Source organism: Nyctereutes procyonoides, unplaced genomic scaffold (genome assembly GCF_905146905.1).
Source record: "Nyctereutes procyonoides isolate TBG_1078 unplaced genomic scaffold, NYPRO_anot_genome, whole genome shotgun sequence".
NCBI lineage: Eukaryota > Metazoa > Chordata > Mammalia > Carnivora > Canidae > Nyctereutes > Nyctereutes procyonoides.
In genome coordinates this window covers 12,235,573-12,523,930 of record NW_026575142.1, presented here as the reverse complement: position 1 = coordinate 12,523,930, position 288,358 = coordinate 12,235,573, and the positions used below count along the sequence as shown (strand labels likewise).

At 40.8% G+C, this 288,358-nt stretch overlaps 2 protein-coding genes across 6 annotated transcripts; both read right to left on the bottom strand.

Moving 5' to 3' along the window:
• Positions 1-21,946: 21,946 nt before the first annotated feature.
• Positions 21,947-39,792, bottom strand: CHRNA1 (cholinergic receptor nicotinic alpha 1 subunit). The gene is made up of 9 exons (XM_055307695.1): positions 39,723-39,792; positions 34,073-34,218; positions 33,926-33,970; positions 32,128-32,237; positions 29,438-29,633; positions 28,691-28,928; positions 25,572-25,795; positions 24,210-24,449; positions 21,947-23,886 (listed from the first exon to the last, which is right to left on the bottom strand). Exons 1-9 carry the CDS (start codon positions 39,763-39,765, stop codon positions 23,755-23,757), a joined length of 1,374 nt encoding a protein of 457 aa, XP_055163670.1. The 5' UTR covers positions 39,766-39,792; the 3' UTR covers positions 21,947-23,754.
• A 43,504-nt stretch (positions 39,793-83,296) lies between these two features.
• CHN1 (chimerin 1) lies at positions 83,297-280,719 on the bottom strand. 5 transcript variants are annotated; one of them, XM_055307689.1, is made up of 13 exons: positions 280,398-280,719; positions 228,394-228,432; positions 223,597-223,652; positions 204,256-204,287; positions 201,862-201,975; positions 164,673-164,961; positions 132,333-132,410; positions 107,780-107,864; positions 96,663-96,836; positions 95,818-95,895; positions 92,508-92,645; positions 85,291-85,396; positions 83,297-84,086 (listed from the first exon to the last, which is right to left on the bottom strand). In XM_055307689.1, exons 1-13 carry the CDS (start codon positions 280,414-280,416, stop codon positions 83,915-83,917), a joined length of 1,380 nt encoding a protein of 459 aa, XP_055163664.1. In that variant the 5' UTR covers positions 280,417-280,719; the 3' UTR covers positions 83,297-83,914. The 5 variants fall into 5 exon arrangements, with proteins under 5 accessions (XP_055163664.1, XP_055163666.1, XP_055163665.1 ...); XM_055307691.1 differs by lacking the exons at positions 204,256-204,287; positions 223,597-223,652; positions 228,394-228,432; positions 280,398-280,719 and adding an exon at positions 203,751-203,804; XM_055307690.1 differs by lacking the exons at positions 204,256-204,287; positions 223,597-223,652; positions 228,394-228,432; positions 280,398-280,719 and adding an exon at positions 202,250-202,300.
• Between the last annotated feature and the right edge of the window lie 7,639 nt (positions 280,720-288,358).

Here is a 288,358-nt window from a genome sequence, read left to right as displayed (position 1 = left end):
ATTATTTGTTCTAGTTCTATGGAAAATGTCATTGGTATTTTGATAGAGATTGCGTTGAATCTGTAGATTGCTTGCTTTGGGCAATATAGACATTTTAACCGTATTCTTCCAATCCAGGAACACAGTATGTCTTTCCATTTGTTTGTATCATCTTCAATTTCTTTCATCAGTGCCCTGTATTTTTCATAGTACAGGTCTTTCATTTCCTTGGTTAAATTTATTCCTGTTTTATTCTTAACTGATACAACTGTAAATAGGATTGTTTTCTTAATTTCCCTTTGTTCTACCTTCTTAGTGTATAGAAATGCAACTGGTTTCTGTGTATTAACTTGAATACACTATTGAATTCATTTATTCTGATAGTTTTTTGGTGAAGTCCTTAGAGTTTTATATATATATATATATATATATATATATATATATATATATATATATATTTATAGTGTTATTTAATTTGCAAATGTTGACAGTTTTACATCTTCCTTAGCAATTTGGATGCTTTTTTCTTTTTCTTGTCTGATTGCTGTAGCTAAGATTCCCAGTACTGTGTTGAATAAAAGTGACCAGGGTGGGTATCTTTATCTCGTCCCCAATCTTAGAGGAAAAGCTTTTAGCATTTCACCATTGAGTTTGATGTTAGCTTTGGGTTTGCCATGTATGACCTTTATTATGTTTAGGTGACATCCCATCACTTCTCCATATTCTAATCATTAGAAGCGAGTTGGTAAATCCAGTCCACACTTAGCGTGAGAGTGTTAACAGAGGGTTAATATCAGTAGGCAGTGGCCACTGGGCTCATCTAAAGATCATCTTCACCTACTACTCTCCTCATGAAGGTGTTGTAAGTTAAAGTGAATTAATTTGTATAAAGTATTACACATGATATTGGACTCTTAGTAAGCACGCAAGAAAAGCTGATTATTATTATTGTAAGTAGCAGCAGCAGCAGCATACTCTACTCACATCCATTTTTCTTTTTGACTTAGTATCACATCAAGAACCAAAGAATGGCATTTACACTAAAGCTGCTATTTGGCCAGTATAGCAGGCAGTTGCCCTCGGAAAATAGGTATCTTCTCAAATGAAATAATATAGGAAAGCATAATAAAGGAGTTATTTGCAAAGTTATTGAAGAAAAGGAACAAGGGATGGTGCCATGCTTCCAAGGCTGAAAGAGCAGAGAGTTTTTGCTTCTCCTAACCCTGAGGGGAGAGAATATTAACCAGAACCAAGAGAGGGAAGCTTCAGTTCCAGGAGAGAGCTCCTGGCAGGAGTTGTGACCTTCAGAAGAACAATGTGCCAAGCCATGGTGACCCAGTGGGGGGAGACTGGAGGAATAAATACCTGACTTTACTCCTCTCCTGTCAGTGCCACCCACCATTGGAGCCCAGTTAGGAGCCAGAGGACAAGGAAACCCACCATCTTGTCCCATACGGGTCAGCCCCCAGGACTGGAGAGGTGAAAATATCTAGCAGGTACAGCTAGTCACCAATGGGATAGTTCCTAGAACATGATCTCTTCACATAAAAGAGGAACTGAAAGGCAGTTACTTAATTTTGAGTTTCCAGAATAGGAATCCGGGATGGATGGTGTCAGGGAACATGGTTCCAGAGGGGTTTGATTCCATTGTTTGTTTTATGGTGCCCTTGAGGAGCTTTCATTTGGGCCAGTGAGGAAGACACAGGGATTTACATTCATAGCTCCCGGGTGGGCTCAGTGTAAGTGTTTCAGGAAGCTCATGCAGGCTGTAGGTTTTACTCATTCAGGAAATGAACTTAATGACATGGATGGTGTTATTCCGCTCACACTGTCTGATGACTTGGATGTTTAAACCTTGCTTTACTGGTCAGGTACCAGCTCAGTTACCTGTGAAGATTTAAGTGCTTCCAGAGGCAAATGGTTTTCCAAACATCATTATCCTCCATAACAAGGATCCAGGAATTTCACTTTAGTAAGACAAGGCAGTGCAGCTGGAGAACTAGAACACTAATGCCTTAACTAGGACAATGGGGTGAACCCAAAGATTCAGGGTGGGCTTGTCCTTGCATTTCTCAAGGAGTGCCTGGGGAAGTGTGAGCAGTTGTGAATTGTTTCCATGCTTTCAGCCTGCTGAAGTGAGGGACACTGGAAGGGTTGGGAAAGGCTAAATTTATTTAATTTCTTTATTTTTTAAAAAAGGTGTTTTATTGTAGATGCTGTTAAAATATGACCTGGAAGACAATTCTTTAAAAGGTGACAGGTAGGGTAGCCTGGGTGGCTCAGCGGTTTAGCGCCGCCGTCGGCCCAGGGTGTGATCCTGGAGACCGGGGATCGAGTCCCACATCAGGCATCCTGCATGGAGCCTGCTTCTGCCTCTGCCTGTGTTTCTGCCTCTCTCTCTGTCTCTCATGAATAAATAAATAAAATCTTAAAATAAAAATAAAAGGTGACAGGTACTTGCTAAAATATCCTAAGTGTTTTTTTATCTTTTTTTTTTTTTAGATTTATTTATTTATTAGGGGGAGAGACACTAGGGGGAGGGCAGAGGGAGAGGAGCTCCAGCAGACTCCTCACTAATCATGGAACCTGATATGAAGCTGGATCCCAGGACCTGAGATCGTGACTTGAGCTGAAATCAAGAATTGGACGTTTAACCGACTGAGCCACCCAGACGCCCCCCAAGAGCATTTTTGAAAAAATTATTATGTGTCACAGACCCCAGAAAATAATGAATTTTAACATTCTGCAATAAACTCTTAAAAGTTGGGTACCTGGGTGGCTCAGTGGTTCAGCATCTGCCTTTGGCTTAGGTCGTGATCCCCAGGTCCTGGGATTGAGCCTCACATTAGGTTCCCCACAGGGAGCCTGCTTCTCCCTCTGCCTATGTCTCTGCCTCTCTCTCTCTGTGTTCTCCATGAAGAAATAAAAATCTTTAGGGGGGAGATCCCTGGGTGGCGCAGTGGTTTAGTGCCTGCCTTTGGCCCGGGGCGTGATCCTGGAGACCTGGGATCGAATCCCACATCGGGCTCCCGGTGCATGGAGCCTGCTTCTCCCTCTGCCTGTGTCTCTGCCTCTCTCTCTCTCACTGTGTGCCTATCATAAATAAATAAAAAAAATTTAAAAAAAATCTTTAGGGGGAAAAAAAACTCTTAAAAGTCACAAAAGTTAAATATATATAAAATGTGTTGAAATAAGGGTACTAAAATTAATAAACAGAATCTATGAGATGGAGAAGACTGAAAATCTTTAATTTGCAAAAATTTATTATCTACATGAAAGTACTTAAAAATATTATTAAACTTAAAATTTTTTTAACTTCAAATTTATATACACTCTTCTTTTTCAAAAAGGCAAGTGTTCTAAATTTGCTCTTTTCCATAAGTGGCACTAAGCACTGTGCTCCCTATCCAAATAGTTTAGAAATAATAAAGCTCCCTTAATCTGTCCCTATAATGTAAAGTGATGTTTTAATGATGAGAGAGAAATAGCCTTTGAAAAGAAATTTATACTACAGCAAAAGTAATTTTGAAAACAAGCATTTAGAAATGTTTCCATCATCCAGTGGTTTAGTTTTAAAGAAAATAAGCAAGTTTACTACCTGTTAAAAACTTTTTAAAAAAATTTTTATTTATTCATGAGAGACACACACAGAGAGAGAGAGAGAGAGAGAGAGAGAGACAGGCAGAGGGAGAAGCAGGTTCCCCGTGGGGAACCTGACACAGGACTCGATCCCAGAACCCCAGGATCACGACATAAGCCAAAGGCAGTCGCTCAATCACTGAGCCACCCAGGTGCCCCCGTTAAAACTGTTATATCTGTATACTTTAAAAGCTTGTAGAGGAATTTTTAATCTGCTTGACATCTTCCAAAGTATTTTAGAAAGGGAGGCATCTGGGCCCTTTATTGAAATTATAAAATGTATCTGCTTCTAATGAGCTTGTATGAGTAAGTGATTGACTTTAGGAGAAGAGAAATTTGCCAGCCAAATTTCACAAAGATCTTTACATAACAGGTCACTGGGACTGAAAAATTAATTGCGATTTCCTCAGTGCACCCAATGCTGGCCTTCCCCGTCTGTAGCCACTAACCTCTGTGAGACCTCAACTTCTGCTGTGCCAGTCAGGTGCTTCACAAGCAAGGCGTGGGGCAGCCCGGATGGCCCAGCGGTGTAGCGCCACCTTCAGCCCAGGGCCTGATCCTGGAGACCCGGGATCGAGTCCTGCATCGGGCTCCCTGCATGGAGCCTGCTTCTCCCTCTGCCTGTGACTCTGCCTCTCTCTCTCTCTGTGTCTCTCATGAATAAATAAATAAAATCTTAAACAAAAGCAAGGCATGGACTTAGAATAGACCCTCAACTCCACTTTTTTCCACAAAGGATTAACCAAGGTTTTAAAAAATAATATAACAGACAAAAGATTATGGCTGCTAGGGGTTGAGGGGAGGGGAGAGGGATGGATAGGTGGAGCATAGGGGATTTTTAAGGCAATGAAATTATTCTATATGATACTGTAATGGTGGATACGTGTTACACATTTATGAGGGCCCGTGGAATGTGCAACACAGAGTAAACCCTAACGTAAACTGTGGACTTAGTTAATAATAATGTATCAACAGTGGCTTATAATTTTATAGAAAATGCAGCACACTAATATGAGATATTATTAATAGGGACCACTGGGAAGGGGAAAGTGTTGAGCGGGTACATTGGAACTCTTTGTACTTTCTGCTCAGTTTTTCTGTAAACCTAAAACTGCTCTGCAAACTAGAGTCTATTCATTTCTTTAAGTGAGGCATATTTAAGTCTAGCCCTCTTAGAACGTTTCCATTTTTTAGTGAGAGCAAAAATGTGTCGTTAATAAAACATTAAAAAATATTGTTTAACTCACTTGCTTTAATTTGTATTTGTGTACATTAAATATGTACAGCAATACATAATTATAATCTATAAGGAAATCAATCTCAATCTGTTGGGGGTTTGCATCCTCAGACATTTTTATGGATACCATGCACCTTCAAAATGTTTGTTGCTGTCTGGAGGGATGCTTTCCCACGGAGAAAGTAAGCTTCAGCTGGCTCAGGGACTCCCTGGCAGTGGCTTGATGAGCACCCTCGGAGGGGGGTGCTGGAGGATGATTTACTGAGGCTGCCTTCTGGGGCCGAGGCAACACCAGCCAGGCGGCATGAAGAGGGGGGCGTCCGGCTGAGCAGCAGCCGTGATTAGGGGCTGAGGGACTGGACTGGGTCTATGTGGTAAGCTTAAGAGAACTGGAATAATCATTACCTGACCAAGTGATGGGGTGTGGGGTGGGGGAGGCGTGGAGTCTGGAAGAGCCAAGTCTCTGGCTGCAAGGGAAGACGAGACCGGCTTAAATGTGCTGTTAATAATCGAGGTAAGCTGTGGCCGACACCAGAAAAGCCTTAGGATGGACAGATACTGTCAGCAGGGTCAGTGCTAGCAGTGCTGTGGGGCCTGCCGTTTCCTGTAAGCACCAGCTTCGTATCCAGGGTCACTGGAGTCAGAAGACCCTGCAGGCTGGGCTGGAGAGAATGGGTGTGGGGGGCCGTTGTGGACTGTGGGGTCCAGCGAGGAAGGAAGGAAGGAAGGAAGGAAGGAAGGAAGGAGCTCCTGCTTCCTTACTCATCACAGAATCGAACTAGAAAATGAAACAGCCACTTCCTGGCCTCTGGCAAGAGGGTGTTTCCCGGGCGTCCACCAATTAGACAAAACCCCAAGTGCATCCTCTTCCTTATCCCTGAAATCCTTTTTTTTTTTTTTTTTAAGATTTTATTTATTTATTCATGACAGAGAGAGAGAGAGAGAGAGGCAGAGACACAGGCAGAGGGAGAAGCAGGCCCCATGCAGGGAGCCTGATGTGGGACTCGATCCCGGGTCTCCAGGATCACGCCCTGGGCTGCAGGCAGGCGCTAAACCACTGAGCCACCCAGGGATCCCCTTATCCCTGAAATCCTATCGGGATTCAGTGTCCTATCAGGTACAGAAGTTGGTTGCCCATGTCTTTTGGCAACAGAACTTTGTCTTCACACCAGAGTGTGCAGAGCACTGAATACGTAAAGCAGAAGGGGGCAAAAAGCTGCCCTGGTGGCGGTGGAGACTGCAGGGTGGGCGCTCACATGTCTGTGCTCAGCCTTCCAAATGGGACCCTCAGGAATGATTTGAGAACAGCTGCCTGGAGAAGCAGGTCCAAGCTCCTTGATGTGGTAACTGGGGACTTCCTTGACATTACTCTTATTTTGTTCTTCTATCTCGTTTTTGGCCACTCCTTGTTTTGTATTTTATGCCCCCAAAGTACAAAATACCTGAGCTGTCTGTCCTTCTGTGCTTTTGCTCACGCTGTTGCTTCTGCTTGAGATACCTTTGCACTGGCTGCCTCTGACCCAGTCTTCAGAATTCACCTGTGATGGCATCTCCGATGCCTCTGGGCCTCCGCAGTGCCCTTGATGTGCTTACATCTGAGAAGTTACCTCTCTCAGGAAATTCCTCCTGTATTTGTTACCCCCACTAAGCTGTGAACTTCCCAAGGGCAGGAATCTTTGGAATCTCTGAGACCTCTGTCCCCATCCCACCCCACCCCCACCCCCACCCTGCACCTGACATAACTGATGCAATTGTTTGAGCATTATCTGGCATCAATTTAGAATTCAAAGGATCCTTTCTGGAAAGCCAGTTTGAGAAAAAGAAGAGATGAGTACCTAATAAAGCAGGGAGAGGAGAGGGGATAGTAGCTGGGGACCAAGGGTTCGAGGCAGGAGAAAGTTCTTGGAGAAAGTCCTTGAAAGTTCACATCAGGTCTTGGGCTTGAGTAGCTGCCACCACTGCTGTTGAATTGAATTAGTGATAAGTAACTGGGAAGGTGTACTCTGGTCTGCAATGGCAGGGGCTCCCCAGGAGCTCTGGAGGCCTCTGATTACTTCCCCTGATGCTACAGGCCTCCAGGGATTCTAACCAGCATAATGGACTTTGAAAAGGGAGACAGCTGAGCTAGGCAAGTTCAAGTCCCTGAGGGATGATGATGGCTTGGTTAAGGACTCCTTCAGCTCTGTCTGAAAGAAGAAATCTCTTACTAGAATCTTTTTGCTCAAGGTTCAGGAAGGGAAGAGGGAAGAGGCACTGGACTCTGTGTTACGAGAACCAGATGGATTCTAGGCCTTGCTTTAAAACATTGAACACTCTCTCCACCTGGGTGTTCTCCACAGACATGAGCTAGAAACGCTTCTGCTTCTCTGCTTTGCAGGCATCTTGCCGGAACCAGCGGGGCCGGCTCTGCCACTTGCTGTCTCTGTGACCTTGGGCAGGTTCTCTAAACTTTCTGGGCCTCGGTTTCCTCATGTGTAAAATGGGGACACTAATTGTATCCTACTTCATTTAATGGAAAGCGCTCCATACAGGGCCTCGTACAGAGAAGCACTCAATGAAAATTGGCTAAAATGATGCCGCTAACACGCTGAGTCATTTGGAAATGCTCAGTTGAGGATAAAACAGCTGAACGACCAGGAGGAGAGATAGCATAAGGCCTCGCTGCTTAAAGATGACCCATGGACCAGCAGCATCGGCATCACATGGGAGCTTCTTAGTTACGTGGAGTTTGGGGCCCAGCCCCCGACGTACTGAGTCTGAACCCGTGGTTTAACACGATTCCCCAGGTGATTCATACGCACAGTAAAAGTCAGGAGGATCTGACTGAGAAGCACTGACACATCTGCCACTTGCTCACCGTGTCACTTGGATAAGTTCCTTAGCTTCTGTGTGTGTGTCCGAGGGTCGTGGTGGGAGCCAGGATGGCCCCGGCACGTGGAAATGCCCTTCAGCGTTTGCTGTCTGTGCTCTCCAGCCCCACGCTTATGCCGCGTTGGCCCCTCACGGAGCCTCATGTGGGCCAGGTTCAGCGGGAGCCAGACTGCCGGGGTCACATCCTAGCTGCCACCCCTGGAGCAGGGTCTGCCCGTGTAACCTAGATGGTCACTTCAGTGTCCCGAGTCCCCGGTTCCTCTGTGCTTCTAGCGTAACGATGACCGTGCCTAGCTCTTGTGGATGCTGGAGCGTAGAGTGGGATGTGCAGCCAAGGGGCTAGTGCTGCTGGCACATTTTAGCTTTGTCAGTGCGCATGTATTGATCAGAGGCCGCACTTCAGGCTCAGGTGTGTCCCTGTCCCACAGGAGCCCTGGGCCCCTTGCTGCCCACCGAGCAAGGGCAGGAGCTTCCTGGGCTACAACGTCGGTACCACAGAGGAACCCACACTGTTACAGGCAGAGGAGGGAGTGAGTACACGGGCCTGACCCTCCCCGGGCGACTCCCCTGGTTCTCCAGGGGACCCTAAGCCTCGTGAGGCTGGGGCTGCCTCTGCCGAGCTCGCCATCAGGTTTATGGGGTGTCTAGTGTTTTGCCTGCCACATGATGAGTGCATAGTCTAGGTGTGCGGGTGATGATGAAAGAATATTGTGGTTCTAAGCGTAATGGCCAAAGGGGTGCCCTCTCCCTGTCCTGGGTCTTTCCCGCGCAGCCAGACTGCGATGTTAGGACTGAAAGAGAGATGACTGTGTGTGCCCCATCTCATGGTTGCCTCTGACACCCTCTTGCACAGTTCCTCGGGTAATTCTGGTGTCACCACAAGAAGCATATCCTTTTTAAAAAAATTTTTTTAAATATTTGTTTGTTTGTTTATTTATTTATTTATGATAGAGAGAGAGAGGCAGAGACACAGGAGGAAGGAGAAGTAGGCTCCATGCAGGGAGCCCGATGTGGGACTCGATCCCGGGACTCCAGGATCGCACCCTGGGCCAAAGGCAGGCGCTAAAGCGCTGAGCCACCCAGGGATCCCCCTTTTAAAAAAAAATTTTATTTAAAATTCAGTTAGTGGGCAGCCCGGGTGGCTCAGTGGTTTGGCACCGCCTTCAGCCCAGGGCCTGATCCTGGAGTCCCGGGATTGAGTCCCATGTCGGGCTCCCTGCATGGAGCCTGCTTCTCCCTCTGCCTGTGTCTCTGCCTCTCTCTCTGTGTGTGTCTCTCATGAACAAATAAATAAAATCTTAAAAAATAAAATAAAATTCCAGTTAACATGCAGTGTAACATTAGTTTCAAGTGTACAGTGTAGTGACTTAGCACTTCATACAACACCCAGCCACCCAGTGCTCGTTGCAACAAGCGCCCTCCTTGATCCTCATCGCCCCCTAACCCTCTCCCCCCCTTAGAGAAACATTCCCTTTTAAGGTATGAAGGGTCTTCACACCCGGCCTGGGCTCTGCTCATAGAGCGAGGATCTGTCATCAGTTTCGGCTAAATCGTGGCCCGTGGGCAGAAGCCATTGCTAGGAGCAGAATCTTGCACATCATTTTGGGTCCAGGTCCCGAAGGGACGGTGACTAGTCTAGAGGGTGAGCCACTGCGGGAGGTGGGGACTTCTGTTCCTAGCAGCTCCAACAGCCTCTCTCTTAAAGGCGAAGTCTGTGCCAAGAAGGGCTTTGAGTTGGCCATACCTGCCCACGAATCCTGGTACTGCTGCTTCCTCGCTTCCCGTAGGACATTAGGCTACTTGTTTATTTCTTTTGAAAATTATTGGTTTGTCTGCAAAATGAAGATAATAAAACCTCTTCTCGTAAGGTTGTCGTGGGAGTTAAAGTGGAAGGTGCGTTGCAAGTGTGTAAGGTCGACACATGAGAGCATAAATGGGGGTGCTGTTAGTAAGTACACCAGGACCACCAGCGTGCCCACAAAGTGGGCCGTACGGTCTCCCCAAGTGAAGAGCACATGCGAGCTGGGAGGTGAGGGATAGTTTAAAATCATTTTGATTTTTACATCTGCTTAAGGTAGGATTGCCAGGTTTAGCAAAAGAAAGCCTGTCTGAAATGGGATGTACTGCATGGGATGTACTTAGGCTAAATTATTTGTTTGTCTGTAATTCCAGCTTAAGTGGCTATATTGTACTTTCTCTGGCAACTCTTGTCTGAGTATTGGGCCACAGGAAGTTAAATGATAAAAGTAAAACTCTGTTGCAACTAATGCCAGGGAAGGGCTTGCCTCCTGGAAGCAAACTGTTGCATTACTGTTTTTCTCCCCCAGAGTTTGAGGCTGGTCTTTGGAGAAGGGGAAGAGGACCTGCATGAGGGCGAGGGAGGTGATGGAAAGGATGGAGGGCCTGGGGAAGGTGACTAAGAGGGCACCTGGGTGGCTCCATAGGTTAAGTGTCTGCCTTCTGCTCAGGTCATGACCCCAAATTGAGCTCCCTGGTCAGCAAGGAGTCTGTTTCTCCTTCTCTCTCTCACTCACTCTCTTTCAAATAAATAGAATCTTAAAAAAAAAAAAAAAAAAAAGGGTGACTGAGAGATCCTGCTGAGGATGAATGAGGTCCTCCAAATGAGGACCCCCTTTGATTTCAGGGCCTAGAGGTTTTCTTAAGAGACTAAGGACAGAACGACCCTTATGGGGGAAAGAGTGAAGAGGTGATTGGAAAGCTAATGGTCAAGGTGATGAGTTGTATTTTCAATGCCATGAAGGTGGGAGGGTGGTGGCTGGCAACTGATACAAAGGTTTGGGGTTGTCTATCTGGAACCTAACCTTCCCAGCTGAAGTTAATGACTTGGTGTGGCCAGAGAAGGCTAGCAGGTCTTTTTCTTTAGCTCAAAAGTGGATTTAAGAGCTTTCCCTCTCCTATTGGTGTGAGAAAAGGAGGGAGATGAGCCACAGCCACCCACACACTTGGCAGTACACCCTCAGGCTGTAGGAAGGAGTGGACACTGGGCTTCCATGGGCCCCAGGGAAGGGCAGCTGCCCCAAAGCCTTAGTCCTGACTCACAGGGACACCTGCCCTTTGTGACAGGGCTCTCCTGGGACACTGCAGAGCCATGACTAACTAATGTGAGCACCTGGGCTGTCCCTGGGAGGGCTGGCCTCAGTCGGGCCTGGGGCTGTCAGCCCCTTCTGACACCTCACAGAGGGACTCTCTGTTGGGGAGAGGGTGGTGTATGTAGCATGATGGAAGGAGTGACGTGAGGGATGCAAATTTTAAGGTCCTTTAGCACTTCTTGGTGGGTTTCTTTCATATTGCTGCCCACAGGCCTTCAGTCTAAGCTCCTACACACACATGTGCAAGCATCCCTGTAGCTCTGAGAGGAGCCACCAAGAGCCTTTCCTTCTCTAATCTGAGCCCCGGAGTGGAAGGGAGAGAAAGCCAACATCAGCCCCTTCCTGAAATCAGTTGGCGGGGTTGTGTGGCTGCGATCAGGATAAGGAACTATCTGAAAGGCTTTTGAAAAAGCAAAGCTGGTGCAGCTGCAAGCGCTTACTCTGTGCTGTTCGCCTGGTGGTCAGGAGAGGGGAGAAGGCCACTCCCCAACGTGGGGTCAGTTCCTTTGTTTCTCTCTCCCCATCCTCCCCCTCACCCGTACAAGGCTCTCCCACAAACCCCCTGCTGCCCGGCCACCCAGACCACACACTTGGACCCAGACGTGGAAGGAAGTGAGGGGTGGACAGAAGTGCACCCACCTAATACCCATCTGCCACCTACCTCTTCCCGTGCTTGGGTTTTGGCATCAGCTGATTTCCATTTCAGCTCCTGTCCCCCAGGAAGTGGTTTCTTTTTTTTTTTTTAATAATTTATTTTTTATTGGTGTTCAATTTGCCAACATACAGAATAACACCCAGTGCTCACCCCGTCAAGTGCCCCCCTCAGTGCCGGCCACCCAGTCACCCCCACCCCCTGCCCTCCTCCCCTTCCACCACCCCTAGTTCGTTTCCCAGAGTTAGGAGTCTTCCATGTTCTGTCGCCCTTTCTGATATTTCCTACCCATTTCTTCTCCAGGAGGTGGTTTCTTGAATGTTCTCACATACTACAAGGCACCCCTGAGTGAGAGAATTAGCACATAAAAAGAAACTCTTGAATCCAATAGAGGCGAAAGGTGGGCAGAGGATGTGTTAGGTGGGTGCCCCCAGGCACCCTCAACTTTCTCCAGTTCCCTGATCCAAGTTTGTGGTTCTGATCTAGAGTTCAATGTAGTCAACAAAAAAAAATTCTTGGCCTGGCCAACTCAGTAGAGCGTGCGACTCCTTTTTTTTTTTTTAAGATTTTATTTATTCATGAGAGACACAGAGCCCATTGTGAGACTGGATCCCAGGATTTGGGGATCACAACCAGAGCCAAAGGTAGGGGCAGACGCTCAACCATGGAGCCACCCAAGTGTCCAAGCATGCGACACTTGATCTCAGGGTTGTGAGTTCCAGCCCCACGTCGGGTGTAGATTACTTAAAAATAAAATCTTTTAAAAAAAGTATTCTGAGATTATGACCTTTTTTTTTTACTTCCTGGTGTTAAAATTCATTTTTTTCCATAAAATGAAGAATCATAGATGATGACTTGAAGCTCTATTCATAGTTAACAAAATATGATATTGGTAACTGCATGTCAGTCCCTGAAAAAAGATTTTTTAGAATATATTTAATGTAAAATCCCCAAGTCTGGGCACCACGGGTTCAGAATGTTGTCCGCCCCGGGTGGCGAGGCCAGAGCAGGCATTCAGGTATCTGACATGGTACCTGCAGGGAGCACGTGTGCAGTCCAGCATCCTTTCATGGCAGAAGGGAAGGTGTGGAGCAAGCTCTTTCTGACATCATGTATTCTAGGGTAAAATAAGTCTTAGTTTCCCTTTGTACCCTTATACCACAAACAAATGTGATTAGAAGAATTCAACATCCATTTTGGCAGCAACTAAACACATGGCTACATCTCCATTTCTGAGAGTTATGTACACAAAGCTGCTAAAATATTGTTCTCCATTAGAATCTGTTTTTAAGGGATCCCTGGGTGGTGCGGCGGTTTGGCGCCTGCCTTTGGCCCAGGGCGTGATCCTGGAGACCCGGGATCGAATCCCACGTCAGGCTCCCGGTGCATGGAGCCTGCTTCTCCCTCTGCCTGTGTCTCTGCCTCTCTCTCTCTCTCTGTGTGTGTGTGACTATCATTAAAAAAAAAAAAATCCTAGAATCTGTTTTTAATGAGCTGAGGAGCTTTATTGCTTTCTGATTTGAATTAGATTAAATTGAACAGATATGTATTTGGATACCAACTGGACAAAGGCAGAATGAGGGGCTCTAGGGAAACCGAGTGAATCAGATGTGGCTGCTGCCCTCAAAGAGGTTCCAGTCCAATAGGGTGATAAGAAACTGCTTGATAACGGGAAGAAGAGGGGAGAGGCATGAGAAGCCTATCTTAGGGTGTGAGGGGGAGGTTCAGAGGAGATAGAGGGCTAGTGCACAGGGGGCCAGGAAAAGCATTATGAGAAAGGTGACATCTCGGTGGGCCAGCCCTTGTGCACAATTTGGGAGCAGCAACTGTGTACATCGCTCTAGCGTTCCTAGGAACTGGTATCCAGTAAGTGCTCAATAAATGTTTGAAGGATTAATCAAACATTACTGGCAGTGGGTGTTCTGGTTAAAAATGACTTACTGAGCACTATGCTTTTCTTAGGCTTAAAATATTTGGGAACAGCTCTTCGTTTAAGCAAGTTTTATGTGCGTTAAGGGATGATTTTCCGTTAGTTCAGTGGCTGCAATACTTACTTTTCAGCACAAGAGGGAGCTGCTGCCTAGTTTATTTAACTAAAATGGTATTTCTCTAGGTTAGGCCCATCTTCTCAAATTACAGTGCAGTGTATTGTGTCACCCTCCCTAAAATGGCCCACCAACCGAAAAATCCTATTACAATATAATAGCATTATTATCAGTGGTGCATTGTTTTCCTAAAGGAATTTCTCCTAAATTATATGATTAGTAGGAAGAAAAAGTAGCATTTGAAATACATTATAAACACCTTAGACCAGGCTGGGGGGGAGGGGGTCTTCAGGGCCCTAAACAAATCCAGGGTTTCCCAGTATTGGAAGCTCTGCTGGGAAAATGCCTCAAGGTCATATGTTGGCCACAAACCTGAGATAACAGCCATTTCCATCAAGTTTTCATGAAGGTCAAAGTCTACCTGAGATGTTGGCTGATTCCAGGCCTTCAAATTTGGGATGTATGGTTTCTTTCACCAGGAGCTGCAAAAAAAAAAAAAAAAAAAGACAATAGGTAGCCAGAACCCGAGTGTATATCTTGAATAAGAACACATGGTATTTATAGTAATCAGAACTTAGTGGTGTGGGGGTGCCTGGGTCTCTGAGTCCTGGGATAGAGACCAACGTTTGGCTCCCTGCTCAGTGGGGAGCCTACGTCTCCCTCTTCCTCTGCTCCTCCCCCATCCTCTACTCGTGCTGCTCTCTCTCAAATAAATAAATAAGATCTTTTTAAAAAAGATTTAATTTATTTGAGGCAGAGAGGAGCACAGGGAGAGGGAGAGAATCTCAGGCAGACTCGGTGCTGAGCGTGGAGCTCAGTCTCATGACCTTGAGATCATGACCTGAGCAGAAATCAAGAGTTGGATGCTTAAAGGACTGAGCCACCCAGGTGCTCCAGGACCAGGCCTTCTTGATTTTTGTGTCCCCTGCAGAGCCTAGTCCAAGGTCAGGGGCAATTCATTTGTGTTTAGAAAAAATATCACACCCAAGGGTGACAGATAAACTAAAAAAGGAGGAAGAATTGGGGTCGTAATACTTAAAAGTTGTTTGTTCCTTGTTTTTGGTTGGCTGGTTGTTAAATCTTAATGCTCTAGTCAAGAGCTTGCAGGTGTGGTGAAGAACATGGACTCAGGTGTCTTGGGTTTAAATTGCAGCTGGGCTGTTTTCTAGCTCTGTGGTCTTGGGCAGGATTCCTGTCCTTTCCATGTCTCAGCTTCTTCATGAGAACGTAGCATGCTGGATTTATTACTTGTAAAGTCCTCAAAACAGTGCCTGGTATGTAGTAAGTACTATTAGTAATTATAAAATAGAGTAATTATACTTAGTGAGATGTAGTCAAAATATACTTTGATTCATTAAAAGCTGAATAAAACTTGAAAGAAATGTATCAGAGTTGGGTTGATGAAAATGTTCTGGGGGACGCCTGGGTGGCTCAGCAGTTGAGTGTCTGCCTTCGGTTCAGGGCGTGAACCTAGAGTCCCAGGGTCGAGTGCTTCTCCCTCTGCCTGTGTCTCTGCCTCTCTCTCTGTGTTTCTCATGAATGAATGAATGAATGAATGAATGAATGAATAAATAAATAAATAAATAAATATCTTTAAAAAGAAAATGTTCTGGAATTATCTGGAATTGATGGTTACACAGCCTCATGAATATACTTTTAAAAACACTGAATTGTACACTTTCAAATAGTGAGTTTTGTTATATATAAATTATACCTCAATAAAATATAACAAAAATTGAATGAATATATGTACCCTGTCCTCTCCTGGGCTTCAGGGAGGAAATACCAAAGGCTGTGTTTAGGACACAGCCTTTGCCCTGGAGGGTATTAGCTCAGGGGCACCTCCAAAGCATTGCCCAATTCTTCTAGCACCCTGGAGGAGACACTGCTATCCACATTTTTTACTGAGACTCAAAAGGGTTAAGTAACTTGCCCAGGCAAGGTCCCCCAAGAAGTGTGGGTAGCAGGAACCCAAACTGCCTTCTTCAGGTAGGGAAGTCTTACTGAGGACAGGTAATGTACATCCATAAAGTACTCAGTGAAGCAGGCATCATGGAGATCAGGCCCCGTATATGTGATAAGAAAAATAAGAGTATATAGGCCATGACCTGCCAGAAGGGATGGTAGGTGCAGGCTGGGTTGGGATGAGGGGAGTTCTGGAGTCAAAGGCCTTTGAGAAGGGCCTTTACAGATGGATTTGGTGTTTGTGATGCGGATCAGTTGCAGTCCAGGTAGATGGCTTTAGAGGGGTTGTAAGAAGGGCTCATGGATCTGTTTTTCCTAGAACTATGCATATTCTCAGTTTGGAAAGCCTTATGGTATGCATAGTCACAAACATGCATATGTAAGGAATTCACAGTGACACAACGGAAGCCGGAAGCAGTAGGCACTGTTTGGACCAATTATACCAAGGTAGGATGTTGGAGAATAAAGGGGACTCTAAAGACGATGTAGGTTGCTTAACCATTCATTCATCTCTTCATTGATTCAACAAATTTTTGGAGCACCTACTTAATACCTGAGAGTATAAACATAAATAAACTACAATCTTTGTTCTTTGGGAAGATTCCAAGGTGTAGAAGTCGAAAGCAGACAGGTACATGAGGAAATACTGTAAAATGAAACATGGTCTCTGGCAAAAGGCTCTAGAAAGGAAAATGGAACCATAGGCTTAAAAACATTTTGTCAAATTGATGTTCAAAAAATAAAGATTGTTCAAGAGGTTTACTTTTCTGACTAAAAAATATACCCTTGACAAACCATCTTAGGAGGGCCTTCACAGGCTGATAGTGGGAGAAGAAAGATTTGGGGAAGTGCTCCAAGAGGAGGAGAGAACAAGGAGACCCCTCCTCATTCTGCTCACCACCCTCCCCTTGTTGTAGGCCCCCTGAGTGCTGGGTGGGCCACTTCCACAAAGTGGTTTAAATTTGAAGTGGGACACTTCCCCTGGGCTGGGGCTTGGTTCGAGGAGGGTGCTAGGAGCCTGGGATGTTGGTGGGGAGAGATGGTCCTCCAAGAGGCAACTAGTATCTCTATTGTGGCAAAGTACACACAACAGTGACCACTTTAACCATCTTGCAGTACACATTTCAGCAGCACTAAGTACATCTGCAAGGCTGCAACCGTCACCACTCTCCACTTCCACAACTTTCCATTACCCCAAAATAAAACTGTACCATTAAGCAATAACTCACCCCTCCTCCCACTCCTGGTGTCACCAAACAATGTCTATGGCTTGCAGTTTTAGGGAACTGTTTTAGATTTACAGAGAAGTTACAAATATAGTTGTCTTAGTCTGTTTGAGCTACTGTAACATAGTACCACAGACTAGGTGGCTTAATAAACAGGAATTTATTTCTCACGGTTCTGGAGGCTGGAAGTCCAATATCAGGGTGCGGGCTTCACTAGGTTCTGGTTCCACTGCACTCTTTAGAGTTGCAGACTGCTGTCTTCTGGCTGTGTTCTCATGAGGTGGAAGGGATGAGCTAGCTCCCTGGGGCATCTTTAACAAGATCATCCATGTCTTATGAGAGCTCCACCCTCATGACCAGTCACCTCCCAAAGGCGCCACCTCCTGATACCATCACACTGGGTCTGAGTTTTCAACTTGAGTTTTGGGGAGATACAAGCATGCAAACCATACCAGCAGAACCAAGAGGTCCCAAATGCCCTTCACCCAGCATCCATCAGTGTTCACAGATCCATGGTACATTTGTCAAAACTAAGCAATTAAGATTGGTACAATACTCTTAACTAAATAATAGACTTTATTCAGATCGCCCCTCATTTCCACCAAGGTCCTTTTCCTGTTCCAGATTCCAATCCGGAATACACATGGCAGTTAGCAGCTCTGCTCTATATTTGCTGAGACACTCCTGGCACTTTGCTCTCTGGTCCTTAACTGTCTCATGTGTCCAGTGGGAACCACTTTAGTGCAGTCTCCACCTAACCAGGCACAGTGAAGATCGAAGGGGGTAGGAGAGGGGAGAGCGTTTTGTGAGCTGTAAAGCTTCACGCCGGTGTAAAGGATTGTTACTGAAGCCTGCAGGGTCCTCTCTTCACCACTGGCCACTGGGTTTGAGGCCTCTTGCTGACTTAGCTGGCATGGGCTTTGGAAGGAGGCTTTCCTACCAGGCTTGCCCTAGCTGGGGGACTCCTGGTGCTCCAGGCCCTGTAGGCTGATTGGGGGGTGGATATCCCCTGATTGACCAAGGGCTTTGGGGGAGCCTCCTCCCAGTGCTTCCTTGTGTTTGAAAAGCTCCTCTGGGTGCTGCCAGCTTCAAGCTGGGGTGGAGGAGGTTGGAGGTTGCCGACTCTGCTCTCCCCTGGGCATTTGAAATGACCAGTGCAGTGCCAGCAGGCCACAGAACACCATGAGTTGGCTTAGCTGCTTTTCAGTTCTCTCCTGATTGGGGAAGGGGAGGACTGGTGGGTTGAGGGTACAGGGGTGAAATGCTGAGTCTATTTTGGGAGGTTGCAGGAGTCTAGCTTGGCATGCGTTCTCCAATCTTGGCTCCCTCTGGGGTTTCCTGGAAGGATTTCCCATCTTCCCACAGCCACTCTCTCCCACTGCTTCCTTAGTGCTTATAGTTGACTAGTGGCCTCAAAAGGTATGTCTCAGTCCCAACCCCTGGTACCTGCGAATGTGATATTGTTTGGAAATAGGGTCTTTGCAGTTGTAACCGAGTTAAGGATCTTATGATGAGATCATTCTGGGTTTAGGGTAAGTCTTAAATCCAATGACAAGTGTTCTTATAAAGGACAGAAAAGGATGGAGATCCCTGGGTGGCTCAGCGGTTTGGCGACTGCCTTTGGCCCAGGGCATGATCCTGGAGTCCCGGGATCAAGTCCCACGTCGGGCTCCCAGTATGGAGCCTACTTCTCCCTCCTCCTGTGTTCTGCCCCTCTCTCTCTCTCTCTCTCTCTCTCTCTAATAAATAAATAAATAAATAAATAAATAAATAAATAAATAAATAAATCTTAAAAAAAAAAAAGAAAAGGAGAAGATACAGAGAAGACGGCACGTGAAGATGGAGGTAGAGGGTGGAGTTCTGCCATGAGCCAAGGGATCCCAAGGGCTGCCAGCAGCCACCGGAAGCTACAAGTGAGGCATGGAACTAATTCTCCCCGGAACCCCCAGAAGGAATCAGCCTGTTCACACCACAATTTTGGACTGCAGGCCTTGTCTTAGCCATGCTGCCATAACCAGATACCAGAGTGGGTGGCTTAACCGACAAATTTATTTTCCCACAGTCTTGGAGGCTGGGAATCTGAGGTCAGGATGCCAGCGTGGCTGGGCATTGGTGAGGTCCCTCTCCTGGCTTCCAGGTGGCCGCCTGTGCGCCGTGTCTTCATATGGCAGCGAGTGGGAAAGAGAACAAGTGTTTCTCCTTCGACAGCACTGATCCTGTTGTGGGGATCCTACTCTGTCATCCTCATCTAAGCCTAAATTCCCAAACGCCCCATCTTCAAATACCATCACACCGAGGGTTAGGGCTTCAGTGTACAAATTTGGGGAGTTTGCCGTTCAGTCCATAGCAGTCCTCAGAGCTGGGAGAGAATAAATTTCTGTTTTAAGCCACCCAGCTTGTGGCACCCTCTCCTCACAGAAACCACCGGAACAAAAGAAGACTTAGGGGCTATGGTTTGGGGGTCACAGCCAGGACACTGGCTTGGGGAGGCTGTGGATGCACATGAATGGTGTGACAGTGACCTGGGCTCATGGGGTCCAGACTCAGTGACCCTGGGAGGACCAGCGCTAGGCAGAGGTGGGCCAGGGCTGCTGTGGACACCCTTTGTCTTTGGCTACAGCACTGAAGATGGGGCCCCAGTACTACAATTGAAGGTGATTCATTAGCATGGACCCTTCCTGGGTCTCTTGCTAGGCTCTGCAGCTGGCACTGAGTACCTGGGCCTGCAGGACGAGCTGGGCCAGACACCGCACCTAGCAGCCAGCCTGCAGAGGCCTCCATGGTGCAGAAGCTCTGTGTGGCATACACTGGGTTCCACAGCAGAGCATGGGCCACCCGGTGCGCTCCTGGCCTGCTGCCTGCATGGCTCCAGTCCCCACCCGACCCCTCCCTACTCAGGGCCCAAGCACATCCTTAGCAGCGACCCAAGAACCAGCTTGGAGAAGTTAGAGGAAAGTGAGGAGGACCGGAAGCTGCAGGCTGAAAATGACAAGGACCACTGCCCAGGCCATGTGGCCACCATCCTCGAAGAGGCAGGCACAGTCTGGTTACTCCAGGAGCCCCACACGGCTGAGCTGCTGGAGATCCTCCCGAGGGCAGGCTCAGAGCCTGCTACCCTCCCCCATCTGTGGCCGCACCCCAGCAGGTGGCACCATGCTTGGGCCCCAACCCATCCCTGCCTGGCTCTTGCAGTACAGTGGTGACAGTGACAGGATGAGGAGTCGGGGAAAGACCAAGCCACCCAGCTGGGAGGCTGGGGTAAATCAGCAGGCAGGAAAGGGGGAAGAGCTATGAAGGGGAGCATTGAGGCCGACCTTGGGCTGCCACAGAGGGAGAACATGGGCTGCAGTGAGGACAGACCCAGCAGGGGTGGTGGGAAGAAATTAAGGCAATGGCACAGGTGCAGGAGAGACCATGGCTGTGGTGACTGGTATACGCAGGCGACGGTAGGTGGCAGCATGGGGCGACTTTGGGGGCAAGAGTCAGAGAGCTCAGGCTGTAGGAATAGGAGCATAACCTCCAGCAGCAGTGATCAGAAGGTGGGTGGTGGTGGGGGAAGCCCTTGGCCAGCAGCAAGGAGGTTTAGTTGGAAAACCCGGGCAGCAGAGATTCTCCCTTGGGCAAGGGACAGCCCTGAGTGGTGGGACTGGAGGAATTTGGGTAGAGGTGGAGGGAGAGACCTCAGGTGGCTGCGGCGGCCCAAGAACAGGTGTGGGCCTAGAACTCAAGTAGCAGCTGTGGGAGAAATGACCTCGAACATGGTGGTTTGAGAGCCAGGGGAAGAAACTGAGGCTTGAAGACAAGACCCGGTTCCTAGGGTGGGGTAGGTTTAGGGGGGCAGCGGGCGAGGATGCCTGAGCCCCTCTGCCTGGCACCACTACCCCCAGTAGGAATACAATGGCCATGTGGTCCCTAGTGGCCAGAGCCAACACTGCCAACTGCCACCCAGCCTCAAAATCGCTCCCTGATGACCCCATCTGATTTGCTTAAATGTTAACATAATTTCTGATTTAAACAACAACAACAACAACAACAACAACAACACAAAAACAACCTCCCAGTTCTGACACCTAGGGGCAGAAAAAGAGAAGACCTAGAGATCAGAGCTGAGGATAGTTCTGCGTCCACCCTCAGTCTGTAAATGCACCCCCATCAGCACTTACCTGCCTGCGTCACGGTTCCAGGATGCTCCTTACTTCCCAAGAAGGCCTCCTGCTATGCAGACACCCTCATCGACAGAGCTGCACGGGTGGGTACAGGGGGGCCAGGCCCTTAGCAAACGCCTCTCGCCCCTCAGTGGGGAGACAGATCCCAGCACCCCCTGCCTCCCTTCCCGTTGTGTCAGTGGTCTTCTGGAGACCAAGCCCACACTAAGGGAAGAGATTCCAAAGATGAAAACCTTTTTAAAAAAGTTTATGTACTTATTTATTCATGAGAAAAAGAGAGAGGCAGAGACACAGGCAGAGGGAGAAGCAGGCTCCATGCCAGGAGCCCGATGCGGGACTCGATCCCGGGTCTCCAGGATCACGCCCTGGGCCGAAGGCAGACATCCAACCACTGAGCCACCCTGGTGCCCCAGATAAAAGCCTTTGACATGGTGACAGACTGATGGGACATATTTAGTGGCTGATGGAGCTACATGCTGCAGCACTGTGGCATCCACTTAGGCTGGCTCTGCTGGGCCAAGGGGTATGTGCTGGGGGGGCTTTGCTTTGTGGGGGAAGAGGGGTTATTTGATGTAACGGACATAGGGCAAGAACAGAGTTTGGAGATCTGGTTTGTTATCAAATCACTCTGTGACCTGAGGGAGGTCACTTCCCTAAGACTTTGTTTCCTCATCCTTAAGACAAGGAGAATGGAAGTGACTTTTCAGTTCCTTCTCCAAATCAATAGTCAGTCCTAGACCAGATTAGGCAAAGAGCAAATTCTTTTTTGGTCATCTGTCTTTTTTTTTCTTTTTTAAAGATTTTATTTATTCACGAGAGAGAGAGAGAGAGAGAGAGGCAGAAACATAGGCAGAGGGAGAAGCAGGCTCCACGTGGGGAGCCCCATGGGGAACTCGATCCTAGGATCCCAGAATCATGACCTGAGCCAACAGCAGACACTCAACCACTGAGCCACCCAGGCATCCCATCTTTTTTGGCGTCTAACTGTGGTAAACATATATATAATGTGACAGGTTTTTACCATTATTTTCATTCTTTATTTTTAATTGTGTCAAAATATGCTTAAAATTTACCATCTTAACCATTTTTAAGTGTACGATTCAGTGGCATTAAGTATATTCACAATGGCGTGCAACCATTGCCACTGTCTGTTCCAGAACTTTCCCATCATCCCAACCTGAAATTCTACCCATTGATCAATAACTCACCCCTCCCCCTAAAACCCTGGCAATCTCTATTCTACTTTCTCTCTCTATGGATTTGCTTTTTCTAGGTACCCCATTTAAGTGGGGTCATGGGATTTGTCCTTTTGCGTCTGGCTTATTTCATCAAGCATGTCTTCAAGGTCGATCCAAATTGTAATATACATCAGGATTCCATTCCTCTTTAAGGCTGAATTATACTCCATAGTATGCATATACTGCTTTTCCACTGATGGACACTCGGGTTGTTTCTGGAACCTTTCGGTATCATAAATAATGCTGCTGTGAACATTGGCATACAAGGGTGTGTTCAAGTCCCTGCTTTCACTTCTGGTGGGTTATCTCCCTAGGAGTAGAGTTACTGGATCGTATGACAATTCTTTGAGTGTTTTGAGGAACCACCAAACTGTTTTCCCTTGACTTTACTCTAAAACGAAGGCACTGTGCCCTGCCATGGGTGTGTGCTTGAGAATTCCTTGGAGAAGCAGCTTGAAGCCACCTGGGTTCTGAGAGGCCACCTAGAGCCCAGGGCTACCCCCTTTCCACTTCTGGAGTGAACTATGTTGTGGCTGGGAAGTGGCTATGAAGAAAAATCATTTTCTCTCCTGTTCACTTGTCTGGAATTTTAGAAATGGTGGTGATATGTGCATACATTTCTGATTTCACTGATAGAACTAAAACCCCAAACATGACTGCCTGAGGACTGGGGAGGGGAAAGGCCAGGAGGTTTAACTGGGAAGGCAGAAAGGTGGTTGACACTAAGACTGAAGCTCTCAGAACCCAGAGCAGAGCTACAGGATGGCCTAGGTCAGGTGGGAAGGGGCCACAGGAGCTAGTGAACAGATGAGCTGACCCAGCCGTGAGCTGCTTTGAATCCACATTTGGTCTGGTTTCAACTCTCCGTTCTTCCACTTGCTAGCTTGGGCAATGAGCTTCAGCTTCTCAAGTGCAGTTGCCTCACTTGTAAAATGGGGACAGCATGAAAAGTCAGGAGGATGGAATAAAACCACATTTGTGAGATGATTCTCACAGTGCCTGGCCCTCAGACTCAGTATAGCTCAGGAAACTAGCTGGCTATATTCCTCAAGTCCTGAGCATCACACTGAGGTGCTGTGTTAGACTGGGAAGCCCTTCCCTCACCTCCCAGTTCTAGAAATCTGCTTTAAAGTTTGGGGTTTTGATGCAGTTTGCATCTTGGTGGCTGTTCTAGAACTTACCTCTTGCCTTTCTAAAGTTTCTCTCTGAATGAAATGCTTTATCTTTTGGGAACTGGCAGATGGGCTTACTTATAGGTGCAAAACTGACTTTTAAGCAAAGGGTACATTCTTTGCTTTAAAAACTTAAAAAAAAAGCATACCAATAGAAAACCTGTTATTCTGGTTATTCTGGGCAAAACTCTTCCAGATGCCTTTGGAAATGAATAGTTCCTGTTAGTGATCTATTTCATTTACTAAAACGGGCTCATTCTCCAGGCAGACAGAGCAGGATTGAAGGAGAAGCAACGTGCAAATACTTGAGGCCATAAACTTACGTAAATATAAGTCATTGGCATTAATCGTTAAATACAGAAAATTATATGTCTGGTAAGTGAGCTTGTATCAAAGTAGACAGATCTTCCTGTCTTCCCCGCCTTTCTCTGCTCTGTGCGGTGCTCAGCTCTGCTCATCCTTGCTGATTTAATTCAATGAGCCGACCTGCAAACACAGCCAGGGTTCCAATGATACAGACGAGCATGAAGACTCCAAGGAGGATGTGGTCCATCACCATTGCAACGTACTTCCATTCCTCAGCCGCCTGGGAGAGAGAAAAGTGTTAGAATTTCCTAAAGGTGGTCATTTGACACACAGTGTTCATGTTATGCATCGTCTATGGCCCATTCAACTGTAGATCTCAAAGCCCTTGACGTCCCTTGGCTGGCATTGTGATCTTTATTTTCCAAAAGATGGTTCACAATGGGATGGCTCAGCGGCTTAGAGCTAGATGGTCACTGATGCACACCACAGGTCAGCAGCAGCCTCTTGCATGCCAGCCTACCCATCAAGACAAACCCGCCCATCCGTGGTCAAGTGTTTGATCATCCAAACCTGGAGGTGTGGGTTTCAAACCATAGAACTTACATTATTGGACTCCTGGTCTGACTTCATCGTCTCTGCGATGTATTTGACTCCTTCAATGGCACTTTTTACCTCGGGGTGTTTGATCAGGGGAGAGTGGAAACCCATGGGTGGAGGCCCTGGCTTCCCAGAAATGTCAGAAATGTCAATGTCTTCCGTAAAAATCTTTTTGTCTTGTTTTTCTCTGGATGGTCTTTTCATTGTGGAGAAGAACATGATATTTGGGATTGTGTCGATAAAAACCTAACATAAAAAAGAAATCCATGCATGAGAATTATTGCCAGCAGGGCAAGCAAGTATCAGACTCTAACTTTGAATTTAACAATGTGACTGTGGACAAGTCATTCGGCTTCTCTGGGCCTTAGCCTCTTTGTCTTTAAAATAAAAGGACTACACGAGATTTTCTCAAAGATTCCTTCAGGCATACCCTGTGGCCTGTCAAATGACTATAGTTAATAGAGATGATTCTGTAATGTGAGCAGTTCGCCACTGGAGAGAGCCTGTGTGCAGCTATTGGACTCCATGAGAAGCCAGTGAGGCTGGAGCTTCCAGCCCTCCTGTAGGTACCGGCTTCTTTCAAAGCCATGTGTTAGCAGGACAGTATGATTAAAGAAAAGGTCTTCCTGGCTAAAAGAATATATAAGGGTTCGGCCTCCTTAACAGCTACACTGTTTTCTTCTTTTTCCTGTTCCTGAAGAAATGCAACATAGGGGTTGCCAGGGGTCCTAGGAGTCTTTATAGATGCAGGGCCTGATTATCTTCCCCACAGGATACGTGGCAAGCAGCAGTGTCTCTGTCAATTCATGACAAAGCTTTTGCATTCCACAGAAAAGACCGAGGACGTTAGCGACTCTGTGAAGTTTTATTTAAAAAACTGACATATTTGAAATGTTAACACATTTTAAATTTCAATAATGTAAATATTTGAGACCAAGTCCCTTACTCAAACTCACTTTTTGACAATTTCTTGTCAGGCACTCCCTCCATCTCTAGCCCTTATTCTATTCTCGGCAGATGATTTTCCCCGCAAAATATAAGCAGTCTGTTCAGAGATTGGAAGACATACGAACAGAAATCTCAAGAATTCCACAGCATCTGAAGAAAAAGTGATTTATTCACGTTCTCTCATCGAAGAGATTATTTAAGCTTGAATTTGAAGGGGGCTGGTAATTCTGTTTTTCTTCTGTGTCTGGAGAGATTACATGAGTTATTTATCCCTAGAAAGAGGCTAAAGGAAGTTCCTTCCAGAAATCCCCTAAAAATCCCCAGAAAGGACTCTCAGGTCCTAAGTACCCACGAGTGTTAGCCAGAATTCCACCGGCCGCGTTCTGGAGGGCGAGACTTTGCAGGGCCTCGCTCACTCACCTTGCGTACCCAGTCGGGCATGACGTGGGTGCTGGGGGAGCGGTGGTGTGTGTTGATGACGATGACGGTGATGATGATGGACGCGATGACAAACACCATGGTGAACAGCATGTACTTCCCAATCAAGGGCACAGCGCTGGAGGTGGAAGGGATCAGCTCCACGATGACCAGGAGGAACACGGTTAGAGACAGCAGGACAGAGATGCTTAGAGTCATCTTCTCCCCTGGACAAAATGAGGAAGAGATACAAGCGTGCGTTTGTTATGGGCTGACTCATGGGCGGAATCGTCGTACCCTTCAGTTTTGTCTGTGGAAGCCCTCAGTCTCAGCACCTCAGTGACTACATTTGGAGACGAGGCCTTTAAAGAGGTTATTAAGTCAAAATGAGCCGTTAGGGAGGGCCCTCATCCAGTAAGACTGGTGTCCTTCTAGGAAGAAGAGATTAGGACACAGACACACCCGGAGGAAAGACCAGGTGAAGACACAGGGAGAAGGCAGCCATCTGCAAGCCAAGGAGAGAAGCCTCAGAGGAAGCCAAACCTGCTGACATCTTGACTTCCAGAACTGTGTGGAAATAGATTCCTGTTGCCTAAGCCGGCCAGCCGGGGTACTGTGTTATGGCAGCTCTAGCAAACTCATGTACCACAGAACCCAAGGGTGAGAGCAATGTGGCCCACATGATGCTGGGGAAATCTCTTAAGCAGAATGTGGTCCTATGAGACCGTAAGGACCGTTAAGTGTGCTGACAATGGCAAGTGGCAGGCGTTTCTCATTAGAGGCTGCTCAGCAGTTAGTGATCTACCCTTGATATTCCAGAATTCTGTTGCTTGGAAGAACTCAGGAACCAAGTGCACCAAGCTGAGTGACAAGCTAGGCTCCAGGTGGCAGTTTTTCCATCTACAGCAGAATGTCCTAAACCTTCCAAAACTGAACCTGACCTACTTGGTACCCACCAGTGGATGGGCGACCCAGAAGTAAGCGTGTCATTTTGTCGTTAGGAAAGGAAGGTACAGGATCAAAACCCATGAACTACTTAGTTTTTCAAATTCATCTAAGAGGGTAATTTGGGATTTCCCTGCCCCAAGATATTTTCACCAGGCCGTATACTTTCAGGGGAACAAGTCCCTGTTGAGTTGTTGGTAGAGTCTTGGTGTGGCAAGCAAAGAGGGAGGGGCTAAATGGCACTGGGGTATTTTTGTGGGGACTGACCACCTTAGATGCAGTTGTTGTTGTTGTTGTTGTTAAAGATTTTATTTATTTATTCATGAGAGACACAGAGAGGCAGACACACAGGCAGAGGGAGAAGGCTCCCTGCAGGGAGTCCGATGTGGGACTCGATCCCAGGACTCCGGGATCATGACCCGAGCCAAAGGCAGACACTCAACCACTGAGCCACCCAGGTGCCCCATTAAAGAGCCTTTGGAAGGGACTTTCCTGGGGCTGATCTTGCCGTTCACTTTGGGAAACCCTTGGGTTGCCCTATTCTCCTCCCATACTGGATGCTTCCAGATGCTAGGAGTATCTACAGGATACAGAGTGGATGCAAACAAGAAATAATCCATTCTACCCAGTGAGGAGAAGTCTACCTAATGGGTAGGAAGGTTTTTAAAAGTGAAAAAAAAGGGCAGAATTATAAATATGAAATATTGATCAAGTTATACCAAATTTCTCAATTAATAATAATAAGAGCTAGCATTTATCAAGCATTCCCACTGTTCTAAATGCTTTTTAAGCCTAAACCATTTCACATTTACAGAAACTCTGATTGGTTTCCATATTACCCTGCCTGGCATTTTCTCTCTTCACTTTAAGAAGTTTCATTTGATTAGAGAGTCAAAAACACAGATTGTGTTTGTGATCATTTGTTTAAAGATAAATACAATTGAAGTACAACATGCATTCTGTGAGGCAAATTCTTTTTTTTTAAGATTGTATTTATTTATTTAAGTAATCTCTATACCCAATATGGGGCTTGAACTCACAACCCTGAGATCGAGAATTGCATGTTTTACTAATGGAACCAGGCGGCACCCCTTGCGGGGCAAATTCTCTCTTATTCTCTACTGTGGCCCTGCCACATAATAATTGTTCAGCAAATATGTTGAATGAGTGAGCGTATATGAATATTTTTTCCTTTTTCCTTGTTAGAAAGTTGGACTTGGGGGACACCTGGGTGGCTCAGCAGTTGAACGCCTGCCTTCAGCCCAGGGCTTGATCCTGGAGTCCCGGGATCGAGTCTCGCTTTGGGCTCCCTGCATGGAGCCTGCTTCTCCCTCTGCCTGTGTCTCTGCCTCTTTCTCTCTGTATATCTCATGAATAAATAAATAAAATCTTTTAAAAAAAAAAGTTGGGCTTGTGTCTGTGTGTTTATCATTTTGATATAATTGTTACCTGACATAAGTTTGATGACTGTTGGGACCACCTTTCTTTGTCCCTACTTGTCTGCCCTAAATTGTTTATGAGCAGTGCCTTCAAGCAGGCACTCGTGCCCTCTTTTCCCCTTTGCTGTGGATTGTTGGTCTGCGATGAAATTATGTCACAGATGTGATTACCCGGTAGGAGGTAGGGAAGTTGCCCAGGCTGATATGTGAGAGAGAATTGCCACTTGGGAAGTATGGTCTCTTGGTTAAAGATACTGCCATCTGGAAAACAGACACGCAGAAGCTATTTTCAAGTGTCAAGCAGTGGGCAAAAGAGGCAAGACTTGGATGCATCAGCATATAGCAAGTGGTCTCATAGGGGGAGTGACCTGTGACCCAAGCCTTACCCGGCACGTTTCTGGGCACACCGTAAGTATTCAGCAAGTAAGTACTGGTGGTTATGCACTTTAACTTGACTGCGCTGTGTGTGTGCGCCTCCAGGGTCACGTCCACCTGTGCCCGCCCCGTAGACTGCTCCAGCTGCGAGCGCTACCCACGGTGACTCACCACTGAACGTGGCCACTCAGGAAGTGCGTCCTCCCAGTGGTGATGATTTGGGCCTGTCCGCCTGTATTTGTTTATTAGCCCATGATTATTTCTGGCTTCCCCCAAAGCAGCAGCATGGGATGTGTCAGCGGTGGCAGCAGAGTCTACACCCCAGCGGGATCCACAAATAGCGGCCACAGCATCTACACCCACCTGAGTCCGTAGGGAGGTAGAACACCAGGCCGGTTAAGAAGGAGAAGAGCAGGCAGGGAATGATGACGTTGACGATGAAGTAGAGAGGCAGGCGCTGCATGACGAAGTGGTAGGTGATGTCCAGGTAGGGGGTGGAGGGGCAGCAGGCATAAAACACCCAGTGCTTCCAGCCCCGGGACTCCTTGATCACCCACTCTCCACTTTCCATGAAGTTGCTCAGGTCGGGCTGGTCGCTTTCCTGAGAAGATGAAATGAAACTTTGAAAAGCTGTGTCACCCTGAGGAGGGCTGGGTTTCACTCTCAGCTGCACTAGACAACAGAGTCCAGTGCCGTCACATACCCAGGAAGGAACCCAGGAGGATCTCTTCCAATTTTGGGTCTTAGAGTCTTTTCCTGTAAGATAAGAGGAGTTTGGACTACTGGGATCCTCCACATTGACTGCGCATTCAAGTCACGCGGGAGCTTGACAATATCTCCGTGCTTTAGTCCCACCCCAGACTGATGAAGCCAAAATTCCTGGGACCAAGCCGGGGCATAGGAATTTCTGTAAGCTCCCGGGTGTTCCCATGTGCACCCATCAATTGAGAACCGCTGAATTAAAAAAAAAGAGAGAGAGAGAACCGCTGAATTAGATGATCCCCAAAGTTCTAACTGGTGCTGAGAGCCTGCGACTCTGGAGGGACAGAGTTGGACACCTGGATTACGCTTCTCCCACATCCAGCCTCATCAAGTGAGGTTGGCACCTACCGGGTTAATGGCCACCACCGAGCCGTCATAGGTCCAGGTGCCCAGCTTCATGCTGCAGTTCTGTTCATCAAAGGGAAAGTGGGTGACAATGATCTCACAGTAGCTTTTGAAGATGGCCGGAGGTGTCCATGTGATGTGGCCCGTGTAGTCCAGGAGCACTTTGGTGAACTTGACAATGGCAAAGTCACCATCTGCACTGCAGTTGGGATCAAAGAGGAACATGACTCTAAGTGACGGATGAGCCCTCGGTTCTGCTTGGGGATGTTAGCAGGAGACAGCTGTTAATTATTCAGGTGCTAATTATAGATGCTTTCATTCGTGCAGTGTCACTTTTTATTCATGGCAGCATTTCCCAAATTTGTCTGATAATCACTGGGGTGTTTGTTTAAAGTATAGATTTCTGAGCACCATCTAAGCACTAAATTGGAATATCTGGGGAAGAACCTGGGAATCTACAGTTTTAAAGAAATAACAGGTAACACTATATACCAGATGTGTTTTTCCCAGTTCTCAGTAGTATTTGTAGTGTTGATCTCCATCTATCCCTTCCTCAATATACTTGGAAAGTTAATTGGGAAAAAAAAACAGGAATTTTGAATAAAAACACGTCCAGTGGCTCATGACTATGGTAAACAGAGTTAAAGAAGGGTTCTGTTTTCTTTTTCAGAAATATCTAGAACTCAGGGTGGAGACACAAACTCAGATGCCTCCAGGGCCAGGCAGCTGAGGAAGGTTTGAGGGGTGAGGGGAGAGCCTTCTCTCCTCTCAGGAGAGCACCACTCAGCTTTGCGGTGGTGTCCTCTTGTGAGTGAAGGCCTAATACTGCCAGATACTTGGTTTCTTCCTCGGAAGCTGGAAATCTAGATTTTTTAAAAATCCAAAATATCCATGTTTGTGAATAGGGATTTTTCTAGAGAGACAAAACTCCAGAGTTTAATGTGATATTTTTCAATTATCAGATGTTGGCACTAAGTTTCATTTTAAAAATCCACCATAGGGATCCCTGGGTGGTGCAGCGGTTTAGCGCCTGCCTTTGGCCCAGGGCGCGATCCTGGAGACCCGGGATCAAATCCCACGTCGGGCTCCTGGTGCATGGAGCCTGCTTCTCCCTCTGCCTATGTCTCTGCCTCTCTCTCTCTCTCTCTTTCTCTGTGACTATCATAAATAAATAAAAAAAATTTTAAAAAAATCCACCATAGTAGAAGGGCACCTGGGTGGCTCAGTCAGTTAAGCACTGCCTTTGGCTCAGGTCATGACCCTAGGATCCTGGGATCGAGCCCCATGTGTTTGGGCTCCCCACTCAGCAAGGAGCCTGCTTCTCCCTCTCCTTCTGACCACCGCCTGCCCTGCTTTTGCGCTCTCCCTCTCTCGCTCTCAAATAAATAAAATCTTTTTCTAATTTAAAAATAAATAAATAATCTACCGTGGTAGATAATAAAAAATAACAAGCCACTTGTGCAGGCCATATTCGGTGGGCATATTCCACTTGACTCCAAACAGCCTGTGTCTTGGAGCCTTGGCCAAAGGTATTAGAATAGATGCTGAACAGGTGGGTGGGGTCTGCCCTGGGGGACTTTCAGGGACATATGGCATATATCGGTGCCTCACTTCATAATTCAAGAGATTTTCTTCCCACTGATTTTTCCCTGGGACAGAGGTGAGGCTCTATCCAAAAAACTGGTTTTGAACCCTCTCAAAAGAGCCCCAAAGAGCAGAGGGCCACAGGATCATCTAGATCTGTCTCTATAAGCAAGCAAAACACGGTTCTCTCCACACCAGGGTGTTTCTAAGGGAGCTTGTCAAGAGGACCTGAGGATTTTAATTGCTTCTCTTTGATTCTTACTGAAAGAGAAACTTAACACAAGACACTCTGCTCTCTCAGCGCATTTGTCCAAAAAGGTTACACAAATGATTGGATAATTTGACTCAAGCTTGAATCGCAGGTATAATTGGGAAATATGTAGTAGAAAATCAGTGTAGGAGGGGCGGTCTTAAAGGGTGTCATTTCCATTCCCAAGCCCTTGCCGCCCTCCCTGGTCATTCTGCTAGAAGGCGCAGCCTGCTTGGACCGACCGACACCCGCTGTAGAATGTCAGACTGCAAATCCTCTAGGCTGACGGCCGATGCTCCTCCCTGGGAAGGATGCTCTTTGAAATGAACATTCCCTGACAAATGAAGGGCGTATGATAATGAACCTGTCATTAAACCAGAGTGTCTTGAATCACATTATAATTTCACAACATGCAGTCTGTCACGGAGCCCAGTGGATGGGCTACGCAGGCATCCCAGGCCATCAGCAGCACACGATGTCTTGGGATGCCGTGAGGCTGTGATGGATAACAACCCCGGGAGGTTCAGACCGATTGGTAGGAAGGACATTTAATTCCAAGGAACTCAATTATATGAATTTGGGTTCCTTGGATAGTTGCCATACACCCTTCAGGAGCTCACGGACTCCAGGCCCCCCACCCCACAGCCCCGATTCAATTTGGCTCTGATAATTGTTTCTATTCATAACACGAGACACCATATGGCACCCCTAGCATGTCAACTTGGCTCTTGGTTTTTAAGGGTTATTTAATGTGAACGCTGGTGAGAAGCATACTGAGAGTGGCAGCCCTTCCGATAGGGCACTTGGGCTCCACCTGCCCCAGGAATGTCCCTCTCCGCAGCCTGTCTGCTTTGCTTACTTGTTATAGAGAACGAGGTCTGGGCGCCAGATCTTTTCCGAGGGAATGTGAATTTTTTTCACGCCACCATAGTCCTCTGGATTCCATTTTAGGTTGTAATCCACCCATTGCTAGAAATGAAGATATTTCACGAATAAAAAGCTTAAAAAACATTTTTAAAAAAAATCTAAGGTTATCAAGGGGCACCTGGGTGGCTCAGTCAGTTGGGTGTCTGACTTTTGATTTTGGTTCACATCATGATGGGATGTAGCCCTGGGTTGGCGCAGAGTCTGCTTGAGACTCTTTCTCCCTCTTGCTCTGCCCCTCCTCCCTGCTCTCACTTGCTCACTCACTCTCACTCTCTCTCTAAGATACATAAAACTTTCAGAAATAAATAAAATCTAAGGTTATCAAGAGTTCTGATGGGTATGATAGTTCAGATATTGACAAAAATTGTGCTCCAGTAAAAAAGATTTGATTCAGAATTCAGCTTAACTAAAGCTTTACTTTAATAAATGATAACAGCCAACACTCCTATAGTACTGACTCCGTGCAGGCACTGTTCTGAACATTTTACATATATTCATGATTTAGTCTTCGCAACAATCCTATGAGGGAAGAGTGATTATTGACCCCATTTTACAGATGGGGAAACAAAGTACCCCAGGTTATGCCCCTGGGTGGTGGCACATCTTGCCATGTCACACTACCCACCACTGCCCATAGGAGAATGACCCTATTGTGAAGATTTCCCTCAAGGAGGCAACGTCATCTTTTAAAAATATTCTATTTTCTGGCAGCCCTGGTGGCTCAGCGGTTTAGCGCCGCCTTCAGCCCAGGGCGTGATCCTAGAGACCCGGGATCGAGTCCCACGTCGGACTCCCTGCATGGAGCCTGCTTCTCCCTCTGCCTGTGTCTCTGCCTCTCTCTGTGTGTTTGTCATAAATGAATAAAAAGTCTTTTTAAAAAATTCTATTTTCTCCTACATTATAAAAATAATGTGTGTCCAGTGCAGCACATTCAGATGACACAAGGTCACGAACTAAACCGTCTCCCCCCAAATTTGTATGTTAAAGTCTTAATCCCCAGGACCTCAGAATATAACTTTACTTGGAGACAGGGTCTTGATCAAGGTAATTAGATTAAAATTAGGTCATTGAGGGACACCTGGGTGGCTCAGTGGTTGAGAGTCTGCCTTTGGCCCAGGGCATGATCCTGGAGTCCCGGGATCAAGTCCCACATCGGGCTCCCTGCATGGGGCCTGCTTCTCCCTCTGCCTGTGTCTCTGCCTCTCTCTCTCTCTCTGTCTCTCATGAATAAATAAGTAAAATCTTTAAAAAAACATTAGGTCATTGAGGTAGGCCCTCATCCAACATGAGTCATGTCCCTAAAGGAGGTGACATTTGAAGACACACACATTCAGGAAGAATGCCATGCGAACGTGACTTTGGCCAACTATATGCAAAGAAGGAAAGCCTGCAGCAGATTCCCCCTCACAACCCTCAGAAGGAACCAGTCCTGCCAGTACCTTGATTCTGGACTTCTGGCCCCAAGAAGTACAAGAAGATAAATTTCTTTATCTGTGGCTTTGTTTGCGGTAGCCTAGCGAACTAACGTGCACAAAGCACAAAGTAAAAAAAAAAAACACACACACACACACACAGATACCAGCAAATATGACCCATAATCCCATGACACGGAAATATTTACTTCCATCATGTTGGTATGCATCCCCGTTACCCAGATTGATCCCCTCTGGGCCCAGGTTACATTCCAGACTGAATACAGATGACATCAACGCACTTATCTAGCTGTATACCTGTTTCAGCCGTACATTGGTTGTCACAATCTGATTGACTTCATCCTGAAAAAAGATAAGACCCCATCTTTAGGGGTAAGGAGGGGAGCAGAGGGGAGGGTGCTCTAGGGTGAGAGGCGTGGGGAGCCCCGAGGGCTGCTGTCTCACCACGTTGATGAGCTGTATCAGCTGCAGGCCCACGGTGACCTCCACAGCCTGGCGGTGGTCTTCCACTGGCCGAACCACACTGTTGTAATCTTCAAATAGCTTTGCCACCAGGCGGGTCTCATGTTCAGAGCCCACGACGACGCCAGCTGGGACAGCAAACGACACACATGCTGTCAGATTCCGCTCCCCACCCTCCACAAACCCTGACATGAGTAATGGAGGCGTGACCAGCTAATGGAAGGCACGCAGGCCCCCGTGTTGAAGGGCTCCCAGTGCAGCTTTTCTGGTTCTAAGTTCCTTTCCAGTCGCAGCTGCTGGTGTGGTCCCTTCGCAGTGGGTGTGCCAGATTACCATGACACTTGTGCTTTGAACAGATGACATTCCTTAATACAGCCGCTGGTGGAATCAGGTTTGCTCGGTGCACACACATGAGAGGAGTCCACACAAAAGCCAGTCTCTGTATTTCAGAGTCTAGTCTTGGGGTAATGAAATCTCCGGTTGGCTGGCCTCAGCTCTCACAATGCTCTGAACAGCCAAAAATTGATGCCGGTTCATACCCACGAGGATGGCAAGAATCCACAAAATCAAAAAACAGTAAATATTGGTGAGATTCTGGGGCCCTCGTGTGTTGCTGGTGAGAATGTGAAACGGTGCAGCCGCTGTGGGAGACAGGTTGGCACACGGCTTCCAGGCGGAGTGACCATCTGACCTAGCGATCCCACTCCCAGGAATATCCCCCAAAGGACTGTCCACACGGAAACTTGTTCACCCGTGTTCACGGAAGCACTATCCGTAAGAGCTAAAAAAGATCGAGACCATCCGAATGTCTATCAGCAGATAATGGATGGGCAAATTGTGGCATATCCGTGCAGTGGGTATTACCCATAAAAATGAATGAAGTTTTGATTTATGCTACAGTGTGGATGAGCCCTGAGAACATATGCCAAGTGAGAGAAATCAAACACAATGGGGCACATATTGTAGGGTTGCACTTATATGAAAGAGTCAGAATAGGTAAATCCATAGAGATAGCAGATTAGTCGTTAGCAGGGACTGAGGGAACAGGGAGGGGGGTAACTGTTACTGGGTACATGGGTACAGGGTTTCCTTTTAGGCTGATGAAAATGTTCTGGAATTAGATAGCAGTGATGGTCGCATAACATTGTGAATGTACTTAATGCCACTGAATCATACACTTTAAAATGGCAATTTTAGGGACGCCTGGGTGGCTCAGCGGTTGAGTGTCTGCCTTCGGCTCAAGGCATGATCCCAGGGTCCTTGGATCGAGTCCCATATTAGGCTCCCTAAATGGAACCTGCTTCTCCCTCTGTCTATGTCTCTGCCTCTCTCTCTGTGTGCCTCTTGTGAATAAATAAAGCTTTTTAAAAATGGTGATTTTACATAACGTATATTTTACCGCAGTGAATTCGATATACTGTGTATTTTTCTGTAATTAAAAAAATAAAGTCACTGCTGGTGAGTATGCATTCATGTTAAGTGAGCATAGAGTAAAAACCATGTGCTTTTCTGACCTGGATCTGGGGCTACTATCTGGAGCATGAAGTGACTCCTAGGAATCTTTACTGCATTTCCCTTCAGGATGGTGAGCAATGTCACCTACTCCTCTCAGACCCCACTGCCCTTTTATGTCTAGTGTTACATGGTTCTCATCAGCCTCTGGTGAGGCAGGCACACCTGCATTCTCACCTGAGATCTGAGAGGCTGGAAGACGTCTCCAAGGTCCCGTGGCTAGGGCAGAGCTTGGAGGGAGCCCTGTCCTTTCGCTCTGTGCTCCTGCACTAACTCGAGATACCAAGAGTGTGTTGTGGGCTGTCCTGGAAACTGCACAACTGCGCCTAGCATTATTCCCATGAGAAAAAGCGTTCCAAATTCCAACAAATGCCTTATGAAGGATCTTTGTAACTCAAGCCTTACGCGGATTGGAGATTGCCTGTTCGGGGTTAGGAGAGGAAGCAGACACACGATCCAGTTGCCCTAATGCATGTAACCAGATCTCCCCTTTCCGCAGGTTATTGCTGAAGCCACCATACCTTCTCCTCCAGCCAAGACAACTTTAAAAATGGAATGAGTGAGATGCTTTCCTTTTTTCCCCTGTAGTGTGAGTCTGTTGCCTCTAAGACAGGTTATTATTTTTCTCCTTGAATCCTAAGTGTGAGAGTTGGTCAACAAAATAAGTAAAAAGTAATTACTTTTCCTGTTTTTATTAATTAAGGAAAATAATTTGCATATCCAACTTAACGTAGCAGATGCTCTTCTGTGTGCTTTATATGTACTATTTTCAATCCTCATAACTGGGTGGGGTAGGTACTGTTCTTGTCCTCACTTTGCAGAGGAGGAAATTGGCCCATAGAGAAGTTGAGTGAGTTGTCCAGATTTCATAAATGGTGGAGCCAGGATTCAGGCCCAGAAGAGCCCTTGCTCTCAGCTGCTATTTCTCATGCAGAACTTTGGATCATCCTGAAGTTACTAGTGTTGTGCAATGAGTTGAAACATTTTCATCCTCACAAAGAAATGTGTATTTTGTTGGTCGAGCTTCAATGATGGCCTGTATGTGTATTATTCTATGGAATCCTTATAATAATTCTACAAGATAAGTCTTTACCGCTAGTTTTCAAGTGAGAAAACTGATATTTGGACAGTTGCTTGTGTTTATGGTTCCCAGCTATTTGGAGGTGGGACTCTAACTGCAGGCAGTCTGACCCCCAGGTCTATGCTCTTTCCTACCTCCCTCAAGATAAATGTATCATTTCCATCTGGATTTTTTTAGGCTTTCAGTATTTAGATGTCACCATTATGACCTTCTGGGACTCTATGTATGTAATCCCTGACCTAACCTACGTCATTTCTAGTTTCCCAAACCTTTTGAACCCAAAAGCATCCACGTGCAGCACTTACTCATAACATCTCGCCCAAACCACCTGCATTTGATGACACTTCAAGGGGCCATGTTGTTCAAAGATCCAGTTTTTGCTGTCACCCTATTGAGCCCCTGAGACAGGGCAATCCTCTGTCCTCCACACCTGTCCGCCCTAGGCCCTTCCTGGCCCAGGGTGGGGGGCAGGGTACTGCCCTGGTGGGTCACCAAGTGCCTTGGCCACTGAGTTTGAAACTATTGCTTTGACACTGCCTGGGCTGCTTATTTTTAAGTAACTGTTTATTTCCTGTTAACAGGAAGAACATACTAAAGAGCATCAGATAGAGCAGATGGCCCACACTCTGAAGCAGGGAAACTGTGCAGGCCAACTCTGGTCCACCAGGGAGAAGGGGAGGACTGGGGAGACAGGCCTGGCCAGCATTCCAACGACATTCACGTCTTCTCTCTCAGGCTCACTAATAGCAAGGGACCTTGCTCCTTCCCTAAGGCATTTCTAAGGAATTTCTGGAGAAGTCTTCATTTCTTAGATTGGATTCATTGGTGGTGTTTGGGGTTTTTTTGCTTTGTTTTTGTTTTCTTCCTCTTTGGGGGGAGGAAAAAGGAAAAAGGGCAGAGTGAGAGAAAACATACAGGACTTGAAGTCAGAATTCTTTGATTCTGTCCTCAGCTCCAATGTGGTCTGGAAAGTTGGACCAGTTCTCCGTGGAGTTAATGAATCACAGTAAATACTTTCTTAAAGACAGGGTGTAAACTGATAAACGTACAAACAAATAAATAATGTCAAAGTCTTTCTTTTCAGCGAGATCATATGGGTAGTCTTGATTCAGGTGGCGGTAACGTTAATTCACTCATCGAGCATTTATTGAGCTTTTACTGTATACAAAGCATTGCTCTAAGAGCTTTGAGAAAAAAAAAAGAGCTTTGAGATATTCAGAGGTGAATCTGATATGGACCCTGTCTTTCTACCCCATGGAAATTGACATTTGTCATTTACATAAATAGCTAGGAACAAGCTGGAAAGTAATATGGCAGTGCGATCCTTAGGATTCCAGAGATGGAAGAGAAGAAAAGGTTGTAATGAAAGGTGGTGTGTGAGTAGAACAGAGGTCATTATATGGTAAGCTAGCATAAGAAAAAGTGTCCTTGATGTGAATGAGAATTTTGACCACAAAGAACTGATTCTAACTAGGGGAACCCAGCCACAGTTTCACAGTGTTCTTTCTGTACCATACTGGTTCGATTTGCATTTTTATGGAGGAACAGCCTGCTGGATTGGGCAAAAGGAATTCTGAAATGTTTACCAGTCACTTTGGGTCATTCTTACCTCAACCTGGTGCTGTATCTCTCTTGCTACTTTTGGCAATTCCATGCTGTTTTCTGACGAGGCACGTAATAAACCGAGTCTCCCACTGATCACATTCCACCATTTATAAACTAAGTAACCTCGGGCAGGTCATGTCTTTCAGCCTCAGTTTCTCTGTAATAACAAATCAAAGCTGTGCGACTGCCTCATCTAGCTCAAAATTTCTGTGATCCTCTATGTGAATTGATTCCAGGAAACTCTAGGTTTGATCTAGATATATCTCACATACCTATTTAGATAGGTAAACATGCGTTTTCCAGAGGTCTTTGGTGTCCTAAGAGATTGCTTAAGGATTTTTATGTGTAAGCATATCACTGAAGAATTCTCATTGAGTGTAATGTCTGCAGGTGCATGTGTATGTAGACACACACGTGCATGTGCTCACACACGCATCCATACACACACGTAGACACACACGCATTCTTGCACACACACTACCACCACCAGGCCAGTTTGGGTTGGCTCAAGTCCAAATCCCACAGGCTGTAATTTATCTGAGCTTAGATTATTTCCCTGAACTCTACCCTTGAAAAACATTAATAATAAAGCTCTTTACCTTTTTTGCCCAGAAGGCCTGTTTGTGTCAGAGCAATATTAGAGAAGAGAAATCACAGAATGTCAGCCGCCTTGTTTCTCAGGTGGGATGATATCACCAGCAAACTTTTATATGAAGCAATCAGCAAACATCTCCTACTTCCCCCTACCGGAAGTTTGGGATTAAGGATTGCATTTCAGCTGCTGTGTTGTGACACATTCCAGAGGGGAATGCAGGTCAAGGGCTGTGCAAGGTTTTATAGTTTCAATTCAAACCCAAACCCACATGGAGTAAAACAGTAGGCAGAAGTGCATTCATACGAACTTTTTTTTTAAGCTTCAGAAGTTAAAAAAAATGATCAAATATTTAATCTCTTATGGAAGGAGTTTAGTTGCAATTATTCATAGGTTTCTCTCTCTGGCACATGTAGCTGTCAATCAGTCCTCTTCATGATCAGAAATCTCCCAGAGCAGCAAAAGGACTTGTTCACCATATTGTCTGTAATTAAAAGATCCCACTCTGAGTCCCCATAGTTGTTCAAATATGAAAACTGCTCTGGGAGCGTGGAAGGGGTGCTGGGTCTGATCAGCTGCATGAGTCGATGCCAGGCACTGATGGAGGGAGAGATCTTCATGTCCACTTTATAGACTTTGACCCGGCAGCTCCTATTTTAATGGGATAACACCAACTAGCAATCTTTATCCACAAACTGAATCAAGCCAGCAGGAGTGAAAAACCGACAGAGGAGCCTCGGGCTGATACAGCCCTGCCATTCTGTGTTCCCATCAAAGAAGCAAGAAACTGGCCTGGGGACTCCTGATGCTTCACTGGAGAGCCCCTCAGCCCTGGCACTTACCTGAGCAGAGCCCAAGCAGCAGGAGGAGCGGCCAGGGCTCCATGGGCCGTGGACGCCGGTGTGGACTGGGGTCAGAGCGGTGGCTTGTGCTGCTTGCAGGCACTCTCTGGCTGGAAGCTTGGCTCCTGGAGGGTTTGGAAAGTGAGTCGACTCAGTGGAGCTATTGTTTTACACCACCTGTTTGTGGCAGTGACAGCTGGGCTGCCCAGGGCCTTGGAGCCCAGGGAGTTGCTGAGGGCTAACAGTGTTACAGGGCGCCTCACTTTACATGATTGCTATACCCTTGACGCGTTGAGTGTGAACCGCATTGTGTTTTAAATGCACCATGAGTTAGATTTAATAATAATAAAAAAAAGCAACCAAACCTATAGTAAGGAATGGATTGTTTTAAATAGTGAGCAACCCCCTCTGTTTTTATATAAACCAGACCCTCATCTATGTGGAATGATTTGGATCAGGGTCTCTAGGTCTCAGTAGATACTCAGCTGTTTGTGTAAAACACTGATCATCCTAAATCACAGAAGTCTACATTCTACATACAGGATAGGACGAATGTTCATTCTAGACTCGGAGCCCATGGGCCTTTTGTACTGTATGAATTTGAGAAGAGTGTGGTCGGTGCCGAATCTACCATCGGAGAATTCCACATGTGGTTGGGGTTGGTTTTTAACAAAGGTGGCTTCTTCCATAAAATTGGTTTTATTGGCCCCTGGGGTGGCTGTTCCAGCCTCCCTCCCCGCATCAGGCAATACCTGTCCCATGGTGCACCATTAGCTGGAGCAAACGGCCCACCTCCCACGTACTGTTATTCAAGTGAAGCGTAATTAGCGGCAAAGTGTCCCACTGAATAAGCATTAGTTCCAGGCTTCTACTCTCTTCCATCCATTCTCTGCCTCCTCTCTCTCAGGGAAGCAAAGAGCAGAGTGGTTCAGCTCTTCAATTTCTTTGTTAAAAAACAACCACCACTCTGAAAGCCAGCAGTTAGTGATTGCTCAGCCTGAGAAGTATTTTTTACCAAAACAGGGAAGGAAGCACTTATTTGAGGAGACCCTGCCTGTTCCTTCCCCTTTTCCCAGATTGAATCAGGTCCCTCATCTCAAGTCCAAGGACAGCGTCCTGACAAGCCCGCCCATTCTGGTGAGTCCACATGGAGCATTAGAGAAAAGGCTTGGAAGGTTGCCGGAGACAGCTGCAAATGGACATTATTTGTGGGTTTTTTTCTGTTTAAATTGTGGGAGAACAGCTCACTATCCACTAAAATTTGGTTCTCTCCTTTCCAAAGTATTGCACTTGGACTGTCTAGCCAGAAAATACATCCTTCCACCTGGCTCTTTGCTTATACATGGGGCCATGTGAGTTCTAGAAGATGAAATGTGAAGAGAAATTTTGAGACTCACAAAACTCTCAGCAGAGCGCATCCGTGCTCTTCTAGTCTTTTCTTTTTAAATTTTAACCATTAACATAGAGTGTTAGCATTAGTTTCAAGGATACAATATTGTGATTCAACAGCTCTATGCTTTACCCAGTGCTCCCGGTGAGTGTATTTTTTTCTTCACCTTTTTCACCCATCCCCCGACTCACCTCCCCTCAGGTAACCATCTGCTCTCTACAGTTAAGAGTCTGTTTAAGAGTCCATTTCTGATATTTGTCTCTTTCCCCACTTTGTTCGTTTTTTTGCTTGTTTGTTTCTTTAATTCCACATATAAGTGAAATCGTATGTTATTTATCTTTCTCTTACTGATTTATTTCAGTTACCATTATGCCCTCTAGATCCATCCATGTTATTGCAAATGGTAAAATGTCATTCCCTGTGTGTATTTACTGTGTCTTTTTTATCCATTCATCAATCAGAGGACATTTGGGTTCTTCTCATAATTTGTCTATTGTAAATAATGCTGCAATAATCAAAGGGGTGCGTGTGTCTTTTTGAGTTAGTGTTTTTTTATTCTTTGGGTAAATACCCAGTAGTGGAATTACTGGATCATGGGGTAGCTCTATTTTTAACTTTTTGAGGAACCTCCTTACTATTATCCACAGTGGCTGCACCAGTTTGCATTCCCACCAACAGTGTAAGAAGGTTCCCCCTTTCTCCACATCCTCACCAGCATCTATTGTTCCTATGTTTTTTTTTTATTTTAGCCATTTTGACAGGTATGAGTTGATATCTCGCTGTGGTTTTGATTTGCATTTCCCTGATGATGATTGATGTTGAGCATCTTTTCATGTATCTCATGGCCATCTGGATGTCTTCTGTGGAGAAATGTCTGTTCATGTCTTCTGCCCACTTTTTCGTTGGATTATTTGTTTTTTGTTCTTTTGGTGTTGTATAAGTTCTTGATATATTCTGGATACTCTTTTTTTAAAGATTTTATTTATTTATTGAGACACAGAGAGACACAGACAGAGAAGCAGGCTCCCTATGGGGAACCTGTTGCGGGACTCGATCCCAGGACCCCAGGATCATGACCTGAGCCAAAGGCAAATGCTCAACTACTGAACCCCTCAGATGACCCTGGATACTAACTCTTTAGATATGTCATCTACAAATATCTTCCCCCATTCAGTGAATTGTCTTTTAGCTTTATTAGTTTCCTTTGCTGTGCAGAAATTTTCTATTTTGATGTAGTCTCAATAGTTTATTTTTGCTTTTGTGTCCCTTGCCTCAGGAGACATATTCAGAAAATTGTTGCTATGGCCAATGTCAAAATCCTGCAATCTCTTCTAGTATTTGCATGGTTTCAGGTCTTACATTTAGGTCTTTAATCCATTTTGAGTTTATTTTTTGTGTACGGTGTAAGGAAGTGGTCTAGTTTCATTCTTTTGCAAGTAGCTGTCCCAGGTTTCCCAACACCAGTTGTTGAAGAGACGGTCTTTTTCTCACTACATATTTTTATCTCCTTTGTTGAAGGTTAATTGACCATATAATCATGGTTTTCTTTCTGGGCTCTCTATTCTGTTCTCCTGCTCTAGGTGTCTCTCTTTGTGCCAGTACCATACTGTTTTGATTACTATAGCTTTGTAGTAGATCTTGATACCTGGGATTGTGATACCTCCAGTCTTGTTCTTCTTTTTCAAGATGCTTTGGCTATTCAGGATCTTTTATGGTTTCTACAAGTTTTAGTATTATTTGTTCTGTCAACAATTCTGTTAGTACTTTTGATAAGGATTGTATTGCGTTTGTAGATTCCTTTGGGTAGTATGGACATTTTAACAATATTTGTTCTTCTAATCCATGAGCATGGAATATCTTTCCATTTGTTCGGGTCATCTTTAATTTCTTTTCATCAATATTTTATAGTTTTCAGAGTACAGATCTTTACCTTCTTGATTAATTTTGTTACTAGATATTTTAATATTTTGGTGCAATTATAAATGAGATTGTTTTCTTAATTTCTCTTTCTGTTATTTTATTATTAGTGTATGGAAATGCAGTGGATTTCTGTATATTGATTTTGTATCCTGCAACCTTACTGAATTTCTTTATCAGTTCTTTTAAAAAAAAAAAGATTTTTTTAATGTATTTATTTGAGAGAGAGTGAGAGTCAGAGAGATCACAGAGGGAGAGGGAGAAACAGACTCGCCACTGAGCAGAGAGCTTGATGCAGGGCTCAATCCCAGGATCCCTGAAATTATGACCTGAGCTGAAGGCAGAGGGAGCCCCCCAGGCACCCCTCCTTTATCAGTTCCAGTAGTGTTTTGGTTGAGCCTTTAGGGTTTTTTTATACATAATATCGTGTCATCTGCAAACAGTGAAAGTTTTACCTCTTCCTTACCAATTTGGATGCCTTTTATTGTTTTTCTTGTCTCATTGCTGTGGCTAGGATGTCTGGTACAAGGTTGAATAAAAGAGGTGAGAATGGGGGCACCTGGATGGCTCAGTCAGTTAAGTGTCTGACTCTTGATGTCAGCTCAGGTCTGGATCTCAGGGTTTTAAGTTCAAGCCCTTTGTTGGGCTTCACTCTGAGCATGGAGCCTACTTGAAAAAAAAAAAAAAGAGTGGTGAGTATCCTTGTCTAATTCCTTATCTCAGGGGAAAAGCTCTCAGTTTTTCACCATTAAGTATGACGTTAGCTGTGGCTTTTTATAAACGGCCTTTATTATGTTGAGGTAAGCTCCCTCTAAACTAACTTTGTTAAGAGTTTTTATTTATCTTTTTGAGAGAGGGACAGAGCACAAGGATAGGCAGCGGGACGGGCAGAGAGAGAGGGAGAAGCAGACTCCCCACTGAGCAGGGAGCCTGATGCAGGACTTGATCCCAGGACCCCAGGATCATGACCTGAGCAGAAGGCAGACACTTAACCAACTGAGCCACACAGGTGCCCTTGTTAAGGGTTTTTATCAGGAATGAATATTGTACTTTGCCAGATGCTTTGTCTGCATCTATTGAAATGATCATATTGTTTTAATTCTTTGTCTTGTCTTTTTTTTTTTTTTTTAGGTTTTATTTTTAAGTGATCTCTACACTTAACATAGGGCTTGAACTTAAAACCTTGAGATCAAGAGTCACATGCCCTACCGACTGAGTCATCCATGCGCCTCTATCATTTGTCTTGTTGATATGGTGTATCATATTGATTGTTTGCAAATATTTGTATCCTGGGGCACCTGGGTGGCTCAGTCGGTTAAGCATCCAACTCTTGATTTCAGCTCAGTTCATGATCTCAGGGGTCATGAAATGGAGCCCTACATCAGGGTCTGCACTGGGGGTGGAGCCTGCTTGAGATTCTCTTTCTCTCTCTCCCTCTGCCTCAACCCACCTCCCCCATATAAGCAAATAAATAAATATCTGTTTGTGAAGCCATCTGGTCCTGGACTTTTGTTTCCTGGTAGTTTTGATTACTGATTCAATTTCATTGCTAGTAATCTGTTCAAATTTTCTATTTATCTTGATTCAGTTTTGGGAGCTTATATGTTTCTAGGAATTTATCCATTTCTTCTAGGTTTTCCAATTTGTTGATAGGTAATCTTTCATATTTTTTTTATAATCCTTGTATCTCTCTGGTATCAGTTATTTCTCCGTTTTCATTTCTGATTTTGTTTACTTGGGCTGGCTTGCTTGTTCATTCATTCATTCTTTCTTTCTTTCTCTCTTTCTGATGAGTCTGTATACAGGTTTATCAATTTTGTTGATCTTTTCAAAGAACCAGCTCCAGGTGTCATCAATCTTTTTCTTTTTTTTAGTTTCTATTTCATTTATTTTTGCTCGAATATTATTTCTTTCCTTCTACTGGTTCAGAGTTTTGTTTGTTCTTCTTTCTCTAGCTCCTTTAGGTTTAAGATTAGATTGTTTGAGATTGTTCTTGCTCCTCAGGGTAGATAGGTTTGTATTGTGGTAAACTTCCCCTTTAGAACAGCTTTTACTGCATCCCAAAGATTTTGGACTGTTGTGTTTTCATTTTTATTTATCTCCACATATTTCTTGATTTCTTCTTTTATTTCTTGGTTGACCCACTCATTGTTTAGTAACATGTTATTTAACCTCCATATATTTGTGTTCTTTGTAGATTTTTTTTCTTGTGGTTGATTCTAGTTTCATAGTGTTGTGGTCAGAAAAGATGCATGGTATGACTTCAGTCTTTTTGAACTTGTTGACACTGGTTTTGTGGCCTAAGATAGGATCTATTCTGGAGAATATTCCATGTATGCTTGAAAAGAATGTGTGTCCCACTGTTTTAGGATGAAATGTTCTGAATATATCTGTTAAATACACCTGGTCCAAAGCTACAGTTTTTTTAATCCATTTTCTCTCCAGATGATATATCGATTGATGTAAGGGAGGGTGTTAAGGTCCTGTACTATTATTCTGATACCATCACTCACTTCCTTTACATTTTTTATTAGCTGCTCTATGTATTTGGGTGCTCCCATGTTGGGTGCCTAAATATTTACAATTGTTAAATCTTCTTATTGGATTGTTCCTTTTATGATTATGTAGTGTCCTTCTTTGTCTCTTGTTATTCTTTGTTTTAAAGTCCATTTTTTAAATTTCTTTTTTTTTAAGATTTTATTTATTTATTCATGAGAGACACAGAGAGGCAGAGAGAAAGGCAGAGACCGGAGAAACAGGCTCCATGCAAGGAGCCCGATGCAGGACTTGATCCTGGTACTCCAGGATCACATCCTGAGCTGAAGGCAGATACTCAACCACTGAGCCACCCAGGTGTCCCTAAAGTCTATTTTGTCCAGTGTAAGTATTCCTACTCGGCTTCCTTTTCACTTCCATTTGCATGATAAATGCTTTTCCATTCCTTCACTTTTTTCTTTCCATTTATTTATTCTTCCTATTTATTTATTTATTTTTCTAAAGATTTTATTTATTTGTTCATGAGAGAGACAGAGAGAGGCAGAGACATAGGCAGAGGGAGAAGCAGGCTCCCTACAGGGAGCCCAATGTGGGACTTGATCCTAGGACCCTGGGATGTGACCTGAGCCAAATGCAGGCACTCAACCACTGAGCCACCCAGGTGCCCCCCCCCCAATTTTTTATTTAAATTTTAGTTAGTTGACATACTGTAATATTGCTTTCAGGAGTAGAATTTAGTGATTCATCACTTATGTTTTTTTTTTAATTTTTATTTTATTTTTTAATTTATCCATGATAGAGAGAGAGAGAGAGAGAGAGAGAGAGAGGCAGAGACACAGGCAGAGGGAGAAGCAGGCTGCATGCACCGGGAGCCCAACGTGGGATTCGATCCCGCGTCTCCAGGATCGCGCCCTGGGCCAAAAGCAGGTGCCAAACTGCTGCACCACCCAGGGATCCCCATCACTTATGTTTAACACCCAGTGCTTGAGATGCCTGTGTGGCTCAGCATCTGCCTTTGCCTCAGGGCATGATCCTGGAGTCCCGCATCAGGCTCCCTGCAGGAAGCCTGCTTCTCTCCTCTGCCTGTGTCTCTGCTTCTCTCTGGGTCTCTCATGAATAAAATCTTAAAAAAAAAAAATAACACCCAGTGCTCAACACAAGTGCTCTCCTTAATACCTGTCACCCATTTAGCCTATTCCTTCACTTTCAATCTGCATGTATCTTTAGGTCTGAAATGAGTCTTTTATAGGCAGCTTTTCTATCCTATGCTTTTTTATCCATTCCTATGTCTTTTGATTGGAGCAGTTAGTCCATTTACATTCAGAGTAATTATTGATAGGTATGTACTTATTGCCATTGTGTTACTTGTTTTATGGTTGTTTTTATAGGTCTTCTCTGTTTTGTCTCTTGCTCTCTTCTCTCACAGTTTGCTGGCTTTCATTAGTGATATATATTTGGTTTCCTTTCTATTTTTTGCATATTTTTAACTGTTTTTTGATTTGTGGTTACCATTAGGTTTATATATAACATCTTATGCCTATAGCAGTCTATATTAAATTGATGGTTGCTTAAGTTTGCACCCATTCTAAAAGCACTAAGTTTTTATTCCTCTCCCCGCCATGTTTCAGGCATATGGTGTCATACTTTATGCTCTTTTATTTTGTGAAATAAAAATATCCATATTTTTATGGATATACTTAATTTACCACTTTTGTGCTTCCTACTTTTCTTACTCTTGCTTATGGTCTTTCCTTTCTACTCACAGAGTTCTCTTTAACATTTTTTGTGGGGCTGGTATGGTATTCATGAATTCCTTTAACTTTTGTTTATTATCTGGGAAACTCTTTATCTCTACCTCTATTCTGAATGATAGCCTTGCTGGATAGAGTATTCTTGGCTTCAGGGTTTTTTGGCATTTGTTTAGCACTTTGAATATATCATTCTGCTCTCTTCTGGCCTGCAAAATTTCTGCTGAAAAATCAGCCAATACCATTATTGGGTTTTCCCTTATGTAACTGTTTTCTTTTCTCCTACTGATTTTAGAATTCTCTCTTTATTAGTGCTTTTTGCCATTTTAATTAATATTTGTTTTGGTGGGGACCTTCTTGGATTGATTTTGTTGGGGCTCGCTGTGCCTCTTAGTTATGGAGTTCTTTTTCCTTCCCCAGATTTGAGAATTCAACTATTATTTCTTCAAATAAATTTTCTGTCCCCCTTTCTCTCTCTTCATCAAGGATCCCTGTAATGCAAATATTATTATGCTTGATGGTGTCACCGAGTTCTCTTAATCTATTTTTATTTTTTTAAAAGATTTATTTATTTATTCATGAGAGATACAGAGAGAGAGAGAGAGGCAGAGAGGCAGAGACAAGCAGAGGGAGAAGCAGGCTCTTCGCAGGAGCCCCACGTGGGACCTGATCCTGAATCCCGGGATCACGACCTGAGCCAAAGGCAGACGCTCAACCGCTGAGCCACCCAGGTGTCCCTATTTTTATTTTTATTCCCTTTTCTGTCTCCTGTTCAGCTTGATTGTTTTCCATTACCTGTCCTCCAGGTTGTTGATCCATTCTTCTGCTTCCTCTAGTCTGCTGTTCCTCTAGTGTATTTTTAATTTCAGTTATTGAGTTCTTTATCTCTGATTGGTTCTTTTTTATGTTTTCTGTCTCTTTGTTGAAGGTCTCACTGAGGTCCTCCACTCTTTTCTCAAGTCCAGTGAGTATCTTTATGACCATTAATTTAAATGATCTATCTGGGACACCTGACTGGATCAGTTGGAAGAGTATGTGACTCTTGATCTTGGGGTTGTGAGTTTGAGCCCCATGTTGGGTGTAGAAATTACTTAAAAATAAAATCTTAAAAATGAAATTATCAAGACTATTATCTGTCTTCATTTCATTTCTCTTGCTGTGATTTTGTCCTGTTCTTTCATTTGGGACATATTCCTCTGTTTCCTCGTTTTATCTAATTCTCTGTGCCTATTTCCTATGTGTTAGGAAAGTCAGCTGTGTTTCCTGCTCTTGAAAATAGTGGCCTTTGAGCAGCCCGGGTGGCTCAGTGGTTTAGCGCCACCTTCAGTCCAGAGCGTGATCCTGGAGACCCAGGATCGAGTCCCAAATGGGGCTTCCTGCATGGAGCCTGCTTCTCCCTCTGCCTCTCTCTCTGTCTCTGTGCCTCTTGTGAATAAATAAGTAAAATCTTTTTTTAAAAAAAGAAAGAAAATAGTGGCCTTACAAAAAGATCCTGTAGTGCCCTGCAGTTCAGTGTCCCATGTTCACCAGAACCTGGCACTTTGGGGGTTTCTCCCATGAGTGTTATGTGCACCCCACTGTTGTGGCTGAGCTATATTTGCCTTCAGTCCAGCCATCTGCGATGACTCTCTGCCCATTTTGGATAAAGTGAGGTCTCTGTGTTAGTTGGCCAGTCTGGGGCCACCTTGGGCTTGAGTTAAGTCAGACTAGGTATTTGCCAGAGATGTGGTAGCCCCAAAATGCAAGGAACTTGCCCTGTATTGGCTCCTGAGAAGCTTTTGTTGGTGGGCCAGGCCTACAGTTAGACTGACTGTTTGCCCTCAACCCACTGCTGGGGTTGCAATCTGACTGGTATGTGTGATTACCCACCCCCCTGCCTATTCTGGAGTGGTGTTGGCCCCTGCTGGGGCTGCTTGTACATTGCCAGGCTTGTGGAACTGCTTTGGATAGGCTTTGGCCAAAGGCATATCAGAGGATACAGGTCCAGAGGAGAACCTGGGGGCAGGGCATACAGTGCCAGAAGGTCTGCACTGGTCTGCTGTGGGAGGGGAGCTGCATCTGCCTGGGAGAACTGCCCAGGCTGGGGTGGAGGGGAGTCTGCAGGAGAGCATAGGGGCAGGGTGTACTATTAGCAAGCTAAGTGGAAAGGGTTGGTATTGTATTGGTTCCCACAGGTGTCTGTGTATCTAGCTAGCCTGGGCTGTAGGGGAGGGAAATGGTGTCCATCAGCTCTTTTGTTCTTGGAGAAGTCTCCTAAAGTTCCCTGCCCCTCTAGCGCATGCTCTGAGATTAGTAAACCAGTCTCCCTCCTATATACCCCAGGCATTTTCCAACTGCTGCTTCTATGCTGTGTTTCCACAGGGATGTTTGTTTTGCTGCCTCTTTAAGGGAGGGGACTCAGTTTCCTGTCACTTTACTAGCTCTGCCAGAACGAAGCCCACTGATTTTTAAAGTTCCAGGTGTTAAGTTCCACTGATTATAAAACCAGGTCCCATTGGCCTTCAAAGCCAAATGTTATGGGGATTTGTCTTCCACAAGCCATAGCTGGGGTGCCTGGGGTAAGGGTCTGTCTCTCTCCTCTCTCCATGCTAGCAGCATCTCTCCCTCCTGTGAGCAATTACAAGGGTTCTTTTGGCTCCCAACACATCTCTGCCCTTCCTATCCTCTTTGATGTGGCCTCTTCTCTACATTTAACTGTGGAGAGTCTGTTCTGTTGGTCTTTGGGTCATTTTCTGGTTTATTTACAGCAATGTGGGTGTTATCTAATTGTGTCCATGGAATGAGATAAGCTCAGGCTCCTCCTTCTCTGCCATCTTTAAGCTTGTGCTCTTTAGTCTTCTGACCAGCTAGAATGGACATGACCCCATTGGAAACCACATGTTGGATGGGACTGTCGACATCCTGGATCCTTGAATGACTTTGTGGAGGAGGGTACCCTTTGACTTGTCACCACCCAGCTCTTTTTCATGAGTGAGAACAAAATTTTCATTGGCTGAAGCCGTTGAAATTCTTGGGTTCATTTATACAGTAGTTAGTGTTATTAGTATTACAAAATTTACTCTCTTCAACTGGGGTCTTGGGGTTAAGAATAAAACCTAAAATACAAAAAAACAAAACAAAAACAAAAACAAAACAAAGCAAAAAACCCCTAAAACACATAGCACTGCAGAGGAAGGCAAGAAGATTTGTATTGGAGGCTGAAAAGATGAAAACCCAAGTTATTTAATAAAACCATTGTCCTCTGTTGCTTTGTGAGCAAAATGTCTACTGAGCCATTGCCCTAAAAGAGGTTGGAAAACCCAAAGATAGTGCACATTGGTTCTTATTTGCTTTGCTTAGTGTATCAGTATGAGTCAAGCTCAGGCGAAAATTGGCTGCCTTAAGAGGAGAAATGAAAGGGAATAGAATGAGTCCAGAAATTTGGAGTCTTCTGCTTTGAACCCCAAAATATAAGTGCTAACATAGAACTTTGAGCACCAAAAGCCCATTAAGAGTTCTTAAGCAGGTAGTTTCACCACTGCAGTTCAAGGATGCTTTCTTCACAATCAAGACTGTTTTTTCTCCAGGTAGCTTCAAGGTGGTTGCCATTACGTTGAAGGAGAGGAACCCCCATTAAGTTGGGGATTAGGATGCAAAGAAGGAAATCAGACTTGAGAGTTAGGTCTAGTGAAGAACCCTGTGTGTGCATACTGGCACACGGAAATCATGGAAAACAAATATTTCAGAAGCTTAGTAAGTGTTGGAAGGGATTGTATTGCCAAAGAGTTCTTGAACCCAGACTAGAAAACTTAGGTTGTTCAGGCCTTAAAACAGTCCTTGGGCACCCAAACATGCTACAACAGCTGTACAGACTCCCAGAGAGGGCACTCTCCCCACTGTCCACTTCAGATGTGGCCATGGAGGTGAATGAATGAGCAAGAACCTCACAGGAGCCTAGCGAGGTGCCACAGAGAACAAAAGACAAGGGGAGCTCCTCCCAGAGAGCAAAGTCAGCATCTAATCAAGGAAGCATGTAGCCGACCTTCTCAGGGCCTTCCCTCCCCTGCCCTCTATTCCCTTGTCTTTCACTTCTACTCTGAAAACTCTGCCTACTGCCAACACCTACTCAAGGGATTGTTTTCTCTGGTTATAGGAATTCAGGGGACACATTGGAAGTGCAAGGGCAGTAATGGCTCCAGGAACAGCCCTCAACTGCTGTAGGTGGACAAATACCCCAGTTTTCTCACCCTTCAGATGAGGAAACTGAGGCATGCTCTATGCTGTAGCTCAGAGTTCATCCGTGGGATTGAGTCCCCACTGCCCGTGGGGGAAGTGGCTGGACAGCCCTCCCTTCCTTGGTTTCCTTCTCTTCTCTGCCTCACTTGTTCACTGCGTACCCCCCAAATAAACCCCTTCTGGGTCGGCTTCTGGAGACTCAAGAAATACTTTCTCCCACTGTCTGGGCAGGGGCCTCGTAATGGCTGCATAGTAACGTATATGGGTGCCTTTCACACATTTCTACCATCTTACCAATCCTCTTCTATAGATGAACAGTTGAAACTGGAGATAGATAGATAGATAGATAGATAGATAGATAGATAGATAGATAGATAGATAAATGTATGTTAAAACTTGTTATCCTCAATAGTAAACCTATTTTTTCAAAATGTTTATTTAAGTAATTCAAATTTATTATAGAAAAATTAAAAACAGATGAATGACAAGAAAAATGTTTATCCATTATCCTTCTACCTAGAAATTTTCATGGTTAGAGGATTAGTTTTAATCTGCTCAGACCCTTTCCACGCATTCATTTATTTATTCACCCATTTTTCACTATCCCTAATCCTTACTTTATGTTACTTAAAGTCAAGAATTTCTTTAATTTATAGGCTTTCATGGATTAATGACTGTTAAGGAAATGCTACCTTCAGGAGAATAAAAATCTTTTTTTCAGCTTCATTGAGGCTGTACAATTGACAAAATTGTAAGATATTTAAAATATACAATGTGATGGTTTTGCTATACTTTATGAAATTCATTTATTAAAAAAAATTTTTTTCTGGGACACCTGGCTTGCCCCAGTAGTGGAATATGCGACTTTTGATCTTGGGTTCATGAGTTCACGTCCTGAATTGGGCATGGGGATTACTTTTTTTTGAAAAAAGTTGGAAACACCTGGGTGACTCAGTCTGGCGAGTGTCAGCCTTTGGCTCAGGTCATGATCCCAGGGTCCTGAGATCAAGCCCCGTGTTGGGCTCCCGGCTCCGTGGGAAGTCTGCTTCTCCCTCTGCTCTGTCCCTACCCTGCTTGTGTTCTCCCTCCTTCCTCTCTCAAATAAATAAATAAATAAATAAATAAATAAATAAATAAATAAATAAATAAATTTTTTTTTCTTGGGCATTGCTGTGTACTAAGCACAATCCTAGGCATTTGAGATGCATCAGTAAACAGACAAGATTTCTGTTCCTCAAGAAAAATGTATTCTAGTTCAGAAAATGAACAGTTTTACATATATATATGTGTGTATATATATGTGTGTGTGCCACGGGGAGATGATGTCTGAGAGCAGCTGGGAATGAGGGGACCCCGCATGTCTTACAGACTTCTACTGTGTGCAAGACTGGGAGCCTCTGCAGGGTTTGGACCAGGAGTGATGTGATCTGACGAACATTATTAAGGAACCACTCTGGCTCCGGGAGCGGCAAGAGACTATAGGGGAGACATGTGAGGTGCCACTGCAGTAATCCTGGTGCTAGGCTGGTGGCAGACGGGACTGTGAAACTTGCAGTGAGGGTGACAAGAAGTCACTGTATTGGGGAAATGTATTTTAGTACGAGGCTAAAAGGATTTCCTGAAGGATTGGATCTGGAAAGAGAGGAGGATGATTGCAGATGAATCGCAGGGTTCTGGCTTGAGCACTGGGAAGGATGTAGGTGCAACAAGTGGATTAGGGCAGGCTCTGGCTGGAGTGGGTTAAATGGGGAGGAGAGTCATAAGTTCTGCTAGGGACACGCTGAGTTTGAAATGTCGTCGATGAGAAACCTGAGTAGGCAGCTGGATTTATGAGCCAGGAGTTTAGGGGAGAGGTCTCGGCTAGGGCAGATGGTGCTTGGAACCATGACTGGGTATGGTCAAAGGAGTAAGTATGGGCCAGGAAGAGAAGAGATAGGGGTGCCTGGGTGGCTCAGGGGGTTAAACATCTGCCAACAGCTCAGGTCATGGTCCTGGGGTCCTGGGATAGAACCCACGTTGGGCTCCCTGCTCAATGGGGAGCCTGCTTCTGCTTCTCCCTCTCCCTCTGTTCCTCCTCACCCCCTGCTCATGCTCTCTCTGTCAAATACATACATAAAATCTTAAAAAAAAAAAAACTAGGAGGAAGAGGAGGAATGCAGGAAAGCCTGAGAAAGCAGAAGCCATGAGGCAGGAGATCCCAGAGGGTGGGGTTCTGGAAGCCAAAGGAAGAACTCATACGAGGAGGAGGGAGCTGCCGCTGTTGCTGAAGGAGTTCATGACAGGAGGACAGAAAGGACTCCGGGTTAGCAGTAGAGTAGCCCCTGGTGACCTTGACGCATACAAAACCTGACTGGAGTAGGTTTAAGAGGGGAGGAATTAGAGCAAAGAAATGGGGGCGAGGGGAATACAGCCGACAGTTTTTCTGTTGTGTGCCTTGGCGGGGAGGGATGGGAAAAATAACAGCATAGATGCATGATAATCATAATGACCCAACAGTAACAATCAAATAAATAGATTTTGCCATAGGGCGCTAGAAGAAAACACCCATAAAAATGTTTTCAAAAGTGGAGTTTACTATACATCCCTCTCTAGAACCTACAACGTTTATAATAAATAGTGTGGCTCTACGTTGTCATTTTTTTTACATTGTCATTTTTAATGGCTCCAGAATATTCTGGTTTTTGAGGGTACCATAAATGGTTTAACCAGCCCCTTATCATTGGCCCTTTGGATGGTTTCCTTTTTTTATTTTTACTTTTTCACTTTTACATATTCACCAGAGACACACAGAGAGAGGCAGAGACACAGGCAGAGGGAGAAGCAGGCTCCCTGTTCGGGGAGCCCGATGTGGGACTCGATCCCGGGACCCTGGGATCACACCCTGGGCCGAAGGCAGACGCCCACCCGCTGAGCCACCCAGGCGCCCCTTTGTCACTTCTTTAAACAATCATGCAGGGAACATCCTTATATATCAGTCTGATTTTCTGATTGTTGCCTTAGGTTAAGCTCCTAAAAGTGGAATTGCTGGGTCAAAGGGTGACACATTTTAAATAATTTTAATGCATATCAAATAGCCCAAATGTCCGTTGTAGAATCGATCAAAGTCATTTAGGCTAATCCTTGATCACAGATATATTTTTATTGGATGCCTGTTGCATACTGTTACATGTATCTGTGGGACTATCTGCTTACTGTCTGTCTCTGCCACCAGGCAGCAGACCAGTGCGGGGGGACAGCATCTGTTTCGCCCTCCACTTCCAGCCCAGCTCCTGGCCCAGGCCTGCCCTTAGAACAGGGTTGGTGAGTGAATGACTAATGTGGGGGCAGAATGAGCCGGACTCTCAGTCACCCCGAGTGCCTTGCGGGGTACCAGGTATTCAGCTATAAAAGTGTGGTTGACTAATGCATGCATGAGGTTATTACTTTTCTAAAAGTCCACCTCCTCGTGTGGCTTAATGCGTGGAACGGCCATCCATCCTCCCCAGGTCCCTTGTTTGGGGGAAACACTCAGTCCGCCTCTACATTTTGGTGCAGCCCGCTGCAGCCCGGCCACCCCTTCGCCCAACAAACCCTGCCTTCTCCGGCGCCGGGCACCTTGCTCCAGCGGCCAGCAGGTGGCAACAGTCGGTTACTGAAGTGCCAGCGGAGCCCAGCGGAGGGACTGCTGGGCTGGGCCCCGCCTGTTGCCCTGGGCTCTGTCTCCCTGGGCTCCGTCTGTCCGTCCTCCGAAAATGCCCTGCAGGCTCGCCTGGCAGGCTCTTTCCGGGGAGGCAGGCTGCTCAGGTGCATTCTCGGGGACTCCTGGAGCGGGGGTCTACCCCAACAAGTGTCAAGAAAGAGGGGTCAGGTCTCAGCCCCTAAGAGAGTCCAACTGTGCCTTTTCATGTTCCAATATTTACATTTCCAAGGAACTCTCCACTGGGCAGCCAAAAACCTTCATTTGAAAATCCGGACTTCTTCAGTCTCGGAGATTTTATCCAGTTCACATCAAGTGACCTGCCTGTCACTGTCTCAGTGAGTCTGAAATAATCCGTTTCTGTGAATTCTTTTCTTTTTTTTCAGCCCAGCTCAGTGCCATGCAGACAGGCTGATGCTTTTTTTTTTTTAAGATTGTATTTTTTATTTGACAAAGAGAGGACAAGTAGGGGGAGCAGCAGAGGGAGAGGGAGAAGTAGGCTCCCCACTGAGTAGGGAGCCTACCGTGGGGCTCGATCCCAGGATCCTGGGGTCATGACCTGAGCTGAAGGAGATGCTTAACCAGCCACCCAGGTGCCCCCAGGCTGGTAGGTTCGTACAGCTGTACTGGATCTATAATCATCGGATTACGGAAATGCCTCTTGGGACCTACCAAACAGATTGCAGCCCACCTACCATGGGTCACCCCATCTTGGTGCCGCTTTTTTCCAGTGGCGGGGATGGATTTGCCCTTGTCCCCCTACCTTTAGTCTCTTCTTTGTTCCCTTGAGACTAAAGATAGGAAGTCACCATATGGTGAGAACCTGCTGTGTACCAGTTCAGTGTCACAGCAGCCCGGTGGGTGGTGGGGTCACGGTGGCCAAGGCCACTTAGGTCGTAAGTAGCAGAGCTTACCAGGGCAGGAATCTGCTATTTCGGATTCTAAGTATGTTGCTCCATCTGTACACTCATAGTCCTGACTGTGCTCCAAGAAGCCCCTGGGAGGCGGCCACGAGAGCAGGGCAGGAGGGGAGAAGGTGGAAGGGGACCACGTGCCCTAAGGGTGGAGCTTCTTGTTCCCCAGCCTTGCTTCATCTAGAACTGCACTGTGACTGTGTGTGTGTGTGTGTGTGTGTATACTGTCCTTCTAAAAGAACAGCTTAAAAAAATAAAAAGCTTGAGTGAAAGATTTGATGAATATGTAAAGTATAAGAAGAAACATCTGAGAACCCAATCACAGTATATGTCGTCTTGGTACATTTCTGACACAGCGGAGTCACCACCAAGTGTGAGCTGTGGCTGCGAGACAAAGCAGAGCTCGCAGGGCCTTGGCCCCCTGCGGCTCCGGGGTCTAGCCCCCTAATTCAGGAAATGCTTCGGTGGCCAAATTCTTCTGCAGTCGGCTTTTCATATTCTCTGGGATGGACACAAATAAATGGGTGGGATGCCAGATCTAATGTGCTCTATCCCTACCCTCCGCCTCTAACGAGGGGTGTGTTTTCAATTTTGTCACACAGATCCCGGGAACTAGCAATCGGAGGGAAAACAGAGGCCTGGGACGCCAGGGTAAAGGACACATGAAAAGAGGGAGTGGGAGATGCCTGGGTGGCTCAGTGGGTGAGTGTCAGCCTTCGGCTCAGGGTGTGACCCCGGAGTCCCGGGATCGAGTCCCACGTCGGGCTCCTGCATGGAGCCTGCTCCTCCCTCTGCCTGTGTCTCTGCCTCTCTGTGTGTCTCTCATGAATAAATACATAAAAATCTTAAAAAAAAGAAAAAAAAGGAGAAAAGAGGGAGTGGGAGGAAGCCTCAGGCTGGGTCTCTGGAGCAGGAGGGGACACAGAAGGGGGAGAGCTGGTCAGAGAACCAGAGACTGAGAGACAAGTGCCAACAGTCTCTTTAGGAGTTTGCTGGATATCTAAAACACACCTCCTACCTTTGGCATCTTCTCAGGAGGCAGAAAGAGTTGAATTGTTTTCAATTCTGTTTTTCTGCAGGTCTGAACCAGTGCCAAGACCAGACCGGGTAGGAGCCTGGGTTTACATCGGTTACATAAGCAAACCAGTTTTTGCTGTGCTCTGAAGGAGTCAAAATCATGAGTGTTTTTCAGCTTCCATCTTGTCAGCTGCTTGAGTTTCTATTCTGAGAGGTGCTAACTGTTAAACATTGTTATTCACTTGTGTTCCCTAAATAACTTTTAATTAGTTTTAATTTGGACCAAGAATGTTCTAGTGTTGACACAGTGACAGGAATTATCAAAAATAAAATTAATAAAGAACTCACTTCAGAAAAGGCTTGCACTAATATTACAGCATTTTCTAATGTCTGTCTCAGCAGAGACACAGGGAATTTAAAATTTAAAATTCTGTTTTTTGGTGATTTTCCTCAAAGCAATAATCGCATTGGGATAAAGGTTACTTAAGCATTGTTTTTCACCTTGCATCCATTTTTCACAGTGGAACTTTTCTGTTATTTTACAGTGGGATTAATGCACTGGGGCAAAAAAAAAAATGTAACCAAATCAGTAACTATATGTAGCCTTTGAAATCTTGTATTTTGCTGGAGAGTGACTGTATTTATTGAATAAGAGACACAGTAATACTTTCACCTTAAAAATTGCCAAAGAAGGGGTGCCTAGGTGGTGCAGTCGATCAAGTGCCGACGCTTGGATTTGGCTCAGGTGTTGACCCCAGGGCCATGAGATCGAGCCCCATCACAGGTTCCATGCAGGTTCCATGCTTAGGAGGGGGTCTGCTCGAGATTCCCTCTCTAGCCCCCCCCCAACTGCACATACACACTTTCTCAAACACATCTTTTTAAATAAAATAAAATAACAGAAATTACCAAGGAAAAGTTTGTGGGGCACCTGGGTTGAAGGTTGAGGTCTCCCTTCAGCTCAAGTGGTGACCCTGGGGTCATGAGGATCCCATATCGGGCTCCCTGCATGGAGCCTGCTTCTCCCTCGACCTATGTCTCTGCCTCCCTCTCTGTGCCTCTCATGAATAAATAAATAAAATCTTAAAAAAAAAAAAAGTTAGTCATGCCTCTCAGAATATCATAAAGCAGACTATACAAGGAATTCAAAAATACTGTTGGAGTCTTTCAATCAAATGCGCCCCTTTCCCCTCAGTTGACTCCTAACCATTCGGACATGATTCTCACAAAGCCTCAAACATCCCTTTGGCTAAAAAGTGACCAACTCTCAGAGAGCTAGTCATCTCGGGGTCAGCCCTTTATCTTTTCCTAAGTGGGTGGAACCTTCTGAATCCTGCGGGGTAAAAATCTGGCAAAAGTCAAAGAGAATTTCTGATACGTCAGTGAAATACCCCATGAGGATGCTGCACATGGCACTGATCTAAGCATGCTCCAGTTTAGTTCAAAAACCACAGAGACATAAATGTACGAACGGGTTTCTTTAGCGGAAGCAAGCCTGCGACGTGTCAGCTAAATCCCCAAGCGTAGTGACCCACTGTGATCCTGTTTACAGACACATTTGCCTCATCTTCTCCCCAAATAATTTGGTTTGGGGAGCACTTAGCTAATTACAGGTGAACAGGATGAGCCTTCTGCACAACTGACAGAATTATTTAGTGTTCTGGACCTCAGCGACAGAGAATCTGGACGCACGTGACTCTTCAGGGGGTTTCACCTTATTTCTGTGTTAGAGGCCTTACAGCAAATGAAGACATTTGTTGGCTTCAGGTGTTATCTAGCTAGACTCCTATCTAGCTGAGACTGACTTTTATTCAAGTACTATTTTATCTGTCATATTAATTTTTTTTAAGATTTTATTTATTCATGAGAGACACAGAGAGAGGCAGAGACACAGGCAGAGGGAGAAGCAGGCTCCATGCAGGGAGCCCGACGTGGGACTTGATCCCCGGGTCTCCAGGATCACGCCCCGTGCTGAAGGCGGCGCTAAACCGCTGAGCCACCCGGGCTGCCCTGTCATATTAATTTTAAGGACATCAGCCTGTGCTATGGCCATGACCGGTTCGATTGCCAACATCTGTGTGTTATTGCTGTGGGCTGCAGGCTGTCTCAGTGCGTTGGTGGTAGGAGCTTAGTGTGGTCATGACTAGCAGGTTGGTGGGCCTCAGGGGTACCTGGAGCTCCTGGACAGAGATGTGCATCTGTCTGGAGCTTTGATTTTACTTGAAGACCTGGAGAAAAAAAATTAATCAATTTAACCATTTATTTAATGTGCTGCCAATTCTTTAATTTGCTGCGAAGCAAACAAAATTATGCATTAGCAGTGTTATGACTAAAACCCAAATGTTGACTAATACTTACAGTGATAGAATAACAACTTGTAAACCAAGAAGTGTGTCTGTTTAGCTGTCAGAATTCCAGCCAGAAGCCAACTGGTGATGCTGAGGAAGAAGCAGGATGACACTGGTCCTGGAAGAGTAATGGGACATGACCCCACCCGGCCACCAGGTGAGGCTGGACAAAGCCTGCTGCTCTCGTCTCCTGTCTGCATCCTCTGTGGTTGGACAGGAACTCTAAGAACTATTGGAAGAAGGAAAAGGAAACCTCTAATCCAAGGGAATGGTATTCATCCTGTTAGGGGAGATCTTGAAAAACCTGGACCAGCTGAATGTGGGTGGAGCCACTAAGGAAGTTCCCTCCTACCTCAGCAAAGACTGCACCTGGGCAGGAGCTCTCTGAGGTATAAGGGCATCCTCCAAGACTGTCCCCAATGCTCTCCCTGAGCTGGCATGGCACCTCCCGACTCCTGGTGCCTGAGTCTCTCTACCTTTAATGAAGACCACCCTTTGGCACCCCATCACCGTACCTCTGCTCCCCACCAGCCTGCCTACTCTGGGCAACGCAGCTTTGCTTGGGTCCAGTCCTTGCCTGTGAGAAGAGCCTCCGCCCTTGACCCTGGTCCAGGCTTCTAGTTCCTGTCTCCAGGTGGCCCACTCCTAGGACTGCAGACTGGGCCCAACCAATGAAGAACTTAAAGCCTGATTTTTCTGTGAAAATAAATACAGATGCAAAATTCACGTGGATGTCTAAGATACAAGACCTCAAATGGTGGGTGCCGTTCGTGGTCCCTATGACCTGTTCCTCAGCCCCTTGGGCATACCTTCCTCCTCCTCTACCCTCAGCGTGTCACCTGCAGACCGGTTGGAGAAGCCCAGCTCTGGGAGACTGCGAGGTGAAGGAGAGAGCCCACATGGGAAGTCCTCCCTCAGAGTCGGAGGCCGTGCTCCTCAGAGGGCATGTGGAAATTCCTTACAGTTCCAGATACTTGGCCTCCTAACCCAACGTGAGGCAATGCTTTATTCCCCCTTTCTAATTCGCACAAAATGTCACAGGAGTAAAGCCAGTTTGGGTTCTTAATGGGCTCGTAAAATGTGCCAATTTTGTACAGACTGACTGCTTTTATCTATTTTTCTGTAAAATTGTTTTCAGAAGCATTTAAAGTTGTTTGTGAAATTCGACTTTCTGTTGCCTGTTTTTCGTTTCAAGAAAGATAAAGGCAGCTTTGGCTGCTGCTGGGGACCCTGAGCTCCCAGAGCACGGGGTGGGGGTCCAGGGACTTCCTGGCTTGGACACGCTGCTCGCAGTGTGGCGCACCTGCGCTCGCCTCCGCCCTCCTCCTGGGCCGTGCAGGCGCTGGAAGCCCCTTCTGAACGTGAGGCCCTCACTATGCAGGGGGCTGAGGATGACAGGGAGGGGGTCTCCTGTCCCAGACGAACAACAGCCTCCTGTCCTAGACAGACAGGTCCAGTCCCTGGCCTCTTCCCCTTTCTCCTGCCCTGGGGGCTTTCAGGACACATCTTAGGTGGGAAGAAATGCACCACCAGGGGTCTCTAGTTTGAGATCTGATTGCTATAGTCTCGTTCCAGCCAGGACAGTTCTCGGTCTAATTCAATTAATTCTGGACTAAGTTTGAAGGATCTGACCCTTCCCAGACAGCCCCTCAAGCTCTGCCTCTTAAAAATATAGTTTCCCAGAGATGGGTCTTCGGCTTATGTTTCCTTGAGAAGAATAACTGGCCAATTTGGAGGACTCTGTTTCCATTCTGTATCTGTTTCTATTTTGGCAGCTCATTAGCGTGTTGGTTAGGAGGCTCTTGTGTGTGTATTAGAGCTGTCACCCTAGAGCGTGTTGGCAGGGTCCTGGCTCTGGGACAGACACCCCTGTCCACCCTAGTTGCACAGGCTGATGTGTCCCTTTTGCCCCAAACTGGGGCCTTCTCTTGCACTAGACGCATGAGCACTGATACCTTGCAGACAGAAATTCATCCCTGAGATGAAGAGAGATCATCTGCTACCTCCCAGATGGCTTAGGAAGGGCAAAGAAAGATTCAGAGGAAGTAAGCTAAGAAAGTGAGAATGTGGGAGTCTAACCGGGTTCATTCTAAGGGACACACCAGGCAGCTTCCTGGGAGTATGGCCTGAATCACCAGATGGGACTTGGTATGGGGGAAAATAATCCATGTCTTCAAGGAGGAGAGGCTGAGGGCAAAACCTGGTGGCCTGGAGGTGGGAATGGGGGTGGTGTGGGGGCTGAAGATGTGGGGTGAGGGTGGGGAGCTGGAGAGACAGAGCAGACTGGGACTGAAGCAAAAACTCAGCACACCAGGCAGTGCTGGCTCAACAAGGACCCGTGGCTCTCCATGTTTTTGTTGTTGTTTTTTTTTTAAAGATTTTATTTAAAAAAAAAAAGATTTTATTTATTTATTCATGAGAGACACACAGAGAGAGGCAGGGACACAGGCAGAGGGAGAAGCAGGCTCCCTGCGGGGAACCCAGTGTGGGACTCGATCCCGGGTCTCCAGGGTCATGCCCTGGGCTGCAGGCGGCGCTAACCGCTGGGCCACCGGGCTGCCCCGCCCTCCGTGTTTACTTGCCCTGCAATTTCTCACACTTGAGTAAAGTTTAACCCTCCCACCTGGAGAACGAGGTGCATGCGTGGGGGTCCTCTCCGCCCTCCTGCCCCCCCCCCCCCGGGAGAGGAGGCCAGGACAGTTGATCTGGAGGCATAAAGTCTCCTGTTTGGTGTCTAAGACCCCAGGTCCGCAGTGCTCGGTGCGCTCCTGCTGTGCCTTTGAGCTCCCGGAGGTGCCTTCTCAGAGCCGGGCTCCTCTCCAGAATCCACTTAGGCAGGAGATGGGGGGGTGCTCCCCACTGATGGTGCAATTCGGAGGCGAAGCACTCGGAGCATCACCCAGAAGGAACCCGCGGTCGGCAGCCTGGCCCCGCAGCCACGGGGCACCCCGCAGCCCTTCCCCGCCGCTGCACACCCCCCCCCCCCGCACCACTTGGGCCCTGCGGCCCCAGAGCCCCCGCCTGCCCCTCGCCCCTCGGCTGGGCCTTTGGCTCCTCCCCAACTTGCAGGCTGCGAGGCAGGACGAGTGCGGCCCAGGTCCCACGGCGGGAGGGGGACACGGAGGGGCACCGTGTCACCTGCAGGGGCCCGGCCTCAGGCACCGGCTCAGGGGTGTGGGGGCCGCTCGCTGCCCGCCCGGCCCTACCCAGAGCCCGCCGCCCCCCTCGCAGGCGCTCCAGGCCCCGGGCGGTCTGAGCAGTTCCTGTGGAGCTTTCCCTGCTTTTCGGTTCCCCTGCGGCCGGGAGGCGCCTCCGGGTCTTCCAGGCAGTGGACTGGCAACCCCCCGCGTTCTAAAAAACTAGCAGAGATTGACCCACTAAGACCCAAAGCAAGAGGAGGGGAAAAAAAAAAAAAGCCGAGGCCTTGCTGTTTCCGGGCATGAGCCCTGGGCCTTCCCGCGATCACCCCGGTTGGCTAGATGCTTCTTCTATAAACACCCCATCTTTTCCATAAGACGTAAGTAAGCATTGCTTCCACCCACACTCAGGATGTTAAAACAGTGGAAGAATGATTTGTTCTGGGCCCGAAAAAGAACTTGCGGGAAGAATTCCATTTCTCTTCCTCCAGGTGTGGGCCGTGCGTGCGGCTGTTCTGGGGGCGGCAGGGACCCTAAGTGTCCGTTTCCCCAGCTTCGGTGCAGTTAAACCCAACCTGCCATCCTCAGGCTGCAGGAAGGGCCTTTGCACATTTCATTTCCTCGGGGACGATTTTTCCAAGTGGCCCTGACACACCTGATCACACTTTGATCACACTCAGATGCGCGCCACGGGAAACGGGCCCTTTGAAAGTGCAGCAAAGCCCGCGCACGCAGGGCCCAGATAGAGCTTCAGTTTCTTGTTCTACAGAAGCCACTAAGGACAGGTGCTCAGGGACCATAATGTCCTTTTGTGCCTTTGTCTGGGGCAGCTCATTAAGGTAGGGACCCCCTCAGCGTTGACAGGACACCCCATTCCAGTGTGTTCCGGGAGAACATAATTGACTACAAAACCTTTTTTTCGATGTCACCACTGCCAGATACAAACCCAATTAGCAGCGGAGTTAACGCAGATGAATCCTGGGAACAAGGAAATAGCACGTTCTACAGCTAATCAGACCCCTGGAATGATGACACATCTGGATGTTGCTAGGAAGGTGGGACCCCGGGGGACCCCAGGGGGCCGGACGCTCGCAGAGCCCACACGTTCCGCTGGGGGCACAGCCTCCCTTGCTGGATGAGATCCACGGCCTCAGGGATGACCAACCAGAGCCTGGCTTCCGTTGGCTCGAGGGGTCTGTGGGGGAGGAACATCACAGCTTTATTCTGAGGCCAAAGGTATTCAAAAGAAGTCTCTCTCTTTTAAAGATTTTTTATTTATTCATGATATATATATATATATATATATATATATATATATATATATATAGAGAGAGAGAGAGAGAGAGAGAGAGAGAGAGAGAGAGGCAGAGACACAGGCAGAGGGAGAAACAGGCCCCATGCAAGGAGCCCGACGCGGGACTCAATCCCAGGACTCCAGGATCACACCCCGGGCCGAAGGCAGGCGCTAAACCGCTGAGCCACCCAGGGATCCCCCGCCATCCAGGTCTTAATTCAAGTACCACCCATGACCCCCTCCACATCTCTGATGGATTTAGGAAGCCCTTTGTTTCTTGTTTGAAACCTCTCCCAAGGGCTAAGGAATCCTGCATCCTGACTCCACTGAGCGTAAAGCAAATGCGTCCTTTCGAGGCATGGAGAGATGCTCGGGCCCACCCCTGCCTCAGTGTAAATAAGTAACGTTGTTGGGCAGGGGTTTAAAGCGTGGGCAGAGGGAAAAACAACAAGGCCAAAGAGCAAGCACCAAAAGAAACACTTGCTTGGTTTTCTAATTGCTGTTATAATGGGACTACGGTGTTATAAGGGATTACTAACGTGGCAGTGTAGACTGTAATACTGGATCGTGACCCTAGGCTCTGGGCATTTTGCTTTTAGTAATAAAAATCCCATTTAGGGGTAACCTGTGACTGAAGCAGCTGGGTTTGAATCCACCAGTCGAAGCCATGCAGGGGGCTGTATGAAGTGTTGGGGGGGGTGCTCCTCAGGATGTCATGCTGCTCAGCAGCCCCTAGGACCCGCCACTCCTCAGGCCGCACGGCTGGTTGCTGGGAAAAGGCCCCGTGGGCAGAGGAAGCCTGGCTCTTGGGGTCGGATGGCCCAGGCTGGTGCTAGATTTGGAGGCTTTTCTCCTTCCCCTTTGCCACGGGGTGTGCTCGGTTTGTCTAGCGGAACGGGTCCACTGTGGCCGGCGCCAGGTAGAGAGCATTTGGAAAGAAGCAGGATGGAAGTTTCTGGAATCAGAGCCCCAGAGGCCTGGGGCTGCACCCGCCCCCGGGGCCTGGACCAGGCCCAGGGCTCCCCCCGCCCCCAGAGCACCCCTGCATGGTCCGGCCTCCTCACAGCTCGGCCCCTGCCTCCAGCGCAGGGCTGCCCCATGCAGGGTGACCCTCGGCCACGTGCCTGAGCTCCACGGGGATCCTTCCAGTTTCCAGAAGGGAGACTACTGACAGCTCTTTTATCGTCCATGGACTGTGGTGAAGAGGAAGGGAGACAATGTCCTGGCCCTCGGAGGTGCTCCCCTCCTGTCTGGTACCCCGCTGGCTTCGGTCCGAGCTCGATCATCTCCTTGGTGGGCGTCCAGGCTGTTGCCCTTTAGGGGCTCCTCCTTAGGCTCCTCGTGGGGGGAAGGGAGGGGGCTGGAGCAACATCAGATGCGCCACTGCTCTGAAGAAAGCTCGGGGGGGGGGGGGGGGGAGTTAGCCAAGTGGCTGAGGCCACGGTGAGGACTGGTTAGAAAATGCTAAGCCCTGTCGAAGCCTGGGGCCCAGCGTGCGAGAGAGCTTCCGCGGGGGGCACGCCGAGCTCGTCCTCCAGCGAGAAGGAAGGACACGGGTGGGCCGCGGACACCGGGGATTGTGTAAGTAGGCCTCTCTGTCTTCTCCCCGGCTCTGCAGCCGTCTGCAGTTAGGATAAATTCAGCACAGGAGGAAAAGGCAGCCTTTCCTCCCCCTCTCTCCTCCCATTTTAGGTGAGAGGAGGAGGTGGCATGGGGGATAGAGAAAGAGCTGGCCTGCTCGCCAGCTGGTGCTGCGGCGGGGCTCCACGCAGTGAGCTTGCTCTGCGCCCCCACACAGGGGCCCTCTCGCTTCCATCCTTGTCCCCAGCGCCTTGGGAATCAGGGTAGTGTCGGCGTGGGGGGCACAGGGAGCCTCCCTGCAGCCTATGACCCGAGGGACCCCGCAGCCCGCCTGCCCCCCTGCCCCCCAGCAGAGCCCCGTCCACCCAGCCGGGGCAGGCAGCCCCTGGGGGTGGGGAGCACAGTTTTGGAGCACGGGGTTGCTTTCAGAACGGCCCAGCGGAAAGGCAGCCGTGTTGCCCAAGCTTCTCCCAGGGCTGGCCACCATCAGTCGCCGAGGGGTGGGCTGTGGGGTGGCTCCCAGGATGGGGAGCCCGACAGACTCCGCAGCTAGTGAGCGGGTGTGCGGAGGGCGTGCAGGGGTGGGTGCTCCGCGTGCAGGGGTCACCCGGGGCTCCTGGGCGGCCAGGGTGATGAGGGAGGGTCGGGCCGCTGGGAAAGTCAACCACAGGCCTCCTGCCCCAGCCCCCTGCTGCAGGGAGCCAGAAGGCCTTGGGTCGGGCTCCCCAAAGCCCTGGGAAAGCCTCTCGCCGGAGCCTGGGTCTGGACAACAGGCCCAGACGCCTCCTGGGCTTTGTGTTGGCCGCGGAGACCAAGCTGATGGCAGCACAGAGGCCAGCTCACTTTGTCGGCTGGCTCCAGGGAGAGTTGAGCAGAACCGTATTTATTGTTTCCATTTCCTCAATGGTTTGTTTTAAGATCTGCTTCAAGGCCTGGTAGCTATGGAGACGAGATACTCTGTCTCCACTTGGGTTTTGTCCTGTGCTTTTTAGGAACCATACCAGGGGCTGTCACAACTGGCTGGGCGGACAGTCACCGGGCTTGTTTTGGAGACCGTCGCTTTGAGCTGCAGCGTCTGTGCTCCGAGAGCATTAATGCGATTTATTGCCCTGATGGTAAAATTCTAGTTACAGCGTTAGTTACTGTTTTTTTTTTAATATTTTATTTATTTATTCATGAGAGACACACAGAGAGAGAGGCAGAGACACAGGCAGAAGGAGAAGCAGGGAGCCCGATGTGGGACTCGATCCCGGGGCTCCAGGATCACACCCTGGGCCGCAGGCGGTGCTAAACTGCTGCACCACCGGGGCTGCCCTTTTTTTTTTTAGTTACTGTTAAAAAATAGTCGCCATTGGTCTTTTCTGTGGCTGGAGCTCATAGGCTTGTCACTATACATAAAGGCAGGTTTGGCTTTGTTCTGTTTCCTCTGCATGCTCCTGTTTGTGGCTAAGCGGAGAAACAAAATCAGCCACCGATCATGTGACAAATGAGGGCGGGCCCTTTAGTCTCCTTGATGGGAAGGGGAGACCTGATTACGGAGTCCTGAGTGGATGCGAGGGTCCTTTTCAGGAGGCCCAGCCCCGGCCCCAGAGGCCAGCGTGGCCACGGGGCCACTGGGCAGTCTGAAAACTTCAAAAGGAGCTATGGGAGGGGGCGAGAAAGGGGGGTGAAAGCAGTGCATTGCTGTGCTGGTTTTTTTTTTTTTTCTTTTTTGCTTTGCTATTTTGAGAAAGACATAAAGGAATGAATATTACATTGTATCTATAGACACATCTGCAGATATGTTCATAGTAATCTGGTGGTGGAATGCAGATGGTTTTTTTCCCCTTTATGTTCTGTGATTTATAGGTGCCTGCAAGTGAGAAGATCTACTCTTACAGTTAAAGGAAGGAGGCAATAAGTATTACTTTGTAAAGAGAATGAACAAGTTTCTATTTTCAAATAACATGCACAGTAGGATTTTTTTCCCCTAGAATTATATGTATAACTTATGTGCCCATCTACCTGTCCATGCCTCCACTCATCCACCCACCCATCCTTCCATCTGCATGTTTGTACAGAAAAATACCGAGAACGATGTTGCCCGAATGTTCGTGATACTTATTTCTGGTTAGTGAGATTTCCAAGGCCTTTGTTTGTATTCTTTGCACTTATCTCTATTGCTTAAAGCTTGTAATGATGAGGTGCTTTTTAAAAAGAGTAGAGCAGCATCTCTGTCTGCTCTATTCCTGGGGTGAGCCCCAGTCACAGAGCTCAAGTGAGCGCTCCCAGCTGGTAAGGCCAAGCAAGATCCTGACCTTACTTCCTGGCTCCCCCGGCCACGTGGAACCTGCCTGTTGAAGCCCTGGTCGGGGCAGGTGTACAGCTCAGCAGGGAGCAGAGAGGGAGCTTGCAGGTGACACCTGGGCTCTTTTAAACCCACAGGCAGTGGCATCCTGAGCCTTTGATGTATGTTTTATGACCGGCTGGCTGGGTCTGTAGCTGGCTAGGGCTCTGTGGTTCACAGCTCCAGGGTGACAACAACAAGCCCGTTGAGTCCCCCCGCCCCTGAGATTCTTATTCTTGCACCATGTCACTCCTACCCCTGGTGCCCCCAAACTGGGGTAGGGCGCCTGTGGAAGCATCTCCAAGGGTTCCTGGGTTTGGAGGTTGCTAAGTTCAAGGATGGCTGCTGAATGGTTTTAGCTCCGGTAGCGGAGTACAGGCAGGCCCTCCTTGCGTGTGAATCTGCAGAGCGTTTGTTGAGTGTTGGTAAGTTGGGATGCAGAGACACTTTTGCACCGGGGGTGGGGTGGGGGTGGGGGGAATGATACAACCACTCAGAAAAATAGGAATCAAACTCCAATAAAAAAAATATATACAAAAAAAACCAAAAGAAAACAGAAAAATAGGTCAGCATCCATCATGTAGTAGCGGTGAAGATATACAGACACCACGACCTAGCAGTCCTGCTCCTAGGCACAGGCTCTGCTTTTGGAGATGTAGAGGAACGAGCATAGGAGACTTCTCACAGTTCCCAAACGGAAACAACACCCTGTCCGCAACATTTACAGCATGCAGGCTCTCGATAAATGGAGCTGTGCTCTACAACGGAATGTTAGAGTCTGTAAGAGGAACCAACGCCAGCTTGGTGCCAGGATGTGGATGCCACTCACACACACAAAGTCAAGTGAAACAAGCCTTAAAGAATATATGTACAGCACTGTTTCGCTCATGCAAAGTGCAAAAACAAGAAAAACCAAATCATGTTTCTTAGGGATGTGGGTAGAAGTAATAAAAATATGGGTAAAAAAAATCAAGAAAAAAACCTATTATGAAATTCAGGATAGGAGGGATTCCAGGGGGAAGGGGAGGGGTCAGACCTGGCTGGGGTTGCAGAGTACCAGGGGTTCTGGGGTGCCATTCAGTGTTTTCCCTCCTTGGTGGTGGTGACAAGGATGTTGCCTTAGAGTTATTTATTAAACCGTTCGCTCACATTTCATCATTTCATGTGCTTCTTTGTTATCTTTCACAGCAAAAGTGTTAAAAAGACAAAAAGAGGGATGCCTGGGTGGCTCAGGGGTTGATCCCTGCCTTCAGCCCAGGGCATGATCCTGGAGTCCTGGGATCGAGTCCTGCATCGGGCTCCCTGCCTGGAGCCTGCTTCTCCCTCTGTCTGTGTCTCTGCCCAACCGTCCCCCCTCTGTCTCTCATGAATAAATAAAATCTTTAAAAAAAAAGACAAAATGCAAAATGTAGCAGAGGGATCTTCCAGCCTCCATGTCTAGAAATGGCCTCTTTTTTTTTTTTAAAGATTTATTTATATATTCATGAGAGAGAGAGAGAGAGGCAGAGACACAGAGGGAGAAGCAGGCTCCATGCAGGGAGCCCAATGCGGGACTCAATCCCAGGACTTCAGGATCATGCTCTGGCCTGAAGGCAGGTGCTAAACCGCTGAGCCACCCAGGGATTCCCGAAATGGCCTCTTCTGTTACCCTTAGGCTTCCTTAATTTCAGGGACCCAAAGCAGCCTCTTTGTTCAAATCTCTGATCAAGGTCATAAATCAATGTGCCCTTACTTACCAGGTTCTCCTATGAGCTTAGTTTTATACCGGATCCTGATGAGGGTCAGGGTAGGAAATGTGCTGCCCCTGAGAGGACAGACACATCATTGGAAATAAGAGTGAGAAAAACTAGAGCGGGCTATAGGGACTTACAGTGCCAAGGAAGTCCTTAGGATAAGGAGCTCTGCAAAGGCATGGGTGGACACAGAGGTGGGGGCGGGGAGCCGAGCAGGGTGTCGATATGAAGGAAAGGACATTGTGAAGGTGGCAGGAAATCATGGAGCATCAGGGAAGAGGCCTGCTGGCAGCCCACACACCAAGCCCCATGGGTGAGTAGTGGAAGCCAAGTATTGTGGGATTGTCGGGCGGCTCAGGAGGGTTTGGAAGACCAGGAAGGTGAAGTATCCCCCCCACCACCCCTACCTTGTGGTTAGTCTATCAATCATTAGATCAGTTTTGGTGTTGGTATTGGTGTGTTTGGTAGAATACATACAAAATTTATCATTTTCACCATTTTAAGTGTACGATTCCATGCTATCAAGTCCTCCTGAGAATCTGCTGCCCCCCAGACGCATTAAGCAGTCAATAGAAGAGAATTGAAGAAGACCTGCAGAAACCCTTGTAGAAAAATAGGTGAGCGAATGTAAGAGAATTAACAAACACAATGGTGCTCAACGCGAAGCTCGCTTGAAAAACAATCCTCGGGGACTCCTGGGTGGCTCAACGGTTGGGCATCTGCCTTCCGCTCAGGGCGTGATCCCGGGCCTGGGGAGCAAGTCCCACATCCGGCTCCCTGTGGGGAGCCTGCTTCTCCCTCTGTCCATGTCTCTCTGTGTGTCTCTCAAGAATGCATAAGTAAAATCTTTAAAAAAAAGTGTCATTAAAAAACAACAACACCCCTCAGCTGCTCCAGGAAACCCACTGATCATGAGTCCATAAAAGCTCACTGTGGAAAATAGCATGACACCAACTCCAAAATACTGCACATAGAATTGCCATATATTCCCACAAGTCCACGTCTGGGTATAGCCCTCCAGAACTGAGAATAGCGACCCCGAACATCTCTGTACCCCCGTGTTCAGAGCAGCACTATCACAGGAGTCAGAGGCAGAAACAACCCAAGTGTCCATCAGCAGGTGATGGACACATAAAATGTGGTATGTACATAAAAGGAATATTATCCAGCCTTAGAAGGGGACGGAGCGCTGGTCCATGCTACAACACGCATGACCCCGGGGCACATGACAGTGAGATAAGCCAGTCATGAAGGGACAACTGTTGCACGATTCCATTCACCGGAAGTACCTAGCGCTGCAAGTTCATGGGGGGGGGGCGGTAGCGGCTGCCTGGCATGGGGACGGGGAGTGATGGGGCGTCATGGGTGAATGGGTGCGCGGCGTCTGGCAGATGGAAAAGCTGTGGAAATAACGGTGGTGGTTGCGCAACCTTGTGGATGGAGTCGATGCCACGGAATTGTACGGTGCAGGTGGTGACAGTGATGAGGTTTTCTGTGTGTGTGTGTCTTACCACACACCAGGAGAACGTTCACAGGGCTCTTATGGGCTGAAGGTGTCCCCCCAAACTCATATGTTGAACCCTAGCCCCCGCTGTAATGGCCTTGCCAGGTAGGACCTGTGGAAGACAATTGGGTCCTGAGAACGGCGCCTTTCTGGGTGGGGGAAGCGCTGCAGTAAGGGGCGGCAAGAGGCCTTCTGTCTCCCATGGGAAGACACCCGAAGACCGTCACCTGTGAGCCGGGGGGCAGGCGGTGACCAGGGCCCGGATCCGCTGGCACCTTGCTCCTGGGCACTCCACCCCTGAGCAGCAGCGGAGCAGGAGGGCGCCCCCTCCCCGAAGGCCCCGAAGGTCACAGGAGGTCACGTCCTGCCCTCAGCTGCCCTGGAGTCGCCGACCTGGAGCCCACCCGCCCCCCCCGCCGCTGGGGCCAGCGGCCGGGGACCCTCGACACTGCCACCGCGGAAGGGCAGCCTCAGCGCCGCACGTTTACACGCGCACCCGGGAAACCTGCTCGCCCAGAACCTGCTGCCCCCGTGGCAGCCCCAGCCCATGGTGGTCCCGGGCCTGCGGCGGAGGCCACGCGCTGTCACCCTCCTGCCACCCTCCTGCCACCCTCCTACCAGGGTGAGCGGGGCCCGGGGCCAGCTGGCACCCTGTGCAAAGGCGAGCCTAGGGCCTCCGGGGGGAGAGTGCAGGCGACAGACGCCCAGCGGGGGGCCCAGGGGTGGAGCAGCTGCCTCCACCCAGGCCATGACCCCGGGTCCCGGGTTCGAGTCCTGCATTGGGCTCCCCGCAGGGAGCCTGCTTCTGCCTCTGCCTGGGTCTCTGCCCCTCTCTGTGTGTCTCTCATGAATAAATAAATAAGATGTTTTTATTTTTTTTTAAGATTTACTTATTTATTTATTCAGAGAGAGAGAGAGAGAAAGAGAGAGAGAGAGAGGCAGAGACACAGACAGAGGGAGAAGCAGGCTCCATGCAGGGAGCCCAATGCGGGACTCGATCCCGGGTCTCCAGGATCACACCCTGGGCTGAAGGCGACGCTAAACCACTGCGCCACCGGGGATGCCTAATAAAATGTTTTTTTTTTTTTTAATTTAAAGGGATCCCTGGGTGGCTCAGAGGTTTGGCGCCTGCCTTTGGCCCAGGGCCTGATCCTCGAGTCCCGGGATCGAGTCCCGCGTCAGGCTCCCTGCATGGGGCCTGCTTCTCCCTCTGCCTGTGTCTCTGCCTCTCTCTCTCTCTCTCTCTCTCTCTCTCTGTGTGTGTCTCTCATGAATAAATAAATGAAATCTTCAAAACAAAATTCGGGTGACGACTCGCTCCTTCCCGCCGTGTCCCCTCGAGCGTGGGGTTTTGTCGCCCCTTTCGGGGTCCTTTCGGGCCCCTTCTCATGCCCGCTCAGTGTTTCCCGCCCGCGGCCACGAGGCCGGCCCTGCCAGGGGGGTGGGCAGAAAAGAAAGGCCGCAATTTTGGCGTTTCAGGGCCCCCCGCCCCGGCTGCCCGCAGTCCCCTCGCCCCTGTAATACAGTTTTTATAATCAGCAGGTTGTGCTTTTAGATAACAGGCCTGGAGTCTTCTGTCCCCACAGCACTAGAAAGCTGTGGGCGCTCGGAGCGCCGGGCTAGGACGTCTGTCCTTTGGCTTCTTTGGGCGGGGCCGGGCTCGGGTACAAGGAGGACACACGAAGGACCAGCCTCCGTGCCAGTGGCCGCAGGGGGGCTTTTGCCCTTCACCGCTTCTCCTTGCCTTTGAGGTGGTTGACGGGGGTGTGGGGGGGTGGACACGGGGCACGTGCCTCCTGGGTGCGCGGCTCTGTGGCCTGGGCCGGTGCCCGGCGGGGCCGTCGTCCCCAGGCTTCTCGGCCTGTCCAGCCGGGCAGGGCCTTGGCCTTTCATTCCTTGTGAGAAACCCCCGGCTCCCCCCGGAACCGTCTTCCACCGAGCCCTCTGCCCCCCCATCATACGGTTGGAAAAAGAAGAAAGAACAGTGGTTCCCGGGGGCGTAGACAAGGAAAAAAACAAAACCAAAAATACCCCCTTGGCCTAATCCAAATTCAGCTCCATAGACGGAGTGGGATGGACCGTGTTGGGGGGGCGCCTCTGACTCCCCCGCAGGCGGCTGCTGTAGGCCCTGAGGAGGCGACTGGGTGCCGGGAGACACCATGGGGGGGAGAAGCAGGGTCCCGGCGCCCAGGCCCCAGCCCACACGTCCTTAGGTCGGGTCTGACCCGAGTTTCTCTTCCTTCTTCTTCCTCTTCTTCTTCTTCTTTTTTTTTAAGATTTTGTTTATTCATGAGAGACACACACAGAGGCCGAGACACAGGTGGAGGGGGAGCAGGCCCCACGCAGGGAGCCCGACGTGGGACTCGATCCCGGGACCCCGGGGTCATGCCCTGGGCTGAAGGCAGAGGCCCAACCGCTGAGCCCCCCAGGTGCCCCCCTTTCCCTTATTTTTTTAAGTAAGATGATGAAGCTTCTTGGCTGGAGCAGCTCTGGTACCTCGCTTCACCCCGCCAGAGCCACAGCGTCTGCCTTCAGCTGTTCCCTCTTAATCACTGTAATATTAGTGTGATTAATTTTTAATGAGGACACACCAAGGAGCACGCCGGCAAAATGTTCACTGGTAATTCGAATAACCTTGATTCTGTGAGGCGGGTTGCCCTCTCTGCCTGGCCACCTGTTTCCCGGACGCTGCTCTGGGTCCTGGAATTCTCGGGAACTCCTTAGTTTCTCCTCCCCCGATCTGGGACAGAAAGCAGGGTTTTTCCAGAGAGGAAACCACAAGGAAGTTGGGGTCCTGACGGATGTCTCCTCCACCCCTGAGAGGACTGTGAAGGCCCCAGCTGGGGTTCCCTCTGAGCCTTCAGAGGCACCACCAGGAACAGGAGCCGTCCGCCTCGAGAACATTCGCCGAGGCTCGTGCTGGGCGGCGCGCACCTGCTGCAGCGGCTTCGGGAGCCGAGCCCCGAGGCCCGAGGGCCCTGACCAGCGAGCGGACGCCCTGCTTGGAGGTGCCTCGGGGGCGCCTCCACCCTTCCTCCCTGCTCCTGCTTTCTCTGTCTCCCTCCAATTAGTAAGACCTTTTTAAAAAAATCTGAAAGTTTTACTTTTTTGATGCAGAATTTTCAGAAGCTTTATTATGCTCACACGATTGCCGTCGTCACAGAGGTGCGCTGGCATAGAGGATGGTCCCCAAGTCACCTGACTACAGTGGCTCGGGAAACCACAGTTGAGCTTCCCGATACATCATCTGACCGCCCGCAGCTAAAGCAAAACTAAGGTCATCGGAGCTCAGGGCGTCGGAGCAGGCCTGCAGGGAGGGGGAGTCGGAGGAGGACTTTGTAGGGTTTGGGGGCTCGGGGCCCAGTGGCTAAGAGGTCAAAGTGGGGGATATGGTGGTGCAAGGCTGGTGGGCACAGCGAGGGCCTTGTTGGGGGTCTCGATGTAAACTCCTGATTGCCAAGCCGGCTCTCTGCCCAGCTGAGCAGCCCTTGGTCTCAGGTAAATTGATCCGCAGGAGCTTCTTTTTTTTTTTTTTTTTAATTTTATTTGTTTATTCATGAGAGAGAGAGGCAGAGACACAGGCAGAGGGAGAAGCAGGCTCCATGCAGGGAGCCCGACGTGGGACTCGATCCCAGGACCCCAGGATCACGCTCTGGGCTGAAGGCCGTGCTCAACCACTGAGCCCCCCAGGGATCCCCCGCAGTCGCAGCGTCCTTGGCAGAGGCCTCCTGCACCCAACAGCTGACCCAGCTTGACACCAGTGGTCCCACCTCTCAGATCTTCCGGCTGGGTTAGGTCGATGTGGGTTATGTCGACGTTCTCAGAACAATTTCCCTTTCTCACGTCTTGTGCAAGGCTGGTCTCATCCAGTGCAACCCAAGAAATCAAAATCCTCGAAGCGCTTCAACATGGTTCATGTTAGAACCCCTCTCCTCTTTCTCATTAACCTCTGATTTAGGTTAAGCTATGCAATCTAGAGTAAGATCTGAGCAGCAAAGGATGTATTGAGGACACAGGCTTAGGTGATAAACTAAGAGGGCTGGACTCTGCAGGGAGGCAGAGGTAGTAGCCACCTTATTGACCCTATTTTCTTATTTTCGGTGTCCTCGATGCTCTGGCACTTGGGGTGTTGAACCTGGGGAGACTGCCCCACTCAGGGGTGGCTAATTCCTAGAGAGGGCAAAGGACTCCCCTCCAGGTGCACCTGCCATATACAAGCCAACCGCCCCAAAATGCCCACATCCCCAGTAACCTGCTTCATCAAACTCTCACCCACGAAGCCAGAATCCCTCCCCCTGCTTACAACACCCAGGACCAGGTCCCAGACAGTAGGGGACCGCCCCTTGTAGTTCAGAGCCTGCCAGGATTCTTCAAACTCTCCAAACTAAGCCGACTCCGGGCCCTCCCTGTCTCCCCAGGCCTTCCCAAGAGAAGCCCAGTGACGTTTCCAGGCCTTGCTCTGCCCTCTCCCCTCTCCCTGACCCCGGCCTGTCCCCACTTGTCCCTGAATCCTGTTCCTAGAGGTCTATACCCGCAGGCCTCTAGGAACAGGTCTTGTTTCTACTTCCTGACGGTCATCTCCATGTGTGCGGGCCTCACCGCACCTGGTTACGACAAATCCTGGGGACTAACAGGCTAACAGAAAAAGGAGGCGGGGGCAGCCCGGGTGGCTCACGGGTTAAGCACCTGCCTTTGGCCCAGGGCGTGACCCAGGATCGAGTCCCACATCGGGCTCCCTGCATGCAGCCTGCTTCTCCCTCTGCCTGTGTCTCTGCCTCTCTCTCTAATGAATAAATAAATAAAACCTTTAAAAAAAAAAAAAAGAAGGAGGTTGGTTCACGTTGCACCGCAGGGACTCATGACGGTCACCTGGGGGCCGCCTTCCCGGGCCTTGCCCCCCGCAGTCGGCTGATTTGGCTTGCAGCAGGGCCTCAGGTGAGCCTCCTGGGCAGCTGGGCCTGGGAAGCCTGAGCCAGTGGTTCCCAAGGTGTGATCCCCGCACCGGCAACAGCAGCAGCACCTGGGAGCCGGTTAGAAATGCTCCTAGAGGGATCCCTGGGTGGCGCAGCGGTTTGGCGCCTGCCTTTGGCCCAGGGCGCGATCCTGGGGACCCGGGATCGAATCCCACGTCGGGCTCCCGGTGCATGGAGCCTGCTTATCCCTCTGCCTGTGTCTCTGCCTCTCTCTCTCTCTGTGACTATCATAAATAAACAAAAAAAAAATTAAAAAAAAAAAAAAGAAATGCTCCTAGAGGGGCTGCGAACTCAGTAAGCGCAGGCGGGGCTCCCTCGGGCTCTCAGGCCCCGGCCTGGAAGCAGCTGCGGCGGCGTAGAGCGGGGCTGGGGCTGCCGAAGGTGCCTCCTGGAAGGTGTCGGTGAGTCGCATCTCTGGTTGCGTTTGTCCTGAGGGATTTTTTTGTGGTTTTGATTTCTTTGCCGATCTGTTGGTTGTTCAGCGGCGTGCTATTGTCTACGTGTTCGCGGAGGCTCTAGTTTTCTTCTAGTTGACTCCCAGTCTCATACCATCGTGGTCAAGAAAGATGCCTGATAGGGTCTCGATCTTCTGACGTTTATTAAGAGTTGTTTCGTGGCCTGGGATCACCTTCCCCGGCGTGGGTCCCATTCGCGCTGGAGAAGAGCGGTGAGCGGTGTGTTGCTGTTGCTTTCGGAGCAACGTGTTCACTATGTAAGTCCCTCTGGTTGCCTATCGTCCGAGGTTTCCTTGTTGACTTGTGGTCTGGGTGGCGTATCTGTTGGTGAAGGTGGGGCCTTGAGGTCCGCCAGGATTATGATGTTGCTATTTCTCCCTCTACCTTTTTTATTTTTCAAGATTTTATTTGTTAATTAATGACAGACACACAGAGAGGCAGAGACACAGGCAGAGGGAGAAGCAGGCCCCATGCAGGGAGCCTGATGTGGGACTTGATCCTGGATCTCCAGGATCAGGCCCTGGGCCGAAGGCAGGCACTAAACTGCTAAGCCACCCAGGGATTCCCTCTCTTCACCTTTATTAATATTTGCTTTACACAAATATTGTGCGTGTTCCTAGGTGGGTGCATAAATATTCACAAGTGTTATAGCTTCTGTTGCACTGACCCTTTATCATTATGTAATGCTCTTGTCCCTTATCACAGTTGCTTTAAGGTCTATTTTATTTGATGTAAATATAGCTACCCCAGCTTTCTTTGTGCTTCCATCTGCACGGAGTATCTTTTTCCATCGCTGCGTTTCCAGTCTGTGCGTGTCCTTACGTGTGAGGGGAGTCTCTTGCAGGCAGCACATGGATGGCTCTTGTTCTTTATCCATTCAGCCGCTCTGTGTCTTTTGACTGGAGCATTCAGTCCATTTACATTTAAAGTAATTACTGATAGGCATGTGCTTATTGCCATCTTGCCATCTTGTTTTTTTTTTTTTATTTATTTTTTTTATTTTTAGATTTTATTTATTTATTTGTGAGAGACAGAGAGGCAAAGACACAGGTAGAGGGAGAAGCAGGCTCCTCAGAGGGAACCTCGGGATCACGCCCTGAGCCAAAGGCAGATGCTCACCCGCTGAGCCACCCAGGTGACCCTTATTGCCATCTTGTTAATTGGTTTCTGTTTTAATTCCTCTCTGTTCCTTTCCTTTGCTCTCTTCCCTTAGGATAGTGTGTTTGGAGTCCTTAATCCTTATCTTTTGTGTATCTACTATAGGTTTTTTGCTTCGTCCTTACCCTGAGGCTTACATAAAACAACTTCTACTTATAACAGCCTATTTTAAGACGATAACTACTTAATTCGAATGCATTCCAGAGCTCTACATTTTTACTCCCCCTTCCGCCACATTTTGAGGCCCCAGTGTTTCTAGAATCTGGAGACCGAGAGCTGATGTACTTGAACTTAACCTTTGTGTGCCTGAATCCTCTCCTTTCTCACAGTTTGGGTATGGTTCTTAAAAAGAAACAGTAAGTATTGCTCAGTATGATGAATTTTCTTTGGCAAAGATAAAAACTGTCTTCGGAAAATGTCCAGTCATAGGAAGAGGCATCCAAATAATCAGCCTAAGCCTTGGTTGGTTGGTTGGTTTTGGCACAGACAAACCTTGCCTTGGGCTCAAGTTGTCCTTATAGACAATATCGAAGGAAACTCATTGGTCTAAGATTGACACAATGAAAACCAAAAAGACTTGTTTTTAGAACATACCAAGTGTACAACATTCTACCTCTAGAAGATCCTTTTTGCTAATTTCCTTCAGTGAATCATTTTAATCTTAAAACATTACCTCCTCTGCCTTTTGTGTTACCATAGTGACATGGGCAGCTAAGTAGTTGTTTCAGAACTAGAAAAGACAACCCTAGGATTTGTAGCTTCACCTGCTGATGTCACCTGCTCCAATACTGATTGTGATTGTACATGAACAACAGTAAAACCCCAACACTTCCAGGTGTTCATGAGAGCTCCAAAAACTAGGTCAGCAACATGGAACTTACACTACTTTGTGTTGTTTAGTGCTATTGAGTGGGATAAACAAAAAAGGAAAATGTTGCCATTATGAAATATATTACAACTGAAAGGTTATTAAAATAGCTAGTCAGCAGAGAAATGTGACTCCTAAATCAGGGTTTTTCCTTCCACTTATATGGTAGTGAGTAAATCATAATTTTTAGCTTAACTTTTCCTTGTTTTTTTTTTTTTTATTCTAATATGTGAAATGTCAATTGATGTGAGATCCTTGTGTGAGATGCAGGACTAATGCTATAACTTTATTTGAAAAAAATTTTAAGCATTTGCTGAGAGGCCCTTGTTACTTTAAGAAGGTAGGAGAATGTGTTGAAACAAATGTTTGGAACTATGATAAAAGTACTAACATAACCTTTATTAATAAGATTGCCAGTTGGTCTTTTTTTTTTTTTTTTTTTTTTTGCCAGTTGGTCTTACATAGGATTTGGTGTACGTGCTATGACCTAATTCCTTGACCCGATCGGAACCAAGGGAAAAGAACTTCAGTTTTTCCCTTCACTACGATTCAGTAAATGTGAAGATGGTCAACCTGTCTTTTTTTTTTTTTTTTAAGATTTTATCTATTTATTCATGAGACACACAGAGAGAGGCAGAGACACAGGCAGAGGAAGAAGCAGGCTCCATGCAGGAGCCTGATGAGGGGCTCGATCCCAGGACCTGGGATCACGCCCTGAGCCGCAGGCAGGCACTCAACCGTGGAGCACCCAGGCACCCCTGTCAGCCTGTTTTAGATGAATGGTGGCTCTGAGCTGTCAGCCTGAGACCATCTCTTGTTCCAGAATGACCACCACCAACTAGGCACAGAATTGGCCAAAATAAATGCACCTGGCTGCAAAGGACTGCTAGCAGCGCTGCCTGGACTTGGGATGCAGGGAAGTCACGGGCGAGTGGGCCCCTGGCAGGGGACCTGAGGGGGCTCCTTCACGCTCTGTTGTCCCATTCCCCAAAACACCCTCGCCTGCAGGGGCAGGCAGCCAAGACATTATGCCCTTAATGCTTCCAAATAAGCTCATGCTGAGAATGTGTGAAGTCCTTTTCATATTTTCTTTTCTTATTGGTCAAGTGAATGTTTACAGTCAACTTGAAAGTATCAGTGGAATTGTAAGAGCGTGGCTTGTGAACTCACACTTTCCCCCAAGAAAGGCAGCTGCATCCCTGCTGTCTTGTTGTAGCTTTCCGTTGACCTCTACTGCTGAGGCCCAGAGGAAATCCGATACTCGGTGAGAAAAAGGACAAAACCCGAGTTTTGACTAGGCCACACCGACCAGTTACATGTCTTGAGAACTGAAACCGGTCTCGTTCCCAGGCCTAGCACAGTGCCTGGCCCGCTGGGAGCAGGCGGGAAGTGGGCGTGGAACGCGGGGGAGTCCGGATAGACCAGGGGAGGCAGGCCTGGGCTGCGTTTGGAGAAAGTGTGCAAATAAACACTAGATCTCTAAAAATCCAAGCAGCTGCCAGAGCCCTGACAATGCTCTTGCTTCGTTGCCTTCTCCTACTTTTCCACCATAGTGTGAGCCAATCAAAGGTCAAAACCACCCCGACATTCAGTGGGGGTGTGATGTGGGATAATGATGTATATGAAGATCACTATTACTTCAGCTCATAAAAGGAAGTGCCGCTCACTTAACACTAATAGACCGGTGTGAGTACTGCACAGAGGCAAATCAGGTCAGGTCCTAAAGAGGCCAAGAGAGTTCTATAAGAAGTTATCCTCCCGACGAGTAAAACCTCCAAGTGGGACAAGAGTTTTGGGTATCCTGTTTGTCCAACGTGCATTAAAAAAACAAAAACCCTCCTTTTTGCTCTTTAAGTGGAGTTACCAATAATACCTAATGAGCGTTGGGGCTATAAACTCTAAAATATTTTGTTGAAAATGAATAGCGTTGGATCCCTGAGCCTAATTTATTCGGAGGCATTCCATTTGAGCTCATCAAGTAACCAGAAACATTTTGATAAACATCCGTTCTTCCACTTACAAACATTTTAAATCTCAATTCGGTGAAGAATCCCTTCCCCTGGCCAGCTGGTATGACTAACCGGCATTAAAAACTAACAGAAAACATAGAGAAGGGAGAGTGAGTTCTCAATAATTTCTTTAAACCTGTATAGAGAAAACGGAGAAGAAATGGACCTGACACTCGGGGCAGAGAATGTCCAGTGCTGCCCAATCTGCGGGCGATTTATTGGCCGCTCCCTCACTCCTGCGGGGGGAGCCCTCAGAAACTGGTGCCTCATCATAGAGGGTCATGATTTAAGGAATCTCCCATTCGTCACAGAAAGCCACGGGTTAAAGCTCCTGGTAATTATTACGAGCCTCCTGAGCCAACGGGGGATTACTTCTTCATTTCAAGGAGTGTCACCCAGCGGTCCCCCGATGCTCAGGGAGGACGGAGCTGTAGGTGGAATCTGCGCATGTTATTCTATGCGTCCTGAGGGGATGAGCTGCACATCCGCGTCTTTAAAACCCTACCCAGGGCAGCCCCGTGGTTTGGCGCCGCCTTCCTTCCAGGGCCTGATCCTGGAGTCCCAGGATCGAGTCCTGCATTGGGCTCCCCACAGGAAGCCTGCTTCTCCCTCTGCCTGGGTCTCTGCCTCTCTCTCTGTCTCTCATGAATAGATAAATAAAAAATCTTTAAAAAAAATAACAATAAAAACCCAGCCAGCTATGTGCTTGTTCACGGGCCTGGTAAACCATGACCTTGTCTGGGGACTTGGAGGTCCACCTGCGCACCCGCCTACTATCTGCTGTGGCCGGGCACGGCTCCTGCTCCAGGCTGACCTCTCGGTCTAGGAAGTGGCTGCTCGGCTCCTGGGCACGGCCCATCCCCTGCACGCGCACCCCAGACGCTCCCTTTGGGTGCAGGCCTGATAGGCGGCTTCGGTCTAACACCGAGACGGGACCGATTCGTCAGGTGATGTGGAATCTCACAGGAATAGGCCCACTTAACCCTGATCACCTACACAGTCCTGCTGCGGGAAGGCTCAGGTTACCTCAGCGCTAGCTCCTGCGCTTGTGGAAGACAGACGTGACTTCAGTAGCAGAGAGCGTGTATTTATGTTATGTAATTTTATAACTTGTAATCATATAACTTATATACCACAAATTATATACATACAATTCTGTGGCCTTTTATTTTTTAAGATTTTATTTATTTATTCATGAGAGAAAGCGAGAGAGGCAGAGACACAGGCCGAGGGAGAAGCAGGCTCCATGCAGGGAGCCCGACGTGGGACTCGATCCCGGGTCCCCAGGATCACGCCCTGGGCCGAAGGCAGCACCAAACCGCTAAGGCACCCGGGCTGCTGAACTTTGTGGCCTTTTATAACTTGAGACCTCTTGATGGAAGGCACAGTGGACATATTTCTGCTACCTGGATTTTCCTGAGTAATTTTATGGAATATTTTAAGTTTCAGTAAATCAGAACAATAAATTTGCTCTTAAAAAAAAAGTAACTACTTAAAAGTCAACCATATCTGTTCCTTGTAGGAAAAGGATGATTATATTCTAATAAAGCATATTTCTTGACAACTGAATTTCTCCTTTAAAAAGACTTCGTATAAAATGACCATTAGCCATGAACACGTAGCTTCTGTAGCCTTACCTAACCCGGGACAGATTTCTGTGATCAGATTTCTCTGGCAAACGTAATTCATGAGTCAAGAGCATTGACTTAAGCAGGCCTTTTTGTGGCCTCCGTTTTAAAGGCAGTTTCTATGTTATTCAAAACAAATCTCCATTCCCTCTTATTCCCTCTGTGTATCCGATGTTCAGGGTGATGACATTTTCCATGAGCGACTGTGGCTGAGAAGGCAGCTGTGAGGTTTCAAACACATACATTAGTACTTAGACTACCAACTTCCTACTCTAGCCCAGGGGCAAACATAGGAACAGCTCCTCATTTCTGTCAGTTACCATTCCCTCTGAGATAGTCTTCATAGTATCAGGGAGTGACGTGGCAAAAATGCAAAAATGTCTTTTTTTTTTTACTTTTTATTTTTTATCTTATTTTTTAAAAAATATTTTATGTATTCATTCATGAGAGACACACAGAGAGAGAGAGGCAGACACACAGAGGGAGAAGCAGGCTCCATGCAGGGAGCCCAACACGGGACTTGAACCTGGGACCCCAGGATCATGCCCTAAGCCAAAGGCAGACGCTCAATTGCTAAGCCACCCAGGCGTTTCCACCCCCCCCCCCCGCCTTTTTTTTTTTTTTTTTTTTACATTTTAAAGCAGGATAGAGCTTTAGTTCTGGAAGGATGCTCATTTGACCCTCAAGGTCATTAGTGCAAAGGCACATGGGGGGGCTAGTGATAGCACAAATCAGACCCACTGCAGGTTTCCTGGCAGCTAGATGTACAGGCAAACTGACCCCTCTCCCAGCAGACAGTCAGCATTTCCAGCCAATCAAACGTTTAAGAAGTCTCTTTATAGCTGTCTTCTTCAGAATGCTTGAGAAGGAACTCTTGTCTGCCTGCCCTCCAGCCCCCCACCAAAAGTTGAGAAAATGGTCTACCTTTCTCCTAGAGTACACAAGAAGAAAAATCCAATGAATGGATATTTTAATTCTAAGCAGTTTTAAATTATTTTAGGGGCTTAACACAAAACTTTAGTATTAAATAAATGGCAAAACACATTTTCCTAACTATTCTCAATCATGAGGGGGAAAAGAAAGCTGTCAATATATTTGGTTTCTAAAAGCCAAAGTTAATACATTAATAAATGCATGCCAGATAAAAACACAAAACTGCGACTAAAAACCAATAATAACAGAAAACATTCCGCATTGTACTTTTTTATTGGTGGATAATTTACTAAAGTAACAAATCTGAAAACACATTTTGCTTTTGCTGGAAAGAAAGGACTAGGTTAGAGCAGAACTAAGAGAAACTAGAAATAAAGCATTTGAGAAAAGTAGGCATTATGTTATAGTCTATGGCAATGCAGCAGCCAGAGGTGCCGTTTCATCCACTTGTGTGCATGTTTATAGAAGCGTCAGAAACCAATGACACAGAACCCAAAAGCGAAGTCACGACAGATTTACTCTGTGAAACATGCTGAATTACAACCACAGACTACCCGGGAAAAAGAGGCGGTGCAGGCTTGTTGTCTTCTTTGTGTGGGGTTCCCTTGCCAAAGAGGAGGCTAATCATGCAATAGCTTGAGTTTCTCTTACCATGATAAACACCCAGGGTTACTAGAACTGGAGAGCATGTGTTCACTGTTTTACAAGGACAGCTGAGCGGTGCTACTAAGACAATGGAAAGTTCCTTCATTTTAATCTGGCTATCTGCCCACACTTCTAACCAAGAAAGAATTCAGCTATAAGAGCCAATTAAATTACTATAAAACATTCCTTCATCTGTAAAACACTTTTTTTTTCCGGCAAACTAAAATTTAAAATAAAATGTCTTCATTTTTGATAAGCAGCTCCACCACCAGTCTCTGGTATCGTATATCGTTCAACGCGGCCATCGCGTCCAGCTCTGGAGATCTCATAAGGGTCGGGCCGAACACGATGCCGAGGTTCTCTGCGTTCATAAGGTTCTCCTTCTCGTGGAGGGTCACTCTGAAAAACAGAAGCAAAGGAGCACGCCTCCGTGTGAGCCCCGGGGTTCTGCACGAAAGCAGAGCCAGGTTCCCGATCAAGGTTCCTGTCCACTTGGCAACCCCCGCCTAAGTGACTTCTCCGTCCCCCTCTTAGCATTTTTTTTTAAAGATTTTATTTATTCATGAGACCCAGAGAGAAAGGCAGAGACCCAGGCAGAGGGAGAAGCAGGCTCCACGCAGGGAGCCCGACATGGGACTCGATCCCGGGACCCCAGGATCACACCCTGGGCCGAAGGCGGCGCTAAACCGCTGGGCCACTGGGGCTGCCCCCCGTCTTAGCTTTAAAGTAAATTGTATTAATACGTCGAACTTCTGGTGATCAGAGGCTCAAGGCCGAGCTCCTTGGCGGGCTGCGTGGGCCTGTGCACGCAGTGGACAAGTGGCTGCGTGGTCCTGCTTACCCATCAGCCTCCTTCCACACCGGCGGTCCTGCTCCCTGGCTTTCTGTGAGCTGAACAGTTTGAGAATCGGGGGAGGGAGGCGCGGCGCGGGGCCAGGGTGCGAGCACGTCAAACACAAGCTTCGGCTCGCGGCTTTGAAAGGAGGGAGGACGCGGAAATGGTAAGGCGCCTCCTTAAATGTTCATTTCTGAGTAACTCTTGCCGAGAGGCATACGAAACGGATGTCAAGGTCTGTCTTTTTTGATTCTCATTGGCTTTACATTTTGAAACTCGAAAACCGCTAAAACTCGGTCACGTAATTTCAGCCGCCTCGACGGTAGAGGGAGCAGGCGTGGCCGGGCGGGGAGCCGACGTCCACCAGCATCCATCTATTTAGGCCCTTAAACCAGAAGGAGCCCAAATATTTTATTTTCTATTCCTCCCTTTGCCCTTTATTTTGCTCCATTTTTTTTTCTTTTAATAGCAGTTTTCAGCGCTGGCGACATCAGTGCGAGAACCTGAAGTCCCGTCACCACGTGTGGCGCGGTCCCCACAGCGACACCCCCTCCCCGGGGTCCCCCCGCCCCCCAGAACCAGCACCAGCGGGCGGGCGCCCCCCGGGCCTCAGCAGCGGCGGCGCCGGCAGCGGGCGGCCGGCCTGAGCGCCGCTCCTCACCTGGGCCTCTATCTATTCACCCCAGACCTGCCCGCCCTTTCACCTGCTGGTCTCGTTTGGTTCTTAACACGGCTCCGAGCCAGCGTCAGCCGGGGCCGGTGACTTGCCTCTTGAGGTGCGCCATGAGGTACCGCAGCGTCTCGCAGTGAGCGGGGGGCAGCAGCTTCAGTGCCTCGTGAAGGGTTTCCAACTGCTCGTCAGGATCCAGAATTTCTAAAACAGCAAGGTGAACCCCGGGGGGAGACCCTTAACCCTCCGCCCGGCTCCCCAGTTCCCGTCTGTTTGCGGCCTCAGGAGACCCTCGGGCGGGGCCTTGCCCACGGCCTCCTCGGAAATCCTCTGAAGGACCGAGGGTCACGCTTCCGAGGCCGCAGCCTTCAGAGGACTTCTGGGGGCAGCGCCCACTTGTCCACTCGAGTGAGTGCCTCCGAGGCCGGTGACCGTGGGACCTGCCACTGGTCAGGTGGGATGCTGCCATAGAGAAATCAGACACAGGTACGCGCAGATGACACTGGGACGTTCAAATGAGGTCACCTTACAACGTTACAGACACACCTAAGGGACATTAATTTGTTCAGAATATTCTGAACACCGTAGCCCAGCGACCGCACACAAGCTATGCCCCTGGTAACCCCTGCCAAAGTCTTAATTGATATTCATGCTATTTTCTTTTTTAAACTAAGAAAGGTATCATCCAATATTTACTTCTTTATTTTTTTTTAAGATAGAGAGAGGCAGAGACCCAGGCAGAGGGAGAAGCAGGCTCTGTGCAGGGAGCCCAATGGGGAACTTGATCCCGGGATCATGCCCTGAGCTGAAGGCAGACGTCAAGCACTGAGCCACCCAGGTGCCCCATTACTTCCTTCATTTTAATTTCCTTTTTTGAAAAAAAAAATCTTTTTTGTTATATAAAAAAGTCAAATCTACCCTCACAGCACAAAAATATTCTACTACTTAGGACATTCTGGAGAACGCAATGACGCTCTGAAGGCGATTCTAAATGTTTGGGGTGACAGCAGGATCCCTGAAATAACTGTGGCTCTTCCAAAGGTGTAAACTTCAAAGGGAATCATCTTCACTTTAGTTCTGCTGTGTTGGCCAAAAACCCAGCACACTCTTGAGGTCACAGATTACATTTAGTTCCATTATTTCCATAATCAGAAACAACAGACATCTTTGGACGCCTGTGCTCTCAAAAACAGCACCCTAGCACATTCCTGCTTCTACTCCCATGTCAGGAAGATGGGGTGCCTTTAACGTTAGCCTGCAGGGCAACTGCAGAGGACCCCGAAGTGCTGAGTCGTAATTAGGATAGCAGCCTGGAGCACCAAGGTAGCATTCAACACAGACTAAGAATCCGAGTTTTCTAACGTCTAAGACAAACCGACTCAACGGCAGTGCACTGGAGTCCAGTTACAACAGATATAAAAACGAACGTGAAAAGTTCAAGGCACTGGCAGCGCAGATGTGATAAATGTCAGAATGTAAAGAGTGAAGCTTTTTAATTCAAAGAAAGTTTGGCCATTTTAGAATTTCTGCCCAAAGCCTACCCAGGGTTCCTGGTTCGTCTCTCAGTAATAAAGTGTTATTTGCCATGATAATTGAGGCATGGTCTTTGAAGCTTCAGGTCTTTAAAGAACGTCAATTCATAACAGCAATACCATCTGGATGCTGAAATTCAATCATTTAACTTCTAGAATTAAGAAAATTCCATTTACTACAGAAAAAGATTACTTAGTATTTGCTTCTAGTTTTTACTGTAGGACTAATTAATTTGACACTATACTGTTTTGGAAAATGAAAAAAGAGTAACCTAATCTCCTTTTAATTTTCACATTTATAATCTTTTGCAAGGAGAATCTTGAGATGGTGTGAAATTAAGGAGAACAGTGTTGGTGGGCTAGCAGATAAACAAAATTCCCTGCCCGCAGCTTATTTTCTCTCTGGCAGGGGTGGGGGGGGGTGGAGGTGGTGGTGACTGATGATAACCAAACAGCACGTAGCTTCCAGGTTATGCTAGATTAGACTGAGGCCAGCGCTACGGGGAAAAACAGGTGAGGAACATTCCTCACGGGTGAGGAACGCTGTGAGTGAGGGGTGTGTGTAATTTTAAATGGGGTGGTCGGAGGGACCTCCGTGGGAGAGAAGGTCTTGAGTGAAGACCCGGCGGCGTGGCCGTGGGGGAAGGAAGCACGCAGAGACCTGGGGGCCTGGGCAGGGGAGCAGCTGAGCAGGTCCGAGGGCCCAGCAGGCCTGTAACGTCCGAGGGCGAGGGTGGGGGCGGAAAGCCACCTGGGAGCGCGCTGGGTGAGCAAGAGGGAGTGGAGGGGAGTGCGGTCGGTAAGGTAACAGGACACTGTCGTGTCAGGTGCTGGAGGCTGTCCTGGGGCCCAGCATTTACCAGGAGAAGTGCGAATGGCTGGGACAGACCTCCACTGTCTGCGTGTGGGAAACGGGCCACGGCAAGGCCAGAGTAAGAAGAGACCATTCTAGTAACTATTACAAAAATCTAGATGGGGGGGGGGGGCGACAGGGGGTCTCAGCTGGTTAAACGTCTGACTCTTGGTCTTGGCTCAGGTCATGGTCTCAGGGTCGTGGGACTGAGCCCCGAGATGGCTCTGTGTGCAGCGGGAGTCTGCCTGAGAGCCTCCCCTCTCCTTCTGCCCTGCCCTCCACGCTCACGCACGCTCTCTTGCTCTGAAGTTTAAAAAAAAAAAAAAAAATTCCAGGTGAGGAATGACTCTAGCTTAGACCAGGTGGTGACAGTGAAGGTGATAAGTTGCTGGGTTCTGGGTATATTTTAAAGGGAACATCCATGGGATTTCCAGGTGAGGGTTGTATGAGAAGGAGAAGAATCAAGACTGAGCTAAGTTTTGGGTTTAGGCACCTGGGAGGATGGAGCCTCCGTTAAGATTATGGGTGGGAGGGATCCCTGGGTGGCGCAGCGGTTTGGCGCCTGCCTTTGGCGTGATCTTGGAGACCCAGAATCGAATCCCACGTCGGGCTCCCGGTGCATGGAGCCTGCTTCTCCCTCTGCCTATGTCTCTGCCTCTCTCTCTCTCTCTCTGTGACTATCATAAATAAATAAAAATTTAAAAAAAAGATTATGGGTGGGAGAGGTTTTGTGGGGAAGCTTAGGGTTCTGTTGGAGATATCCTTCAGACATGCAAATGATTAATCTGCTGCCTAGGGAGAGGTCCAGACTGGAGATCTAAATTTGGGGACATATGATAAACTGCATTTGAATATACTGACATCAAATTGACAGAGGTTCTTCCCTGGAATTTTCTTTTTCTTTCTTTTCCCCTACTTAAAGTAGTAGTACCAATGACTTTTTTTCAGAGGACACAAATCCTTTGCCCTGAGAAGACCACAGCATAACTTAAGACAAAGACAAAATGGAATGTATTTAGAGATAACAACCAGCATCAGTCATTTCAAATACGTGAAAGGCCTGCGAGTGGATGAGGGCGATATTAGGACCACTGCCAACAGGAGGGAGTTGAGAGTGGGCGGATTTCTGTTGTGCACACGTTGGGCTTTATGGCCGTCACATCTGTCCGCCAGCAGCCACGTGCCGAGAGAAGCAGTGATCTTACAGTTACCAGGTATTTTAGAAAGAATGTGATGCACAAGGGAGTCTTGTTAACATGGCCCTTTAGAAAATCTAAAAACTCGAAGGTTCTGGGGTTCTCAATGTAAAGTTATGTTTACTCATTCAACACATACTCAGCACCTATTACGTGAATGAGTGACTGTCACAGGTGCTATGGGAAAATAATCATGCACGAGAGAACCCCTGCTCCAAACGGATCAGTGTGTCAGGAAGACAAGACCTGAATACAGCCTACCAGCCGGAAGGGAAGAGGTCCAGGCGAGGAGTGACAGGAACACAGAGGAGAAAGGTGGCTTGGGGGCTGAGTGGAACAAAGAGGACGACGTGGCACCTGAGGAAGGTCTGCAAGGATTTGGAAACGTGGCAGGAAATAAGAACCTGCATCAACATCTAGTTAAAAGCTCTTTTTAAAGTATGTCCCGTTGGTTCTTTTAGGGAGGTCAAAGGTAAGAAGGGTGACTCAGCCAAGCAGACGGGGTGAGTGGCAGAGCTGAGGGGGACTCTGCAACTTCTCACCCCAGGTTTCCCTTCAGGATGTTTTAAGTAGCGTGGGACAAAGAGCCCTGGGTTTTAGTTCTGAGAGTACCTGACTCCCTCAAGGTTACACACTGACTGAGTCATATTTCCTACGATCTTCTGGGAACAGAGCTCTTAGGTTCTTGGCCAGAGTCCCCGTGGTGCCATTTCCGCCATGGCCAGGAAGTGTCCCTGAACGCTGGCATCCTGAGCAGGCTGCGAGGCGCACCTGTCCCCGGGCCTCTGTACCATGGGCAGCAGGGTCTTAGCTGGTGGGGAGAGGCAGTGAGGGGTAAAGGGCTTTGTAGTGCGAGGCTTCCAGCTGGTTCCAGGGGATCCTGAAGATCTTCAAGCCCTCAGATGGGGCGCCCTGGCCTCCACCACCCTTGTGTCCCTTTATCGTTTCCTGCAGCCACTCTAGCTTCCAGCTGCAGGTTGTCCGGGGGAGGCTGCGACAGCAGAGCTCGGACAGCCTCTGCCGGAGAGAGCTGTAATGTGAGCTCCCGAGTTTTTGTTGGCAAGAAATGCTAAAAATGCCAGAGAAACCTGAGACCTATAGGACAGGGCCCATGTTTCCTAGGGGCTGAGTGATAAAAAGGTTCAAGAGGGCCTGCGTCAGGAAGGGCCAGCTCTAGGGCGCCAGTGTGGCTCAGGGGCTAAGCATCTGCCTTCAGCTCAGGTCATGATCCTGGGGTCCTGGGATCGAGTCCCGCATCGGGCTCCCTGCTCCCTGGAGACTGCCTCTGCCCCCTGCTTGTGATCTCTCTCTCTCTCTCTCTCTCTCTAAGTAAATAAAATCTTAAAAAAGTAAAGGAAAGGAAAGGCCAGCTAACCCTGACCATCATTTGGGAGGGGTTCCTGCCTTCCTGCCTCCCTCTCTGGGTAATCTTCTGTTCCTGTTCCACAGGGGAAGCCAGACAGTGGGCTGAGTGGAGAGAGCGAGGGCTGTGACATCAGACAGATGTGGGTCCGAATGCCAGGGCCACCTACTCCTAGTGATCAGACCTCGGACAATTCACTTATACCCTATAACACATCCTTCCTAAAATGATACCCTGGCGGGTGCCTGGCTAACTCACTCAGAAGAGTGTGCGACTTTTTTTTTCTAAAGACTTATTTATTCATAAGAGACACACAGAGAGAGGGGCAGAGACAGAGGCAGAGGGAGAAGCAGGCTCCATGCAGGGAGCCCAATGTGGGACTCGATCCCAGGTCTTCAGGATCATGCCCTAGCTGAAGGCAGATGCCCAACCACTGAGCCACCCAGGCATCCCAGAGTGTGCAACTCTTGATCTCAGGGTCATGACTTTGAGCCCCACATTGGGTATAAAACTAAACTAAAATGATATTGTGGCTGTAAAGTGCCTAACATGATTCCTGGTACCTAGTATGTGCTCTATGACTCCAAACTTCTCTTGTCTCCTTTATCTGCCTATAAAGATGAGAGAAAGGCTGTATCTGTGGGTCCAAAGAATGAAGGAGATTCTACTACTAGAAGCCACACGGACAAGGATGCAATGTTCCCTAAACAATTAGATCAATAGCAAACATGTACAATAAACATTGATACTGTATGTATCCTAACAGTTGAATTTATAAGAGGGCATTTACCTTGATTTAGGAAAGTTTCTATCTCATGATGTGCTTTGAAGAGCTCTTTGAGGTAGAATAGGGGGTTTGCTGATGTCAAAAGGGAGGGCTGTTTCAGACAGAAACCCAGAACACTGACAGATGGTCTAGAGGGTTAACCAAGGTGGGTGTGGGGAAACAAGGCGAAATAACTTGGGAGGGTGGCAGGGAAAGAGGCCTTGAAACCCAATACGGAAGGCTTAGATCTTTCTTCTATGAAGATAAGGCAGTTGTGTAGAGTTCAGGCCCTGAATTTGAATTATGGGCTTTGTCCTCTGCTAATGGGGTGCCCTTGGCTTAGGCACAGAAGCCAAGCTTCAGTTGTACTCAAGAGCGACATAGGAACAGGAACACCGTCCACTTGAGCCCTCAGTGTTGTCCTGGGGATCAGGGCCACTGTCGACCGGGCACCCTTCGTGATACAAGTGTGTCAGGTGCTGTCCATGTTCGTGGCGATCAGACGTATCTCTCTGTGGAGGAAACATCTGTACCACGAAACAAGAACGCACATGTTCCCTCAGACAATTTTCATGATCAGCACTGAATCCCTCCCAACACGAGAGGAGTTAAATTCCTGTGGACGAGATCTAGAGTCGTTCAGGCTCCTAACATGGAAATTTGTACAAATCAGTGTGATTCTCCCGGCTGTTCTCGACTTGAGAGCTAGGCTGACCCACAAGAAACGAGGGCTCCAGGGAACTAACCACAGAAATTCTCAACAAGAGCACTGAAGGGGAAACTAAAAATTAGAACAAAGCAAGTCTGTACTTCACAAAATTTCCAAGTCAAAAAGCAAATCAGTGTTACTAAGAAAGTGATGTTATTATTTAAAGATCAAGACAACATATGGTTTTTAAGAGAGAAAAGCAAATGTCAGAAATAGCCTATCTTTTCTAAAAAATGGCAATGCCAACACTTAAAATCTGTTAAAAATTCCCTTCTTTAAAAAAAAAAAAATGAAGTGTGAATTACAGGTATGAGCTTTACACCATAAATAAAATTTGGCATTGGAGCCTCTGCTTTTTCTCATTTGCATCTCAACTAAAACTTAAAAAAAATCCCTTCTTGATCTAAAACCGTGCTCCTTAAAGTACGATCTACGGACCAGCGCCAGTTTACCAAACTGTTTGTTAATGGTCTGTCAAGGGATAAGTACAGAGATTGAAAGTTAAGGATTTAGAAGCTTTTATGGGAGCTGACAGTAACTTTTATGCTTAGCTGAACCTAATAACAAAACAGTTTGGTCCTGTTTTTCAATCTTCTTTTTTCTAGTTGCTCACTTTTATTTCGTAGACATGTTGGTCCGGATCTAAGGAGCCCCTGGTATAAACCTTACTTTGGAAAATGAGGATTAGCACATGACAAAGAAGTTTCTGATGGAAGAAGTCCTAAATAGCATACGTTAGAGATGAGCTCAGAACTCTTGTGAGCGTATTAACCGAGGACAGAGGCGAGGGGGAAACACCTAATATGCATTCAAGAAACTGGGCAAGGGACACAGGAGTAGCAATCGGTATGAGGAGGCAGCTGTCAGGTGATTCGGGTCACTGCCCTCATACTTACTGGCGGACTCTATAAACTTGGGGTAGGCGTCATACGTGATGAGTGGAATTGGTAGATCCCTGAAGTACAGTTTCAGTGCGCCGGTGATAATGTTGATATCTTCATACATGTTCACGGAAATATCTGCTTTCTCGCCATCTTTGAAGGATGTTAAAAAAAAAGAAGAGTAAGTATCTGGACGCAGGCCACCTCTTTTTTTTTTTTTTAGGGCACCTCTTTAATATATTTTTGTTATACAGTCTTTAGAGATTAACAATACGTCAGTTTCTAACGTCAGTTTCTAACATCAGATTCAGTGTGCGGATATATATAAATGATCAATTTTCTGTGAAAAGCAAAATCTGTTTTTTTTTTTTTTTTAATTTTCTATTCTGAAGTTACTTATTTTTTCCAGGTTTAATGGAGGGAGGCGGGGGATGGAGTATGAGAGGACAGAGGTCAACGGCAATATTTATAGATTCCAGGAGTATTTGAGAATTCCTAGGGGAGTAAATGTGGCATTGCTTTTTCTCTTTTTTATTTTTATTTTTCTTTCTTTTTAAAATAAACCTAGAGAATGTGAAAAATAACAAGAAAGGCACTCCTAACTTATAAGAGGCCGCCTCTGACTCACCCCCAGGCTCCAATGTGAAGTGTGGATGTTGTCTGTGCCCTGGGGGTGGGCAGAGAGGGAGAAGCAGGAGTGAAATGGAACAAGACTTTAGAGTGTTGAAATAAAAAGAAAAGTTATAAAACAGGAGTATTTTAGAGGTGTGGGGCCTTCCTTTACTCCCCTGCATTTAGTAACTGGTTAAAGTACCTGAGATTTTGATCTACAAAAGATTTAATTAATGCCTCCTCTGAACTGATCTTATTATTGCTAGGTTTCTTTTATTCTGTTTGGCTTATGAACAATTTCTCTTGATTTTAAAAAGCAGCCTCTTCCCTATACAGATATTAGAGTGGCTAAAATCCAGAACCCTGACGACAAATGCTGTACAGGATGAGGAGCTAGAGGAACTGTAAATTATTGCTGGTGGGAACACAAGATGGTACAGCCACGTTGGGGGATAGACAGTTTCTTACAAAGCTAAACAGACTCTTACCATATAATCTAGCAATCACACTCCTGGGTATTTACCCAGAAGAGCTGAAAACTACTTATGTCCACACAAAAATGTGCTCACAAAATATTTACAGCCAGTTCATTCATGATTGCCAAAAAAATGGAAGCAATCAGGATGTCCTTCAATAGGCAAATAAACTGATATATCTAGACAAAGGAATATTATTGAGCAAGAGCAAAAAAGAGCTATCAAGCCATGAAAGGCATGGGAGAGTTTTAAGTGCATACTAGTGAGTAAAGGAAACTAGTCCAAAAAACAGTTACACACTCCTTGATTCCAGCTATATGACATTTTGGAAAAGGTAAAACTATGGAGGTCAATAGAAAGAACCGTGGTTGTGCCAGGGGCTCAGGGGGAGAAAGGAAAGGAAGAACAGGTAATACAGAGGAGATTTTTATGGTGGTCAAAGTTCTTTGTGCCACTGTGATAGTGGATGTGTGACATGTGCATTTGCCAAACCCACAGAACTGTCACAACATGAGAAGTGAACTTCAGTGTAAGCTGCTGACTTTAGTTATTCATCATGTTATCAGTGTCCGTTCATCAGTTGTAACAAATGTACTCTATACTAATGCAAGATGATAATAACGGGAAACTGGGCGGGGGGGGGGCATGAGAGGAGAGGTTATATGGGAAATCTCTGTACTTGTGGTGAAATTTTGTAAGCTAATACTACCATTAACCTAAAACTGTAAACCTAAAACTACTCTAATGAAGTCTGTTTTTCTTTAAAGAAGCCTCTTTTAAATGCAAAATACCACAGCCTATCAGACGTTCACATTCAAGTGTGAATTAGATCACTGATAGGTCTTTCACACTAGGGTTGAAATCATAGGCAGTGGCAATACACATTGGGATAGACTACTTTCTGAGAGGAAAAGGCAATGGAGAAGGCTTCAGTGGAGGACCTTAGGCAAATGTGTAGGTGTGGGGGCCCAAAGACCTGGAGAAGGGGGATGGGCGGGCACAAAAGCAAAGTAGAAGAATTATGAAGGCAGATATCACCTCTATCAAAATTTTTACTCAGGAAAGAAGAAAGAATACGGGTATATTCTCTCCTGAGACATGGTTCCTGTTTCCACCAACTAGAAGTTATTTTTTATGAGAATCCAAATTTCAAATGTCCTATCTCATTATAGGGCACACGTCCAATTTCTGTTTGGACAATAGAGTCCCCAATCTTCTAGTTCAGTTACATGACAGGTTAAACCGAATTTGGAGGTCGATCTGAGAACCCTTCTACCATTCAGCTAATTCTTATTTATTTATTTATTTATTTATTTATTTATTTATTTATTTTCATGAGAGAAGAGGGAGAGAGAGGGAGAGGGGCAGAGGGAGATGCAGGCTCCATGCAGGAAGCCTGACATGGAACTCCATCCTGGGTCTCCAGGATCAGGCCCTGGGCTGAAAGCGGCACTAAACCGCTGAGCCACCCGGGCTGCCCTAATTCTTTTTATAGTAAGATATTCTATTCATTGTATCTTAGTCCACTCTCCTTTCACGTCTTACTCTCTAAGCCACAGCATTTTTCAGGGCCTTGACAAGGACAGCCTCAGGGCCTTTGCACAGACTCTTCTCTTGCCAGGGTCTTTACATACCTCCTTTCTTTGCTACTGAACCATTATATGGCCAACCTCTATTCTTCTCTGGAGAAGTCTCTTCTGATCTCCAGCATCCCCCTCCGACCCCAAAGGAATAGGTTAATTTCCACAGTTATTAATATTTTCCTTTGTAGCATTTATTAAAATCAATAATGCTTCTGTGGTGGGGGAATCTAAGTCATTACACTGGGTCTCTAACTCAGTCAAACATGGTGAAGGGATGCATGGATGACAGGCAGTTAGGGAGGCCAACTCCAACCTGGGAATCTGAGGTCTGTGATGACTTAGATTCCCCCAACCATCCTGCCTGATTTTCTCCATAATTTCTAGTAAATTTAATTGTTCTGCATATACTTTTATGAAAATGGCCCAGCTTTGTGTGCTCAGATACTGGTTATATAGTTAAATTTTATTTTTCTTTCTCACCTCAAAATGTAATGGTTTAATATACTAATAAAAAAGTAAAATTATAAGTTAACTTTTTATTTGGTATAATAATCAATGACTTGGATAAATAATGCAAAGAATAACATAAGGAATTGTGCCTTCTTGGCAGAGAGCACTGTCGCCCTAAGTCGATGAACACGCTGAAGAACATACCTCTGTCAAAAGCCATCTTGACATCTTCAATTAAGTCACTAAATCCTGATACTCGATACAGTCCTTCAGAATTAAGACCTGTAAAAATTAAGGGAGCTGATTAGTTTCTTTGGAATTATGCCTTTTCTTCATACTTTACTTCTTCCCATACTTCAGGCTGGAGAAGTAATGTGTGAGAAAGAATGATTAAATGTACTTGTTTAGAAACTTCTTCACATTTTCTCCTAAAACAAAACCACTGCACTCAGTTTTTAAACTCTGACCTACTGTTAATTAAGTATTTGTAATTTGGTTCATCACTTTGTCTAATTAGATCAAATATATTGACTCTTAAGGGAAATAATTCATCAATCGCCCCAATTATATCATAAATTCTTTTATATAACAAAAGACTAAGATAACCACATTAATAGGCCCATATCAGTGTTTCCCAAATGGGAAAGAATAATTAGGATGTAGCTCTGTTTTTTTGGCTAGGATAGTTTTAATAGAGCATTTATACCTTTGCTTCTTGGACATAGCATTTTTTCTTTTCTTTTCTTTCTTTTTTTTTTTTTTTTACATTTTTTCTATCTGCGTGTCAACCTTTATAGACTAGAAGCATTGTCATTCAAAAAATATTTAAGCATATTTCCTATAACTAGTAAAATATACCTTTAAAATCAAGCTGGTTCATTATTTGCTAAATTAACTCCTTCAGACTTTCAGATCATTTGGCATCTGAAATCACTCCCCCCCTAAACTTAGAGTAGACAACTGGGTTATGCCATGAGGCACCCAGAAGGGTGTTAGGACTTATATTCACGGTGCATTACAACTGTTGAACCACACTGGAAAGGCCTCACCTCTAGATTCAATTTCCCTGATGCACATGTCCACCACCATTGGTCGCTTAGTGATATGGGCTTTCACGAGTGTTGTAAGGTCACAACTGTATACCTTCTTGACATGTTTCAAGTCTGGCTTACAGTCATTTGGGACCATCTTGGAACACTGCTTATGAACATTCAAACCACAATCTAAAAAAGATATAAAAAGGAAAAATTCATCAATGTTTTCAGAATTTTGAGCATGCTGGAGTGTTTATTTTAGCAAAAGACACTCCATCCAGCTTGAATTAGGCTTAAAAGGGGACGAGCTTCCAGCAGTTTCTGCAATGTGGAAAAACATTCCTCCCATCTTTTCTCTTGGAAAAATCTTGGTTTTAAGTCAGAAGATGAGCACTCTAGCTCATGCTTCATCATTTACTTGTTACATGATCTCAGGAGAGATCCAACCTGAATAAAACAAACTTAATGTGTTAAAGATCTATAAAATGTAATATTATGCCAACTAGGCAACTTTAAAATTATCCATTTCCACAAAGTTACATAAAAATTGTATTTGATGTGGGATATATAATTGCATTTTAATATATTTGCTTTGAAGAGGAATCAGACCTCCAAAAGTAAGAGCATCCCAGGACCCTCTTAAAATCATGCTGCTCATAAGTATCTATTCATAATCCTTGATATAATGTAATAAATTTAGTGGCTAACAATAGCCATAGTTATTATTTGTTACTATTAGCACCAGCTTACTGATGCTGAGCACTAGTTCAAGTGCTTTACATTATTTCCATTAGGCTCACAAAACTCTATGAAGTAGGTACTATTTTCCTTCTCATTTTATAAATCCGATGAAACCAAGCATGTGTTAGGTAATATACCCAAGGTCATGGATGTAGTAGTATGTAGTGGAGCTGAAATTCAAGCCTACGAATGAATGATTCTAGGGTCCATGATTTTCATACCTATACCTTCTTGCCTCTACTGAAGCTTGTCCTTTGCTTTGTAATTTTACTGAGTTATAACTTCTAAGATGCCAGAACTCAAACATCTTCTAGTTAATATTTTGAGATACTTGATTTCCAACAAGAACAACGGAATTTTATTTTTTCTAATACTTTATTTATTTGCCAGAGAGAGCTTAAGCCAGGGGAGAAGCAGGCTCCCCACTGAGCAGAGAGCCTGATGTGGGGCTCAATCCCAGGACCCTGAGATCATGATCTGAGCCGAAGGCAGACGTGCAACCAACTGAGCCACCCAGGCACTTCCAGCAACAAAATTTTAGAAGAAACAGAGAGGAATTCAACTATTTAGCTCAACTAGAGTGAAGAGTGATAAACCATCACTGAGTAATTTAACTAAAATAAATATAATCTTTACGCTTTTAAAAATATTTGATGCTTTTCATAAGAACTTGATGCTGACCCCTTGTAAATCTGATTCAATTCTATCCAGGTCTTAACGAAGCCAATTTGAAAATCCTACAAGGCCATGACCACTGCCTGTGGTCACTGGGCAGACTTTAGTTTTGCTTGCTCTTCCAGCAAATGCTGGTGATTATCATTGTAATAGTGCAATCTAGTTATAGATGGAAGTAATAATACAGAGATAAGGAACATTTGCCAAAATTTATAAACGGAATCATCCTTTCATTAAACATGAAGACACTGCCAACTTGCAATGAGTACATAAGGCCTGTGGTGACTCAAAGGGAGGAATTCCTAAGTGTCAAGCACCTCCCACGTGCAAAGACAAGCTAGGTGTAGAGGGACACTCAATCTCTGCACATGTGCGTGTAAGAGAACAGCACTGGGTTGGCAGGGCCAGTACCAACAAATACCTGAATGCTTTCATCAGTAAAGAATAATAGCTGCTTCTTTGAATACGGAGATGGGCTTCCTGAGCATAGAGCTTGATCTATATTATCTGAGGAAATGACCCAACAACATTCTGTAATAGTTAGACAACGTCCAAATGACTAACCTAACCCAAAACCCCAATTCCTCTTTGTATCTCTATTAGATACAGTAAGATTTTGGATTCCATCATAAGGCAAATCAATGGCAAAATGTCCAGGTAGAAGACTTTGTTTCCCCTGAACATTTTAATGTTTTGTATAACTTTTATAAGTTAGATTTTACCCTATGATCCATTAGCTGTGCAATTTTGAGTTACCTTTCCTGTGTTTCAGTTATGTAAAATAGGAATAATATTTATTATTAGCTCTATTGTCTATCCATTATTAGGTTCATGTGAGGCTTCAATATTAATATATGCAATTTCTTATGTGTAGTAGAAGTGTTTACCTGGACTATGTTATTGTCATTATCAAGAAGTTGAGAGGCCTGTTCTACGTAGCATCCCAGGGTTTGTTACATGGTATTGTCCTACCCAGCTATGGTCAGAAGCTAAGTGGAATTCTGGGCCAGTTCTGTTTGTCACATGTGAATGCAGGACCTGGATGACTGGGGTTATAGCTGCTTCCTCATATTTACTGTTCTAATACATCTCATTTACCTAAAAGTGTCTCCAAATCAGTACTTGATTCTTCTGCTTTTATCAAATCTGGGGAGTTTTCACAGTCACTAATTTTTCAAATATTTTTTCAGCCTGCATCCTTTTCTGGGACTCCAACAACGTAAATGTTAAATCCTTTGCTATTCTGTGCTACGGGTCTCTGAGGCTCAGTTCACTTTTCAAACTGTTTTCTTTCTCTTGTTTGAGTTGGAGGATTTCTACTGATCTATCTTTAGGTTCACCACTTCCTTCCTCTGTCACCTCCATTCTGCTACTGAGCCCATCAATCTGGTGAGCTTATTAATAAAATTTTCAGTTCTAAAGTTTCCATTTAGTTATCTCTTTATTTTCTATTTCCTATTTTTCATTGTTTCCAGAGTTTCTAATTGCTTGCTGGAGCATTATTATGGTAGCCGCTTTCTGTGTCTGATAATTGTGTTATTTCAGTATTGACATCTGTTGCTTGTCTTTTCTCACCTGAATGGAAATTTTCCTGGTTCTTAGTATGAAGTGTAGTTTTGAACTGAATCCTGGATATTTTGAGTGTTATAAGAAGCCTCTGGTTCCTATTGAAAATTACCATTTTAGCAGAGAGTTAAACCTGTTGGGATTTAGAATGCATGTCCTGGCTCAATTTGTAGGCCATGGTTCAAGTATCAACTTATTTACAAAGCCTTTGTAATGCTACTGCAGTGCTAATTTGCCCACCCTACTTGTATGTTACCTAAATGGCAGAATGGTACCCCACATTCGGGAGGGGGGGCATCTCTTAGTTACTGCAGGGGGGAGTCGGAAACCAGGGTGGCATTGCCCTGAGACCTGGTTGAGAAGGAATGCCGTGCCACATGGAACTCTAGGGTACACATGGAAGACAAGTTCTGACCGTGGTCTCAGCTGCCTCATGACTGCAGGTCAGGATGAAGACAGGGCTGCTCCTACTACATGGTGGGGATGAAAGTCTAGGTGCCACCACAGGTTCAGCCAGGAGGGGTATCGCTTTCTTCCTGCAAGGCCGTGATGAATGACAGGCCTCCACTCATTCCCAGGGGAGAGGCGCACCCTTGGGATTGCAGGGCGGGGTGATACAGGGTTCTGCCCACAGACCACGGCAGCAGCAGCACTGCTGCTTGTTCATGATGTTCACCTGCGGGATGGCAAGAAGGGTGAGAAGGTCTGGCTGGCTGTACTACCTTTTTCCAGGGCTTTGGCTAAGAAGAACAGGCCGTGGGTTATTTTTTGTCTGTGCCTGTTGGCATTCATGGGTTGTGGGCTTCTCCACTGCCCAGGCTGGGATTCATGGGAGGGGGTAAAAAAACCAACCCCAAACCACCAGGAGACTTGCTGCTGGCTTCCTTGGTTTGGCCTGCCTGCCTTTCTCCACTTTCAGAGTTTTCTGACAGTTGAATTAAATATTTTGTATGGAGTTTTTTTTTTATTATTATTGTGAGGAACAAAATGAAATCTATTTATTCATCTCGTCCAGAACCAGAAGAACCCTTACATAGTATTTTAAGTGTATAAAAGTCAGCAAAGCTTTATAATTTAATATTAATGTTGATGTGCCTCATACTTTGTGTACAGAGAAGTGATAGCTCCAGTTGGAAAGGGCTGTTGGTAACCACCTAGCCCAGGGTCTTTACCTTACAAATGCAATAAAGCTCCAAGAGGCTAAATGACTTGTTCAGATTACTCAGCCAGAAAGTGGTAGGACTGAGATGTAGCCTTGCCCCCCTCATTTCCAGCCTGTGCTCGTCCCCTGAGTGAGGCATGCTACCAGCAGTACATCTCACACTGTGAGTTATGGTTTTTAGCCCTGAAGATGAATTTGCTAGTTTCAACCTCTTATTCAGTAATGTTTATTGTACCCAAGTTGTATATACTTGAGCTTAAAAGACATTATTATTATATTTTACTGTTGTATATATATGATTTGGCAAGGAATTTTTTTATATCAATGTACTTTGATTTTTTTAAAGTTTTTAATTACAGTTAACTTACAGTGTAATACGAGTTTCAGGTGTACAATATAGTGATTCAGCACTTCCATACAACACTCCCACCCCCCTTACTCCCCATCACCTACTTCACCCATCCCCCCTGCCACCTCCCCTCTGGTAAGCATCACTATGTTCTTTATAGTTAAGAGTCTGTTTCTTGTTTTGCCTCTCCTTTCCCTTTGTTCATTTATTTCTTAAATTCCACATATGAGTGAAATCATTGGCAAGACTTTTAAAAAGTAGTGATATCCTTTAAAAAGCAGTGATAAAACCTACCCATTATAGTCTTGTTTTTGTCATATCTTTCCTTATGTATAAACTCCCAATGGAAACTCACCAGCAAGCAAAACTGTAAAATTTTGACACAACATCAAAACATGTGAATGGCACGAATGGCCTGATATTAATGCCAACTTTTTTCCTTTGAATAACTGGAGTTATCTACCACCTTAAACATCAGCAGGCTCCTATGATTATTTGTGACTCTGTGAAAAGTGGGTAAAGTGATGACTGAGCTCAGATTTACGAATTAAGGAAGAGGGAAATGCTTTCTAAGTTGTTATTCTTTCTTTCATTTGAGTAAGATTAAACTGTGGAACAACCAACATATTCTGTTCAATTTTAGAAATAAATTTCAAAGGCCAAATTTTTGGCAGGATTGGATATGAAGTCCTTCAGATGCCCAAAGGATAGGGCAAAGTCATGAAAATAAAGCATCTTTATACTCTTATGTTCACGGTGCAATATACCAGCTCTGAGCTTCCTCTGAAAATCGCTCCTGCAGGGACTAGCAGTACATCAATATTTCAGTTTGCCATTAAGACTTTATTTGGTTTTCATACTTATTTATTAAAGCCATATAACTCCTATATCGTTCCATTTCTCCCAAGTAAGCTCAACAGTATAAACAACAAAAGTCCATAAAAGGTCATTTCATTTGTTGCATTTCTTGGTTTAGTAGGTTATTTTTATGCTACAATTAAACCACATTTTCTCCTCCTAATCCTTCAAGTTAATAAGCATGGACTAAACCATATGAAAGGAAAAATGAAAAAACCCAAATAGCATTTTATTCTGTCCTTTATTAATGTTTCTATTACTTAGACTACTAACTTAGGCTACTCGTAGATTTTAGATTTCCTGGGGCTCGATTTCTGTACAAAACATATATTTTATGTCTACAAAGCACAAACATTTATCTTTTGAAAAAAAAATAGCTGATATTATTTACATTAAATTGATAGAATTAAGGGTAATGTTAATAGTGTGTTTTGAAAGGAAAGATAATTATTCATTCTTCGAATGTTCATTTTATTTGTTTTTAAAGATTTTATTTATTTGAGAGAGAAAAAAGGTGTGAGAGAGAGGGCATAAGCAGGTGGAGCAGCAGGCAGGAGAGGGAGAAGCAGGCTTCCTGCTGAGCAGGAGCTGGGCTTGATCATGGAACTCCAGAATCATGACCTGAGCTGAAGGCAGACACTTAAACGACTGAGCCACCAAGGTGTGCCTCTTTACTTAATTTTTAAAAAGATTTTTTTTTTTTTTAAAGTACTCTCTCTATCCAACATGGGGCTTGAACTGCATGCCCAGAGATCCAGCTGCATGCTCTTACTGACCAAGCCAGCCAGGTGCTCCATGAGTGTTTTGTATTTTAAGTAATTGCAAATGAAAGTTTTATTTCAAAACCTATCTCTTAGATGTCCCCTCCTCTGAATCCCTATCCAGGGAAAGTGGGAATAGCCCAATTCAAATATGTATCAGAAGTCATTACTTTCATAAGCAAAATTAAAAAGAAGAATTTGTTCTTTTGGATATTTGTGAAAATATTGCTGCATGAAACTTCTAAGCAAGTCTTATCAATTTCTCACTGGTTTAAAAGGACAAACCTAGGGGCATCTGGGTGGCTCAGTTGGTTAAGCGTCCAATTCTTGGTTTCGGCTCAGGTCATGATCTCAGGGTAGTAAGACTGAGCCCTGTGTGGGGCTCTGTGCTCAGCACTGAATCTGCTCGAGATTCTCTCTCCCTCTCCTTCCCCCTCTGCATCTACCCCCATGTGTGCTCTCTCTCTCAAATAAATGAGTAAATAAGATCTTAAAAAAGATAAAAGATAAACATAACTTTTTAGGTACAATCAATCAAAGCAGTAATTAAAATACTTCCACTCCTTTCCTTCAACCTAAGTGCTTGTATACTTTAAGCAATGAATGCACTTTTATTACTAGGAAGGAACTGCTCCCATTCCCTGTTGCAAGGGTGGGGGGGGGTAGGGGGGAAGGTGACAGTGATGCTAATGAGCACTTGGAGAAAAAGAGTCACTTGAATAGATAACCAACACTAAGCTGATGTGTGATTTACAATTGTTATCTAGCTTAGTTCTCTGACTACTCTGGCAAGGCTAAGGTGAAGACAATTCAGGAATGCTGGTGGTGGAATAATGGTCTTTTTGACGGGGGGGGGGGGGGGGGAGGGGTTGTTTGGCAGTCTCAATGATTATGTAACAACAGATTATATTAACCCATAAACTTACATTTCCGAGAGAAAGGGGAAATGGCTTGGGGAAACATTCTGTCTGAACGATGATCCTTTGAATTTTACTGTTGAACCCACCTATTGTGCTCATAAATATTTTAGTAGGAGCACCACTCCCAACCTGTAGTTCCATATTCCCCTGCGACATCCTTTTAGTCTTTAAAGAAGGCTTGGGAGGGGACGTGGGCAGAGGAAGTAGAGGAAGAGGACGTTCAAGCCGCGGGGGAATCTGGCTGGTAGGGGTGGCGGGCCGGGCGGTGGGCATGGAGCTCGCGGTTCGGAAGGGACAGCTTGCCTGCTAGGAGCTGGGTCCAGCCCGATCCCTATGGTGACTGCCAGCCTGCTGACTGGAACACCACTCAATATTTCACATGATGTTTAGAAAAAATAAAACGAGGGGGTGGGGGTGGGATACAAAACTGATGCTTCTGGCGAATGCTCCCTGAAAAATTGGACTAGCTCGCTTCTGCCTTGGTGGATTTTGAAAAAAGAAACCAGAACAAAGCAAGCTGTCTTGGGCTCAAAAGCAGATAAGTACATTCCTTTTCTATAGGCAGTTAGCCTGCCCTTCTCATTTGGAAATAGTATCTTGAGTGTTTAGTGGCTAGTGTACTAGTTTCCTGTTGCTGCTGTAACAAATGACCACAAACTCAGCGGCTCACAACAGGACTTTGTCCTAGTTCTGGTACTCGGAAGTCCAGTTTGCCTCGGCGGATATTAAGGTGTTAGCAGGCCTGTGCCCCTTGTGGAGGCTCCAGGGTAGAATGTGTTTGCTCCTTCCCTTTCCAGCTTCTACAGGCCGCCCGCATTCCTTGTCCAGGGCCCTCTTCCTCCATCTGCAAGGCTAGCAGCATAGCATCTTCTCCCTCTTCCCACTCTGCTTCTGTCCTTTGTTCTGGGACTGCCTCCTCTTGTAAGGACCCCCGTGACTGTGGTTATACTGGGCCCATCCCAACCATCTGGGGCAATCTCCCCACCTCAAACCCTGACCTTTAATCCCATGCTCCTTTTTACCATCAAAGGCAACACAGTCACTGGTTCCAGGGATTAGGAAGTAGACTTCTTTAGGGAGTCATTGTTCAAGCCAACGTAGTTAGTTCTCTTTATATTCTTTGCATTCTGTTTTAAAGTGGATGGCTCAAAGGTCAAGATGAGCCACTTCAGATCTAAGAATTGCCATAAAAAACAGAACTAATTCAAATGCCAACCACTGCATTAAAAAAAAAAAAAGATGACTTGCTCAAATACAAATTAATATGGTTCAAATCACATAGAATATAATGCTTTTATAGACAAGGCATAAAAATAAAAAATCTCCTTAAGGCTTTTCTTTCAATTCCTGCACAATTATGCAACAAGCTATGGAGGCTACTAATGTGGGTAGCTGTGTGTTGGGGTGGGGGGTGAATCATTTTCTCTTTCCTTTTCGTTCATATTATCACATATTGTAAAGGTTCCAAAACATTTCTTTAAACATATTCTTTTTTTTTAATTTTCTTAAATTTATTTATGATAGTCACAGAGAAAGAGAGAGAGAGGCAGAGACATAGGCAGAGGGAGAAGCAGGCTCCATGCACCGGGAACCCGATATGGGATTCGATCCCGGGTCTCCAGGATCGCGCCCTGAGCCAAAGACAGGCGCCAAACCGCTGCGCCACCCAGGGATCCCCAAAACATTTCTTTCAAACATGATTTGGGATTGTAGCATATTGTCAAAGATTATCCATCCACGTACCAGTTCTCTGCTAACATAGCAAACTCAGAATTCTTTTTTTTTTTTTTTTTGCAAACTCAGAATTCTTATGGAGATGGGCTTCATATTTCAAAACATAAGTGATACACATCATTACTTCAGTAAAAGAAAAGCTTTAAAGTTAGTGACAGTCACAAAATGTTTAAGAAACTGTTGCAAAGTTCTGGCTGGTCTGGCTGTGTCATAAAGGCAAAATATGCTTATTAAGACCCACATTCAAAAAAAAAAAAAAAAAGACCCACATTCCTTAAGCAGGTGATTTGTGCTCTGGAAAGAGTATTCCATTTACCTTTGAAAACCCACAGTGTGGATGGTCTTAATACTACTCTATCAACATTTTAGGTTCCAATGTGCTCCGCCCTTCAGTTCAAAGGCTTCCCCTCAGCCTTCCTAATCAGGATATCTCATCCTGACTCGGTATCCACCAGTCAGAAGGATGACACAAGGTTGTCCTCATTTATTTTCTGAGCAGAGACTTGCAAATGGGGTTGCCAACCCTCTAGGATGATGGAAGAATCACTGCATCTGAGCTGAGGCTCTCTTCGATGGAGACTTCTGTCCACAGAAGTCAACACATGAGGAATTCTCATCCACGTGTGTGGCAGGGAGGTCCTTGAATAAATCTGGCTAATGATGTATGCCTAGAACCTTAACATGCCTTAGTGACATTAAGGAAATAATAACTGAAGAAGAAGGACTTGAAACATTAATATGCAATACATATTGTATCATGCTAATAAAAAAACAATTTAGAAGAAAAATAAGACCCTTAAAATTTCTGCACATAATGGGCAATAAAAATATTCCATTAAAAATCAGGCCATAAGGGAAGCCCCTGGGTGGCTCAGCCAGTTGAGCATCTGACTCTTGATTTCAACTCAGGTCATGATCTCAGGGTCGCTAGATCAAGTCCTGTGTCGGGCTCTGTGCTTGGCAGGTGTGGTGTCTGCTTGAGATTCTCTCTCCCTCTTCTTCTGCCCCTCCCCCGCCACCTTCTCACAAATTTTTTTTTTTAAATATTTTATTTATACATTTCATGAGAGACAGAGAGAGGCAGTGACACAGGCAGAGGGAGAAGCAGGCTCCATGCAGGGAGCTGTATATACAACTCGATCCCGGGACTCCAGCATCACACCCTGGGCCAAAGGCAGACACTAAACTGCCAAGCCATCCAGGGATCCCCTCAAATAAATCTTAAAAAGAAAAAACAAAACACACCACAGGGGACCTCTGGGGAAGACAGCAGAATAGGAGGATCCTAGTACTCTTACAGCGATGAACTGAGTAATGTAGAGAATTGCTGAATCACTATATTGTGCACCTGAAACTAAAACAATACGTGTATGCTAATTATACTGGAATTAAGATAAAAAAATCATGTCACAAAGAAAATGTGGATTTTTTAGTGATAAGCTTGACAGTTACCATTTTGAAAAACTTTACTCTTAGTATATGTTTTTAAGTGTTAAGCTCATGCTAAAAGACATGTAAAAATATATTTTTTAGTTTTACAATTTAAATGGCAGGAAAGAAATGTCTATGACCAAACACTATAATTTAAATGTTTATTTTTAAGCCAATGTCAGAATTTAAAGAAGTCTGAATAAATGGCCAATTTTTGGTATAATTGTCCTATACAAATGAATTTCACAGGATGTGAACAACTTATTTTCATAAAGCATTTCAATAAATCCCAGAGTTTGTTAGTTCTTTATGTGTAAATCTTCAAAGTTTCTAAATTTATATCTAAAACTACTATGGTCATATTTTATAAAAAGGATTTGGCATAGTCAAGATTTCAAAATGTCACAAACAAAAGATTATTGACTAAGTGGTTTTTCAGAATTTGGTACCCATCTTTGAAGATAGTCATAGATTTTTTTTTTTAAAGCTTCAATTTGATTTTGCAAAAATGTAGTAAGGACAATTCAGCTTAACAAGTTATCTTTAAAATTCAGTTTCCAAGGCAACAATCATAGGTCCCTGTACACTGCTTAAAAAAAATCATTTTTATAAATTTAGTTACTGTAACATCAAAGGCAAGAGTTAAATATAACTGCCTTACTTTTATCTCCTTTTATCAGACTTTTTGAACAGGACAACTTCTGACTTTTTAATGGACTAATACTGGATCCCTGGCCTGCTGCCTACTAAGGTCAAGACGGTTAAGGGGAGATAAACTGCCAATTTCCAAAGTGGCTGTTTGCAAATCTAGCCTACTGCATGTGTGTTAAGAGCAACCAGGATCCAGCCTATTGTATATGCATACCAGCAAATCGCCTTACAACTTACTCCTTCTAACTCTGTAACTAGTAAAGCAGAAAGGGAAAAGCTCTTACCTGCACATTTCACTCCCTGAGCAATGAGACCCCACATGAAGTTAGCACAGTATTCACACCAGTGTGGCCCTCGGAATGTATGGACCTGAAAAAAGAGGAGTGAGTGACAGAGTGGCCAGAGGGGAGAACACGTGGACCATGAGCCTGTTTTCCGTCAAAGCACTATAATGCAAACCACAGTTAGTACCAAAGGGCGCGGTATGGTTACATTTAGAAAAACTCTGGTTGAGTGGAACCGACAAGCAGTTAAAATTTCTTTCAGAGCTTGGTTTCCTCTTTGTTTTAGAAATGATGATAAATCAAACCAATATTCTGTGATTTACTTGGCAAAACAATTTCTACGGTAGCTTTCCAACTGGCCCCCTCCAGCCGTAGGCCTCATCTATGTGTTACACAAATACTGGCATTTTCCAAGTGCTATGGCATGGAGGAGAAGGAGTGAAGTAGAGTGTATCTGGGTCCCAGAAGGATTTGGTCAGATTACCTATCTTCCATCATCTGTGACTACAGTTAGAGCCACAGATGGTGAAGGTGATACTCAGTGACTGGTCACAACTGAATCATCTAAAAGGGCCAATTTCTATTCAAAACCATTTGATACTTATTGTGTTAGTTAAGGGAATGAACATATTTTTAGAAACTGCAGAAGCTACAGTAATCAGAAACCCTATCTGAGTGTAGTAATTATGCACAAACCATTCCAGCCTCAAAAACATTGATTCCTTTATCTCTAAGAAAGGAATCCCCAAAGGATTCAAATGCTAAGATACTTCTAGACTTCCATGTTTAAGAAAGAGAAGCCATTCCAGCTTAACTCAGATGAAAAAGTATTGGTAGAAAAGAGAAACAAAGAATCTAAACCCCAAGTATTAAAGAATAAAAGAAAAAAAATGGAACTTTATCAGTAACACTTAAGATTTTGGAGGAAAAAAAAGTTCCTGAGTAAATATTGGCTAAAGATGCACCCAAGAAATAAAAGAAAAAGGGAGAAGGGAGTAAGGAAGTCACTGATATGTGTATCAAAGTGCATGTACTTGAAATAATTTCTTATGCATGACTTCCTCAAAAAAATAAAAAAAAGTGAAAAATCACAAAGTGTGATAATTTGGCTCCAACATAAATATCTGCTAAAACAGCTATTGCAAATAATAGAATTCACTGCTACGATTGTCATTTTTGCTACTGTTCTTTTTATGTGTCAAACAGGTAAATGATTTTTAAGATAATATATATAACTTATTTTTTCCAACTTAAGATGCAATTGGACACAAGACTTCGTATGAATGTAAGATGCGTATATGCCATTTAGAAAAACCAAGCCAAGTAAATTATGACAAGCCACTGATTGTAATATAAATCCCAATTCCAGACATGTTAAAATGGGGGGGGGGGGCAGGGAAGCACGTATTAGAATCAATGAGAAAAGGTGTATCATGATTCAGAATACTTATGCTAGCCAAAATAGCCAAATAAGGCTCTCATGAATAACCTGGTGTTGGTTCCTCCCAAGTAGGTATGCGCTTGTGACTCTGGTCACTTCCAAGTGAGCTTGAGTACAAAATGTGTTGATTTTTGAAAAGCGGGCCATGATCTCTTTTATGTCTTTTATGGAAAAGCATCAGGAATGCAGACGCAGTTGCTTCCTGATTGGTAATGATGCTCAGTGCCTGTAAACTCAGAGCATTTCCTTGAGTTTCTGAGGCAGAGCCCGAGACCAACATTCAGATAGTCTGTGATGTCTTTGTGTCTGTCAGTATTTCTCTGAGTGAAATAAAACTGGATCAAGTAGCAGTCTTGCTTTGAGGGGAATGAGTGAAAAAGCACTGACTTGTATAGAAACAGTTGCATAATCATGAAATAGCTATAGAATCATGACGTTAGTTTTAGGGAAAGTCTTTGGGATACATACTGGCTTAGATGTTGCTAGATCTTGGATATTCCAGTATCACTTGACTTGATGAGGTTACCAGAAATGGGCTGGAAATATAGAGGAGGAAAGTCCCAGTCTTGTACCTGCCAGTTATCTCATGATAAAGGGTCTTAAAGTTACATCTGGGAGAGTGAAGACAAGAGTAGATGATGTGAAAGAACTTAAAACCGGGCTCATGGCAAAGAGCTCTGAGTATTGAGAAGTTATGACAGAACTGATTCCCTTCCTCGCCTTCAAAACGGCAGCAGTGAACGTGGCATCTGGAAAGTCTTGGGACACTTCTTCATGTGGCATGTACTGATGGAAAAGTTTGGTGCGACAGGCTGGCTCTCCGACTAAAGGATCACATGTGTATTTCAGAGAGCAATCATTAAGAAATTGTTACTCATATGCTTCCTTCTTGGACGGCGTTTTATAAAGGCATTCTGAGCCATGTGGGGCTGCTGGTGTCGGAAGGTAGATTATACGGCTCTCCAGGAAACGGTTCTAGAAAGAGGCACCAAAGCACCAGAAGCTTACTAAACTACTTCACTGGATTCCCTTTTGAATCTTGATACTTAAAATTCATATTTCTTAAATTTTGTTTTGTGACTCCACAATGGACGGTATTTGTAAAAACTGAATGTTGTAGCCTTTTTGTCTTTTTTTTTTTTTTTTTATTCATGAGAGACACAGAGAGAGGCAGAGACACAGGCAGAGGGAGAAGCAGGCTCCTTGCAGGGAGCCCGACGTGGGACTCGATCCCGGGTCTCCAGGATCACACCCTGGGCTGCAGGCGGCGCTAAACTGCTGCGCCACCGGGGCTGCCCCTTTTTGTCTTTTTTAATTCCCCTTGAGGTCATCAAAACAGTTCATTCAGTAGTCCTTTTTATTTTTGAATATTTTTAAAGTAACAACATACACAAAGATAAAAAGGATACTGGTTGAAGGAATTCACCATAGGTTTCTCTCACTAGTGGAAATGCTCCAGGGAAAGTGCCGGCAAAGTGCATGGGAAGCTGGGGGAAGGGCACCGTGCAGGCTTAAGATGCACCCCAAGAGATGGGCCAGCTGAGGGGCCTGCAGGGCAGGACTGCAGTATGCGTGTTGGAGGGGGTGCATTAGGAACGGCTGTTCCAGGAAACCAAGGGTCCGTGGCTTGAGCCAAGCAACTGGATGCTTAGAGATTTATAAGAAAGTTCAGCATGGGCCCAGGTGGGGATGAGCACGTGGCAGGAGTCAAGAGAGATGGGGCCTTTCCCATGCCTATAGATTCATGCTCTGCCCAGTGAGCAATGCAGGGCCGCTGAAGATTCTGAAGGTGAGTGACGCAGGCAGGCGAGGCTGGTGGGGGACGAGGTAGGTAGGAGGCTAGGTATGGCAGGAATCCAGGTACAGACGGAGTGGGTTGGGACTCTGGCAGCGCTGACGGAGAAAGGGGACAAGCAGTTATGCAGGAGGTGGAATCACCAGGCCTTGGGAAGCAGCTGAATCAGAGGCACAGGAGTGGGGAAGGGGCATCAACAGGGGGACAAGAGCAGAACAGGTCTGGAGGTGAAGAGAGGGTAACGGAGGACTGAAGATGTCTGAGAGAGGAGGGAGCTCACGGAGTGAGGTTCCTGAAGGTGGCAAATGGAAATCGGATCTAGGGCGGAGGGGTTAATTGTGAATAAGAGAATTATTTCCCCATTCCCCAAATTGGGAAAAGGGAAGGAGGGAAGCAGACGGCTGTGCAGGAGTCACAGGGCCTGGAGGCCAGAAGGCTAAGGGAGTCGCTGTCTAGGGTCTCTGCATTATGATGGGGGTTCACTTACTAAGCAGGTGAGAAGTCTGCGAAAAGGAGGGCTAGCAACTGGAGCTTCCCAGAAGCTCAGGGAAGGGCTGCTGGACTTGAAAGCAAGCTTCTTTCCTGGATGACACTAAAGTCATCCAATAAAAATGCCAAGCATATTAAAGAAAAAGTGATAAATACTTTTAAAAGTGCTTTACCTAAGTGTTCTATTTTATATGCAGGTTTACAGAATCAGTGATGTTTATATCTGATATTTTACCAATTCAGAAAAATATACCTTAAAAAAATTAATTGCACAAACCGTGTAACTTTGAGCAGGACAACTGAAGAGCTATTCCTCCCCTACAATGGAAATAGGGTGCGGCACCTGCACACAAGGCTCTAGGGCATGGACACCTGCAGATAGTTTTAGTAGATATGGTTGTATTCTGATTACCTGTCTTAAAAGTGATTAAATCGGAATCACTGTAATAGGCCTTCAAACTGTAATAAAAGGTCAAAAGGTGCACCTTGGGGATTTTTTTCTGCTTAGGAGGATGCTAAGAAAGAACTGGGGTGCAATCTGGAAGAAAGGCTTGGGGCGGTTCTCAAGGGGCATCATATAGATGGCAACTTTTGCCTGAAATGCCCTATAATACAGTAGGTACCTTCTCAGGGGTCAGCACTCGGGGGTTCAGAATTACCGATGTCTATAACAGAAATAACTAGCAGACAGTCATTAAGTGACATTTTCCTTGGATTTCGATTCTAAATGGCTTTCGATTCTTATTCTCCAAGGCTGTCATGTCAGCTCTTTCTCCTCCTTCCTTACCGCCTTGTCTTTTATTCCCCCCATTCACTGATTCTTAGATGCAGATGAGGTAATCTGGTACAAGAGCTCTGCGAGCACTGGATGTAAATCAAGAACACAGGTCATCTATATTCCTTTTGAAGGCCTTTTAAAAGAAAAACAAACTTCTGGCTTCTTATCTGTGTTTCTTATAGTTGAGGCTGATGGGCAGTGGTCTTAGGATGAATGAGGTGTTAGTAGTATCTTACTTTATTCTATAACCTCCACTGATCTTTTTTTTTTTGTTTTGTTTTGTTTTTGTTTTTGTTTTACCTCCACTGATCTTTACTGTTTCTTAGAGTCTGTTTCTGTGTGACCTTAGTGACAAAGTGGGAAACTGACCAGCACTATTTCTTCCTTAGAGCTCTTTGAACAAATGACTAGATCAATTTACCGAAAAAAAAAAAAAAAAAGATTTCTTTGGGGAGGGTGTTTTGGTAAAATAACAAAGAGAGCAATCAGCTTCAGTGTATGATGTTATTGGGGAGGTCAAGGTCCTGAGAAAAGCAACTTTGTAAGTTGGCCGCAGATTTTTTTTCTAGGCCACCTCCAAACCTCTGGTACATCTTGACAAATGAAAGTGACAGAGTACATGGCATGAATTATACCTTCATGAACAAAGGGCACTGCAACTAGTCTGAAAATCCTTTTCTCTTCTGCAACTGGAATGAAGACAACTTTATTACCATGACATCTGAGGTTGCTTTTCACCTGTCAACAACTCCCTTCATGTTAACATCCCTGATGTCACTTAGAAACAGAGATGAAAGACTGTGTTAATTAATGGATCCCAAAAGTCTGTCACAGAGAAGGCACTGGTCAGAACCAGACTGAGGACACATAGGAAAGAGGTGAGGGGGCCACTGAGGGCCCCCATGGCACAGGCTGAGGGTCACGTGTCTCCTGAACGCTGGAGCTATGTGAACATTGGAGCTCTTCTCACCTGGGCCTATTGTTACACTGCCCCAAACCCCAGCTTCTGCAGGAAAACCAGCATAGCTTCTCATGTTTCTGACATTCGCATCTCCAGTTTGAATGTCAGTAATAAAAGGAGAGGAAAAGAACTCTATGCTATGGGAAGAGAAAGAAAATTTCAGCCTACCTTCCAAGCCATAACACACCCTCTAGAAATAAGCGTGCACGCAACAGCCAAGGAGCATGCCTGCAAAGCCTGCTGCAAATGGAACCTATGTTGGAGGCAATAAAGACATTCGGGGAGGGGCACCTGGTGGCTCAGTCGGTTAAGCATTTGACTCTTGATCTTAGCTCCAGTCTTGATCTCAGGGCTAGGAGTTTGAGCCCTGTGTTGGGCTCCACACCTGGTATGGATCCTACTTTAAAAAACAAACAAACAAACAAACAAACAAACAAAAAACCCCCAAAAAACATTTGGGGAAATGAAATTTTGCTTTGGGGGAAGGGGGCTGACATTTGAGAGGCTCTGGTGAGTCAGTTCTGCAGCCTGGTACTGGGTGATGAAGGAAGAGAACAGATGATCAAAATCAAAATGAAAAGCAACGTAGGTAGATAGGCAGCTGGCCAGGAAAGGCTTTTTCTCCTTTCCCCCCTAATTTTTATCTTTAGGGCAACCAGAATATACTCTTTTCTGGAAACAATTTTAGTCTCACCAAGATGGCTTAATTTTGATTCAAAATATTTGAAATTTAGATTTTTAGTCCTGGTTCTGCCACTACAGTTAAAGTATTTTGATTTATACTGTTAAGTCATGGGCAGAGAGAATGTATAATGCTGGTTATGATCATTAGCAACAAATACATAAAACTGTGTAGGGTTTTCCTGCAAAAACGTAACAAAACAATGAGGAGCAGCTCTTCAAAGTAGGAGTATCTTTAGTATCAAGGCAGTATCTTTTTATTATCTAGTTGAATCTCATCAAAATTATTAGTGGCCTCAAAATCTTTCTTTTTTAAGGATTTTATTTATTTGAAAGAGAAAGAGCACAAGCAGAGGGAATGGCAGAGGGAGAAGCAGGCTCCTGGCTGAGCAGGGAGCCTGATGCAGAAGTTGATCCCAGGACCCTGGGACCATGACCTGAGCCAAAGGCGACACTTAACTGAGCCACCCAGGCGCCCTGGCTTCAAAATTCTTGTGCAAAAATCTCTAACAGTGCGGTTTGGGTGCATTGACCTCATGTTGGCCCTGCCCACTCTTTGTGTCCTGAAGCAAGGATGTGTAATGTAGTTCCAAGGAAGGTGGAAGGAGTGCACTGAACTCTCCCTGACACAGGGCCTGGAACTGAGGTGGGGGGGGGGGCACAACCCAGCTACCAGCAGGCAGAATGGGGGCACTGCGTGGAGGAGCATCCCCACCAGCAGCTCGAGAGGAGGACCGTCCAGGGGAAAGCGCACAGGGGCTCTGGGAGGTGTACACTGGCCTCGCAACAGTTAACACAGCATAAGTATCCTTCCACAGAGGGGGCCAGATGACAGAAAATCAGTGACCTAATGTTCTAGGAATGAAAAAAATCTGTTCAAAATTGAGGGAGATGCCATAAAAGTCTGCTAGACAGACACTGGCCAGACTATAAATAAAGGATGTCCCCTTGAATATGAGAAATAACAGTAGGAAAAAGCTGGCATACTGGTACACTGTAACACTAGTCTTACTTAAGTAGTAGGGCCGTTATTAGGGCAGTAGCATAGGGTAGTTCTTCTTCCACATACAAAAATACTATAAAAATTGTTTTTATTGATTGGTATGTAAAATGACACCCTAAGAAAACAGGCACAAGGAAGGGATTCTTTCCATTCATACGATCCATTTCCCCCAATTCTATGCAGGCCTTATTTAGAGTTTAAATTTCTTTATGGCTTGCTTCATAATCCACCTTTCCCCATCCCACCTCCCAAATAAACGCTATCTCAGCGAGGGAGAAATCTAAGATTGCAGCTGAGTTGGGCAGCCCTGGTGGCGCAGTGGTTTAGCGCCGCCTGAGGCCCAGGGCGTGATTCTGGAGACCCGGGATCGAGTCCCATGTTGGCCTCCCTGCATGGTGCCTGCTTCTCCCTCTGCCTGTGTCTCTGCCTCTCTCTCTAGCTGTGTCTCTATGAATAAATTTAAAAAAACCTTTTAAAAAAAAAAGATTGCAGCTGAGTTAATAATTGTGGTGTAGACCAAGTGAACTAGCTTCGACTCACGCATAACCATATTTATGCTAGAACGCAAACACAGTTTCTTGTGTCTGTGTTCTGTTCTCAGCTGCCAGAATGGCTCTTGACACAGAGCCATCAATTTGAAACCTAGGAATCAGGCAGTATTTTCAAAGTTCAGATCAGAACTTAGAACCATCAAAAGTTTCCAGGGATTCCATTTATTTATTCACTTTTATTGTGTTACAAGGTACAGACTGTAGAATATATGACATAAAAATGGATACGAAAAAATATAATCAGTAATTTAAAAATATTTTGTTTCAAAATATGAGTGTTTCAAGTATTAGAAAACCCTTGATTTTAATGCTTAAGATTAGAAGCAAATTTCTTTCAGCCCCCCCCCCCACACACACACACACAGGAGCTTTAATGAGAACTTTACCTCTAAACTGAATCATGGGTAAAGTTTAAAACTGTCAAATGCCATGATCTCAAACACTTTACTTTGAAAGTTTAGATTCATTGCTTGGATGAATAAGTTTGCATTCAAGTATCAGTAAAAATATTTAAAGATACTTAAAAAATACTTTAAAAAATCAACACAATGAATCAATATAAAGTTGTATTATGAAGATATGACAGGAAAGTGAATGAATCCTACTTGGTTATGCAATAAAAACCACTGTACAATCCAGAGCTGACTGACAGATGATCTATACACATAGTATGGACAGGTAAACTGAACACCAAGAAACAACCCTCAGACCAATCCACATTATCTTATGATCCACAATTCCTTAAAGCCAAGATTGTGCTAATATTAATAGTTCCACACAAACAGGTTTCTGTTTCTTTTTGGCTTCAGTTGTCATCTGAAGTTCATACATTATGAACGGAAGTATTTCTAGAATAAACCAGGAAAAAGGTTAGAATAAAATGCACAAGAAACTATTAAACTAGTGGTTAAAACCCTTTTTAAAGTTCCAGTGGAAAGAAAAAGTTCTAGTGGAAGAGATTCAGATTTTCTCTACAGTTTTTCTTCTATTTCATTGATTGCCGCTCTTACCTTTAATATTTCCTTCCATTATTTGGTTTAATTAGGTCTTTCTCTAGTTTTAGGTAGAAGCTTAACTCATTGACTTAAGACTTTCTTTCCTAAAATAAGCATTTAGTGGTAAAGATTTCACCATAAATACTATTTTAGCTGTATTTCACAAATTCATGATATGTTGTATTTTTCTTTTTATTCAAAGTATCTGTAATGTCTCTTGGGATTTCTCCTTTAATCCATGAATTATTGAGCAGTAAGCTGTTTAATTTCTAAATGTGTGGGAAATTTTTCAGATATGTGTCATTTTGAATTTAATTCTTTTGTAGTATAACGATATGCTTTTGTATTATTTCAATCCATTTACATTTATTGACTTGTTTTATGGCTAGAATACGGTCTTGGTGAATGTACCATGTTTACTTGAATAGTGTATGCATTCTGTTGCTGAGTAGAATACTTCTATGAACATCAATCAGGCCAAACTGGTTGACACTGTCGTTCAAGAATTCTCTTTACTAATGTTCTGTTTGTCTATCACTGAGAAACAAGTGTGTGGATCTCTATCTACAATTGCAGATTTGTCTATTTCACTTTTTAGCTCTTTATGTATTTTTAACCTCTGTTTTTGCTGAATATACATTTTATTTATTTATTTATGTTAAAGATTTTATTCATTCACGAGAGACAGAGAGAGAGAGGCAGAGACATAGGCAGAAGCAGAAGCAGGCTCCATGCAGGGAGCCCGATGTCAGACTTGATCCTGGGACTCCAGGATCACGCCCTGGGCCAAAGGCAGACGCTCAACCACTGAGCCCCCCAGGCATCCCTGAATATACATTTTAAATTAGGTTCTCTTGATAAATTTTACCCTCTCTACTTCTACTAATATTCTTTATTCTGAAAACCACTGTATTTTATATAACCACTCTAATTTTCTTTGAATTATTGTATCCATGGTATATCTTTTTCTTTTGATCTCTCTGGGTCTCTATATTTAGAGTGAGTTTCTGTGGATAGTATATAGTTGGATCTTGTTTTTTTAATCCAATCTGACCACCTCTGCCTTTAGTGGAGTATTTGGGCCATTTCTATTTGAGGTAACTATCAATATGACTGGGTTTAAAATTGCCATCTTTGTTTTGTTTTCTACATACTTTGTTCTTTTGTTCCTTTTTCTCTTCCATATTTTTTAATAAATTGCATATTTTATGGATCCCTTTTGTCTCTACAAATAGCTTATAACTGTTTAGTTTTTTAGAGTTTGCTCTAAGGTCTATAGGATATCTTTAGCTCATTAGTCTATCTTCAAAGAATATTATACCACTTCAGGGGCAGCCCCAGTGCTCAGCGGTTTAGCACTGCCTTCAGCCCAGGGTGTGATCCTGGAGACCCTGGATCAACTCCCACATTGGGCTCCCTGCATGGAGCCTGTTTCTCCCTCTGCCTGTGTCTCTGCCTCTCTCTCTCTCTGTATCTCTCATGAATAAATAAATAAAATCTTAAAAAAATATATTATACCATTTCATGTATAGTGTAAGAATCTTATGACAGTATGCTTCCCTCATCCTGTAGGTAATGCTATTGTGGTCATATGCTTGTATAACCCATGTAATATTGGTATTTTTTTGCTTTAAATATTCAATTATCATAAATATTCATTAAAATGAAAGAAAAAATATCTTTTACACTTACCCACATGTTTACCATTTCTGGCATTCTCTATTCTTTTGTATAGATCTAAATTTCCATCTGGTATTATTTTCCTTTTATCTGAAGAACTTCTTTAACATTCTTGTAGAATAGATCTCCTGGTGATGAATTCACTCAGCTTTTCTTTGTTTAAAAAGAAAATATTTTGTCTTCATTTATGAAAGGCATTTTGCTGGATATAGAATTCTAGGTTGGTAGGGTTTTTTTTAGTTCTTGTTGAGTACTTTGAAGATGTCACTTTGTTGTCTTGCATAGTTTCTGATGAGAACTCTATTGTCATTATTTTTCATCTCTATGTAAAATGTATTCTTTCCCTCCACCCCCTCGCCTTTTAAAAAACTTTCTAAAGTATGTAAGCATATCAGTGACAAAAAAATATTTGTTTCTTCCTTGACGTATTTTCCTTACACTGAAATAACCTTTAAAGAAGTTAATAAAGAGGGATCCCTAGGTGGCGCAGCAGTTTGGCGCCTGCCTTTGGCCCAGGGCGCGATCCTGGAGACCCGGGATCGAATCCCACATCGGGCTCCCGGTGCATGGAGCCTGCTTCTCCCTCTGCCTATGTCTCTGCCTCTTTCTCTCTATCATAAAATAAAAAAAAATTTTAAAAAAGTTAAGAAAATAGTAGTGAACAAATTTTCTTTTAAAAAAAAGTACATTGGGATCCCTGGGTGGTGCAGCGGTTTGGCGCCTGCCTTTGGCCCAGGGCGTGATCCTGGAGACCCAGGATCGAATCCCACATCAGGCTCCCGGTGCATGGAGCCTGCTTCTCCCTCTGCCTATGTCTCTGCCTCTCTCTCTCTCTCTGTGACTATCATAAATAAATACAAAAAATGTTTAAAAAAAAAGTACATTGTATTTCTGTGTATGAGTGTGAACATTTAAGATCCTATAAAGTCATAAAATTATAAACATTATGCAGCTGAAATATGAAAATAAAATTAAAGAGAAACTGAATACACGTTTAATTTCTAGATCTTAGCGATGTCCTCTTCACATTTTGATATCCTATGTGAAGGATGAACAATTTCCTTCCAGGCTGAAGTAAAAGTACTAAGTCCTAAATTTTAGGAATAAAATTTTTCTTTCCCGTAACCTGGTTTTCTCCTTTCTAGCTGCTTTTATAATTTCCTCTTTAGTACTGGCTTTTAGCAATTTGATTATAATATGCCATGGTGGTGTTTTCTTCATATTTTTTTTCTGGTTTTAGTTCACTATACTTCTTGGATCTGTAGGTTTTCATCAGAATTATAAATTTTTTGATCATCAGATCTTCAAATAATTGTCCTGTTCCCTGGCCCCTCACCACTGTTCCGTTGGACTCCAATTACACTTTTAAGTTAGATGCTGATACTGTTCCACTAGTCACTATGTTATGTTAATTCTTTATATATATATTTTAATCTTTCATTTTGGATATTTTCTCAACCCATATTGCTGTGTCTTCTGGTTCACTAATATTTTCTTCTTTGATGAAAATATGCCATTAATGTTGTCCATTAATGTTGTCCAATGTATTTTTCATATCATAAAATAAAAATAAAATCTTTATAAGTAATCTCTACACCCAACATGGGGCTTGAGCTCACAACCCTGAGATCAAGAGTCGCATGCTCCACTGATTAAGCCAGCCAGTTGTCCCCATTTCAGATGTATTTTTAATCTCTAGAGATTCCACTTGGATTCTTTTAAATAGCTTCAGTTTCCTTACTGCAGCCTTTATTGCTAATTTAGTTCTGCTACTGAGATAATATCCTTTTGAGGACTTTCAAACAATGCATCATATATTATATCACGTTTTTTCTACTCCTCCTGGAGGAGGGCAAAACTATTCTCAGCCCTCTGCCAAATTAGTGAAATTAGTGAATTTCGGTAATTGGCCGACTGCCTTCTGGTAGTTTTTCTTTTTTAAATGGGCTCCTTTCATAATCATGTAGATAAGTACTTACTCTAAGAGTCAAGAAGACCCCTATGCAGATCCCCAGAGCTCTGTGTACAGCTCTGTGCCCCCAGGGACAATCCCCCAGAAATTTTAGCTGCTTTGCCTTACCAAATTCTGATCTCTGTCTTCAACTTGGCTAGACCAATGGGTTCTCTTCAGATTCTCCCTCTGTATGTTGTGGCCAAGAAACTGCCTCCAACCAGAAAATGACAATAATCTTAAGACTCCTCTTATTGTGTTCCTTTTTTGAAGTATCACAGTACTGTACTACCTGTTCAATATCTTAGTGTAGTTTTATATATTTCTTTTCTGGTTATTTAAAAAGTTATAAAAAGTGGAAGTTCAGATGTTCTTATTTCTAAAATCTATCTTTCATGTGAGCTTGAACCTGGGATTTCTCTGGGCTTCAGTTTCCACACATACAAAATTAATTAGTAATTCTCTGTGTCCCTTATAAAGGCTGAACTTCTTCAGGATTCTTTTGTCAGCATGCTCTATGAACATGCTCTTCTAGCAAAGTGTTACACTGATACTTGTATTCAGTAGGTTGTATACTAGGACCTTAGAATTAGTGACTTCATTTTGTCATTGAATGTGTTGTGGGTGGGCATGCATGCATGCATGCATTCATTCATTCACTTATTTTAGCTGCAAAGAATAAATGTCTTCTCTCTGGGTACTAGTTCTCAACCCATATGAATTGTATGGAACTGTCCCCATCCAGGAGAAAGTATGTGACTTTGATCTAAGCCAATCAGCACATTCCATTCTCCTGCCTAGAGTTACTGGTTCAGAGATGGGCATATAAGATAAATGGGCAAATGCCTGCCAGGCCCAGACCTTTTGTTTTCAGTCTCATTTTGAGCTGACTAGAATCAGAGAATATTTAAATGGAGCCTCCACAGGCTGTCTTGTTACCACAGGAAGGCTGCCAATGCAGACAGAGCCAGAAGAAAGGGTTCTGGTGCCATTTTAAGCCCCCAAGTCAAAGGATACCAACCACCACCAGACCTTTCCTACTATGTGAACCATTAAATTCCTTTTTTGCCTTAGCAAGCATGAGTTGGTTTTTCTGACACTTGCAATGGAGAATCTTCAACTGTTCCATCAAATGGTAAATATCAATCAAATAGATTTTTGAAAAGCACACTGAAACAATGTCAGCCAACTGTGGAATAATGAGCTATACTAGCAACCATCAAAACAAAACACATGCTTCCTAGAGATGGACCTTTTCTTTATGAGCAAGGGCACTCTATAAGCTCATTAGGCAGAACCATAAGCAGTTATCTGGGTGTGGCACATTAGGGGCTGGGGCTCCAAAAAGGGATTTCTATAAAACAGAAAGAGTCAACATAATATTTTAGGCCTGATTTGGGCAAATCCATTCACATCACTAGCCAAAGTATGTCATTTCTAATACAACAGACTTAAGGATATCACCTAATACAACAAGAATCCTCAGATATCCATGACCTAAAAATGAATATTTTGTTCTAATTTTTATGGCTGCATAACTTAAAAAACACACCCAGCTCTATTTTTGCTCCCCAAAGAATATAAAAATAATTTTTAAGTGAGCAGTTGAAGATGTTCCTTAGAAGTGTAACATCACTGGGCTATTTCCCTTTTTCTTTCTAGCTTTCCTATTTTGCAACCAGAAGAATCTTAAGGTAATTTAAGAAGAGGGGTTAAGAAACCTGAAAAAAGGGATCCCTGGGTGGCGCAGCGGTTTGGCACCTGCCTTTGGCCCAGGGCGCGATCCTGGAGACCCCGGATCGAATCCCACGTCGGGCTCCCGGTGCATGGGGCCTGCTTCTCCCTCTGCCTGTGTCTCTGTGTCTCTGCCTCTATATCTCTCTCACTATCATAAATAAATAAAAAAAAAAAATTAAAAAAATATTTAAAAAAAAAAAAAGAAACCTGAAAAAAAAAACAAAAACACTACCGGTATGATTATTGTTGGAAAAAGAATTTGTACTGGTTTCTCATATACCACCAGTACTTGATAAAATATTTAAGAAAAATTATGTTTTTGTGTATTCTCTTCACTTAAAAAAAAATCTTTCGTAGGCCTATCTTCCACACATGTATCTCTTCTGTCCTTTGCCTTCATCGAAGAGCCCAATTATATTTTTGTATTATGTATTATTACATAAGAATAATGAAAGCTGCAAGCTGCCTAATGATGACAGTAAGTATACGGAGATCTAGGGAACTTGGCACTATAGACAGTAACTGGGTAAGACGTTATGACATATACATATTCTTCAGTCATATGCTTTCACCACCTTATTAAAGCTGTGGTAAACTTCACACCTAAGGATGACTTTCCTCTGAGGAATGTTGACACAGTGGGTCACAAAGAAGATGAAGTATGACAGTATAGTATAATGTGAATTATACTGTAAATTAAACAAGGTTTAAAAATTAGATATAAAATATTACATATATATATCCTATTAGATTACAAAATAACCAGAATATAATTAAGACTCAATCCTCAGTTAAATCTGGAAGGTAAGAAGGGATTTATGAAACAAGTGACTACAAAATGTTGCCTTTAACATACCGAAGTGTCCCAAGTGTGTGAAAAACTGATCCTTGAAGGTTAGATTATCATGTGTCCACATAAAGTATTAAGAGAACAGAACTGTTGTAGAGGTGACTTATTATTGTGTGTTCTTCCTATGGGTCTATATCCTTATCTTATTATTGCAATGAGAGTCCTATGCCAGGCTGGTTCTCAACTTTGAGAGAAATTTTAAAGATGCCAATTTTTAAAAATTTTTATTTATTTATTTTTAAAAAAGATTTTATTTATTCATAAGAGACAGAGAGAGAGAGAGAGAGAGAGAGAGGCAGGCAGAGACATAGGCAGAGGGAGAAGCAGGATCCGTGCAGAGAGCCCGATGTGGGACTCTATCCCGAGACTCCAGGGTCATGCCCTGGGCCGAAGGTGGCAGTAAACTGCTGAGACACCCAGGGATCCCCCAATTTTTTTCTAAATTGAAGAATAACTGACATACAATGTTGTATTAGCTTTAGGTATACAAAACAGTGCTTCGATATTTGTATATATTACAAAATGGTCACCACATTAAGTCAGTCTAGTACTATCTGCCACCACACAAAATTGTGACAATATTATCAGCTAGATTTGCTACGTTGCACGTTTCATCTCCATCTCTTATTTTACAACTGGTAGACTGTACCTCTTAACTGCCTTCACCTATTTTGTTCATCCCTGCCACTGTTCTACCCTGTAGTAATCATCAGTTTATTCTCTGTATCTGAGTTTGTTTCAGTTTTGTTTGTTCATTTAATTTTTTTATTTTAGAAAATCTCACTTTTGACTGGCTTCAGATCTAGAGGTTTCTACCTCAGAGAGGACAGCCTTTGTATCTTGGCAATCTGTTCAGTTTTTCTTTGTCCTCCTTCATTCTCTTGGTCAAAAGTTTGGCATGTTCTGTAGCCTCTTCCCTATTTTTCTTAGTAAGCTGTATATTTAGAGCAATACGCAGATGTTTGTGTTGTAGGACATGTGGAGTCACATGACATGGAATCACTATAGTGTTTTGGTGTTTTGGTTCTAGGTTTCTTACCTACTTTGTTTAGGGGCTTTCTTATAACACACCGATGGACATCATCTTCTTCAGACAGAATGAAAAGTCTGGATTCTGCTGGATTTTCTCCTGGACCCCGGGCGATGAGGCACAATAATCTCAGTGAGTCCAGGAATATCCCTTTGCCTCCTCTCTCTTTTTTTTTTTTAAACAATGACCAGGTTGAGAACACAGAGACTGGTGTCCACAATGCAACCCCAAACAGATTTGCACTTTCTTTCTCCAGTCCTCCTTGGTTTGTAGCAGGAATAGCTCTTACTCAGCAGCAGATGGACATGGCCATTGATCAAGACACCATTCATGGGGAAGCCTTGTCATTGCCACCACTGATGTGGACTATGCAACCTTTCCACTGTTCACCCAGAGCATCAGGACCAATTTCTGTGGCCATATGCTTCTCATAAAAGGTACGAAATTTACGTTCATCATCCACTTCATTGAGTTTCCGGCAGCCAATAAATGGAAGAGAAATGTTCAGCTTCATCCTAAAGCAGCCTATGCCTCTGAGTTGCCATGGAAAAGAGATGTTTTGATTTTAAATTCCGCATATAATAAAGTAATATAGTGTGCATTTCTGTGTCTTAGTGTAACATCCTCTAGGTTCATCCATGTTGTTGCTAATGGCAAGATTTCATTTTTTTATGGCTAATATTCTACTTTACACATATACACACACACCTCACATCTTCTTTAGCCATTCATCTACTGATAGACATTTAGGTTGCTTCCATATCTTTCCTATTGTAAATAATGCTGCAAGGAACACAGGGATGAATATGTCTCTCTGAATTAGTGTTTTCATTTTCCTCAGATAAGTACCTAGAAGTGGAAATACTGTCTTATAGGGTAGTTCTGTTTTTAATCTTTTGAGGAAACTCCATGCCATTTTCCAAAGTGGTTGCACCAATTTACATTTCCACCAGCAGTGCACCAGGGTTCCTTTTTTTCCATATCCTTGCCAACACTTGTTGTTTGTCTTATTGATTTTAGCCATTCTGACAGGTTTGAGGTGATAGCTCATCTCCTTGTGATTTTGATTTGCATAGAGATACCAAATCTTCTTAAACATATCAGCAGGATGGACATAAATGCTAAAAATAATCAATACAATGTTAGGTGTAGTTGTTTGTCAGAGGATCTCACATTAAGATATTGGTTGGGAATAAGAATCAGAATTTGTTCTGTTAAAAGAGCCAGGCTCTCTTAAGATGTTTAAAAGTAATAACCCTAGGGGCGCCTGAGTGGCTCATTCATTTAGGTGTCTGACTCTTGATTTTGGGTCGGGTCATGATCGCAGCCTCATGAGATAGAGCCCCATGTCACGCTGGACGCTCAGCTTAGAATTCTTTCTCTCCTCCTTCTGCCCCTCCCCCTACTGACACGCATGCACACTCTTTCTCTCCCTCTCTCTAAAAAAAAAAAAGGGTGACAACTCTATATTTTAATTTCAAGGCTGGCCTGAGGTTCTCTTTTTTTAAATTTGCTTTTTATTTACATAAAATAAATAGTACACTTAATAAGTTCTACCAAAATCTCCTAGTGAGAAAGACAAACTTCCAAATCTCTCCAAATTTTAAAGTAGCATAAGCAAAAATAGACAATTGGGACTATATCTAATAATAAATCTGCATAGCAAAGGAAACCAGCAGGGTGAAAAGGCAACCTATTGCTGGATCATAAGGTAGTTTTATTTTTAATTTTTTGAGGAAGCTTCATGCTGTTTTTCATAATGACTATCAATTTACATTCATATGAACAACGTACAAGGGTTCCTCTTTCTCCACATCCTCACCAATACTGGCCATCTTTGGTTTTGATTTGTATTTCCCTGATGATTTGTGATGCTGAGCATCCTTCAACATATCTATTTGCCACATGTGTATCTTTTGAGAAATCAGATTGCTTTTTGCTGTTGAGTGGTAGGAATTCCTTATATATTTTGGATACTAACCTCTTACCAGATATATGGTTTGCAAATATTTTCTCCCATTCCATAGGTTGCATTTTCATTCCACCAATTATTTATTTCCTCCGCTGTGCAGAAGCTTTTTATTTTTTTAAAATATTATTTATTTATTTATGAGAGAGAGAGAGAGAATGAGAGGGAGGGGCAGAGACACAGTCAGAGGGAGAAGCAGGCTCCATGCAGGGAGCCCGATGCAGGACTCGATCCCAGGACCCCAGATCATGCCGAGCTGAAGACAGATGCTCAACCACTGAGCCACCGAGGCATCCCTGCAGAAGCTTTTAAGTTTGCTGTAATCCCACTTGTCCGTTTTTGTTTTTGTTGTCTTTGCTTTTAATCACTGCCCACACCAATGTCAAGAAGCTTTTTTCCTATGTTTTCTACTAGTAGTTTTATAGTTTCAGGTCTTAAATATTTAAGTCTTTAATCCATTTTGAGTTGAATTATTGTATATGGTGTGAAATAAGGGACCAATTTCTTCTTCTTTTTTTTTTTTTTTTTTTGCATATGGACATCCAGTTTCCCCAACATCATTTACTGAAGAAATTATCCTGTCATTATTTAGTGTACTTGGCACCCTGGTTGAAAATCAATTGGCTGAAGATACATGGATTTATTTCTGGGCTGTTTCATTGGTTTATATGTCTGTTTTTTTTTTTTAAGATTTTATTTATTTATTCATGAGAGACACAGAAGGAAAAGCAGGTTCCCTACGGGAAGCCTGATGCAGGACTCAATCCCAAGACCCTAGGATCATGCCCTGAGCCAAAGGCTCAATCACTGAGCCATCCAGGTGTTCTTACATGTCTGTTTCTATGCCGGTGCTATACTGTATTGATTACTATAGTTTTGTAATAGATTTTTATTTATTTTTTTTTTAATTTTTATTTATGATAGTCACACAGAGAGAGAGAGAGAGGCAGAGACACAGGCAGAGGGAGAAGCAGGCTCCATGCACCGGGAGCCCGATGTGGGATTCGATCCCAGGTCTCCAGGATCGCGCCCTGGGCCAAAGGCAGGCGCCAAACCGCTGTGCCACCCAGGGATCCCTGTAATAGATTTTTAAATCAGAAAGCACTGTTGCCTCCAGCTTTGTTCTTGCTCAAGATTGCTTTGGTTCCATGCCACTCTTAGAATGGCTTTTTCTAGTTCTGTAAAGAATGCCATTGAGATTATGATAGGAATTGCACTGGCTCTGAAGGTCACTTTGGGTAGTATGTATGGTTAAGCAATATTCTTCCAATCCAAAAAACATGAGTTTCTCTTAAGTATAACATTTTAAACTCTCTAGCTTCATAAAATGGCCACGAAGCAGTATAAGCAACTATGTACAAAGCTTGTGAAATGTTTCTTTTTGGATTATTAATGGCAGGCAGTCGCCTTTCCGATGACCTTATGATCTAGTTTTGTACTTGAGGCGTCATAACCAGCTCCTCAGCTGGCATTACACAAACCATAAAAAGGATAGACGAAGCTGAAGCTGCTGAGGGGCAATGGAGAGGCCTGGATGGAAATACATGATGAGTCTTTGTGGTCCTGCTCATCACCACTAGGGACAGAGATAAAAAGCAAAGAAGCTAACGTGTGTTTATCATTTTTGGCTTCTGTAGCATCTGCTAAGTACCATACCAAACAGCAACAGAAACAATGCCTACAGGGATCTTACAGATGATCATGCCCAATCTCCTACCTTTCCTCCATGACTGCCCTAAGGAGAGAGAAACCCCCTCTCTGCACTGAGCTTTGTTATTTTTATCTCCTCTTGCAAGTGACCCACATTAAGACTTGGGAATTTTGTCTGTGTGTATATACATAGACATATATAAATATATTTGTATAATCTAGAAATAAAAAAATAAATATTTGAAGGAAACCACTTATTCCTTTAAAGACACTCCATGTTTATACCCATAGGAAGGGCAATGATGTTTAATAATGAGACATTTTAGGTTGCCTTTTCCATTACTCATGTTGCATTTAACTTCTTTTATAATGCTATTAATTCAAAACAATTCTCAAATTTCTAAGCACTTAAAATGTGAACACAGATTCTCCAGTCAAATATAAGACGTGATATTTTGAGTTTTATTGCATTTAAAAATTACAACATTATAGGTCTTAAAATCATTATTTCCTGTTGCATGAGAAGTGATTTCAAAATAACAACAACCCTCACCACCACCACCAAGGTCCCTCCTGTCGCACTGTATGGTCATTTAGTCATTCAGCTGATGTGTCTTGAACATTTGCATTTTACTAAATGTAGGGAAGGGGAAAGAAGAGTGAAAATGAGCAAAGCAGGGATGGTAGTGGTGTGATGGTTGGTGGGGATAATACAAAGGGTAGCCCAGTCGGTGAATATGGTAGTTCACTGACTGTTGATATAACCAGTTTTAAAAAATATTCCTTCACATATAGGTTATTTTAATTCTTTCTAAAAATGAACATTAATATATTGTCCTCATATGGGCCTTAATGAAGTTTTAAAAGTGGAAAACAGTAATTATATTAACAAATCTAATGCTTCTCAACATAATTTAATCTGAATTTTAAAGATCTTTTTATTTTTAAGAAATCTCTACACCCATTTTGGGGCTTGAACGCACAACCCTGAGATCAAGAGTTGCATGTTCTACTGACTAACCCAGACAACTGCCCCAAGAGAATCCCAGAGCTATAACAGAACTTATAGATCATGTAGTTAATTCTATGTTTCATACTAACTCTATGTTTAATTTGTTGGTTTATTTTGTGTTTATTCTCAAATGGGAATCAAATGAGGACCACGGGGCTTGAATCTGTTTGTGTCCTTTGAAGGAAAGTCCACTTTCAGCCAAGCTGGCTACTTCTATCCTTCAGTTAATCGAACAGCAGCATGACTGTTTTGCCAGGATCACTATTATCACTTTGAATCAGTAATTTTAGTAAATATCATAAGGTTCATGTTATAGTCTCATTTAATTACAGTATCAATTCACATTTCAGGATTCATTGCTTGCATATTATCTTGGAAACATTAGATCTATTAATATGTCACATCTTTCATTTATATTCAGAATGCAAGTATCAGACTCTAAAATGAACCAGTCGCCACGTCAAGACTACCTTAAAAAAAGGGACTAAACTCATATTTTAAAGTACTCTCTCACTGTAATAATGTTCTTTTAATTACTTACTTTGCCTAAGTAGCCAGGTTTCTTGTGACTGTTCTCATTACAGGGAATCTTTATTTTATAAATGAAACACCAAATAGTTAAATCTGGAAGGAGTAAGAGACATCAAGAGGATTTCACTGTACTCTGTGGTGCATGAAAATGTAACTGCTCTTACATAACATCTAACTCTGCCTGGGAGCTAAGAAAGAAGCAAGAGCTTTCTTTAGCCCCACAATCATGCCAGGGTTCTCAACTGCATCATGACCTCTGTACCTGGGCAAGAAAAAGTCTTGGTACGGATTCAGAAAAAATATCCATTTAGGGGTAATTTGTGGTAACAAAAATAGTAGCTACCAAGTACCTAACACATACTAGAACTCAATTCTGATGTAAAATCACGGGATTTAAAGATAAAGCAGCCTGCTCAAGGTCATAGAAATGATAAGCAAGCTCAGTTATCATTCTATCCACAGAACCTCAGATGTAGGATATAAGGACAGAATCACTGCTGCTGGAGTGCCTCTGTCTTATGTCAGAAGTTATTTGTTTAGTTTTTAAGTTTGCTCAAGAAATTAACACTTGTTCTCTCTCTCTGTTGTGTTAGAACACGAGCAGTTCTTAAAATGAGACGTTGATCCAGGAAAGAGTTAAAATTATTTTTGCTCCAAGGTATGTTGACAAATTATGATCAGCTTTAAAGGATGTGGTACATTTATTTTTTAAATGATGACCTCCCTAAGAGAGACAACTATGTTTCTTGGGATAGATTCTTTATCAAATCCTTATAAATAACAATAGAAAAAATTAAAAAGGCCGTGTTACATAACAGTAAATGGGAAGCCTTCCTGCTTTGTTTCATTTTTTTCTTTTTAAAAACAACAAAAAAAACCCAAAACACCTGTCTGGAGTTAGGGCCTGGTTGATTTTTTTTTTCTTTTGGATCTCAGCTTGGTGAGTGCTTTCAACCAAAGGTATAAAGCTTTTTTGGTTTTACCTTCTGAAATGAGATCTGGCTGCTGTCCAACATCACAGAGCAATGTTACATAACAAGGCAGTTCAAGACACAAAAAAAGAAAACCACACTGAAAGGAGGCTTTGGAGAGTGGGCTCGTGGAGAGCAGAATCCACTTTTGCCAACATAGAAAATGGGGGTAAGGCCATATGAACGATTATCATCATATAAATGCTCAGAGTTCTTCCTACTATAAATCTCTGAACTGTACATACTTACATATTTCAAGCTGTGACCTTCTAAGTGAACATTTGTGTGGGAGAGAAGTGCTCCTGCCACACAGCCTGAATTCTTTGAGGGAGGATGTTCTCGGAAGTCAAGTACGACTACCCCTCCCACCTTTCTTTTCTCTTTTTTATAATGCCACCCCACAGAAACATTTTTTAAATAACAAGGAGTAATTTCAATGGAAAGAGTCAAATTCTGAGACTTCTGACCTTATTAGCAACTGTAAAAAATATGTAATAGAACTTCACTGTCTAATATGAGCTCTTTCCTGAACATTAGTACTTCTTAAAAAACAGCCCACCTGATTTCAATTTTTTAACTCCAGTGAAGGAAGCAGACTTCTTTTTAATGTACCCCTCCCCCCACACACTTAGAAAGATACTTGTGTGTGTGTGTGTTTTTTTTTTTTAACAGTTTGGGTACCAACCTAAGGGTCACAACTGGTCCCCAAGCCAGCACTTTCTAGCTGTTCAAAATTTGCTCATTAAAGCCATGTGTTAAATTAAAATTGAGAAATTAGTTGAAGATTCAGCCAAGCCCCCCTACCCCTCCCCACCCCCAAACCACTGAAAAGAGAGAGAGTAAATGTGCTTGTTTATGAAAATCCCTGAACGGACTTACTATTTGCTTTCAATCAATGAACTTGACTTAGCACTAAAATGGCATCATTAATAGGTCAGTCTGTTCCTGCTAAACACACTACAGGGGACATCTTGGGGGATATGTTTTCAAATCCCAGCCATTTCTTAACAGTATGCATAGTTTCTTGCTTAGAAACCTCAATGGCTCTTTTACTAACATGTATATTACTTTATATTTGCAAAAGAATTTACTCAATTTACCAATTTGTCATGCAAGAAGAAAGTGAGGCCTACTACCTCGCATGTACTGTTTTAGTTTCATAAATGGACAAGGTGGTTAAGACTGGATGTACATACTAAATAGTCTCAATTTCATTTAAAATCAAAGATACTAGTTGAAAAGTAGGGTCCTTAACAATATGTTTAAGGGGGAGAAGAAAAAGCTATTTGGTTTACAAATATTAGCAATCTTTATACAATCTAAACAGTTTAGAATTTATTCTTTATCACAAAATGATCTGAAGATCATAAGAATCTATTCCTCACTAAAAAAAGTAGAGCATACTGGGGTGTGGGATTTAGCATTTGAGTAAAATAAATAATTGCTAGTGTTAAAAATCAGGATGAATTGTAAATTTGAAATGAGATCTTCTGCTACAGAGCCTGGTACATTCTGAATGAATATATCTGCTATCCAGGTTTCCAGCCTATCATCTTTTGAAACCATAATGGCCTATAAAATGAAACCATATACCTTCTAACATTAGAACTAAAGACAGAAAACTTTATCATAAAGTTGTGTAACTACTGTAAAGTGACTGCAGAAATGCTGGTGCATCTACCCACGAACTGGAACTGCGTGCTCTTATGCACAGCCTCACATGGTATGTTTTCACAGGTAGGCTGCAAAGGACCCAACTTCAAGGCCTTATATCATGCCATGCATACAGGCAACTTGAATCCACACACCTATCATCTTGACGAAAGAGGATTCAAAGTATAATTGGTAAAACACATTAACACAATAATTACACACACACACACACACACACACACACACACGGAAAGCAATACTCAAAAAGTAAAGAGAGGCTGCTCGTATTAGCAGTAACAGTCCCATGGTAGCCATCCTCCTTTCATCATGGTCAATTCATTAACAGAGGAGAAAAGACAGAAACTGTGGGAAATGCAGACCATCTGCTCAATCCAGATGCAACAACACACGCCTCTTATATCCAAAGCTTTTTACCAGAAAGGAATGGAGATAAGATCTAATCCTTTCGTGAAATATATGACAAGGTAGTTAGACATATTTGCATCACAAATAAAAATAATGCCCAAATCATTACTAAATGAGACCTCTAAAGGTCAGTCCAGACTTGTACCATTGAGTGTACATTGATTAAGTAGAAGACTAAATCAGCATGAGAGAAAATGGAGTTGGATTCTATGAGCTTTAGTCAGCTATTCCTTAAATAAAATCATGCTTAAAACATCTTCATTCCTTAAACAGCAAGAACATGTTAGTCCAGTCATCGTAGTTTTAAAAAGACATCAAAGGTACTCCTCTAATACTGTATACTGCAAGCAGTGTGCATTTTCTCTCTTCTAAGAAAAGGTTAAAAACAAACATTCTTACCTTGAAATTGTGAACCTTTTCATATTTTGGAATTTGCTCGTTTTCTTTCAGAGTTGCTCTTCTAACAAGTGATGTCAACTGCGAATAAGCAAAGAGTTTCAGAGGTTGCCAGATTGTCACAGACGACTTTTGAGAACCCAGTTTCATTCCCAAGGCTGCTATCAATAAATCTTGCTGACGGCCCTCTTGTTTTGATTTGTGAACTGCAGCTCTATTAGTTTTCCTACCCGACCAAGACTCTTTGGATGGCATTTTGGAATTCACAGGAAAGAAATAAAACCTATATTGATCTGTGTCTGTCGGTGAACTCTATTCAGTTAACAAATGAGCATTCTGGCAGCCGGCACAGAACCCTAATCTACAGAGAGCTGCAGAGAAACATCGCGGAGAGGTGGAGGAGGATGATGAAGCACTTCTTAAAAAGAGGTCGACTAACCAGAAAAATTCTTCTTTCTTCTTTTTTTTTTTTTTTAAAGGGCTCTATATTTAAGCTTCTGAAAACTTAAGAGTCTGAACAGAAATAAAGAGTCGATGCTGACACACAGAACATTCAGCATCTCTCTATCCCCTTTCAAAAGCCATGCAATTTTGACAAATGATACATTTCTAAAAGCTTCCTTCTCTATTCAATATATTACTGTCCATTCTGGATGAAAGATGCCTACATACTGCCTGCAGTCAGCTTCTAGCAGCAGACACCCTGTGGAGCCCCTAGCAGGGAGGGTAGGGAGGGAAGGGATCTGACAAGGAAGGCAGGATTAGACTGGCCACCGTAAGAAAGGAGAGAACCAATGAGCATCAAGCAACAGTATTTAAGTATTGTATTCCTCAACTCTGTCTCTTTTCCTCCCTCCTCTCATGTAAGATTTTCTTGCTGGCTCAAGGCAAAAAAAAAGAAAAAAATAAATCAGTGGGAAGACAATGAGCCATGAATGAGTCATGCATTATTACAAAATGGAATATTTTTTTTACCTATTAAAAGCAAAAGAAGATTAACATACAGCACCAGATTTCAAAAGAATTTACCATCACTGCCTAGTAAATTAATGAAAGGTTAATCCATATCTTCCTTTGTGCATTATAGACTGAGACTGGCTAACAAGGACCTAATTTTATTTAGGATGAACAAAAACTGGTAAGTATTTTGATGAAAAAGAAAAGGATTTTTAACATGGGAACACTCTATTTTCATGTAGAATAAGGAGGGTGCATATAATACTGCTAACACCTGGAAGTGGTCAGTTTTTGTTTCCTTATAAGGAGGAAATTTGTTGTGAATCTATACATAAATGATCCAATCTCTATTTTAATTTAGTCTCAACATTCTTTTTTTTTTAATTTATTTATGATAGTCACACACACACACACACACACACACACACACACACACAGAGGCAGAGACACAGGCAGAGGGAGAAGCAGGCTCCATGCACCGGGAGCCTGATGTGGGATTCGATCCCGGGTCTCCAGGACCGCGCCCTGGGCCAAAGGCAAGCGCTAAACCGCTGCGTCACCCAGGGATCCCCTAGTCTCAACATTCTTAATTCAAACAGCTTGAGGCCAGATCATGGAGCCAGCTGGGGAAAGTTTCTCATGCACACAGGTCTGAGTTAGATATTTGTTTGCTGATATAAAAAGTGGGAAGGGTGCTGGGTAAGAGACTTAAACCCAGCTTCATTTAAGAGGAATACCTATACTTTTTGCTAACCTGCTATAAGAAGCTAAGTTTTCCCATACTGGTTCCCTAAACATCTCCCATTTCTTTCCTCATGTTATAGTAGTTAAGTTTAACCCATTATGATTCTAATAATTGTTGCACTGTGCTTAAAGAATCAAAAACTATATTTTAATGAATTCAGTCCATTTGCTTACCACAATTTATCCCAGACTTCATAATCTACTGGGGACTATGTGCCCAATGCAGATTCTAGTTTAATTAATGGACATAAAGTTATTCTTAAACCATGCTAGCTATTAGGAATACTGATGACTGATTTTCTAAACATCCCCAAATACTTTTTTATTTTTTTTCTTAGAAAGTTTTTTAAAAGAATAAAACTTTCTAAGGACATCTGGCTGGTTCAGTTGGGAGAGCATGCAACTCTTGTTCTCAGGGTTGTGAGTTTGAGCCCCATGCTGGGTGTAGAGATTACTTAAAAAAAAAAAATTAAGGAAAAAAAACACAGTTTTTGAAATATTTTCTAATAAAAGGCAGAACTTAATATTTACATCTACAGGTATTTATTTCCACAAATTTATACCCTTATGTAACTAAATAAAACAAAAAAAATCTTCCTGTTCCAGGAGAAAATACAATGGAAAGAACTTTGCTTGCCTAACCTAAATTACTTTTCAGCTTAGACCTAGTTTGTCATGTGATGACTAAAAATATAAACGCCAACCAACCCTTTAGTCATGTACAACCTAAGGTGAAATTTATCCGATTCTCAGTAGACACTAGAAAAAGATTCCAAAGGCAACTTTAACAGTAAATTTTTTTCTCTATATAATGTTTAATGTTTACATTACTATGTTAAAGAAAACAATCACCCACGGAATCCAAAGCAGCCTTTTTTCCTCCCTATTTCTGAACAAGATCCTTTGTTATAGACCATCCCGATATTCAGTTTAGTAACTAAAATTCAACCAAAGCACAAAAAGATGGATGGCAGAGAAAATTCACGCCTGGGCAAAAGTGCATATTTTGTCTTTGAGAGGCAAGTATACCATAGACTCCATAGTCACTTTTCTTCCCAAATAATTTTTGTATCTAATCGAGACATACTGGATTAATTGCAATTTGGGCAGCTACCTAGGGCAACAGGAGATAGAAAAACAATAGTCAAGGATGAGGTTCTTAGTGACCCTGAAAGGGCTAGGGGTTTTCTGGCCACATCATGCCTTCAGTAACTTGCAATAATGCAACTTCTGCATTAATTTTGCTGCAGGAGCTCTCAAGTCATAAGAACTGCTAATTCTAAAATTTAGAACTACTATCAATGTTCTGATAGTCTAGGCAAATATATACCACTCATCCTTATACTTATCTGGCCATATTTATTTATTTATTTTTTAAAAAGAGTGTATTTACTTATTCATAAGACACAGAGAGAGAGAGACACAGGCAGAGGGAGAAGTAGGCTTCTTGCAGGGAGCCTGATGTAAGACTCGATCCTGGGTCCAGGATCACACCCTGAGCTGAAGGATGCTCAACCACTGAGCCACCCAGGCGTCCCTCTCTGACCATATTTAGATAGCTGTAGAATCTATTAATGATAGCTATCATTTATTTTATTAAGTATCCATATTCCAGGCCCCTAGCTAAGCTAAGCATTTTACATACAGATTCCCATTAAATCCACAGAAAGATGCCCATGAGGTATATATTATCCTCACTTCATAGTTGAAAGAACAGAGGCCGACAGAAGTTAATGTTCTGCACAGCTAGTTGGTGGTAGTTAAGAGTTGGCCTCTTAAACATTATGCTATATCCACCCAAATCCAAAAATGAGAAGAAAATTTTGAAGACTGAGGGTAGTTGTTTTTCTCTCTGATTCTCTGGAAGGTGGTTTCCCTAGTTATTTCCTCCTTTCAATTTTAAAGAGCAGCCAGAGATGGTAAGACAGTATGGATCCAACAACGGATGGAGAGAAAAAGTAATGCTAGCTAACATCCCTAGATTTCAAGTTCAGTGCACAGTACACACAACAGGCAACGCAGTCTTCGAGGCGCTGTTCAGACACGCCCTCCTTTCTGGGGCCTTTGAGGATCTGCACCAATAAGGTGTGACTTTACCCATCTGTGAACTTCTGCACCCTTCCCTTGCTCATTAATTGTGAGATGTAGCACACTCCATCTAATATCACAATTCCTGTGTAGCTGTTCATATAGGCTGGGTCTTGCACATCTTAGTATATACCTTGAATTTAGCACAGTAGCTTACACAAATAAAGGTCCATTAAGTATGTAGTTAAAAAAAATACCAAATGAAGGTATTTTTACTGAGGGGCAGTGTATTATAATAAAAAAAGATGGGATCTGAAATCAGAGACACTAAAGTTTGAATCCTAATCTTGGGAGATTTGCTTGGTGCCTTGGTTACCTCGTTTACATACATGAACAGGGCAGTTTAAAAGAGATGACATATAAAAGAGGAACAGACTGCCTACTAGTAAGCACTCACTAATTGATGGTATTACAAGGGTGCCCGCATGCCGAATATTAGCTGCAAGTTATGCTGTATAATGTAAGACATAGGTTCCGGCTCTCAAGGAGTTGATAGATCAATCTGCTTTTGGTTTATACCATACAAACATGCCTGGAAACTCCTGCCCTTCCCTTTGGATTATGGTCTTTACCAAATCTCCCAAATTCAAACTCTAATTCTATCTTTTATAAGGCATATGATGACATGCATATTAGCTGAGGGAGCAGGAGTGGGAGGGGTGTGGAAAGTGTGAAAGGAAAGATTACCAGCATTTGGTAAGAAGTCAGAGCAATGTTTGATATTATTTATTGGCCACACCAATCCTGGGATTATGTTGTATAATGAACATTCTACAGAGGAAGAAATGCTCATAGAGTAGCTTACTCAAGGTAACAGTCAATAAGTTAAAAGTTTGTGATCTGAATCCCTGTGTTTTGTCTCTAAAGTCTGGAATCTCTTTCTGCTACCTTATAATGAGAATAGGAAATAAACCCAAGGTGTTAGGGATATAGCCCCCTCACATTCTGGTTCCATGAAAGATAGGAAAGAGGGTGGGGTGGGGATCTAAACTGATAGGGCACATCTCCCACAAGGTCATTCCTGCTGGAAACAGCAGCAGTATCTACTTTTTCATTTCGACTGTAACTCTTTGGCCTGCCCTAGACCTAACCCTGGCCACCCCTGATACTGAAGCACTTTTGTACATTCTCCTGTATGAGGGTGATGAGCCTCGAGAAGGCAATGGAGAACAGGCAGTTCTACAACCCTCTGTTTCTACCTCCATCCATACCATCTAAAATACAGAGAAATGGACTACAAAAATGGTGTGGGTAGCAGGAGGCAGTTGTGTGAGGAATAAGGAACAGAAGGGGGAAATAAGTGACCTTGGGAGGGAACACATTTGCTGTTTTTCAAATAAAGAAATTTCTACCACTGACCCTATCACCTGTTGCTTGTCTAATAAAAATAATTTGGGGGATCCCTGAGTGGCTTAGCAGTTTAGCACCTGCCGTTGGCCCAGGGTGCGATCCTGGAGTCCCGGGATCGAGTCCCACATCAGGCTCCTGGCATGGAGTCTGCTTCTCCCGTGTCTCTGCCTCTCTTTCTCTCTCCCTATGTCTATCATAAATAAATAAATAAATAAATCTTTAAAAAATAATAATAAAAATAATTTATGTGAAACTCATCTCTCATTTTTACCAAGTGTAGTATAATAGGATCAGGGGTTGTGGAGACAGACAAAAATGCTGATCTTAACCCTGTCATCTACTGGCTGTGGCATATCCTGGTCAAGTTACTAATTTCTTTTAGTCTTGTTTCCTTACGTGTAAAACTGATATAAAATACTTACAATATAGAATTATATGAGATAATATATGGGAAGCATTTTGCATTATTCCTGGCAGACAATAATCAGTAAGTAGAAGTTTCTCTCCTTTCCCTGTATCTAAGGATTTCTATTTCCAAGATCAGGGTTAATTTAGTGGGACTCTGAGATAGTTAAGAGGCCCAAGGCACATTGGCCTAAGCAGTGTGAGCTTCAGGTTAAGTTGTAACCAGGTGCTTTAAGGACACATCACAAGCATCACTCTTCTGCAAACCTTACTTTATCCTGCCCTGGCAATCTGACCTCCCAGGCTCAAACTCTGAGAATCCATGCTCTGTCCACTTTCCCACTTTAAAACCTGCTTACAGGGAAGGGTCTTATCAACTTATTCATGCTAAAGTACAAATAACTGATTATACTTCCTTTTCCACAGATACCTGGTTTGTATGTAGTATGTATGTATGTATGTATGTATGTATTATGTATTTATTTATTTATTTTAAGATTTTATTTATTTATGAGAGACATAGAAAGGCAGAGACACAGGCAGAGGGAGAAGCAGGCTCCATGCAGGGAGCCCGACGTGGGACCCAATCCTGGGTCTCCAGGATAACACCCTGGCCCGAAGGCAGGCTCTAAACCGCTGAGCCACCCAGGGATCCCCCATACCTGGTTTTTAATACAGGACCAAGATTTAAACCAAAAGAATAAGTCTAATTTTCAACATTAGAACTCATTAATAGTAAGAGTATTCTCTAGGAAACTGGAAGGACCTCACACAGTCACCTCCTTTGAATATAATCATGATGCCACAGACTCATGAACACAATGTTCCAGTTAACTAAGTATAGTCAACATTCCATCAGAAAAGCACTATGAAGGAAAGTCCTAGTTGGCATGGCACAGAGGCTTGGAGAGATGAAGAGTAACTGGATTAACGACTGGATAAACCTGGTTCAGTTTTAGCAAAATTCTGCAATTTCTATAAAATAATAACATTCAAATATTAAGAACACAACTTTGATTTTTGGGGTCGAGAATAACATAGGAAGATCCTACACTCACCTCCTCCAGGGACATACCACATCTACACCTATTTATAGTGTAACTCCTCCTCAAGAACAGGGTTGACTGGACAGCTTCTGTACAACAAAGGACAGACTACACAGAGAATGGGAAGAAGAAAACTGCTACTCCTGAAACTGCAAACCGCAGTGGGAAGGGATAGTACTAAGGGAGTGTGAGCAGGCCACAATTTAAACAACAGAGGTAGGTAGGGGGATGAGGTAACTGGGTGATGGGCATTACGGACGTCACTTGATGTAAAGAACACTGGGTGTCATACACAACTGATGAATCACTAAACTCTACCCCTGAAACTAATAAAAAATAAAAATTAAAAACTATAATATAAAAAGATTCAGCCCTAGAAAGAGAAATAAGGAAACAATTTTGTTTAAAACTGTACCAAAAAGAATAAAATAGGAATAAACTTAACCAAGGAGGTGAAAACCTATACTCTAAAAACTGTAAAACACTGATGAAAGAAACTGAGGATGACAGAAACAAATGGAACAACACTCCATGCTCATGAACTGGAAGAATTAATATTGTCAAAATATCCATACTTCCCAAAGCAATCTATAGATTCAATGCAATCTCTATCAAAATACCAATAGCATTGTTCATAGAAGTAGAAAAAATAGTCCTAAAACTTGTATGGAACCACAAAACACCCCGAAAAGCCAAAGCAATCTTGAGAAAGAACAATGGTGCTGGAGGAATCACAGCCCTAGATTTCAAGATATACTAAAAATCTGTAGTAAGTAATCAAGAAAGTATGGGACTGGCACAAAAACAGACATAAATCAATGGAACAGGACAGTCCAGAAATAAAGCCATGCTTGGATCGTTCATTAATCCATGGCAAAGGAAACAAGAATCTACAATGGGGAAAAGACAGCCTCTTTAATAAATGGTGTTGGGAAAACTGGACAGCTACATGTAAAAGAATGAAACTGGTGCCCTTTTGCACACCATAAACAAAAATAAACTCAAAATGGAGTAAAGACCTAAATGCGAGATCTGAAAGAACAAAACTAAAAGAAGATATAGGGAATAATCTCTTTGACATTGGCCTCAGCAACATTTTTAAGATATGTCTCCTCAGGCAGTGAAACAAAAGCAAAAATAAACTATTAGGATTACACCAAAACAAAAAGCTTTTGCATAGCAAAGGAACCCATCAAAAAAATGAAAAGGCAACCTACTGAAGGGAAAATAGTTGCAATTGACATATCTGATAAAAGGTTAGTATCCAAAATACATAAAGAACTGATACAACAACTCAACACCAAAAAGCCAAATAATCTGATTAAAAATGGGTGGAGGATCTAAACAGACATTCTTCCAAAGAAGACAGATAGATGGCCAGAGACACATGAAAAGATGTTCAACATCACTCTTCATCAGGGAAATGCAAATCAAACCCACAATGAGATATCACCTCACACCTGTTAGAATAACTAGAGTCAAAAAAGATAAACAACAAATGGTGAGGATGTGGAGGAAAAGGAACTCTCCTGCTCTGTTGGTGGGAATATAAAATGGTACAATCACTGTGAAAAATAGTATGGAGATTCCTCAAAAACTTAAAAATACCATATGATCCAGAAATTCCACTACTGGGTATTAACCCCCCAAAGATGAAAACACTAATTTTTAAAGATACGTGTACCCCTATGTTTACTGTAGCATTGTTTACAATAACCAAGATGTGGAAGTAACCAAGTGTCTGTCCATAGATGAATAGAGAAAGATGTGAGATACGCATACATATACAATGAAGTATTATGACTCAGCCATAAAAAAGAACGAGATCTTGCCATTTGCAACAACATGGATGGACCTAGAGGGAATTATGCTAGGTAAAATGAGTTAAAGACAAATACCATATAATTACACTTATATGTGGAATCTAAAAAACAAAACAAAATAAACAAATGAAAGTAGAAATAGACCATAAATACAGAGAACAAACTGATGGTTGCCAGAAAGGGAGGGGATGGGCAAAATGTGTGAAGGGAAGTGGGAGCTACAGGCCTCCAGTTAAGGAATGACTAAGTCACAGGGATGAAATGTATAGCACAGGGAATAGAGTCAATGGTACTGTAATACAGTAGTACAATGACAGATGGTAGCTACACTTGTGGTGAGCACAGCATAATGTATAGAGTTGTAGAATCACTATGCTGTACCCCTGAAACTAATGTAACATTGTGGGTAACTATAATTCAATTAAAAAAAAAAAAACAGCTTTTCCCAAACCTCCAATATCAAGTTATAACATGATTAGTGGATTTAAGCAAGGCTCACCCTAAATACAGATTATTCATACCTTTCCCCCTGATTTATAATTTATAACCTAAATTCTCTCCATTAGAGCCAAGAATGGAATATATTCCAAGGTACTTAGTGACAATATGTCTCCTTACATTTGTTAACTGACAACTGCAGGTTACTATACTGGGAAATGCTTCACATGGATGATGTAGTAGTTATTAAAACAATCAATAAGGCAGACATTATAATTCTCACTTTGTAGATGATGAGACCAGTTTAGAGAGGTTAAGTACCTTGCCCAAGGTCATTCAATATGTGGGAGGAATAGGATTTGAACTCAGGCCTATGTGACTTCAAATTCTGTGTCTTTCCTCTAGACTGTCCTGCTTCTCATATTACCTATTGTTAACATGCAATTCTGAAAGGCTATCATTTGAATAAATTTCTAGATCACTTAAATTCTGGTACCCTTCAGATCACTAGTTATTTTCGTACTGCTTATATCTGAATTTATAATACCTACCATATTCATCAATCAAAATTTTCAAATGCATTTTAAGTCAAACAGTAAAGACATCTATACAGAACTCTATAAATTCCTTTAGTTATGTTGGGATAAATAACTTTTTATGTTGCACAGGAAACTTTTACATTCTGGTAGGGCTCTAAATTTTTATGCTACTGGCATGAGTCACATCATAATTCCTAACTGGGTCTTCATTACATAGCTCCTCTAGCATTAACATAATATCCATCTAAACATATAATAAAGCACATCACTGCATTCATGTCAGTGTATAATAAATTTAAATTATACTAACACTGACACCACCAAACTCTGTATACTCTAACATGCTCCCTGACAGACTCATATGCACTAATTTTAAACATAGGACATTTGAAAACATAATGCAAACAAAAAAGATCAGCCTTGCCTGCCTTATTCTTTCAAGAAACAACAGAAATGATCAAATTGTCCAAGCAACGGTTTTGAGGGAGTGTTTTGCACTCTGTACGAAGAACACCAGGCCCTGGGCGGAGGTGGGGGGGTGGATGGCACACAGCCCGGTTTCCAAGACTGGCTCTGACGGATGCCAGCCAACTCACTGAACTTTTCTCGACTAAATGAACTCCATGGTGTTCTCTATATTTGTAATAGAAAGTCAAAGGAAAAAGGAAGATTCATACTCATTCAGCACACAGGGGTATAAAGACTTGGGTGTGTCTACTGGGAAAGACCCTTCAGTCAGTTCCCACAAGGCAGCTCTGGCTAATTTGCTACAGGCTTTTGTCTGGTACCCAGCCATGTAGGCTCAGAAACTCAAGGTGATCATATCTATGTCTCAAGAGAGAGTGACATTATAACATCAAGCTCATAAAACTGATAAGGTAAAAGCAGAATGACAGTAGTCTAGTTTATAGTAAGGTAGGAGATAAAATTATCATAAAGCAAGTGACCAGTATTCTCTTTTCTGGTAACATATCTATACTGGAAACAAAAAAATAATTAGAATACTGATGAGAAAGGAACCAGAACAAGTGGAGTGGGTTAGTTGAAGTGGTACTGAATGCAGAGTCAAGCCATTTGTTTAATCCTATATAATTAGGATGGCCCTGCTAACAGATAACATTCAATGTCCAGTTGGTGAGGGGCCCCCCTCGTCTGAAATCAGTGCTTAGATGGACCTAAGCAACTTCCACCTCTGAGTTTTTTTCCAGGTGTCTCTTTATGATGGTTTTGCATATTTCTGTTCAAATATAAATGGTGATTTTATTTTATTTTTTTTTAATTTTTATTTATTTATGATAGTCACACAGAGAGAGAGAGAGAGAGAGAGAGAGAGAGGCAGAGACACAGGCAGAGGGAGAAGCAGGCTCCATGCACCGGGAGCCCGACGTGGGATTCGATCCCGGGTCTCCAGGATCGTGCCCTGGGCCAAAGGCAGGCGCTAAACCGCTGCGCCACCCAGGGATCCCTAAATGGTGATTTTAAAGTTAGTTCTTAAGACACAGTCCTATGTCTCCACTTGCAAGTTCTTAAAGAATACTAGATTGTAGCCCTGATGTATTGATAACAATTTATATAATAGGTGCTGGGGAAGATAAAATAAATGGAAGATGTTTTCTTATCCTGAGTTATGTAATTACAAAGTAATATATACATGCAATATACGTAAAATTACCCAATAAAACATTCTAGTCTAACACTCTCCAATATTCGGCCACTGGCAATGATTGGCTGGATGGTGATGATCATAACAACACTCTTGGTTCTTCCTAATGAAAAGCTGAAACTGGCCTCCATGGGAAATTCTCAATTTTTCTCCCTCAATGAACCTGAGGGAGTATTCTTCTGCGTATTTTGGTTAAAAATAAAATAAAATAAAATTCAAGTCTGGCTCTTTAGCTGTTCCCAGCTCAGTAACACACAGAGCTTTAGATTCTACAAAGTGCTCTGTCACATAGACTACTGCCCTGCATCCTCACAGTCCTGTTCTTCAGAAGAAAAATTCTGTGATGTTAAGGCATTTGCAGATAATCAGTAAGCAAAGGAGCCATGATGGAGACTCAGGCCTGACTTCGTACTGTATTCTCGCCCCATTATGCTTCCCTGGGACCAGGGTTATGATCACTTAACATGGGATGAGACTGACTCTCCTCTTAGGAAGGCCCAGGCTTACAAAGACCCAGAACCAACAGCAAGTAGAAATATTTGCAGCTGAAAATGACCACCCCCAATTCAGTTCTAAACCTGACAAATGGTTGACAGAGACATATGGTCAGCCTCAGTGATTAATTTCTGGCAATTAAAAGCCTTTTTCATTATTTGGAATAAGGTTATATGTTGTTCTTAATTAAATACATGCAGACCCTTTGACAAATGTCTATCAGAGCTTCGAGAAGAGTTATAGAGCAGCTTGCTTTTTATTTTTATTTTTATTTTTGCATTGGCTTTTCGTGTTCCTTAAATAAAAACAAATCAACAAAACCACCCTCCAAACCAATGAATTTGAAGAGTAGTCTCCTGAGCAACTTAATTAGGCTGTCTTTAGAAAGAAGTAATTAAGCTTTCCATTAAAATTTACCAAACATACATAATTTACAAGGTGGAAAGCCATTTCAATCTCAGGGGTAAACAATTAACTAAGTCTTATATTGATAACAGAGATTCCAAACTGGCCAATGCAGTGATTCCATGATTAGATGTATTTTATCTTTAAAAGAATATAGTATAAAAAATTAAGAATCTGGGATGACTGGGTGGTTCAGTGGTTGAGTGTCTGCCTTTGGCTCGGGTCATGATCCTGGGATCCTGGGATGGAGTCCTGTATTGGGCTCCCCACAGGGAGACTCCTTCTCCCTCTGCCTGTGTCTCTGCCTCTTTGCCCTCTCTCTGTCTCTCTGACTGTGTCTCTCATGAAATAATAAATAAAATCTTTAAAAGAAAATTAAGAATCTGGGGTTCTGGACATGTGGCCTGAGAAAATATAAATACTTCACAGAGCCCACTAGTTCATTAAAAGAAATTATAGAAATGGCCAAAGCATATATGTACAATACAAAGTTCTAAATAGCTTTCATTCAAAAAAATATCTTACTGAATATCTACTATATTCTAGGCATTAATGAAACTGGTGAATACTAGGGAATAGAGCCCGAGCTATTTTCACAAGGACCTGATATTAAACAAATAAATACATAATGAATCAATTATAATTGGGATAGGTATTGGATGGGTAATGGATTTATTCCATCCTATTTTAATCTTGATGACCACATTTTCTAACAAAAGTTGGATTTACTTAATGAAATCTATGTCCATGTCCTCTTTCCAAGCTGTTTCCTCCTTTTAGAATCCTTCTGAGACTCTTTCATGTGACTTCTACACATCTCTCCATCTCAGATCTCTTTTCTCTCCCAATCTGGGAATGCCTTCAGCAGCCTCCAACACCAAAACCACAGGGCTGTTTGCTGACCATCTCTCAAGCCCTTTGATCAGAAATAATGACAAGCTGGGAGCTGCTGTTTATAAACCTTCAAAAGAAAGAAAGAAAGAAAGAAAAGAAAGAAAAGAAAGAAAGAAAGAAAGAAAGAAAGAAAGAAAGAAAGAAAGAAAGAAAGAAAAAAACCTTCCTCCTCAATATGCCTAATAACTAACTCCTTTCATAAAGAAAGAAATTTTTTAAAAATTTTAATATTTATATATATGCATATATATGCATGGGGGGTGGAGAGAGAGCACGTGCCAACAAGCAGAGGGGCAGCAGAAGGGGCGGGAGAGGGACAAGCAGACTGCACGCTGAGCATGAACCAGACACAGGGCTCAATCCCATGACCTGAGGCAAACTCAAGAGTTGCACACCCAACCAACTGAGCCATGGAAGCACCCATAAAAAATTTTTCTAAAACTATTCAGGGTTATCTACAGTTAAATAGTTAAAAGCGTGGCTCTTGAGTAAAGACAATCTGTAAAAGATCTCCACTCCACTTATTGTAGATATGGGATCTTGGGAGGAGCTTCAGGTCCTTTATGTGTAAAATTGAAATAAGAATACCTACCTCATAGCATTGTTTGGAGGATGAGATGAGATAGTGTACATAGAATATACGGAATGTATGTAAAGCATGCATTTTCAGTACCTAACATGCAGAGAGCTCTCCAAGACTAGGTGTTGGTTCAGTAATGATACTGAAACTGCCATTTTTCATCGGCATCAGTCTTACCACCTAACACAATGCTTGGAACAAAGTAGGTGCTAAATGTTGAAAGAATGAAAATAAATAAATGATGAAAGAATGAGCAAAGTTCATGGCACAGTTGTAAGACTCACTGAATTCTTCAGACTCCTAAATGAATGCCTGTCTGAATGATTCTAGCCTCCAAAGCTTATGATACTGTCAGAATATATTTGATACAAAGAAAATGGCTATTTTCTCACAATGATCATTCCTTAAAATATCTCCTATCATGGGTTTTAAAAAAGTAACGGTTGGCCAGGGGTGCAAAAAAGGGCAATTTAAATACTGTTTCCTCATTTGGCGGCCAAAATGTATGCAAATACGAACTGAAAACATATTTGGAAATTTGTGACAACATAGGTATCTTAGCAACATAGCTGACTCAAGAATGAGACTGAATTAAAAACATGTGTTGTGTTAAGAGAACAGGTGCCACCTGAAACATAAAGGATGGTCAGGATGCATGAACTGCAGTTTTCAATTCCATAGGTGGTTGAAGCACTGTGCTTAAATTAATGTGGAGGACCAAAACAACTATTACTCGAGGAAGAGTGCAAAGTGCAATGAAAATTTATGGATGAATAAACCCCCCTCTGTAATGATGTTAGAAAGAAAAGGGAATTTGGAAGTATCTACCATTAGTAAGCTTAGTTTGAAGTTCGATTATTTTCTTCCCAAGAACTCAAACTCACAACTTGTTATAAAACTGCAAGATGAAACTATTTTTGAATGCATGTCTTAATAAGGAAGACATTAAAATAAGAAGTACGATGTTTAAAAAAATAACTTGCCTAAAATATCTCCTCCTGCAGGATCAGCTGTAGATTTTTTTCCTTTGGATGCTTTTGTTACATTTTTCACTGTTAGAAATATCAAACCATGTCATCAGTTGAATAATGTTTCCTTGTTGTTTCCATTTTTAAAAGAACCCAGTCTTTGAAATACTAAGTATAGCATTTAATGCATTATTTTATACCAATGGTACTGCTTTTAATGAATAGCATGTTAAGTTATTGTGGGTCACATATTTAGACTTTTCCTCTTAACTCTGTCTCCTCTGTTGTTTCTGCTGTAGATTACATTAAGTTTACAGTTTTATACGTACACATTTAAAAAAAACTCTCGAAAAGAGAGCGTCATTCAAAATGATGTCAAAGGTATGTGAGTTCCTTTTAAGGATGGTTTTCTTAAGAAAAGTATTGTTTAGGGGCAGCCCTGGTGGCCCATCAGTTCAGCGCCGCCTTCAGCCCAGGGCATGATCCTGGAGATCCGGGATCGAGTCCCACGTCAGGCTACCTGCATGGAGCCTGCTTCTCCCTCTGCCTGTGTCTCTGCCTCTCTCTCTCTCTCTCTGTCTCTCGTGAATAAATAAATAAAATCTTTAAAAAATAAATAAAAGCTCTTTATCAAAAAAAAAAAAAGAAAGAAAAGTATTGAGTTGTAAGCTAAGGTAGCTGTTTTTTTCCATGGAATACCACTTTTTTTACTTGGAAGAGTGATTAACATAAATATTAGTTATTCAGACTTGGTATTTTCTCAAAAATGGACAAAATGAGCCAGCTGCCTCAAGGAAAACAACTCTCAATGATAACATTTGAACACTGAAGTGAAAAAAAAAAATTGGAAATGTTGTATCTGTCACCCTGAACATACCACCTGCTTCCCACTACTCAAATGACTTATTTGATGAGATCAATGATGACATTAACAAATGAGTTTTTGACATAGTAAAAAGAAATGTTACCAATGTTTAGGAGACCTATAGAACTCAGTGAACCAATATTTTCCAAATGAACAATGCATGATACTATAGAATTATGCATAGTTGGAAGATCCATTCAGAGTTTAAAATAGATCAATGGATTTTAGTGTAATAGAATAAGAAGAAATGCTTATTATGAAGGTTTCAGTTAATACCACTGCAAGTTAACTTTTAAGAAATTGCCACTTATTCAGGTTCTCTCTCCCTCTCTCACACAGACACACAGGCACATAAATATACACATACACAATGGAATATTACTCAGCCATAAAAAAGAATGAAATCTTGCTATTATAATAACATGGATGGACCTAGAAGGTATTATTTTAAGTGGAAAAAGTTAGAGAAGGACAATTTCGCTTGTATCTGGAATCTTTTGTGTGTGTGTGTGTGTGTGTGTGTGTGTGTGTGTGTGTGTGTGTCTGGAATCTTAAAAAGCTAACAAAACAGAAACAGATTCATAAATACAGAGAAGAAATCAGTGGTTGTCAGAGGGGAGTGGGGTCGAGAGATGGACAAAAAAGGTGAGAGGATTTAAGATGTACAAATTTCCAGTTATAAAATATATAAGTCAAAGTATAACATTGGGAATATAATCAGTAATATTGCAATAACTTTGTATAATGAAAGATGGTGACCAGACTTTTCAGGGCAATTATTTTGTAAGGTAAATAAATGTTGAATCACTATATTGTACACTTGAAATGAATTATTATTGTATGTTCACTATATTTTAATTTAAAAAACACATTACCATTTATGTAGTTTTGGTGAGATATCAAAGGCAAATATCCACAAATATCTGAAAAGGCTATTCAAATACTCCTTACTTTTCCAAATGCATATTATTTGTATGAGATCAGAGTCTCTTCACATGCTTGGACACATTATATGGAGCACCAGGGGAGTGCAGTTGGTTAAATGTTGACTCTTGGTTTTGGCTTAGGTAGTGATCTCAGGGCTTTGGGACTGAGCCCCACATTGAGCTCCATGCTCTGCACAGAAATTGCTTAAGTTTCCCTGTCCCTGTTCCTCTGCCACTGTCCCCACACACTCTCTTGCTTTCTTTCAAAATGAATGAATAAATCTTTTCTTTTAAAAAAAGTACACACCACAGATTGAATGCAGAAGCATTTATAAGAATCCAGTAGTTTCCTTAGTATTAAGACATTAAAGAGATTAACAGAAATGTAAAAAATGCCACTCTAAATTTAATAAACTATGATTATGTTAATAATAATGCTATTACATTAATATGTAATGGGCTTATTGTTTTTTAAATGAATTAACAGACACTTAAAACGTCTATTTTAATTTCCAATATAGTAAATATCAGTAGATATGACCCGAAATTGTTGAAGTCTTCAACAATTTTCAAAGTGTAAAGAACTCCTCAGTACAAAATGTTTGAGAACCACTATTTTAATCCATTACTTATAATCTTTATTGTGCAACAGGATATCACACACTATATATACCCACAGTCTCAGTCTCTCTCTTGCTCTCTCTCTCTCTCTCTCTCTCATATAGAAAGACACATATATTCGGGTGCTTGGGTGGCTCAGTCAGTTAAGCACCTGACTCTTGATTTTGGCTCAGGTCATGATCTCAGAGTTGTGAGATGGAGCCCTGAGTGGACTCCGTGCTCAATGGGGAGTCTGCTTGCTTGTCCCTCTCCCTCCCCCATGTCTTCCCCCTACCCCAACCCCTAGCTGATGTGCGCTCTCAAAAAAATATTTTTTAAAAAATTTTTATTTATTTATGACAGTCACACAGAGAGAGAGAGAGAGAGAGAGAGAGAGAGAGAGAGAGAGAGAGGCAGAGACACAGGCAGAGGGAGAAGCAGGCTCCATGCACCGGGAGCCCAATGTGGGATTCGATCCCGGGTCTCCAGGATCGTGCCCTGGGCCAAAGGCAGGCGCCAAACCGCTGCGCCACCCAGGAATCCCTCAAAAAATATTAAAAAAACCCCACATACTTAATTAATTAATGGGTGTCTGGACCCCATACTGAATCTGCTAAATCAAAATTTCTGTAGCCATCTCTATTACATGTAAAGTTTCATTGGTGAGAACTTTTTTTTTTTTTAAGATTTCATTTATTTATTCATGAGAGACACACAGAGGGAGAGAGAGGCAGAGACACAGGCAGACAGAGAAGCAGGCTCCATGCTGGGAGCCCGACGTGGGACTCGATCCCGGGACTCCAGGATCACGCCCTGGGCCAAAGGCGGCACTAAACGGCTGAGCCACCCGGGCTGCCCACATTGGTGAGAACCTTGATCTGATTTGACTTGATCAAAAACTATTTATGACTGCATATTTTAGGACTTCCCAAAAGTTTATTTTACATTAAAGTTATTTTTTTCACTTTCTTCATTACTTTATTTCTTAAAAGTATTATCATTAGTAATAATATCTATAATTTTTTTCTGTTACAGTTATGAACGTTAATCCTTATTCATTGTTACTGGTTTCCCTGCTTCTGAGAGATACCACAGAAAACGATACCACTGTCAAACCGTTAAAAAGACGGGAGGATTTTTGTTTCATTTTTCTTTTTATTTTTGCTTCTAAATTATAATAAACTCTCTACAGTTTTACATACAGTCTCTAGAGTATTGATTTGAAAAACACTTCAACTGCCCTCACAATCTTATTTATTTAGGAGGTGACTGTCACCTCAGAGGTCTTTTGTCAGTTTCAAAGAGCTAAGTAAGCTTCAACTTTGACAAGGAAATGCTAATATGCACTTTGAAGAGTGGAATGATGAAAACCTGAAGATGTCAACGTGAATTTAAGTCAACTGCTGAAAACGTAAAAAAGTGTGTTGACTTTCCTTAAACATAATAAATGCAACATGCGTATCAAAAATCTTAGTTGCAAGTATATTTCATTAATACACAAATAAGCTATGTTAATCATTTAATATGGTTCAGTCAGAAAAAGTTTAATGAAATTTATACAGATTCTGTTCTATTAAATATACTGATTTGAAATTCATGTTAAATTATTGACAGCTTTGCACATTTATGTTATGTATAATTTACACTATCCTAAGTATAAAATCCTTTCTTACTTATTTTTGTTGTTGTTCCTATGAAAGGAACAAGACTATTTGGATTTTTGTGGTAAAGATAAAGAAGGGTAGCATCTGACACAAGCAGTCATTAGAGAACCAAGCTACAATGTAGCGAGAAACACTTTGTTTCATTTTTTTATACTCAAAAACTCAAGTTACAGGTTTTCTTATTCTGTAGATGGGAAGCTTTTTATTCTTTTAACATTTGATAAGAGTTTATTAAAAAAGAAAAAAGCTGAACCTAAGCATTGCAGTTCTAGCATGACAAGCCTCAGTTGGTGAAGGACCCATTTAAACCATGCTTCAACTTCCTTTGGGCAGGCTCCAAGGTGTCTTAACTTCTTCCTTTTTGAGTAATCCAATTACTCAAAATATAATTACCTACTTAGTTTAAATACACAGTCCAATGTTTAATCTCTATGATGACACCTACCAAGGGGCATTTATTTGGTGGAAGGGTCTGGTTGTCCTTTGTGATTTCATTCTTAAAAATAAAGTATGCACTATTAAAACACACCCTAGAATCCCTTGATAATACTCCATAAACCCTATCATCTCAGATACCCATGTTATAATACCTACCTTCAAAAGGACTGCTATAGAGAGTAAAACAGATAATCTGGTGAAATACTCAGTACACTTTCTGATGTATAGAGGCTCAATAAATGTTAGTTATTTCTATTATTATTTTTAGTTTTACAATCTTTAGACATGTTTATTGGGGAGCTAGAAGAGACCTTCAATTTCCTGAGGTCACAGGAAATTATGTCACTGGCTCAAAGATTTACAGTTCTTGTTAGTATCAGAGCCAAGCCTGTAGTTAAATCTGCATGTTTTCAGCCTGTCTTCCTCCTAGAATAGTAAGTTCTCAGAAGTATATAATCTTAAGTCTGAAAAATCTCTTGAAAGTTAACAAAGAGAACTTATGTGTGACGAATCACAACAGCTAGAAGGGACCTGGTGTCATCTACGAAGCTGGGTTCTTCAACTCAGGCCTGAAGAGGTCAATGATGTGCTCAAAGTGACATCATTAAAGTCATAAGACAGGCAGACATCCTGTCCCAAGGGGATGCCCAATAAAAAATTGTTTTGCATGTGTGTTGGAATGGCTGGATAAATAAGAGATAACATGATAATCAAAGCTCCCTTTGAAATACCTCTATTTGAGGAGCAAAGGTAGATCTTTCTGAAAAATAAATCTCAAAAAATAAGGAAAAAATAAAGAAAGAAATAGCATAAAGAGAACATATGAACCAGATGCTGTGGACTGCTCCAAAGCTAAGATCAGGGATCCCTGGGTGGCGCAGCGGTTTGGCGCCTGCCTTTGGCCCAGGGCGCGATCCTGGAGACCCAGGATCGAATCCCACATCGGGCTCCCGGTGCATGGAGCCTGCTTCTACCTCTGCCTGTGTCTCTGTGCCTCTCTCTCTCTCTCTCTGTGTGTGACTATCATAAATAAATAAAAATTTAAAAAAAAAAAAGCTAAGATCAAACACTAGCATATATGGCTACAGAAAATCTTTTATGAGTCTTAACACCAGATGAAATGTTAAAGATCCATTACTATTTAAGTTCTGTTTAAAAAAAATGTTTTTACCTTAAAAGTTTAGAATAGTTCTGTATGAAACCAAAAGTAAAATATTAAAAACACTTGTTTAGAATCCATTATCACTATGAACTAAAAAATAAAAATACGAAAAAAATTATCCCCTCCTCAGTAACAATAAACACTGCTTCCAAATAAAAGCATTTGTCACATCACTAATTAGGCAAAGGCATTTTGGGGGGCTTAATCTATAAGGAACAAAGGAAATTCACTATTCATACTGAAATAAGTGGTAAATAGAATGTTATGTACACAAGAGATCAAAATAGTTCTGGCTTAAATAATAGTTTTAGCTAAGGTCACCCTCCCCCACCCCATACCAGTGCACACCGCAGATATAAATTATGGAAGTCCTTTACCCTCAAAATGTTTCATTAATTTATAACTAGGGAGCTCTAAAGAGTAGAGAAGCTTTGGCTGTGATCATATATGAAGCTAAAGTGCAACTCTCTATATTCAACAAATCTAGAAATAGGTTTCTCTCACATGAAAGTCCTATACATTTTAAAGATACAGACTATTCAAAAAAAAAAAAGGATATGGACTATTCCAAGAAAAACAACTGTAAATGCTTTTAAATTATCCCTCATATTAACTGACTTATAAATTTAGATTTTTGGGGGTTAGTTATCATTATCCTGAAGAAATACTGATTTTTGGAGCACTGAATATTCTGGAAAAACTCCTTTATTTGAAAGGATAAAGCCAGTTAACAGGAATAAAAACTTGAAATTTAGAAAGTCTACTAAAATGACTAGTATAATCTAAATCATGCTAATCTGAGTAAGCAAAGGAAACCTTTTTACTGAATGCTTTTGAAAAAAAATTACTTAAGAAAGATTTATCATAAAAACATAGACAGCCTGCAGGAAAAAAGCACTGGTTACCAATAATTTATGAACAAAATTTCCTGGTAAAAGAGTTTTTCTCTCTGTACCCCCATCTCATCATCATTTAAAATCATGACGATAGTCTTTAAATTTCTTTTTAATATTCTTAGTGTACATGACAGACAATTAGAGAAGATCCATGGTTGTCTTGTTTGGTATTGGCCACAGGAGCCCAAATCACCTACTCAATAAATATTCATAAAATGAATGAATGAAAAAATATATTAAGAGATTGGCTAAATAACTATTGTATATAAACACAATGGAATGTTATGCTGATATTTAAAATGATAGAGCAGAAATATAATCCACATGAAATCATAACCTAAGAGTAAAGCAAATCACAAAGTAGTTCATATAGAAGAAACATGTTTTCTCTCTCTTTTTCACTCTCACAGACACACACAGACACACATACATACACACAAACTAGAAGGATAAATAGCAGAGTATTACTGGTTATATTATCCATCAATAGTGGGACTTGGTGTGATTTTAATGCTATTTTTTCAATATTTTATTATTTTGTAGAAAATAAATAGGGATTACTTATATAATAAAAAACATAAAAGCTTAAAATAATCTGTGCATAGGAAGACTACAAGGAAATCCACTAAAATGTTAACATATATTTGTGGGGCTATAAGAAATTTTTTTTTTTTTTTAGTTCCTAGTTTTCAAAAGTTTTATAAAGAACATGCATTCCTTTAAGACTAGGGGGAAAAACTCTCTTAAATTGAATAATTAGATATATCAGCACATGGTTCCTTTTTTAAATTTAAAAATAGTTTTAGGGGGTTCCTGGGTGGCTCAGTCAGGTAAGCATCTACCTTCAACTCAGATCATGACCAGGATCCTGGGATCAAGCCCCACATCAGGCTCCCTCCTCAGCAGAAAGCCTGCTTCCCTCTCTCCATTTGCCCCCTCTCATGCTGTCTCTCACTCGCACTCTCCTTCAAATAAATAAATAAAATCTTAAAAAAAATAGTTTGAGGTATAACATGACTGGACTTGTTCACAAATATATATACACATATATATACACATACAGACAGACATGAACTAGTCAGTGTAAATAAAACTTTTCTACAATTCTCTACTGTTTTCACACTCTGGTACTCTCCTTTCTCTCCCATTATGCCGTCTTCCCAGTCCTTAAGAAACATTAGACCCCGAAAAGGTGGCCAAAAAAAAATGTAGAATTCCAAGAGTCACAAGAAGAGGTTTTTGAGCTCCTGAGACCCACTTGCTTAGAAAACAGTTCCAGATCACTGGAGAGCCTACTCTAATCAAACTGCATTGAAATTGATTACTAAAATTAATATGCAAATGATTAAATCTATTTTTAAGAAAGTAGAGTGAAATCAAGGTTCTGTATATATCAGCATTTTCTTCATTCACTCATATTCCAATAGTTCTGTCTAAGAGACAGGAGAAAACTTAAAAACATTTCTCCAGGAATTTTTTACAACCCACAGCCCATGCATGGGAGCCTGTTATACAGGCTTCACCTGGCACCAGGCAGAGGCGAACTCTAGTCTACAGGATTCTTGAGTGGGTTGGACCTGCTAGTTCTTAACAGATCATAGGGAAAGACATCTAAATGCTTTACTGGTCTCAATAAAGCCAAAAAAAAAAAAAATTCTTTAGTGGTATGCCATAGGGAATTCTGAAGTCATACCAATGCCACAAACAATGCCTTTTCCCTTTTGAGTAGACTAAAAGGAGGAAAGCAGAAATGGCAGTTTTTCTCATTGTGATACTTGGTTCCACATGGTACAGTTCACATTCAGAGAGTTGGGGACACTGTACTTCCTGTCAACTGTGATTGTGACTAACATCTGCCATGGGACCTATTCCAGAGAGGAATGGCCAAGAGACAGCTAGTGATTAAAGGAGGGCTGGCTGAGCGCTTCTGGCTCAGGTCCAAGATGGAGCAGAGCAGAGCTTCTTTCCTAAGAATCCTCTCTTATTGTGTACCCACATTTATTTCAGTCTTTATTGTAGAATAAAAGGTGAAAAGTCCATGATAGGATTGAAAATGTCAACAAGTTATAGTGCCTTGCAATCGGTACGACACATCAATAATTCTTTTGTTGTCCATATTTCCCTAAAAGAACATGATGGGAAATTTTACATCTAAAGTTGAGAAAGATATTTAAGATGATGTATTTATAATAAAGTGACAAAATGAAGGTAAAAAGTGCTATAAGTGTGAAAAAATAAAACATTAAATAGATGCCACCTGTCATAGCAACAGTTAAAAACAATTTCTTGTCCTGACAGAAATTTAATCAGTGGTTGCCCTTGGATCGGGGGCAGGGGTGCAATTTTTTACAGAAGCACTAGGAACTTTATGGAGTAATGAAATGTTCTTTGTTTGACTGCAGCAGTGGTTACACAGGTATGTTTATTTGTCAAAGCTCATCAAACTTCTGCATTTTACTGTATATAAATTATACCTCAATAAAGTTGACTCATTGTTGGAAAATGAGAGTATAAAGAGATATGGCTTGCTCTTTTGCAGAGTTTCCCCGTTACAGGGGAAAACAGGACTTTCTCAAGGGATAAGGTTAATATACTTTTTTTTTTCTATGAACTTGGGCAGTGGCCCAAAGTCATTCTAAAGTTATTAAGCAAACTATAACCACAACAGGATCTCCTTCTGTTGAGTGGGTGGAAGAAAGTGTAAATCTCTTTTAAGATAGTGCTACATAATCTTCAGCTTGCATAAAAGCTTCTGCTTTTGGAGAGAAATGGTAACTTTTTATCAAACGCTGCTGGTAAGTAAGTACAAACTTATGCAGTGTCTTATGAAAGATAACCTGTTGATGGGATGCAAACTGGTATAGCCACTGTGGAAAACAGTATGGAGGTTCCTCAAAAAATTAGTAATAATTTTTTTAATTAGTAATAGAATTACCTTATGATCCAGTAATTGAATTACTAGGTATTTACCCAAACAATACAAGAACACCAATTTGAAAAGATATGCACCCCTAGGTTCATTGCAGCATTATTAACAATAGCCAAATTATGAGAACAGCCCAAGTGTCCATTGATAAATGAATGGATAAAGAAAATGTATAGACACACACACACACACACACCACACACAATGGAATATTACTCCACCATAAAAAAGAATGAAATCTTGCCATTTGCAACAACATGAATGGAGCTAACGGAAAAATGCTAAGTGAATTAAATCAGTCAGAGAAAGATAAATACCACATGATTTCACTAATGTTGAATTGAAGGAAAAAACCCAAATGAATAAAGAAAAAAAAAACACACACACACACACACACACACACAAACCAAAAAAACGAGAGAGGAACTATCCCTTAACTATAGAGAACAAACAGATATTTACCAGAGGGGAGGCATGGGTGGGTGGGTGAAATAGCTGAAGAGGATTAAGGGTACATTTATTTTTTTTAACTTAATTATATTTTTTGAGAGAGAGAGAGAGAGAGAGAGAGAATGCAAGCGAGAACATGTGAGTGGGGAGAGGCAGAGGAACAGGGAGAGAGATACTCTTAAGCAGGCTCCATGCATAGCACAAAGCCCAACTCAGAGCTTGATCTCACGACCCTGGATCATGACCTGAGCAGAAATCAAAGAGTCTGACGCTTAACGGACTGAGCTACCCAGGAGTCCCAAGGGTACACTTATTTTGAGCACTGAGTAATGTATAGAATTGTTGAACACTACATTGTACACCTGAAACTAATGTAACACTGTATGTTAACTATACCGGAATTAAAATTTAAAAAAAGAAAAAGAAAAAGCTTCCTAAAACAAATAAAAAAGAAATTATCAAAGATAATGTTTAAGCTGTAAAGTTTAGGTCATCAGCAAACCTACAGCATTTAGTGAATTTTCATGGAATGGTTTTAAAAGCTAAGGAAATAGAGGATAACAGCTGATTCATCTGAATTACTGAACGAAACAAAGAACTAATGTTAACAGCACACTTAAAAAGACATTTAAACAAGAGCATGATCAGTTGCCATTATTGATGCCTATAATTTCTTACTGAAAGCATCTATTTTTGCAATATAATGCCCAGGTTTGGGCATTTTTGACCATGTGTGGTAACTCAGAGGAGACCCAAGAAGAGTTAAGGACTAACTTATAAAGCCATATAAAAACATGTTCTCATAACTTGACTAAGGAAAGGTTCAGGGCATAGCTATGATTTGCCAGTCTCCCAGAGGTCTAAATATCAGAGAAAGAAAAAGGACTCCAAATACAAAGGGAAATATGATGGAGCAAAAAGCAGATGAACACTACAGATCCAAAACATTTAGCATGAGGTATAATGTAGGGATTTATTAAAATTAGAAAGTTTAATTTAAGAATTGCCCAAAGAACTGGTTTGTGGGCAACACGGGAAACCCAGATTATTGTTTGATAGTCTCAACTTGTTTTGGACCCCAGATTGCTAAAGCCACCAGAGCTGATTTCTGTTTCACAAAGTTAACTGGATGAGCCATCAATGACTATTCCCCCACCAAAACGCTAGACTCTGAAATAGCAATTGTGAAAGAATTTCTAATAGCTTCCTCTTCCAACCCTCAAGCCAGTAATTTAAGATTTTATTTGTTTAATTGGCTCATATATACAAATCTTCCAAAACTGCAGCTGGCTTGGTAAACTACAATTTGGTCTTCTGTTGGCCTGGTTTTTGGAGCTGAGGAATTGATGTTTATCTTCCGTTTTCATCTTTCCATCTGGTTTTCCCTAATGGCTTGAGTTACTAATCCTTTCTGTGGGTGATAAAATGGAAGAATAGATGAGATTCATACAAAAAATTTTCTGGGCCCCATGTCAGTTTTCTTTAATCATTATTAGATTCTCTGGTGGGGTCTAGATTGTCCCCAACCCATGACTGATAACTATGGGGAGATGCCACTCTACCATCTTGGCTTCTTTGTACATATTCCTGAAAAGGTGCATCTAGCCACCACCTTTCACAAACTATTTCATGTCATAAAAACAATTTTTTTGTACCTCAGATGCTTTATCTGTGGAATTAGGAATATTCTAAGCATTCCGAGTTCCTAAAAGAAAAAATATAAAGTAGGAAATCAACTTGAATTACCCTTTTTTCTGTCTCAGGACTGATTCTATCAGGACCTTGGATTTGGCTGAATTCATAAAATATACTAGTTTGTTCATTTGTTTAATCAACAACTGTGTATATAAAATCCAAGGTGCTGAAACAGAAGTGAAACAATACTGAGGGACTTCAGACTTGAAACTGTAGTGAAATGATGGAATGTCATATTGATTTCTGATTCATAATTCTGAAAAACTAGTGTTTGTCTATAAAAGTGTTTTCTGTGATCTGCTGGGCTTTTAGAGAAGCAAACTCAAATCAGAGTATATCCAACTTAATACTTACTGAACTGTAATACTATACAGATTATATAGGCAGGTTGCTTCTTGCTATCAATATACCTAAGTGCTAATTAAATAAGGTAGAAAGGGGATCCCTGGGTGGCGCAGCGGTTTGGCGCTTGCCTTTGGCCGGGGGCGCGATCCTGGAGACCCGGGATCGAATCCCACGTCGGGCTCCCGGTGCTTGGAGCCTGCTTCTCCCTCTGCCTGTGTCTCTGCCTCTCTCTCTCTCTCACTGTGTGACTATCATAAATAAATAAAAATTAAAAAAAAAATAAGGTAGAAACAATGAACACATTAACATGTAAGTTCTTTGAGACAGGGCTTATATGTTGTACATCTTTCATCCCTTCCAGAGCCTAGGTTGTTTTCTTACAAACAGGTGGCACGCAATAAATGTTGAATTAAACACAATTAATTTTGATGGGAGAGGAGTTAGTTCATGGAGATGAAAAGAAATGAGGACATAGGCCTCCAGATTAGACACAATTAGAGGTATCACAGCATTACTACAAGAGAAACTCCACTATCAGATGAAGGGATTAGGAACCATCTGATGTTATCTTGTGGACCTGGAGGACACTTCAAGCAATGAAAACATCCATTTTTTTTAAACAGTGATATAAAACTATTTATTTAAAAAAATACCCTTATGTTATTTAACCATAGGCTAAATACAAAATATAGGCATTTAATTTTATTTTTGATTAGGTACAATATAACATCTACATGATTCTTATTTTGTAAATTTTATTTTAAACTGTTTTCTTTTTAAGTTCATTATGTGTGCAAAGTAGAGGACAACAGTCATATAATGCCAGCCAAGTGGTGGCATTATATGGAAGCACTTTTAGACACTGAGGAGAACTGAGACCCAGAGAGATTTAGGATTTGCTCAAGATCACACAGACTAATATATACTGACTATGTAGGATTTTTAAAAAACTCTACTTGATTTCTTTCTTTCTTTCTTTCTTTCTTTCTTTCTTTCTTTCTTTCTTTCTTTCCTTTCTTCTTTCTTTCTTTCTTTCTTTCTTTCTTTCTTTCTTTCTTTCTTTCTTTCGTTTTTGTTTTTAAGATTTATTTATTTGAGAAAGTGCGTGCACAGGGGGTTGGGGTAGAGGGAGAGGGCAAGAGAAACCCAAGCAGACTGCATGCTGAGCTCAATCCAGTGACCTTGCACTCATGACCTGAGGCAAAACCAAGACTTGGATTCTCAACTGCCTGTGCCACCCAGGAACCCCATTACTCTACTTGAGTCTTAAGAAGGATATTAACAGAGGACAAACCCACTATGAAAGTTCTGCACAGTAACTGTAGTCTCCCTCATAAATTATTAAACTGGCTTTTTAATATAAATAGGTGACCCTGGGCACATCCGACAGTTCTCCAAGGGCCTGTTCACCCCTGGAATGACCGATCCAAACCTTAACAAGCCACAGGGGAAACATGAGCGTGTAAATTTGACTAGGAAGAGAGCGATGGATGTTGATAAGGTAGGGTTAGAAAGGAGATGAACAAGAGGAGCACAGGTTAGGGAGGAATAAGGAAGGGGGAAAAGATGGGTCTTACAAAGTGGGAAAGCACAGAATTAAGAATTCAAACAGTTTTTTATATTGTTACTTTTGTAATGATGAAATTGAAGTATGGTTCTCCTGCTGATTTCTACATTAGGATTATATGGATACAAATAATATATAAATAATGTATATATTTATATTTTATAAATATAAAGCAAAGTAAAAACTTTTAGAAAGGTTGTTTTGTGGGAGAATTAAGAAAATTAGGGGATCCCTGGGTGGCGCAGCGGTTTGGCGCCTGCCTTTGGCCCAGGGCGCAATCCTGGAGACCCGGGATCGAGTCCCACGTCGGGCTTCCGGTGCATGGAGCCTGCTTCTCCCTCTGCCTGTGTCTCTGCCTCTCTCTCTCTCTCTCTGTGACTATCATAAATAAATAAAAAATAAAAATAAAAATAAAATAAAAAAAAAAAAAAGAAAATTAGCAGACAGGACCTCCTGTGCTCCTTTCACCATTCCCAGGGACATAGACTCTTTTCACTTCATAGAGGTACCCAGAGAATTCCAGTAGGTATGGCAGTTTTTTGGCAAGGCCCTGATTACATTTCAATCTCATATTTTACAAGGCCTTTCAATACATATGCAGTCTTGTGTTCTCCAAAGAAGTCTTTAAAAAGTGGAATTTAAACATAAAAGAAATTCCTTAAGAATAAATTATTATGACAGTATGCAAAACACTGCAACCATCTCAAATTTCCAGGAGAAGAAAAATACATATACACACACAGACACATAAAGGTTATTTGGCCTAGTAAAGTTCCATAAAACCAATAAATGGATTTTTCACACCCTTGTCATCACAGGTCATTATTATATGTGAGAAAGTTTTGGGCTTAAAAGACTAAATCTAAAAGTAAAGAAGTTCTTGCCAGATTCAGAGTTCTGACTCATAGCATAGTTTCTGAAATGCAAATTACATATTTGACAGTTTATATTATTAACAGTTATGAGCCATTTTTAAAAGCATGGCTTTGGAGAATTTAAAATTATATTATTAATAAGTATAAAATCATCATAAAAACTGTTGCATTCAGCCATTGGTCCAGTATCTGTTGAAGCGAGCATACTATACTTACAACTTGGAAAAAAGAAACTATTCAAATACAGTTCCAAGATAAATTTTGAAAAAGCCACTAATAAAAGCTGGGCTCATGGCCAGTCTGGATGCTAAAGTTAAGCCATTTTACAAGAGAAGGAAGTCCAGCTTTTCAACATGCTACAACTTCATGATTAAATTTCTCTCAATGTTTTTAAAAAATAATTTTAAATTTCTGATATTTCAAGCTGGAGAAGCAACTTAAACAGTTAATGAAAAAAATGACATAGATGTCTCTCAAAAAAAATTTTTTCCCCTCACAGCAGGCCACAAAATTTCCTAGAGACAGCTAAGAACCTTCAGGTATCATTTCCTTTGGCAAAAAACTTCCTGGCCATAAAACAATCCTGACAACCATCCACAAAGCTCAGATGCTCAACTTACACCTTAAGTACTGGAAAAAAAAAAAAAAATCCACATGGAATTTTTATCCTTCGATTTTTAGAACAAGAAAAGATCTTAAGAGATCATCTGGTTCAGAATTTCCCCAAGTGGATTTCATGAAACACTATTTTCCTAAATAATTTTCTGAACAGTGGCAGGGCGATCCAGATGAGTTTGGGAACACTCTAGGAGAGTCATAATACATACTAGGTTATTAGCAAAACTGAGAAGCCCACAGAAAAGGAACAGGTAAGTTTAAAAAAAAAAAACTTTATTTTTAATCAAACCTATTTGATTGAGCACAAAGCCCTTTTTGCAGCAAGTATTTATAATGAAAATCTTGTAAAAGTACTGTCTTATAGAAAACCCCTTATCTATGAAGAATCTGCAGTCCAGACTGGTTAGAAGATTGTCCCAAAGTGATACAATCAATTGGTAGATAAGCTAAAAACAGATCTCCCCTTTCAAGGCCCAAGTATGGTGCTGTTTCTAGTACTGTGTTCTCTCTTTCTTGTACACCTATACTCCTTGAAGGATCACAGACTAGAACAAGAACCACATCTTGGAGATCATCTAGTCTAAAGCTCTCTTGCTAAAAGTGGGGAAATACAGTCTCAGAAAAGTAAAGCAATTCGCCCAAATTGACACATAAAATCAATTCCTATTGTAGAAACTGGAATCTAGCTCTTAATTCCAATACCAGAAACCTTTCTATGACAGTGTACTAACTCCTGCAAAATCAACACTTTTTGCCTCTGAAGAAAAGGCAAGCCCTTAAGGACAAATGGGCTTTAGCTATTCAGGACCCAGTAAAATATTTACTAAACCATACTAGTGGCAAGAGATATTTTAAATCAATTAAACACGATTGTCTTTACTTACAAATGTCATCAACTGTGACAGGGAATCAATGTTTCAAGTTCTTGAACAGGTCATCATCCCTGTCCTGTTGGATGACACCTATAAATAAAATAAATCTATTTTTGAGTGAGTAGATTTTAAGCCAACTAGATTTAAGATGCATGCAGTTTAAAGCAACGAGTAATTTTTTAAATGATTCTTAATTATGTACTGCTGGAGAGAACTAGTTCCCAGTGCCAGCTACTTCACTCTATGTGGCTATCACTGGCCATCAGCACAAAACAATCCAGGCAATCTAACATGTAATGTTGCCAGAATACACGGGGAATCGTGGATCCTAAAGCTATAAGGGTCCTTTAGGCATTATCTACCTCAGTGTCTTTCCTTTGTGAATACTATTTTCACTTTGTAGGACGGACAACCAAGATCCTATGAGTTTAAACGACCAGTCCGATGAGAAATAGCTAAGTGTTGTTAGCGGAAGTCTCTTGATGTTGAAAAGGATATCCAGAACACATTAACAAAGGTTATCATTAGGCTGATAAACTCTAAAAAACCCACATGCACACACTATAAAAATATTTCACAAATGTTAACTTAGAACAGTTTATCATAGTTGCATAAAACATATTTTCAATATTAGAGATACTTAAATGCAAGCATTATTGAAAGATGCCATGAATGGAAAATAACCAAAAGTGAGAAAATGGGAATTAGAGAGTGAAAAGAACAATATTAAATATAGCATGCTTTTAGGATTCTAAATTCTAGTTACTTCCAAAAAAGATCTGAGTTCCTAACAAATATGAAAACCATTTTCTGTAATCTATAATTTCAAAAGTTGGTTTCTCTGTACCCACAAAGTGCCACATTGAGTTAGATTTGCCAAAAACTAAAATTCAGGCTAGACAATGAACATCTTAGGTTTCCATTCTGTACCTAAATACTTTAAGACAACTAGAAGTATTTTAGGATACTACCTGGAGGTAATATAGCTGTTAAAGTAACATTACCACCAAACTCGAGTGCTTACTATGTGCCAATCACTGTTTGATTATCTAACACATACTATCTCCTTAAATCAATTCTCACAACTTGATTATTACTACAATTTTGCAAATAAGAACATCAAAGCACAGAGAAATTAAGTGACGTGAAGTAAGCTCACACAACAGGTAAAATGGCAGAATTTGCACACAAATCTATTTGGTGACACAATCCAAGCTCAAAGCACTATGTAATACTGCATTTCTTTAACATGGCAACTGGAGAGTTTCAAAAATATAAGAATGGATCAACACAATTCTAGTTAGAATACATAAAATTCTCCTACCTACATCCTACACAATAAAACATCAGGAAATTCTTTGACTCATTTTCTTGGGGATAAGGAGGCAAGTAGGGACAATTTTCAAAGTAAAATAATACCAATGCTAAGGATTTGAAACTTCTAATGTTAACTAAATATATTATAAAATATGCCAAATAAAAAATTGTCTTTTATAATTAAAATAAATCTTCTGATTCAATTACTTTGTAAGAGTCCAGCAGGAGACAAACGCTCCTGCTACTCAGGACTGATTCTCAAAATAGTGTAATAGTTATTGATAGACTAAATTTAATCCTATGTATTTTAAAGTGTGGATATCTATCATTTTGCTAAAGAATAGAACTATTTATAAAGGGAATGAAAAGGCAGTTTTGATAGATTACATGACCCCCTCAATTTCTGATGGGATATAGCTATATTTTCTTGACCACAGTTATGGTTCTAACCCAAAGCCCTGAACTTTTTTTTTTAATTAGGGGGCATTTTTTTCAGCATAGTTTCAAACCATGAAACTGATGAAATAGGAAATAATAGGGAACACAGGCATTTACCTGACATAACTGAACCAGGTTTAGATATATGCAAAGCTCAGCACCAACGAAACCAGACATCAAGGAAAATGCACATCTTTTTCAAAGCTCTGTGAAGCCAGCCTCTTCTGGCAGTCATGGCTTTTTCATACAGACCCCGAACAGAAGAAGATCAAGTGTGGTTTCATGGTAGCTTACCCTTTTCTCTGACACCCCATCCTGGCCTGTAGAATCTCTCTCATCATGTGTCTCTTTCAGGACTGGCATATGTTTTTGGTATGCTGGCTCTCTGTTTAAGGTTGTGTATCCTATGTGCTCATAAATTGGGTTTATCGTCATCTTGGCAATGTATTCTGCTGCCTTGGTTTCAATATAGAGAGTAATCAATCCATCAGTCACCAGATCGTGGATGGACTCAAAGCGCTTCTCCCCAACGAAGTGCTTTCCATCGTAGTACAGCCTGAAGTTTCTGGTTTGACTTCCAAATCTGCCTCAATGAAATGGGAAAGATGTTTTTAAGAAAAGTAAGCAACTGAATTCTTTCTGAAAAGAAAAAAAGAACAACAACAAAAAAAAAACTATTGCTTTGTTTGTGTGTGTCTTCTTTGTTAAATAAACTGTGGCTAATTTCTATGAATCGTCTGGAATATAGAAAATAAAACTTTTTAACACAAAGAATGAATTTGCAACAACTAGGGATAACTAGCCAAAAGCATGTCTCCTCTAGAAGGAAAAAAATGTTCTTGTTTGTCTTTTTAAACCACTTCATTATCCTGTAGGAAAAACAAGGAAAACAAAGCCCATATCCTATTAGAACACATTCTATATTCAATTGGTCAACTCCATCATGGATGAAATTTCTATATTAACATGTTCTCTTCAAGTTCATCAATAAAAATATTCAACATACTACGGACCCCATGATTTATGTCTTTTAATGGGAAAGCTCCCTTTAGGGCTCACCTAACTAAGTATGATGCCAGCAACCCATTTAAAGTAGAGCTGACTCCAGAACCTGAGCCATACAGTAGGGCAAGAGAGCAACAGACACATATTTTTGTGATTTCTAGCCATGGGTCAATGACTTGCTCTTCCCTATTACAGAGTCATTTTTCTGTGTCTCCTTGTTGAGTCTAAACAAGAAATATCTACAATATGTATAGGGCATAGAAGTCATATACTACTAGATTATAGATATTCAGTTCTCACTTTTTCTTTTCCTGTTCTCACTTTTATGCTTTGGTGACATACTTTAAAAACTGGAGAATAATGGTCTTAGTTTTATGATAATTTCAGTATTTTGCTTCCTGACTTTATGAAAGCTGATGCCAACAGGCACCAACAGCCAGTATCATGGTTTCCCAAAGGTGGTCTCAAGTGAGCCTAATTAAAAACTAAAAAAAATTAGAAATAGTGTATTTATTTTTGTTGTTAAAAACACACAGAACAACAACAACAAACCAGAACAGATAATCTAGAACCAACCTGTCATTATGACCATGATGGCCCTTCTACTAAAATAAAATTTATCCACATTTTGGTTCTTTAATAGCAGTTATATTTTGACTTATACTCAAGTGAATGATCCATATAATTCCAATTTCCCATTCTTCACTTTCCTGTAATGTTATAAATTTCTCCTGAGTAAATTTTTATTATAATGAAAGTCTGAAAAACTGGAAGGTAAAATTTCTACACCAAAATTAAATATAAAAGTTTTTTTTCAGGTTAATATGCTGCTTTTATAATTTCCTTTTTGCTAATATATATCTGCTTTTGAGAAATAAACATGGAGAGCCATTTTATAATTTTTATAAGATTCTTAAAATAATCACTCATAACACTGTTTAACATGAAGTCCTTTTATATTTCAATTATATCAGAGGCATTTCAATGAAGGATTAGTCCATTTTACTCCTTCAGAGCCTTATAATTTTACAGTGCATATGACACTTAAACTTAAGACTATCCAAGCAGTGGTGGAAGGCATTTGTCACTTGAATTTCTTCTAAAATCTGAGCAGTATGGGAACGTTGGGCAGAAGGAAAGATGGCTGGCATAGCCTCATGTGGGTTGGGATGGTTAGACTGAAAGAGCAGATCTCACAATGGGTCCCTCTTCACAATGGGTCTATTCCTAAGCCAACCAAGGAAAGGATTTCCTGGCCACCTCTAGGTATTGGGCAAAAAAGACTAAGTAAGTTTGTCCTTTTCTCTTTATCACAGCAACTTCAAGAGACCCTACATACAATTCCCAATTCCTCCTCAGCTGGCACTTCAGCTTTGGGCTTAAGGTACAATCAAACTTCAAGTCTTAAGGAAGGTGATTAGATAACTAAAGTAATTCATAATATGGGTTGATTTAAAACTTAACCTCAAAGGACAAGAAAATGAATTTCCATTTTGGAATTAGGATTGATTTCTAAGAAAGCTGCATTATTTTCACTACAGGAACTGTATGCTTTCTTTGCCTACCCTGTACCGCCCTCTCTTTCACTTTGGAGGTTACATAAAGAACAGCATCACAGCAGAGACCGGCAGAGTTGTCTTCTTTTCTGTGATTTGAAAGGCATGACAGAAAATCTTTGAGGAGGGTGGGGAATGGATGTGTCTCATCTACGAATAAGAGCCATAAAAAGAGAGATGCCAAATCTAAAGGGCGAAGAAAGAATTCTTCCTTGTAAAAGTTTGCCACTTACAGACTGTCATTTATGCAACATTTAACAACACACCCAGATAGTTCAGAATAAAGTTCCTGTTCCCTTGATTACCTCAATAGGAAATAGATATACATAAAAACAAGCCAATAGAAACACAAGATGAAACATGGAATTTTATTTATTTATTTTTAAAGGTCTGTTTTATTTTTTATTTATTATTTTTTTTTTAAGTAAACTCTGCCCTCAATGTGGAGTTCTAACTCATGATCCCAAGGTCAAGAGTCATATGTTCTACCAACTGAGCCTGCCAGGTGCTCCGAAATGCTGAATTTTAAAGAATTTATCTTCAGTTTGATTTCTAAAAAATTATTATAAAAATGTATATAGCCTTGATCTTAAATGGAAAAGGTACATTTCTTTGCAGTGATTCGTGAAAGCAAGTCAATCCAACGTCTCTGTCACAATATGAAAACCAAGGAACTCCCTGCTTAAATAAGGTCTCAGAACTACTGCTTACGTCCCAAGTACAAAAGCACCCTTGCAGCCTTGAAATTAGATTTGACCAGGGAAAGAAAGGCAAAATGTGGGTCCTGTGTGTTTAACAGAAAACCTTAGGTTTTGGGACCAGACAAAATAAGTTTAAATCCTGGAATGGCCACTTTTTAAGCTGAGTGATTTGAGAAAATCCTTCTTCAGATTCTGCATCTAGAGAACAGGAATCACATCATCTTTCTCTACCTGGTTGTGAGGATTACATAAACATATTTAAGTCAAAGCTAAATACATATACTAGGTTCAATGAATTGTAGTTCCCTTTCTCCTACTGTTAGGCCTCTGCAGAGAATGACAGAACATGTATCAAACAATAAAGTAAAACAGAAAAGAGAATAAATATGCATTGTAGGAGGCTAAATAAATAACTGGTAATCCAAATAACTTGTATAGGAACATCTCTGCACTGGCTGGTTTTATAGTCAACACATGGCAAAGATGACCTCTTTGTGAATTTTTCTGGATGTCCCTGAATAAGTTTATACTACTGGTGTAACAGAGTGGAACTACAGCAGAATGCAAAGAGGGGAGGAAAAGAGAAGCAATGTATCTTTGCACTGTGGCTTGTGAGTCAGGTATTGGAATTCAAAGGCGAAAGGTCAGCCAATGTAGTCATACTAAACGCAGGGCATGTTAAATGGATCTGATGACAAGAGTTGAATTTTACACTACAGAGCACTGATTTGTAAAAACTGCTAAGGCTAAACAATTTTCCTCCATTTCTATAGGAAAATTTTTCTTTTCATTTTTTTCTTATATTTATTATCTGCATTTGCCTTTGCTTTTTTATAGCTGTTCACTCTTTGGTGAACATATCTGAAGCTGTACAGGGCCAACTCTCCCCTAGAGAGTTCAACAAAATTCATTTTCTTCAAAGTGGTACTGTAGTTAACAAATAGAGAAGAGAGACTGGGATAATCTGCTTTGAACTGCTACTGTTGTAATACATAATTACCACTTTCTAGAAATGTATTTTTCTCCAGTGATTTCAGGTTTTGGTCTTCATGTTTTAAAGAACTGTTTAACGCACCCAGCTGCATTCAGATGAATTTCAAAATACATAATCCTAACATATACCTTTAAAAAGTGAACAAAACCCTTAATACCACCCTGTTTTTTAGAAGTAAATTGTACTAAAAAAACTCAGTCTAGAGGTACAAAGTGATGAAAATATGTATAAGGAATAGCCTTTGGGATTTTGCTTTACTTCTTCTAAAACCAAAAATTAGTTCTGATTTGAGGTCAAAGTATTTGAAAATATCTCTTCAAAGGAAAGCTCCAAGCTAACAGATGTTTTCTCTTACCAAAGAAACATATACAACACACTTGTGTAAGTCAACAATAAAATGTTAGAACTATTTCCAGAAACCAACATGCAAGAACAGTTTTATTTGTCATAAATACATATTTGTGTATTGCTTACCAAAGTCAAAGAAGCTAATCAAATGATGAAATACAAGTATCTCACAAATTTAATTGTCAGTACACTCTTGAAAGAAAGTTTAGAACAGAGACAAGAATATGACAAGGCATTCAGCTAAATACCAAAAAAAGGAAAGGCTTAGGAAGAGAGAACGGAGCCATATGCAATTTAAAAGTATTTTCTCCATCGGAAACCTTTGTTAGGATACTACATTTGTCTATCTGGCCATGTAATTTTGGGGGTGAAATGAGGCAATAGTATTAAAATGTGTGAACTCGTGATGATATTCCCTTGGCACAGTAAATCACCTTCAGTGAATGAAGCAAGCCAACGCACCTAACTAAACCTCCAAAGGTGACATGAGGTAAGCTCTGGAAGGTGGAACTGACATGGAAGAATTGGATGAAGGTCTGCATAAGAAATTGTAAGATATCCACCACCACCCCCACCGATCTTTTCTGGTCCTCTCTCCAGTGCCACCCCTCCCCCCACTCTGGTGGAAGACCTAAACCTTATATTCTGGATAGGATAAAACAAGGACACTGTGAACTGGGGGACACTAGACAGTGTTGAAGGGAGAGGTGCTACCCTGAAAATTAAGTGAAAGTTTTACATATTGAAGATTGAATCCCCCATCTTTCTTTGCTGCCAGATTCTCAAAAGGCTTGCACTTTTTCACGATAGGAGACTGGAAAATTTTGCTCTGGCAAATCGCATCCGCCCAACTGAAAAGACTTAAGAATAGAAACATCATCCTCTACTTGGCTGGTTTCTTTCAAGCTCTCAGAACTACAAGTCAGCTTTTTAGTGCCAAATAAACTCAAATATGAACAGTTAGCCAAGGTCCACCTGACGTCTGAGGGAAGACTCTCTCACGAAGAACAGAGATAAACAAACAGAATGAAAGAAAGCTGAAGGAGAAACACTAGGATGCCATAAAAAAGTAACAAATATAGGACACATAGAAAAACTGAACCAAAACCAGGAGTTGGGATGCTCCTCGACTGAACCACCCAGGCACCCTTTAAGAATATAAATTTAATAATAGAATTTAATGATGAGTTTTTAAAGAGAATGAGGTGAGATAATAGAGCTAAGAAAAAAAACAAGTACCAATATAATTACAACTAATAAATAACTAGAAATGACAGAAAATAGCATCAACAGGATTGAAAAGCAAATCGATGGCATAGAGATAAGACTTAAACAACTAAATGGATAGCTAAGAAAAAATAAAAGGGTAAATCAATTGCAGTGTACATGATAAATACAGATGACTAGGAATCCAACATAAAATTGTACCTCAAATTCAGATGCCAACACACGGAACAGAAAAATTATTCAGAAATAGAATTTGGGAAATACTCCAGGAAAGGAAAAAGGAACTGAATCTCAAGACTGAAGGAACACTCTGTTTCATGGATGAGTTTATAAAAATACTATCAACACTAAAACAAATCCTGGTTTAAATTACTAAATTTGAAGAGTAAACAAAGAATTTTTCAGATAACCAGGCAGGAAACAGTGTCACTTTCATATAAGGGATTGAGAGCAAGATTGTTCTCAGACTTCTCTACACTAACAATAAATGTCAAGAAACAGTGGATTACTATGAAATACCGAGGGTAAGAGAAAATACACTGAGGATATTCTATCTAAACAAGCTGTCGTTTAAACAACAGAGAGACAGTCTTGTTATAAAGTTATAGCTTCCCTAAAGTCTTTAGACGCCAATGAATGCTAATGTCAGATTTTTGGTGCCTCTTTTTAAAAATAATACTGCATGTAGCAACAATTTAACTTTTTAGAATATTGATGCCTTTAAGAAATGCCTATAATTTTGGGATGCCTGGGTGGTTCAGTGGTTGAACGTCTGTCTTTGGCTCAGGGCGTGATCCTGGTCCGGGGATCAAGCCTCACATCAGGCTCCCCGGGAGGAGCCTGCTTCTCCTTCTGCCTATGTCTCTGCCTCTCTCTGTGTCTCTCATGAATAAACAAATAAAATCTAAAATAAAATTAAAAAAGCCTAGAATTTTACTTAAATTAATAAGTGACCATTCTTACACAAGAACTATAGTTATCAGAATTTCACTTCCATGAAATGCAGGGACTCTTTCTTAATCATGCACTGATGAATGAGCTTCCTATATCTTTAGGAAACAATTAACAGAACTGTTGTAATGAAACCCAATTCGAGTGAAAGCCTGGTTAAGTGGAACCAGTCTTGATGACCTGTTCCATTACACTAAATGGTCTTCATAGAGCCCAAAGGATCAAGCCTTAAAAGTATCTTAAATTCAGGGAACAGCTTATTCACCGGTAAAATCTCTTTTGTTAATAATTTTAGTGAGAGGGAGGACCTTGCATCTTGAAATTTATAAAATCTCTCTTGTCTTCTTTCCATACCTACTCATTCTTGCCAACCTGCAACTCACAGCCTTTCTCCCTTCTATCATAATCTCTTAAACAACAATTGTTATACAGAATGTCAAGGATAAATTAGTGGATGTCACAGTCAAAACAAGAACAAATAAAAACTCACTGGTACATTGTACTTGTAACACAGTCACTGATACTGTTTTATCTGACTTAGTGATTCAGTGAGGTTAGAAAAGATCATTTATTTGAGCAAGTATATGTTAATGTCATTCCAAAGTAGAAGTTTTGTATCATCAAAAAACATACCTTATATTTCAATGTACTCTTCAATTTGATAGCTAACTAAATTATAATAAAGATTTTAAAAATGAGGATATGTTAAGATAATAAAAGGCAGCGATGCCTGGGTGGCTTAGTGGTTGAGTGTCTGCCTTCAGCTCAGGGCATGGTCTCAGAGTCCTGGGATCGAATCCCTTATCGGGCTCCCTACAGGGAGCCTGCTTCTCCCTCTGCCTGTGTCTGCTTCTCTCTGTGTCTCTCATGAATACATAAATAAAACCTTTAAAAAAAGAAAGACAATAAAACGCATATGGCCCAATCATACCTATATGGAAGAAGAGAGGATAACTTGATTTTCTGGAAATATAATGCCTGGCAGAGCTATTAATTAATTCTATGCTTTGGTAAACTTTACCTATAGCTATGGCTCATCTACCAATCATGAAATAAAAGTGTATGTTGAATGAGTAAATTATAAAAATTGTCTTATTTTACAAAAATCTTAAGTCTGAAAGATGAGACTCTGAAGAGACAAGAGACCTTTGTGATTATCTAATTCTTTGTTACTACTGTTGGAAACCCAGGCCCCCAGTCTCTACCCCAGACCATCAGATTCAAAATCTGCATTGATAACAAGATCCTGAGGTAATTCCTATATGGCTTGAAGTCTAGGAAACACTAGTCTAATTCAACTCCCTCATGTTATCAATGCAATAACAAAGACATTCAAATTTCAAAACAGTAAAATAGGCTAATAAAAACAATGCTGAAGCTCCAAACAATACAAAATTAAAAAAAAATTCAACCCACTGTTTAAAGTAAAATGGTTCTTTTTCTGCATTAGCATCAGCTGCTTTATTTTTTATTTTTTATTTTTTTGCATCAGCTGCTTTATTTTTTTTATTTTTTTTGCATCAGCTGCTTTATAGTGTCTTTCTGGAAAGCCTCCTAGCCCAACTGTACTGTGCTCCCCAGTATTTCTACGCATTGCCAGATCAGCAGGTCCCCAACCAAACTAATCCATCCTGTCATCTCTTCTCCCTCTTCAGAAAACCATTCCTGAGACGGCTGAGTGGCTCAGCTGTTGAGCACCTGCCTTCGGCTCAGGGTGTGATCCTGGAGTCCCAGGATCGAGTCCCACATCAGGCTCCCTGCATGGAGCCTGCTTCTCCCTCTGCCTTTGTCTCTGCCTCTCTCTCTCTCTCTCTGTATGTCTCAGGAATAAATAAATAAAATCTTAAAAAAAAAAAAAGAAATGAAAACCATTCCTTCTCCAACATCCCTTAATGGACCCATCACCCACGTAAGCAACCCTGCCTACCCTTTCATTTATCTGAGATTCTTCAATCTCCCTCTACATTTAAACTTTTCTTTATTGAATGATCTTTCTGAATCTACACAAACTCCACCCATTCTGCCTACAGCCCTGAGTTTGTTCCAGAAGAGATCTTATCACACTACTTTTCCTTTTGAAAATTGTTAATGGTTCATTACTGTCCATAAGAAATAGTTCAAATACTTTATCAACTCCTGAGCTCTTGAGAATCAGTTATTAGTTTTACTTTGAAAGCAAAGGAGATTGGCATAGTACTTGGGACATATTAGACCCTAAGTGGCTGTTGAATAGAATTAATAAAGGGTCCGTTAATACTTTCCCCTAAGTTGGCCAGCTGAATGTAACAACAAAACTCGAAAAAATACATGTAACGTAGAATTACCAAAATATAAGCAGATTACTAATTTTGTTGGGCATAACTAAAAAAGATCTGATAATTATCATGATACAGTGTTTGTCATGTATAGAACTGTAATGTTTTCCATATTGATAACTGGGAATAAATAAAAACCAATCCTTCTAATGCAGTGAACCAATTATAATCATTTTTCATACCTTGTTTCATTTTACCAGCAAATCAAAGAAACAATAGTATGTCCAGCCAATAAATAAATGGATGTGCTTACACAGAAGAGTATTATACACACATTTTAATCTTTTTAAAATAAGGATAGGTCCAAAACCAATCAGCACATTTGTACAATTAACAACAGATTTGGCTTAATTCCCACTCAGTTTCCCTCCTTTCTCTTATAGTCAATTTCACTATTTCTAAATTCAAATAAAACCTCCAAAAAAAAAAAAAAAGATTTGGCTTATTCAAGAGCTAGTAATCAGTCCCACTAACAGCTCATTAAAATCTTATTTTCATCACTCTACTACTTCAGGATAAATAGTCACACTACAATAGAAGTTTACAAGAGCACAGAGCTACATATGTGTGTGAGTATTTGTAGAACAGTATATAAGAACGTATACTTATATACGTAAGTGCATAAACATACCCACACATTCTATATATATGCTTTTTCAGATTCCTACTATTAATTCTCTTAAACCACAAAATGTTTTATTTAATTCTTTCTGTATAAATTATACAATTCTAAGTATCACACATGGACTATGATTTAACATTTTAAATATTAAAGTTATTAATAATTAACACGATTTAATATTGTCTTAAATATTAAGATTCATTATCATGAATATATGACTAAAATCTTAGTGTTTGAATACAGAAATATCCCATAGGCTTGCACTGAGTTAGCCTTTTCCTGGATCTACATTGCCCCCAATCATTGAACTTTTAGTTCTTGAATCTAGTTTTATATTTTTAAATCCTCTTTGCAGGGTACCACCTATGTTCACCTTCTAATTTGCTACTTTTTATTGGCTGTAAGCTTGGGGAAAAGATATAAGGCTTTATTAATATTTTATATCAAACTATATTAAATACTCTAATGGGGATTACTGACTATTATTCCTTTGCAATCAACACATGGGCTCCATGGCAGCTATGTAGCCACTCAAAGGCATTTCCCCTGATTTCCAGCCTCCTAGCTATATTTCTAAGACCTGAAGCTGCCAATAATCTGATTTTCAGATAAGTAGGATGTTACTGTAGATGAGTGGAGGTAAGCCTAAATTTGATTAAATATATATCTTTACGTTTATGATCTAGTGGTCATTAACAATCAGAAATTACTAAATAAAATGTATCACTTAAAAAATCAATTTCTTAATGTATAATTTATATTCAACAAACTTGCATCCATTTGAAGTGCATAATTTAATGAGTTTTGACAGATACTATCACAGTCAAGATTCAGAACATTTCCAACACCCCCAAAGTATCCTCATGTTCTTTTGTAGCCTATCCGTTTGTCCCTTATTCTATTCAACCACTTATCTTCTTTCTGGAACCATAATTTTCTATACTTTATGTAAATGGAATCATACAGCATATATTCTTTTTGTGTTTGGATGTCTCAGATTATATAAACCATCACTGTTAAACTGATAGATACTGCTCTCATTGGATTTTAACTGCAACTAGATCAAGAATTAGGGCTGTAGAAAAGCAATAAATGAAATTTGTAATTGCTTTTTTGTTTCTGGAGTTGTTCTTAAATAGCTAATTACGTCTAATTAAGATGTAACCACCAAATATAATCAACCTGTTAGTTGGAAACAAAGAATTATCAACATAGCCATGGTTGCAAATCACTGACTTTTAATGGCTAATAAACAAAAAGCTTAAAATGTAATACACAACATATCTATTCATTCTGTTCATTTTGAAGTGAATGAATGAAATGAATGAAAATCTTCATTTTTTTAAAAAAAGATTATTTATTTGAGAGAGCACAGCATGCATGCATAAGTTGGGGGAAAGGGCAGAGAGAGAGAGTGAGTGAGAGTGAGAGAGAGAGAGAGAGAGAGAGGAGTCTTTTTTTTTTTAAGATTTTATTTATTTATTCATGAGACACAGAGAGAGAGAGAGAGGCAGAGACACAGGCACAGGGAGAAGCAGGCCCCACGCAGGGAGCCCAATGTGGGACTTGGTCCCGGGTCCCCAGGATCACACCCTGGGCGGAAGGCAACACCAAACCTCTGAGCCACCAGGGTTGCCCCGAGAGAGAGGAGTCTTAAGCAGACTCCGCGCTGAGCACAAAGCTCTGTGTGGGACTCAATCTCATGACTCTGAGCAGAAACTGAGAGTCAAACACTTTACTGTGCCACTCAAGCACCCCATGTGTGTTTATTTTTATAATACTATTTAATATTTTTGAGTGTTCTGTGCTAGCCACTATGCATGCCTTTGCTTCCAATAGTATGAAGTATTATTACATCCTCATTTTATTGATAAGGAAACTGATACTTAAGAGAGGTAAGTAATTTGCCCAAAGTTTTACAGAAAATGCTGGTACCAGAGTATGAATATATCTAGTATGAATATATCTGTCTGACTGCAAAGCCACATTCTGAATCACTAACCATATTTGCTGATTTAAAACCACAGGGTCAAAAAGATCATCATCAGAAGCCCAATAACTGGATATGTATCTTTTAGAGGAACATGGCAAAAGAATCATGAATACCTGACCACTTAAGAGATTCTTAAATAAGATCAATAAATAGAATGAAAAATGGTTCTTTAGTTTCTACTTACACAAAGAACTGTGTAGTAGGATGTTACAGGGAGGCATTCTTTGGTAATTCTCCAATGCAATTTTATTAAATAAGCCCAGTATATACCAAGTAGTGCACAAGGTTCACAGAAACCAAGACTTAGTTCCTGCCCTGGAGGACTTCAATTCATTTGTAAAGACCGACATGTAAGCAGATGTCCACTGGAGAAAGACCACTGGAGGTGGTCACTTGTTCTTACGTATACTCTGAGAACATGTGAAGATCTTTTTCCAAAATAAATGAATAACCATGTGATCAACAGTACCAGGCACAAATGTATTCAATAGAAACTCAGATATCATCTTGCACATTAGGTACCATCCCTAAAAATAAAAACACCTGAGTCATGAATAGATTTCTAAGTGATCCTAAAAACCTGGCAGCAAATATCTAATGGAACTCTGAAAAAAATTTTTGAAAGACCTAGCAGAATGAGTCAATCTGTAGCTTGGAAAATGACTATAACTGAGAACAGAAGCAGGGCCAAAAGCTAACACAATTGTCTGAAATAAGCAGATGAGGAGCGGGAGGAGGGAGAAACATGCACTCAGAACAATGACAAGAGCCATAGGGCAGCTATTTTAGCCTCAGAACATCATGAGACACTCATAGGAGATCTGTTCTACTAGCCTCAGGAAAGACAGGACAAGTCAAGGGGGTAGGGATGGAAGGATGGAAGGATACACCAGAAGAAACACTCAGTATATTCAGTATACTTAATAAGATAAAGGTAATGTATATAAAAGATATCTAAGAGCAAGGTGGATCAATAGGAAGTTCCAGCCCTTTTTCCTCCACAGAACCATTGAATTAAAGACACATGGAATAGAATTCTTTTATGAAAACTCCAGAACCCATTTAAGAAACTGCAGTACCACCAGGCAAGCACAAAGCCTCACTGGAACAGATAAGAAGGGCTATTTCATTTTATCTATGACTGCCCTCCCCCCCAAGACAACATAGTTCAGTTTGGCTTGTGGCTTCTCCCCTAAGGGTGGGAGGAGGAAAAAGAGTGGAACATGTGTCCAACATTCTGGCATTTTGGAGGGCTGCCTGAGGGACTGGTTACTAAGCTCACCTGATTCGGAATGCTAAGGTAATTGGCATAGTTTGGATGCCCAGGGGATTCTGAAGGCAAGGGAAAATGGGAGCAGCTTGCTGTAGCATCAGACAGCCTGCCGTTGTCACAGATGGGCTGGCATGGCTTGGTGCAATTGGGAGAAGGTGCCCAACTTGTTGCTTCTCCCTTGGGAGGGAGGGAGGGGGGTGGGGCATATATCTAACGTTCTGGCTTTTCAGGGAGTTTCCCAAGGGAATGGTATTTGTCTTGCCTGGTTTGGGAAGCTTGCAGGAAGCTAGTATACTTCAGATGCCTGGAGGCTAATGAGAACAGGAGAAACAGGGCAGCTTGCTCCTGTAGCACCCAAGACCCTGCGGTACCATAGACAGATACCAGCTGGTACAAAAGATTACAAGATCCTGAAAAAGAAACTGGCAAACCTCTTTAATTGAGAAATCATGTACATATAGCTCTGAGAAGTCACACTTCCCAAGAGGTGTCAGAGGCCTCCAAAATCTATACCTGTGCTGATCAGTGAAGGTCTTCTTTCATATGAAGCCTGTCTGTGAAGATCAGAAGTGGCTATATTTACAAATGCAAAAAAACTCAGGGAAAAAACCCACATGAAGAACCTGGTAAACATGTTCCAATCAATGAAACAAAATAAATTCCCAGAAACCAACCCCAAAGAAACACAGATCTGTTAATTACACAACAAAGAATTAAAAATAATTTTCTTAAAGAAGCTCAATGATCTAAAGGGAGCATGACAATTAAATTAAATAAAGTCAGGAAAATGATGCATGAACAAGATGAGAATATCAATAGGAGAGACATAAACCTTTTAAAGAGAACCAAACAGAAATTCTGGAGCTACAGAATAATTATAAAAATTTGGTCAACTAATATTCAACAAGGGATCCATGAATAATCAATCGGGGAAAGGGCAGTCTCTGTAACAAAAATGATGCTGAGAAAACTGAAGAAATACATACAGAACAATGAGATTAGACCTCTAATTCACATGACTAACAAAAATTAACTCAAAATGGACCAGAGACTTAAACATAAAAACTGATACTATAAACTTCTAGGAAAAAAACATAGGGAAGAAGCTCATTGATATTGGTCTTGGCAATGACTTTTTGGACATGACACCAAATGCCTAAACCACCAAAGCAAAACAAAAGGGACTACATCAATTTCAAAAGCTTTATACAGCAAAAGAAATAATTAACAAAATGAAAAGACAACCTACAGAACAGGAGAAAATTTCTGCAAACCACCTACTGAATAAGGGGTTAATATTCAAAATATATAAAGAATTCATAAAACTTAACAACAACAAATCCCCACAAAACCCAAATAATACAACTTAAAAATGGGCAGAAGAACTAAACTAATTTTTCCAAAGAGGACATGAAAATGGCCAATAGGCAGATGAAAAGATGTTCAATATCACTAACCATCAAAGAAATGCAAATAAAAAACCACACCTTGTAGGATGGCTGCTATCAAGAAGACAAGACCAAGTGCTGGCAAGAATGTGGGGACAATGTAAATTGGTCCAACCACTATAAAAACATGGAGGGTCCTCAAAATTAAAAATAGAGGGGCACCTGGGTGGCTGTTTCTCCCTCTACCTATGTCTCACCTCTCTGTGTCTCTCACGAATAAATAAAATCTGTTTTTAAAAATTAAAAATAGATCTACTGTACAATGCAGCAATTCTACTTCATGATATATACCCCAAAGAAATGAAAACAGGATCTTAATGAGATATATGCACTTTCACATTGATCACATTATTCACAATAGCCAAAATACAGAAACAACCCAAATATCCATCAATGGATACATGGATAAGAAAGATGTGGTACATATACACAGTAGAATATTATCCAGCCACGATAAAGAAGAATACCCTGCCATTTGTGACAACCTGGATAAACCTTGAGCACATTGCACTAAGTGAGATAAGTTAGAGAGACAAATGTTGTATGATATCACCTACATATGGAATCTAAAAAATTCAAACCTGTAAAAACATAGTCAAATAGTGGTTACCAAGGGATAAAGAGCAGGGGATAAGACCCACAGTGTCTAAAGGTACAAATCTGTAATGAGGGCAGCCCAGGTGGCTCAGTGGTTTAGCCCCACCTTCAGCCCAGGGCCTGATCCTGGAGACTGGGGATCAAGTCCCATGTCAGGCTCCCTGCATGGAGCCTGCTTCTCCCTCTGACTGTCTCTGCCTCTCTCTCTGTGTCTCTCATGAATAAATAATAAAATAAAATCTTAAAAAAAAAACCCACAAATCTGTAATGAGTACTAAATAAAGCCATAGAGATCTACTGTGCTGTACTGTACTGATATAATGTGATAAATATCACTACCATGGCAATTATATCACAATATATAAATGTATCAAAATAATACACTTCAAATTTATACATTACATGTCAAATTTATTCGATTTCAAAAAAGGTTCAGCATCAGATTTGAATAAGCAAAAGAATCAGTAAAATTGAAGACAAGTCATTTGAAATTACTGAAACATGAACAAAGAGACAAAAAGAATGAAGTAAAGCTCCTAAGAGACTAATGGTAGATCATCAAATGGACCACTAAATACATTACAGAAATCAGAAGAGAAAGGGACACAGAACTTATTTGAATAAACGACTGAAAATGTTCCATATCAGAGAAAGGAAATGAACACTCAAATTCAAGGAATTCAAAGACCTCCAACCAGGATGAACCTAAAAGAGGTTCATACCAAGATACATCATAATCAAAGTGCCAAAAGTCAAAGACAAAGACAGAATATTAAGAGCAGCATAAGAAAAACAGCTCATCATGTACAGGAGAGCTTCCATGATACTCTCAGTGGCTTTCTCAGAGAAACTTTACAGGTCAGTGAGAATGGGGTGATATATTCAAATCGCTGAAAGAAAAAAAAATACTGCCACTGAGAATACTACTTCTGGTAAAATTGTCCTTCAAAAATGAAGGAGAAATAAATACTTTCCCAGATAAACAAAAGCTGAAGGAGTTCACAATCACTAGACCTGCTTTATAATAAATGTTAAAGACCTCAAGTTCAAACTAAAGGACACCAGACAGCAACATGAAAGCATATGAAAATATGAAGCTTGCTGTAAATGTAACTATACAAATACAGAATGCTGTAATACTGTAACAGTGATGCATAAAGCACTATTAATTTTGATATGAATTTAAAAGACAAAAGCATAAAAATAATTATAACACTATGTTAACAGACACAATATGTAAAGATATAGTTTGTGAAATCAGTAACATAAATGGAGGTGATGAGATATAAAAGAGCTTTTGCATACACCTGAAGTTAAGTTTTATCAGCCTTATAAGATGTGTCATATAAGCCTCATGGTAACCACAAATACCAAAACACACAGAAGAAAATGAAAAAGGAACCAAAGCATATCTGACCAAAAACATTAATGAAACATGAAGGAAGGCAGCAAGAGAGAAAAACAGAAACAAAATAGTTGTAAGAGAAAACAATTAACAATGTGGCAAGAGTAAGTTCTTCCCAATCAGTAATTGCTTGAAATGTAAATGGGTTGAACTCCCCAATCAAAAGATAATGAGTGCCTATAAAAAGCATACATGGGCAGTCCGGGTGGCTCAGCTGTTTAGCGCCGCCTTCAGCCCAGGGCGTGATCCTGGAGACCCAGATCGAGTCCCACCTCTGGCTCCCTGTAGGGAGCCTGCTTCTCCCTCTGCCTGTGTCTCTGCCTCTCTTGCCCGCTCTCTCTCTCTCTCTCTCTCTCTCTCTCTCTCTCTCGCTCTCTCTCTCTGTGTGTCTCTCATGAATAAATAAATAAAATCTTTTTTTTAAAAGTATATATGTTCCTAACACAAGGGCACCCAAATGTATGAAGCAAACATTCACAGAATTGAAGGGAGAAATAAACAGTAACACTGTGTTAGTAAAAGATTTCAATAATGGACAGAACAACCAGACAGTAATAAGGCAAGGGAGGACCTGAACAGCACTACAGACTGACAGGACCTAACACACACACAGAACACCTACTCAACAAAAGCAGAATACATGTTCTTCTCAAGCACACAGAGAATATTCTCCAGGATATATTACATGCTAGTGCACAAAAGAAATCTTGACAAATTTAAGAAGATGGAATCATGCTAAGTATTTTTTCCAATCACAATGGAATGAAACTACAAGTCAACAGCAGTAGGAAAATAGGACAATTCACAAGTATTTGGAAATGGAACAACATACAAATAACCAATGGGTCAAAGAAGAAATCACAAGGGAAATCAGAAAATATTTTGAGACAAATAACAACTAAAACACCAAGTACTAAGAGGAAAGTTTATAGTAGAAGACACCGAAATTAAAAAAGAAATCAACAACCTGGCTTTACATCTCAAAGAATTAGGAAAAAAAAAACTAAATTCAAAGTTAATAAAAGGAAGGAACTAAAGACCAGAACAAAGATTAAAATAAAGAAGTAAAAATGACTGAAAATCAATGAAATTAAATGTCAGTTTGTCAAAAAATATCAACAAAATAAATAAGCACTTAGTCACACTAAAGAGAGACATACAGGCAAATGCAAGAGAATAAAGAGCCCAGAAATAAACCCTCATCTATGTCAAACAATCTTTGTCAAACAATGGGGCAAAGATAGTCTTTTCAACAAATAAATGGTGCTGGGAAAACTGGATATCCACATGCAAAAGAATGAAAATGAACCTTATCTTATACCGTATACCCAAAATGGATTAAAGACCTAAATGTAAGACCTGAAACTATATAGCCTCTATAAGAAAACATAGGGGAAAGCTTCATGACAGTGGAACAGGCCACAATTTCTCACCTTTAACATCAAAAGTAACAAAAACAAAAATAAACAAAGGGGACTACATCAAACTTAAAAACTTCTGCACAGAAAAGGAAGCAATCAATTGAGTGAAAAGGTAGCCTTAGGAGAAAAATACTTGCAAACTGCATATCAAATAAGGGGTTAATATCCAGAATATAAAAAGAACCCATGCAGTGTAATTTTAAAATGACCTGATTAAACAAAGGACTTGAACAGTTTTCCAAGGAAGATAAACAAATAGCCAACAAGCATATGAAAAGATGTTCAACTTTACTAATCAGAGAGAGACACAAATCAAAAACACAATGAGATATCACCTTATACCTGTTAGGATGGCACTATCAATAAAACAAAATGACAAGGGTTGGTGAGTATGTGGATAAATTGGAACCCTTGAGCAATGTTGGTAGGATTGTAAATGATGCAACCACTATGGAAAATGGTATGGAGTTCCTCAAGAAATTAAAAATAGAACTACCACATGACCTAGCAATCCCACTTTTGGGTATATGTCCAAAAGAACTAAAAACAGACTTCCAAGAGATATTTGCACATCCATGAACACTACAGCATTATTCACAATAGGCAAGCTGTGAAAGCAACTTCAATGTCCATCAAAGGATGGAAGGATTAAAAAAAAAAATCTGAGCCAAATACAAAAAGGCAAATGCTGCACAATTCTACTTACATGAGTTAACTAAAGTAAGCAAACTCAGAGAAACAGGAGATTGGTGGTTGCCAGCAGCTGGGGGGTGGCAAATAGCGGGGTGGGGAGAGTCATCCTTAAATGGGTAGAGTTTTGTCATGCAATATGAAAGAGTTCTAGAAATCTGATAAACAAGAAGATACACAAAGTAAGCAATTACTTAATCAACACTGGAAAGTTAAGAGAGTTAAAAAAAATACACGTATGTGTACATACAAGTAGTTCAGGAAAATGTGGTGTAGGTTAGGAATACCAAAAAGACAACCCACTGAGACAAAATCATTCATTGATTCATTCATTTTTGCATGCCCACCCCAGTAGGGTATAAAGAACCCGGTTTATATTCCTGAGATAGAACTGGATACTGCTATGTAACTCATTAACTTCCCTCTATATTAACAAAAATTAAGTTGGTAAAAGAAAAAACCATACACCCCTTTCCTTCACATCTTCATCTGTGTCCTCTTCCTTCTTCCCAATCCTAAGTACATACTTGATTTCATCTGTTTTCAAGACATATTGTCACCTACTTAACATCTCTTTCTAAACTTTGTTGGAAAGTGTCATTTGGCTGGCACAGGGACTGCAGTTTAAGTAAGTGGAGAAATTTAATATATATCTGCTTTTAACATCACTGTACTTAATTCTGCTCATCAATAAATCTTTAAAACTTGTATTTGTTGGTCAACTGTCAGGCTCAACTAGTTATAGTTTAATGTATATCATCTACCATATATAATATCTAATGGTATAAATCATATTTTATCTACATTATGTCACATCAACATTCAAATCACAGATATACTTTAGTAAAATGATTTATAAATAAATATGAAAATATAGAAGAGGGAAGAGAAAAGCAAAGAAAGATATTTTCTTTTCCCATTTTCCATTGATATAATCTGGCAAATTCTAAAATTGGTATGTTATGAAATTCTGAAATCTGTGTTTTGGCAAAATCTGACTACAAAAAGTTGGATAATTATTTGGAACTTTGTGCTTAATTCAAAGATTCTTTTTTACTCAAAATGGATGTTCCAGTTCCTGAAATCCACTGAAATTGGAGGATGGAAAGATAGCTCTTGAAATAAATACCTTAATCACTTTGTATACTCTTTGAATTATTATTCAATAAGAATTATTATTATTTTGTACTTATAATCTGCATTCATTCTTCTGTATTTTGGCAGGACGGAAGCATATTGTTGAACAACTGTCAGGATAAATGATGGAAGATCAATATCGTCTTAGGATCCTAACAAAATTATCTTTAGAGAAAGAAATCTATGTGTGGTGGGGTAAGAGTGTGTGTATGAGAGATATACATGTATCTATATCTGAATTTTTTTTCCAGACATTTCTAAGATATGTTAGTTCGATTGGTAGGAGAATAAAAAAAATTTAAAACACTCCAAAGTTCAGCTCCATAGAATAAAAAATATTCCTCCTCTCCCATACTATCCAGTGGCTATCTAGAGATGTTATTTACTTCTATTTTGGAAAGAAAAAAACCCACATAACTTGATAAAACACACACACACACACACACACACACACACAAATAACTACAGTGGAACTGAAAGCTTACTAGACGAGATAGCTTGGGCAACCTAGAGAGAACAGGCTCCTCTGAACTGATGACAAACTATTCTCTTCTGAGACTATCAATAAAAGGAGATGTGTGGCGGAAAGGGCAGGGGGGAGGGGCAGAAGGAAAGGAAATCCAGCTTTTACTATTTCTCAAAATGAACAACCTGCCTCTAAATAAGATACAATCTGACAAAAACTCATCTTACCCGTCTGCATCAGAGACAGATGGTCTTTCAATATCTTCCACCATAATAGGCCCTTTTGCCCATCAGGTGTGAACCTAGCTCCCTAAACTGCAGACCACATTTCTCAGCTTCTTTTGCCTTGCTTTTAGGAGCAGCCAATGAGAATTAACTGGAAGTGGTATGAATCTTAACCACTTCTGCTTTATCAGCTGGAATGTGGATATAAAGTCTGGTGTCACCATGAGATAAACTTGGAAGCCACATACAGGAAAGCAACAGGAGGATAGAACTAGTCTGGATCTCTTACCTTGTTAAAAAAGGCTACACTAGCCTCAAAAGATTTCTTGAATGCAGGAGAAAAATTAGAATATAGAATACATTCTATTTTTGAATAAGGAAGTGTAACTTCTTATTCAGTTACTTATACTCAAACCTGATCCCAATTCTCATTCCTCACTGTACAGATAGTCTATGTTTATTTCTGTTATTTGGTGATCCTCTCATTTGAGGTCCTGTTTTCCAGAGCATACTTTTTTTTTTTTAAAGATTTTATTTATTTATTCATGAGAGACACAGAGAGAAAGTGTGTGAGAGGGGCAGAGACACAGGCAGAGGGAGAAGCAGGCTCCAGTCCCATGTGGGACTCAATCCCAGGACCCCAGGATCACACCCTGGGCTGAAGGCAGCACTAAACCACTGGGCCACCTGGGCTGCCCCTCCAGAGTATACATTTTTTTAAAAAAATTCATTCTATGAACTCATACTATGAAGAGCTAAAATAACATGCAAACAGCAAGTCCTTAAAATATTTTCCACTACCTGGATACTACCACCCCAAAATATGCTTTCGTTTATCTGTTATAATAATATGGTAAAAATCAACAGTATCATAATTTATTTTGCTGGGGATTGAACTTACTTATTCAATGCCCAAAAAGTTCCAGAGAAGTCACAGGTTTAAGCTTCTTGGCTTGCCAGTGGGAGAGGCTCCTCTGCCTCATAGGCTCCCCTACTGTGGTTGCCACCTTTCTCTTTCCTTCTAAATGTGCATTTTAAGCTGGTAGGATCTTTTGGCAGGGAGGGCTTGAACTCATAACCTTGAGATCAAGACCTGAGCTGAGATCAAGAGTCAGGTGCTTAACCAACTGTGCCACCCTGGTGCCCTGGATCTTTCTGAAAGAAAAAGTGTTATAGGAGGCCAACAATAGAAAAAAATTGGTAACTAAAAAGGTAGACCCACAGGAGAGAAAAGACATGATACATACAAATTAGACAAATTTGAGTCATGGTATGAATAAGTTTTCAGATCACTGATAATTGGTTTTAAAATCACTGATAAGGGGCAGCCCGGGTGGCTCGGCGGTTTAGCGCCGCCTTCAGCCCAGGGCGCGTGATCCTGGGGTCCTGGGATTGAATCCCACATGGGGCTCCCTGCATGGAGCCTGCTTTTCCCTCCGCTTCTCCCTCTCTGCCTCTCTCTCTGTCTCTCATGAATAAATAAATAAAATCTATAAAATAAAATAAACTGATAAATAGAAATTATATTTGAACAACAAAAGCAAAGTGAAAGTAAAAGTATTAACATCCTATAAATATCTTCTAGTGGCCATGACCCAATGTATGTATCAACTACAGAATGCATAAGGAGGTCAAAAATTTGCCAAATGTAGTAGACACAGAGAATAGTCTACACAGGGTCCAGCAATATAGCTCACTGGCCAAATCCAGGCAACTATCTGTTTTCGTATGGCTAATTAAATGATTACATTTTAAGGGGCTATATAACTACCTACATAACAAAATACTCTCACTGGCCTGCAAAGCCCTTAATATTTACTACTGGATCTTTTACAGAAAAAAGATTACCAATACTTGGTCTACGTGACTGATTACATCTCCCTAAGATTTAAGGAAAGGAAAAAAAAATTCAATTTTGAAAAGCTTATGAAGGTCCACAGTACTACTGTCAGTATGATGTTAAGAATAACCTCCACAGGGCACCCCCGGTGGCGCAGCGGTTTAGCGCCGCCTGCAGCCCGGGGTCTGATCCTGGAGACCCAAGATCGAGTCCCGCGGCCGGCTCCCTGCATGGAGCCCGCTTCTCCCTCTGCCTGTGTCTCTGTGTCTCTGCCTCTCAGTCTCTCTCTCTCACTCTCTGAATAAATAAATTAAAAAAAAATACTTATTTAAAAAAAAAAAAGAATAACTCCCACAGGGGCACCTGGGTGGCTTGGTTAAGCATCCCACATGATATTTTGGCTCAGGTCATGATATCAAGGGTTGTGGGATAGAGCCCCGCATTGGGGCTCCATGCTTGGTGGGGAGTCTGCTGGAGTTTCTCTCACCCTCTCCCACTCTCCTCACTTGCATGCTTTCTTTCTCAGGTAAATAATAAATAAGTCTTGAAAAAAAAATAATCTCCACAGTTGGTAAAGAAAGGACTCCTTAGAATTTGAACCACTGATTAGCAATTAGCAAATACATTTACTTAGAATTATGTCTTTTATGGTATTCTGTGACATATTAATAAGTGCTATTTGTGGTAAACATTAGGAAAATACTTACAGAACGTTGAAACAATTATTGTTTTGTAGGTGTATATGTGTGTTCATTTTGCTTTACTGTAAGACTTCTCAGAGCCTTAAAAATATCTCCTAGACAGGGAAATAGCATATACCAGTTCCCAAATTTATCTTACCTTACTTCTCTGACATCTATTAATATCTTGAAGAAAGTACAGATGGAATACAGTTTAGGAAATATTTACCTCATATGATGCCAAAATAAATTAGTGGGAGATTAAAAAGTTAAATGTGTAAGATACATCATAAAACCCAGAAGAGAACCTAAAATTTAGCTCTGAAATCTCTTACGGAGTTAGTACTCTCTCAGCTAAGGGAAAATGGAGACAGTCATTAAGAAAAAGATTCACTGATTTTATGAACGTGAAAAATTAAAATATTTTTTAGGTCAAAACCAACAAAACTAGAGAAAACATGCTCAGTAAATATAATAAATGGATGCACACATAATACATTAAGGAATTTATAGGACAATGGACATGATCAGGTCGCTAAGAAGAAATATAATCAGCTTCTGTGCCTACGCTAGTGATTCCTCCTCTGGCTGTTTTTCCTACCGAAGCCAACAAAAATTTCAAACTTCGGTCACATGACAGCCTGGCTTAAAACTTGGCCCAGTTGCCCATGGCTCTTAGGATGAAGAGCAAACTCCTTTAACATGGCGGACAGGAAGCCTCACGCCTTCACTCTCCAGCTTCCTGTCCGCCCCTCAGGCACAGAGCCACCACACAGGACGCTCTTTCTGTCCAGTCATTCTCTCCCCACCCTCCCATTCTTTTATCTTAGTTCACTTGCATGCAGCCTTTAGTTCTCATGTCGGACTTCACCTTCTCAGAAGAGCCTTCTTCGACTCTAATTCTGTGGTCTTAGATCAGATTCTCCTTAAAATAGTCTTAGCACCTCACACTTTCCCTCCATAGGGCTCACTTCCAGTTTTAACTGTACGTGTTGGGACAACTGCGTTAAATTTGAACCATCTCACTACCTGGTAAACCCCACAAGGCCAGGGATCTTGACTGTCTTGTTCATCCTTGTATCCCCAGCACCCAGGAGAATATCTTCAGGTCAACATTTAAAAAACAACAACAACAAAGGAACAATAAAAAATAATTCAAAAAAAGATAAAAATACTATTTATTTTTGGGACAGTGAGACTATAGGTAATATTTTTCTTGTCTTACTTTTCTGCATTTTACATATTTTCTATAGTGCACATTAACAAAAAAAAGGTTTATGATGGACTCACATTTAAATAAGTATAGTAAGTGAAAATCAGGGTTTTAAAAAATTGAAGGAGGTGAAACTTGACCTTATGAAGAATTAATTCAAATAGAAAACACATTTTATTGACAAGGAAAATGTTCCTGATGTACAGCTAACTGAAAAAATATACCATAAAATAGTATACCTGATTGAAACCATTTTATGGTTATGTAAGCCATATAACCATCCTATGATGGTTCTATGATTTATGAAACCCTAGCAAGTGCTAGAATTTCATAAACTACAACCTTTAATTGTGATTATCTCTGGGTAGTGAAATTAAAAGTTTATTTTTTGTTTTTCTATGTTTTTAAATGTTTTCTGTATACATAATAGGAAAAAACTCATCTCTTTAAACAGCTGCTTCTACATTTACAATATGGTTCAATTTGCAGCCCATTTTTAGGAATATATCTACTTTTTTCAAGTAGGGAATGCCTTATGCTATCTACTTCTTACTGTGTTGTATCAATTATTTTCTATAGTTTGTTTTATTAAAGCGTACTTGACTTGAAGGTATTTCATATAAACTGAATCATTATACCAATATTTTTTAAAAGCTCATGGCACTAATAACATGGTTAAGTGATTACATATTTAAGTAAATTATGCTAGCCTTTTTTTTAAAGATTTATTTTTATTTATTTATGATAGAGAGAGAGAGAGAGGCAAAGATACAGGCAGAGGGAGAAGCAGGCTCAATGCCGGGAGCCCGACGTGGGACTCGATCCCGGGACTCCAGGATCACGCCCTGCGCCAAAGGCAGGCGCGAAACCGCTGAGCCACCCAGGGATCCCCTATGATAGCCTTTTTATCAATTATCAATTTTCTGATATTGCAAGGCTTCTAGATTCTATTGTTGTCATGTGAGTTACCACCTACCCTTACATCCAGACAACTTCCCCAAAAGTGATCATAATCTTAACTAAAAGAAGCAGAAAAACATTTTTGAAAAATTATTCTGTAGAACATTATTTTCCACTTATTCCAAATAGCACAAGGTTTGCAGGAAATGAAATGAAACCATGGTAACCAACTAAACCTATCATGAGCTATCAGATCAAAAGAACTCATAGTACATTACACGTCAACGCCTACCAGCAGCATAATCTTTCTCCAGTTCTTTTTGATTCTTCTTCCTATACATGAAAAAAGCTTTCAACCAATTTTTATCTTTTAAAAATATGAAAACCCCTTATCAGTATGTACTGTAATTCTCTGACTTTACCCAGGAACTCTAGCTGATTTTACCTTTAAGAGTCAACCCAATGCTCTGAGATTCAATTAAGAATTACTGTTTTTTTTCCAATCATTAGCAAATTACATTTTTTACTTCAATGATTTTTTATCATTTTTTAAATACAGTAACAATAGTTTCTTCACATTAAATCTTCAGCACTATACATATAAAAAACACATTCTCATAGGAATTTCTTCCTTAATAGAAGATTGCCAGCTTTCCAAACTCAAAGCCACAAAAAATTAAATCACAACTGCACCTGATACAGAAGAGCCCCATTTTGTCATCTTCCATCCATCACGAATCATCAAACACCATCATAGGAACTGAAGCTAAATTCACAGAATCTAGCTCAACATTCTTAAACTACCAACCATCAAAACAAACAAGGTATTGATGGCTATTGTTAGGCATTGGCTATTTATTACTTAACTATTTTGCCAGACAAGAGGGCAAGTCTCTGTAAAGACTAGAGATGGGGACACCTGGGTGGCTCAGCAGTTGAGCGCCTCCCTTCGGCCCAGGGCATGATCCTAGAATTCCAGGATCAAGTCCCACACTGGGATCCTTGCATGGAGCCTGCCTATGTCTCTGCCTCTCTCTCTTGTGTCTCTCATGAATAAATGAATAAAATCTTAAAAAAAAAAAAAAAAAGACTAGAGATGACCTTTACTGCTATGGTTAGTCACTAAGAGTGATCACTTAAAATATTTTATTTTACATAAAAATATATGCATATGTAACATGCCATAAAATATAATGTATACATGCCATAAAAATATGTCTATTTTATGCATGACGAATTTCTGGAAGGACAACTAATTGAGAATGACATCATTTCTAAGGAGTGGAACTAGAAGTATGTGGTGTGAAAGTAAGGTAATTTGGCATTATATAAACTCTTTTTTTTTTAATAAACTCTCTTATTTGAAAAAAAAAATATAACCACATCCATGTGTTGGTTTCATAATTGTAATAGATGTAAATTACAGAAATGCAAATATGCTATTATTTTTATAGATGACTACTGCTGTTTTTCTTTATCCAAGCTCATTACAAAATTATTTTTATAAGCACAAGTGACCACCAAATGATTTGATAATGAAATTTTAGCTTAAATAATTAAACTTTATATATATTTGATTTTGCTTTTCTCTTTGTGTGTAGAGGGAACATGTGATGGTGAAAAGTTAACCCTTGAGGATTAGTGTAAGTAATCTTATCCTAAAATGCCTGAAACAGGGTTGATAGGCTTTATAAAAATGATAATGTGTTAACTTAAACATCTTTATTTAAAAAATCATTAATTTAAAAGCTAAGAGTTTACTTTCGTGCCAAACCCCCTGTCAACTTATAAAAAGCGCTGCATGGTTAATCATTACTTTGGATGTTGTTTTTAACAAGTTATATCCTCTATTTCTTAGCTTTTTGTTTTTTTAGCAAGTTAGGCCTTGTTTTCCTTATCTGTAAAATGCAGAAAATACAGTTATTACCACATGGGCTTATTTTGAAGATAAAACTGGGTTCTCCAAACTGTATGCCCTGAATGGAGGTTGCAGGTTAAAAGATATCAAAAATGTCTAGTACTATTAGAGACTGGGAAGGTATGATGCAGCTGAAGTCCTTGGGCTGGTTACATCAGCCCACATTAACGTAAATATGGTACATTTACCTTAGCGTGCCATATAGAACATCACAATTTTCAATGGGTGCCAAAATATGAAAAAGTATCAGAAAATACTGAAAGATAATGCACATAAAGTATTTACCATAGTGCCTGCCTGACTCAGGAAATATTCAGTAAATGTTAACTCTTATATTTATAAAACCGTTAAGTCCATCAATAAGACACTTATATATGCCAAGTCATTCATAGGAAAGGAGGCATGTTAGCAACACATTCTGGGGCAGTATCTGGTTACCAAGGAACAGATCTTAAATTGAGAACCAGGTAGGTTTTCTTCTGTACCTTAAAGTAGATACATAAGTCAGATTCCAGTTTCCCTTTACAAAGCAGATGATCAGAGTCAGTTACCTCTCTCGTATCAAAGTTCCTGTCAACAAGCCCCAAAATATACTTGAAATTCAACTCCACCCTCAATGAAATGCTCAGGGGAATTTGCCTTATGTTGTGCCTCAAGAACACAAAGACCAAAAATATCTTGAAATCAGCTTTTTTGATTTCTCTACCTTCTGTTTTAAATCCACTGCAATGTATGCATAACTTTAACGATGAAACTGAAGCTTAAACAGACAGTATACTAGTGAATAAAAACCATATTGAGCATAAAAAAAACATGACAAATGAAGTACCATTCCAGAGTAAGGTTAAGGTGCACATCAAAACCACAATGCAGTACCACCTTCCACCATGAGGATGTCATATCTACTGTTTAAGTCAAAGACATCCTAACAAGTGTTGGCAAGGAATGAAGAAATTGGAACCCTCATATATCACAGGTGGGATTATAAAATTCTAAAATCATTTTGGAGAAAAATTTAGCAGTTCCTCAAAATGTTAAACATAGAGCCACAATATGATCTAGCAATTTCACTCCTAGGTATCGACTCAAGAGAAATGAAAACGTATGTCTACACAAAAACTTGTACACAACATTATTCATACTCACATATTTATAGCAATGTTATTCATAATAGCCCCAAAGTGGAAACAACTCAAATGTTCATCAACTGATGAGTGGAGAAACAAAATGTAGTCTATATCCATACATCGGAATATTATTCAAATGTTATACATTAATAAAAAGGAATACTATAGTGATATATGTGACAACACAGATGAACCCTGAAAACACACTAAGGAAAAGAAGTCAGTCACAAAAAACCCACATATTATATGTGATTCCATTTATATGAAATGTCCAGGATATATAAATCTATAGAGACAAAAGTAGGCCAATGGTGAGAAGTGACTGCAAATGGGTATGGAGTTTCTTTTTAAAGAAATGGGTATGAATTAAATGTTCTAAAACTGACTACATAATTTTGTGAATGCATCAAAACCTATTGAATTGTACACTTTAAATGGGTGAATTCCTATGTTAATTACAATTTTAAAAACCTTTCTTTAAAGAGTAAGATACAATAACATGGGAAAGTCAAGACTTGTGAATAAAGTTAAAGGGGGGGAGTTGCAATTTTGTAATATATAGAAGCTAAGTGGTTGATATAGGTAGAAGTTTCAGAATACTCTTTGGACAGGAGGTAAATCTTTTTTCAGGCCAGGAAAAAAAAATTTAAAAACCCAGAAAATGGGAATAAAACAAATCAGTCAATTAACCCTTAACTTTTTTTTCTCTAATATTTTAGCAAAAGTCTTTTAGGATCATTTATCAAAAAGGCATGTGAAAAAGAGAAAAAAAGAAAGTGGGGAGGGTATCTATCTGAACTCACCAAATAAAAGAAACCTGGTAGATTTTTTTTCTTGTTCACCCCACCCCAGCTGCCAGCATTTAATTCTAATTTGTTGACTGAAAATGAGAAATATATCACAGGCTCTTCATACTCAACCTACATATTTAAAATTTCCTCTCCCTGTAGACAGATCACTTGAAAAGCCATTAATCAGAGTGCTTGGTGAACATGAAGTCCAGAACAATAGAATGTGAGTAAATCAAATTGTTTAATGGAAAATCTCTCAAAGTATGCTCCACAGAGGGATTTCATGAAAAGGGTCTCAGAATCCATTGAGTTTGGGAAATGCAGTAGAGTCTTTAAACAATACTCACAGACTCTGACAACCAAAGTTGGAAAGAACTGATTATATTTAATAGTGGGACACTCATGTGGTTCCTCAAATTCACCTCTATACTAGAGATAGTGCTACCAAATGTTGGCCAAGATTCCCCTGTTCCATAGACCCTGGACTCTAGAACACTGTCTTCTGTGACTTCCGTTCTATTGCTCCCAACACTGACCAATTCTTCTCCTAATCAACTATTAAAATAAATTGATACATTGCATTTAGAATTAAATCTTCAGAGATTTGGGAGTTATTATTTTCCATTTTTTTATTACCTTCCATTTTGACCCAAGGTTGCAAGTAGCATCTTTGATTCTTCCCAAAATAAAAATCACATTATTGTATTTTTTGTGTGTGACTATAAAAATGATACACATGCATTGTAAAGAAATACCAGGCAACTCAGATTCTTTTAGACTTCTCTCTGCATATATATATATATATATATACACACACACACACACCAAACAGATACATAATTTTACCTAAGTAGCATAATACCATATACTGTCCTATATAATGAATTTTATTTTTCAGACTGTCATAGACCAATACATATTTCAAAATTTATTGAATAAGAAATAAGATATACATATTTTTTAATTAAAAAAATTTATTTAAGTAATCTCTATACCCAACATGGGGCTCAAACTCATGACCCCAAGATCAAGAGCTGCATGCTCTTTGAATTAAGTCAGCCAGGTGCCCCAATAGGATATATATTTTTTAAAATATATAATAAATATGTTCAAACATATTAACAATATGCTTTCTCAGTTTTTAAATTCTCGTTTGTTCTTCATTATCTAAAATTTTCCAAAAACTCTTATCTTAGTGGTCAGCTCAAAACTAACAGGAAAGTGCCAAACAATGTGGGTATAAAGCATTCTCTGGAATATCCAGATACAGAATTTAGGGATTATCAAGACTCTTGCACATACATCATCTTGCTCTTCTTCCAATTTAGAGAAGCTAAAATGAGTCAGACTCAAAAGAAATGTCTTTGGTGTTGCCAAATCTGTAGCTAACATTTCTCCTCAACAGGAGCCCTTCAAAATCCATTAAGATATCTAGAAACCCTTTTAAACATTATTTTTCTGTAGCCAAATTAATTACCTAAATAATTCTGGTAAAACTTAGCTCCCACTATCCTTTCCACTAATTATTCTTACTGCTTTCCCACAATGATCCTTCCAAATTACAAACATAACCATCACCTTCTATTAAAAGTCTTCAGTGACTCCCATTCTCTATAGATAAAATCCAAATTCTTAAGGATGAAATACCAGGCTTCCCTGGCACACTTACTGCTAAAACTTCCTGCACCCCCAAACCCCAGCAGCCTGCCATACACCAAATGTTCCATGCTGTTCTATATATTCCCTCCTTGGCTGTTTCTTACCTAAATGCTTGTTTTTCATCACATCCTATTATTCTACCTGGCAAACCTCTAGTCTACCTTTAAACGTCGTCTTTCTTGACCCATGTAGATAGTACCAACAGGATATAGAAGCTCAATAAATGCTACTATTTTTGATGAGGCAGTTGACTGAGGGATTATTTTAATTACCCAATTTAACAGTGAAAACCAAGCTCCTGTCTCCAAACAAAAGGCCTTGACACATTTATGACACACCAGGAATAAATATTTTAAGGTATATATTAATCAACATACAATGGGTTTCACTGTGCTAAAACTATTAACATAATCAGGTTTCCCAATCACCTTTAAAATACTGAATTAGGGAGCCTGGGTGGCTCAGTGGTTTAGCACTGCCTTCAGCCTGGTTTGTGATCCTGGAGACCCGGGATCGAGTCCCACATCAGGGTCCCACCATAGAGCCTGCTTCTTCCTCTGCCTGTGTCTCTGCCTCTCTCTCGCTCTATGTCTCTCATGAATACATAAATTTAAAAAAATCTTTAAAAAAATACTGAATTATTTTAAAGTCAGTTTGGAAAATATTTTAAATCAAGTTTTGAAAAACATTATAGGCAAAAGAACATCAAAACCCAGAATTTACAAAACTCTGGTGTCTCACCTCATGTAAAACTTTCTTTGGAGCTAATACCAGATTTTCTTACTATTTACCAAAGCTAAAAATTGGATATACCACTTTAATAAGAGGTTGATCAGGACTAAAAGATTTGAAGAATTATGGCAGAGATGGATCCTCACTGTAGAACAAGGAAACTACTTTGATGAATACCCATGATGTTATAGTATGTAACTGCTATCCATCTTCTCTCCTCATTCAACCTACTTTATTTATTTATTTATTTGTTTGTTTGTTTGTTTATTTATTTATTTATTTTACTTCCTTCTTTAAAACATGAAAAGAAAACCAGATTTTGTCTGGTCATCCAGACTTCCTCTCAAGCCTTATCTTCCAAAAGAAACTGAGCCCATCTCCTAGCTCTAGAAGCATGTGCCGGTTAGGCAAGCATCAGCACATGCATTTCCCCGCAGATTTTTCAACTGGCTCAGGAGTGGGAAAAGGAGTCTTGAGAAGGCCTAGTCAATTTGAAGGGAAGGATGCCTACTGCATGAGAAGGGAGGGGTTCTGCTATACTCTGTGGCTAGGCATAAACAAGGAAGCATACAACTCTGATCGCCCCTGGCAGCCACTTTTTGACTATAAGAAAAGCCAGGCTTAGACTGGAGCTGATGCTGTGAGTGGCCATGAACAGAAATAAGATAACAAGTCCTTGATAACATCGATAGAGTACTGATCATCCACGTTATTGCATTTCCGGATTTCTCATTATGTGAGGTATTTCCTTAAGAAATTTATTGTTTGAGCCAATAGAGTTTGCTTATTTTGAATGTCAGATAATCAGATAATACTTGGACCTGAGCGAGTCTCAACTGACAGAGAATTTGATTCTTAAAATGGTGCTAATTACAGATTTTTAAAAGTTCTCTTTTGCAAACTAATGGGATTACAATCCCCACTCTACATATAGTAAACCAAAGCTCAGAGAGGTTAAAAATATATAATAAGGTCAGGGAACTAGAACTCACGTTTGTCAGGCTCTAAGTTACTACAACTATTTTCAAAGTTCCAACAGTGAGAGCAGTAACTGCAATTATATTTTGTGACAGATGTTTTAAAATCTCCATTTCTTATTTCCTCTGACCTTCTTCTCTTCCAACCTGTATGTTAATCAAAAGTTTTCCTGTTTAGGTCATTAAATGTTCTTCCAAGGGCACCTAGGTGGTGCAGTCAGTTAAGCATCCGACTCTTGGTTTCAGCTAGGATCCTGATCTCAGATCAAGCCGTCCATACTCAGCAAGGAATCTTCTTGGGATTCTCCCTCTGCCCCTTCCCCTGCTTGCTCATGCAGGCGTGTGCGCTAGTGCTCACTCTCTCAAATCAATCAAACTTTTATTTATTTATTTTTATTTTTTTCAATCTTTTAAAAAATGTTTCTTCTTCCAGCTTTCTTTTCTAGTTTTAGTAAAATACATACTTAAGATTACATTTTTCTTGCCAGTAAAAATGAATAAATTTAGCAGATCAGGCCACTGAGAAAAAGGGATATTTGTATATCCAAGGAAACCAATGTTATCAAAGTAATGCATAACTTTAGTCCTGATATCATAGTAAATGTGCAACATTGATATAAAGAGGCATTTTAATATTTCCAAGAAAATTCTTGGATGGAATCCAAGCAAGTTAGCCCTACGTTAAATGAATGGCTTAGGAAGAGTAACAGTGAGATCCTAGAGGCAAGCTATGTGATTCACCCATTAGCACACTTAAGCTAAGGCAGGAAAGGTAAACAGCTATTGAGGATCACAATGTTATTTATAAATTTGTTGAGATAGTAAAGGCCTTTTTGCATTCACATCAATTCCATAAAAATATGAAAATCTTAGGTAAATATAGTGAAAAAGCCAGTTTTGAATGTGTTGTCATTAGATCTACTACATACAGAAATTGTTTAGACCTTATCAGGTATAGGAGTGGCAAGAGAAAATAGATACCAAATATTTAAAAGATCATTTCATATGATCACTTATATTAGCTCTTCACTGATCTTTACATCTTATTTCACTATTTCCAAGAATTCATGGTGCACTGTTTGTGTAACTCTATCAGTTATTTACAGTAAACAACAGTTTTGATAGGTCATTGTTTAAGAAAATACAGGAAAAGATGGAGAATTTAATCAGAGAATTAGAATTTAAAAAAAATGAAAATTTGCACCTAAGTAACACAAAATATGAAATATTCTTTAACATTTAACAAAAAGGACAATACAAAACATGCACTAGTCCTATCTCTCTTCACTTGTCATTCTGTATGTATAACACTGAACCTAATTTTTTATTCTAGTGAGAAAAATTATATAATGACATTTAAATATTTTTAAAGAATTAGTTCTAAACTATGAAAATCATAAAAAAATGTTTTCAGGGGATCCCTGGGTGGCGCAGTGGTTTGGCGCCTGCCTTTGGCCCAGGGCACGATCCTGGAGACCCAGGATCGAGTCCCACATCGGGCTCCCGGTGCATGGAGCCTGCTTCTCCCTCTGCCTGTGTCTCTGCCTCTCTCTCTCTCTCTCTCTGTGACTATCATAAATAAATAAAAAATTTAAAAAAATTAAAAAAAATGTTTTCAAAACCAAATTCCTTAAATTATCTTAGTTTTTTTATTTGATATTTGCAATATATCCAACTGTAACTAATCCAAATGTTGTCAAAATCAATACACAGAAAATCCCAAACTCACTGAAATACTTCATGCTTTGTGACATATAATCCAGTGCTTGGGCTAGCACTCTGTCTTCAACTACACATTCCAACCATGTGAATTGAATGCCTGTCTATATGCTTCCATTGTATAAAAAACTCACTGATCAACAATCATTTTTCTTGAACCAAGTGGTCAACATGAGCTAAGGCAGAAAAGCCAGAAAAACATGACCTGAAATTCAGGCTGAGATCTGGTACAGGAGAAGATGCTGCACAAGAGAAAAGTAAGACATTACATACAGACAACCTCATAAGCTGTACAACGAGAATCTCTTTTCTGATTACAGAAAATTGGTACCATGACAGCACACATACAATACATACCCCCCTACATAAATCCTCACATTATATATAAAGATCATCATTGAAGGATTAGGCCCCACAAGTACTGGGGAGATGCCAATGATAGAGGGAGGTGTGATCTTTGAAACCTTGTGCCCCACTCAACACCACAACTTTGCTGATCACTGCATCTGATTTTAAGATTGGTCATTAATGACACTGTGTAAGATACATTTGAGGGTACAAGGCTGGGTAGAGTGAGATTTCCAAGCAATTACTGAACTAGTCTTGAAATCAAAAAGAAGGGTAAAATTGAGAAATCCTGAAAAAATAAAAGGCTGTTGGGTTTGGCTGTGTGATATGAGCAAGAAGACAAAGTCCTCTTAACCATGAGATAATATAGGCACAGTACCATGGGCTTTCCATTCTATGAGAAAGTATGAAATATAAAGAGAAAAAAAGGTGCACTCCCAAATACAAAAGGAAAACTCAAAACTAAAGTTAATTTTAAAAGCAACTTATATATTTTTTTAAAAACTTAATCTTATAAACACCAAAAAAATGTTTGATATGGGATATGGTGTCTAAGACAATGTGAGATGAAGGCTTCTAAATGCAGTACTACCAGGGCCTACAAACATCTTAATATAGCTAAGAAAAAAAAGAAAAGTGAGGTCTTGGTTTCAGTCTTGTGGACTGACTAAATAATAGTGTTACCAGCTAATAAAGGGAATACAGATGTTACAGCGTACTTAGGAGGAAAATGGACAAGTTCAGTTTTGGACACAACAAGGTTAAGGTGCCAATGCAGCAACTTGAATTCAAGGACTTGTTTTTAAGATTTTATTTATTTATTCATGAGCGACACAGAGAGGCAGAGACATAGGCAGAGGGAGAAACAGGACCCCCATGAGGAGCCTGATGTGGGACTTGATCCCAGGACCCCAGGATCATGACTTGAGCCAAAGACGCTTAACCACTGAGCCAACCAGGTGCCCCGGTTGTTGGTAACTTTAGGGCTGATGGTGAACACAATAAATGCATAATGAACATTGATGTTTATAAATTATGAAACTGGCTCCCCTAAACAGATCATGCATAATGTTGAAAACAAAATAAACTGATGTGACTTGGAAGAATCATCAGTTCAAATGGGGAATATCCAATATATCAATACAACTTATTTTCATATTCTCCTTAACACTTTCCTGCTATACATCTAGTTCAAATCCAGGAAGATCATATTTCAGCATGTAAATTACAGTGTATATTCACAAATTCCCTACTCCAACTACAGACCCTTTTACTCATTACTATTTCTTTTCGATGTATAGTTTTATGGTTATTTTCAATAACAAAAGAAAGGCTGTATGTTTCCTCCAGACATAAGAACTAAAAACATTCCCATCCATCTCATGCTCATCTATTCTCCAATTTCTATCTCAGATTTCATAGGCTCAACTGGATGGAAGTAATTATAAAATTACAGGATTATATTATATTGTATTATATTATAAAAACACAGTTACTGTATTCCTACAGTTCCTACAGGTAGGAAGGAGGAAGAGCCTTGGAGCTTGAGGTGCCACTTTTCTCTACACTAAACCCCTGGCCCTAGGATGTTCACTGATGTCCTTCAGTGAAAAGTAAGGGACAGCCACGCTAGAAGGTGAGTGGCAATACGATATAATGAAGTACCTGAACTTTGCAATGAGGCAACACTGAGCTCCAGTTCAGTTCTGTAACTTCCTATGTGACCTTGGAGCGATTTAGGGCAGATAGCAATAAAAGGAAAGGGGAGTGTTGTGCAGATATCTATCCATATTTCCCTCATCCTACGTCCTTCTTCGTTATTCTGGTCCATATGTCTTCATGTGTACACTCGCTTACCCCAGACACACAGACAGTCAGACTATTGGGAAATGGAGTGTTATGGAATCTTAGAATTACAGAACGCCATAAAAAGAAGAAAAAACTGACTTCAGGGAATTCCGGTGATTTACCGGAATCAGCCTTTAGTTCATTTGGTGGTAAAATGAATAAGTATTTGAGTTTCCAGCCCAGAATTTTTCCCCATATACCATAATTTAAACCAAAAAAACAACATAATTAAATAATTGAAGGAAGATTCACATTTTATAATCTGCCATTAAAATCAAATTTCTGCACCTGCAAACAAGCTTTATTCTCCAAGTGCACAACTGATTCAGAATTTGGTAGAAAACAATACTAGATTTTTGACAGAAAGATTAAGTCTTGTGGATGGGATTAAGAGCAGTCCCTGCTAACTCAAACAGGCATGAGTGATCAGAGAAGGAGTTCAACATGGTCATATTAGAACAACATCATCTTCCCTGTTCTCTCATTGTGGCTACCCAAATAATTGCCATGTCTCTGACCCCCTTCTGAGGAAGTCTCTACTTTTAAGTCTTTTCCAAAGAATGGATGAATGAATGCACAAAGACAATGGATAATTATTCCAAGCCTTTGGAGAGGCAGCAGTGGAGAGTGACTAAGAGCCTAGACTCTGAAGCCAGATTAGCTGGCTTCAAATATCAGCTACCCAAATTCCTAAACGTATCCCCCTGGCCAAGTTACTCCACTTCTACATCCTCGGTTCCCTTCTCTGTGAAGTGAGGATAGTAACAGTACACACATCCTAGAGTTGCTGAGAAGATTAAAGGAGGTCCAAGGCCCAGCAGGAAGTAAGCCCAGTGGGTAAGCATGCTATTGTATTACTGTTATTACTGCAGGGCATGGAAATATCTGTTTCTGTGCACTATACTACAAGCTAAGAAGAGCCAAAATACTAGGCAAAGTTCAGTTGAGAGGAAAGAGCCAAGAGCTCCCAAGAAAAGCTGCTTCAACCAAAAGCCAACGTAAGAGAAATGATATTGGCTTTAATTTTATGAGTTACAAAGATCTTTTCTCTCAGTTCCTTTCCTTATTCAAGAAATCGATGGGAATTGACACAGCAGGACAGATGGGACAGAAAGGGTAAGATGAAATAGAAGAAAGCAGCTACAATAAAAATGCTTTACAAGTTTTTCAATTCTTAATTACTGAGTGCTACCATTCATGAGGAATTTTTTAAGGGTCTCAAAGCTATTAAAATGGTAATTAGGTCCCAAGAAAACAAGAACCAATTCAATTACATGCTGGATGCTTTTAAAATTTAAAGCCCTCTATTAAGAGGGTTTTAAATGAAGCACAATTATAATTACAGGTCCATGACCAACCTTAAAGCCAAAGTGTAGGTTCCCGGCTGACGCTGGCTCTCACGAATAAGGTAACTCCCCTCAGCCACACTCAAGAGCTGGTCTGCTTCTTCTCGGGAGATCATGCCGTGAAATCTAAGAAAAAAGTCAATTCAGAAACTGAATGCTTTCTACCTTTTTTAGTAAAGCAAAATAAAATAAATCCCTCCACCCTCTCCTGTTATTTTCTAGACAAAGTACTGCCATATAGTTGAAGGGGAGCAGTTGAGTTTAACTCTGCTTGTGTTTCTCTGGGCCTGGCCCCTGGCCAGCTTCCCTGTGGAAACAAGAACCATACCAAAGTAGCTCTCCAATTCATTTAACAATTTTGAAATCAAAATTCTTATCCATCTAAGGGAAGATCAACCACCTCTCTCGAGAGGACGTTCCCTTCTCATGTAGCTGTCTGACCATATGGACATACTAACAAATATCCAGCAATGTGTCCCATTTCCTTCCTGCACACTAGTGGCACTGCTCCAGAATTCTGGCTCACAGTCTAAGTTGGCAATTTCCCAGGACCCTGGGTTGCCCTTAATTGGCATGATTGCCCAATAATGTGCATAATCTGCATCACTGGATACTCAGGCCAAAAGCAAACAACAGTAATACTTGCTTTCACTCCCTGCTAAAATCCTATTTTTGATTAACAGGGAAAAAAGCAGGAAGAAGAAAAAACATAAATAACACAGTCTTTACACAAAGACAGTAGATTCATCTACAGCATCCTGACATAAAACACTGAAAAAAAAATGTCAGTGGTGACTGATGATTACTATTAAAAGGAAAAAAATATATTTATATGGTGATTTAAAATTAAAATTTACAAAGAACTTATACATATATTATGTCCTTTCAGTAATTCAAGAATAACTGAATTGAGGGATTGCTCAAGTGATACCGTGTGGTTTTCACTAGTATGAAAAATACAACAGTCACTTGATTTTGGAATGAAATGGCACCTTGAAAATGTAGGGACTTTACTAGTGGACAAGTGGCAAATTTTTGGAGTTTTTATAATGGAAATGGTTCAGTCTTTCTCAATTTTGGTCTTAAAACAGTTCATGGTACATATGTTCAATTCATGATAATCAGAGCAGCTAGGTTTAAAAGTGGACCCTGGGAATTTCTTATCTTCATATATCTCTCAATCATTCAGAACCACATCCATCAGACTCTGCCAGAGGCAGGAAGACTACTGGTAACCTATGCCTGGTAGTAACACATACCATAGATTAGCATATTGGCATATTGTTTTAAGTTTACATGACATCAGTTAATAACGTCGGTAAAATTTAATATTTATTTGTTTTTAAAAACTCAATTATTTTAAAAGAAAATCACATTCAAGGATACAGACTTTGGAACAGAACCTGACAAAGCTATTTAAAGATCTGTAAAACTCTTCATACCATTTGAACCGAAATTTCCACCCCAGAAAAAGCTTTATGCACTAAGATGTTTCTGATAATATCATTTTATAATATAGTTTAGAAGCAAACTAAGTGCCAAAAGCAGCAGTGACTAAATTACAACCATAAGTACCATCAGTGGCTCTCCCCAACTCATAAGTGCCTATGTTCTATGTTCTATTCACAAAAGTTATGAAAACTTAAACAGAATTTTAAAAAATTTAAAATACTTGCTACACACGTCATTGTTTGTCTGGTATAATCTTAAGTCTTGGAAAAGGCTTATTCGAGGAATGATTGGGTTATAGGTGATTTTTATTCTTTGTTCCAAAGGGCTGTATTTCTTTTTTTTATAATCAGAAAAATTAAGCATTTAAAAAATTACTACATTTTTCATAAAATAGAAAAATGTTCATTATTAAGTGGAAAAATCAGGCTATAAAATTAAATCTATAATACCTCAATTTTGTAAGACCATTAGGAAAATAGATCCTCAGAAGGTAATACTTTGGATTGTTAACACTAGTTACTTCTGCATAGCATAAATTTACTTATAGAAAATCTGGAAAATAAAGAAAAGTATAAATATACAATAAACCACCCCTACCCTCACTGTATGTATCTACGTAAATATACATTGGCATGCTTAATATATATACACACAAATATATACATTTTCCTTCATACACATCAAGGATTAATTATTTATATGAATTGCATCTTTATTTTATAATTCCATATACACATTTTTCCATGCTATTTGCTTCTCTACACTATTCTTTTTCATATTTTCACCAGTTAGAATAATTTGTAAACAGAAAATAATTTAACTCATTCAAACTTGAATACTTCCTTCATCTTGCTTTTTTTTCCATCTTGCTTTTATTTTTACTACAGGCATCCATTTACCTGTCTCACTTACATATTCCAATGTATAAAATGTTTTCTCATAATCCATACTTACTCTCTTCCATAGTACTTTGGTCTGTTTTCCACCTATTTGGGGAGGAAAAAAAAGATATTTGTGAAGATGCAAATGTTCAGAACCTAAATCAACATTTTGTATACGTGGTAAATTAAAGCATACATTAAGAAAAGGAATTAGGGGATCCCTGGGTGGCGCAGCGGTTTGGCGCCTGCCTTTGGCCCAGGGCGCAATCCTGGAGACCCGGGATCGAATCCCACGTCGGGCTCCTGATGCATGGAGCCTGCTTCTCCCTCTGCCTGTGTCTCTGCCTCTCTGTCTCTGTGACTATCATAAATTAAAATAAAAATAAAAAAAAAGATGAAAAAAGAAAAGGAATTAGAATAAGATTCAAAATATCAGAGTCTGGAGTCCCAGTTCTATCAGCAGGTTAACTGTGCCATTCGGACTTAACATTTCATCTCTCAGGTCTATTTCTTATCTAAAAAGGGCTATGTATGTAAAAAGAGTTGGATTAAATCTAACCTTTCATTTCTAGGATTTTATGAATCTGAAAAATATTTACATCATTTTATCCAAAAAAAGTAAAGTAAAACTTAATGCCACAATTGTGTCAGAACAGATTGTAGCTTTTTCTCCCTTCCTCCCTCTCCTGTTACTCCATCTTTTCCATTCTGTTCACACCTCAATATAATCTTGCCCTTTTCTCCTTCCATCAGCTCTTCCTTCACCAGAGTTAATCCCTCTCCTCCCTGCAGCATTGCATGGCAGGTATGCTGGCTGTGGCTAAAGAAAGGCTCCACAGAGGGATTCTAAAGAATTTGTACTGGAGTAAACTGAAAGAGAGTATCTGGCCCATACATTCAAGAAACATTTACTTATGTTCATTGTGTGATAGGTGCTGTCCTACCCAGAAGAGGACATATTACTGTAATAAGACAAAAACTGTCATTACTTTTTGAAACTTAGAGACATACAAGAAGTTTCGAGAAAACAAACAGTAAAATAGAAAGTAGTAATAAGTGCTATAATAAAAAATAAGTCCATATAATGTGAAAGGGAGAGCTAATGAGGTATTTAAATTGGGTGGGCAGGAAAGGCCTCCCCGAGAAGGTGACATTTCAACTGGGTTCTGATGTCCTGAATGTCTTTTTCCAAGAAGATATACAGATAACAGACACATAAAAAGATGCCTGACATCACTAATTATCAGGGAAATGCAAACCAGAACCACAATAAGATTTATCACCTTACGCCTGTCAGGATGGATAGACTAAGAAACACAAGAAACAAGTTTTGGTGAGGATGTGGAGAAAAAGGAACCCTCATGCACTGTTCATGGTTATGCAAACTGGTGCAGCCGCTGTGGAAAACAGTAGGAGGTTCCTAAAAAATTTTAAAAAGAGGGGCACCTTGGCTGGCCCAGTCAGTAGAGGGTATGACATTTGATCTCAGAGTCATGAGTTCAAGTCCCACATTAGGTGTAGAGCTTACTTTAAAAAAAATTAAAAATAGATATATCATAAGATCCAATAATTCACTACCAGATATTTACCCAATGAAAAGATATATGCACCCCTATGTTTACTGTAGTTTTATTTACAATAACCAAATTATGGAAGCAGCCCAAGTGTCCAGGGATGGATGAATGGATAAAGACAATGTCATGTACACACACACACACACACAATGACTACACAGCCATAAAAATGAATGAGATTTTGCCATTTGCAATAACATGAAGATATTATGCAAAATGAAATAAGTTGGACACAGAAAGATAAATACCATATGATTTCACTTTTAAGTGGAATCTTAAAAAAACAAAATTAACAGACTCTTAAATACAGAGAACAAAATCATGGTCACCAGAGGGGAGCAAAAGGGAGGTGACAGGTGAAATAAAGAGGATTCAGAGGTGCAAATTTCCACTTATAAAATAAATAAATGATGGAGATAGAAAGTACAGCATAGGGAATATAGCCAATAATGTTGTAATAACATTGTACGGTGACAGATGATGACTACACTGGTTGTGGTGAGCACTGAGTAATCTATAAACTTGAATTAATATGTTGTATACCTGAAACTAATGCAGCATGGTATGTCATTTATGTTTCAATAATTTAAGATATAAAAATAGACTTAACAGATTAAAAATATTTTAATAAAAAATTTTAAAATGAAAATAAATATATTTACAGTAATATACACCAATAGGGGAATTAGTAAGCTGATTTATAGTAAATGCAGTTTGGAGGAATGATATGGATCTACAGCGAGTAACATGAAGAAGTCACCAAGACAAACCATTGAATATAAATGTAAGTCATGGAGTAATTATACAGTATGGCACCATTTAGGAAAAGCCCAGGTACACTATACTTTAATACACATTTACAGAATTGAGAGATATCTGGAAAAATATATACCAAATTCAAATGGTTTCCTTCCAGGAAGGTTGGGGAGAACTGAACTGATGGGCCCATTGGGAAGGCAAAAGAAAGACTTTAGTATTATCTGTAACATAATTTTTAATAAAGAATGCATTTATGCATTGCTAATATTATCCAATAACACCTTTAAAAATAGAAATCAAGATTAATTTTTGTGTAATTTTAGAGTCTTGGACATATTAAGATATATTCCCTCAATAGGGTCCCTCAAATCTTAACATCTTTGCAGGTGGCTGAAGATAAAAGAAGCTTATCAGGCCTATGGGAATGAAGTAAAAAGAAAGGAAAGTTCTTGAATACACTGTATTCAATGATGGACATTGTGGACAGTACAAAGAATTGGTGTGGCTGAGGTACTGGTGGCCTTAAATGGTGTAGCAGTCCAATGGTGTTACAACCCAAGACAAATACTGATTATTTGATATTCCTGCATTAGGTACACAAAAATGCTTCCAATGATTACCTAACTACTCATCTTTATAAAACAATTGATTAGGTCTTACATTGCTGAATAATTATTTTGCTTGGCCCAAAGAATTTTGAACTAAAGGAAATTAGGAAAATTTAAATTTTTTTTAAATTAAAAAAATTAAAAATTAAAAAAAGGAAATTAGGTAAACATTGGATGATTAATACAATACTGTCAAAATAAGCAGTAAGTCCAAAATAAATTGACAAACCAATCGCCTATTTTCTGCTTTTCTATAATGGAAGTATCAAATAAAACAAGTTTAAACTAACTTTTTTTCTCTTCTATCTAGATAGTGAAGGGGATCAGAATATGCCACTTCAGCATAAGGATTATTTTGAGCTGAAGGCAATTAAGAAACCACAAATAAGGAAAGAACAATGGGCCCTCCCCCTTTCACCTCAAAGTGGGACATAAATTTCCTTTTGTAAAGGTGCCCCCTCCCATAACAGGGAGAGAAGAACACAATGATTCCAGGGACAACTCTTATCCACTGAGATGACTGGAGTCTGCATAAGAAACCTTACCAAAATACCCTTACTTACTAAACAGTTCCTAATCACCATTCCACAACTCATCCTAACCCCTCTGAGGCCCAAACCCCTTTTGCTTTGCCTGGTCTCTTCACCACACTTTATCACCCTTTGTTAAAGTGGTATATAAGCCACCAGCTGAAATTGCCATTTGGGGTTTTCATTTATCAGCTATGAGCCCCTCTTCTCCTGTGTGCAGAGGAAATAAACCTCTTCCACAATTAATCTCTCTTTTGTCAGTTCAATGTGTAGGCCCCAGACACTGAACCTAAGAGGAGAGAAGAGGTTTTCCTTCTTTAAAAGAGCATTTAGATTTTTGCTGATGTGTAAGATGTCATTACTTAAGTTGTGATCTAGAATAATCTTTTCAAATTCACAGATATGATAGCATTACTCTGATAATCAAATAAAAAAGGGTTAGCAATATAAATAATGATTATTAATGATCCCAATTAATCTACTTGCAAATACATCCAACTGGGAATTTAAATGTTATATGCAATAATAAAAATATGTTTATACAAATATTTGTATGCTTGTTTCTAAGTTTCAAAAAATAAAAATAAAGTTCAAAATAATAGTCGACTTTACAGATTAAAACTAGCTGAAGTCAATGTGACTAAGTGAAAAAGGATCTTAAATTAGCACCTATGTTGAATTATATGCTTTGCTTTCTCTAATTTTCTATGTTTACTAGTTAATATACCATATCATGGGTAGGAAAAATGGGAAATGAGGAGAATAAAACAGATCCCAACTAGAAATAAAAGGTGCTGTAGCTTGGTTGCTATGATGTAGATCATGCCACCGGAGAAAGCAAGCTGTAAATTAACCTACCATTACTGAATATGACATAAAGTGCATAGTATACACAAGAATTCACTAAATAGTAGATATCATTTTACAATATTTTAAGTATCAATGGTATTTGTTAAATTAACATTTACTGTAGTTTTGTGACTAATGAATTACTTTTTCATTTACTGTTTTTTTAACAGTGTTATGAACTATTTTCTTCATATATAAAATAGTTTAATCAAATTCAGCAACTACACTCTTTCAAATATTTATCTTATTGTCTATACAAACAAGATCTTGTTTAATATATATGTTTCTTGCTCTCCAAAGGAAATCTGAAAACAGGAGGAATAAACAATAAAAGTATTATAAATGTTATAAATGTTAATTCCCTTCCCTCCTCCCACACTATGTTATAGATTATTTTTTTTCTCAGATTATTTTTTTTTCTTCTGTCCCATGGCTATAGTTCAGAACAGTTGTATCCCCGCACCAAATTTTTCCAACTTAAATTCACATTTAGGGATCCCTGGGTGGCGCAGCGGTTTAGTGCCTGCCTTTGGCCCAGGGCGCGATCCTGGAGACCCGGGATCGAGTCCCACGTCGGGCTCCTGGTGCATGGAGCCTGCTTCTCCCTCTGCCTATGTCTCTGCCTCTCTCTCTCTCTGTGTGACTATCATAAATAAATAAAAATTTAAAAAAAAAAGCTTTAAAAATAAATAAATAAATAAATAAATAAATAAATAAATAAATAAATAAATAAATAAATAAATAAATTCAGATTTAAAGAATATATATTTCTGGAGGCAATACCACTTGAACAATGAAGCAGAACATTGAGAAAATTTCTTAAATGTTTAGTACTGCTCTTTTATAACAAGGCTATTAACCTAGTCAGATATCACAGGAAATCATTATCTCCTCCTCGTTCCCATTGTAACAGCAGTAAGTACTTGGAAGCAAGTATTTAAACCTAGCCTGGAAGTCTTTACGATGCTTATAAAAGTTAGGATATACATACATGAAATTTTAAGAAATAATACGTATTTCTAGAGTATGTATATAAAGGCTACACATAAAAGCACAATTTTTCAAGTATCAAGATTTTGTTTTGCACCGTTTTTCAAAATGGCTCAGTTTGGAGGCATGGAAGGGGGAAAAGGGAGAAAAGTGTACATTCGGTATTTGCTTCATACAGTAGTAGGTTCTGAATTAAAAACTAGTAAGTCAACTCTAGCTTTGGATCTATTTTAGTTTCCCATATTAAAGTCAGGGAGGAGGAAAGGGAGAAAAGAAAGAGGAGAGAGGAGGAGGAGTTTTACAACCACTCAAAGATAATGGGAGATGGGAATTGAATAACCCAGAAGGATGTGCTACATGTAGACAATGCAGTTTCCCACTGAAGTACAAATTATTTCACTACATTTTCTAAATACTGGGTTTTTTCTCACTGCATTTTACACCATAGAAAATATCAACGTGGATAATAGTTAAGCCTCAACAAGACAAAAAAAATTATACTTAAAAAAATTAAAAAAAAAAAAAAAAGAGCGGAGCCAGCATAGTGGAAGAGTAAGTACTCATCAAAGAGCTACATAGCTGGAAACGACTTGTAGGGAAGAGGTGACAAAAATGAGATCAGAGATATTATGGAACTTACAAAGATTGTTTAACTTCTTATCCCCCATTAATAGTAAAATAAACTTCTAGGTACCTGCTTTCCTCCTCAATTCTGTCACATTTTTTATGATATTCAGACCAAAGTTACAAGTGCTAAGAACACAGCTTGCTTCCCACTGTATTTTAGACTTATCCAAGAAAACCATTAACCTTCAGCATCAGTTGTTATCAGTTAGTTAGTTCTCTATTTACTGCCAGATTTCACAAATTCAGTAAAGAATATATATTTATGGAGGTTTTTTTAAAGCTCTGTAATGACTACTGACTTGCTGAAAACCAGTTCAGTTTCCTGATATTATATTTTTTATTAGTAGACTACATGAAAAAATGTATCAGATAAATTTTTTAAAAATTATTTGTATTCACTATTTACCTACTTTGGATTCAAGTCACTTCTAGGTTATAGGAGTAAAGAGGTGGAAACCACCAATCTGCTTATGTAACAGTTAACTAGTAAAGGGATTCTATTTGGAATTGTACTTGTGATCCCCAATTTTATAAATATACTTCTACCTTAAGGTATAGATTTTGACATCAAAGCATACCTTATTAACCAAGTGCCTACTGAACAATGAATTTTAAACAAGAAGAAAAGATGACAAAAAGGCGGGGGGGGCTTTTCATTTTTTTAAAAAATATTTTATTTATTCATGAGAGACACACAGAGAGAGAGGCAGAGACACAGGCAGAGGGAGGAGAAGCAGGTTCTACACAAGGAGCCTGACATGGGACTCGATCCCGGGTCTCCAGGATTAGGCCCTGGGCTGAAGCAGCACTAAACCGCTGAGCCACCAGGGCTGCCCATGGGGGGGGCTTTTCAAAAGTAAAATAAGGTGAAAACAGGCTTTTGAGTGATAGGATGATTTTAAAATAAATAGTTGGTTTCAATAATTCAATATTACTATTCCGCATTCACTGAAAAATGTTTTCCAGCTGCAAAGTATATTTTAAGTGGTAACAGACTGTCACAATATCTAAGAGATCTATGAGCATGATAATCTTTATTTTTATAGAATCAAAATTAAGCTATAGGCTGTCAGCATATAGTGGCAATCAGTGGTGAAGCTAACAATTTCAATTATGGTGCTTTCCTCCCACTTCTGAAACAAATTCTTGTGTTCCCACCTAGCAAAGTATGTCCTCTAAAACAGCGTAAACGGGATCCCTGGGTGGCGCAGCGGTTTGGCGCCTGCCTTTGGCCCAGGGCGGATCCTGGAGACCCAGGATCGAATCCCACATCAGGCTCCCAGTGCATGGAGCCTGCTTCTCCCTCTGCCTATGTCTCTGCCTCTCTCTCTCTCTGTGTGTGACTATCATAAATAAATTAAAATTAAAAAAAAATAAAATAAAACAGCGTAAACAAATAATAAAATAATAATTTTAAAAATAAAAAATAAATAAAACAGTAAACATAAAACCTCCCATTCTTTCACTTATTAGTGAAATAATAAGTCACTTAGTCTTTATTTCAGCATTTTACTTATGTGTCAAGCACTGAATGTTCAAGGAACCTGGGACATACTGAAGAACAAACCAGACCAAGATCCTATCCTATGGAGCTTATACTCAAGGAAAAGAAGATTACAATAAACATAATAAGTAAACTATATATTATATTACAAAATGAAAAGTGTTATAAAAACAAAGTAGAATAAGTAAGATTTGTAAATGCTGGGGGGAGTGATAAAATAAAATTTTAAATACAGTGGTCAGGATGGGCCTCATTGAGAAGAAGACTTGACAAGACTTGAAGCATATGAAGAAGTAGCCATTTGGATATTAGAGAGAAGAACATTCCAGAAAGAGGAGTTGGTGCAAGGGTTTGGAGAGAGAAGCACAGCTAACATATGTGAAAAACAAGAAAGCTGGTTTGGTCAAAGCACGACAGGGGGAGAGAAGGACAGTAGGAGATGAGCATAGAAAAATAAAATGATAGGGAGATTATGTAGGGCCTTGGAAGCAATGCACAGTTCTGAGTAGATGAGAGACAAGCTCTGACTGAAATTTTAAAGGGAACAATCTGCGATGAGAACAGACCAAAAGGGGAAAGTTCAGTAAGAACTATTTCAGTTACACAATTGAAAGGTGACTGTACTTTGGGGCAGAATAATTTACTATGTCAAAATGACTTAAATACATACTAACTAGACACAACAAAAGTTTATTCTTTTTTTGTATAATATCCCTGGATAAGTAATTCAGGTCAGGAAGACAACTGTTCTACATCTAGACAGCTTCCATCTTTTCTTTTAGCTCTACACCATCTTTTTGAAAGTCCCCTGTTTTTATCTAAATACAAGCAGAAAGGAACATAATATGGAGGAAATTAGAATGGGAAGTTTTAATGGGTCCTGCACTTAAGTTCACTTCTATTCCACAAGAGAAAACTGTCATACGGACAGAACTATATAAACGAAGATGGGGAAATTTAGTCCAACTAGGTTTCTCAAGAAAGGAAGAATGGATTTTGGTGGGTCTCTTAGCAGTTCCCACAATTCATACCCAAATGGTAGCCATGGAAATAGTAAGAAGTGGTAGGATTCTTAACATATTGTGCACATATTCTGAAAATAGACCCTGTATGATTTCCTGATGAATTAATCATGGGATGGTGAGAGGAAAAAAAAGAAAAAACCCTCAAGGATGATACATGGTTTTTTATCTAGGCAACTGGAAAGAACTGCCATTAACCAACATGTGGAAATCTTTTTTGCTAAAAGCAGGTTTGGGGAGGAAGATAAATGTCAGTTCTGTTCTGGATGTGTTATTTGAAATGACATCAAGGGAGAAAGGATGTAGAGTAAGCAACTGATAATATGGTCTGGAACTTGGGGAAAGAGGCTGGACTGGAAATGTCAGTTGTATTAAAGCCTGAAACTGGCAACAACATCAGGGAATAAATACAAGCAGAGAAGAAATGAAGATCAAGCACTGAGTCCTGGAGCATCTGAACATCCAGGTCAGGGAGAAGAGGAAGCAGCAAAGGTGACTGTGAAGGCAAGAGAAAAACCAAAAGTCGATAATGTCCTAGAAAGGAAGTGAGGAAAGTTTATCAAGTTGAGAGTCATCCTCTGCACCCCATGCTGCTGACAGGTTAAGCACAAGAACCGACCATTAGACTGAGCAAGGTGGAAGTCATTGGTGACCTTGCTATACAGTTCTGATGGAGTGGTGGTGGGTAACAGCCTGACTAAAGTGGGTTTAAGAGAAAATAGGAGGAGCAGGATTGGAAACAGCAAGTATTGACAGTATTTTCAAGTGTTTTCTACAAAGGGGAACTAAGGAATTGGGCAGAGCAGATGGACAAAGTAGGGTCAAGACAATTTTTAAGATGGGTGAAATAATTAAAATGGAATGTTCATGGCCTGATGTAAAAAAAGAAAAACTGTTGATGATGAAGGAGAGGGGTAATTTCTAGGATTAGGTCCTTAAGTAGATGAGAGGAAATGGGGTCTGGTGTGGTGGAGTGCTACCCATCATCTATGATAACAGGCAAGAATGCAGAACAGTGGATCCAAATGATAATGGCTGAGTAGATGTGGCATTCAAAATTCGTGGGAGTTCTCTTCACCAAAGTCCTGTGAATTCTACTGCTTTACGTATTCCCATTTCCTACCCTCTCGGTTACTCTCAGAAACACTTGATATGCCCTTATCACTTTTCACTAGGATTACTGTAATCCCTTCTAACCCCATCTTTGTCTCTAAAATGCCCATCTTCCACATTACAGACAGAATGTGCTTTCTATGCCTAAATCTAAATCTTCCCATAACTATCAGGATAAACTCCAAATGTCTGCACTTAGAACACAGAAGTTTTTATTAGTGATGCCTGCCCAGCTCTGTGGTTGCATCCGCCATGCTCCCACAAGTACTCTGCGCTTGCACACATACAATAAAGGAACTGCCACCAAAATCAGCTGTAATGCTGGATACACGGAACCATCCTCCACCTAGACAGGAAGATCTTTGAGGACAGGGGACCTGCTTTACTTGACTTGAATCCTGAGGATTTAGCAGATAGAAGCCCCTCAGAGAATAACGGTTCCATGAATACACACATGCCACAAAAAAGGACTGGAGTCTAAGAGCTACAGATATGTTTTTGTAAACCATACAACAAGAGCATTATGTTGCAAAATAAATATTGCACAACAATATTCATTCATTCATTCATTCATTCAATAAACATTTAGGGTCTTTATTACATACAAGTCATTGGCAGCCAGGTGCCAAATATAATCTACTGGAGTGAGACAGTCAGTAAAGAAATGATTATAGTCAATCCTACTTCTATAATCAGATTTGAAGAGAGACTTTTTAAAACATGTGCTAGCAAAACGTATAACAAATATACATCTAACCGGTATTGTGCCTAGATTAGAACATATGTAACTTCCTCTATATTTCTCATTACACTAACGGCACTGAACTTGTTTGATGCATACTGTCCGGCCTCAGTCTGTTTTACCCATTTACCCTAGTAAAACACAACTGTGGTTGTTATAATATTAAGAAGCTTCCTCAAGAATGCTATCCAGCTCCCTACAACACCAGCTCCAAAAATATGTCACGGAGAGATTTGGTTTATGCATTTAAAAATCATAACTACATTCTCACTATTGGACTGCCAGAAAAAATAAAAAGCATATGCATATTAAGGCTCCATGTTTAAGGATGCCCAAATACCAAACTAGTTTGATTTATACCATATTAGTACGAATCAACTAAAGATGAAAGTTCTTTGATATCTCTACTTAAATATACATATTGTATACTTATATAATTTGTACCTGTGTTTATCTCTCTATACACACACACATGCACACACATTTATTTGAATCCAACCACTTACTTGACATAAAATAACAAAATCACTTTTTACATAACTAAAAATCACATAAGTATATATTTTTAAATTATCAAAAGCTATATCATTGAATTATATTATTTATACATTTCTATATTGACCCAGAGTTATATACACAAACATATGTACCATTACTTTACAGGTGATAAGGGATCTCCAGGGTAATTCTGATTATGTAAGACTTTCACTTCATGTGATAAATTCAGAATTAACTCTACCATAAGATAAAACTACATTGTAACAATATTAAGAATCATTTTCAAGCTTTTAAGTATTTGCTTAGTCGCTAAAGCATGCTTAAAACACTCAGTTATGGACCCGCACATTTTTCCCTTTAAAAAGATTTGTATTTAAATTTCAAAATTTTCTCCTAACAATAGCCTTTAATAAAAAAGTTCTATATTTTAACATTCACAATGGCAATTGGTAAGATCTTCTGAAATTAAAAAAAGTGTATTAGATGTAATTTTATTTTCTGTCAAATTATGTTACTTCTCACTATTAGATATATTGTGTTTTTCGAGTTCTGTCTTCAGTAATTTATGATTTAACAGTTGAAGGATTCAGGTCTTAAAATAAGGTGCTACACACCTTGGTCTCATGAATGCTAACAGAAATTTAGCTGAGGAAGAGCAGGATACGGTGGTCATCACTGGATCTCAGGGCTTAGATCATGAGAGAAGGTCACAAGACATGGCTGGTAACTAAATACATATTCCCTTTAGGTATGCATAATTCCCCAGCCTCTGCATTTATAATCTGTGATACAATGCTATGGGGTTAGAAAAAAAAAAGGAATGGCAATGTGCACGTCCACACAAACGGTCAGCTCTCCCTTTCTTACGACTGTAGTAGAGAAATCTCCTTAAAGACAGTGTCACTGGACCATTTTTATATGATTATAATTAGCACTCACATAATTTAATAACTTTTATTTAAAAGAACCGTCAGTTTATCTACTGCATTAACTTCTCTCTTTTTCTCTCCACATTTCAGTGGCAATTAAATCCTGTTGCATTTTCCCCCTTAAAACACAGTGGCCACTTAGCACTTAATGTCCCAAATCCAATTCCTCAGTTAAATATTTGAGATTGAACAGCAACTGGTTGCTCAGTACAGTTTTACTTTTAGTGCTCATCACTCCCAAGATTATTCTCCCAAACCAGCTATTTATCATTTAATCAAGACTAAGACTGAAACTTCCTTTAAGTATTTTTATGTTAGCTCCATTTCACTGATTAATGCTTTACTTTCATTTAAAATAGATACCTAAGTTATTTGACTGTTTTACAGGAATTTAATGAGACCAAATATTGCTCAAAATAAGTAGATTAACAGCATTAGTGACATAAACACTCATTATCTACATTTATAAATTTAATCATTAGAGCAATGTTGAGTAGGAATGTCACTTCTTTAAAATGAGATCATTTCTCAATCTTTATTAATTGTGATTTAGTTGTCACCTGGTAAAAACAGAAAGACATTAGGTAACATAAGAGATTGGTCAAATATAGAAACAAGTTGTTATCACTACCAATTTGCCAACTAATTATGCATGCATAATTAATCTTTATTAAGCTGTCAAAGTTGAATAGCTAACAGATTATCAGTTTTGAACAACATGCAAGTGTGGTTACAATGTGATAAGAGAGCTAGTCCACAGCAAACACTTCTGCCCACAGAGCAACATTCCTTGCCCACCAATTTGCCCTTAGAACATGATTACTAATTTCTTGTGAAAGAAAACTAACCAGAGTGAAAACAATTTAAATAAGAAAATCTCAATTGTACCCTTCATTTCGTAGTGCTTATATGCCTGGCAGTATTTGGTCAACCACATCACAAAACTAAATCAAGAGAAATTATTTTCAGAGACTCTATGAGTCAACCAATCTCCTAGTATTTCATGTGGTCTCTTCACATCAGAGTAGATCACCAGAAGCCTATATACTTAGACCACAACAGTTTAGTCCTTTAAATATTAGTGTCAGTGATTTGTTGTTCCTTAATGTTATACCAGCTGCTATAAGAAATGATCATAAGTCTACTTTTACATGGGCTATGAAACTACAGTTGGTCAATAACATCAATAAACGTACTTCACATAATAAGCCATGTGATTTTTTTTAAAAAAAGATTTTACTTATTTATCCATGCGAGACACACAGAGAGAGGCAGAGACAGGGGCAGAGGGAGAAGCAGGCTCCATGCAGGGAGCCCAATGTGGGACTCAATCCGGGGACTGCAGGATCAGGCCCAAAGCCAAAAGCAGACGCTCAATCACTGAGCCACCCAGGCATCTCAACCACATGATTTTTTGAAAATAATTTAGCTCAGGTAAAAACTGGATCTTATTATTAGCCTTTCTGATCCTTAAGAGTTACATACTTTATTACTGTGATTCCCTTTTCACCCTATGTTATTGATCCTCAGTGAGCACTGCAATCACTTAGCTTATTTGTTGGGTTTTTTTCCTCAACTTTTCTTTTTTTATTCCTTTTATTATGTCTTCATTTGTGTGTCATCAAATTCTTTCAAGAAAGGCAAGGTACAGATATTTCTCAATAAAGATAATTGTGTTACTAATACTTTTAGACTTTTCACTGAACTACTGCCAATGTCTCACTTTCTGTTAAAAGTTTAAAAGGTTGTGTCTGGTCAGAGTATGAAACAAAATGAAATGTTTTATTAAATAGCATTTTAAAAAATTCTCACTACACATAAAATTATTTCATCATCCTTGATCATGGCACAGTAGCAATAAAATGCAATCTTTAAACATACATGCAGGCTACACATCTACAAATATTTAAATTGCAACAGGACATTTTAAAAGTTAATCTCATGAAACCCTGCCTAATTTGATAAATTGTTTTTATGACGTTATGACATTATACTTTGGAAGCTATTCAGTATTTTTTAACCAGTCTTCACAATAACAAAATCCATTTCAACTTTTTTTTAAAACAGAAGCAATTATTTTAATAGTATATCATCTAAGAAAGTTATTATGATTCCATATTACCTAATATATAGTTCTTATTCAAATTTCTCTAATTATACCCAAAATATGCAGCTGTAAATAGAGAGAGAGATCTCTGTCTCAGGACCCTATCAAGGTACCTGTACCACATCTGGTTGGCATTTCATCTCCTTCGTTTTAGAATAATCCCAACAGGTTATTTCTTTTATGAACGTGACATTTGCGGGACAGATGTCTTATAGAATGTACACATTTTGGATGTCTGATTCACATTTCATTAAAACATAGAAGTTAAGCATTTTGGCAGAAATACTATATAGATGGTTTTGTACATGTCTCATTACATCACTTCAGGAGACACTTGTCAATCTGACCCATTACAGGTAATACTAAATGTGATCACACGAATGAGAGTGTGATGCCAGACCTCTCCACTATGAAAATGTATCTTTCTCTTTGCAATTCATAAATAATTGGTGGAGTGATACCTTGAGATCATGTAAATATCCTCTTCACCTACAATCTTTCACTCAGTGGTTTTAATGTCCAATGCTGATCTTTGCCGGACTCAATGATTAGCACGAATTATTACCACTCTACATGCTTAGCCGCCCTTCTGCTGTAAAGGACAACTTTACATTCTACCCCTCTCCCCCATTTTTTCTTTGTATTGGGGTAGTTATTTTGGGCATCATTATGGACTAACATATTTTTTCACTTGGTATGTTATAGTTCATTACTATCATTTTTCTTTTTGATATCAAATTACACACAAATTTGGCCTGTAACCCTTCATTCAAGTGGGCTGCTAGGTCTTTTGACATGTCCCCAACCATTTCTGAGTTCTTCCTGCTTTCTGATATAAAATGTTCTAGGATCTCACTGCCCCATGTTCTGGAATCAGGAACTCCTCCAAGGAACACTGGCACCCTTTAGTAGAAAATACTTTTTGGAAACCAAACTTTGGCACTGAGTATGTTCATTCTTACTAGGGCATCATTGCCTTTAATGCCTTTCCGTGGACTGAAATAGAACACATATTTTTTAAAATCTGTGAGTTCATATTAATACCTCCAATTCAAACTCAAAACCATGCTGTATTTCTCAATTCCCACTACTCCATATTTTTATCTCCTCAAAACAATGGTTCCCCAAAATCCAATATAGTTACTCATTGCTCTGTCCTTTATTACACACAAAATAATTTTACAACTACTACATAAGCACTACTAACAACAATAAATTACCTGTTCATAGGTTAAGATTCTTAGAATATTTCCTCCCAAGTCTATACCATCTGAATATTTATAAGTTACTTAAATTAATTTGGGGGTATGTTATGAATTTGTTAGGTTCATTTGCTTCTATTTGTATTCAAACTTAAGGTTTGCTTTTTAATCACTTTTTACTTAATTTTGTTGTGTGAATATGTGAAATATTTGCATAGCTTAAAAGTCACAACTTTATAAAAACTTATCTGTAGAGGGGTCTAACTTCCATTCTTATCCTCCCTACACTGCCCCCTACTCACTCCTTACAGATAACTATTTCACCGGTCTCTGGGTTAATTATTCCTGTGTTTCTCTTTTGCAAAAATCAGATTTTTTTTTTATTTTCCCCCTTTTTAACTCTAAAAAAGGTACAATTACCATACAGGCATACCTCATTTTGTTGTGCTTCACTGTACTGCACGCACTTCACAGATACTGTGTTTTTTACAAGTTGAAGGTTTCTGGAAACCTGTATCAAACAAGGCTATTTGCTCATTTTCCAACAGCATTTTCTTACTCTGTGTCTCTGTGTCACAATTCTCACAATATTTCAAACTTTTTCATTATTATTATCATATCTATTATGGTGATCTGTGATCAGTGATTTTCAGTGTTTTGGAGCACTACAAATTGCACCCATAGAAGAGAGCAAACTTAATGGCTACATGTGATGTGTTCTGACTTCTCCACCAACAGGACATTCCCCTATCTCCCTCCTACTCCTCGGATCTATTCCCTGAAACTTGATGTTATTGAAATTAGGCCAATTAATAACCCTACAGTGACCTCTTAAGTTCAAGGGAAAAAGTCACACATCTCTCACTTTAAAGCAAAAGCTAGAAGTGATTAAGCTTAGTGAAGAAGGCATGTCGAAAGCCAAGACAGGCCAAAAGCTAGGCCTCTTGTGCCAGTTAACCAAGCTGTGAATGCAAAGGAAAAATTCTTGAAGGAAATTAAAAGTGTTACTCTAGTGAACACATGAATCGTAAGAAAGCAAAACAACCTTATTGCTCATAATGGAGAAAGTTTTAGTGGTCTGGACAGAAGATCAAACCAACTACATTCCCTTAAGCTAAAGCCTGATCCAGAACAAGGCTCTAGCTCTCAATTCTCTGAAGGCTGAGAGAGGTGAGGAGGCTTCAGAAGAAAAGCTGGAAGCAAGCCGAGTTGGTTTGTGAGGTTTAAGGAAAGAGTCATCTCCACAGCATAAAAATGCAAGGTGAAGCAGTAAGTGCTGACGTGAAAGCTGTAGTAAATTCTCCAGAAGGATCTAGCTAGGGTCATTAATGAAGGTGGCTACACTAAACAATAGATTTTCAATGTAGATGAAACAGCCTTGTATTTAAAAAAAGATGCCATCTGGACTTTCATGGCGAGAGAGAAGTCAATGCCTGGTTTCAAAGCTTCAAAAACCAAGCTGATTCTTCTTTGGGGCTAATGCAGCTGGTGATTTTAAGTTGAAGCCAATGCTCACTTACCACTGAAAATCCTAGGGCCCTTAAGAATTATGCTCTCAAATTGCTCTGCCAATACTCTATAAATGGAACCATAAAGTCTGGATGACAGCACATCTGTTTACAACTTGGATTATTGAATATTTTAAACCCACTGTTGAGACCTACTGCCCAGAAAAAGATTCCTTTCAATGAGCAGTAATGACAATGTACTTGGTCATCCAAGAGCTCTGATGGAGATGTACAGTAAGTCTAACACTGATGTTTTCATGCTTGCGAATGTAACATCCATTCTGCAGCCCATGGGACAAGAAATCATTTTAACTTTCAAGTCTCATCATTTAAGAAACAGCATTTCATATGGCAATAGCTACCACAGATAGTGAATCCTCTGATGGAAAACTGAAAACCTTCAGGAAAGGACTCACCATCTAGATGTCATTAAGAACATTCACGATTCATGAAAAGAAGTCAAAATATCAACATGAACATGAGCTTGGGAGAAGTCGATTCCCACCCTCACGGATGACCCTGAGGACGGCTCAAGACTTCAGTGGAGTAATCAATGATTTCCAGTGTCACTACTGTAATTGTTTTGGAGCGCCACAAACTGCACCCATAGAAGACAGAAAACTTAATCGCTACATGGGATATGTTCTGACTTCTCCACCAACAGGACATTCCCCAATCCCCCTGCTACTCCTCAGATCTGACCCATTATAGGTGACTACAGATGTGGTGGATATAGCACGAGAACTACAAGTAGAGCCCAAGCATGTGACTGAACTGCTGCAATCTCATGACAAAACTTGAACAAATGAGGAGTTGCTTTTTATGAATGAACAAAGAAAAGTGGTTTCTTGAGATGGAATCTACTCCTGATAAAGATGCTGCAAAGACTATCAAAATGACAGCAAAGGATTTAGAATATTACATAAACTTAGTTGACAAAGAGGCAGCAGGGTTTGAGAGTACTGACTTGGACTTGAAAGAAGTTCTCCTGTGCATAAAATGCTATTGAGCAGCATCACATGCTGCAGAGAAACATTCATCAAAGAACAGTCTGTCAATGTGGGAAAATTCATTGTTGCCTTGTTTTAAGACATTGCTACCACCACCCCACCTTCAGCAATCACAACCCTGATCGATCTCAGCCATTAGCACAGAGGCAGAGACCTCCACCAGCAAAGAGATTAGAACTCACTGTAAGCACAGTGACAGCATTTATAGCAATTTTAAAGTATCTTTAAATGAAGGTGTGTAGGAACGCCTGGGTGGCTCAGCGGTTGAGCATCTGCCTTTGGCTCAGGGCATGACCCCGGAGTCCCAGGATCGAGTCTCACATGGGGCTCCCCACAGGGAGTCTGCTCCTCCCTCTGCCTATGTCTGCCTCTTTTGTTTCTCGTGAATAAATAAATAAAATCTTTAAAAAAAATTAAGCTGTGTACATTGTGTTTCCAAACATAATGCTACTGCATGCTTAAAAAACTACAGTATAGGGTAAACATAACTTTTATATGCACTAGAAGACAAAGAAACTCATTCGACTCTCTTTATTGCAGTGGGTCTAACCGAAATCATAGTATCTCCAATGTCTGTACATGTATTTTTTTCTATCTGGAAATCATTCCATACCAACTCATAGAAATCTTCCTTTTTTTTTTAATATCACAGTTTATTCAGTCTCCTATGGACAGATATTTAGGCTTTTTCCTAATCTTGTGCTATTATAAACAATCCAATAGTAAACAACTTTGGGCATATGTAATTCCCTATTTGTACAGGTAATCCATAAGGGTAGATCACTGAACCTGGACTGGAAGGTAAATGCAGGCAACGTTTTATTAGGTATTACAAAACTCTCATAAAATTGTAGCACTTCACATTCCTATCAGCAATGTGTGAGAGTGTTTGTTTTTTCAGACTTACCAACTAAACATATTCTAATCTTTGGAATTTTTGCCAATTTGAAAAGGTGACAATGGTTTCTTGGTGTATTTTAATTTGTATTTCCCCTCATTGCTCATGAATCTGAACATCATTTCATATATTTTGTTAAGTCATATCTTTTTTGGTGAACTGTTCAGGTTTTCTGCTCATTTTTAAAACCAAAATTTAAATATTTTCTTAATGGAAAAGTTATTTCAGTACTGCCTTCAAATTTTGTTTTCAAAAAGAAAAATAAAAATTGGAAAAAGAGGGGATCCTTGGGTGGCGCAGCGGTTTGGCGCCTGCCTTTGGCCCAGGGTGCGATCCTGGAGACCCGGGATCGAGTCCCACGTCGGGCTCCCGGTGCATGGAGCCTGCTTCTCCCTCTGCCTGTGTCTCTGCCTCTCTCTCCCTCTCTCTGTGTATATCTCATGAATAAATAAAATATTTAAAAAAAATTGGAAAAAGAAAATATGACTTAACTGAGAATACTAATATCACTTAAAACTATATTATCACATTCTATACTATATTCTGAATAGTCCAGTAAAAGTGGCAGTTAGGGGATCCCTGGGTGGCTCAGTGGCTAAGCATCTGCTTTTGGCTCAGGGCATTCTGGAGTCCCGGGATCAAGTCCTGCATCGGGCTTCCTGCATGGAGCCTGCTTCTCCCTTTGCCTGTGTCTCTGCCTCTCTCTCTCTCTCTCTCTCTCTCTCTCTTTCTGTGTCTCTCATGAATAAATAAAATCTTTAAAAACCAAATGGCAGTTATTTCAATTGAGGAAAATGTTAAGAAAAATGCATTCAAGTACAATTTCACTATGCTAACTAACATACCTCGTTAACCCCAAAAATAACCATGCTACTGAGGAAGGTCAAAGTTCAGGAAACAGATGACTGAGAGACAGTTTGTTGTAACAGTTTCATCACACCCACCTCATTAGTACAGGTGATTCTTCGAGGATGAGGGGCTTCCTGTTGCAACTGATACACTGTGAAGACAGTAAATCATTCCATATCAGTTCATAGAAATCTTCCTTATTAAGTGTTATAGTTTATTCAATTAGTCTCCTATGGACAATCATTTAGTTTTTTTCTAATATTCTGCTATCACAAATAATCCTAAATTACCCTTTTGCAGAAAGTTGGAATATATTAGGAATCACAAACTGGCTGCTTTTTTACATTCACAAGAAAAATGTGGTATAGTCCTATTTGTTATTAAATTAAAATTTGTTAAGAGCGATGCAAAGAAAGTAAACTAAATTTAGTAAAAGCCCAAAAGCAAGCATAAATAGAAAAATCAAAATCCATACAAATGTCTTTTTACCTTGTAACAAATCAGTACTGGGTATTTGGCTATGTTCTCCATAATCTGGTCTTTTATTTTCCCCAATTCCTGGTGGATGTATTGCATAAAGCATGTCTCTCATATAAGCCAATAATAGTTATACATTCTGAAAGCACATTATTACATGTCAAACTTGAAACTAAAATTAGGATTTATGTTAGAAGTAACAGATGTGCTGCTTTTCTCCCCATTTATATTGCAAACATCTATCTTCAAAGATAATCGCCCCTAAAAACAAAATTTCTGAGCCAAAGTAACCCTCCACTTCTTCAACTAGAGTAAATGCAGCACAAGGAAGAATTTGGGTATTCCTCTTGCCAAGGAAAGGGTAATTTTTAGGGTATCTGAAAATGAACCCATGAAAATGACACCAATACTATGACATTCTAGCTCCACTTCAGCCCTTCTGATCTGTAATGAAAAAAGACTGAACAGAACATGGTAGTCATTAGAGAGGTTCTCCTTATGTATATCTAAGTTTATCTCTTGGAGGGAACTTTTCTTCTATTTCTACATATATAATCACATATACCTGAATGTAAGTTAATAATAAGTTTAAATATTTAGACATTTTGTCAACATCAAACTAACCAGACTTCTGCCACTGTCAGATAACGAAGAACTTAAATTTCAACTAGACATCATTATATAGACTCCACCTCTGATCATATTCATTCGTATATATCATAGGGACATGTAAATACACACAATTAGACTATACATACACACACATATAATTAGACTATATGCATGAATATACACAAAATGTACACTGAGCACATATGCAGACACACTTTACTGTTCTTCTGTATGCTTTGCAAAGGGAAGATGTACCATGGCAGTTAGGAATCTGAACTCTTGAAACAGATCCCCTGGGATTTGAACACTGGGGCTCTGCCACTAACCCCACATACTGTGCCTCAGTTTCCCTCATTTGTAAAGTGGAGATAATAATAGTTTTTACTTCACAGATTACTGAAAAAGATGAATAAGTTATTATATGTAGGTGACATAAAATAGTTGCTAACACCTAGAAAACACTCAGTAAAGATCAGCTATTATTATATATAGATGACTGATATTAATACATATAATTTCTTACATTAATATTAATATTTGGTTACTAGGATGCATCCTGAATTCATCATCAAAATATAACACCAGGGGAATGTTATAATTTAAAAGATACCAAGAAGACACAGCTTTCCTACTTAAAAATCAAAAAATAAAGGTCACTCCCTCATTTACCAATGTTTGAAATTCTATTGATAGAAATTAATTCCTTTGCCTTTTCCTTCTGGTTGCAAAAATGCCTAAGAGAGATGCCATAAATTATATAGTTTTAGATATCCATTTTTTATTGTGAAAGTCAGTTTTTCAAAAATATTCCTGTGAATATGTTGTTATAGATTAAAGAGATGATATAGAGGGAGTAGTTCTGAGACCTCAGAGAAGGGAAGAAAGAGCACAGAGAAAGAGCACTCCAGCCCTGAGAGTGATTAAACACGTGTAGCACCCAGATAAGTCTCTATCCTCCTAAGAGAAGCCAACACATGATTTGCACAAAGGGAGGATTCTTCAGATCCACTCCTCCATATTGCTACCTATTCCATGTGAAAATTCAGTTCACAATTCTGCTTTGATCAGTAATCTTCAAAGATCAGTTGTTTTCCTTTGTGAAGAAAATGCTTGGGAAAGTATCGTCACCTATGGAAACTCAATTATGAGAACTGAATGGTAGTCAAGAAGAACATTAAAAGTTACTAGAGAATATAAAACATTGATTTTGATTCAAAGCACAAATACTTAAGTATATGGTTATCACTAGTAATGGATTTACCTATTCACTAAGCAAACAGTAAGATAAGCGATTTTTTTTAGATAAGCGATTTTGAAAAAAGTGACGATATCATCACATAAAAATTTTACCCTTTGTTGTAATCAACATTTCAAAGGGTACAGTTGTGCTTCATGGAGAGGAATAATTTTTACACAAATGCTTCCTTGTTTGCTACCTTTAAAACTTATATTTAACAAATAATATGTAAAGGGGGGCCTTCAGATATTGTATAACTGAATGTAACATATGAATTCAAGGAATACTTATCAAAAAGATCATTAAAAAGACCACTGCAATAAAGACTAATTCAGGCTCTTAATTTAAAATTCTTGGTATTTAAACTGGACCTCAGCTGAAATTTAAATTGCACAATCATTAAATGATTTACCAAAAATTAATTGCTAAATTCAAGATGAAAAGATATATGATCAAAGTACTTAAATTTTTCAATCACCTTTTAAGTGTCAATGCTTATATACTTATTAATGAATTTCTTGGTAGCCGGAGATAGTAACAAAACATTGTTAATAAGTTCAGAGATCACAAGTAGGTATCTTGAGGTCAAAGTCAGCTCGTGTTTGGTTTGCTGTTTTCTAAACTTAAGTGTGTTTTCAAACATTTAAAAAGTGATTTAACATCAACAAAGGCAAAAGAGAATTCCGCTTCTGAAAAATCAGAAGATCTGACAACATCAAAGCACTCTATAAAGGGGAGCTAATTATGTGTTATGCCCTGCAAACAGAGCATCCCTGCTCTGCTTTCCCTTGATTGCCACTTGGCTCACTTGCCTCATTTATTACTGGTTAGGCCCCTGGTTTAAGTCAAGTAATTTGTATCAAAAAGCTACAAAACTTGGAGTGCCCAGGTGGTTCAGCCGGTTAAGCACTGAACTTTTGATTTTGACTCAGTTCATGATCTCAGGGCTGTGAGATGAAGCTCCACATCAGGGTCTTCACTCAGCAGGGAGTCTGCCTGAAGATTTTCTCTCTTCCTCTGCCCTGCCCCCTGCTCGCTCTAAATAGATAAATAAAATCTTTTTTTTTTTTACAAAGGCAATAAAACTATATTTAACAAGAGTCCTCAACTTCAACACCTTGCTAGTTCTATTTTCCTACTGGTTCATATATGTAAGTTTTTAGAATTATGTTGAGCTCAGAATATGTTGAGCTTTAGAATAATGTGGAGCTCAAGCACTGAGGTTACTAAAAGAAACTATAAAACTCAGAAGCAGAACTAGCACCCAAAAAAAGAAGCCATTTTAAAAACATGATAGCTACTGTAAGACATTCAGAGATATAGAAAATACAAATTGCCTATACATTTAGTCCCCAATATTCTTCAAGGGGAAAAAGCCACCACCATGACTCAGTAACAGTATGAGGCTTCCTAGATGCTCATACACAAAAAAATGTGCAAGGTACAAGTCAGAGCAAAGGGAACAAAGATGAATCAAAAACCAGAAAATGCAGACATGAACTTTAAATAGGCTTCTAGCCAATGGGATTATGAGACAAAATCTTTAAGAAGTAAAGAACATTAGTCATTTTTATACATTCTTTGAACTATACTCCCCAGAAATAAAAAGGTACCAGCAGCCTCTATGGCAATACTTTCAGAGACTGTTCACATTTTGCTTACTATAATTAGCTCAAAGTAGCAACCTATTAAAATAAAACTACCTGTTGTTCTGGGAGCATAAAACCAAGAATCCGAGCCAGCAACTTATAAATAACAAAATTCAGGATAACTCAACATTTACAAAGATGTTAACAATGTATATTTAAAGTAAAAGTTTCTTAGGTTGCTTATTCAACTCCACAGATAAACAAAAACTTACGGTACTGGTGTCTATAGGAGTGCATTCATGGATTTCTTTTTAAAGCTACTTTGATTATATTAATCCTACTTCCCCTTTTTAAAAATCTGAAATATCTTTTACTTGAAGAAATAATATTCTCTAGGAAACAAGGAAGGGAAAATAAAGGACTAGGAACCTAGACTTTTTTGAAAAGATTTTTATGCTAATTCAAAGTTTAAAGAGCAATAGAGAATTCAGATGCCTCTCTTTTATATTTGGGAAGCAATTCCTAAAAAACTAAACATGCACAAAAACCCACTTTTCTTTTGCCTCTTTTCACCCACTTATTCTATCAAGATAGCCTCCTGACTTATTTACATAGACCTTTTTCATACAAAGAATTAGGATCTAAGAATAATTACATTGCTTGAATTCTTAGCGAGCTTCTCCTCGCATTAGTTTTCATCAGTCAACGTCAACAAGTGGCCTCAAGTTCAATATGGAATTCCATGCTAATGCAGAGGGATGAGATGCATTCCAGACATGCAAACCATAGACAGACCTTATGGAAACACTCCTGTTTTCCCATAATTACTTCTTCTATGCTATTCTCAAATCTTGCTGTAAATTAATTTTTCAATAATGGGAATAAAATGAAATGAATATTCATATCTAATGATCTTATTTCCATATCACTCATAAAGCACTATAACCCACCCAATTTAAAATTATTTGTATACTTACAGTAAGATTTCCAAACAGGAGGTCTATATTCATCTGTATCTGGAAGAATAAACACCGAATTAACATTACTGAATATTTCTACTTTAATCATATATTTCATATACATTAAATTATGTTAACATATATTTAATCACATATTTAACATATATTTGTTGAAGTCTATGTGTCCTTGGCATTGTGTTAGACTCTAAAGGTCATTCAGAGATTTTTTTAGTATTGGTCCTTACTTTCTTGGAGTACAGTTTCACAAAGATGTTCAAAGAAAGTTACTATATTTACTCAACTAGTTATCACATTAAAAACACCAGGGTTAATTTTTTATAGCAGGCACCTGTTTCTCACAGTCATTTATAGTCAATAAAGTCTTTGTATCTTTGGGCATAATTCTATGACTTTTTCACTAAAAGATTCCTGAAATCACTGGTATTTTTCTTTTTCAGTAATATGGACCAGATAAAACTTTTAACCATCGGAAATGTACCTCCCCCATAATCCTCCTAATGGAATTAGGAGGATTCCAGTGTAACTGGTTTTATTAACATCAGGAGAGAAGAGCAGCAAGGTACTTCTTCATACATCATGGACAATCAAAACCAAGAAATGAGAAGCATTCCACTGGAAGACCGTGCATCCAGGGAACCACAAAAAACCTGAGGGGAACATCCGCTCTTCACATCCATTTCCCCCTCACTCTGCTTGAATGAGGACTTAGGAGACAGTGGAAAGGGGATGGAAAGAGACAGATATACAAACATATGAGGGAGATGGGAGAATTCGAAAAAGCAGAGGCACCAGTGTGGTCTGGCATCTCATCAGTAAAGTGCAGCTAAGTAATAATTTTGCTGGTCAAAGGCCCTGCATACAAGACCATGTAGCTAAATTGGCAGACATGGCATATTGGCGTGGGAATATGTGGCCAGAGACATCGCCTGGTTCTGCTGGCACCCAACACGAACTCATTAAGGAATCTGGTCTAAAAAATCTTCGTCTCCAAGGAGGCAAGAAAATTTCTGGTAAGTTTCTTGAGAAGGCTGAATCTAGCATGTGTAAGGCTAAGTAAAAATGATAATAGACTCAAAACCTTCCCTTCAACCTTTAAAATGCTAACACTTCACTTATAAACCACACAAATATTTAGAGTCAGAGGGCTACAGCAAGACTACTAATGATAGGCAGAAGAACACAAAAAGGAAATTCTAAATCATGTAGAAATTGCTTGGCACTCAGTAGGAGTGTTCAAATACTTTTTTTAATGAATAAATGATTACATGAATAAATGAGTGATGAAGTAATGCAGCAAATAGAGTTCACCCTCATTATTTATCATAGTTATACTCTATACAGTCACCTTGAACACTGAATTAGTGAATACTGAACTGTGGCTCCTAAGGGACAACACAAGATTAGGTTCCTGCAAGTCTCTGGTCACAACATTCTCATTGGTCCATCAATATATAACCTTACTTTATTTGTGTTTCTGTTTAAAGACATCTGATTTCATAAATATTGTGATTCATTAACACTGAACTCACAACCAACAGCACTATACCCTATTTGTCTTCTCCATAAGATACATCACAGCCTTCCTGAGCTTAGGAACCCCAGACAGCACTTCATCACCATGTGTGGGGCCATTTTATTTTTTTTTAATTTTTATTTATTTATTCATGAGAGACACAGAGAGAAAGAGAGAGGCAGAGACACAGGCTGAGGGAGAAGCAGGCTCCACGTAGGGAGCCCGACGTGGGACTCGATCCGGGGACTCCAGGACCACGTCCTGGGCCAAACACAGGTGCTTAACCTCTAAGCCACCCAGGGATCCCATGTGGGGCCATTTTAAACAGAGACAATAAGGGAAGCTCCACATTTTATACTTCTGGCCCCTGCCTTACGTGCTTCTTCCCTTGGCTGATTTTTATCGTACCTTTCCCTGTAAGAAGTCATGACTATGGGTATTAACGGTGTTTAGTGAGTTCTCTGGGTCCTCCCAGTGAATTATCAAGCCTGTGAGGGGTTTGAGGGAATGCCTTCCAACTTGCAGTTGGTGACAGAATTAAGGGAAGCCTTTGGGACCATGCCCTCTAACTCTGCAGTTGGCCCTAATTCCTCACAAATCCTGTGCAAAGTCTGTACTGAAGCAGTGAGAGCCTTCCGTAGATTGCTTTGACTTTGGAGAAGGTGAGAAAGAGGCTAAATTTCAAAATCTTGCCTCTGGGGAATTGTGTATCTAGTCCTAAATAGGGCTTTCTAAGGGAAACATCAACTTTTATTTAAATCTGTGTGACTTTAGGAAATTTACTACCTCTCTGAATCTTATTCTTTATAAAACAAAGTAACATTATCTAAAATGTAACAACACAGGTCTGTTATGAGGATCAAATTAGGTGTTGTTACATAAAACACCCTGCACTTAGGAGACCTTGTGAATAATACCCTCTCCTGCCCTCACCAAAAGTGAACTTAAAAACACAATGATGTTGCCATATTAGCCTCAGGCCATTGTCAATGATTTCAGCTCTGCATTCTCTTATTTGTTCTTCCCTCATATACCTACTGTATTAGAGAAGGCCATTATTCAAGATGCTACAGATCACAATTTTGTGGCCAAATAAAATGATCATTTAGCAAATAAGAAATAGTGGGAGAAAAGTTTGAGTTTCCTTTAATATTAAAACAGTTCTAATGATTAGTGACTTTTAAGAGTGAAGTTTGGGCTGTAAACGTCTTTTCCTAGTAATGTTTTTTTTTTTTTTTTTTTTTCCTGATGGGAGTGTAAACCGGCACAACCTCTCTGGAGCGCAATGAGCAATACATATCCTAAATATTTACAAGTATTTGATGGGCATCTGTAACAGAAGAGCTCAAATAAGCTGCTCTTTGAAAAAAACACTTAAAAATTATGACAATTTTTCTTATGTTTAAAGGTTGAGACCTTAAGTCACCTTGGTCTTTTTGTTGACCAAGTTAGGCAATGGGTAAGCACAACTGTCCTCAGAACTCAGGGGAAAGAAGCCCATGGAGGAAGCATAGTTAGATGGTTTAGAAAAACAATCCCCTTGGTGAGCAGAATTCATTGCTAGAATTGGGGAGACTGATTTGCCAGGACCCTAAGTCCTTCTGGAAGAGAAGAAACGTTACCCCAAATCTTTGATTCCTCAGATTCAAAGTTAAGGAGTTCTGTTATAGATGAAACTCATAGCCCAAACCAAGTTCCACTGGCAAGAAAAGGCAGAGACACTCCTGAAACAGAATGACACTGAAAATGGACTAACTGAAACTGGTGATGTAGGGCCACACAAGGGCTGACGGGTTTATTAGGGAGAACAGACTGACCCAGCACAGGACTGATGTGAGAAGTGTCCTCAACCTCCCTGGCACTGAATCACTGAGTATAAGAAGATGAACTAATGAACTGCATCCTAGCAGCAACAGACAAGCAACTCTCAACAAACAATACAGGGCTGGTCTCTAACACTCACAGAAAGTGATAGGATAAGGAAGACAGCCAGTGTATTATTATAGTGCAGCTCTCTCTCTTTCCAGCATTTGGGAGAGGACAGGGCACCGTGGGACTGAGTAAGCTCCTGGGGTTCAGACGCGCAGGAGGAGGCTGTCTACAGAGGAAGATCCTGGACTTCCTGCTAACTGGGACATTGATTAACAACAGCAAGCAGAGGAGCACGTATGGCCTCTGAATTTATGTAACCAGTCATGCCGGCTCCTTCTGCATGCCTCGTGACCCAGCAGTTCTGCTCTCTTCCTAGGAACTGGCTGCAGAACAACTAAGGGTGTTTGGAAAACAGCAGTATACAAGAATATCACTGCAATATTACTTTTTATTTTTTTTAATTTTTTTTTATTTATTTATGATAGTCACAGAGAGAGAGAGAGAGAGAGAGAGAGAGAGAGAGAGGCAGAGATACAGGCAGAGGAAGAAGCAGGCTCCATGCAGCGGGAGCCCGACGTGGGATTCGATCCCGGGTCTCCAGGATCGCACCCTGGGCCAAAGGCAGGCGCCAAACCGCTGCACCACCCAGGGATCCCTGCAATATTACTTTTTAAAAAGATTTTATTTATTCTTTAGAAAGAGATTGAGAAAGAGAGGCAGAGGAGAGGCAGAGGGAGAATCCCAAGCAGACCCCATGCTAAGGACAGAGTCTGACACAGGGCTCGATCTCATGACTCAGAGCTCATGACCTGGGTCGAAATTAAGAGTTGGACGTGTTAAAAAAAAAAAAAAAAAGAGTTGGACGTGTTATAACCAACTAAGCCACCCAGGTCCCCCTGCAATATTACTTTTAAAACTAAAAAACTATGGGCAGCCCCAGTGGTGCAGCGGTTTAGCACCGCCTGAAGCACAGGGCGTGATCCTGGAGACCCAGGATGAGTCCCGCATTGGGCTCCCTGCGTGGTGCCTGCTTCTCTCTCTGCCTGTGTCTCTGCCTCTCTCTCTCTAGCTGTGTCTCTATGAATAAATAAATAAAATCTTAAAAAAAATAAAAAATAAATAAATAAGACTAAAAAACTAGGGTATGCCTGGGTGGTATAGTCTGTTAAGCCTCAAACTCCTGGTTTCAGCTCAGGTTGTGATCTCAGGGTCATGAGATTGAGCCCCACATCAGGCCACTTGATGCGGACTCTGCTTGAGAGTCTCTTTTCTTCTCCCTTTGCCCCTCCTGCACTACTCTCACTCTCTTGGTCTCTCTCAAAATAAATAAGCCAACTTAAAAAAAAAAAAAACTAAAAAACTGGATTCAGCCTAACTGCCCAATAACTAGAAACCAAAATGACCAAGAATTTTTTTTAAGATTTTATTTATTTGAGAGAGAGAGAATGAGAGAGTATGAGTACGAGCAGGCACAGAGGGAGAAGGAGAGACAGAAGCAGACTCCCTGCTGTGAGACCGACTGGGGCTTGATCCCAGACCCTGGGCCGAAGGCACATGCTTAACAGACTAAGCCATCCAGGTGCCCCCCCAGTGTGATCAATTATTATATTCCAGTCTGAAGACACCTTGACTACATCAAATAGACTTTATCTTGTAATCTGTTAAAAGTCTGTACCCTTGGGGATCCCTAGGTGGCTCAGTAATTAGTGCCTGCTTTTAGCCCAGGGCATGATCGTGGAGTCCCGGGATTGAGTTCCGCATCACGCTCCCTACATGGAGTCTGCTTCTCCCTCTGCCTGTGTCTCTGCCTCTCTCTCTCTCTGTGTCTCTCATGAATAAATAAATAAAATCCTTAAAAAATAAAAAAAGTCTGTCCCCTTTTAAACATTTTACATCTTTTAAACCAGTGATTCTCAAACTTCTGTTTTAAAAAAATCTGGATTCTAAAGAGCTTCTAATATCTACTGATATTAACCACATTAGAGATTTAAACTGACAAATTTTGTTTTCATTTGACAAATTTTAGTTAATTTGTTGGATAACAAGGCCATTATATTTTAACACTTTTATAAAAGGTTACTTTATTTTTCAAATCAAAAAATTTGTTTTACATTTTGCAAATCTCTTTGATGTCTGCTCTAATTGAAGACAGATTTTCATACCTGCCTCTGTATTTAATCTATTGTGATATCACTTGCCATGTATCTTCCAAAAGATTCAACTACACACTTGTGAGAGAATGAAAGTGAAAAAGGCAAATAACGTCGTCTTATTCTGTTTTGACTTTGTGGGAACCCAGAAAAAACTTGGGGACCCCAAGGTCCCCAAACCATACTTTGAGAACAACTGTTTTAAACAATGGTTTCCTTGCCTTATCTAGGATACCGGGTATGGTAGGCTAAGATACATTTCATCTAATAGAAGAAATACAAACATTAATGAAGAAAAGAGAGGAAATTATGTTGTCTTTTAGCAGTTAAAGTCCTTTCAGCTTGTTCAAAGGAAGTTGAGGCCAATAAGCACCAAATGTCTGTAATCTGCCTTCAGGTGGAGGTTTCAAGGGCTCCCCTCACCTTGTTGTGATGGTCAGAAAAACCACCCACACCAAGCACATAAACGTGACAGACTTCCATCACTAGAGCACAACTGAGAATGACAACCAGACAATCTATGATCCATGGACAGCTCCCCTTATAAACCATCTTTACAAACTCAGGGACAGCTGCTTAAAATAACCTTAGCATGATATGGATGAGTGTTTAAATTAAGTACCTACCTACGAAATCCATTAAAAGATTTTCTCCCTTGCCTTTAAGTGTAGGTAATACTTTTCTGCCTATGCAAAAGGTAATTTTATTAAAAAAACCCAAAGTTATGCTGGCGTACACAATGCTGATATAATCAGAAAGTTTCATTCATTCAATAAATACGTATTAAACACCTTCTATGTGTAAAAATGTTGGCTACAAGGTAGGTCCATATGTAATTTATGTCTTCAAGGGAAGTAAGGAAAATAAGGATATAATTATACAAACAAGGTAATATAATAAAAATAATATATGAGCATAATAAGAATAATACATAATACTCTTAAACATAATAAGAGTTTTACACATTATCACTTTGTCAAAATGCCTGGCAAGAACAGTATTTGCTGAACTGATGAAAGAATAGAAGGAAAGAAGGAACCACTTTCAGCCAGACTGCCAAAAAAGAAAAAAACAGAGGCAGCATCATCTGATGAGGGCTTTGAAAGACAGATGATTTTTTTTTAAATTCTTATTTATTTATGATAGTCACACACAGAGAGAGAGAGAGAGAGAGAGAGGCAGAGACATAGGCAGAGGGAGAAGCAGGCTCCATGCACCAGGAGCCTGACGTGGGATTTGATCCCGGGTCTCCAGGATCGCGCCCTGGGCCAAAGGCAGGCGCCAAACCGCTGCGCCGCCCAGGGATCCCAGATGATTTTTTTTTTAAGATTTTTAAAATTTATTTATTCATGAGAGAGAGAGAGAGAGAGAGAAGCAGAGACAGGCAGAGGGAGAAGCAGGCTCCATGCAGGGAGCCCGACATGGGACTTGATCCCAGGTCTCCAGGATCAGGCCCTGGGCTGAAGGCAGTGCTAAACCATTGAGCCAGCCACCAGGGCTGCCCAAGACAGATGATTTTTAAAGTCAAGGGGCTAAGGGAAGGAGACTGGAAGTAAGAGGAAGAACAGCATTCCAAAGAGAGGAACACAGTGAATAAGAGCATAGATATAACAGAGTTAAAGGAGTGTCTGAGGAACCACAAGAAATGTAGACTGGGTGAAATCAAAGACAAGTTGAGGAAAACTAGAGATGGGGCACTGCAGGGATCCAGGGCTGAGTTGTTCAGGAAGCATCTAAAAGTAATAAAATGTGTTCTCTTCTGCTTGGTACTTACTTCTCACTAAACACTCTGATGTCCGCAGGGAGAAGGGTAGTCAGGCCCAGACCGATGCTCATGAGTCAGAGAAAATAAGCCAACCGTCAGGAAGGCCAAAGGTAGGAGAAAACAGCCAGAAAAACAGATGGAGCAAAGACTAAGAGGAGGTGGTGGTGGTGGTGGTAGTGGTGGTAAGGAGCTCAGAAGTCACAGGTGGTGGGCAAGGTCTGAGAAGGCAGATGGATGGCACTGTGTCTAAGCAAGTAGCAAAGTAAAAAGACAAGTTCTGTTGGGAATGTTTTTCTCTGTGACTACAAGCAAAATACAAACAAGTACAGGAAAACAAAGGAAAAAAAGAGATGAAGTTGATCAGGATGTTCAGTCTGACTGCACTTTTAGAAATGAAAACAAAGATGTGTGTGTACATATGGGGCAGAAGGCCAGGGAGAGAAAATATGAAAGATCTAGAATAACATACATCATTTAAGTAACAGTCATGATCTCCAGATCAGCCTTTCTCATCCAGGTTCCTCATCCAACCCACCAAGTACAGAAAATGTTGTGACTATGTCTCCATGTATGGGTGTCTCTCTAGAAGCACAGGAGAGAAGTTAACTTACAATGGAACCCCTAAGCCACTGGGTGTTATTTGTTCCCAGAACCAGGAGGAATAAGGCTTCTCTAGATGGTGATTTTTACTTGTCTTATATGTCTACATGGTTTTTAAAAAATTATTTAATGAATATGTTACATATGTACTACGGAGGAAAAAAACTATTTAAAAAACAAAAAGTATAGATAACTATCTGTAAGAAGAAAAAACCGGGAAATCTGATTCAGATAGAAAAAAGTCCAATTTAACAAACTCCACAGGCTAATTTTTTGAGTCATCTCTTGAAATGAATACACTACCTGAGAAATCCTATTCCCAGTCCGAGAGGCCTGGAAATCAGATACAAGCTTTGTGGCAAATTTATACATTATAAGGCACCATCCTCCTGTATAGTCTTTGAATGCCCTTCAGGATCTCTAACGCAGGTCTTCATTTACCTCTTTTTCCTGTTCTAATTGAATCAGCTGAACGGCAGACATTCATTAAGGAAAAGAGAACAGTTTCATAATGAAATTTTCTTTTACTTTTGGTTAATTGCTAGAATTGGAAGTCAAAGAGATCTTACTTTTACCTATTTTATCATGTCTATGAAAATTATTCAAATTTTTTCTCCCTTTTCAAAACTCAAAGATTCAGATTTTAAGCAAGTTCTAGTGTTAAATTTGCTTTTGCCTATAATTTTTTTTCTGTGATGCCTTTTTCTCTATTTTCAGGACATTCATTTTTTCCTTTAATATTAAAATTTTCAAAATGTTCATCTGTATCTTTAAGCAATGATTTAAAAATCTTAGTAAAATATACCTGGGATAATATATTTGATAGGATATATCATAACTCACAATATTAGGACTATTTGGGAAGTACTCAAAGTGTTCATTTATTGATTGACAAGATTAAATTTATTTTTTTTAAGATTTATTTATTTATTTATGACAGACATAGAGAGAGAGAGAGACAGAGACACACAGGAGGAGGGAGAAGCAGGCTCCATGCCAGGAGCCCGACGCAGGACCCGATCCGGGACTCCAGGACCGCGCCCTGGGCCAAAGGCAGGCGCTAAACCGCTGAGCCACCCAGGGATCCCCCAAGATTAAATTTATTTATAAATATCCTAATATTCTGCATTTTTAGATTGAACCTAAAACATTGTAAAATGTTTTATTGTAAAAGAATGAGTAAAATCTTTGTGCTTTCTCCAGTTGGATCCTATTTACAACCAGCATATCTATGGATGTTGTTGAAAATGATTGACTTTAGAAAACAAAAAAAAATTTCATTCTTTTTATTACATGGTTTGTATATAATTTTATAGTTATGTTATATGAATCCTTTAGTTTGGAACAATATTCTTCTGGTTAAGTTTAAATCTGCTTAACTTTTTATTTTAAAAAAGAAATAGTTCATTAAAGAACAGACTAGAATGTTAAATTTAAGCTGTTTATTTTTTTAAGCTCAAACCAAAAAGGCTTTCGCAACTTTTTAACAATATGATGGATTTTTCTCAAAAAGAAAAAAAATGTTGCATTTTGAAATGAAGTTTAGACTAATGAGGCATGAACACTCAAAAACTGTGATTAATGTTTTAAAGCACATTTGTTTCAGATTGCCTTCATTTTGAAAATTAACAATTTTAATTTCTGTAAAAATAATGACATTTACTGACAAGAAAAAAAGCTTTTCTTCCCTTTAAATGAAGATTCACCTTTCAACCAACTGGCAAGAGATTCCCTGTCCTGCTTTAATCAGAAAATGAAAGGCATTAATGACATGTTGCTATTCTGTTTCTGTACTAAATTTTGGCATACTAAAATAATGAGATGCTTGTGATCACAAATCCTATATTACTATAAAGTGATCTTTTTAAAAAGATTCACAATAAATAACAAATAATTACTATTGATAATATTTGAGAGAGTCACAGAAAAAAACAATGAAACCTCTTACTCTAAAAGAAATATATTTTGGGGGAAGGGGAGAAATATAAATAAATAAATCTCTTGGAATACAAAAATTCAGGGTAAAAACTAAAAGGCTCATAATAACACATACAATTTTAAACTAATGAGGAAACAAAAAAAAGTGCTTCACTACATTTCTAGGTGTCTCATATCCTGACTAAACTTCTTTCCTAGAAAATGTTTCCAAACATGGGAAGTAAGCATTTCAACAAAGCTAATTAAAATTCACTCTGCAAAGTCATGGCCAAATCAGGTCAGTTAAATTTACCCTTAGAAGAAACAAAGTCATTTAGAACTGTTCCAAGTTGAAAACTGATGTGTCATGATACAATTCTGACAGAAATAAACTATTTTTAAAACCAAAGATAATTGTTTTTAATTCTTTAGAGAATAATGACCCAGAACCACTACTATATAGAAGAAAATTTCTGGCTACAACTACAGTGCCCACATGTAGCTTCACCAAAGATCTCCAAAAACAAACATTTTGTAAATGCAGTGTTCATCTCTTCACCATGGACCCAGAGCTTGGCCCAACCAAGGTTCCTGAATGAAATGTGAACCAAACTTGGAAACCCCTCCTTTTTATAACTCAAGTTTGGCCTCTTATTAAAGACCTAAGCGATGTTTCCTCTAACCAATTTGGCAGACCTAGCAAACAGACTGCACAAAGTCTTTCTGCTTACTCAAACTTTTCACTCTACACTGGGAAACAAAAAGCTATACACAGGAACTGGGTCACTCAACTCAATTCAAAGGTAAGGACCATCTTTTTCCAACCTACTATTTTTTTGTTCTAAACAGCAAGTTATATCTCTCTGAGGTTTTCTCTTTAAAGAATCTGATAATTTCTAATACTGTTTATCCTAGCATGTTGGCACAGAAAGTCCTCAGACAGGCCCACTTAATTAACCACATGGTTTCTGACAGAGAACTTCAAGAGAAGATTTAACTCCTGCCAAGCCTCCCAATAACATCTCAACATTCTCAAATGGTTCTCATTTGGATTTTGTTAGGTAAGCAAAATAAATTCAGCTTTAATAACAGGACACATTTCCTAAAGCTCTCTACCACAAAAACAAGAATATACAATATTCAACAATACCAAAAAAGTATATCCTTCTACTTGTCTCTCTATAGCTCTCACTTCTAAAATCAGACTGCAATGAGTTAACTCTTTATGAAGTCCTTGTAATTCATCCTTAAAAGAATATACCATGTGGTATAAACATTGAACCACACATATAAAAAGAATATACCTGATTAACACTTTTCCAAATTCAACAATGGAGACTTAACCATCCAGAGCACTTGAAGTTACAGATATTAAAAATGTACTCACATGAAAACTCTTGGCAGAATTTTTGCTTTTTATAAATAGAAGCTCTGGAAAATAACCAACTGAAACTATACTTTTAGTGGGGAGCTTCCTAGACAGTCATCTATGAACCATAACTCTTGTCTCAAATGCCTTCATTTCCTTCAGTCGAAACAGTATACAGTTGACCCTTGAACAACATGGGGTTGAACTGCACACGTCCAACCACATGTGGATTTTTAGGGGATCAATACAGTATATTACTGTAAATGTATTTTCTCCTCCTTATGATTTTCTCACTAACAATTTATCTTCTTTAGCTTACTTTCTTGTAAAAATACAATATATAATACATATAATATACAAAATATTTGTTAATCAACTATGTTATTAGTAAAGCTTTATAGTTAACTTTTGGGGGAGTCAAAAGTTACACTCGGATTTCCAACTGTGTGGAGGTGGGGGAGGTGGGCACCCCCATCTCCTTAATGTCTAAGAGTCCACTGTATATCCTCCTTGTTCTTTCCTTACACAGGAAAAGTTGCAAACGATGTTTTTCCCTTTGCTATTATGCATCCTGAGACAATTATTCCTAACTCACATATTTCCCATAAACCAACACAGTTTTGCAGCAAAAGGAATCTATTGCCATATTCTCTGGCTTAGGAGTTGCACTAGAATGTGCTTATTAGAATGTGCATTAGTTTTGGACACAGATTCATGTAAGAGTTAGGATTTCCCAATGATGAGAGTCAACATGTCATTTTGCCAGCAAGCATTGAAACAGAAACCTTTAAGTCTTGCCTTATGTCAATGTTTTCAAGCTTCATCAAGAGGACAGGTACTCAGAACAGCGGATATACTAACCCTTAAATGAAACCCTATAGGGAAAAGAGAGATAATGCTTCCATTATTAATACTTTAACATGACAGATAACTGAGATGGGAAAAGATCACAACATATCTCATCACTGATAATTTCTTAATGTACTTCTTTTAAACTGGACTTCTCTTAGAAAACCAGTCATTTAAAACAAACAAAACAAAAAACCCAAATGAACAGTGGATTGTGAAGAACACAGAGAAGATTTCAAGATGTGGAGCCAAATGTGGAATAAGGCAGCTCAAAGCTGTAGGAAAGGAAGCAGAATCAGATATGGAAGCAATATTGTGTTAACCACAAATGAGCAGAGTTGGATCATTCTAAGCACATGCTAACTGTCCCAAGGTATAATAAAATGCTCAGCATGTTTTAATTAAATGTGCTTTGACTGCACACATGACAGTAGAAGCTGCCAAGAAGCAAAAACACTTTTTGGAAATGACACTTTGTGCTCTGAATTTATAGGTACCTATTTTTCCTCCTTTGAGAGCAGGACCCAGGGTATGAAAGCTCTCTCTTGTCGACAGCTGCATCCAACAAGGCCTAAAATGAACATGTAATAGACTTATTTGTCTTAAAAGTTCCTGCAGTGTGAAGATATGAAGAGCACTACCTGAAAGTATAATAACAAAGGCCCACCTTTTCTCAATTCTAAAACCCATATGCTTTGAAAAGTAAAAGTATTTTTATAACTCACTTGGCAACACACACTTGTCTGACCTGAACCTAAAAGCATTTTCATAATTCTTTATAACGCATTCAATGGCAAAAGCCTCACCTGAATGGATATAAGAATATTTGCAGTCCTTACTTACTCCATTGAGTGTGACTGTTCATTTGTTTCATTGCAGAAATATCAATGGGTCTGCTAATCTCAGACAATGCTGGGGGGTTGGAATATATAAATACACAAAATCTATTACCTTCCTAAAATCTGAAAAATTCTGAATTCTACTGCATATCTGTTACCAGAGGTTTTGGATAAGGGCTTAGAGATGCACTACCTTTATTAATATTTATAAGTGACCATGTTAAATCACACGTCAGAACATGACACTGTTCTGATAGATTCTCCCCAATGGCTTCCTGTGTCACTCAGACTAAAAGCCAAACTCTTTACTACTGCCTACAAGACTGCTACTCACAGTGAAACACAACATTGACATCAGCTGGTAATTTGTTACAAATGCAGAACCACAAGACCCAATTCCCTTCTATAAATCAGATACTGCATTGTCAAAAGCCCCCTAGCTGATGTGCACGCCCGTGATTCAGAAGCACTGACCCCCAAGATACTAGAAGACCTGTCCTTACCTTGCAAGGTCCACCTCCTACTTCTCTCTCCTCACTGCACACTCCACTCCTCCTCTCCAGTCTCTGGTTTCCTTGCCATTTATTAAACAGTCAAGAAACACTTCCAGCTAACTGCTCCCTCGGACTGGAATGTTCTCCTGACTTGCTCCCTCACCTATTTCAGTTCTTTACTCAAAAGTCATCTTCTAAATGAGGCCTTCTCTTCACTCTATCTAAAATGTTCAAAATCCCCTGGCAATTCATATTCTTCTGTTTTCATTAGTTGTCATACTTTTTCTCTTTAGTACCTATCACTATCCAAAATATGAACATTTTACCAAATTATGTTGGCTTTTGTTCGTCTCTTCCCATTATAATGTAAGCTTCATGAGGGCAAAGATTCTTGTCTATTTTTCACATTGCCTGGAACAGCGATTCTCAGTGTGGTCTGTGGACTCCTGTGGATCAATCAGACTCTTTCAGGGGGATACACAAGATCAAAACTATTTTCATGATTATACTAAGAAGCTATTTGCTTTTCTCACTATCAGTGCAAAAGCTGTGGAGGGTAAAACTGCTGAGCTTTGGCACAAAACAATGCAGGAGCACCAAACTACAATAGCTGTCACTGTATTCTTCACTGCCACACATACTCATGGCTTAAAAACAAATTTAGTTTCATTTAAAAATGTCCTTGATAAAGCAGTTTAAAATGCATTAATTGTACTATATCTTGACCCTTGAGTATGTGCCTTTTTAATATTCTGTGTGATAAAACAGGAAGCGTGTATAAGGCATATCTACAGTATGATGTCATCTTGGGAAAAAATATGTGAGATCATTCAAGTTGTGAACTGGACTAGCTGCAATTTTCATAAACACAATTTCACTGGAAAGAATGACTGACATACTATGTCTATTCAGACCTGGATATCTGGTAGATATTTTCCTGAAAATAAAGTTACCTTGTCACTTCAAGGACAATAACTGACAATATTTATTACTAGCCATAAAATCCAAGCTTTCAAGTGAACATTAAATGTTGGAGAAAATGGGAAGCCTGGGTGGCTCAGCGGTTGAGCATCTGCCTTTGGCCCAGGGCATGATCCCGAAGTCCTGGGATTGAGTCTCGCGTCGGGCATCCTGCATGGAGCTTCCTTCTCCCTCTGCCTGTGTCTCTGCCTCTCTGTGTGTGTGTGTCTTTCATGAATAAATAAACACATCAAAAAAAAATTTTGGAGAAAACTGGGCAGCCCCGGTGGCCCAGTGGTTTGGCGCTGCCTTCAGCCCAGGGCGTGATCCGAAAGTCTTGGGATTGAGTCCCGCGTCGGGCATCCTGCATGGAGCTTACTTCTCCCTTGGCCTGTGTCTCTGCCTATCTCTCTGTGTCTCTCATGAATAAATAAATAAAATCTTTAAAAAAAAAAATTGGAGAAAATTGTATCACTAACGTGAGCTTGACACTTTGTTAATATTTAAAGACTTTTCTGATAAAATGGAGTGATATTAAAGAATGTGACTTTTTAATATGTTGTATAGTGAAATGTGCTAACATCTGTAAGACCTGCATAGCTCATTGAGCTAATATTTAAGAAATGACAAAGGCATTATCATGCATAGGTTAAAGATCCAGTCAAAGTACAAGATAGACCAATGGGTTTTAATATAACAGCATGAAATCTTCTTTTTTTAAAAAAGATTTATTTATTTATTTATGATAGACATAGAGAGAAAGAGAGAGGCGCAGAGACACAGGAGGAGGGAGAAGAAGGCTCCATGCCGGAAGCCTGATGCGGGACTCGATTCCGGGACTCCAGGATCATGCCCTGGGCCAAAGGCAGGCACTAAACCGCTGAGCCACCCACGGATCCCAATATAACAGCATGAAATTTTCAGTGATATGGTATCAGAGTCTACATTGCAACTGACCTTGAAGAAAATACCACTTGTCAAGTTTTAGTGTAGTATCAAAGAATAATCACAACTATTTCAAAAGATTACTAAAATACTTCCCTCTTTTCCAACTACATCCTTGTATAAGGTCAGACTTTCTTCATAGACTCTAATCAAGACAACACATTACAAAAATAAAAAATTAAAAAAAATAAACAACACATTACAACAAATGATTGCAGATACAAGTTTTCTTTTTAGCCAAACACCAAGACTTTGAAAAAATGTAAAAGAATGCCACTCTTTTACTTTAAAAATAATTATTTTCATAAAATATGTTATTTATGCTAACATGTAATAGGTTTATTATTATTTTTAAATCAATTGATAATTTTTTTTAGCTTCTCCATTTTATTTTCAAATACAGTAAACAGTAATACATATAACCCACATAAACAAATGTAGGTTTGTCCTTAGGTTCCTACATAATGTTTAAGAGTATAAACAGGTTCTGAGATTAAAAAGTTTGAGAACTACTGGCCTAAGACAATAACTAGTAGATAGCATAAATTCTGTTGCATGAACACTTTACAATGTGCTCGGTTCTTGTTAAATGTTTTGATACTTATTTCATTTATGCCTCAAAAACAACTTTATAAAGTGCTGTTACTATCACCGTTTTATAGGTAAGAAAACCAGTACTTAAGAGAGATGAAGGCATTTGCTTAAAGTCGCAAGCAGTAGAATCTGCACTTGAGCTGAGACTTTGACTCCAGATCGTATGCTCCTAGCCACTACAGATACTATTATAAAGGTATGCTAGGTTAGAAACAAGACCAACAATGCAAAGCCAAGTGACTGCACTTAAAAATATGAAGGCACTAAATAAGAAGGAGCAAAAAAAAAAAAAGCAGGGGGGATAAATGCATTGGGGATTGAAGGGAGACAATCTAAGGAGGTTCGTGTGAGGAAAAAAGCTAGGACAACTTCTCAGAGGCAGAAGACAAATGTTTCAGGAAATATTTCAAGGGTAGCCTACAAGGGTACAACAGCTATCACAAGCTGTTGAACAATAAAACCCTGAGATGTATATTTAGCTTCAAGACCAGCTTCTAAGGCTAATAAATCCCTTATGGTCAGATTCATTCCTGACACTATTAAAGTCCTCTTACTGCTATTGGCTTCCCTGTAGCTCAAGCTTGAGTAGAACTTTCTTTTTTTTTTTTTTTAAGATTTTATTTATTTATTCATGAGAGATACAGAGAAAGAGAGAAGCAGAGACCCAAACAGACGGAGAAGCAGGCTCCATGCAGGGAGCCTGATGTGGGACTCGATCCCAGGACTCCAGGATGACACCCAGGGCCAAAGGCAGGCGCTAAACCACTGAGCCACCCAGGGATCCCTTGAGTACAACTTTCAGGTAAATGTTAAGGATGTTCTTTGGCTGTCACATCCAAATAGAGTTTCCATTTATCAACTTTGGTTGCTGCTACCTATCAAAGTGAGCTAAATTGGCTGGCTCAGTTGGTAGAGCATGGGACTCTTGATCTCAGGGTTCCAGGGTCAAGTCCCATGTTAGGTGTTGATTACTGAAAAATAATTTTTTTTAAGTTAAATCTATCAACTCCAAGAAGTGCCTCCCTCTCAGTCCTACAGTAGGGTGATTTCTTAAAGTTCTGTCATCTTGATTGGATTACTGACAAAAAGGGCATTTAATATCTGTATTTTACGAAGGAGTCCTGTAAGGTCAAGAACAGTAATTCTTTCCCAGCTTTGAATTTTCCTAAGCTAAAAATTCCTGCAAGAACATGCAGATATACTTTCTACCATCTTAAAATTTCTACTTCTGTAATATTTAAACCATTAATCACTTTTGCTAGGGATGATTTAAAAAATGAGTGATCTAAGACTAGGCAGGAAAACAGAAGATGAAGTGGGTGGTGCTTGAGCAGTAGTCATGGTTCAGCAATGCAACATTCAGACAACAGCAGAGGTTAGGACAAAGAAAACAGTGAAATCTTAGAACTGTTCTTTTCGCTCTATTGGGAGGGAGGTCACAAAGTCAGGTGAGAGTGTTCGCCTATGTATTAATGTGTTCAGTGCTGAGACCATGAAGAATTAAACTAGACAGCGCTATCAGAGAGAAGGTTTGAAAATATGTTTACAATATGAACATGGGAAAAAATAAATTTACAAGCATATTCTCAAAATTTGAGGAGATCCTGAAAAGTTCCTAGGATGTAAGAATATAAAAATAACTGATATTCTCTTTCTCTAGTCTTCTATCTTCATTTTATTTCAGTTGACTATAAAAAGAAAATTAAGTGGGCTTTCATAGCTTCACTAGTGATCTAGGATTATCCTAAAACTAGAATCCTTCAGTTCCTCAATCACAAATTCTTCTACATGGGGCCATCAAACTAAAAGTCTAAGGTCAGAAAGAGAATACTGAATAACAGTGATTATGCTCAGTGGTATTTTCCAAAGTTGAGTGGGATGCTGTCCAATGATCACGCCTCCTTCCACCACAGCCTATGCTTCAACATATGGTATATAGAACTGTAGTGATTCAACATTTTACTGGATCATGAAACAGAAAATATGTATATGAAACACAGTTATTAGTATTTTAGATTCCACAGAGCACGGCGGACTTGCTGCATGACAGCAATGGACCAACTGATGCAGCTCAAAGCCAGATCCCAAAATACAATTTTCTTAGGAAGAGCAGAAACCAAGAACAGAAGCTGACAATATACCCACCAGAGTCTGGAAAATTAATGACTAGAAACAAAGTTGCTGGATATTTCTTTATGAGTCTCTCAAACACTCAAAAGAACAAGGATGGCTGGATGCTTCACCCTTGGGTACTCAGGAACAAGAGGAATGATACATTGTCTGCCAGGCACCTAAGTTTCTGAAGGGACAATGAGGACCTGCCTCATTGTGCTACTAGCTTTGGCAGTACTGGTTGGTTACAAGTGTGGGCTCTGGGTGCTTGGAAACCTGCCTCTTCTACTAGTACTTACTAATTGTGAGTCTCACCCCCGGCAAATGAATACTAGCTGTCATTATTAGCAATAAACTTTTAACCTGATTCCTGAAGTATCTGACATTAAGGAAATTTCTAGGAAAAGAAATGTGGATGTCACAGTAAGATTTTCATAGATAATCTTCAGAACACATAAGATGCCATAATCGAAGTCACTACCTAACACTCCTTTCCGTCACTCTGCAATGAGCATTTCTGAAGCTACTGAGCATCTTCTACAGCATTAAGTGGCTAACAGTTTAACAAAAAGTGACTATCTGATTTGGAGCCAAAGTTTTCTAATTCCATTCCAGCCAACATTTATCTGATAAGATATCAATCCCCATGCCCATGACAATCATATATTTAACAATATAGAAAATATATGCCACTATATGTATGCACAATGACGATAATATCCAAGTACATAAAATCAAGCATGGGGCACAGTGGAAAACCAGGTATTGATCAAAGCTGTATGGAGAAATGTTTGAGTTAAAGCAGCACACAGACACAGCTAGAACTCAGTGAATTCCTACCAGCTCCGATGGGAAGTGAGGACTCCTATCATGTAAACACAAACCTAGAAATTTCTCAAGGTACCATCCTTTAAATGTCCTTAAGTAAAAAAAAATATATATATGTCTTTTTTCTCCTCAATTCTCCTTCAGGATTCAGAAAGAATACTGAGCCAAGGCTCACCACACTTCACACATGAAATGTGACAGTCCAATAGTTTTACCAAAATGGAAGCCAGATAATAAGTTTATTTTAAAATATCTAAACAGAGTCTTCTTTTAACTCCAGACTTGATGCAGCTTTCTAATAAGCAATATTATTTGTTACTGAAAAAGCAGACTGAATGATTTATGTCATACAGCTGTGAACAAGCATTTTGTTTGAAATACCGTCTGCATGCTTTACTGCACTAACATTGTTAGAATGCCCTCAAGGATCCTGAATACTACGGATTGGAAAACAAAAGGTCATTGTCACTGGAAAATGAAAAAAGACTTATCTGATTCAAACCAACATCAAGCACAGAGAAATGACAGCAATGGAAAAACATTTTCATGTCCCTTTATCAGTCTGTATGGGAGAATTATTTATCTCTAATAAGACTTAAAATTCTTGTGCTATATCATAACAAAAATAAATGGTTTTTTTTACAGCTCACAAATGACAGATCAAATTGTTTTCTCATAAATTTTCAAATATTTGGTATACTTTTGAAAGTCAAAGCAAATATGCTGATAGTAAATATTTTCCCAACAATAATGAAATGCTCAAAAATAAAGGCAAAGTAATATAATTTCATTCATATCATTAATACATACACATATATGAGACTGGATTCTTTCATGCATGTTTTATACATAAAAAACAATTTCAGAAAATCTGAGTTCTTGATATAAAACGTGCTTATAATTTTAAAGAAAATTCTCTATATTTTCTATGTAAACAAGCCATAAAAAAATGATAAAAATGACAGGTAACATATTGACACAAGCTAACCTGTCCACTGCGCATTAACTGTTGTAACAAACTTGCCTCATAGATAAGGAAGAAAATTTCTGCATTTTATTGGTAAATGTAATATTTTTTGAAAGCACAAGAATTTCTAAGAAAACCCCTGGTGGCAAACAAATGCATATTATTAGCCTTACCATTTTATTCCTCTACTACTTAGCAGTAAAATGCTGATGTGATCAGAGCAAGTTAAACAAACAAATAAATAAATAAATAGGTATATATATATATATATATATTATATATATATAAATACAAGTCTTTCCTCTAAAAGAAAAGGGTAGGGAAGCAGGGGAAAGAGTTCTTTTTTCATCTGTTGGAGAACCCAATTTTCATTTCTGTGAATTTTTTTTCTCATTTTTTTTTAAGATTTTATTTATTTATTCATGAGAGACATACACACAGAGAGAGAGGCAGAGACACAGGCAGAGGGAGAAGCAGGCTCCATGCAGGGAGCCCGATGTGGGACTTGATCCTGGGTCTCCAGGATCACGCCCTGGGCCAAAGGCAGGTGCTAAACCACTAAGCCACCCTTTCTCTTTTTTTTTTTTTATTTTGAAAATATCCAAATCTATAAAAAATTGAAAGAATAGTACATTCTTTACTGCATCTTTCATCTAAATTCACTGATTGTTAACCCATTTGCCCATTTGTTACTTCTATACTCTTCTCCCTATATATCCCTAAAACAATTTCAGATAAAATTTTACTTCTATACTCTTCTCCCTATATATCCCTAAAACAATTTCAGATAAAATTTCACTCATAAATAGTTCAGCATGTATATCCTGAAAATAAAAACATCCTCCTACACGCAAATAATGCTGTTATCATACCTAAGAAAGTAACCCTTTGTAAGCTAGGAAAAACAACCATCACAACAAACAACCAAATCAACCAAAAACCAGGACCCAATTTACTATCTGGGTCCATGAAACTTTTTATTTTTTGTATATTTAGGTTCATTTTATGAATAATTTACCAATTCAAGACTGAAATGATAGTGAAAAACAATGTATTAGAAATTTAATGAAAATTTAACATGCAAACCCAAATTTTATTCTGCATTTTTCTGTTTTGAATATACCTTAAGCAGACATCACTCTTTGAATACAACCAATTGCTCACTGGCAGTCATATATGAACGTACATATCCATGTTAATAAATACAGAGTCCAGGTCTCAAGTACATCTCTAAAAGAATTTGTCTTATCATTGTACTGGTTCTTTTTCTGGCACTTGAATTGTCAAAATGCAGTATTTCATATTTTAAAAACATCTTCTTAATGTTCTAGTTTATAACTATTTCTGGTTTTTCCTCTTGCACCTACATCTTCAAAACATAGCACTTTTGAAAAATCAGATGGCTCATAATTTTGCTGAAGAGAAGAGAGTAATCTTCTTTGCTCCATAACTGCAAAACTTTTTAGATTCATAAAAACTAATTAAAGTGACCAGTCCAATAAACTGATCATTCCTACATCATCTATTTCCTTCCTGTCACTTCTGTACACACACCTACCACAGGCATATGTCCACGTAAAAACTGTATCAGGTATATTTTTGTGCATAAGCCTCAGGGAAAATGAAAAAATAATGTCCATTGTCCTATTAGCAGAATGGGATGGGCCAGATTCTTGCTACAAAATACGAAGCAATGAAATTCTTCCTATTAAATGACTAACTGGATATGAATACGTTATTTCCTTTTTCTTTAGATACGTACTGTTCGTCATCAATTCTTGAGTTCAAGAAAATGCACCTAACACTTTAGTTGGTAATTTTTTTCTATAAGGAGCCAGGTATTTTCAGCTTTGCCGGCCAAACCACCTCTCTCAACTATGTAACTCTGCCTGCAGAGTGGGAAAGTAGCCCTAGACAATATAAGAACAAATGGGCATGGCTTTCACAATAAAACTTTACTTATGAAAACAGGTAGTAAAGGGCAGCCCGGGTGGCTCAGCGGTTTAGCACCGCCTTCAGCCAGAGTATGATCTTGGAGACCCAGGATCAAGTCCCACGTCAGGCTCCCTGCATGGAGCCTGCTTCCCCTCTGCCTTTGTCTCTGCCCCTCTCTCTCTCTCTCTCTCTGCATCTCTTGTGAATAAATAAATAAAATCTTAAAAAAAAAAAGAAAAGAAAAGAAAACAGGTAGTAAGCTGACTTGCTGACCCCGGATCTTGGATATCATCACTTGATAATTCACAGTCTGAAATTTCTTCTGTATGATAAATTTAACCATCACCATTACAGTCTAGAATACTATAGATGAGCTGTAGATGAGCTGTAGATGAGCTCATCTTCTTTCTGATTTACCTATTGCAAAATGTCTTCCTCTGTCACAATGTTTTGCTCTGCCATTATGCGCAGGAAATAGAAAAGTCTACATTTCTAATTATGTTCAACGATGTGTGTTCAATGAAGTGCATTCAATGAAATTTTAAAACAACACAACTACAAAGATAGTGTCTCCATACCTTCTGTTGTACCTTCTTAAAAGACAACACAATATTTTGGGTAGCAAAGTAAGGAAACTGGACAAAAACAAAGTAGTGAGCATGTATGCCACAACTACAGTGTTCTTCTGTTTTCTTATTAGAGGTTTTTTTTTAGCATAATTGGGAATAACGGAAAAGTAATGATGAAATAATTCCTAGAATGATAAAGTGCCAAAATGTTTTAAGATACAAAAAAAAAATCATAAAAACCCCTTAATGTATCTGAGATTTATATGGTGGAAGCCTGAATGGTTCAGTGGTTTATCGCCACCTTCAGCCCAGGGCCTGATCCTGGAGACCCGGGATTGAGTCCCATGTCGGGCTCCCTGCATGGAGCCTGCTTCTCCCTCTGCCTGTGTCTCTGCCTGTGTCTCTGCCTCTCTCTCTCTCTCTCTCTCTCTCTCTCTTTCTCTCTCTGTCTGTCTCTCACGAATAAATAAAATCTTTAAAAAAAAAAAAAAAGAAACCCCATATGGTTTCTTCTTGCAATATGGTAATTGCAAGATATTGTTTTATTTTTTAAAAAGGTAAAATTTCCTTCATTCTTTAGAAAACCCCTAACAAATAGATCTTCTCAAAAAAGAAACCCCAAAATTAATATTGAATAAAAGGGACCCTGATGGTAATCAAAATTTAAACATACCATCAAATATACCCAATTACATGAAAAATGTCCTTTTTTGTTTTTTGATACAAGGATCCAATTAAGGTTCACACATCGCATTTGGTTGCCTTGTCTTTAGGCAACAACACTTCTTGCTCCTCTACCTTTTTAAAAAATCTTTCATGACAATGACATTTGTAAAAAAAAAAAAAAACTGTACCATTTATCTTGTAGAATGTCCTCATCCTATATTTCTGTGATTATTTCACCATGATTCAGATCAGAACCTGTTATCTAATTTTCAAGTCCCTTGTTCAAAAATTAAGAATTTCAAGATGGCAACAGCAGAGCATTAAACCAAAGGCAAGGTTCTTCTGAGTGTGGAGGAGCCATGTCCAAATATCCACAAAGCCAGCCAGTATTCAGGGAAAGCATTTCTGCAAGCCTACTACTGCAGAGATGATTTATACTCCCCACTGCATCACATTAGGAGATGTAGCCATTTGATAAATATTAATTCTAGGCTTCAAATCCATCTCTCATCAGTTCTAGTTTATCATTACTTCTAGTTCTTTTTCTTACACTGGCATTTATCAAAACGCAATAAAGATTCTAGATTTCAAATACATCTTAATAAATTCTAGCTAGTGTGAAATGTAACTAATGATATACAATAATTTTAAATTGTTCTCAGCATACTATCTCTTACCCTTCCATAGTGACTACACTAATAAATTCATAAAATATAATATAAAATGGCTTTAAAATAGTCTAGAAATCAAAATGATAGCCAAACTTTTAGTGACTCAAGAGAAGAAAATCTTCATCACTTTCAAACAGATAAAATCCCATTCATCCACTCATCAAACATGTATCAAGTACCAACTACAGATGAGAGCTAAGGCTAAATTAGAAATGAATGTGAATAGAACACAATCCTATACTTGAGAATTCCATAGCTAAGGCCTGAAAAAAGACATTAAATAATTACAATGTAGTTTGAGATATGTTACCACAGAGTTGCTAATGGATACCAGGTGAGCCAATTTCAATCCCGACTTTGCCATTTACTAAATTTCATGAACATGCAGTGTATTTTAGGATTCGGCGGGATTACAATGAAAGAGGACGAGCTCTGGAAACAAAATAATGAGAGGTATTATAAACCATAATAACTTGTTCTTGATAAATAGAATAATTATTTCATTTGATTAAATGGGAGGTATTCTGGATAATATGCTAAGTATATTATTTTAATAGAAGGCAGGAACAACCTAATAATGTCACTCAAGCTAAAATCGCAGGCCTCTCCACTCTTTTTTCTCTACAGTCAGCCCAGGAAACCCGCCCGCTAACAGGTTCTGGTCACCTGTATCCCACAGGGTACACAGCAATAGTTAGGCTGTACAGGTTTAGCAAGGCTGTACCTCTAATTTTGGAATGTTTGTATTCCCAGAGGATTCCAGCTCTTCCCTGGAGAAAAGGGAGGTTTCGAAAGCCCTAAGGATAGAAATGCTTCTGTATAAAAACATAACTGGGACCACTCGCACGTTTATGTTATGATGGTATTATTCTTGCTCTCCCGTGTAAGTGAACAATAAAAGCTAGTGCTCTGAAAACAAGACAGGCTGGTAACACTGACCTGAACACCATCTCTGCTATCTTCAGTCCACCAAGAGAGCAGGAGCACCCAACAGCAAGATTTAGAAGAAAAATAAAGTTTTCACCCTAAGTATCCATGTTCATTTTGTTTGCTTATTTACTTGAAACAAACAAATGAAAACCCTCCCAAACTCCCACATACCAGTCCAATTTCCTGCTGCTACAATTACAACTGATCAGGTTTATAAATACACTGCATTTAGCCCCACTTCTCTGACATTCTGAGTTCCCAGAACATAAAAGTACCTATAGTCCTATTTCTGCAGGTGAAACTTTACAGTATTTATTATTATTTTAATTAAAAAAAAAGACTGTTCTCAAATGGGGGCATGATTTTTTAAAGAGAATCCATAATTAAGCTTATTGTGCATTTGGAAGTACAAATGATCAGAAAAAAATTTAGATAAGGTATATCCCTGGTTTTCTAATGGTGATTAGGATGTTATGTTTTTCCTCAACCACAACTAATGAATCAGTCATGATTTGTACTCATCATCTCACAGGCATAAGATGTACTAAAAAATGATTTTAAAAAATTTTCAAGATTTATTTATTCATGAGAGATAACAGAGAGAGAGGCAGAGACACAGGCAGAGGGAGAAGCAGGCTCCCTGAGGGGAGCCCAATGTGGGACTCGATCCCAGGATCCCGGGATCACACCCTGAGCCAAAGGCAGACACTCAACTGCTGAGCTACCCAGGCGTCCCTAAAAAATGATTTTTAAAATGGTCAAATCGTTGTGAACAAATGAACCTAAACCGTCATATTTTTTTAAATTTTTATTTATTTATGATAGTCACACACAGAGAGAGAGAGGCAGAGACATAGGCAGAGGGAGAAGCAGGCTCCATGCACCGGGAGCCCGATGTGGGATTCGATCCCGGGTCTCCAGGATCGCACCCTGGGCCAAAGGCAGGTGCTAAACCACTGCGCCACCCAGGGATCCCTTCATATTTTTAATATACAGATACTCTTCAACGTAAGATGGTTCACCTTAATGATTTTTCAACTTCACAGTGGCAGAAAGCAATCTGCATTCAGTAAAATCAAACTTTCAGATTTGAATTAGGATCTTTTCCTGGGCCAGCCAGGTGTGTAGGACCCTCTCTTGTGATGCTGCACAGTGGCAGCCACAGCACCCGGTCAGCAAGCGATCAGGCCGGGCAAAGAACCAATATGCTTACAGCCATTCTGTTTCTCACTTACGGTACAGTATTCAGTAAAGTACATGAGATAGTCAATATTATAAAATAGGCTTTGTGTTAGAGGATTCTATCCAACTGCAAGCAAACGTAAGTGTTTGGAGCACATTTAAGGTAGGAGAGGCAAAGCTATGACATTAAGTATGTTAGGTATACTCAGTGAATTTTCAACCTCTGATATTTTCAACTTGTGATGGGTTTATTTATTTAAGATTTTATTTACTTATTTATGAAAGACACACACACACACACACAGAGAGAGAGAGGCAGAGACACAGGCAGAGGGAGAAGCAGGCTCCACGGTGGGAGCCCGACATGGGACTTGATCCCAGGTCTCCAGGATCAGGCCCTGGGCTGAAGGTGGCGCTAAACCACTGAGCCACCCAGGCTGCCCAACTTGTGATGGGTTTATTGGGAACATCATCTCATCGTAAGGCAAGGAAGATCTGGATAAGAAATAGCCGCAATGCAGCTATCACTCATGTCGTGGTTTGTAATCATATAAATTTGGAAGGCAAAATTCCAAAGATATTTTGCAACTAAACAATAAATATATTTTAGCAAGTAACAATAAAGTAAGAAGCTCGACCACAAGCTAATTTTGCCAATTTTAAAACTGTTTAAAACTTCCCTAAAGGTCAGTTTAAGAATCACCTTGAATGTAAAATTTGGTCAAATTTTGTGTTTTGACTATAGTCGAATCCACATGTGGCAAAAGGAGGGAACCAAATTCGAGAAAGCTTCCATCAGCAAATGACATCCTTTCATGTGCTCAAATACCTCCTTACGCAGCTGGCTGAGGAAGAATCTGGCTCTTTAATTACAAGTTGGAGAATTTTAATAAGTTGGTCTTTGTTCATTTACTTATAATAATAACATCTATGTAGACATGTCATTTTGCAAAGTGCTTGATGATAGAGCAAGAGTTTTGAGAGCAACTAAAAAATTCATGGGCACATATCCAGAAACTGGGCTAAAAAGAAGACAGGTAACATTGTGGACGATTGTCAGCAGCAAGGGCACTGAGCACCCCAGAAGCCACTGTATCTTTCACAGAGCCACTGTCTTCCATCACTGAAAATATTCCTTGAACAAATATTTTTGAGAAAATAAAAGATGTTAACCTATGAATAAGTGACTTGCAGTTTTCCATACAAAAAGCAGTTTAGCTTCTCAGATGACACCTATTGAAACTGTAAGGGAAGCACAAAAACAACATCTGAGCTCCTCAGCATCCTTCCTGCCCGAACACATCTCACAAAGCAATACAAAAATTCATCCCATTTGAACATGCGTATACGAATCTAAACACTCTTCAATTCAATGCAGTTTTCCAAAAGTGACAATTCATTTTTTTAAATATTTCATTTAAATTCAATTTGCCAACACACAGTATAACACCGAGTGCTCATCCCATCAAGCGCCCTCCTCAGTGCCCATCACCCAGTTACCCCAAGCCCCCATCCTCCTCCCCTTCAAAAGTGACGATTCAATTCATCAGCATTTTCTCCGTTAACTAAAGAAAGCACTGGTAGATGCTTCTTTTCTAATATGGAAAAACATTATATGAAAAATGGACAAATTATGGAGAATATCAAAATTCCCTAATTTTTAAGATAACATTTAGTTCAAAGAAATATCATGCTTTTAGTTGTATCAGTTTATGACACAGAAATGTCCCCCAGCAATCTCTAACCCCATGCATTTATCCTCCTCTGCCACTGGTGACAAGTGTGAAAACATGTGTAAGGTTATGTTGTTTGTTGTAGACTTTTCCTGTAGGCAACAGCATATAGCTTTGGTACTAGTATCTTTCAGGAGTTCAAAATAGTTTTATACCATGAAATTCTGTTCTTATCATTTAAGAATGTATTTTAAAAATACAGGGGATCCCTGGGTGGCTCAGTGGTTCAGCGCCTGCCTTTAGCCCAGGGTGTGATCCTGGAGTCCTGGGACTGAGTCCTGCGTCAGGCTCTCGGCGTGGAGCCTGCTTCTCCTTCTGCCTGTGTCTCTGCCTCTCTCTACATATATCATGAATAAATAAAATCTTTAAAAACATAAAATAAAAATACAATGTTCTCTTATAACGTTCTCTTACATACCAAAAAAAAAAAAAGTTAAAAAAAAATGGGTAAAGCTAGCCCCTACTAGTAATGGAAGGATAGTGATAAACTCTGAGGAGGCCAGATGAGACAGACCGAGGCCCTCCAAAGGGGTCTATCTAGGATGCTCAGTAATGTTCATTCCTTGATAAGAGTACTAGTCACACAGGTGTCTTCATTTTGTGGTAAATTACCAAGCTTAGGACTCCTGTATTTCACTTATTTGTGTATTTTACTTAAACATGCCTGTGTATCTTCTATTTTTCCATTCTGTATGTTACACTTTAAAAATGAAAAAAACCCTCTTCGCCGATGACATGATAACTCTACATAGAAAACCCAAAAGCCTCCACCCCAAGATTGCTAGAACTCATACAGCAATTTGGCAGCATGGCAGGATACAAAATCAATGCCCAGAAATCAATGGCATTCATATACACTAACAATGAGACTGAAGAAAGAGAAATTAAGGAGTCAATCCCATTTACAATTGCACCCAAAAGCATAAGATACCTAGGAATAAACCTAACCAAAGAGGTAAAGGATCTATACCCTAAAAACTAGAGAACACTTCTGAAAGAAATTGAGGAAGACATAAAGAGATGGAAAAATATTCCATGCTCATGGATTAGCAGAATTAATATTGTGAAAATGTCAATGTTACCCAGGGCAATTTACACGTTTAATGCAATCCCTATCAAAATACCATGGACTTTCTTCAGAGAGTTAGAACAAATTATTTTAAGATTTGTGTGGAATCAGAAAAGACCCCGAATAGCCAGGGGAATTTTAAAAAAGAAAACCATATCTGGGGACATCACAATGCCAGATTTCAGGTTGTACTACAAAGCTGTGGTCATCAAGACAGTGTGGTACTGGCACAAAAACAGACACATAGATCAATGGAACGGAATAGAGAACCCAGAAGTGGACCCTGAACTTTATGGTCAACTAATATTCGATAAAGGAGGAAAGACTATCCACTGGAAGAAAGACAGTCTCTTCAATAAATGGTGCTGGGAAAATTGGACATCCACATGCAGAAGAATGAAACTAGACCACTCTCTTGCACCAGACACAAAGATAAACTCAAAATGGATGAAAGATCTAAATGTGAGACAAGAGTCCATCAAAATCCTAGAGGAGAACACAGGCAACACCCTTTTTGAACTCAGCCACAGTAACTTCTTGCAAGATATATCCACGAAGGCAAAAGAAACAAAAGCAAAAATGAACTATTGGGACTTCATCAAGATAAGAAGCTTTTGCACAGCAAAGGATACAGTCAACAAAACTAAAAGACAACCTACAGAATGGGAGAAGATATTTGCAAATGACATATCAGATAAAAGGCTAGTTTCCAAGATCTATAAAGAACTTATTAAATTCAACACCAAAGAAACAAACAATCCAATCATGAAATGGGCAAAAGACATGAAGAGAAATCTCACAGAGGAAGACATAGACATGGCCAACATGCACATGAGAAAATGCTCTGCATCACTTGCCATCAGGGAAATACAAATCAAAACCACAATGAGATACCACCTCACACCAGTGACAATGGGGAAAATTAACAAGGCAGGAAACCACAAATGTTGGAGAGGATGTGGAGAAAAGGGAACCCTCTTACACTGTTGGTGGGAATGTGAACTGGTGCAGCCACTCTGGAAAACTGTGTGGAGGTTCCTCAAAGAGTTAAAAATAGACCTGCCCTACGACCCAGCAATTGCACTGTTGGGGATTTACCCCAAAGATTCAGATGCAATGAAACGCCAGGACACCTGCACCCCGATGTTTCTAGCAGCAATGTTCACAATAGCCAAACTGTGGAAGGAGCCTCGGTGTCCATCGAAAGATGAATGGATAAAGAAGATGTGGTTTATGTATACAATGGAATATTCCTCAGCCATTAGAAACGACAAATACCCACCATTTTCTTCGACATGGTTGGAACTGCAGGGTATTATGCTGAGTGAAATAAGTCAATCAGAGAAGAGCAAACATTATATGGTCTCATTCATTTTGGGGAATATAAAAAATAGTGAAAGGGAATATAAGGGAAGGGAAAAGAAATGTGTGGGAAATATCAGAAAGAGAGACAGAACATAGACTCCTAACTCTGGGAAACAAACTAGGGGTGATGGAAGGGGAGGAGGGCAGGGGGTGGGGTGAATGGGTGACGGGCACTGAGGGGGGCACTTGACGGGATGAGCACTGGGTGTTATTCTGTATGTTGGTAAATTGAACACCAATAAAAAATAAATTTATTATTAAATAATAATAATAATAAAATAAAATAGAATTTCAGCAAGAAATAATAAAAATAAAAAATAAAAATGAAAAAAAAATTCCTTGAGGAACAAATAAATACGGCTCCTTACAATTCCACTGTTCTTAGTATAATAACAGTAGTCCTACTGACCATGTATGAGGAGGGTGCAATAATTATCTCAAATAGTGTTTGTTATAGGCCAAAAAATCTCAGGGAGGTTCCACATATAAGTTGAGCATTCCACAGTTAGAGAATAGAGAACAGAAGAAATAAATATATATATCTAAGTCTAGAATCAGACTTCAGAACTCATTCAGAAAAAAAAACATTCAGAAAAAAAAACAAGTCAATCAGTTGACCAACCGACAAGGTGAATCCTTTCCTTGACAATTACATATCTACAATGTCTAAAAATATGATGGAGAAGACCCATAAAGAACACATTCTAGTTTAAGCTATTTTACTTTGTTCTCAAATGTGTACTATAAATCTAAAGACGGAAGAAATCTACTGCTTTTTTTTTTTCATCTTCAGATTTTTAAAAATTTAATTATAGAAAAAAACCTGGTGCTTAAAAAAAAACCTACAGGCCCCAAATGAAGTCACTTGCACTAAGTACCGTCACCAAACTGAGACTCCTAATTGGAGTTTCAACCTTCCCCAAGAATGAAATCTTGATGGGTTATCAGTCTGGAATCTCCTGGTCAGCACTAGTGAGGTAATCCATCTGATAACTCCTATGGCTCCCAAAGAGAGATAACCTTGCCCGAAATAATCCTTTCCGCCCGCCCCCCCCCCCCCCAGGTCTCTCCTGGTCCTACTCTTTCTGTCTTTAAAAATCTTTCCTCTCCTGCAGCCCTTTGGAGCTCCTTTGTATTTGCTAGATGGGATATTGATTCATGAATCTTTGAAAAAAAACAATTAGATCTTCATATGTACTCAGTTAAATTTTGTTTTTTTTAACCCTGGAAATGGGCACATTTGAAAGTGCAATCTTCATTTTATCAATGGAAAATCATAGCACTTTAAAAATAAAATCTTCAGATCTCAGTATTCAAAGATGCCAGGGGATGAATCAGCACTGTGTGCTATGTGTGCATCCGCTACATCTGCTCCTCTATTACATTTCTCTGACCAAGGTTTCTCACAAAGTTCCTTAGCTCAGAAACCAAGTTTAAATTCAATGTTCGCATACATTCAATGAAAATGATTGACTTTTAAAGAGACTGTGTTTTATAAGCCCATTTAAAATAGATCCTGTACCAAACAGTATGATGGGAATGAAGGCAACATGAAACTGAACACTACACCCTTGATACAGAAAAGGGCAAGCTAACAAAGGAACAGCCTCAACGTGCAGCCTACCCACAGAACATATTATGTATGCTTAGCAGCCAGCACATACAATAATTGTTTAAAAAAAGAAAACGAGTGATTCTTTCTTCATATATAATAGATTCCTTTTTCCCAGACCTTTGTAAGAATGGTGAAAGAAATGACTACTTTCACAACCATCTAAAATATTTGGTTATAAGCTTCAATTTAATTTTTCAAAAAGTCTGACTTCATTTTCAACAGAAGGTTCCTTTTACGGTTCTTATTCCATAATATACCTTTGACTCTAATGCTTGACCACTTTTATGACGAGGCTGAAAAAAAAAAATCAGACCTAAACCTACAGACCTAAACTTAATTAGCTCTAAATTTTAGTGGATACACTTTCCTGTCTTAGTTTTTTATGATATAGTTTTCATTGAAATTATGATCAGGATTTCAGAAAACAATAAAAAAAAAAATATAAAACTTCCCTCAGCAAGAATAAATAAATAAAACTTGGGACACCTGGGTGACTCAGTGGTTGAACGTCTGCCTTTCGCTCATGTTGTGATCCAATCATCCTGGGATCCAGTCCCACATCGGGCTCTCCACAGGGAGCCTGCTTCTCCCTCTGCCTATGTCTGTCTCTGCCTCTCTCTGTGACTCTCATGAATAAATAAATAAAAATCTTAAATAAAACTTCCCTTAGCAACCTCAACATAATTTCAATATAATTCCCTTCCCTAACAACGATAATGTAAATAGTAACCATGTAAAATAAAATAGTGTTAATTACCTACTAAATATACAGGGGTAAAAAGGATCCATATAATGATTGGGTGAATTCCTGCTGCCCTTCATTACTGTTCCATTTATTAAATCTCATTCTTACTTAGAAATACTAAGCTATATTCCAAGTATACCTTCCTGATTTTAAACAAACAGAACAATTATTTTAGAACAATTACTAATCACCAGATCCTTATAAATGTCAGTATTTTAAATGTTTAGAGGCTAGACATATAAACTACATCTCATAAATCATATATATTCTTTAAAAATAAGTGTTTAAAGGCAAATGGAATGAAGGCAGCCTTTTTTGTATTACACAGATCCCAGTGTTTCCAAAATAACCTTAAAATCTTCAATAGAGTCTTAACTCCTGTAATAAAAATGAACACTTTTCAAAATATTAAACTGAATCTCATCAATTTTAAAGAGTCAAGCTTTCTGAAAACCTAAACTCTAACATTTAAAATAAATATTTAGATGTTCCTTCTTACATTGTTGCTGAATTTCCTTAGAGTAGGGAAAAACAGAGGAAACAGGGTGGCAAGCGCCATCTCGTGGGGTTCCTAGGAAATATTTTTACTCTATCAGTTCAGTTCGAGAAGCAAATTATTATACTTACTCAATACAGTATTTTTGAGATCCAAAATGTTTTTTTTTTTATGTTTTTAATTTAAATCAAAGTATTCACTAATGGTTAATTTTCCAGGGTCCAAATGCCAATAACTGTAATAAAGTACATTTGTGGACATGGGGTAAGATCTTTCTTCTAAAGCACTTGATATATTTATAGCCTAACTGTCACATTTTATCTTTATAACATCCTCAGGAATTAAGGCTGGAGAGATATATTTTACAATACGGAAGCTTGATTATATACCAAAGGAATTAAACAAGCATCTAGGCAATGGAGAAGTTAGAATAGTTTTCTGATTTTGTGGGGTAGCAAAGTCATAGAACAGAGGCTCGCAAAATAGAGGCCTTTTGTTGTTTATAAAAGCTAAATCAGAAAGTTAGCAAGAATTCTAAAATTCAGGGCACCTGGGTGGCTCAATTGGTTAAGCTCCTGCCTTTGGCTCAGTTCATGATCCCAGGGTCCCTGGATTGAGTCAGGGGGTCTGTTTCTCTCTCTGCCCTTCCCCCCACTCATTCTCTCAATCTTTCTCAAATAAATATATAGAATCTTAAAAGAAATTTTACAATTCAGTGGAACTAAGAAATTCCTTGTGTGTGTGTTTGTGTATGTGAGCCATGCATGTCCATGTGCCTTATAAGTAAAAGTATACAAAGCAAGTTATAAGTTAAGGTTCATAGTATATGAAAAAAACAAAAACAAACCAAAGAAAGGAAAGACTAAAAGGAAAGAAAATGCCCCCAAAATCATGTTTACATGATTCTCTTTAGACTTTAAAAATAGTATTATTTCATATATTAAAGAAATAATATTAATATTCCACATGAACAAGTGGCCTGGAGTTGCCTTGCCACTAGACCAAAGATGTGTTTTCTTTGCCCCCCAGAGTTTTTTTTTTTTTAAGGCCCAAATTAAATCCCAACATTAAAATTGGAAATTCCTCAACATCTCCTATTGTCTGCTACCTATCTGCCCACTGACTTGTGGGCCTCAGTTTACAATTTTTTCTAACTTCCTTAATTTTCCTCCTTAATTCTTTTTCCTGGTAATCTTTTTTTTTGGGGGGGGGGATGGAGGGGTAGTGAGGGCATAATGACATCCAAGGTCATGCTAGGGAACACCACCATCTGCTTAAGGACCTTTCCCCAATTTTCTATTTGAAAGGTACTTAATTCCAGTCCTGCTATATTGGTTGACAATGCAGCCACACCTGGAGGTTTGTAGAATATTCATCTTTTTTTTAATGCTGTTCTGAGATACAAAACTTTGAGAGAGCTTTCTGCTTTGTGAAGAAAACCCAAGCCTACTACTGGTGGGAAGAACTAGAGAGATCTGTGTTATGGTTCAACATTTTCTTTACAGGAGGGGGGAAAAGACTAAATAAATACTTGGGGGAGACTGGGGGCGAACATGACTTTGGTAAAGTCTAGGTTGATTTAAGATTTGACAGCATTTTTAATTTCTATAGCTTCCCACATCTGTTTTAATAAAATTCTCCCAGAGCATACCATTTTGCTAGTATTGCTAATCATTTTTTGAGTTTTATAAGTGATTTACAACATAACTACCACAATATATTTATCTGCCTTATGACAATATGATACATAATACTTCTATAGAGGCTTTCTCAAGGACTGTGAATCTTTTTATAACTCACTGGGAAATAAAATGTGAAGCTTATTAAACTTCCCCTCTTGAGTACTTTAGAAAAGAGAAAGTATACAAAACAATAATAAATACACTGTTAAATATATCAGAGTTCACCCAGGTTTGGTGGGTTTTGGTTTTTTGGTTTTTTTTTTTTTTTTTTTTTTGTATTTTTGGTAATTAGGAAAAATCTGAGATTTTTTTGTAATTAGGAAAAGTTGGAAATAGATGTAACCTACAGAAATAGGTTTGAAATACAGAACATGACAGTTTAAAGTGGTAGACTTCATTAACTTCAGTTTATATTACCACTTCTAAGTCTGCCTTAAAATCATAAAGCTTGGGCAGCCCGGGTGGCTCAGCGGCTTAGCGCCACCTTCAGTCCAGGTCGTGATCCTGGAGACCGGGGATCGAGTCCCATATTGGGCTTCCTGCATGGAGCCTGCTTCTCCCTCTGCCTGTGTCTCTGTCTCTGTCTCTGTTTCTCTCTCTCTCTCTCTCTCTTCCCCCCATGGATAAATAAATAAATAGAATCTTTTATAAAAAAAAATCATAAAGCTTTTAAAAAGCACTACTTGATGGTGTTTATTACTACACATTGTTGCAGATTCTCAATAAAAAATTTAGATGAAATTCACCTACGATAAATTCTTAGTCTCTTAATCTAGATATTGTTACTTAAATGAAGCTTAATTATACTTCCATAAGCTTTCTGTTTAAATTTTAAAATAAATAAATGTCAACTTTAACAAATTTATACCTTGCCATCTAATTATAGCAGCTGAAAATACATAGTAAGCAACATATTAAAACTGCACATTCACTTTAAATGTAATTTCACTAGTGAAAAAACTACCTCAGAACAGTTCTTTTGCAAACTAATATTAATACACTTAACACATACTAATTTTCCTTCTTTCCTGGTAACAGAAAATAGCTCATTATAAGCCGAAAATACTGGATGCTTTCTATGGAGACCTTCATCAATTTTTGATTAAGTGAAAATTATTTCCAAAAATTGTTTTTCAATTTTCAAATGTCTTTGTTTTCCTAAGGTCAATTATGATACTTGAAAAACAGATGAAAGGAAATAAAATTGATTAGAAGAGTGAAATCAGAAGGCACCGTGAGCTGAATGAGGTCTTGCCCCAAAGGAGTAAGTCCTAAGACCCGTGGGCAGTCAGTGCTCCCTCCCTCCCGACCAGGGTGGGGCACTGGGATGAGGGACTCCCAGAAAACATCTAAAAGAGAGAGAGCAAGAGCTCCCCTGTCTGGAGAGACCAAGAACAGCAGGGAAGGGGGGCGGCACAAGAAAGAGGCCTGGGTGCCTCCAGAGAACTGCAGAGCCATCTGTCTGAAAAATTGAGGATGACAGGCCTTTAAGTATTCTGCAAGTCTATAGCTATGTCTGTTTCCTTTCTTCTTTTTATTACTGTATCATTAATGTTCCTTTTTCTTGTTCTTTTGAAATAACTAATCCTTTTAATTTCGACTAAAAGAGTGAATGGACAAAAGTTGAGGATCATTTCTCATTCAAAAAGATAACTGAGGGGTGCCTGGGTGGCTCAGTGGTTGAGCGTCTGCCTTTGGCCGAGGGCATGATCCCAAAGTTCCAGGATCGAGTCCCACATCGGGCTCCCCGCAGGGAGACTGCTTCTCCCTCTGCCTGTGTCTCTGCCTCTCTCTCTCTCTCTCTCTCTCTCTCTCTCTGTCTCTCATAGATAAATAAAATCTTAAAAAAAAATAACTGAAAGTGTCCAGTCAACTACTAAATATTGTGATGGATTAAAAAGAAAACAACATTTTTGTGGCTCCCATATTTAACTTATTTTGCACACATATATAATGAGCATCCTTGTAACATCCAAGCCTAAGAATACTAGCAAGTGCCATCCAAAGACTCAAACAGGCTGCATCACCAAAAGCAACTTATAAGAGTCGCAAAGTCAATTTCACCAATATTTTTTTTCACAATTAAATAAACTATTGTTAGAAATATGTGAAATGTCCCATAGACTACTGACTTCCTCTTTCTTTTTGGTTTCAGCACATCTGAAAAACAATCAATAGTGTAAGCTTTCTGGTCCACTGCTTTGTGCCTTCTACTCAGTAAATTTAAAGACATTGAACGAGCCATTTTTTTAAATGGAGGACTAATATGCAAACGTCCTATGAACCTGGCTAACCCACCACCGTCTACAAGGGAGGCTCAAACAAAGAACAGCATGCCCTCACCATCTTCTTGCTAGTATCCTGAAAAGATTAAAAAAAAAAAAAAAAAAAAAACGGAGAAGAGATATCAAACCAGAAGTACCCAACATTCCTCTTACATTTAGTTTGGTCTGTCCAGAAGGTTTTGGTTTCCAGTTGAATACGGGACACCTAGCAACATTAAAAGGACCAACTGATGAACATGGATGAACAAGTCCTGTGTTTGCAGATCCTGTTTAGTGTTCTTTCTCAACTCTGCTTTGAAAGTTGGAAGAAGGATAAAGAGACTTTTTCTTTAAAGAATATAAAGCAGTATAAATCCAGCCAGAGGGGTACTTGGGTGGCTCAGGGGTTGAGCATCTGCCTTCAGGTCAGATTGTGATCCCAGGGTCCCGGGATCAAGTCCTGCATCAGGCTCCCCACAGGGAGCCTGCTTCTCCCTCTGCCTATGTCTCTGCCTCTCTGTGTGTCTCTCCTGAGTAAATAAAATCTTTAAAGAAAATCCAATGAGAATTTTACCAAAAACTTTTCAAAAAAGTTACGTTGACAAAATCAACCAATCCCTAAGTAAATATGTCCTGCCCTTAACATGCAACAATACTGCAGGAATATATATTTTTTAACTTATTTTGCATATAATATATATATGTTGCCTCCTTTAAAGACTGAAGATAATAGACAACAAAAACAATCTAAGACAGATTTCGAGATATGTTTGCTATTGCTAAATAACTTGATTAACACATTGTAAAGCTATAGGAAAGAATAATGAGTGCTCTAGGTCTCTACCCTGAAAATTGTTAAACTACGGAAGTACCAGGGCGCCTGGCTGGCTCCATTGATAAAACACGTGACTCTTGATATCCAGGTTATGACTTGAAGCTCCACACTGGGTATAGAGATTACTTAAAAATAAAATCTTCTAAAAAATTAAAAATAAAGAAGTTAAGTACCATGGTTTAAGAAATATTTATTCACTTAAATATTTTTTGAGCACTTACTACATGTGAAGCACTATGCTAAGCACTGAGGACAAAGTAAGAATGAATGAGTCTTACCTGACAGAAATCATCAGCCTAGAAAGACAGAAGGATACATAACTACTGTGAAAGGAACACACTGGCAAATGCCACAGGAGATGTGCAGATAAAATGATAAAGAATTCAGAAGACAAGGGATTCATTTTGAATGGGTGGCAGGGGGCAAGGGGTACAGACTGCAGTACTGAACGGAAGGACAGAGCAAGTGCTGCAAATACAGAGAAGGGAACTAATAGGGGAAGCTTGTGCAAAGAAGAATCGGCAGGAGTTGGTACAGAGGCAAGGGAGGGAGGATGGAAGAAGGCAAGCTAAGGATCTGGTGCTGGGAACATGTGCCACCTGGAGTCCACAAGAAATCCTGACAGAGGGCACCTGGGTGGCTCAGTGGTTGAGCACCTGCCTTTGGCTCAGTTCATGATCCTCGGGTCCTGGGATCAAGTCCTAATCAGGCTCCCCATGGGGAGTGTGCTTCTCCCTCTACCTATATCTCTGCTTCTTTCTGTGTCTCTCACGAGTAAATAAAATCTGAAAGAAAGAAAAGAAAAGAAAAGAAAAGAAAAGAAAAGAAAAGAAAGAAAGAAAGAAAGAAAGAAAGAAAGAAAGAAAGAAAGAAAGAAAGAAAAAAAAAAGAAAGAGAAAAAGAAAAAGAAAAGAAAAAGAAAAAGAAAAGAAAAAGAAAAAGAAAAAGAAAAAGAAAAGAAATCCTGATGGAGATGTAGAGGGGGTGCCAGGGCAGGGCTGGAGACAGAGACTCAGGAATCACCCACACAGTATACACTGTGGAAGTCTGAATACTCCCGAGCAAGGAAGGGAGGCCAGTTCTTGAAAAGCAGACATTTCGGGCAGCAAAAAGAGGAAACTGAGGCATAGTGAAAGGGGAAGAAAAGGAGTAGCAGAACACAATGTCTTGAAAGACAAGAGAAAAAAGTTGCAAGAAGAAGCAGTCAAAAATAGCAAAGAGGGGCACCTGGGTGGCACAGTTGTTTGAGCGTCTCTTGGTTTCGGCTCAGGTTGTGATCTCAGAATCATAAGATCAAGCCCTACATCAGGCTCCATGTTGTGTGTGGAGTCTGCTTGAGACTCCCTCCCTCTCTCACTGCCCCTCCCCACTGCATTCTCTCTCACCCTCTAAAATGAATAAATACATTCTTTTAAAAAGGGCAGAGAGTGCAGAAATGTGCAGAAAGATCAAATATGAGGACTGCGGGAAAGCCACTGATTACTGGCTACTAACTGATGAAGCACTTAGGCGAAACAGAAGCTGAAAATGAGGTAGTAGCTGTGACAGGAGGCACTCCTTGACCAAACCCGAGTCAGGCTATCCCAAGCTCTCTTCTTGACTAGCCTCAGCCCTGTCCCCAGGCTGCACCAGGCCCTGCAAAGCCCTTTGAGCAAGAAATCTCCTATGGCAGTTTAAAGAGAATCCTCCTACCTTCGCTATCCAATCAAATTCCTCACCCCTGAGCCCTGATATCTCATCATTCTGGCCCGTCCTCACCAAAAATCCTGTTGGGTCAGTTTAGCAAGAATTCCCCCTCCCGTCTCCCCTTAGCCATTTTCCATCCTGACACACACACACACACACACACACACACACACACACACCACTATAGATCCTCCCTGCTCTCATACTCAGAGGTAAGCCCCATCTCTTTTTCCTATTGTCCTAGTCTTGACACGTATCACGGTAGTCCTGAGTCTTCCTTGTTCTTTAAACCAGTGTCAGAAATCCTTTGTTCATCAGAGTTGCCCACCTTTCTTTTTCTCTAGTGCTTAATGATATTCCCAAGCACCTATTACAGTCCCCCACTGGCTGGGAGGAGACAGGGTAGACAGGGTGGAGGAGGAAGCAGCCATGCAAGGAAGAGGAGGTGGGGCCCAAAAAACGCTAATAACTCACGCTGGTACTTCAGAGGGTTCCAAAGTTGAGGAAAGGCTTTCTCATGTTGACTAGGAAAGCATGGCTGTAATGTAAGGGAAGTGGTCCAGGGCAGAGGAGGAAACTAATGAGACAAGACAGAGAAAAACAAATTCCTCTGCTTATTGTCTTCAGTCCTCTTGCATTATGCTTTTTTGTAGACCACCTCATTTCTTTCTGGAACCAGGAGAGGTATTAAGAAATAACAAAAATTTTTCTTTGATTCATTTAAAAATATGAATGTTTAAACTGTTTGTATCTACTCTTCTAATACCCATATGACAATATCAGGAATGTCTATGTAGCATGCAGATTTATTATTATGAGAGAAAGATGGTATGTTTTCATCTTCAGACCTCTAAAAGGTTAAGTTAGCCATTTTCATACTGAATTCCTATTCAATTTGATTATGTTCCCTACCGTGAGAGTAAAACGTGAACAAACCAAGCTAATTTATGTGCAATTCCTTTGTACTGTTGAAATGAAAAGGAACAATAGTTTAATGAAGTGGAATTTGTTATCTAATTATGCCAAATAATTTAGAAACATCTGCCGATGGTTAGTAATACTACAGTTAAAACCTCAAAGAATCTGCTCCCAGAGAGATTTCCATTTTACTCAAGCCCTTGTGAGCTTCCACTTGGGAAATCCGTATTATTATAGTATGGAACCATCAGATGAGAGAATGGCACATTTACTGCATTTAAAAAAAAAAAAAACAACAAATGAACAAAGAAGTGAACAGTAGAAGGTGTGTACATGAATTGAGGCCTTAAAATTAACTCCCAAATTTAAGAAATCCAGAAGACTTCTGTAATATGCAACATTCATTCAAGCATTTATTGAGTAGCTTGGATGCATCAGACACTCACAGTTTTTAAGGATACACAGAAGAGGGATCCCTGGGTGGCGCAGCGGTTTGGCGCCTGCCTTTGGCCCAGGGCGCGATCCTGGCGACCCGGGATCGAATCCCACGTCAGGCTCCCGATGCATGGAGCCTGCTTCTCTCTCTCCCCTCTCTCTCTCTCTCTTTCTCTCTCTCTGTGACTATCATAAATAAATAAATAAAAAATAAAAATAAAAATAAAAATAAAATAATAATAAAAAAAAAAGGATACACAGAAGACATCTACAGCTTTCACGTCAGGGAGCTTCATCTAACAGGGAAGGCAAGAGAATCCATCTACGGACCACCCTATCACCACAGCGTAAGTGGTAGGAAAGAGAAGTGTACGGGACACAATAGTTACAGCAAAGGTGTAACTAACTCACAAAGGGAGACTATTCAGGCGGAGTTTTACAAAGTGTGTAGAGGTAAGCAAGTGCAAAGAGCAGCTTTGGGAAATGACTGTGCCAGAGGCACACTAACTACAATCCCTTCTGGAAACTTCAAGTAGTCCAGTAAGGCCAAAGCACAACCTCTGAGGAGGAAAGAAGAGGAGATGAGGCCAGACAAGTAAGCAGGGATCCTATTCTAAAAGCCTTATATTCAAACTAGGGAATTTGGACTTAATCTTAATGGTGACAGGGACCCACTGTTAGACTAACCAAATTCTAAGAGGCATAAATTTCCAATTATGGACTCTGACACAAAAATAATTCAAAATAATAAAGGAAGAAAAAATATAAATGAAAGCAAATGTTTAAGCTGACTCAAGGTGGGGTGCCTGGGTGGCTCATTTAGTTAAGTGTCCAACTCTTGATTTCGGCTCAGGTCATGATCTCAGGGTCATGGGATCGAGCCCCGAGTCTGGCTTTGCACCTTGCAGGAAGTCTGCTTGAGATTCTCTCTCCCTTTCCCTCTGGCCCCCCTTCAGGCACATGTGCATTCTCTCTCTAAAAAATAAACAAACATATAAACAAACTGATTCAAGGTTGTCCACAGGATAAGTATATAGATGATAGTCCATCACTATCACTATACTTATTCACTCAGTAAACCTGGACTGAATACCTGGGACATAGCAAACATTGAGCTTATAGTCCTTGATATATTTTAAGGGCTAAGAGGCAGGGGCTAGATCTGATTAGAGTCTAGATCATCACCCAAAGGAGAAGCATTGCTGATTGGTCAGTGTACTTTACATTTCAGAATACAACAGGAAATATCAACTGTTCAGAGCTATCAGAAGTCTATCTGGTATTCTTTTTTTTTTTTTTTTAAGATTTTATTTATTCATGACAGAAAGAGAGAGAGGCAGAGACACAGGCAGAGGGAGAAGCGGGCTCCACACAGGGACCTTGACGTGAGACTCAATCCCGGGTCTCCAGGAACACACCCCAGGCCGAAGGTGGCACTAAACCACAGGGCCACGGGGGCTGCCCCTATCTGGTATTCAATGTATGTCCCTGAACTAGGTTTCTACCAGAGCATTACCAAAGTCTAAAATGGCATGTGGCACATATTTAGCCACACACATAAACAGAAATATTGCAGAACCATTTTCTCAAGTAGGTCAACAGACTTGTGAAAACAACTGCTATCTTGGATCTTTGCTAATATCAACAATAACAATAATATCAGTAACAATATTAGCTACTATGTGTCTTCACCACTGTATCAGGAACCTTACACACATGATCTCATTTATTTCCACACAGAAGGAAGAAGGGAATAGACCTGGTTCATATATAATGAAAATGAGACTAGAACATAGAGCTGACACTTGGCAGAAAAAAGATTAAACAGAGCCCTTTACACCAAAATCCAAGCCCTTCCCTCTACACTGCACACTATAGAAGTATCCTCCACAAGCTCCCCATCCCACACAGTAAAATCTGATCCTTACCATGGTTTGTTTATAAGGCCCTACATAGTGACCCCAAGACTCCTCCATTCCCCAGGGACCTCTCTGTCTCATCTCCTATCACCTCCCCCTGGCTTACTCTGCTCCAGCCATGTTGCCCTTCTTTCCCCCACATACTCCCACCTCAAAGCTCATTTCATGAGGCAAGGAATGTGGGACTCATTCCCTCACATCCTTTGAATCTCTGCTCCAAATCCACTTGGCTGTGAGGCCTTCCCTGACCATGCTGCACATGGCTAGCTCCACCTCCTCATCCTGCTTTATACTTCTTCATAGCACAAACCACCTGGCACAGTAACATTTTTTTAAAGATTTATTCATTTTAGAGAGAGGGAGTGCACGCCTGGGAGCATGCAATGGGGAGGGGCAGAGGGAACGAGAGAGGAATTCAAGCAGACTCTGCTGAGCTTGGAGCTGACCCAGGGCTCCCTGAGATCAGGACCTAAGCCAAAGCCAAGAGTCGAATGCTTAACCAACTATGCACCCCTCCCCCAGGTGCCCCCACACTATACATTTTTTATTGTCTGTCTCCTTCCACTGCAAACATAAGTTCCTTGAGGACAGGAACTAATACATACCTGGCACATTTTAGGTCCTCGATTTCTTCAACAGATGAGTAAACAAATCACAAAACAAGAAGACCCATCCCAAGCCTCAGAGCTATCTTCAGAAAAATTAGGAAACAGTATACCTCCTGTTCCTCCTTCCTTCTCTCACTCTATGGTACATCCATTCCTTGCCCCTGATCCCAAACACCCTGGGCTCTTACATTGTTCTGCTTATTACACCACCTACCTCAGGTCCTTCTTAGTAATGCCGTACCCCCTACCTAAAAACCAGCACTTTCTCTTATAGCACAGCTCCCTCAATCAAAATGCTTGCCCTGTCTACTTTAAGATCCTCAGTCCATAAATTACAGTCATTCCCTCATGCTATGTGAAGGTAAGTATCTAGAAATAGCATGTTATTCCTCATAGGTAACATGCTAAGAATCCATGCTTTAATTGTAGTATCATGATATTAAATGCATTCACTACGGAAGGTCTGCAGGGGAAATACTTCAGTCAGGCAGATATTTATACACTGCTCAAATGGATACCTATGCCGCTTACCTATCGGGCTCATGCCCTGATCTCAGGGACCTGGGTTCAAGCCCCGCAGGGGGCTCTGTGCTCAGTGCATATCCACTTGATTTCCTCTCTCCCTCTCTGTCCCTCTCCCTGCTCATCAGAGTGCGCTTGCCCACGCGCTCTCTAACAAATAAACAGAACTCTAAAAAAGAGATTAGCAATTTAAAGAAAAGGTCAAGTCTGTGGTCATGAAAATCTATTCATGCAGAGATACGATTCTTGGACTACATCTTTTCTTCTATTTGTTTTACACCATGAGATATACATGGTCCCGATGAAATCCAAAGGTTAAAAAGTACAAGTGGAAAGGGAAAGGACAACCTTCGGAGCAGCTAGAGGAAACACAATGAGGTGGCCCCCTGCCAGGCTACTAAGCAGAGGGCCCACACCGGGCCTGACTCATCTTCCCTTCCCACAAATTCCTCAACTGTCTGCATTAATTCTTTCCAAGAAGTGCTTACTTTTCTAAATTTAAAACAACTATTCAAACAGGCATGAGCATTTCTACACTATCAATTTTTTTGTTTTGTTTTAGTTTCTTGGAGAATAAAAGAGAAAAAAAAACTTTCTAAAAATGTGAAAAGTTCTAAAAGGTTCCTGGATATAAAACCATTATTTTTAAAATAGTCATTTCTGTTTTTTAAAGTTTAAGTGAAGTAAACATTTCTTCTATTCCATCTGGTCCTCCCCCCTCCAGGTAATTTTTAAATTAATAATGTTTCAATTGAGACAGAATTCACACACCATAAAATTCAGTCTTTAACATATACAGGGAAATGTTTTTTTTAGTATATTTACAAAGTGTTCATTATGGTTTTTAGAAATAAGGAGCCAAACTAAGAAAGTATAACTATTTTTCTATCAAATATGTTTTTTTTTCAATATAACTTTTCAGTGTAAAATACACTCACCATTCTGTTTCTTAGTTTCTTTTTTTTTTTAAGAGAGAGATTTTTAATTTTTTTTTAATTTTTTTATTCACTTATGATAGTCACAGAGAGACAGAGAGAGGCGCAGAGACACAGGTAGAGGGAGAAGCAGGCTCCATGCACCGGGAGCCCGACGTGGGATTTGATCCCGGGTCTCCAGGATCGCGCCCTGGGCCAAAAGCAGGCGCCAAACCGCTGCGCCACCCAGGGATCCCATAAGAGAGAGAATCTTAAGCAGACTCCTGACACTGGGCTGATCCCACCACTCTGAGGTCATGACCGGAGCCGAAATCAAGAGTTAGACACTTAACCGAATAAGCCACCCAGGCACCCCTATGTTTTTGAAGGATAGTAAGATTATATTAATAAATAAAAATCAAAGGTTATGGGAATCATTTACTATGTAGGAATAACTTATGACTGGTAAAGCCAGGCTCAACGATTTGTCTTGAGTTGGGTTTGGGCAGAAAGTTCAGTGACTTCATTTAGTTTATATACTACAAACGAATAATAAAGTTTTTTATTTTTATTTTTTTTTAAAGATTTTATTTATTTATTCATGAGAGACACAGAAGGAGAGAGAGAGGCAGAGACACACAGGCAGAGGGAGAAGCAGGCTCCATACAGGGAGCCCGACATGGGACTCGATCCCGGGGCCCCCAGGATCACACCCTGGGCTGAATGAAGGCGGCGCTAAACCGCTGAGCTACCTGGGTTGCCCAATAATAAAGTTTTTAAAGGTGCTACTACTGATACTTTATATAAAACTGAGAAAACATCAATTACTCATGTCAAAGGATATTACTATTACTATAGAGATTCTCATGAAGAAAACAATTAAGAAAAAGTGCCTAGCCGTCTGGGTGGCTCAATCGGTTAAGCCTGACTTTGGCTCAGGTCATAACCTCAGGTGCTGCGCTCAGCAGTCAGCTTCCTCTCTCCCTCTGTCCCACTCCTGCTGCTCTGCTTCTCTGTGTGTCTCTCTTTCTCAAATGAATAAATAAAAAAATTTTTAAACCCAAAAAGACAAAAAAAATCTTCTTGCCAAGGGTGGGATTTTTTTTTTTAAAGGTAGACAAATAGGGATCCCTGGGTGGCGCAGCAGTTTGGCGCCTGCCTTTGGCCCAGGGCGCGATCCTGGAGACCCGGGATCGAATCCCACATCGGGCTCCTGGTGCATAGAGCCTGCTTCTCCCTCTGCCTATGTCTCTGCCTCTCTCTCTCTCTCTCTCTGTGACTATCATAAATAAATAAAAATTTAAAATAATTTTTTAAAAAGGTAGACAAATACTGATCTAAAAGAAATTGAAACTCTTATTGACAAATATGTCACATTTTTATAAATTATACATATCACTCTATCTTCAAAGATCAGGATGCTAATAGGATTGTTACTGCAGGGACATGTCATTCAAAAGACTACATTACCAATATTCCTTTTATACTGTACACAGATGGTAACTATCAGAGTTATGGCAACTATAATTCTTTTATCTCTCTTACATAGTATTAAATCTCCACACATTAAAAGAAAATTTTAAAGCTGAAATATTAAGCTTTTGATACCAGTAAGAGAATATGCACAAGTATTTACATAAGGATGGTGATTTTAATGACAGCTGAAAAGATGAAACATTCTAAGAAAAGTAGCTGTGCTCTCACCACTAGACCACCCTGCTGCTTAGGTAAGTCCCTCTCTTGTTCTTAGATGAGCAACATATGAAAAACAAAAATGTCAGCAAAGACTGTATTCAAGTGGAGTTTCCCATAAAATTAGCTTTAGGGCAAATAAATCATAGTGAAAATGCAGTTGATTTGTCTTTTTAAAAACAAATTTTAGGGGCACCTGGCTGGCACAGCGGGTAGAGCATGCAACTTGTGATCTGGGGGTTGTGAGTTCGAGCCCCACACTGAGTGTAGAGATTTACATTAGAAAAGACAAAAAATTTTAATGTCAGGACAGTCATAGAAAATTAGAAATTTTTCCAACTGTATCACAAAGAAGGCACCATTAACCATTTAACTGCTCCAAAGGATCTCTAGAAAGATGCCGAAAGGCAGGTGCAGCAGGCAGCAAATTGAAAAGGTTTCCATGGCAGTATGAGTCTGCAGAAAGGAGGTCAGAAGTCACAGTGAATTCCTAAGTATCAGAAGGGATCTGTGGCAGTGATGATAGTGACTGGTATGAAAGGAAAAAGGAAAAAGAAAAAAAAGGGGCGAGGGGGCAACGCCTGAGCTAGTTCTACCCAGATAGAGTTATTCAGGGTCCAGCCAGCCCAGCTGGATTTTAACCGAGTTCCCAGTCTCAGCATTTGTCTGAGCTGTAAACCACAGCCCCATTTAGCTATAAATGACAGACATTCCTGCCAAAGGATAACCTGGCAGGATGCTTTTTCACCCAGCTCTGTCAAATAGGGCTTTATTGGTATAGACAGTCAAGGCGTTTGTTAGGTAAACGAGCTATAAAGTCCTAAATTAGATGACCTGAGACTTTGTTTCTAGTCCAGCAATTGTTAGAGAACATGTGCTTCTCTATCAGGAAAGTTCTAAAAAAAAAAAAAAAAAAAAAAAAAAATCCTACTGGAAATAGGTAGTTAGGTGCATACACTATAGTTCTGGAATATAAGCTCCAAGAAGACAGGGACCAGGTCTCTTGCACATTGCTGTAGATTTATGTTGAACAGACGAGCAAGGTGAGTGAGCAGAGTATGAATTACATTTGGATGATGTTTAGGATTTGAGGATTTAAAAATTATTTGAATTGAAGCAGATAACAGAGGCATACTCATCTACAAGGTGGAGAAAAATGCTAGCAAATACCTGAACCTTCAAAAATGCATATTTTCAACTCCCAAATGGGACTGTAAAATCAGGAAGTATTGGGATCTAGTTCTATCACAGATAAAATAGAAATGTGCATTAAAAATATCTTTTTAAGCTGCAAAGGTGATTAATAGTGAAGACAAAAGGTAAGACAGTTGTCACTCTTCAACTTAACTTGTCAAGTATTTCTGAGTTGCTACAACGTACTTAGGTAAAAGAAAGTTAAATATATAGATGTAAAATTGTATTAGGTAATTTTAGAGGTTCTCATTTTTTTTAAATGAAGCTTTCACTAACATCCTATAAAAGAACATTCTTTACAATGACAAAAACAAAACCTGGATGCAAATGGAAAACATAAAGAAAAATAAAACCAACAACCTAAGGGCACCTAGGGGTGGCTAGGTCAGTTGAGTGCCCTCCTCTTGATTTTGACTCGGGTCATGATCTCAGGGTCATGATTCTTTCTGCCCCATCCCCCCCACCACAACCTGCACTTTCTAAGGAAAATAAAATAAATCTTAAAAAAACAAACTAGACTCTATTGCTGGCAGCTATGCACTGAATTGTGTACTCCAATAAATTCCTATGTTGAAGCCCTAACCCCAATGTGATGTTATCTGCAGAGATGAGCCTCTGGGGAGAAATGAGGTGAGATGATGTCATGAGGGTGGGGTTCACATGATGAGATCAGTGCCCATAGAAGAGACTGGAGACCTTGCTTTCCCTCTCTCCACTACAGGAAGACACAGCAAAAAGAGGGATGTCTGTAAACCAGAAAGAGGGCCCTCATCAGGAAGTGAATATGCTGCTCACTACTAGTCTTAGAATTCCCAGCCTCCAAAACTTCAGGAAATAAATGTCTGTCACGTAAGCCACTCACTTTATGGTATTTCACTCCAGAAGTCCAAGCAGACTTAGGACACTGGCCTTACCAACTAACACACCCATGATAGACAAGATAGGGTCCTGGCAGTGGTTGCTTTGGGAGGATCTCAATTGAGCTCTGACGCTGATAACTGTTTAGTTACATGTGTCCAATTTCTTGTCCCTATTTCCTCTTTACTATTATCTCACAAAACTTTATTATCTCATTGCTCCTCTGCTCTAAGTTGGTTATTAAGAGGAAATATAAAGGGATAGGAGGTACTTCTGACTAGTTAAAAAGTAGTACAGTTGGGGCGCCTGGGTGGCTCAGTTGGGTAAGCATCTGACTTTTGGTTTTGACTCAGGTTATGATCTCAGGGTCATGAGATGGAGCCCCGTGTTGGGCTCCATGCTCAGCAGGGAGTCTGCTTGAGATTCTTTCTCTCTTTACCCCTCCCTCGTACACCCTCCCCCTACGTCCATGTGAGTGCTTGTTCTCTCTCCCTCTCTCTAAAATAACAAATAAATCTTTTTAAAAATAGTAGTACAGGGGATCCCCGGGTGGCTCAGCGGTTAAGTGCCTGCCTTTGGCCCAGGGCGTGATCCTGGAGTCCTGGGATCGAATCCCACATCGGGCTCCTTGCATGGAGCCTGCTTCTCCCTCTGCTTCTCTCTCTCCCTGTGTCTCTCATGAATAAATAAATAAAATCTTTAAAAACAAAAACAAACAGTAGTACAACTGACTCTTGAACAGAACTACTTATATGTAGACTTTCCTCCATAAAACCAGTACAGTACTTATAAATGTACTTTCCTCTGATTTTCTTGATAACATTTCTTTCATTAGCTGACTTTATTGTAAGAATACAACATATGATATATATAACATAGAAAATATGTGGTAATCAACTGCTTATGTTACTGGCAAGGCTTCCACTCAACAGCAGGCTATTAGGTTTTTGGGGAGTTAAAAGCTAACACTTAGATTTTGGACTGTGTTGGGGATCAGCACCCTTAATCCTCATGTTGTTAATGGATCAACTGTCATATCTAAAATAAAATCTATTTCTTCTAATGGTGAGGACTGCTCTTAATATATACAAAGGCTATTTTGAGCAATCCCGTATTTAATACAATGGTTCTCAAATTTAAGGATAACAGAATCACAGGGGAGTCCCTTTAAAATCCCCTTCTCCTAGAAATGCAGATTATGTGGACCTAGGGGCAATGGAATCCACATTTTTTTAAATTATTCATTTGAGAAAGAAAAAGAAAGAGAAAAAGGGAGTGCACATGTGCACAATAGCAGGGGTGGGGGGGCCAGAGAGAGAGAGAAAAACAGACTCCTCAATGAGCAAGGAAGCTGATATGGGGCTTGATCCCAGGACCCTGGGACCATGACCTGAGCTGAAGGCAAACTTAACCAACTGAGCCACCCAGGCACCCCAGGAATCTACATTTTGGACAGAGATGACTGATGAGTAGTGTGCAACAACTACTACTCTATCTATCATTACTGAAAAACAGCCTGTGCACACAGGTGTAGTTTCCTTTATAACAGGGAAATTATTCTTAAAAACCTGCAACCAAATTAGATTTTGTAAATTAAATTCTATTTTTCCACAAGCTGACTTTAAAATCTTAAAGATACTTTATTCATTCTGAGCGGTGGGAGTTGTTTCTTTTAGCTTCTTCTTGAGGTCAAATCCATGCCCTTCCTTTCCCCAACCCTACTTACGTAGTTCAAGATTTAATAATTTAGGAATCCTTAGAACCTTATCCCTTACTCTGCTTCTCCCTAATTTGTTTATTCACTGAGAATGTCAGCATTCGAAGAAAAGTGGCTGATTCATAAACCTTACCTTTGAAAACACACCTGAAAATGCAGACTCTTTAAAAAGGAAAATGAGGGGCACCTGGGTGGCTCAGTGGTTGAGCGTTTGCCTTCGGCTCAGGGCGTGATCCCAGGCCTGGAGATCCAGTCCCATATCGGGCTCCCCGCAAGGAACCTGCCTCTTCTCTCTCTCTCTCTCTCTCTCTCTCTCTCTCTCTCTCTCTCTCTCTCTCTCATGAATAAATAAGTAAATCTTAAAAATAAAAATAAAAAACTAAAAAGGAAAATGAATTTCGTGAAAAAACAAAAACAAAGAAACCTCTCGTCTAAGGGGAAATTTACTCCTGGAAATATTACTGCTGTGTATCAGCTACAATAGTAGAAGAGAAACACTTCTTCAAAAGAAAATATCAACTATGATTTAAGCCATCCACCATTTTTAACTTTTGTACAAAAAAGTCCACACTTAAGAAAAAAAAATGCTCTACTACATGGTGCAGATGAGACACAAAGTATTAGAAAAACAACAGTGAGATTTTTATTTCTTTCAGAGAAAGAAGAAACATTTTTTAAAGCACCTAGGGATGGGGATCCCTGGGTGGCCCAGGGCGTGATCCTGGGGACCCAAGATGGAGTCCCACGGCGGGCTCCCCGCATGGAGCCTGCTTCTCCCTCTGCCTGTGTCTCTGCCTCTCTGTGTGTCTCTCATGAATAAATAAATAAAATCTTAAAAAAAAAAAAGCCATTTCTAGTACTGTGGGTATTCCGGCAGAGTAAACATACCCCAGACTGCAGACTGGCAAACTGTGTTCTAGGCTCGCTTCTGCCACAAAAGGGCCATTAGAAAATAACCTGCCTGCATCTAAATGTAATGTATACAATAAGGTGGCTAAATAAGGGTAACTCTTCGATTCTAGCAGATTGATTCACTCTCAGTATTTATATGAAAAAGCATTTGTGGTATGTGATGCCTATAACTTGATCAAACGATGCAATTAAAATGTAACTGGAAACTTCATCTTGTGAGTCACTTACTTACACCGCCCCGGAGGCCAGCAGTGTCCCATCAGTACAGACCATACACACTACTTTGAACATCTAAATTCCCACATACGGAGTTTTCTTAAAGGGAGGTGCGTGTCCACCACGGTCTGCGTCGGCAATTGGAAACATTGTATCTTTTCAGCCCCTCTTCCCAACCCATTGTCATCACAGACTCCAGGCGGGGGGGGGGGGGGGGCACCTTCAAGTCTTAACCACTGAAACAATAGTGTCGCAGTAATTACATCACAGAGATCACATTTCTTTCCTAATACCCTCAAAGTTATTCTTTGAGATCACTTATCACCCAGAAACCAACTTTCTCCTTGCGTGCTCTCGTGATTTGTCAGCGCAAACATTTTCCATTGTAACAAATATTCGGTTCACCACTTATCCTGGGCTCCAAATAAATAAATAAAAAATAAATCAGCCGTCCCAAAACCCAACAAGGCTCCGCGCGCCTGCATCCGGCAATTTTCCGGGGAGGCTGGGATGCACAGACATCTTGCTCGAAAATGAATAAACTTTCCAGGATCTTTATTTACTGACTTGAGACACGTTAGGTCTGGAAACCACCCGCTAACTTGGCTCCCAAGTCGGCACGTTAGAGCGGCCTCGGGTCACCCATCGGCCAGGGCGGGCGGAGGGAGGCTGGCGGCGCGGAGCCGGCCCGGGGAGCACACGCCCAGCGGCCCTGCCTGCGGAGGAGACAATGGGAGAGGCGCGAGGGAGCCGGCCCGCGCCCCCGCCCCGCCCCGCCCCGCCCCGGCCCGGCCGGGCCCGGCCCGGAGCCCCCGGCGCCCCCCCGGCGCCCCCCCCGGCGCCCCCCGCCTCCCCGGGGCGCGGCCCACCTGCACTCACCGAACAGGGTCAGGGCCATTGTACGGCGCTCCCGGCCGCTCGCCGCCGCCTCCCGCCGGCGCACGCGCTCCTCCCGGCCGCCCGCAGAGGAGCGCCGCGGCCCGGAGCGCTCGCAGCGCGGAGGGCGCGGGGACCGGAGGGGCGTGGTGGGGCGCGGGCGCGCGGGGACGCTGCAGGCCGGGGCGCGCGGCCACAAAAAGTTATGTGTGCGTTCGCGTCGGGCGCACCCGCGCCGGGGCAGACCCGCTAGCCCGAGGCGAGCCGGCACTTGTCGCGGCCATCTGTGCGCCACGCGGAGCGCGCGCGGGCGGCGGTACCTGCGAGGCGGGGGGCGCGGCGGCGGCGGCGGCGGCGGCGGCGGCGGCGGGGAGGAGGGGCAGCCTCGCGGGGCCCCCGGCGGGGCGCGCTCACTCCGCAGCCCGCGGCCTCGCCGGCGCCATCTTGCGACAGCGTCTCCCCCGCGGATCTGCCCCTGCGCCTCCTCGCGCGACCCCCGCGGGCGGCCGGGCCGCTGCGTCCCCATAGCAACGGGCGCGCGCCTGAGGGACGCGGCTCGGAGGCGCGCGCCAGGGGCCGGGCCGCTGCGTTCCCATAGCAACGGGCGCGCGCGCCGGGGGCCGGGCCGCTGCGTCCCCATAGCAACGGGCGCGCGCCGGGGGCCGGGCCGCTGCGTTCCCATAGCAACGGGCGCGCGCGCCGGGGGCCGGGCCGCTGCGTTCCCATAGCAACGGGCGCGCGCCGGAGGCCGCGGCTCGGGGGCGCGCGCCCCTCCTGCCCCAGGGCTGGGAGGAGGGCAGCCGCCCGCTGGGAGGCGGCCTCCGGGAGCCTGGCGGGGCGGGGGCAGGGGCCGAAATCCCTGCGATTTTTCTTGAATGGGATTTGTGGAGGCGCGGAGAGGACGAGGGCCGAGCTGTTACTCGAAAGAAGAGGATGCTCCGCGAACTGCCGTCCCCAAGCCGGGAGGGTCATGCGGGGCCGGGTTCGCGCGAGGACGGATCTCCCGCCCGGCGCCCTCGGGGTGGGCGCGGGTCTGCAGCGCGTGACCTGGGGCTCGGGCCTCGGCTGGGCCCGGCCTTCCCGCCGGGACTTCGAAGCCTCGGGGGCCACTGATCGGAGGGGACGGGAGTCGTTTAAGAAGCAGCAAGGGATTACCTGCAATAATTTGATACCAGGCCAATGCTAAAATCTAATTTTCTTGCTTTTACTTGATGCCTCTTTGATATTATCTCAGGAAAAAAAATGCACGTTTCGCACTGATTGGCACTTCTATAACACAAAAGATTGTTCCCCTGAGCTTTTTGCATTTATCTGATAATCACTGGCAACATCCTTCTTTCTATGATGTTCTCCGCTCGCCTCTGTCTTTGCCTTAATTACCGAAAAGCCATATAACGCCTTGAGATGATCAGCCACAAGAGATGCTCTTGAAAAGCTCGGTTATGAGGTTTTTGTGTCGTTTTCATTTAATGTATTCGAAAATTCAGTATTCTCTACTTGCTATGTGTGTTCCCTCTGTTAAAAAAAAAAAAATCCCCGTTTCTTGTGTCTCTTAGGGATTGGTTACTGTTTCAGCATCTAATCCTGTAGATTTTCTCTTTGGTTCTCATGTCTTCCTAAATCATCTTTCCTCTTAACAGGTCCTCAGATTCCTTAATGTCATCTTCTGCTTCTCTCTGATTTTCAACTAATTCTTATTAGAATATTATATAAATATATCTTCTACTGAATGTGTCTTGAGGATCAAATCCTTACAAAAATTACAATTACTACTACAAACAGACCCACAGTTACTTCATCATCATTTCACAACAGACTCGCATCAGAAGAAAAAGAAAAGCCAGTTGGGAGGAGGAGCCAAGCCTTTTGTTTCGTGTCAGTTAACTCTAGAAAAAAGAAATAGTAAAATAATTCAACCTGAACACGCAAACGTATGAGATTCTGCGTGCTTGAAATTTTCTGATGAACTAACATGGCTCTCCTTCAGCTACTAATATCAAAATAAACGTTGAAATCCCCACAATTTTAAGTCTTTACTGAAAAGGGCTCTTGATTCTGAACGGCCTTGCTGCTCATGAAAAATCATAAACACACAGCTCGTGAAGATAAATGAGATACTTAAGAAGGCTTTGTGGGACGGATTTTATAACCATGTAAAGATTGCTGCTGATCTGCTCTGCAAATCAGATAAATCAGAAACGAAAGACAGCATTTGCTGCCTCAACCAGTGATCTTCAACCTTTTTTGGAACTTAATTTCCCTTTAAGGCTCTGATGAAAATACTGTCCCTCTTCCTGGAAAATGCTTACGTACATATTATACATTCACCAGAATTGCTTCCCACGATCTCAGAGGGATTATGGCCTATTCAGGGACCCAGATATCCTTTGTAATCTGTTTTACTTTTATACTTTGAATTTTTTACCTTTCACGTGGAAGCATGGATCTTTGAACAGGAAAGGACCAAACTCCCCTGATTTAAAGATAAGGATATTGAGGGCCCAGCAGTCAAAAGATTTTCCCAAATGTGTTCACCTTTTAATGGCAGAACTAAGAGGAAAATCTGAGGCATCTGGTGTTTCTCCCTGACCACCTCCCCCACCCTCCATCCCCCACCAATTTAGAGGATACATGGTTTGAATTTAAAAAGAAAACTCTGCTTAGTATTAGAAGCAGAGTGGCAAGGGGACCATTTTGTCTTCAGTCATTTTGCATGTTTGGGTCTTCTTGTAATTTGGGAAGTTGAATTTTTGTCTCAAAGAGCCTTTATTCACATGCTCTTCAACTCAGAACTATGTGTCCAATCAGGTTGAGAGAAAAAGTGCTTTTTTTCTCTTCTCTTTGTTTAACTCTCTTAGAGAGGTACCAGAGCATCAGTGTTTGGCTGGTACAGCTGGGTTGGCTGGTAATTCTCTCTGTCCCCTGGGGGGTTATCCTCCGGTGCATCCGAGGGAAATTAGCAATCCTGTGTTCACACTCACATTCCCATTATACAGCCAAGCTTTGGTTACGGGACCAGCCTTGCACCCACCCGTTGTGGCTGCACACAGCTGAATTTTAGTGATAGACCCAGCTTAGATTCAGGTGGGAACATTCTTCCCTCCTCTTCCTCTTTTCTATACAAGTCTGGGCACTCCTACACCCAGAACACACACACACACACACACACACACACACACACACACATCCCTTGCAAGAGAGGTTTTTAGGATACTGTTTGAAGCAATACAGCTCACTGTACTATGTTTCCCTAAACCTCTAGCTTTTCACAGTGATTCAATTGACTTCCTAATAACAAAATGCTTTCTCTACTTGATCAGAGTGCCATGCCTTGAAAATAAGATTCATTTTTATGTCGTGATCTCTAACGAGGAATACAGAGTGTGGCTGTTCTCACCTAGCTGGAAATAAAGCAATAGGCTTTCAACCACAGATTCAGTGTAAGGAAGGGCGTTAACCACTTGGAGATGATTATTGTGGGCGGTACCTTAGATTGTTTATTTAAAAGGGCGAAGAGTAAGTTGACTTTTACAACATTTATGTTTTCATTCAAAGATTTAATTTTGTGTTTAACACCTAGAATGGCCAGATCTGTTTGTTCTGTTACGTAGTTGTCAGATTTTTAGACCAATGTTTTACTCTTTCTGGTTCTTCCTATTTGTAAAATAAAGGGACGGCGCTATCTCTAATGTCTTTTTAATGTCTTTTTTTTAGGTTTAGCTGTCATTCTGCAATATTTTAAAATATTTAAATTAACTGGATTATGGATAAAACAGAGAAGATATTTTTATTTGAATATTTAGTATATCATTTATGTATTCAGTATATTTAACGAGCGGGATGCCTGGTCAGTCTGAAGCCATAGGTCACATTTTCATAAAGATGGTACAATAAAGTCATGTTTTATTAAAATATTGATACTATGATTTCATCAGCAGTATGTGACACTAATGTTATATTTTTTATATGCCCTTTCTCAGGTTTAACAGGATTAAAATAAAAGTATGCACTGAGCAATCCATGTCAAATTTACTAAAACAGTTTCTCATTTTTATATAAGTTTTGTGGACTAAACAGAATTTAAGCGATGCTCTAAAATTCTTTTCTACATTTTAAACTAATGACATATTGCAAGTGTTTGGGGTTTTCTTTTTTGTTAGTCATTTAGCTTTGTTCCCACTGGTAAACATTGATTTGTTCCTCAGTTTTGAATGAAGCAGAAATTAATGAGGCGGTTTCTGCTTCACGATAACAAGTTGAAATTATAGCACTTTATCATGTCAACACAGCTTTAAACACTAGGAATACCAGTGCTATTAGCACTGTTCCCAAAATAGTGCAGAAGTTTGCTGTTGAAGAAAATCTCACAGAGCATATGTCTACAAATGTGATAGAAACATTTTTTTATTCCTGAGTTATACTGATGTATACTGTCTCTCTATCTTACCAGTTAGAGTATTTATTTCTATGGTGTGAATGTGCTTAGAGTGGATTTGGGTCTATTTTTAATAAGGTTTTCCTTAATAATTTAATAATTTAACAATGTTTTAGTAATGTTTCCTCTAATCCAGATAAATCCCCCACTATTATCTTTCTGAAGATAAAGCAATCTTTATATTTCTGAATTAGTATCTTGCCTAATATTTGCAGGGCATTTCATGACTTTATAAATAGCACTTTCGGGGCAGCCCCAGTGGCTCAGCGGTTTAGAGCCGCCTTCCGGCCAGGGGTTGATCCTGGAGACCCTGGATCGAGTCCCACATCAGGCTCCCTGCATGGAGCCTGCTTCTCCCTCTGCCTGTGTCTCTGCCTCTCTCTCTCTCTCTTTCTCTGTGTGTCTCTAATAAATAAATAAATCTTTAAAAATAAATATATATATATATAAATAAATAGCACTTTCATAGGGTAAAGGCATATACATACAGGAAATGGAAGTAGTATTTGATTTGAGAAGATTTGATGACAAAACTATTCAGAAAAAAAAAATGTATGTCATAACTGTAAATTTGGCCTTTAAGATTAAACAATTCAGAGTAATGTTTAGGAGAGTTAGTGGTGTTCTACTGACCACCAGAGGGTGCCTAAATTATATCCACAGGAGCAATCCTGGATCTTAGAATGAAGTAAAATTTGAAGAAATACATAAGAATCCTTAAGAATGAAAACTTTCTCAATTTGCCTGCAGTGTTTCTTATCAAGCAGCAGAAAATAATCCCACCAAAATTATGCTAAAAGAGGAGGTAGCTTTTGGCTGGTTAGGCACAGATTTGGAATTGTATATTACTGAGCAGTGTTTATATTCAGCCCTTATTATATCACTTCCAAAGTGAAATGAAAGTGTTTTTAGAAAGGGTGTGTGTGTGGGGGCGGGGGGGGGTATGAAGGGAAAGGAAATTGGAACTCAAAAGCAGGCTGTAAAGGTCTTCTATCCCTGACCCACGATAATGGATTTCTTGTTAATTGCTCAGCTTAAAGGAAATTTTAGTTCGATAAGTGATGGGACCATAGGTATTACTATGAGCCCTAGGTCTGAATCTTCTAAATGCCACAGGTCCTGTTGTTTTTTGACTTTGTGATAGGATTTTTTTGAAATGTCGAAAATGACCACTGGTTTGGAATGGCCAAGGAAAAAGAAAGGGTAAAAGAGGTCTGTTTTCAATACATGTTTAAGAGACTACTTATTTCCTGGTAAATAGTATAGGAAGATCCTTTGGAATTTTTTATAGGCTTAAAAGCAAGTATATTTTCAAGTGCACATTAGCTAAAAGTACAGCAATTATGGCTGCCCTCAAGTAAAAGTTTGCGTCTGAACTATAATCATATTATAGTACTTTAAGCCAGCATTTCCATTTGTGTGTATTTTTCTGAGGTCACCAGGCATATCTAATGCACAGTGTAAGCTAAATGTCTATTTGACTTGAGAGTTGGATTTCTGCCAGTTTTGTTTTCAAGAGGGTATAAGGAGGTTTGGCTGCAAATCAAATCTCCCTAATATGGCCACAGTTCTTCTGGTTAATGTGGGTGTCCACAATAAGATGACTTATTCAAGTTGATTACATTGTGAGTTATAAATCAGCTAAATAGCTTGGAACTCTGGGTGAGAATTACACAATCTCTAATTAAATAACAGAGCTAAAAAGAGAAGTGTATTTCCATGATTAAAATCACAATCTGGGCTCAAATCTTGTCTACTCCCATGATGGATTTTTCATAAAACTCCTTTGTATACTGTTGTAAAATAGAACACATCAGACAATACACCGATTGGAATTCGTTCATCCATCCTTCATTCAGTCAACAAGTATTTACTAAGGACCTATGATATACAAGGCATTGTGCTAGAATTCTATCAAAGGAGTCAACGATGAACGAGACATGTGTTCAGATCTTTAGAAATTTGCAGTCCTTGAGGAGAATCCTTGTAAATGGGAAAATGACAAGGCCATAAGAGGATACAGATTGAATATCGTGGAAGTTCAGAGCAGAGAAAAATTATTTCCAGCTGATAAAATGGGTGAAGGCTTCATGAAGGTTGAAGCTATGCTTTGAAGTATGGACAGAAATTAGGCAAACAGAATAGAGAAAGGGAAAAGTGGGGTTTAGTTAAGAGAGAAGAGCATGACAAAAGTCTTGGGGAAAGAGGTGGGAAATCAGAGAAGAATTGTGGACAGGACAATATGGCTGTAGCAAGGACTTGTGGGAGGCTAGACATGTAGGTCAAGGACATAAAGAGAAGGCCAAACTGTTGCCTCAATACTTATTATGTTATCTGAACCCTGCAGGCTTTCTATAAGGACTTGAGATAACAGGATATTTGGATTCATTATGCAAAAGTCTGGTCTCAAATTTTTTCATGCTCTATTTTCCAGTAACAAATTATTTACTACCCACCAATATGTGAAAATATATGAATATACCCACACACACAAACATGTACTATTGTTGTAAGCTAATAACTCAAGGCACAATATACCCTTAAGGTGAAGTTCAATAAAGATTTTATTTAAAAATTTTTTTTGATATTTTATTTATTTTTTCATGAGAGAGACACAGAGAGAGGCAGAGACATAGGCAGAGGGAGAAGCAGGCTCCCTGCAGACCCAGTGCAGGACTTGATCCCAGGACCCCGGGATCATGAACTGGGCCAAAGGCAGATCCTTAACCAACTGAGCCACCCAGGCAGCCTATAAATCCATATTTTAAAGTCTCTCTGATAATTTCTGAATTTCTGGTCAACTTCTAATCAGATCTTATTATATCATCATTATTTTACTTTACAACCTGACAAAGAGCTTGCACCAAGTGTAGGAGTCATGTAAGTTCTATTTCTTTTAGATTTACTTGTGCTTGTATTATTACTATGATTTTCAATGCATGATTTCTTTAAAAGAATCTTTTAAAGGCATCTGTTCATTTGGTAAGGTTTAGTTTGGTTAAAAAGCATATAACCCATAAATCCAACTAACTTGGCCATGTACATAGCAGTAAGTTGCAATGAGCCAAATGGGAAAAGATGAGTCAGTTGTACTGGCAACCCCACCCTATAGTGGAACTCCCTCTCTTCCCCCAGGATAACTTGTACGTGATGTATGTGACGTGGGATTTTCCAACATACAAATTGAGTAAACGAGTCTGTGTCAATCTATACATAAAATACTAATAAAGCTTAATCTCCTCCCCATTTGTAAAAATAACTAATAACTATACATGGAAGTTCTACTTTTTCGTAAGATGATGGAAGTCTTGGGGTATTTACTTTGGAGGTTGCTGGTATGGACAGGAAACCAGGGCAAATATTTGTGAAGTGGTATGGTCAAGGCTGACCTTCAGAAAGATGAATCTGATTATCTGTGTGTAAAATAGGTTGAATGGAGAGAAACAATTAAACAATATATAAACAAATATATATATATATATATACATATATATAAATAAACAAATGGAGAGAAACAATTAAAGTGGCT

Coding starts and splice junctions, on each gene's coding strand:
- CHRNA1 (XM_055307695.1), bottom strand. CDS start 39,765: ATGGAGCCCTGGCCGCTCCTCCTGCTGCTTGGGCTCTGCTCAG. Junction 25,796..28,690: donor CTACCTCCCTACGGACTCAG/GTGGGTGTAGAT, acceptor CATTTTGTCCAG/GGGAGAAGATGACTCTAAGC. Junction 24,450..25,571: donor TGCCCGACTGGGTACGCAAG/GTGAGTGAGCGA, acceptor TTTTTATGTTAG/GTTTTTATCGACACAATCCC.
- CHN1 (XM_055307689.1), bottom strand. Junction 132,411..164,672: donor ATGGGGTGTCAGAGAAAAGG/GTAAGCTACCAT, acceptor GCTTATTCGCAG/TTGACATCACTTGTTAGAAG. Junction 84,087..85,290: donor CTCATGGCGCACCTCAAGAG/GCAAGTCACCGG, acceptor TCTGTTTTTCAG/AGTGACCCTCCACGAGAAGG.